This window comes from Python bivittatus, unplaced genomic scaffold (assembly GCF_059951505.1).
Source record: "Python bivittatus isolate LINGU-HERP-01145 unplaced genomic scaffold, Pbiv_v1 ctg000850_np1212, whole genome shotgun sequence".
Taxonomy (NCBI): domain Eukaryota; kingdom Metazoa; phylum Chordata; class Lepidosauria; order Squamata; family Pythonidae; genus Python; species Python bivittatus.
This window is the reverse complement of record NW_028277112.1, coordinates 34,542,198-34,830,555: the sequence shown is the minus strand read 5'-3', so window position 1 is coordinate 34,830,555 and position 288,358 is coordinate 34,542,198. Positions and strand designations below refer to the sequence as shown.

Below are 288,358 nucleotides of genomic sequence, written 5' to 3'. Positions count from 1 at the left end.
TGCTGAGGGAGACTGACTGGCCCGGAGTCACCCAGCTGGCTTTCATGCCTAAGGCAGGATTAGAATTCACTGTCTCCTGCTTTCTAGCTTGGTACCTTAACCACTAGACTAAACTGGCTCTTTTGTTTAGACGGGGCTGGACAATATAATACAATGAGATCAGGAAAGCAGGGCTGCCATTAAGCAAGGGCTAGGCTTACAGATCATTTCATCCCTATGCAAGTGTCCCACACACAACTTTCTCCCAATACTATATGTGGCACTCATGTTACAGGAGGATCACCTATAATTCTAAGTGGGGCATCATGCATGTAGAGGGTATACATCCCTGAAAGCTCACAGGACAGCTAAATTCAGGATAAATATTTGCAGCTGAGACAGATCATTTGTGTATTCAGAGTTGTGCTTGTGCATAGAATTTGTGGCATGTGCTAGGAGACAGCCAAATCTCTCCCTCCCACCGAAAAAGTGATTTGTTGAAAAAGAATAATAAGTGAGAACAAACAGCTGCATACAGTATTTGTGAAGTTTATTTGTTCTTGGGGGAATTAATCATTTTAATTAACACCAAATCAATCTATGAAGATGTCTTAAGAATAGGGCTGTTGGAAACCAAAACTAATTTCTAAGCTGAGAATGTTGGCAGTTAGTCTGTAACCCCCCAGAAACTACTCTGCCAAAGGAATCAAAGGAACTGGGGTACAAAGGATTCAACCATATTTATAACAGAAACATCCATGTCAGCTAGTTTTTCCTAAAAAGGATGGATTATATTCTCATATAAAACAGCCAATTGAAGAACTATAACATAAAAAAATAAGTTGAGTTTAATTAAAATAATTATTAACCCAACCCCAATAGATTACCTAGGTACTTCCATTTGAATGACAAAATGACATTTGTCTCTTTGTGTCTTTCGGCCTTCTCTGTCCTTTCTTGATAGCAAGAGAAAAATAGCTGATGGAACAGGGAACTACTTAGTCTAGAGAACAGGATGCAAAAGCATGCCAAAAATTTGACATGTTATAGTTTCAATGAATGAATGAATGAATGACTAATTACATTTCTATGTAAGAAATATAGATTGGGCAATTACGGAGAGTGTTCCCCCACCCTACCCCAAACTATTCTTGCTTTCTGCTTTTGCATAACTTTTCATCCATTCTCTTTATGAAGAATAAACAGGACAGGAAGGAAATCTAGATTTCCCCCCCCCCATCATTAAAAGAAACATGTTATTGCTAGGCTACCAAATGGCTATAAAATTATTGAGATGCTTAACTCTTAATACATGTCCATATTCTTACAATCAGAAAATACAGTTTCATGTTTGACTATATTTTTGATCTGATTTTCCATTTCTGGAACTATTCTGTGCCATTGACTCTTACAAATGGGATCTGGATCAACATTATGCAGGTTTGGGGTGGTAGCACTGAGCTTGGAAGGTGAATAGGGTTAGGTTAGATTAGTGCTTGGATAGGAAATCTCACAGCAATATAGGGCTGTAGACTAGACTGAGAAATTGAAAAAAAAATCTCCCAAAAAGACAATAGCAAATTACTTCCACAGGACCGCTAAGAAAACTACATGGATATGGCGATGAAGCTATGAGGAATCAACAATGAGGACTTTAACAATGACAAACTACAGACCTTAACAATAACAAGCAGCTTAAGACTGAGGATTGTGATTTGAGGAAAGCAATCCATATTAAAGACTCACAGGCACAACTCATTAGAGTTTTGAATAGATTATCTTTTATTGTTGTGAGTTCATTAATTGGGCAAGTGCCTTTTACAGGAACCAGACAGATGTGCACTTCCTAGAGGCAGTAAAAAGGCTCCAAAAACAGAATCATCCCTAGTGAGCTTCATAAATATTTAACTTCTCACCTAAAAAGAGATGTTTGCAGAGAAAAGAAGGTGAACAAATTACTGTCGCACTCTCAGGAAAATACTAATAGATCACAGACACCCTTACAAAAGATGTGTGATTTTACTCTTCTTCATGTTAATTGAAAGCATTTGCTATTGGAAGGACTCAGTTTAAACTCATTCCACAATAGATTCCAAAAAACCTGTTATGCAAATGTTCTCTCTGCTTGATTATTTGTAATGGCCATTAATGGATCACTTACTGTTTAAAGCACCAGGCAGTGGCTTATGAGCTACTCTAGCTTGCAATAGAAGAAAGTGTGCCAAAAGTCAATTTTAGATATAGTGGGAGACAAGGATGATTTGGATTTTTTATGACTAGATAGCATTGTATAGGATCCACTGTTTCTGATTCTCCATAGCTCTACCTATATGTAGATAAATAAGCCTATCGTTACAGCTTTCTGGGGCAGTAATGACCTTGAACTGATAATCCTAGGTTAAGACCTTTAGAAGAAAGTTGCTATCACAATGGTCTGGGTCACATCACATCCCAAGATTCTGCCTCTGCTTATAATAAAATAAGCCTCTGCTTATGATAAAATCACTTGTTTGCATCCCTCTACAATTAGAAGTAGGAAAGTTTATCATAAGTTACCAGAATTTTTCTGTGATGATTCCAGAAGATGTGGGGGGAAAATCCCACCAAAACTGATTTTCTCCTTAGGGAAACTGACACTTGTATGCTGGAACTTCCCCCCAAAGGATAAAGTGTTCAAATTTGTAAAAAGTTGTTCAAATCAAAGCCTGGCATCTGCAAAGACTCTGCCTCTATGTGTCTTGCATGTCTTAGTAGGAATAAAAACCTGCAAATATTAAATTTAAAAAGAACAATACAGTAATTGCACACTGGATGGTGAATGCCTAATCTGTTTCAACAAGAGCAATGCAACTTGGATACTTTGAAACTAAAGAGAAAATTATGTGATTCTCGGTCACAAACTTTTCAGTCAGTCCTCATGCATTATGGTGGTGAATATTTCTGTTACTTCTGTAAACCAGTTTAGTTCCAAACAATAGGAAGGAGTGGCAATTGACAATTTATAAACTGCAGATTGGGGCAGACAGCCCTCCAGTAGCATTGCAAATAGAATGAACACCAATGAAACAAACATTGATTTCCCATCCTTTTACAATTCAGCCATGCACATGCAAGATATTGATTCAATCTGTTTTATACAAGTTGATAAAAGCTCATAATTATTTGGAGTTCTCCAACACTCAGTTTTCCAACAGAACAAACCCTTATTTTCCTTCTAGCTGTCTGCCAGAGGCCTAGGAGAAGCAACAGATATTAAACTTGCCCTGCCATCACCATTATGCTTCTGGGAGTTCCACTTGGGCACTGTAAAATCTAAAACAAGATCTCTCATGAATGTGTTTTATTAGTCATGGATGAATCAAATTAAATTTTTATTTGAGCATGGGCAGGCTTCAATTTTAATCAATAAAGGCCAGTTCTGGCTGGGAGAACATGGAGTAGAAACATGCTTATGAATGTTTAGCTTTTATCATAAGGTAGTTTAGGTTATATCTGCACTCAGTTGAAAACAGTGACAAGTTTGAGGGATCCCAAATTTGGTTTCCTTTGAAAATAAATTTCTGGAAGCCTACTGTCATTTTTTAAATATCTGTAAATAAACATACAGGATGAGGATAGACAGAGATGCACATCTTGGACACTTCAATCCTAATCAGATGTCTAGGAAACTACTAGCAGACCAAGTTTAAAAAAAACTGTTGGGTCTGTCAAACTAGTATCCATTGCTCTTTTTGAGTTAAGTTGTTCTCTTTTCTGACTAGAAGGGCTGGAGAACCTTCCACATAAGTCAACTACATAAGTCAACTACCTTGAATTCATGTGTCAGACCCATTTCACATTTAACCAAACCAAACTAAATTGTCTATTCAGGCTTTAGGCTAAGGCTGAGTAGACCCTGGCCTATGGCACCAAAGCTTAGGTGGGTGCCAATGCTACCTCTCCTTCCAAAAACAAAGCCTGTTCTAAAAATGCAAATCACAGGAGGTGGCACCATCAGTCAATGTGACCTAGAAGTGCCATATACCCTTGAGCTGGCACTGTTATTATTTGTTTCCAGGCATTTTTCTCACCATAAATTCAGAAATGTAGTATGTTATTGTCTTCTTCCTTGGTCTTTGAATGCTTCGCAATGAGAAATTTTAAAAGGTTGAAGTCTAAATGACTTATTGCCACTGGAGGATTATTTTCATGATGAATGCCAGAATTTAAAAAATCTCTCTTCGGTATTATGTGGTTTAAAGGCTAAGTAAGCTCCATAGTTCCATTTAGTAAATCTGCGGTCAACTTGATGGCTTTAATACAGCAGCCAAGGTGGCAGGAGAAGAAAGCAATAAGATTTATTGAAAAGCTTCCACTGAAATATAATTGTTGCATGCACAAGTTTCTTAATTCCCCATAGGCCAATTCTTCTTCTTTTTCTTTTCCCTGAAGCCATATTAGAAGTTTGTTGCTGTTGTTATTGTTAAAATGATAGAATTGAATAGTAAATAATAAACAATAATATTAAACAGATGCCTCGTGCAGAAAGGAAAGTGAAGAACAGAACAGTAGTCATTCAGTTTTCCTTGCTCTGGTTGTCTTAGATGCAAACAGTCTGTTTTACGTGGAGATACTCACAGCTTTATAATGACTTTAAAAATTAAACCCAGAACCTCACAGAAGATTCTCTTCTGTGTGTGTGTGTGTGTGTGTGTGTGTGTATGTTAATCCTGAGGACGTGAAATAGGGAGAGAGCTATTAGTTCTTTTGCTATAGAGTATTCTCTCCTCTTGGTCAGAGGAGTAGACCATCCACCCTTGCCACGAATTACACTGATCTTCAACAAGAGAACAGTTCGTGGTATGGAAGGTTGACAAACTTTTATGCATTTGTTATTTAAAAAAAAAAGTCTTCACATCAACATGGATTGACAAATGTCCCCCAGGTGGTAAACTTTGAACCCAGTTCTATTTTGATCTGATCATTGTTAGCATGATCCTTCAAAGGTACCAAGTTTACCCCACTACCTGGCTAAAGCTTCCCAACAACTTGACACAACCAGGCTAGGACTAAATCCTTATTTTAACTTTGGAATGTTACAAGCAGCTGGACAGTGTGTGATTGTGAAAGCTGATTTTCCTGACTTCAGTCTTCCCTGGATTCAAATATGGCGTGCTTTCTTCTGGCATTTCCCCTGTATGATGGCATACTTACTTTTCATTTCCCACCTTAATATGGAGATAGTATTTCTTACATTATCTACGTTCTTGACCTGGGAAAGTCTAACTGCCAGCAGAACCCCAACAAGACAGCTTGTGGTTGCACTGTTGTTTCTCTACAGTGTTACCCTATAATAAAACAAAAGGCCTGTTTTCAGAGTGGTTGTTCAGAACAATTCATAAATATATTCCTTTGGGGAAAGGATTATTTATTTGTATGTTTGTTTGTTTACATACCGCTGACTCCCAATGACTCTGGGTGGTTCGTAGGTAAAAAGGATTAAAAGCAATGAAAATAAAGGAGTAAAAGATGGCCAAGATGACAAAACCATACAGGAACAAAAAAGAACAGACCCACACAACCTCAAGGGGCCTGCTTACCAAAGGCTGGGCAAAGAGCCAGGTCTTCAAGTTCCTTTGAAAAACCAGAATATGGAAGGCCTATGTTTGTATGAAAGATGCAAAATAATGGAAGTAGTCAATGTATTTTCAGTTCTGGATTACACAGATCTTCTAGGTCTTAAAGTTGTGCAGACGTCAGCTCCCAGAATTCCCCAGCCAGCATGCTTAAAGTTGCTGAAGTTGAGAAACACTGTTCTAGATCTCAGAATTTCTTGGTCCAAGTAAGAGTTAAATGGGAAAAGATGCTAAACTTAAGGTAAGCATGCAGTCTAGTTATTGCCCAATAGGTTATAGGCTGTCCATCTCTCTTCCTGCCCCCCCCAAGGAACTTCATTGCCAAAAACAGAGGGTAAAACAGAACACATAACCACACATGTTCTTCAGATTTGCATACATTAACATATGTATAGCTACACATTTAGAAATAATTACTAGAATGTTTGCTTTTTTTTTAATCTGCGCTCAGTCGTTACCGACTCTGCAGTGACTGCTTGGACTAGTCCTTGCAGTTTTCAAGGCAATTGTTTCCGAAGTGGTTTGCCAGAGCCTCCTTCCTAGAGCAGAGCCCAGCTGGCAAGCGCAGGAGGCGGGGTTTCCGTTGCTTCGCACCCTTTTCAGGCACGCGCTGTTTTTCGCGCTTACCGGCAACTGCTCCCGACTCCTTTTTTGCAAGGCGCTGCCAGCATTTTTCCTCCCACCACAGTGAGAGTACCCACTTATCTACTCACTCAGTTTTCGAACTGTTGGGTTGACAGGAACTGGGGAGGAAACAGGAGCTCACCCTGCTAACGCGAAGGCTGGACTCGAACCGCTGAAGCGTCGACCATTTCTGGCCGGCAACTTTCAGCGTCATTAAGCCGCTGCGTACCAGCCCGTTATCTTTAAAAATCACTCCAAATATATTCTTCATTAATTTTCAGCCCACCACTGTATGACCCCCAAATCTTCTGTCAGATTCAATCTCTATAAGCCCTTTTTCTCTTCTCTTGCTCTCTCATTTCCTTGTTGGTCTATCCCCACAACAGCTTCTATTAAGTTCTTATATATCTCATCTTTCCACTCAACTGTTTTCCTGGGACTAATGTAGAATTGGGCTGCCACAGACTGAGGGCACCTCTTCAGCCCTTTTTTGTAGTTTCCAGAGCCTCAAGTTCATGCCACTAAGAATTGGCACTACATTTTCCTATCTAATTTTTACAAGAAATTAAAAGAAATAAGTACATTCAGTTTCCAATAGGCCTAACATAATTGAAAAAGTTTGTTTTAATAGCAGGGGGTGGGGGGTGAGGCAAAATATTACAATACAGTCTGCTGTATTGAATGAGCTTCTAGCCTTGGAAGGTACTTAGTTAAATGCCTCTTTGGCCCTGTCTTTCCAGGGCCTCTCACCTCTTTTCAGCAATGTGTTTCACAAGGAAGGTATAGCACTTGGAATCAGTAAACATGTGAAGTTACAAAAGAAAAGACAACTGTCATTTACTACTGGTTGTATTAAATGGAGAAGGAAGACACCAATCCTTGCCAGTAGTAGCAAGACAACTGGTGGTAATGTGGTAAGAAGTAATGTGGCCAATATTTCTGTGCTATACAAGAAAAGAACCAAGGGCAGCAAGTGTAGAAATACGATGCTGTGTTCCTGTCCAATGTGTTTTAACGCATACAGTAGATTCTATTGGTTAGTATAATAAGTAAACCATTGTCAAAAGCTCCAACTTTTGATAATGATTTTGTCCAAAATCAATAAATGTGATGCTGGAATGAATTCAAATTCTATTTTATTGATCAGTTATACAATATTTTCATTGTTCAACAGGCCTGATGAGCTGTAACTTATTGTCCCTGACAATTACTATTCCACGTAGATGGAGAACTAAAAGAAGACCATTCATTGAATGCCAGCACTGGAAAAGAATCCCATATCTAACTCAATACATATTTATTTATTTATTTATTTATTTATTTATTTATTTCCTACATTTCCACTCCAGTGATTCTCAGCAGTTAACATAAACTATAGAACCAAATAAAACATCCATAGAAATACAATTGTAAAAGAGTAAAACAACATCACCCAAACAAAAACTATAAGTGATAAAAATAGAAAATAGAGATGGCTTGATAAAATCAGGAAACCAACTCAAGAAGAACTCTGTCAGTAAAAGCTTAGCCCTGGATGAGGCTTTATATTAAATTCTAAGGGCTATATTTCCTCTTTCTTCTGTTATTTTCTTTCTGCACCTAAAACAGTCCCTTGATCCTTAATATAACAACACCATTGAAGCTTAGCATGTCACAGTAAAGGATTAAAAAAAAGAGGAGAATAGAAAAAGGAAAAGTAGGGAGGAAGGGGGTACTTTGATCAAAGATTTATTGCATGAAGAACTCCAGGTTACAGAATGTGAAATGGTAATCTGGTCAGTGGTTTACAAATCCTAATGTACTTGAAATGCAAATAGTGTTAAGGGCATTTGGCAGCACAGATCAGAGATAAGAGGTCAGCCTCCTCAGAGAGTTATCTTGCCAGAAGGCCAAAAGTCTACTTAATAATAACAACATACTTAGACCAACCTCCCAAGGGTGCTCCAAAGCATTCTTAGTTAATGGTTGTAAAGTGATCTGAAAATGCTGAATGTCTGATTCTGCTGGAGAGATGATAAGGTCTCTCCCAGCACACTGCATTCCCAGTCAGCCCCTCACTCACACCTACTCAGCCATGCCTATAATTAATCAAGGACATTTTTAAGAGAAGAAATGTAATTTAGCCCTCACTAAAAGGCCTAAGAAGCAACTGGACCTGAAAGAAGTAGACAAGCATACAGCTATTTTTCTGTTTATTCTCAACATAAATTATGTTGAGCTAAGTCCTGCCAGTGGCTGGATGAGAGATGGCCAGAGCACCTCGTATATGCTACCTTGTATTCCATATAGAAGAAAAGTGGGGTTGAAATATTCAGATCCAGGAAAATTAGCTATGTTTAGTATATGCAGCAAACAACATCAGTAGGTACCACCAAACGGTGCTGCCCCAATGCCCAGTCATTGGATCCTCTGGCCCAGGTGTTCAGTTGCTGCTACTGAATGCCAGGTCAACATGTAATAAGACCTCTTTCATTCAGGATCTGTAATAGATGACAGGGTCAACTTAGTGTGTATTACAAAAACCTGGTTGGGCACAGAGGTGAATCTAATCCCCTCTTAGATTCACAGCTCCTGCTTGAAGTGTACAATTCTATCCTGCCCACCAATTGTGTCCATTCCTGGATTAGGAGGCCCTGCTCATGGTCACTCATACCTTGTTCATCTCCTACTTGGACTATTGCAATAAGCTTCACATAGGGCTGTTCATGAAGACTATCAAGAAGCTGTAATTGGTCCAGAATGCAACAATGTGTGTAGTTATTGGTGCATGATAGTACTCCCATGTAACATCACTATTTTATGAGCTGTACTGGTTTCCTATAGGCTTCCAGGTGGAATTCAAGGTTCTGGTTACCATCTATAAAGCCTTTTATGGAATAGGGACTGCCTACTTCCAATTACGTCAGCTTGTTCCACCAGATCCAACAGAGTAGGCATGCTCTGGATACCTTCTATGAAACAATGTTACCTAATGGGATCCAGGGAATGTGCCTTCTCTATCACAGTGAATAGCAAATCCCCCAAAATGTGGATGGTTTTTACCCTTCCTTAATGTTTACCCTTGTTGGCCTTCCATAAGCCTTAAAAACCTTTTTCCTCACCCAGGCATTGGGCTAGGATGCTGAATGAGTCCATTTAGTAAGTTGTTTGGGAATATGAACGTGCAGAAATCTGGCTTTAGCTGTCTTGTATCATGTTGACTTTCTGTGACTTTTATGTTTATTGGTTCTATGTTTTTATCCAATGTTAGCCAGCCAGAGTCACAATTTGTGAGTTGCCATATGAATTGCATAAATTGCAAGCTGCCATATAAATTGCATAAATAAATTGCATGAATAAAGACAACTCCATTGCTTGATTTAAGACCAAAGAGGTTGAAAAATTCCTTATATCTTGAACAAACTGTAGTAATTAGAAATTAAATTTCAAAACATCTGAGGGTTTGGGAAGATTTTTCCACTTTTCTTCCTCTACTGACTTTTTAAAAAAGAAAATGAATGTCTGTATTATGGTTCATAATTCCTTTGTTTCAGTCTGAAGGCTGATGAATTGAGAAGGTAAGGCAGCTGTTTGTTGGCCACGGTACTTTCACTTCCACTTCTGAAGTCTGTGGACCGGGTGTGGGTATAGCATTATTCCTGCTTCTTAAGTCATCTTACATAGCTGAGCAGAGGAGCAGAAGAGGCTAAACCACTTAGTTTGTTCCATAGAAGGTGAGGATAAATCTGGGATCTAGTTCTGGTTTAATACTTGATCCAATCCATTGCTCAAAATTGCAGCTTTTTGCCTAATAATAGAGACAGCCCATTTCTGAACCCATGGATGAATGCTTTTCCCAGAATAAACAGAGCTTTTCTGACCACTGAAATCTTAGATCTCTTAAGATTTTTTATCTTGGTATTTCTGTTCATATATGCAATACCTTATAGTTAGGCCATTCCTTGAAATGTGGGTATTTATCTACCCTAGTTTTATACCTTATCTGACTGTGTTCTCTTTCTGGCTGAGTAGGTTTTGTGTAGTTCAAAAGCATTCAGAACCTCACTACATTAATAGACTTTGTCTAACTTAAAAGGTCCCCCTTTTCATTCTAAGTATCTAAGCTTCCATTCCACATTAAAATCATCTACTCTGGAAGCTATTAAGGTGCTTATTAAAACTAACAAATCCTTTTATGCTGCATCTCCAAGAAGGCCATCTCTTAACATAGAGCAATAAACAGTTAATTTCCTTTCCATGCTTCACTTTCTGCAAGTAAATAATTAAACACATTGATATTCTATCAATACATCTTTCTTTAATGTTTAAACATGTGTTAATAATTCAAATATGTATAGGTGACCTCTCTGCACTCCTGCGATTCTTGAAAGCCCCAGTGCTCTTTGAAAGAAGTCCATCGCTTTCATATTCAGTACAAGTTAAAAGCCTTTTGTTTCTTGATATCTCCCCCCCGCCCCCGTCCCCCCGACTCCTGCCAACATGCCTTTTCTTGGGTGCCCTGCCAGCCCATCAGCCCCAGTGCAGTTTTTAATGGAACACAAAGTTCAAGGAGTTCGAACCACCAATTCAATTATAATAAACAGGCACAAAGAGACAGGCTGATTGACAAAAGGCAGTGCTGAGAATTTTGTTGCTATTCAATAACAAGAACTAAGGATTTAAAAATGCACATGCACACACACAGAAACATTTTTCTCACTTAATCTTGTGTAAATATTTGATTTATGGAATCCAGCAGGTTGATTGATTGACTGATTATGTGCCACGAAGTCAGTGTCAGCTCTTAGTGACCTTATAGATAGATTTTCTCCATGAAGATCAGTCCCTAACCTTGCCCTTCATGTTTTCCGTTGCAGTCATTGCCAATGTAACTGAGTCCATCCACCTTGCTGCTGGTCCTCTTCTTCTCTTTCCTTATGAAAGCATAATTATTAAAGGTATATTTCCCACAATTTTCTCCTGTAAAAATACCTGTGGCAGCTTTCCTCAATCTGGAGCACTTCAGATGTGTGATTACAATTGCCAGAATTTCTAGCCAATTTGACCATGCCGTTATGAGAGGTGTAGCCCATTCCAATGGACACTCAGGTTGCAAAGGCTGGCCTAAGGCAATTCTGATTGGCTACACTGTTACCTTCAGAACTAGGTTATTTCATCCTCTTTTACAAGGAAACAAATTAACCAATATATTGCATTTCATATATGAAGATCTAGACCCAGTGGATTCCTCTGTTAGGAAGAGTTGTTACAGTATATACTAATTATAACAGGAGCTTATCAGTTGACGCCATCCAAGTAAACAAGCAAAACCCACGTGCCGCAGATGTCATCAGGTCATGAATCCTACCGGATATGACATGTTACCTAATTCTGTCAAGAAAAGCAGTTTGCCAGCCCTACAGTTAGTGATTAATATAACTCTGCTTGATTGCATTAACTTCTGGTAACCCTAGGTCTTGACTAAACTGAAAACCTATATATTGACGCAAACCCTATTTTGAGCAGTTTGCAATAAAGGAAGCCCTAATAAAGCTTTATTTTTGTTGATTTTTTAAAATCAGCACCTGAAAAGCAGGGAAAAATCAAGAATTTTTAAGCTACAGTCTGCTCTTTTGCCTTTTCTGAAAGTTAGATACATGCATACCTTTTTTCAAAGTTTACTTAAACATAAACACACCCCTCTCCAATCTCCAGGGAGCAATGAAAAAACGAACTTAACAGCATACTCTATTTTAAGCCCTTCTGAAGGAAAATAAAAGCTAGTAAAAACTTGAAACTCCTGTGTGCAAAGGTTTAAATACAGGTCTGCAGCTGAAAAGAGGCATAGCTCCACATTGACTGCAGACATGCACAAAAGCACATCCTGCAAGAGCAGGCTTGCTATGTGTCCAGATAGGCCCAGGGAAATTACTCTAGGCATGTACAGAGTATGCTCTGCAAGGGTAAAGGGGGGATTGGTCGCATGTCTTCTCCCCGAAGCAGGAGCCATGGAAGCTGATTGTCTGAGGTAAAATTGATCCCTGAGCTTCCAAAGCAAAAGGCTAGAAAAAGAAACTTTATACTCCTCAGCAGCATAGCCTCTTTGAGGAGAATGCACAGGATGGAGTTAAACTGCCTAACTGATTAAGAAGAAAAGTTCAGGTAGTCCTCGGGTTAGGATGGCAATTGGGACCGAAATTGCCATCACTAAGCAACGTGGTCATAATGTGTGACATCACATGACCACATCGCTTAGCAACAACAATCCCAGCAGTCCCGGTTGCTGTCATAACCCCAAGACCCGTGGCTGGTTAAGTGGAAGGAGTCCCAGGAAAGGAGCATGGGGGGCTGTGGGGGGGAGCTGGGGAGGCCCTGGGTGGCCCGGTGCAGGCTACACACAAGTTGGGGGGGCATGGGAGGGAGGTGCTGCAGTGCCACGCAAGCACAGGAAGACCATGGGGTAGAGGGCACAGTGTGAGCGCAGAAAGGCCGTGGAGTAGAGGGCATGGGGCAGTGCAAGTACAGGAAAGCCGGGGGACTTACTGGAGCAACCCAAGTGCCCAACTCACGATCACATGACCACAGGGGTGCTGCGATGGCCAGAACTTTGAGGATCGGTCATACGTCCAGTTTTTCAGTGCTGCCATAAGTTTGAATGGTCACTGAACGAATGGACATAAGCCAAGGACTACCTGTACTTCAGATTAGCTCTGAAGCCAACATTCTAATTTTATTTTATTTTGTGTTAGTTTTAGAAGTGCCTGGATCTCAAAATGCTAGCATGACAGATTCTGAAAGCCTGTACCATAAAAATCCTCCATCATTGATAGGTTGTCTATGTGACCAAGAAAAACAAGTTGATGGCTACGCTGAAACAATGTTCATTAAAAGCTTTTGCTGTAGACTTTTCAAACTGAAAGCCTTTGGGATCATCATAAATACTTTCACTAAAATGGATAAATATATTTCACACAGGATGTGTTTGTTGAACTGGCAACCTTCATATGTTGCACTGAGGAGGACACTAATCCACCATTCAGTAATGTCAAACATTGGGGCCAAATTGCTCCTAAGTCTGAAAAGGCTGGCATGTCAAACTATTAGCCCTGTCAAGTACAAGAAGATGTTCACATTTCCTCATTGAATTTTATAATAAAAATTATTTACCTGTAAAACAAAATCTGTTTTATTTCTTTGGCTAACTCTGTTTAATCATGTCAGACTGTAAAACAAATACAATTCAATCAAATCAAGCCAAGATATTGTTCAATTCAGTCTAGATGGGCCTGATTGCTTTTTGCAAAGGTGTTAAAAAATTAGTTCTGATGGGATAGGTTTGTGACATTAGCATGAGGAATAAAGGCAGAATCATATGTGACACTTTCAGTATGAGATTTTTCTATTATGTTGCTTATACCTTTTCACATAGGATCAGGCAGTGGGGGACTCCTATGTGCCATTACTGTGCTGCATACCTGTGTAAGGGCAAGACAGTGATTTCATCATGGTAACTTATGACAAGCCCCATATGTTATTGGAACCTTTAGGAGTTCTTCAGGCTGAAAAGAACCCTTTACAGGTTCATCTCCATAGTCTTTTAATCTGTATGCCACTCTTTGGTCCCTTGTCCACAATTATTTGATGATGAATATTTCATCCATGTTTGCTGATAGCCTTTCAAAGCTCTCCTTCAAGCTGGATACCCTGACATGAACCCCATCTTAAGATCTTTCTCCTTCCTTTTGTCTTCTAAAATTTTCCCATAGAGTCTTACCCATACCTCCCATTCTTTAGTTAGGCTTACATTGTCAGGGGCGGCCTAGATGCTATGATGGTAGGTGTATTGTAGAAAAGGTACTAACAAATTCCTCCTGATTTTTTGCCACAATACTGTAGACTAACATGGCTGTCCTCCTACAATGTCTACAATAAGAAGCTTGATGTGATTAAGTAATATGTCATATTCAGTAGGGGGTTTCATGGCCTGGAAACATCTTTCCTGATGGGATTAGATAACATATCATATCCAGTAGGATTTGAAACCTCATGACTTCTGCGCCACATGCGTTTTGATTATTTACTTCGATGATGCCACTAATTACTGATAAACTCCAATTGTAAGTTATTATATACTGTAACTACTAGCAAGCAAAGGTTGAATTAAGAAAAAACAGCATTTACTAATCTCACCATTTTATTTCTAAACAGGTACAATTATCTAGGAGTATGATGAAGGCTATGTGTCCTTTCTCTATATAAATAGTTTAATTGCATCAGCTAAATTAGTTGTATTTTTTTAAGTTAGAAAACAAAAACAAGTGAAAGGTACAGATTACATTTTAATAATTAAAAAAACCCAAGGTGATGGTAATCTCAAGGAAAAAAAGACTGTCCAAAAATAAAAACAATGGTCAGTGATGCCCTCTTCAGAAAATCAAGAATTTTGTCTGTCTTGGACATTTAATCACAGAAGATGATGTGAAAACAGCTGTTAGAATAAAAAGATGAATAGAAATTGCCAGGAAAATCTTTTTAGATATGAAGAATATTCTGATCTCAAGGGAAATGGATTTAAAACTAAGATTAAGAATGGCCAAATGCTACATCTGTTCAACTCTCCTCTATAACTGTGAAACATGGACAATATGTAAGGAAGCTGAGATAGGCTGAAAGCCTTTGAAATGTGGCTTTTAAGGTGAAAGCTTTTCACCAGGTGTGCAAAGCAATGGGTGATGAAGAAAATATGCAGATATGTACACGTATGTGAACATATATGCACTTACATCTGCATCATATATTTCTTTGTATTTCAGGAACAATTAATTTCCCAAAGTATGGAAATTAATAAACTGGACATAACATTGCATCTTAAATTTGCAGTCCCATATACCAGCTGTGGTGTAAGCTCCACCTGAGTTGCTTTCATCTGAGTCAATGTGAGTAGGATCCCACTACAAAAAGCATTGGTGAAACAACAACAAAAATTATCCTTATTCTGACAAAGGCACAAAGTAACTACTGGGTGAATCACTCTGAGGAGCACACCAGCATTTCATCTATGTAACTACTCAGCAGACTTCACTTAGCAGGGGCATCTCCAGATCTCACGTGTGGGCTAGGTAACACTACAGAACTACACAGGTAATCACAGGTAATAATATGAAGCAGAGATTACACAAGCAGATTCACAATTAGAGTTGAATGTTAAATGTCCATTCTTCATTCTTAGTAACAAATTAGATGTATGTGCACTATTTTCTTTGCTAAAGAGAACCTTGGGAGCAGATGCCACCCAAATCCAGAAGATTCATCACTAATTCTACTTCCAGAGTTTCAGTCAAGCTTTTCTAAGGTCCCTCACCCACACACTTATTCCAAACAATAATTGGTAGTATGCAATAGCTTGCTTGTAAGCAATGCTGTAGAGGATTTTTCTTGCATCTTTAAAGTACTAGAGGAGCGAGGTACTATATCTAAGTGCATCCTACATCGGTGTCCTCAGATTCAAAGAATTCGCTACCTCAGGTTTTATGAGTTGACTTTATTTATTTATTTATTTATTTATTTATTTATTTATTTATTGAATTTTTCAACCGCCCATCTCCCCCCAATGGGGGAACTCTGGGCGATTCACAACAAACATTAAAACATAAAATATATAAACACATAAAACCTTAATTTAAAACATTACTAAAAAGAAGAAGGAGAGTTTAAAATGTTCATGTGCATCACTTCCTACTGGGCCATTTCCTAATCAGAATTCTAATGGACATTGTGCAGCCATGAAAACCATCTCATTTGAAGCAAAGCGTTCTTTTGAAAATCTTGTATAAATTTAAGCTAACCAGTCGAAAGCAATTGCAGTCTATTTTCTTGGCATACATCTGATTAGGAAAAAGATTTATCTGCACTTTCCAATATTACAGTTTTAATAGGTATGCAGCATGGGTTCCTAACATGCTATATTTCTCTTTATTTATAACACGTGAAATGTTGGACTAACCATAAAACAACCCAAAGTGCCATTTTAATTTTGTAAGGTCACAGATACAAGGAATGTTTAAGCTGGGGCTTGCATATTCTTCTGAAACAAATTATATTTTTAAAAAAGTTATATTAGCAAGTATATCATTCAAATTGAAAACAGGACTCCTTTACTTTCTGTACTTCATTAACAACAATCAGGCTTAGTTGTGTGGCTTAGTTGTGCAGGCACATGCATTGAAATGGCCACATCAGCCTGTTGAGATGAGGTCTACCTCTCTCTATTGGCTTCATTTGTTAGCAAGCATAGCAGAACATAATTTATTTTTATTGTAGTGCATTGAAAATATAAGACAAGACAAGGCCAAAAAAAAAGTTCTAGAGATTATGGCATGACTAGAACAGCAGGCACAGTTCATAGTTAAAGAACACCCACATAGCTTCTGATTACTGGAAGACCAAATTTCCTGATCCCCACTTATAGATAGGTGTAAGAGAAGATCAGCAGTGGTCTGAAGGACAGTTTCCTTTAATAATTATTTATATATTTGTTAGATTTATATTCCACCTTTTCTCCAAGAGTTCAAGGTGGTTTGCATGGAGATCTCAATTTTATCCCCCATTTCAGCAACACTGTGAGATAAGTTAAGCTGAGAGATCATGACTGGATCAAAGTCACTCAGTAAGTTTCCATGGCTGAGGCAGACTTGAACCTGGGTCTTCCCACTTTGGGCCAAACAATAAACACTATATTGTACCATACCACAGCTGGTACTACTGAGGGAATATTGATTAATTTGTGCCTGTCCCCTAGTGGTACAAAGGAGTAACACCAGTTTAATTAGATCAACCTTCTCCTCAGAGGTGGACCTCTGTGATTACTTGACTGGAAGGCATGTTTCACAGTTTGAACTGAATTAGACATTAAACATTAAAATAAGGTTGGAGTCCTAAATATGCTTAACAGAAAAGTAACCCCATCAATGACTTTCAAGAAAAAGAAATATGAAAGAAAGCATTTATATGACATTTCTGTTCCATAAAATTGCACTTTATCCCTCTTACACAATCAGCTCATTTTTAGATACACATGCAGCAGCCTGGTGGCCCATATGCATGTTCCCTCTGGATCAAAGTAAATGTATAATGGATCCACTATATTTATTTTTCTGCCTTGATCCTTTTTGCATCTAAACCAAAATACTGTCTCCGTACATGAGCAGGCTGAGGATGGAGTTGTCACTGTAGCTATAGAGCACTGCCACCAAGTGATTAACCGAACTAAGTATCTGGCATATTAAATGGAACTATGTCATATTACAATAGGCTATCAAAGGGATGACTGTCACAGTTTTTGTCTTCTTATACTTTCCTTCCTGAGCTTTTTAACTGTACTTAGCAAGTCCCATCCTATAAGCTCAGAATACATAATTGTACAGTTTCTTTTCTTAACTGGGACACAGAAACTCCTATTCCCTATTTCTCATATTTTTGCTTTTTTTCTCACAGTGTAAAAATAATAACAGCAGCAGCAACAACAGCACTGATGTTATTTTGATTGGATGTTTCTTCATTAGTTCCAGCTCAAACTGGAACTTCTTGTAATTTTCTCCAAAGCCTTCAACTAATTCATTCTTTTTATCCATTGACAATGCTTCTTTATGATCAAACACTCCCCCACTTTCTTCTCTTTTGCTTCCTAAATCAGCTCCTTCATGAAAGCTTGTTGCTTCATCTTCTGAAAAATTACAAGAATGCAATTCTTTTTAACACAAACACATCCCTGTGCTTTGGTCACCTTGATTAATGCAGTCTTTTCTTGGTTGTCATTTGTCTCCCTTCACACACTCCCATCCATTTACTTTCATTCTACTGTCAAGATCCATCCATCATCATTGTGACCAATTGCCTCCATTCTTGACATTCTTTATTGGCTTCCCCATGGTTTTGTGCAACAATCTTGTTCTTCCTTTTCCATGGACTTGTCCTTCTTTCCTCTCCGTGCTTGCATCCTACTTTTAACAGAGACCTTCACTTCCTAGCTCCACCAGGCATCCAAAGATTCTCCATTCCCAAAAATTACTTCCATGGAAAGATCTCCAAAGCTGATTTCTCTGGGAACCTTTCAAATCAACCTATTAGTCTCTATACCTGTCTGTTTGTATATGCAATAGGAGAGGAGAAATGGTCACTGTCATACCTCAGATTATAATTAAACTGACAAATTATTAAGCCCAATTTATGATCACTTGAGATCACCAACCTCTTCTTCCTCCAAAGAGACAAAGATTTGGGAGTGATGCTGGAGACAATAAATAAATAAATAATACAGGAAAAACAAAAATGGTATCATGCATTAAACAGATCCTTAAACCTGCTTAATTTAATTTTTTTAAAAAATTAAAAGTTTTAAAAGATAACAGCAACAAGATACACTGATGGAACTGGGCATTCAGTAAATAATAGACTCCAAGAGCTACAAATGCATACTTCAGATTTATACATAGCCACATATTCTCCTGACATAAAAAGAAAAAAAGATGAATATTTTAGTCAGGAAATATTTATTATATTTATGCAGAAACCAGGCTGATGTTGCTTTTTACTGATGTGACAACATTATTTGTATACTGTATTTATTCATTTATTGCACAAAAAGGCAACTTTTATAAAGCTGGATTTACAGAAGGCAATCGCGAAGCTTCTTTCTGAAAGATTCAGTCCTAAGCACGCTGAATTTGAAAGCAGGAAGTGCTGCTGATTTTAGGGGGCTCATTTCCAATTAAGTTCACTTAGGATCACATATTTGATGATGCTGTTACCAAAGGAACTTACCAGCAGCTAGTCCTCATGCTAGCTCTTTTTTTAGAGCAGCCATGCCCCATCCCTCTGGATAAACCACCATCAACATTCAACATTCATCCAGAACAGAACTCTGACTAAATTTAAGCAAGAATGGCTTCCGTATATATTACTTGTCACACCACAAGGCAATCATAGATAGAGTTTTTAAAGGGGAAATATTTTATGTAAAGATAGTAACCAGAAACAATTTTAATGTTTATAAATAATTTGATGTAATCACTAGTCAGGTACAATGCGAGGAAATTTAGAAGTTAATATTGTTTTTACTGATTGTTTTTAGTACTTGGTATTTGGTATTTGTTTTCTTTTCATAAGATCACGTGCATTTATCTTAGATAATAATAAATAGTGGGGACATCAATATAAATACTACTGCTTAGGGTTTTGTAGTGATTTACAATTATTTCTCAAGATGAGATCATTATTTTAGCTTGATATGTTCAATTAATTGTTTAACCAATGAAATAATGAATTCTAAATTCTATGGCAATTGTAAATTCTCTGTTTATTCACTGATATTTTATTTTCCAGCCACTAAGTTTTTTCTTCTTTTCTTCTTTTATGTAGTCATTTATTTTATTCTTTAAATGTCTTAACGTAAATAATTTAATTTAAATTTAAATTTAAATTACCATTTATGTCCTGGGGTTTTTTTTGTTTTTGTTTTTGTTTTTTGCATTTTGACAATCCAAAGCCAAAGCATATGATAACTAAAGGAATAAAGTTACACTGAAAAACTACTAATGAAATACAAATAGCAACCAATTATAATTGCCATCAATTACTTTCCTAAAGCTTGCTAAGAATGCAGGTCCATCTAGCTCAGCATGGCCTATGTTGACAGATTCTCCAGAATTTCAGGCAGAAGAGTTGTCGAGATTGAACCTGACATCTTCAACAGTTAAAGCATGCTCTACCACAGAGTGTTCCTTCTTCATTCACATGAACGACACAGTCCACTCGTTTTTTTAATTAAACCAATTGTATATTGGAATTTGAAATGTCACTCCTAGGTATGGTTTAGTTGGTAGCGTGCAAATACTTCAAACCTTTAGACCAACCATTCATCTGAGAACTTATTCCTGTCCTCCTGCCCATGGATAGTCTATCCATCCATATAGATGAACTAAAAGGTCTACATTAAAAAGGTTGCCAAATATTAAGGGAAAAAAAATTAAAAAAATACAGGTGGGGGTACTGATTGCATGGCTTGCACCTATGCGGGCAGCAACTCTCCAGCTCCCCCTGCCCCTTCCTGTATATTATTATGATATTGAAATCCATTATGAGTAAGACTGTGCCTATGATTTCGAGATAAGTTTTTACCTACCAGTTGAGGACTGATACATTTATCAAGAAGACCAACATCTTTCCATTTTCTAAATTGCACATCTACAAGAAAGGCAATAATGTTCCAGTTAACAGTTCTAGATTTAGGCACAACAGAGGAGCTTCTGCTTTCCCACACTTTGTCTCAGCGGAGACTGACTCTCACAAGGAGTTGCATTTAGGCCAGTTTTAGATAGAACTCTTACAATTTCCACCCAGTATGGCCAGATATCTAGGCTGGAAATTATTAAATTTGAAGCCCAATGTTCCAAAACAGAAACAAATTAAGGAAAATGGATCTACCTATGCACTGATTAAGCTGTGGAATGTAGTATCTTAATGTTTCCCCTTGCTACTTATGGAGATGTTCTTCTGATCTGCAATCTGAATTTAGGCAGTTGCTTTCATGTGAAGCCTTCTCAGTGGTATCTCAGAATCTTGCTAGGGTACTAATAGTCACAAAAATCACACCTTTGGTTAACAGTTTATGATCTCATGGGAAATTAGAAATGGTAAAAAATTATGAAATGGTCTTACACTGACGGTCCATATTTGGAACTTCTCTGGTCTGACTGACAAGCTTTCCAGGATCTGAGCCAGTAATCTTTCCTACCATGGATGATTTCAGTCAAAATAAAGAACCTCAAGAGCAGGAGCCTCTAGAGGGGGTCAAAAAAGTTAAGATGGTAGCCACAACTAAGAGATCAACCCCCTGTTCCTTTTTTACATGCACAGTTGTCATCACTAACTTGATTTGTTTACTCCCCTGCTCAAGAGAATCAAAAAACATAACTGTTCAAAGAAATGTTATAAAATTTGCCCACAAGAGCAATGAACAATTAAGCATTACATTTAGAGAAAAATACAATACAAAGGTTCCAGTAATTTTAAAAATGATACCATATAAGTACACCATGTTGTAAGCCAAGGCTGTGTATACATATATAAACATAGTAAACATGATATCTAAAAAGCATCTCAGCTAAAACCATGGATACTACCTAGTGTAAATAAGATGTGACTGTGAGTTATCTATTTGGCATGAAGTTGAATGATGCTTTTTCAGGTTATGGTGCCAGGCTTCAAAACTGGGTTCATTATGTGCTTATCTGCAAGCTTATTGGACTTCTTTATGGAAGCATTGGTCCATTGGCATTGTGTGAACAAAAGAAAATTGTCCAGAAGGGGGAAAAGCTCCCTCACAAACAGGTTCATGTACAAAAAGGTAATCAGTCAAACATGAACTTGACCATCTAGATGATGGGCAAAGATAAGCAGAGTTCAGAAAACCAGAAGTCTGAGCAACCAGTCAGGAGCAGGAAGGTTTCCCTCTCTGGTCTTTAAAAAGAGGATGGAAAAGCTCAGTTTTTGCCTTTGTTCTTTTGTCAAAGATGAAAGGGCATTATTTCTCCAAGTGGTTCCCACTAGGTAAGCAAAAGTGCCTCAATTACAATTGGGAAATTGAAAGGAAATAGCCGTAGAGGGAAATGTGGAGCTAGATGTGAATTAGGATTCTCTCTCTCTCTCTCTCTCTCTCTCTCTCTCTCTCTCTCTCTCTCTCTCAAACCTTGCAGGATTTTTAGTGTTCTCCTTTTCTCCAACTCTCAAGTAGCTCCTTGCATAATAAACCACTTCAGTCTTCTCTGAAATCAGCAATCTCATTGAGAGAGAGAGAATTGAGCCCACCATACTTCCTGGCTACTCTGCTAGCTACAGAAAGGGGGGGGGGGGGGACATGCAAAAAGCAGGAAGGTTTTTCCACTTTCTTATTCCTGCAAAGAGAAATTTTCTCTGTAAAACTGGGGATGGTGGTAGCACCCAGGATTGTGGAAAGGGGCAAAGTGGGGATTGTGAGGAGGGCTTAGGGACCCCTGCTGAGGATTCAGAGAGGCCAACTCACCACATTCCTGTGCAGCTGTGGGCAAGCATGTAATCTTTTTCAGAGATAACTATCTTTTCATCTGCCAGTGCAATAATTTGGGCTGAGGTACTTCGGACAGCAAGAAAATGTATGCCCCACTGGGTATGTTTCTACAAGTGTAGACACACTGCAGACATATCTTGAAATATATATGCAAAAGGTTATGTGGAACCTGCTATTCTGATATTACTCTCTGACTTTTGCCCCTTAAGTGAACAAATAGAGCTGGAGTTCTTCTTCCAAAAGAACAGGGGAAAGCACACTACTACCAAATCCCATTAATTAATTAATGATGAAGGCAGGGACTGGCAACGTGACATCCTAGGGCCACATGCAACCCCCACAGATCCCTCCAGCCACAGTTGTTGAAACTCAGTGACTTCCTCCTTCCTTCTGAGGTAAGGAATACAGTACACAAAAAATAGATTAAGCTGTAAATTAGTCTTGTTTTTTTAAAAAAAGTAGTCTTAAAAAAAAATCTCCAAAACCTAGGACCAAAAGAAAAAATTGGCCCTATCCAATTACACAGTAGAGGCCTTGCCACTTTAGCTCTTCTCCTCCCCTTAAAATATTACACAACCCCCAACCACTGAAAGAGTATGCACCCCTTCTGTAGGGCATAAAAAATTGTGTGTTCAGTTTGTGACATATAAATTGAATGTATTATCATAACAATACAGCAAGGTGATGAAAGATCAGCTGGGTATAACAGTCTAGTACAATTTTCCACCTATTATTAGTTTGTGTCACTACTCAAATCTTAACACTTGAGGCCATTTTGTTGGTAATGAAGTATATCTTTTCGCTGTCTATCCGCCATTCTCATTTTTCATCGAGCATGGGAGACTGAAGATGATTGATGAAAGCCTGGATAAACTGAAGCAAGATTCAATTTAAATTTACTCAATTTAAGGTTTTTTATTTGTGAAATTAAGCATACCATTTGTGTATATCTATGTGCATAAGCTGCAAAGGTCATTTGTAGCCTATTCTTTATCCAAGCTAAATTTATATACATGATATAAAGAAATCAATATTTTTTGCTGATTTTGTTTAAATCATGTAGGATTTTGCCTTAGAGATTGAAAGCTTTCTCAAAGAGAACTGTATTTAGACCACTGTAGAAAATGCTTTATTAACACATTTAAATGTGCTAATTATAGAACCTGGGTTAAAATGCTACTTTCAAATAAACAGATGGTTTCTCTTTGCATATCTGAGTGATGCTTTATGTAACTTTTTTTAATGTCCCAAGCTAAGGTTCAGTTTTAAATCCTCAATCTTAACAATATAGTTAATTCTATTTTTATCATAATGCTTCTCACAATAAGTAGAATTCAGAGAAAGCAAGAGAGTCAGTTATCATCAAAATCTATAGAATATATCTAGAGCCTCCACTTAAACCTCTGAAGTCTTAATTTTTCATAAGGTATTAACTCTGACAGGCTATCAGTCATTGAAGCCTATTACAGAGTTACTGGGGTAAAACTGAAAAGACTTGGGATAAAACTTAATTTTTACCTGTTCATAATTCCAGTAACTTGGAGCCAGTCATTATCACACATAATAATTCCAAGATTAATAAAAATAGAAATAGAAACTTGGTAGATTATAGTGTAGCTTCTAATGATTGCAAAGTATGGTATTTAGATTTGTGATAGCAAATCAAGAGAAGTTGGGATGATTTATGAGGGGATGTTCAGTCATTGTGTTTGGAAGTCCCACAATATCTTTAGTAGTGTGGCAATTATTGGTGCAAGATACTTGAGCCCCTGTGATTGGTTCAGGACATGTTACTTCCCATCCTTCATGTTGATAGAGGAAGAAATGGAAGACTTATCCTGCTTTTTAGTCACTGTTTGCAAGACAAAAATAATTGAATTACCTTAATAAACATTATAGCAGCAAATTCATTTATGTATTTATTCACTGATTTATACTCCATCTATAGGAACTCAAGGAAAATAACAAGATTTAGTCCTCACAAAAAGCATATGAGGTAGACGAGGCTGAGATTTAGTGTCTGGTCCATAGTCACCCAGGAAGGGTCATGATTAAGTGGGAATTTGAACTTTGGTCTTCGTGTTCCAGTCCAACTCTTTCTCACCACTGGACATAAAATGTTAGTAGCATCCCTAAGGAGCAGTGAAAGGAGAAATCATGAGAAACGGAGGCATAGATCCTGCATCACCAACCAGGACTCTTTTATAATAAAACATGTCATTTATTTCCAGCTGGATAGCAAAGAGAATGGCTCCCATGTTCTGCATTTCTGTTTAAATTAGGGTCATTGTTTGCAATTGTAAGCCTAAACATTTAAATTAACATATGTGTATTTTATTCCAATGTATCTTCTTTTCTTTCATCTTCCCTTTTAGGAGATGTGTTAGCAACTACTCCACACAAGAAAAGACTCGGAAGGGGCCTGATTAACTTCTCCATTCCTACAAAGTCTAGAGGGAACTCAGGGATTAATGAATATGCAATTATTCATGGGCAATCTTGGCCAGTTACCAACTACTTCCGTTTCCTTTGTATCTGGAGCTGGGGGCCCACTTGTTTTTCTCCCACCCGGGTATATTTTTGACATCCTTTCCTATTAGAATTCTGCACCAAAATTAACCTCGTCTAACAACAATCCAGCCTTGTTGCTGAGGAATGTTCCCACGTCATCTGTGTGTCATGACAACAGATGATAGAAACGCTGCTATTCGGAATTCAGCGTGTGTTTGCTCTGCCTCTCTCTCTCTTTTAAGCAGCTTTAAAAAGAACCCAGTACAAAAGTGATCACTTAGTGATGCAGTGCTGAGCTATTGAAATCACCCCGGGCAGGTAAACCTGCCCACGGCTCTGAGACAAGAATAAGCAGAGTGGGTGACACTTCCTGTTGAGTTGCGGGGGCGCAGGAAAAGGCACTTCCAGGGAGGAAAAAGGCAGCCAGAGACCCAGTGGAAAAAAACAGTGCAGAAGAAAGAAAAATCTAGAAGTGATCAAGACTCATTGGAGGAAAAATACCACAGAAGCTGGGGGCAATCTAGCCATTTCAAGAAATACCTGTGGCAATATAAGCTGTGTGTTTTTAGGGTGTTTGTCTTGACTATGCAGGGGCCAAGCTTATCTTTTCATAGCACTTTGATCATTTGTTTTGGATGGTGAGAAATATCAGACTCCCCCTCCTTTCCAGGAGATATGCAATTTAAATACTGTAGAACAGTGTTCCTCAACCTTAGCAAGTTTAAGATGTGTGGACTTCAACTCCCAGAATTCCCCAGCCAGCATGGGGAATTCCAGGAGTTGAAGTCCATGCATCTTAAAGTTGCTGAGGTTGAGAAACACTGCTGTAGAATGTGTCTTATTTTGCCCACCCTGAATGCTTCTCCATTCCCTTGTCTTTCCCCATCTGTGCTTCTCTTCCATTCAGGTCTGGAAAAGCTCAGAACTGCTTCTATGGCTTTTCACCTCTATATTCTTGAAATTGGAGGGGACACCACAGCCCTACACTGTATTTTGCAGCTAGCAAGCTTTATGGCCACAAAGATTGGGAAGGGTAAAATGAGGAATGACAAAATGGGAAAAGATACAGCAAAAGTGTAGAAAGAGCAAAAATCTATCTTCCTGGACACATGGAGGCAATTCTTACTCATCACTGGTGACTTGGCAATTGATTAATTCCATAGCTGATTCAGTGAATGCTCCTATTTTCTGATGTGAGATGTCTAGGCATGGGTACAATCAAAAGATTTGCTAATCTTTGGTAAACATACATACTTATGATGCAAACATTCCCTGATCTGTTTCAGAGATCTGAAAAGCCTGCTCTGCTCTTCTTTGCTCTGGTTGATGTGTGACTCAAGAGCAAGATTTAGAAAAATGGATTTTCACTCTTCACAGTCCAGCACAGAAAAAAATGGCTGAAACTATTAAAAAAATCACCAAAATGAAATTAAATTTGAAGATTAAAAAGGGACCATTATGAAAGGTTAAAGTGTGCCAGATTTAACATAAAGTGGTAAAAGGACTTTCAAGCTATACTATTTTAAAATCTGTATTAAAAATGCCTATAACTTTGCTGTTTGCAATTCACTACAGTAACAGTTCCTGGGATGGGGAACATTGTGCCAGATTTTGGACAGATAGCTTGAAGAGGTATGTGCAAAAGCAAAATTATTCATATGGACTTATGGTGCCCTTTTCTGAAATGGATGAACTGGTTTCAAGACTTGAGGCAAAAGTATAAGGAATTAGTGCTCTTTCCCATAAAATCAGTCAGTTGCTAGGCCTCTTCTAATGCAGTTCATAATACCAGCTCAGGACAAGGGCTTGGAGGCAGCAAGTAAAGCCAATAATAAAACCATCTCCCCAATTTCTCCACCACTCAAAATGCTATGACTGGTGATCTGATTGCAGTGGTCACTCTCCTCCTTCCTCTCCTCGCCATGGTGTTTTACCTAAATAATTAAAGTTTCTTTCTTTCTTTGTCTTTTAGGTACTGAGGAATGTCCTTAGCAACACAGTGGAACTCAGGTTTAACACCAGGAAGAGAGATTTATGGAGATTTGGAACAGGACAACTTCAGACCCATCTATCTGTTCTCATCAAATGCATTAAATGCAAATCCACTTGAAGTTAGCCTATTTTGCTCCATGATCCAGGTTTCAGCCAGCTCTGATGCTTGAATTCATGCACATTTTGTTCCAGACACATTTCCTTTCTAAGATGCAGATGGCTTACTGTGAATGATCACTTATTTTGAGCCAGTTTGGTTTTAATTGATATCGTGTCAGCCGTAATATAGTAGCACCACCATAAGTTCCAGTCAATAACCCTTTCTCTTGCAGATTACCCACTAGACATTTCCATCTCTATTTCATTCCAAAGACTGGAAATGAAGTGTGCCATACCATTGCTTTCCCTGTGGAATTCTCTGCTCTCTTGCCATGCCATAGATTCACTTGCAAATTCTGCTGGTGTATTGGCTTAACTCAAGGCAGCTAATCTCTGGATCATGTTGAGTTGCCTTGAGAGCTGCCTTGAGTGCCATCTGTTGGCAGAAAGGTAAAATAAAAATCCCATAAATAAATAAATACATAAATACATAACCATCCATATGAATATATGGTAATACTCAGAGACGTCTTAATTCAGAAAACAGTTAACATGGAGGGCACCAATTTTTTTTAAAAAAACTATCTCAATCTTCTTATCATAATGGAACTAATAATTGAAAAAAAACAATTTACCTACCTTTTTAGATCTCTTATTAGTATTATTACTCTTAGGATAAGTGCTTGTGTTTTGTTTTCTTTTTATACTGCAGTACTCCATGTTTTATCTACCTTAGAAGTCTGGATGATAGGATGTCTGTCAAGCTCTGAAAACTTGAACAAATCAAGGGGAGTTGGGTGTGTGCGCACTTTGTGCCTGCCTCTGCCATCCTTGACTTACTGTGTTGATGGGGATGTTTGCAAGGAAGATGTAACTGCATTCAGCTAAATATTATTACAGATGGTCCTCGGTTAATGGCCACTCATTCAGCGACCATTCAAACTTGCAATGGTGCTGAACAAGTGGTACTCATGACTGGTCCTTGAAGTTCTAGCTGTTGCAGTGCCCCCCTGGTCACAGGATTGTGATCTGGGCACTTGGCAACTGGTCCAGATTTCTGACTCTTGCAGTGTCCCATGATCACATGATCATGATTTGCGACCTTCCTTGCTGGCTTCCCTCAAGCAAAGTCAATGGGGAAGCTGTCAGGAAATCATAAGTTATAAACACATGAGCTCCTCGCTTAATGACCTGCACAGTCCTCACTTAATGATGGCAATTGGGGACTGCCGGAACTGCTGTCACTAAGCAGCATGGTCACGTGACATTGCGCTTTACAACTGCATCACCTAGCAATGGAAATTCAGGTCCCAATTACTATTGTTAAGTGAGGACTGAACAAGTCTTTTGTTTAAGTGGCCTAGCTCTGCAACATTGCAGAGATACTATAACACTATACTATATTACAGATATTGTAACACTATTTAGCTAATATGGTTAGAGTTTCCTTGCTGACCTATTCATCCATGCAAGGAGCCTGGGGATTAAGGGGAAGTGGTAGGAGCACAACTGACCTCAAATGGGCAATATAATTTTTTTTTCCTGATTTGGTCAGCAATAGCTGTTCAGAGGCTCAGATGAGTCATTTCCAACCTTACTTGAAGGGGCAAGATTTGTCCCAGAGAAAGTCTTCTATTTCTAAAAAAACTTGACCTAACAAAAGTAATTTACAACATAAGGGCTTCATACAACACCAAGGTAACAATATATTTTTGAGAACTATGAGTATATGTTGATGCACCTGAGTGCCTAATCTCGCATAGCAAGTCTTATCTGTTTGTTTGTTTGTTTGTTTATTTGTATGCAAGAATACATTCAGTGGATACCTTTAAAACCAAGTTACCTCATTCCAGTTCATGTTATTACAAAATCCTTCCCCTCCTCACCACTTTCCAGGGAATTATACGGTGGGTTACAATCCTTTCAAAAGCAAGAGAAAATAATAAAACTTAGCAATTTTTTAAAAAAATAAATTTATAACACACAACAATAATCATCATAATAAGATTGACAGAGGAGCACTTAGGAGACAAATCCACCATGGACAGATGGTGAACATTCAGGTCATTTTCTCCTTAATGACTTTTAGCATCCTCTAGAATCATCCATCCATTGTTGTGCTAAGATAACAATAATGAAGACAGACTTTAAATGACCAACAATGCCTCAGTGACACTATCCCTGAATGTCTGTGTAGAAAGTCAGATGATGCCAAAAACAAATAAGACTGATGCCAGCCTGGCTGCAGGCAAAGGGCAGTGCTGAAGAACCACTCTCCCATCCTACATAACATGTCTTTCTCAGCCATAGAACGAGGAAGGTCCTCTGTAAATCTTAATACCAAAAAGCAGAGGGAGGGAACTACATGCGGTAAGGTGCACAAATGCAAATATCTGGTCCATAATCTCAGGCCTCAGACCCTGAATCTGATTCCCTAAACATGACCACTCTGCTCTCTAGGTATCTTTCCAGATACCGTTACAACTGTGGCATTAAGTTCTCAACAGATGCAGCAACCTTTTCTTTAAAATGCTTAGCAGATTCAACAGAGCATTGTGCTGGGCCAGTTAGGAATTGAGAAAGGCCCATGTTTGTCATAGAGGCCACCCAGCCCCAAGCACCATTCTATGTGTTGTTCTACCACTTGGCAGCAGTCCCATTCTTGCAAGCTTTAGGTGTGAGGATATCTTCAGCATTAGGTTGTGAGTTTCAAAACTGCATGTTCCAAAGAGATGTGAGAACTCTCATAGGAAGAAAAGGAATAGAATGAGGAACCATGAAGTCCAGAAGGGCCTTTCACCAGAGGTATTAGACAAGATCAGAGACATAAATAATACCTCTGGTGAAAGGCCCTTTTGGACTTCATGGTTCCTCATTCTATTCCTTTTCTTCCTATGAGAATTCACTTAAAACAGCCATGACTTCAGGGTTCCAAAGACATAGGGAGTGCTTACAGAATCCATTATGTCTGAATTCAACTTCAGTTTGTTTAATTTAATGCACTTTGTCAGGGCTTAAGTGCTTAGATTTAGGACATGGCTGCAATATTTGTGACATCCAGTTCCAAAGCTCCTGTGAACTCTGTAGATTTAAACAACATTGGTGAAAACACCAGGTGAAAACAGTGAATCATACAGTTCCTATACTGTAACTACATTCTAAAAATGGTCAGACAGAAATGATTTTAAAAAGGAACGCTACTTACTCAAGTATCCATCAGCCTAAATGTTTAAGTAGTCCAAAAGAAATTGGTATCAGAAGCTGCTAATTATCAGACATAAATTATCAGACATAAAATAATTTATTGGGGTATATGAATTCCATACCCAGGTCAGAAACTAATTTGAAAAAGAGTATGAGACTTGGACTTTGATCTCTCTCTCTCCTTCCCCCATGCCAGTCAATATCGATGGGACCCAACCACAGAGAAAGGAGGAGAACCACTGTCACATTGTGTCCCCATTCCTAATCCCTACAGGCGGCCCAGAAGGATGCCATGGTTGATGGTATCAAAAGCTGTTGAGAGATCGAGGAGAACCAGGATTGTTTTACCCCCATTCTGGCTCCACCAGAGGACATCAACAAGTATGATTATGTTCTGGTCTGAAATCTGACTGAAAGGGATCTAAGATGATCAGTTTCCTCCAGGACCACCTCTAGACACAGCCCAAACACCTTCTCACCACCTTCCCTAAAAAGGGGAGGTTGGAGACTGGATGAAAATTGTCCAGTACAGTTAGGTCCAGTGAAGGCTTCTCAGGAGGGGATGCACCATCATCCTCTTCCTCAACAAAGCAGATTCTGCATCATGTCACCTCCCAGGTGGTCTTCACCAACTCAGAGGGATATGGTTCTAATAAACAGGTAGGTAGGTTAGAAAATCCTAGGATCCTGTCCGGCTCTTCAGGAGTTACTGTTGTATACATCAATCCTCTTCTCTAAAAAGAGAAAGAATTCCCTTAAGAAGAATTTCATGGCACTGTATCAGCTTTGCCTAACCTAATGTCCCCCAGATATGTTGGACTTTCAAGTACCCACTCACCACAGGAAAATTTGGGGATTTTCCATGGCCTTTGGCCATGCTGCCTATCAGTTCCAAAAGCTGTATGCACCTCAGGACCCCAGGTTAGGAATGGCTATACTAACTAATAATTTTACAGAGACACTGAGGTTCTACAAAAGGTGTAGTAAAATGTGTAATTAGTCCCTAAGATAACTGAAGAAGCTAAGAGCAAACCTTAGATCTGAGGCATAATTTAGATAGAAACAATTATGATTTATTACAATTTGTTTCTTGTCTAATTAACCCACATTTTTCATCTGTCACCAATCATACTTAGACAAGTGGATTTGATTTTTAAAGTCTTTTAATGTGATAATTTTGAAACTGCTTTTTTTTTTTTTTTTTTACATCTGTGCAAAGTTAAAATAGCCACAAAAGGAAGCAAGCAAGTTATGAGGTCATGATATGGAAAATGAAAAACAAAAACAAATTGTACTGGCAAAGACCAAATATAGTAATCAAATGCAAAAAAGAAGGGAAAGGAGAAGGAAAAATTCTAGAAAAGCATCTACTGTAAAACAAACAAACCAACAAATTAAAAAAAAGAATTAAAATAGGATAAGAAATAAAAACCAGAATTACATTTTGATTATATTAAAATATGCCATGACAACATAAGATGAAGGACAGTATAAAATAGTTCCAATGAATGCTTTAGTAATTCATTAACATGAAAGCTGTTTCCCCTTAATTAACCAATCTTCCCCAAAAGTAGAATAATTTTTTCTGTTTCAAAGGTATTAAAATTAATGTTCCATAAAAATATGGATTTCATCTTTGTATAAAGCATGACATATTCAGCAAAAGAAGATATACCTCACCTCAGCCCTTGGGATCCCAACACATACACATGGACACACTTCTTTTTATATTAGAAATGCATAATGCAACTCGCTAGATTATCCAATCTTGTTAGCTGTAGTAGACATATTTTTAGATGGGCTTAGTTTTATTATGCATTTCTAATTTAAAAGAGATTTTGTGTGTGTATGTGCGTGTATATGTTGATAACTCAAACTCACAATAACACTCCTGAGTTTTCCATTGCGTCTATATCAAGATATCTGCCCTGACAACTTGCTTAAATATTGTTTCAAGTAGGGAAGATTACTGGCCGCACAGTATCAATTAAGTGTGCAGTGATGGACTGTGGCAGTATTCTCAACTAATGAGGTTTTCTTTATGAAACCCTTTAATAAAGTTACATTGAGTATATTTTCATTCCAGCTCTCTTTTAAAACAGTGAAAATTACCACAATTAATATTACCCTATTATTTGGTATAATTCCTGCAGATTGTATCCTTTGTTCTGGCATTTATCATCTGGAATTTTTGGCATTGTACAGATCGATCTGAATACCCACCGATGCTCTTTAGAAAGCAGAATACATTTTGTGTACATTGAAAATAGTAAATGAGCTCCATTTTTTTCACATTTCTTACCCTTTTTTGGGTACCAAGAGATGGGACATTTCTTTTCTACTGCTAGTTTGATGTCATGCCTTGAAAACAGAGATATACTCCTTCCATCTTTCTGACTCATAATCCTCTTTTCCCTGCTTTACGAGGCCGTGTATTTTTGGTTCTGTGCTCATCTTTAAGTCACCAGCATTTCTATCTGGGGCCACATTTCTCTTTCCTCAACGGAGAAGGCATCTGAATACACAAAGGGAGATATATCCAAGGTTGTGTCATGCATTATAATGAATGGGAAGAGTTACTCAACCAGAAACTCCATAGAAAGTTAATATCCCACAAGCTTTCAGAACAGCATTTATTAGACTTATCTTTTCATGATAAAAGCCCCTCAAGATTTACCTTTTTTTGCCCTCCATGTATTGGTTAGATTGCTTAATTTTTAATATCAGAGTGACTGAAGACTCTTAAACATCTACCTGAAACCACTGGAAAAAGTCACCTACTGACACACTATGACATATCATGAATAGGTAGATCACACCCCAGGGGCTATCCCCATATGGGGCCAGACCAGAAATGCAGTAGAGATCAGGTACCCAAATAGGACATCTGGCTGACTGAATTATAACAGTGGTTAATGGTTTTGTTTTTAATTCTGTTATGATGTCACTTACAGCACATGGCTAAAACGATTCCTGAAACTTAAAAGGCTTAAGAAATGAGCTTTTTACCTCTCTTCAAAATATCCATACAGAACAAAATATATCGTCCAATAATATAGTCCACATTGTCCTTTATTCTACCAAAAAGGTTTAAGAAGTATTTTGGAAGATACCAAATAAAATCCAAATCTAATCAGAGGGATTTAGGACATGCCTAAAATGATGGTGTACAATTCCTCTTAGTCCAGCCACAAAATATCTGGAGGGATCAATGTTGGAGAAGATCACTCCAGCCTCTTCTTTTTCTCTTCTTCTATTTCTCCCACTATACACTTTCAGAGTACAGAAACTTGTCTTTTTTTCCCCTAATATAATTTACTTCGATGGTGAGAGGGAGCAACGGATATTGGCCATTTTGGATGCCATGCAAATAGTTTGTTACAAAAACATGAGGATTTGTGACTATTGCCTTGAATCTATATTAGATATTTCCAGTGTATTATGGAGGGCATGGGCTAAATTAAGTTTACCTTAAAGCAGGGATGGGCAACCCAGGGTTCATGGGCTGCACCTAGCCCTTGATTGCATGGTGAGTTTGTTTTTGGTTTGTTTTTTGGCTCTTGGGCATCTCAGGATTGATCTGCCTAAGTTCAATGTCTCCATCTCCTGCTTCTGAGCATCCCAGAGGCATCTAATTGACCACTGTGAGAAATAAATTGTTGGACTAAGAAGGATCTTGGCCTGAACCAGCAGAGCTATTCTTACACTGTAGAAAAATGCAACTTCACCCATTTGTATGATATCACAACATCAGCAACCCACCCACCCCCACTGCATTTGCTGGCCAAATTAAGAGGGGAAAAAGTTTCCTACTTGTAGTAGCAGAAAATATTAAAGGTTTAATCTTCTAGCCATGGCACCTTCAGTTTTAAAAGAATCAAGCAGCCAGTGATGGGAAGATCTCTGCCTAAGACAGTGTTTCTCAAACTTGGCAACTTTAAGACATATGGACCTCAACTCCCAGCTGGGGAATTTTGGGGTTGAAGCCCACATGTCTTAAAGTTGCCAAGTTTGAGAAACACTGATCTAAATCCTTGGAGAGCTGCCACCAGTTAGAGTTGCCCAGATTGATTTGGATGGACAAATCAGATTTAACAGCTTTTTGCTAAGTACTTTTTTCTTATAATTCTTTGCTCTTAAACCTTGTATTATATTGTAAAACACCCTGAGTATGTCAAAACAGGGCAGTCCATAAATCCCCATATAAATAAACAAGCAAGTGACTGAGTTTGAATCTCACTACCCCAGCCCTATCCTGCCCAAGTAATAGCGGTTGTTTGTCAAAATGATGGCTGTTCCCACCTCCAAAAATGGCTTAAGAAACACTAGAGGGCAGTAAAGAGGCAAATGTTAATTCTAAAAGCTCTTGCCACTGAGTTACCTAATTCCTTATCTTCAGTGAATGCCAGAGGATAAACAACAAGAAAAACCATCCCCTTTCCTTTGGAAAAAGGACAAAGTATGCTTGCAGGAGTTTCCTGACCCTTAAAATATGCCGCATTCAATCTGCAGCCCTGGTCTTTCTGAACCAAATCCCCTGAGACTTTCTTAGAACATCTTGTCCAACATCAAAGGGGCCTCTGTAGTAAAATTGCACACACTGGCTGGGAAAACAGAAACAAGAGATGTTAGAATTCCATCATCTGCAATAGTTCCAGAGAATAAATGATCCAACAACTAAACAGTTATCAAAGATTGTTCAAAAGAGGGTTGCATAGTCTGGGGGTGAGGTGGGGTGGGGTGAGGAGGCATGGGGGATGATGGAAATGGAACACTTTTCTATACATTAGAAAACTCTCCAGCCACACATGGGATGATGACCTTGCAGTTTTGCTCAAGAGAGTTTTGATACAATTAAGGACTGCCTTTCTTTGCAATTTACAAATGAGAAAATCTGCAGAACAAAGCTGTTATTAACTCCCATCTGCTGGAGGAAGACTGCGGATGTGAGAGGCTTTCATTCCTACAAGCTATGCAGATCTGCTAAAAATTCTAATGCTTACAGTATTTACCAACCAATAAAAAAAAAAAAGCAAGCAAGAAGTGTCTGTGCAAATATGATGTGAACATTAATTCCCTCCTCTTCCTGTGATTTTTTTTAAATTTCAATTTTAAGGTCTTTACTCTGATTTAGCTCTATCCAGGATTTCAGATATCAATTTGTCTCTTGTTAACCATTTACATATAATATCACATTCAAAAAGACCTGGATCTTCTGGAGCAAAATTCATTTTCTTTCAAAACGCAGAAAACCTGTGGCCGTGCAACACTTTCTCATTTCGTGTATTCCAGAATATGCATACTTGCTCCTACTCACATTTTGGATTAGGGGTTTTAAGTACTTCATCTATTAAACTCATGTTTAATCCAGTGTGCTGAAGAGTGAAAGAATACAAATAGGAGAGAGAATCTTGAGAAGCAGTCAGATGCTGCTGTTAGAAGAAATTAGCCATGAAGATTAAAGCTGTCTAAATGACTTGGTGCATGTATTCATCTTAAGAAACAAAAAGATCACAAGACGAAATGAATATTGCATTTTAGTCAGAGAATAACGAAGGGAAACTTAGAAACTAAATATTTACTTAATAATGTTTTTATTGTTTTTCTTTTTTTCTCCCCCCCCCCTTTTTTTCTGTCAGATGATTTATCTTTAAATAATAAAATAGTGGCAATATTGGCATTCAGCTCAGAGATTTAAAAAGACCTTTCAAATCCTTTTCCTTTTTGTTAAAAATAACTCAATGTATTCTGCTTTTTATGGTTAATCCTTCACCAACTATATACTTCACCAATTGTACAACTTTTGGCAATTTCTCTATCCACTTACTGATATTAGATCTTTGTATTAATTTTCTTCTTTTCTTTCTTGTCTATTTTTTAAAAAATGATTAAAATCAATTTTTAAAAATCACAAGGAATGGCCATTAAAAGAGAAAGCAAGAGAAAGCACAAGGACCTATTCTAACACAGAATAAAGTAAGAACAAAGTATGTTAAGAGGACTGATTTCAGTAGGCTTACTTAGTGTTGAAATTAAGCCCCAAACTTTTATCTTCTTTTTGTTGACACTGGAGCTACTTAAACAATGTCCCTTAAAAAAGAATGCACTTTGTATTCTTTGAAGCCATTTCCCCCATATTATAAAAAAAAAGCCCAAATACCATTATTTTAGGATACTTACATTATCCAGATATATAGATATTTTTAAAAGTATGATTGTGCATGTCTTGAAAGTGATTCATAAGAACAGCTTTGGACTTCATACAACTGCAAGAATGGCACCTGTTCATTGAAGCAGCCTAACTTTGTCCCAGGCTTCCACACAAGTCTGAAAAAAAAAAGATGCCACTGCTTTAAGGAAGCCATTCATTAAAGTTAAAGAGAATTTTAAAATTGTGTCAGCTTTTTTCAGGCTTCTATGGAGTCAGGCTACTTCAATAAGTAGCAGAAACAAGGCTACAAGGCTATGGAGGAGGTCAGAAACATTATGGTGGTGTCCATGACTGTTTGATCAAAGCTCTGCCTCTTTCTTGCATGTGTTGTGCACGTAAAAAGAGGGGCAGGATTTCAATTGCACAGTTGCAACTGCCATCTTAAGGGTTTTTTTAACCTCCCCTGATGCCCATGTAGAAAACTGCTGTGTTTATGCTCACACAAGGTCTGATACATTCTTTCCAAATCATTTTGGACAGGCTCACAGCCCCCTTTTTTTAAAAAAATCAACATTCACATGAAGTTCTGAAATACCCGGAATAGAGAACATAACGGTCTTCTCTATTGCTGTACAGTACACTCTAAATATAGTGTGTAAATAAACATGAGAGAGAGAGAGGGAGAACGAAGCATACAACACATTTTGAAAAGCCATATCCAATGAAAGTAGCAGAACTGAGAACAAGGCCTGTGAGAACGATCAAGTAAATCCAGAAAGCAAGAGGACTACACAGATATACAGAATGCATCAAATTGTGCCAACTGTGCTGGGCAAATATGTAAGATGGAAGTATTATCAGTACTTACATTTATGTAACTAAGAACTAATGGAGTCTATAGAATATTGAAAAGAAAAGCATAGACCTCAATGTAGATGCTATAGATTTCATTTGTTTAAAAGGGACTAAAATGGAGGTGTCCTCTATAGAATAGGAAAGATCAGCTATACCAGTATAGTTGAGGAGGAAAGGCAGCCTTGTCCTTTAAAAATGAGGTCAAAATCAGTATCCAAAAATTACACATAGCAGCTGTTTAGGAGACTGTAACAGATATTAAGGCAATCATAGAAATGAAAAGAATTCAGTCTGATCTCCAAAGGAACATTCATCTGCCCCACCAGTCAAGAACTCTAATCAGGGCTCTATCATTAGACAGAGCAGCATAGCCCCTCAAGCAGCAGGTTCAAATTAGTTGGGGCAGGGATGCAAAGCAGCTGTCTTTCAGCCATTCCTCCCAATCCCACTTCTGGGAATAGCAAACCTTTGTGTCATACTATCACTAGTAGATGTGCTTGGTAGTCCTGTCAGCTTCTCTATGTAAAATAGGGAGGAGTAGCATCTTGTCCTTTGTTTTGGACAATAACTTTGGGTCAGCTCTGCATGCTGCATAAAGAGATCACCTGCATGTTATTCCAGGCATTTTGAGCAATGCAAAATATCAGACCATAAGCATATGACTATTAGACAGACCCCGTTGAATCAAATCAAAGAACTAGCTAGGCTGATATCCTGCTTACATTGTAGCCAGCCAGATCTTTATGGAAAGCCCATAGTCCGCAATCCAAGATTAAGTGTGCTAGCATCCTCCATTCACTGAACTAGACTGAATGTCATTGATTGATTGATTGATTGATTGATTGATTGATTGATTGATTATGTGCCATGAAGTCATTTTCAACTCCTAGTGACCACATAGATTTTCTCCATGACAATCTATCCCTAAGCTGTTCTTTCAAGTCTCCCAATGCACTCATTGCCACTGTAGCTGAGTCCATCCACCTTGCTGCTGGTCATCCTCTTCTCTTTCCTTCCACTTTCCCAGCATTAGAGCCTTTTCCAGAGAGCTGGGTCTTTGCATAATGTGTCCAAAATAATCTGAGTCTGGTCATTTGTGCCTCAAGTGAGACGTCTGGGTTGATTTGTTCAATGATCCATTGGTTTGTTTTCTTGGCTGTCCACAGTATTCTCAGGAGTCTTCTCCAACACCAAAGTTCAAAGGCATCAATACTTTTCCTATCCTGCTTCTTTGAAATCCAACTTCTGCTTCCATAGAGTGTCACAGGGAATACCATGGTTTGCATGATTTTGATCTTTATAGGTATAGACACATCATGGCATTTGAATATCTTTTCCAGGACCTTCATGGCTGCTCTACCAAGTGCTGGTCTCCAGCATTTTTCTTGACTGCTTGTTCCTTTACTGTTGATGATTGATCCAAAAAGGCAGAAGCTGTCCACCACTTCAATGTTTTCATTGTCAATTCTAAGGCTGGTTGTTCTACCTGTTGTCATTAGATTGGTCTTCTTTATATTTAATTTTAGTCCCATTTTTTTCACTGTGCTCTTTGACTTTTAGTACTAGGGCTTGCAGATCCTTTGCATTTCTGGCTATCAGGATAGTGTCATCAGCATAGTTCAGGTTGGGAATAGTGAATGCAAATGAAATGTACTGTAATTATGGCTCAGCTTCAGTTATGATTCTATCCAACCCAGAGGAATTTTGGAAATAATTATATAAAAGGTTTCAGGACTCTATCCCTGCCCATTTTTCAGAAAAATAACAGAACAGGGCCAAATTGTTTTAGATCTGTGGCAGATTATAGATGGGACCTACTCCTAGCTAGGGGAAGTATGGCAACTGGGAGATAGTTTGCATGAAGAAGTTTGGCAGCCAAGAAGGGAAACTCCCAAGGGTTTGAACTAACCCATGAGCCAGAGTTGTCTATGTTGTAAGCTAGGGATGATGATTTTCTATGCCCAAGCAAACCAGGATTCATGACATCAACACATTTTAGGTTCAGTTAGTTTTGATTCTTCTTAAAGCTGGCTTATTTGAAAATAGGGCCAAAGCATGACTGAAGAAGTTGTATATTTGTTCATATTGTGGTTAATGTAAGATCTGAATATAACTATACTCCTTCTGTTTTCCATCATATGAAGTCTTGAGATATTTAAAATTAAGCCTCATAAAGACTGGTTTAGTGCAATAAGCTAAGCCATAATGTGGTTTGTTTAATTTTATCTTAGCACGTTATGTGAATCCAGATTCAATCAATCATATTTAGACAACCTACAGCTTAGTAAGATATGAGGACCAGATTTAAAACTTTTTCCTTTCAATTCAGCCTTGACTTCATAAGCATACCTCCTATATACTGGTTCTCCAAATGGTAGGTGATGTGTCTTTTCCATGAGTAAAAATGAAGTGGAGATCTTCCTACCACTGATACAAAGATACCCATGGGGGCTGCACCCACTCTTGATGTATGCCTAACCTGGGAAGGTGAAACAACACCACGTCTCAATGCCAATCTTGGCAAACTCCTAACTTCAGCACCAATAGCATTAAGAACATCTGAAATGGGGCTTATATGCATAACGCTCTCTGCTCAGAAACTTTCTATGCTATCAGGAGTCCTGTATTCATGTGAGCACACTTTGCAACACTCTATTGAACTTGGGACCAGGAATGTAAGAATATTTTGGGGTAGAACAGCAGCACACTCCCCTTTCTCACTGATTAGCTCTCCCAAGTGGGAACTTAAAAACAGCTATAGGTTTTTGTCAGAAAGCAAAAATGAGTCTATTGACTTTGTTGTTGCCCATACTATGGCAGTAAATGAGCTATCAAGACAGATATTTATGAGAACATCAGGTTTTAATCAGTCTCATGAATATTCATTTGTTGGATCAGCTATCACTTCTATGTGTTGTTCTTCTTCCAAGGAGCCCATTGTGTAAAAGTTTACTTCAAGCCCCACAAAAAAATACTCTTTTGTATGCAGTAACTCTATTGCGCACTCTATTGACACAGTATAAAAATTCTTATGGATGTTCTCTGGAAGTATGTTCTTTTATGCCATTCATCATGTCCTTCTATCTGAAACACTTCAAATGATCCTATTGTGGTAGAAGAATTCTTGGGGTGCCCTTTTCTTACTGCACAGTAATTTACTCCATGCGTTCAGTACACGTGATCATCTTATTCTGTAAATAATGATATTCTTTCAGAAACAGCTAGACAGCTTTCAAGGCACTGAGAAGATATGAAAAAGCAACAAATATTGTGCAGTCCAAGAACTGAAAACCAAAAGTGTCACAAAAGATTGGCTTAAGTGAGATAGTAAGTTTCAAGCCACAGTGCAACTACTACCAAGATACAGTTGCCAAAAGGCCATGAGCTGGAACAGCATTAGCCAGAGGAACAAGTTTTTCAGTAACATTGATGAGCTACGGGCCAAGTCCCTGTTGAATTCCAGTATATTTTCACATGATGATTATTGCAGCAACTTCCAAAAACATTCACCACCTGTCCTTTCCAGCTCCATTTTTACCCTGTTCAGGAAGCTACAATGAAACAAATGGGAGAGTGACAGGCAAATGGCCAGGAAACACAGAGGTCTTGGGCAAATAGCTGGGTGTAGTAGAGTATTAGAGGACCAGTTCGGCATAGTGGTTAAGGCACCAGGCTAGAAACCGGAAGACCATGAGTTCTAACCCTGCCTTAGGCACAAAGCCAGCTTGGTGACCCTGGGCCAGTCATTTTCTCTCAGCCCTAGGAAGAAGGCAATGGTAAATCTTTCCCAAAAAACTGTGCTACAGTTTTGGTAGTAGTTGCACTGTGGCTAGGGACTTGCCCAGGCAGTCATCAGGAGTCAAGACGGACTCAAAGGCACACACATACACAAAGGTAGAATATTAGGTGACAGAATAACTGGATGTATGGATTTTTGGTCTTACTCAGGACTCATCCTAGTATCATATCAATTCTAGTGAAAGCACTTTTCTCCCCATGCAATGTTAGCACTGACGACAAAAGTTGTCCCTTTGTATGCAATATGCCATTTGGCCATTTTGAAAGAATAGCACTGAGCACTTGCCTTATAAATATCTTTCATGGTTCCAATCATTCTCATTCAGCTAGATGGAAAAAATATTGCAAAGCACATTTCCCCAAGGGACAAAGAAAGTTGAGGGAAATTATCATGGGTGGGACGTTCAACTCCAACACTTCTTTTAGTTACAATGGAGTTGAGTGAAGTGTGTATATCCATGCACCTCCTGACTTTTATTGTCCTGCCACTCCTACAGAGATGCGCATCTTTCTGGAAGGCCCATAATTCAATTAAAATTTAAGATTCTTCAGACTAGGAAGCATGAGAAGCCAGGGAGGCTGCAGAGCAATGGACAGTTATATGTTAGATAGAAATGATGGCAGCATCTTCTATACTTTGTGGTAACGAATGAACTTTAGAAGTATTGTCTATGGACATTGATTGCACAGCCTGAGAATGTGTCAGAAAAAGAGATACCTCTTTTACAAGAGAAGAAAACCTTTGGGAAAACAGAAGACAGATTTCAGCATAATATGACTGTCGGTTGTTCTAGCTCATGCCACATTGTTTCCCTTTTAAATAACTTTTATTAGATATATAGATGTGTCATATAGTACTATTGAATTAAATCCTCCAATTCCATCTTTTTCACACTGGCATGTCTGAGGAACAGGAGATTTCAAAGATGGGACAAGAAGAAAATGACAAACAACATGTGTGTATACAGTAGGTATCACAGTCTTTGGCTGTGGCAAAGTTTGACCAACTGGAAACCATAAACTGTGTCTAGCACAAAATGAATAACTCTTTAAACAAAAGTGAATCACACACACACACACACACAAAACTCCAAACCAAACTGCTTTTGGCTCCCCAGAATCCATAAAAGCTTAAAGGACTTGGGGAACTTTGCATTAAAACTGTATTTGGTAAGAGAAGCCCTTTGCTCTTCAGTTTAGTTTTTTATGGAAACTACTTCAAAAACTCATGTTAAATGTAAGATGTCAGAAAAAGCAGTACAAATGTTACTAAAGGGGGGAATTCTGTTTCAGTTCCCATGATTACCCCTTAAAACAGCTGTGTCCCTTGAAAACAATTTATTTGTGTCTGCTATAAATCTTCATTTAAAAACCACCACCAAAGTAGTGGTTCCCTTAAATGAAAAAGAATAGTTAAAAGCTTTATGACAAGAGTGTGATCTTTTCGTAACTTGGAATCATATGGATGTGTCTCTGAATCTATTGTGGGGGGTCTTCAAAGGCCACATTAGGCAAGGCAAAAGCATCATATGTTCAAATAGGGCTGTGAACACATCAAACATGATTTGGAATAAGGGTTCCAGACTTCATGTGAGCACAAGTACAACTCTTCTATTCATTAAACCTGACTTTTTTCAGGTGTCTACCTCAGCCTGAAAAAAAATATTGCTGCTACTTTAAGGAATCCAGTGATCACAATTAATGTGACTCTTAAAACAGCAGTACCTTTTTTCAAGTTCATGAGGAAGCCTAAAAAAAGTCAGCTACTTTACGGAATAGCAGAGAAATATTATGTTTGTGCAAAGTCTGAAGTAATTTTGAATTATTTCTGAAGTGTATACAGTCTTACTAATGGATAGGACATGAATGTAGTAACTGCTGTGAGATTCTAACTATTTTCAGGTGCAAACTATCCCTGTTTCAATAAAGGATACATATTACATGATGACAGAAAAGATAACAACTCTTGAAAATATTGTAGTTCTGCCACTTATATTTCTTGGGACCAACAAACCCTTAGAAGTAATAACATTATCTGAAGTTTATGGCTTTGTTTACTGTATGTATTTAGCAGCAGAAAATGGAATTGGAGGAAGAAGGAGATGGCATCAGAGGGATATGTAGAAAGTTCTAGATACCACAGTCCAAAAGTGAAGAGAGAAGAAAGAATTTGGTTGATTTCATTTTGTAGTGTAGTAGAAGGTATTTAGTTTATAAGATGTTGGACAGAATGTGGAGGAAATGGTTTAGCAGTTTTCCAGATGTGCAAGATGAAGATGGAGCAGCTCAAGAGTAAATGGTTTTCTGGAAGGAAGTAGAGAGTAAGACCTTTCATAGCCAAAGTAATGGGAAGGCTCTTGAGCTGAAAATAAACTCTAGATTTGTCTCTGGTTGAAGTATTTATGAAGAAGAAAACTGGTTTATGTACTTACTCTGTAAGAAGTCCCACTGAACTCAATAAACCTAATTTTGGTTAAATTTGGTTAATAGGTTTGCACTATTAAGGACTGTTTTTGTCCATAGTTTTCAGAATACACACACTTTTCTTGAATGGACTTCTCTTGAACATGCTTTCAAGTTTAACAGATATGTATTCATGCATCCTATGAGAGAGAGAGAAATGGATTAAGTCAAGTTTTTCACCCTGGTGGTAGTCTCAACCCTAATTATTCTCTAATGGCTATTCAAACTAGGTAATTAAAATCCACATGAAGGACTCCAGAAACAAGCATTCTAAATATCTCTAAGTTCATGATTTAATAGAAGTGCAGACATTGAATTCAGACATAATGCACATTGTACTCACCTGTCAGTAGCGGCACTTTGCTGTAAAAATAGTCAGATAGTCAAGATGACAATGAGGACATATTAAAGATAAGGGAATGCTGGCTGGTGTTCTCTGCTGCTTCTTCAGCACTCATCACCAAAACAAACTATTTTGAAATACCTGAAGAAATTATATTCCCTGTTTCATATACCCTACTCATGCCCTCAGCCCAGGCTTGTTACTTCTTGCTGCTTCTGCATTGACCTTGCAGTCGGGAGGATTTCAAAGAACCTTGAAAGCTTTGTTCATTTGCAATGTTATTTTTCTGTCTTTTTGTCCTTGGCTTGGAGCAGAACCAGAAAATGCATGGCATCCCCAAACACTTATTTGGCATCTGTCTCCATTAAGGAAACTTATGGATTGTTCTAAAACTGGAATTGTGGCTTTTACTGGAAATTTTCTGAAGCTATTGGTTAGACCATAAAAAATCTACTGTCATCAGCAGCTAGCAAATCATACTGGAATTTAACAAGCACAAGAAGCTTTTACTGCTGCAAAGATCAACTTCTGTCTGACAGATGACAGCAGAAGTCTCAAAAACGCACCCAACAGAACACAGAAATGGTAAGGGCCACAAGTGTACGTGAAGAGAGGATGGGAACAGGGTAGGATTAAAAAGATGCACATTCTTTCCTATTAGGAAAATCCAATTCAAGCATGAAAACAAATAGCACCCAATACTAGCTGCACAGAAATACTTGTTTCTTGAGGTGAGAATGGGCAACCTTTTAGTGGGCAATAGCTACACTGAGTAATTTTAGTGGGCTGAAGATGCCAAGTGGGTAGGGTCACATCACACATGTGGGTGGAAGCTGTTTTGGGGGAAAAGTTTGGGTGTCATTTTTTTAACTGTAGGAATTCCACTACAGTTTTCATCTGATTCTCAATTCTCAATAAACTCAAATAGTGTGGTCTGTTTTCAGCTGTTTATAGCCAGGACTGCAAAGAGAGTTGGAGGCTGCAGTTTTGCAGTTCTAATTTAAGATGAATATTGCCATTCCAATCACATTATCATTCTCTCTGGAGAAGGTTCTAATGCTGGGAAAGGTGGAAGGAAAGAGAAGAAGAGGACGACCAGCAGCAAGGTGGATGGACTCAGTACAATGGCAGTGGGTGCACCATTGGAAGACCTAAAAGACCAGCTTAGGGACAGATTGTTATGAAAAAGTCTATGTGGTCACTAGAAGTTAACACTAACTTGATGGCACATAATCAATCAATTTTTTAAAAATCACATTATTCCAGTCTTTCTGTATCTCATTTGCTAATCTGTGAATTCATAGTATATGCTGCTTGTTAAGAATGGGTCCTTACCAGGGCACCAGTTTCAGCTAATAACATGATGTGTTTGGCTGATCAAATGCTCTTTGGTTGTTCCTGTTTTTGATTGCCAAATTCTCCAAGAATTTCAGTCTTAATTAGGCCCTTAGAAGCTGTGAGAATAGATTCCTTAATACAGCAAAGTTGGGTTGGTAAATTGCTACTTTTCCATTCTAGCATTTGTGGAGTACGAAGAATTTCAGGAGGGTTTTAAAAATCTATTTGCATACAGATTCTCTTGATCAGTGTAAACAAGCACACCATTGTATAATCTAAAATTAGTCTTAGGGTCCTTTAAAAGAAGATTGTACAACATGTAGGAAAACATAGTAAAACAGATCACAAAGAGTAAGCAAAGATAATTTCATATTACTTCATTTCTTTATTAATTATATAGGAGTTATATTACATTACATTACATTACATTTCGGATTTATCTCCACCCTTCTCCCCCAATGGGGAACTCTGGGCAGCTCACAAAGTACACCTTAACCATTGCAATTACAATTACACCTATTCTAATACAACTACAGTGCAACCCTATTCTATTGTGGCCAGCAGCAGTCGCAAGGGAGTCAGCTCATCCGGGCTTTCTTCCACCAATGATCTTTTCACCCATTGTATTAGTCGCATCCAGTGTCCGGCGTTTGTTCTTTCCACCAATCGGGTCCAGCAGTGGTTCCAGCTTCCCCACGCAGGCGCCACTGGTTCCTCCCACTGAAATGGGAGTACCTATTTATCTACTCACAGATGGAATTGCTTTCGAACTGCTGGCTTGGCAGAAGCTGGGACGAGTGGTGGGAGCTCACCCCATCATGCGGAGCAGGCTTGAACCACTGGAGTGCCGACCATTTCTGGCTAGCAAGCTCCAGCATCATTAAGCCCCTGTGCTACCGTGTACCCTATATACAGGAATGTGGAGGGGTGAGGTCTGTGCAAAGACCTGACATCCATCTCCTTGAACAAAACTGCACTGGCTTTCACAATATTATGTCTGAACAAAATCTGATCCCATTTGGTGTCACATGTTTCACCCCAGCCCCAACATATTTTGAGCATTAAACTTTTCCATTTTGTTGTCAACATGGAAACAGCCCGAAGCAAATTTCTCTTCATATTTGTTTGATTGCATGGAGAACACAGAGAGTTCATATGACAAAGCAAGTTTCTACATGCATCACACCTTGGTGCTTAAGATGACAAGAACTTAAACAGTGCAATAAATAGTGCTGTATCCTGTACATAGGTTTAGGTGTCCTGTTCTGATACAAAAACTTGAATGGGGTACATCTCCCACCCCAGTTCCTAATTCTGTAATGTTTCACTTGTTCATTCTGCTAATCCAGGATATGAGGTGGCAGCTGACCCATTTAAGTGGAGTGTTAGGTGATCTGGATGTAGAGAATGTGCTGAATCCCATAGTCTAAACATGCAAAAAGATTGCAATGATGTTACTTCTGAAAATGATTTGGCTGCCTGCATTTATGACTGGAAAAACAAGCTATGCAGAGAATGGGAATACTTGAGTAATAGGAGTAGTGATACAGGACTCATCACACAGTTTACCTTTAAGTGTTAGATCTATAAAGCTACTTCTTTTTACGTAAAAGAGTCAGGACCATTTAACTATGTATTATTTTAAAAGCAGATCTGTATCAAGGCTAGGGCCTTCTTTCTCCCATTTCTCCTAAACTGTTGGAGATTTAAGGTCTACACAGACTCCAGAGTATGCTCATCAAAATGTTCCTCCCAATTTCTCTGCCCACAAGCAAAGTGGAGAATGTTGAGCCTAACCACAGATCAGTTTTCATATGGTTTTAATACTGATGAAGGAAGCGATAGCCTTGCCACTCCTTCCATTCATTACATGGTTCCTCCTTCCCACAGTTAAATTAACAATATAATTTTATTTAGCATTAACTGAATTCTCTGAAGAGACGTTTCCAGCAAATTTTATTTTTGCTCCCAATCAGATCGTTCATAGAACTCTCTCACCTTATCTACAACTCCTGGTGCATAAGGTAAACATTTTTGGGAGGCCAGATTAAATTGTAGCATGGGGCGGGGAAAAGTCATAACTCACTACTAAAGTATATGTTTCTATGCAAATGGTTCCAGGTTCAATCTCTTACATCAGTTGAAGTGAACTCACAAAGTAAGAAACTACTTTTGTTTTGGGGCATTACAAGGCTGTTTCCTGCTGGAGTAGTGTCCTGGTTTTCACAGAGGATATGATGAACCAGAGAAAGCAAGCAAAAGCACAAGCACTTAGAGACCACCTTCACATATCAATTAAGCTATAATGTTATTTGGTTTTTGACTCTGTGCAATATGTTAGCCCAGCCATTGTAGTGGAAATTATTATGTACAGTTTAGTATTATGTGTTAATCATACCATTACATTTTGATCATGGTTAAGGCAAACTAGAGCTTAGCATAAGATGTGAATAAGCTGCAAGATATTATGTGCCACATCACAGAAGGTCAGGACAACTACAAGACAACAAAACATCAGGACCTTGGACAGCATAGAGCACTAGTTCCAAGTTGGCATATTGCTTCACAAGAAAAGCTGTCATCCCTGCAGAGTCTGCAGGCAATTGAAGCTTTAAGTAGGCTGGCACAGCTTGGCCTTTTTGTGGTCCCACCACTTCTGGATGGCATGGTCCTTAAAGTACCCATGACTATTTCTGTAATCTCATGTTCAAGTATGTTTGAAGGAGAGGAGAACTTGTGAAGGTGACACTGGGGAAAAGTTACATCATCAAGCGGTCAAGGCACAGAATGGCATATTGACTGAATTCTTTTTAGTGAGACAACCTGTGATTCATTCGACCCTGTGTCTTTCTCAAGATGATGCTAACTTTCTAAACTGAGAAAGAATGAGAGAAATAGAGAGAAATAATAGATGGTACTGGTTTAGAGAGGCCATAGCCTATTCAGATCTTCATATGGATGTGTCACCTATTGGAGAATTTTCATGCGATACTCTTAAGTATACGTTGTGGATAAAATAATGTATAGACTCCACAGTCCAAAATGTATTTATTGTATGTACCACAATACTTGATAGTTGAAGATGGAAATGATTATGGAATTCAGAAACAATTCAAAGGAATAACATGATGGGGAAAATTCACAGTTTAAAGTATTTGATGCTGTAGATTAAAGACATTGGAAAAGTTTCCAAATAAAAGGTCAGCTGTTAATTGTTTCTTCAACCTCATCTAGGTACATCTTGCAACCCCACAGCAAGGCTCTTTTTAAATGGATGACATGCATATTTTCAGTTAACAGATCTCACAGTTTTCTGGTGCTTTAATTCTGCTTGTATACAAACTCATAAGAATAGCAACCGGACCCCCAATGACTCAAAAGTATACCTTTAAAATGGTGGCTGAAGACATGTGCATGCAAACCAAAATCTATGAAGTCCATACATCATACTAGGCCATCACACAGTTCATTTGGTTTTCATGTAGGTATAGTGTCACTCCAACCATTGTAGTTTATAAACCTCGTTTATAGTTTAGAGGACAATATGAACCATAACTCAGCATGAGGAATGAATCCAGACACTACTTCCCAGGTGGCCTGACACCTATAAACCTCTGTCATTTTCTCTGGAACCCAGTTAGCATCCATCATCCCACACACGCATGGACAAAGTAAGATCAACCTCTCCAGGGACTGCTGATAATTTGCTATGTAATTTGCTGCCAGTTCTGAAAGCAATTGCTAATCAAGAATTCAGAAACTTAAGTTAAAAAATTCAGTGCCTAGTGGAAATATCTCTTAATGAGCTCTTGACTGCTGTGATTAACTGCCATGTGAAGTCACAGTTGGAATTTTTCATGTTGACTTTCTTGCCTTGAAAGAACAAATTTCAGCAAACCTCACACCGTGTTTAAACCAATACTATTTATTCAGTCTCAAATAAACTTCCATCACCCACTTTTTGCTGCATGTTCATTTCAAAAACAAAAAGTTTAGGGGGCAGACCCAACCTACCACATTTTGCTGCCTGACTGAAGGACAAGATAGTGGCTCTCTCCCCATCCCCAACTTGTCCCCATACCGTGAACAAAAGCTCACTGGACTGACAATTGAATCTTAATGTCACAAAGGGTAGATCATTGTTATCCTCCATTAACTTACATAAAAAAGAGGAGGGTAATAAGGTGGGGGCTTAGGAGGAACTGACCATGCTGTGTATCTGTCACTTGAAGTAGCTGCCTTACTCTGCCTGATCATAGGGCACCCCAGTGCAGGCAAACACACCATACCCAAGGAGACTGCAGTAGTGTCACCAGGATGGCTTACAGAACTGAGATGGAGGCTGCTCACCATTCTTCAAAGGTTTGTTTGTTTGTTTGCTTGTTTGTTTGTTACACTTAGAGGGTTGCCCAACTCCATAAGAGTCAGGGCATCATACAACACTAAAAACTTAGAAACCAAAATAATGAAAAAAGAACAATATAATCTCAGAAGAAAACAATCAAATAGCATATAAAAATACTAGAAGAGGCTCACCACCCACCCAAACTCAAGGCCTGGGGGCGGGGGTGAAAGCCAGGTTTTCAAAGCCTGTTTAAAAACAATTGGGGGAGGATCTCTGGGAAGATGCTATTCCAGAGGACAAGAGCCATGACAGAGAAGATGGACTTCCTGGGTCACATTGTTTAATCAGTGGGACCTGAAACATGCCCTTGTTGTTGTTGTTCAGTCGTTAAGTCGTGTCCGACTCTTCGTGACCCCATGAACCATATCGCACTAGGCCTTCCTGTCCCTCACTGCCTCCCTGAGTTTGCTCAGTTTCATGCTCATTGCTTCAGTGATGCTATCTAACTATCTCATCCTCTGCCGTCCTCTTCTCCTTTTGCCTTCAATCTTTCCCAGCATTGGAACATGCCCAACTCTGACCAATCATACAGAGCAGGCAGAAACTTTCAGAGATGGGCAGTCCCTTTGATATCCAGGCTCTGTGCCATGATGGGCTTTACAGATGATAATCAGCACCTTGAATTGTACCCAGTAGCTAACTGGCAGCCAGTGCATTTCACAGAGTAGTGGTGTTACATGGGCACACCATTTTTGCCATCACTGCTTGCACCACTGCAATCTGTATCCCTGTATCTTCCCAAGGATCTTCAAAGGCAACCCCATGTAGGACCCATTGCAAGAGAGTCAACACTCAAGACCCCCAGAGTTTAAGATCAGCTGGAAAGCAAAGCAAAGGGAGAGTTAATTTTGCCTGCTTTGTGCTCCTTGAACTTCTATTTCTTTACATGCTTACCTCCCTGCCCAAATTTTGGGGTTTTTTTCTTTCAGGTCTTAATATTCCACAGTTCCTGAAGCAATCCAGTCCCCAGGAGTTGTCCCCATTGGTATTTTTATGACTGGGGTTTATTTTGTATTTGCTTATTTTGCTTTGTTCTTCTACAAACATCTATATTCTTCGTAGCATGCTAATACCTACCTCTATTCCACAGCAGCCTTGCTGGTTCTGATTTTGTTGGCACTCTGCCACTTGAGTCTGCTATTAGTAGAAGTGATAACGAGTACTTCAGACCATTAATAGTACTTTCATGTTAGTGTTTTCAAGATATTAGATAGTAAACCATTTGAAAAAGTACGAGTGTCCAATTAATTGAACTATGATGATAACCAGATAACATTAGTAATGTAGGACAAATTAGGAAGATATGAACAAAAGATGCTGGAGCAGACCAAAAGCATAGCTATCAGGTTTAGCCTCCGGTCCTTACAAAGGCCAGCTAGTTGCCTCTGGAAAGCTTCTAGGCAGAATGGGACAGCAACCACTTATTTGCACTGATATTCCCAGGCAAGTCCACAGAAAGGCATTACTGCCTCTAATTCTGGAGATAATTTAGACTCATAAAGACTGGTGGCCATCCATAGCGCATTGTCAATATAGTTGTTTATTCCCCTTTTAAGGTTTGTTTCCTGATTTGATTTGATTTGATTTGATTTATTATACTTCTACCCCCAGTCAAATGACTGTCAGCAGCTTATTGTGCAGTAATGAATTGAATAATAGATAATGTGCTGGGTGAAACAATTCTATCCTGACTTTTCCATTAGCACTTAAGATTAAAACTGAGACACAGATGTTAACTGGAGAGATCACAAGCATTCTGGATTGGAAGACATGGTAAAGTTAGCAACTATGTGAATTTTTTCTTCCAAATTTTAGAACAGTTATGATCATGCCACCTCTTTACCTGCAGATTTATGTACCTATCTAGGCAGAAGCATCAAAGTTCCTGGTGCTTTACAAAGAAAATTAGGCAGTATTGTATGCAGAATGTTATGAGCAAAGTTAAGGTACAATTCTGTTCAAAGGATTTTATTCAGGTCCTCCTTTCAGGCCAGAGTAACCAGTCCTGCTCTGCATGATCATTCAGGTGTAATCCTGAACAATGGATCTCTTAGCAGTCAGAACTGTATCAGTGTATCCAAGTTTCAAAAGACTTCCTTAGTGTTGATCAGCTTACTCTCTTGGGTTTCATCCAGCTGTTTCTTTTATATATATTACAGTCTTCTATAAGTTGTAACAAACAATTCAGTTTACAAAAAAGAAGCCATTCTCTTAGATACTTCCATATTTCTGATACTTCCTTCTTGGGACCCTCCAGTTTTCCTATCTTCTGGATCATGCTTCTTGTGCATTTTTCTGCCTTCTCCTATGCTTCCAGTAAATGGCATACATTTCACAGACACTAAACAGATAAACAGAATGCACTAGCCAAACCTCCTCCAAATTGGCATTCCATAAGTGTGAGAATTCCAACTCCCATCATTCCCAGACAGCATTTTCAAGAGTTTATGAAAGACTCTTTTAGAATGGGGGGGATCTCTCAAGCCACATAATACAGTATGAGACATAAGCAGCTCCCACTATTTCATAGATCTGGTTGGTTAGGGTATTGTTGTATATTTGCATGTGTGTATGAAATATGTTTGTTCTTTTACTTGTATGAGGAAGTTAAGCAGGGAGGACAGAGCATAGGGATGGCTTAACCTGTGGCTTTTCCAGTGATACTGGTCTAGAACTCTCAGTAATCCTTACCAACTCATCCTGGTTGGAGCTGTGGAGAAATCTGAATTGCCACACATTCTCCAATGCTTATTTATTTTAGTGAACTTGCTATGCCATTCATTATCAAAGTCTATCAATAAAAACATCAGCAGTTAACAGTAAAAACATTGCATGCATTTAAAAAAGAGAAGAGAAGAGAAGAGAAGAGAAGAGAAGAGAAGAGAAGAGAAGAGAAGAGAAGAGAAGAGAAGAGAAGAGAAGAGTCAACTCTAACCAGCAATAAATTGAGATATATAAATAAAGAGTTAGGATCAAAATCCTTCCTTTCCATATTAAGATTCACTGGCATTTGTTATTATATATTCAAAATATATTATAGCAAATATCACCTTTCCAGTTAGTAAAACTAATACTCTCATGGGAATTTGGATGGGAGTGGGCCAGAAGCAGGCCATTTCAGTTCTTTCCCCCATAATGGAATATACTGCCTGTGAAGGCATGTCTGCCCCTTTCTCTTCCAACATTTTGAAGGCCACTAAAACCATTTTGACACAGTAGGCCTTGGCCACTTAATGAGGAATTTGGGAACTACCATCTAATTTTTGTTTGCTTTTCATACGTTTTAATGTTGTACTGACTTGGTACCCTGGTCAGACACTATCAGATTTGGGCTATACATAAATGTTGTTAAATACATAAATATTGCACAAATGATCAGATCATTTATAAATGGTCAGATCATTTATAAAAAACTGAAAAAAGTTAATTGATTCATAACAAAAGATGAAACAAAAGAAGTAATTAAAAAATTAAAAATGAACAGAACTCCAGGACCAGACAGTGTTTCTGTAGTATAAGGCTTTTCAAGAAATCCTGATTAAACCTTTAACTCAAGTAATAATAAGATTCAGGTATGTAAAGAACTCTCTTCATCATGAAAAGAAGCCTTAATTTCTTTGATTTATAAAGAAGGAATAGATTCAACTCTTCCTGAAGCATATAGATCTATTCATTACTCAGTGTGGATTATAAACTCTTAACAGCAATTCTTGCTAAGAAGATAAACATTTTTTTAAATGAGATAATACATCCTGACCAGATAGGCTTTGTTCCAAAGTTATGTGTGAGAGATAATATCAGATATATTTTAAAATTGATAAAATAAACCAGAAAGACCAAGGATTATCTGTGAGTTTTCTTGATGCTGAAAAAGCATTTGACAATCTGGAATGGGCTTTTTTATATGTAGTTCTTTAAAAAAATGGCTGAACTTTTTACATGGATATAGAGTATTTATAAAGAACAGAAAGCTAAAATTATTTCGCAGCAATGCATTATATTGAAGGGAACAAGACAAGGATGTCCTCTCTCTCCTTCTTTATTTATATTAGCATTAGAACCCTTGGCAATCCAAATAGATCAAGAAAACAGAATTCTAGGAGTTAAACTAGCTGCATAAAAGCACAAATTGAAATTATTTGTTGATGGTATTGAACTAACAATTGGTCAGCTTAGAGTATCTTTAATAACATTGATGGAATACATGTGACTCATTGTCAGGTTATCAAATTAATAAAGTGATAACTCAGATGTTGATAGGGAATTTGACAGAAGATGAAAAGCAATTTATGTATTGGTTAATTAGCTTTCACATTACTGCTAAAAAGGTTAAGTAGTTAGGAATATTTTAAACAAAGTATTTAGGAAACTTTTAAACAAAAAACAATAAGTATCTATTCAAGAACAATTATTTACCAACCTGGAAATATATAATGACAGATATTTCTAGATGTAAGAAATTAAATTTACCATGGCTAGGAAAAATTGCAGCAGTCAAAATGAATATTTTACCAAGACTATATTTTCTATTTCAAATAAGTCCACTTCCTTTTTGAGGATCATTTGATTGGCCTAGAAAAATAATGAATTATATATGGTCTAACAAAAGGCCAAGGATTACATTCAAGAACTTGCAAGTTTCAGAAGAACGAAACGGCTTAGTGGCTCCAAATTTCAGATTGTACTACGATGTCAGATGCTTAACATGGATTTCAGAACGGATTATATTTTCTTATGGTCCCATCACTTTGATGGAAGGGGCAAATCTTCCACAGGGGCTACATAGATATATATTGGGTTGATATGCATAGTAAACAATTTTCAAGAGACTAGATAATATTAAACAACCTATTCAATTCATACCTCTTGCTTCCTTATTGAATGTCTATTTACTCCCTCTTGCTTCCTTACTGAATGTCTACTTTTATGAGGAAGAAACCACTAAGAAATTTGTTCAATGGAGAGAAAATAAACTGTTTAGATTACAAGATTTTATTATTAAAAGGACAAAATTAAGATATCTCAAGTCCTTTGCTACAAAATGCTCTTCCACACTCTCAAGCAGCACAACAAGAAGAGAATTATGGAAACAAGAGGGAATATTGAGAGAGTTGACTGAATTTGAAAATCTTGTAACTCATTATACTGGGCACAATTTATAATCTATTAATGATATGCAATTCAGAACCTGAACAAATCAAAAATGATATTATCAAACAGATGCAAAATTTGAATAGAGTTATAGAGATGGAACAATGGGAATTTCAATGGAAAAAGCATATTAGGCTCACCTTGAATGTCATACTTAGACAGAATTGATATAAAATGTTTTATCACTGATATGTTACTCCAGTCATGACTGTCATGATTGTGAACATGAGAAGCTCCTTGTCCCCAAAATTCTGGAATTGCAAAGAACAGATTGGATCTTTCTTCCATAGGTGGTGGCAATATTGCAAAGCTCAACAGTTGGAAATTAATTCACTATAGAATGAAACAAAATGTAAAAGTCATAATTCCATTTCAACTGAGATATTTTTATTAAACTTCACCAAATTATACATTGCTTCAGAATACATTGAACTGGCATTGTATATAATAACAGCTGCAAAGATTATATACATTTTTATTGGAAAATATGCCCTCTATGGAAAAATGGTTAATTAAATTTTGGGAATTACTTCATGTCTAAAAAGTAAATCTTATGTACAATTCAATCTTATTTGGAAACCATTTCTGGACTACAATTATATACATGGAATTGTTCCACATCCCAAATTTGGGTTGTGTTTATATTTTAATCTGACATACTGTATAGTCAACACATTATTTACGGTATTCTTTCAATGTGTTGTTTACTATGTATAGCTTTTCTTTTTCCTCTTATTGATTTCAATTTTTCTAACCAAGTATTTTTACAATTCAATAGACACATGTCTTGACTAAAAATTGGGTATGAAATGTCTTATAGTACTCTAAGTTGTTAATGGTGTATTAGAATATATTAACCATATGATATTTTAGATCTGAATGAAGGGAGGGACTTGGAATGGAGGAGGAATGTGTAAGAAATGGGATAGATACCCTTTTCCTTGCTGCTTATGTGTTCATATCCTCCTTCACTCCTTTGGTCCACGTATTCGCATCCTGAAATTGTTTTGCTTTCAGTTTTTGTTTGAAACAAATATGAGAATTTGTGATTACATAACAGCCATCTGTAACTATTTAGTCCCAAAATGTTCAGGATCAAGAAACAGAGACATGATGGCTTTATTTGAAACTATTAAGTATGGCAGAGTCATAGTGAAAACACCACCTGCACCCTGCCCAGTGCCAATGTGTAGCAAGGTCTCACTGGCAGGCATAGCCATAGTTTTCCTGCTCAGAGGTCCAGGGCTCCAAAAATTACAGCATATTCGAGGCTGATGGTTCTGGTATTTTTCCTTTCTTTAAACATACACAGTAGAAGTTAAATAGGAAAAGGCATTATTCAGTTCTGTATAAGTCTACTCATAAGTTATGAATTCAGTGACACTTATTTGATGGCAGAGGTGGAATTCCACCTTCAAAAAGCATATCTTTATAGCAGGTCTACATTATGCATTAGGATACTGAGAAGCACCATCTTGGAAAGCAGCGTGGCTAACTCAGTGGTTGCAAATATTGAGGGATTATGATTATTAATAGAATGAGTGAAGAGGTCACTTTACTGGGAATGCATGCTAAAGCTCAACTACATTCACATTTATTTTTAAAGGTGTCCAATCTACATTGATAACTTTGGGTTTGCCAAAATATGGTTTGGTTTTGACTAACTATGATATGTGAACTTAGGCACTATGGTTTGTAAACCATGGTGCCATGGTGTTTGGCTTAATGCTATGCATGAACAAAGCTACTATTATGTTGAAGAAACCATAGCACAGCACAACGTGTGAACCCAAATTAAGTACTACCTACTATTAAAATATAGAATGATTCTATGAATAGGTGATTTAGACCTTCCTGAATCTTGGTCTTTTATTAAAATAGAAAAAATACTTATGTATATAAGAAAAGCATGGAAAAGCATCATTCATTGAGCATAGAATGTATATCCTCCCTTATGAGCTGGGAAACTGGCTGTTCAGGACAGGTCCAGTATTGCTATAATACTGCTCCACCTAAGCCTGCATTGATAGTTTGAAGGTAGCATGCAAAGATACTATTAACCTTAAAACATCCTTCTCTAAAAAAGATGGAGAATCTAAGGATCCTCAGAGAAAGAGTGGGTACTAGGAAAGGATGGGGAAGTGAATCTCTCCTTTTTAAAAGACTCTTTCAAATCTGAGCATCTATAGGACCACCTGGCATGGTTGGCTTTGAGCTGCTTTCTTGCCTCACCAACCTTCCAAGGAGACAAGACTTTTAGTGGTAGGTGACATGATTATACTTCATCACAAGCACCTAGACAAGAAGTTCATGAAAGTCAACTTTTTCTTCAGATGCAGAACACTTCCAGGGAGCATTGTTTTTATTCTTATTGCCACATGGTGCAGTTGCATTTCCTGCCGTATTTTGTTTAACCTTTTCATTAACCTTAACATTGAACTGTTTGTCAGGCCCCTTAAGTAACTGATTTTGTTCTACTAATTTTCTGCTGCATCCACTCAACTCTTAACAAATCTTTTGATTTTTTTATGCAGAGTACCTGGGCCAATACAGAGTCCATGTATGCCTTGCAAGGATATTTCCTTTCATTAGCTCCTTATCCCCCTTCTCTCTCTCTCTCTTTCTCTCTCTCTCTCTCTCTGCTTATCTGTTGGCCTGATATTGGATAAAGTAGAAAGGCATAGGAAGGGCCTTATTGAATCTTATCGTTGCCATCCAGCAGAGGTAGTGACCATCCGAATTTTCTCTATAATTTAACTTGAGTGGAAGGATTAACTTATTTCTCATTTATTGTCATTTTAATAAACCTAATAGTAAACTGCTGGCATTTGTCATCATCACTGTTTGCAGAAGTGGACTAGAGAGAAGTGGACAGGGAGATAAGACTATTTATTTTAGACCAACATATTTCATTTTAATGCCTCAGTTAAAATGAACATGGTATATGAAAAATCCAGAGACAAATTTTATCCCCACAAGCACACTTCATCCAGTCTGGTCAAAATGCTAATAATAAGTATAAATTCAAATATAAGCATTTTAATTTGTTTTAAAAATATTTTTTTCTAGCATCAGAAGCACAACATTCTTCCTTAATTTTACCTGCTTCTTTCTCTTTAAAAAGTCAGCTAGGTTTGCTGATTGAATCCAATTCTATTAAAGGATTGGGAGGGGAAAATGCCATTTGTAAATTCTTACATAGCCTTACATTGTCCTGAGCAGCTTCTGACTTTGTCCTATTTAAATCAGACTGTTTTCCAGATCACCAAATTGGTTTCTAATCCATATGTTGTAATCGGTGCCCTCCCCTCCTTTCAATTACCAAGAGGATTCTTTCTGTAATTCTCACACAATGTAATCAATACTTCATTTTACCTGCAATCTGCAACCTCCCAGTATATAGAGCCAGGGAAGCAACTAAACCTATGGGTTTTTGATTTGCTAATATAACACAAAGACTACTTCCATGCTGTTTTCTCAGCTCAGAACCTTGGTGGCAGCCATTTAAACCAATCAATTTTGAAGCAGACTCCTAACCAGCAGTAGAAAGCAATTCATCTGAAGTAACTATAGAAACGACAGCAAGTAGGACACAGCTGAAGGTTGCCATTATTTTGTTCTACTGGTTCCTTATCCATCTTCAAAAAATAGTTTTCTCCAAAATCTTTTTTTCATTGCCATGTAGGGTTTTTAAAAAAGAAAATAGACACAAAATGCTTTATGATGCCACCACAGAAAATATTCTTCATTCTTTGCTTATCTTTTTCTGTGCTGCCTAAGCAGCAGAATTATGGAGATGGTAATCATGTGCATCTGCTCTTATATCCATTCACACATTTGCTTTAGTGAATTGTAGGTGTTCCTAACCACGGACAAGAGCTAAATATCCCTCTTCCAGGTGACAAGGCATTATCAAATGTTTGAAGGAGAATCAAACACATTATCAAAAAAGAGATCAAATGGCCCCAGCAAAGACCTTCATGGGACAACGTAGCATACCAATAGGTCACAAAATCACTGTATCATCTATACTAGTGTTTCTCAAGCTTGGCATCTTTAAGATGTATGGCCTTCAATTTCCAGAATTCCCGAGCCAGTAAAGTTGCCACGTTTGAGAAACACTGATCTATACCATTCACATACAACTGCATCTTGGAATTCAGTAGAACAATGATTGTGATTTTGTCTGGGGCGTGGCGTGAGTCCAATACTGTCACGCTTCCACGTTCTCATAGGTTGCAAATGTGAAGGGAAAATTCAGTATTTTTCCCAGGAAGAAAATAAAATGTTCTGTTTAAGTGGTGGTGGTTTTCCACCTTATACTTTTTCTAAGAAAAAGTGGTAGTTGTTCCTCTATGATGCGTTTTTCTAAATGAGATCTTGTGGAAGAGCATGATAATATGTATTTTAAAAAATGGGGACAAAGGACCTGCTATTGTTAACATTGATTCCGTAAGATTCCACCCAACCCTCAAATTTCCAGAATTTCTGATGCTCTGAAATTCCCCAAATGTATTCTTCCCTTTCACTTTTTCAAATAAAGAACTGACTGGATCAAACTGCCCAGATCTAGTTCTCTGGAGCTATATTGGGTTAAAATTCCAGCATTCCCATCCAGGGAGCTCTAGTCCAGCTATCTGAGATAAGTAGGTTGGGGAAGATTGAAGACATAGAGATTGAATGTATTCTCTTGTGTCATATTCCCCAGCCAACCTGTAGTTATTGAGAAAAACCTTTGATTACTCACTTGGAAAAACTTGGACTGGTGCTAATAATAATTAGTACATTATGCAAAATCATTAACAATTAGCAGTTATTTATTGATAATCAAAAAGCTGCTAGCTCAGCATGTATCAATTAGGTTCTGTGTGGATACAATTTTTTTTTCAGTGACCATTTCTTAATTCTTATGGATTAAGAGAAATAAAGATAATGTGATAGAATGTGAGGATGACCTTGGAAGAGATGCCACCTAGGGAACAATCAGATGAAAGAGAAAGGAGTCCACAGCAGAGTAATGGACAGAGAAAGAAACTTAGGAAGGACCCACCCTAACTACTCAGGCAGTAAATAGGGAGGTGGGAGATTTGTACTTTCAGACTTGCATGATTCTGTTAATGTAGCCTTACAATAAAGTAGAATTAGCTCATCTAGTCATATTTCCTGACAGGGCTGACAGATAATATATTACATTATGCATGTTTTAGCTGGTAGAATTATCTCTCTTTAATTATGAACAGCACCTCAAGTTCAAAGAGACTCATGCCTCCCCCCCTTCAATCTGTTTTTCTCAGTGTTCAAATTCTCTCTCTTTCTCTGGTGTTTTAGTTTCACCTGTCATCCTCTCTTATTTTATTAGAGAGGGGCTTTATCATGCACGTAGCCTTTGGTTTTCTGCATCTCTGAGGCAGCTTGGTTCTTGCTACACCATCTTTTTTAGGGTGACTGTAGATCTGATATTTCTCAGAAACTTCTGATTTGTAGACTCTGAATGCCCTGCTCGGCCAGGAATTTAAGAAGAGGTAAAATATTTGGAATTATGCTTTTTCTTTATTCCTCTTTTTGTGTCCTCACACCATCTTGCTGTTCACTTGCTCGGTTCTGCACTTCCTTCTCTTCCTATGCATCTGCTGTTCTCTGCTTTTTCTTTCCGTCTACCTTGGACTGTCTCCTCTGCTGGGCCCAGACATTCACTCATCCCACCTCTGCTCCCTTTGATACTGTTTTCTCACTTTCCTGCCTCTTTCCCTATCACCATTCCCAGCCCACAGCTCAGGATTCGGCATTACTCTCCTCTTCAGTGCCTCCAGCCCTGGATTCCGCTCTCTTCAGCCCTCAAGTTGGCTCTTCTCCTCACTTCCTCTCCTCCAATCTAGGGTCTAGTCTTTCCCACACAGGATCCAGCTTTCTTTTGCTTTGTTACTTTGAGACCCGGTCTGTAAAATTATCTGAGTCTCAGAGGGGCATAGTATGGAGTAAAAATGTGTGTGACGGTTGAGATGCATATTTGTGTATTACACACAGAGCAGCGTGCCTGTGTGTGCTTGTGTGGGTATATAGATGTGTTGGGCCTTGACCAGGGTGCTCAGTTTTAAAGTTCCCACTTGATTGATAAAGCTCACTGAAGCTCTGGGCCAATCTTTCTCAGCTCAGCCTACTCCACTGATTTGGGTACAAAATGGGAAGAGAAACCCATAAAAAGTTGAATTAATGAATTAATGAAATGCACGTATACAGTCTCCACAGTATGTCATATGCAAAATATTACTATCAGCTTTAAAAAAAACAACTTTCCAGATTACCCTTATTTCAAAAAGTTCAAATATGATCACTTCAATCTCTCTCTCTCTCTCTCTCCTTTTAGATTGTAATAAACAGAACAATACTATAAATGCTTTACCTTTGGAGTTGAACAGGGTAGAGTGCAGACATTTCCTTGCTCCAAACTCTCAAAGACTAGAATATTTTCTCATTCTTTTCAGGATCCTGTATAGGTAACTTATATCTCAAGCTCATATGTATTTCCCAATTCAACTTCTAAAATTCTCCTGACACCATAACCCTGATAATTCTGGGAGCTACAATTCACATAACTGAAGGGTACCCTTGGGGAAGGTTACTTTAAATGCTGAAGGGCTTATAGGCACGGTTATCCCATTGTCCTCAAAGAAAATCAGAACTTGCTGATGAGAAGGAACAAATAGGACAAGACTGCCATCTAGAGTAGATGATAGATCAGTGCATAATTCTGGAAGAGGAGCAAGATTAGGTTTACAAAATATCTCAGAGATGTAAAAACTGCAGTTATATTCTAATGAGGATTAGCCACCTTCTTACTGAGGAGTGGGTTTATATTTTCTATTTTTTTGCAAGTGTTTTATTGGCAAAGTGGATTGTATAGCATGGAGTATAATGCTTTTAAAAAGCAATAGTAGTCGTATGAAAAAAATCCAGTATGCATAGAACTATTTTGATTGGGCAAAATAGAAGTTTTTAAAAAATCATTACAGGCTTTCAGGTTTCAAGAGCTCTTTATCTGGCAAGCTGTTTAGGAAAAAAGGGAGGGGGAAGAAAAATGTGGTTAATTTGAGAACTATTTCTCCACAACTGTAAGTTAAAAGTTAGGTGGAGAATCTTCAGACATGCAGATTGGGTATGATGAGGTAAAGAGTGACGATAGTTATGATAAGGACTTTCCCCATGTTTGCTAGGAAGAAATAGTAAACACATTTTTAGAGATACAAATTTTAGCTGTTTGTTGTCAAACATTGTTTCCATCCGAAAGAGACATATAAATTGATTAGTTGTTGGAAAACAGGAGCAAAGTCAGCTAGATAGTCTTAACAAAGATGGATGTGATTTAGGTTACTGTTATATTACATAACAAAAGTCAATCAAAGCCAACTGAGTAGGGTTTCACAGTGATGTGAAAGAATGGGGCTTCAAGGATTAGTCCCAGGATATAATGTCCTCATCCAATGTAAGATCTTGCTGTAAATTAACTAATTTTTATTGTTTCCAGATCCCATAATGTAGCGGGACTTCAAAACTATATTCTAAAACCTGCCCTGTTGTGCTCAGTATCTCAGGCAGCGATGCTATCACTGGAAACAATTAGATGATTGTTTTCTTGCAAAAAAGCAATCCTCTTTTCTCAAGGTCTTAGATTTGAAATAGTTTTCAGTGGAACTTTTTACACAATCAAGTAAATGCATGAATCTCCTTGCTTAACCACATGAGGATTTCTGTAATTCATAGGAGGAAAGAGCTATTTGTAACCCCCCTCCAAAGCACATTCCAAAGTTGTTGAAACTTGAGAAAAGGAAGATTATTTTTTAAAAATAATAATCCTTTGCCAGATTGTTAGTTTAAATCTGTTTTAATATATTTTATAGTTATGTTTTATATGTTCTGTATGTTTTAAATTATTATTAGATTTTGGTGTTTATATACCACCCAGGGACTTTGATGATGGGAGGTCAAATAAATACAGAGTAATAAAATTAGCTTTTTTATCAGTCAAATTTAAGTTCAATTATGCTTAAATTTAAATTGCATTAGATCAAGTTTATCTTAGTTTTGGCATTACCTGCTTTTCAGAGCATGGCCCGCAGGTAAATCATTAATACAGCAATGGGCTTAGCCCCAAGAAAATTGCAGACCCATGCTGCTTAGCCTATTAAAGCAAATAGAGAAAAGTTTTTCTCTCACCAAAGCTCTTTGATGCCATGAACTTTATTTGATTTCCTTGAAATATGACTTTCCCTCCCACATAGGGTAATAGTCTACATATGTTTTGAAAAAAGCACCAAATGTATCCTTGTCAACACTGTGTAAGTAGGTTTGAGTTTAGGTGAGGAAAATCACTTTACATGTTACACATGGAGTGAGGAGTACACAGGGAAACATGTTTAGTTATCCATTTGTTTGTATTTTAAAAGCTTCTTTCATTTCTTTAAACCACATTTGTTTCATCATTCATTTGTAAAACAGATTCTTCTCATTACTTGCATTTATTTTCATTGTATTTTCATTGCATTTTTTTTCATTGTGTTTTCTCTTTAAGTCAATGTTGGTGGCTAATTTTGGACAGCATTTCTTCTGTCCCAGTTCCACAGATATTGCATTGTTATGGACAATTTGTGTCCCACATTTCCTGCAGGAGCTCAAGGAAGCATAAATGGCACTCCCTCCCTCAGTGAAAAAAAAATCACAGCATCTTCCCCATAATACATTCTCCAATTCATTCTGGGTAGATAAACCAGCAGCAGACTGGAGTGACTGGTGAAATCAAGTTGGCCATCAAAGCTGGCAGATAAACAGGCACCCCAAAATGTGAATAATCTTATTTACTGTTCATAACATTTGTTTTGGAGTGAATGGATATTGAATTTAATGGACACAAATTAAACCTAATTGTGTTTCATGCATTGTTAAACAACAGTACACTACCAATATGAGAGAAGCCATATGAATGATTAGAAATGGCACACTGTAAATATTTTAAAAACACACACACACAAGGAACTCTGAAATATATATTCAGCCTCTGAGCCTTTCAAAGTCCTTAGAATGGTCCCAGTTCTAAGAACTACCTGTCTATGTTTTGCTCAAGTAGGACAATGGCATTGCCTACTAATATTGAATGATTGAGATGATCATCATTATAGCAAAATGGAAGAAATTACTCTAATTAACTCTGCAATGACAGTTTGGAGTGACATGTAAAGATAAGAATCTCTTGATTCCTTAGACAAGCCTTCCCTTATCTGATGACTTCATATCCCAACTCATGGTTGAGAATTCTGAAAACGTATCTGGAAGATGACAACCACATGTAACTCTTTACAGGCTTAAGTCAGGAGTATGCCCATTGGCACCAGCGGGATATAATTAGAATGGACACTTATCACCAACAGGACAACATCTAGCATATTTTTAATACATTTCTTAAATATGTATACTGACCACTCACAATGACACTTTATTAGGAGCAGTACATTTGGACAGAAATACTAAACTTTAAATAGAAATAATATATTGTATCGTATGGGAAGAATGGAACTAAGTGCCTTGTTTGATGAGCAGCTTTAAGGCTTTTGTAAATAATAATTTGCAATCAACTATAACACTGAATTTTTATGATTCAGTAGTATGAGTCCAGAGCTTCAAAAATGAATTGGTAACAAAATGGGACAAAAAATCACAAGTTGGTGTCTAATGCATAAAGAACCCTGACATTTAATTTTAAAAAAAATGGTAAACTGAAACCATAGTAAAATGGATCCATAGTTATCTTCTCATCTTGCTCCATCTATTGGTTTCTATGCAAAGACCCATTTTGAAGTGAAAGCCCAAACAATACAAAAAAGTAGAACTAATCAAAAAAGAAAAAGTGCAAGATAATATGAGTTTATTATATTACAAATTAGCATAACTAACTCATCAAAGCAAGGATATGTTTTTATGTTATGAACAATTTCAATATACACAATCTAGCAGAATTTTCAATTTCATGTATTTACATAAGAAACTTCAAAGTTTTTAGTCCCTTTCTGTTGGCTGCTAAGGGTACTTTTGATCATATACTGTACATTATTATTTTCCATTATTTTATTTACTATAGAAACAGTCTTGAAGGAAAGTACTGAAATTAAGCTGACCCTAGAAATGGACTTTTGAAAGATTGAAAGATAATCTCTTTCAATTTCCATTCCTAGTTCAAAAGTGAATTCCTGATGTATACTGCATCTACTTTGCATTATAAAAATTGTTGGTTATTTAATTTGTATGTTATTCAGAAATTTGGGTCCAAACATTTATTGCTTGTAATGAAGAGACCTTTCATTTGAGGAAAGGAAACTTTTGGATAGGCTGGTAATAGAATGAAAATAGAAAGTATTTCAAATTTAGGGGAAAATCTCTGAGAGTGTCTTGATGTGCCCTTTTTGTTCTAATACATTGCTCTTTGAAAATCAAAGATTATGCCAAGGGGTACCTTGTCTAGGTTTGATCAGTGCACACCATATAAGGGGACAGATCCTACCACAGTAACCTGTTTCTTAGCTTACCATAAAATACCCTGCATTGGCCATTTTTGAAGTGTTCAGAAACTAATCCAGTGCAAAAATTCCAGCAACTGTTTTTTGGTGTGTGTTTGAAGACAAGCACTAATCATGAACCAGGTATATATGTTCCAGGTTCACCTCAAGATGCTATTTTTGTTCTATAAGCCTAAGTATAAATCTGATAATAATTTCTGACTTGATGGCACATAATCAATCAATCAATCAATCAATCAATCAGTCAATCGGCTAGAAAGATGGATAAACAAGAAAGGGTCTTTTCCCTAATAACATTGATGGTGAACTCAGTCACTATGAGAAATCAGATTCTCTTTGTTCCCATCTGATGGCTTTTAATATTTTGGCTTGTTAGTCCTATATTGTTGTGATTTTATTTCATTATGCTTTGTAGCATCATGGCTTAGCTTATAAGGTGAAAGACTGGAGGTTCCAAATATCCTCTTCCCACTGTTTTTGCACATCTAGCCCTGCCTCCTGCCCTGATGTAGCTGTTGGATAGTTCCTGCTGCCACCACCTATCTTTCTGGGGGTGCCTCACATTGCATAATGCAATGGACTCTGGTCTGTGAGAAACCCACAACCAGTGCTTCCCTTTTGGGTTATAAAATATTTTTTTAAAACTTTCTGTAATACAATCTCCTGGTCTTCTAGAATAAAGAATGTGATCCAAGGTTTCAGCTCTCCCTTCCTTTCTTTGGGAGAGAAGCCATCTCACAAGAGATAAATAAAATCAAAGTTTATTTTTTAAAAAGTAACTAAAATATGTAGTATTTGAAAGCCAATTTACAAAAACACAATGTTCTCGATAGACTACAGGATGGTGCTGGGCCAATGAATGAATTAGGGCAGGATCTCTGCTTCAAAATTTGAATACAGTTCACAAGAAACTAATAAAAGCCAGATATTACATATAATGCCTTATTTGTGCAGAGTGTCAGGTTCGGTCAGCACGGGGCTTCGGGGAAGCTCGCAGCCAGCGAACTCCACCGGCGGTAGCTAGCGAGGAAAAGAGGAACTGAAAGCACTGCTAATTAATGGGCCACCTGCGCCCAGCCAAACAGGAAAACCTCAGCGGAAGCTTTAACTATACACTGATAACGGCGCGAGCCAACAATGAACAGGGCCGCAGGCAGCGAAACAAGATCGCCGCGCAGCACAGAACCCTCGGGCTTGCACGTAACGGGGGGGGGACCAACCCAAGCCGGAGGGGACTGCCAATCAAGGACAATGGACCCTGACCGAACCTGCCATCATGGACAATCAAGAGGGATTATTGGGGGGCCGATAATCCGCAGCGGTAACGCGATCGCGGGGCAGAAAAAAGCGCGGGAAGGGGGGAATATAACGAGTGATGCAATTGTACCAAGCCAGTCCTGGCTTTGCTTGTGACTGCTACGTTACGCATGAGTAAACCTCTTTTGTGAACCACACGTGTCACGGGAGTTTCTCTGTCGAACGGGGCAAACCTTACATAAAGCCAGGACTCACATTGAGTGCTACCCGGTACACACCGAGGAGCGCTCACCTTTTTTCCCTGCAGCCAAGACCGGAGAGGAATTGATTAACGGCACCAGGAGATGGCAAGCGATGGGGAAACCGCTTGCCAGCTGGGCAACCAGGAGCCCAGATCCGAAGGCGTGATGGCGGGACCAGTCCGGGGCGAATGGCACACGGACACAGCCAAGAGGGCGCCAGAGGACGGGTGGTCGTTCGGCGGGGGCAGGAGCCCCAACGGGTCGCCAGCATGGGGGGTCGCAACGAGTCGTGACTCGGAACCCGAGGCCCGGGAGCATGAGGAACGATTCACCCGACTGGAGGCCAAGATCGAGCAGCGGATGGATGCTGTCCAAGTGATGTTGCAGACCATCTTCCGGCGGGGCAAGGCCCCAGGGGCAGAGTCGCAGGCGAAGAAGGAATCGGGCGATGCCGGCAGCAGTGAGGGTACAACCTCAAGAAGCTGCACGGAGCCTAGACCAGAGGTTGTGCAGATGGCTCCAGTCCCTAGCGTGAGGAAGAGGGGACCCACAACCATGGCCAGTTCGTGGGGCGCCAAGTGGGCGCTCAGCAGCGGAACGGAGCCAGAGGGCTTGACGGGACGTGCGATTCCCGGGAGCAGCGGCGCAGGGTCCAGAAGCCAGGAGCCGGAGGAGAGGCTGGACGGGCTGGAGGGCGACCTCCAGCAGCAGACGACAGCTGTACCGGGCATGCGGGAGGCATGGCGTGGCGGACCCAGGGCCCCGGCTGGGGCAGCCGCAGAGGGCGGTGTGGAGACCAGGCTAGCAGAAGTGGTCAGCCTGACGGGGAGCGCGAAGGGGGGTTGGCGGCCAGAAGCGCCCCGATTCAGGAGTTCAAGGAGCGAGCTCTCGGGGGGCCCCGAGCCACTAACCTATCTCCGTACGCAGGACAGGCTCCACTCAGAGATCCAAGGGGGAGCACCCAGTAGGGACGACCTGGAGGCTCTAGTGAAGTGGAGCTGGCTGGTGGAGACGGCGGGGGAATGCCGGAGACCGGGGGAAGCGAGAGGCGCGAGCCCTGATACCAGCCACAGCGGACCAAAGTGAGGCACCAGAGGCGAGGCGCAGGAGCCGATGGAGGATCGAGGTTGGAAACGCCCGGCAGACTGCAGGGACCTGCTACCAGTGTGGAGGCAAGGGGCATCGGATGGTGCAGTGCCCGTCGAGCCAGGGGGTCTTGGCGAGCTGCACAAAGGACGGGGGCCGGCAATTCCCAGCTACAAGGAACTCCGACCGATCCTGGGAGGAGACAACAGCTAGTGGAGCGGTGTGCAGCGGAGCCGGCTGGCTCAAGAGGAAGCCCGGCTCTGCGAGGAGGGGAGAGCGAGCCAGCGGGAGGCGATGGCCGGCGACGCTGAGGCGCACCCCAGAGCAGCCAACGGAGTGGCAGCATGAGGAAGGGCGGGACAGAAGAAACTACTCGCCCATGAGGATCAGGGTCCACCTCAAGGGGGTGAGATCAGAAGCAGAGGCGAAAGTCGATGCCTTGCTGGATTCGGGATGCACCCACTGCCTGATCCACCCAGTACTGGCATCCGCGCTGGGGCTCAGAGTGAAGAGACTCAGGAAGCCCCTCGCACTCAGCCAGTTGGATGGATCGATGGCAGGGGGGGACCCGGCGCAGTATCGCACTGAGCCGGTCAGTTTGACAGTGGGGAGAAGCCGGGAGGAGCTAGGCTTGGTAGTTGCCCCGGTGGCTGACCATGCACTAGTGCTGGGGCTGGCATGGCTTACGCGCCAGAACCCGCACATCGATTGGGTGGCCAAGACGGTGCGGTTTGGCGGCACCACTGAGCAGACGGGGTCGAGCCGCGGAGGTGGCACGAGAACAGGGGGCCCCACAGAACTCGGTGAGGTGGCGGCTGGGCGACGGCAAGCCGAGGGCCGGCGAGCTGCAGCAGCAACGGCAATGGGGCCCGGGCAACCAACTGCACACGCGGTGAGGGCGGCGCCGAGGGAGACTGGCAGAGGAGCCTGGGCGGCAAGCGCACGAGAGAGCGTGGCAGCAGAGATGGTGTGATTCGACGGCACCACCGGGCAAGCCAGGTCGAGCCACGGAGGTGGCGCGGGAGCTGAGGACCCCACGGAGCTGGGCGAGGTGGCGACTGCGCGACGGAGAGCTGAGGGCCGGCAGGCCGCAGCAGCGACAGCAGCGGGGCCCGGGCGACCAACCGCACGTGAGGCGAATACGAGGACAGCGCCGAGGGCGACCGACAAACGAGAGGGGTCAGAGACCGCCGAGGTGGCGGTGGCATCGACGACGAAGGGCCCCGCAGCAACGCAGGGATCAGCTACAGCAGAGACGGTGGCAGCAGGACCCAAGGGCCCCGTGGCAAAGCAGGCGGCGATCACACTGGCATCAAGAGCGGGGGCAGGAGCGGCGCCGGGAGCCGACTGGTCCGCGCCAAGCGTGAGTGAAGCAACCGGCGGTAGACCGGGACCTGGCCACGGCCAGGGGAACCTGGAAGGTTGTAGGACACTGAGGGAGCCGCCGCTCGAATCGACGGACCCAACAAGGACCCAGCTGGAGGCGAAAGGCGGAGCCCAACCCCCAAGGGAGAAGCAGGGGAAGGGAGCCGAGCCTGAGCTGAGGCGGCGCTGTGCGGAGGCGAGCGAGGGAGACCCCTGGTTGGTAAACAACAAGGACTCCCTGAAGAAACAAGGGACCTGCTGGGAGCACAAGGGGAGGCTCTACATTCCAGAAGCTTGCCGGGTGGATGTGCTCCGGAGAGGGCACACCGAGGACACTACGGGACACTGTGGGTTTGTTAGGACTTTCCACCTCCTGCGTGAACAGTTCTGGTGGCCGTCTCTCCGGAGGGATACGAGGGAGTACGTGGCCAGCTGCTCGACATGCGCAGCGGCGAAGGAAGGGAAGGAGGGGAAGGAGAACCTTCGGGGACCCGTCCTGTAAGTGACTCGGCCATGGTAAGGCCAAAACCCCAAGCCAAGGAAAGGCACACCGTTATGGCAGATGGGGGGGGCAGCACCCTAGTAGCCCAATTAAGAGGGGGACTTGTCTTCAGGGGGGCGGTATGTCAGGTTCGGTCAGCACGGGGCTTCGGGGAAGCTCGCAGCCAGTGAACTCCACCGGCGGTAGCTAGCGAGGAAAAGAGGAACTGAAAGCACCGCTAATTAATGGGCCACCTGCGCCCAGCCAAACAGGAAAACCTCAGCGGAAGCTTTAACTATACACTGATAACGGCGCGAGCCAACAATGAACAGGGCCGCAGGCAGCGAAACAAGATCGCCGCGCAGCACAGAACCCTCGGGCTTGCACGTAACGGGGGGGGACCAACCCAAGCCGGAGGGGACTGCCAATCAAGGACAATGGACCCTGACCGAACCTGCCATCATGGACAATCAAGAGGGATTATTGGGGGGCCGATAATCCGCAGCGGTAACGCGATCGCGGGGCAGAAAAAAGCGCGGGAAGGGGGGAATATAACGAGTGATGCAATTGTACCAAGCCAGTCTTGGCTTTGCTTGTGACTGCTACGTTACGCATGAGTAAACCTCTTTTGTGAACCACACGTGTCACGGGAGTTTCTCTGTCAAACGGGGCAAACCTTACACAGAGAAATAAAAACAAGATAGATTTAACACAGAGACAGCGCAAAATTTGAATGCAGTATCCTAGTTAACATTGGTTAGCAATTTCTTCCTAAACAGAATCCTCTTGATGAAAAGGTCCTTTGCTTCTTTTCCCTGGACCTCCCTTGGCTTCTTGGTTTAATTCCAGCTGTTCATCAGAGCTGTGGAGAGAGGGTACACCCCACTTCCAGCTCAGGAAGCTTCTTGCTTTGCTGCCTGTAGTTCTAAAGAACTTTTTTTTCATCCTGAAGGAGGCAGCCCTTAAGGGAATATATTCTTCCTAGGCTAGCAAATGTCTCTCCCATGTGAACATGTGTATTGAAACTCAAATGCTGGCAGACTGCACATTCATTAGTCTTAAAATGTTATTACATTTTACAAGGGAGAAACCAATTTAATAAGAATGAATACAGATAAAACATTGAGTGTTCATTTGGTTAGTTTTTTAAAATTAGAAACATGGGTGCAGAGGTTCTTACAAAGAATTCCTACTGTGAAGGAAACTGAGTTAGAGAATTTAAGGGGGATAGAACATTCTAAATCAAAAGGAAGCAAATAAGCTAGATCAAATTTATTGACAGGTGATAATAAGATGTCTGTAAAGAGGAACAAAACAGCAAACCAACCATGGCATGCAAGCTGGCAGACAAGGACGAATTTGATGTGTATACAGTTCCAAATATATGTAGATGTTTACTGCTTATGTAAATGGAAATATGTCTTTAAAAAATGAGCAAAGTAAAAGCTAAAATAACTGGCATTGCTCTATTTTATATAAACTCATAATATCCTCAGCAATGCTATATTGTTGATTGGAGCTTTGGTCCATTATTAGCTTAAAACAAAGCAATACTCTGCTTTGATCTTTAGAAGTGGGACATGCTTCACTTTGCAACACAACTTCAAAGAGGCACTTCAAGAAAGCTTTGATAGAAATAGAGCATCCCTCCCAGAATTTCAGTCTTACTCTATGTTGGTACTAACATTCCTAAGCCCTGTGCTGCTACGTTAGCCATTTGATATTCTATTCGCATACAAGGAAATTTTCTTCACTATTGGTAGACAACTTATGCTCTAACATGCTAGAGTCTGGAGGTTGAGTCAGGGCAACTGGACTTTTCTTTTGGTTTGATACATTTCGCTGCTTGTCCAAGCAGCTTCTTCAGTCTAGAAAGTTGGTTAGGGGGGACCCCATAAATGTCTTCCAGGGTGGCTGCGTTCCTCACTGACATGATGGGCTCGTTGAAGGGGTAATAGGAGAGTGATTAGTAGAGTCTATGGGATGTGAATGTCTTACTCCAAATCCCTCACTCATCCCCCAGTGGGTCGTTAAGTGCTGCCTCCCTGGTGATCCCTGTTATTTGCAGTGACACATACCAAATGGTAACCATAACAGGAATTGAACTTGATGTTTCTGTTTGGCAAATATATTTGGCAAGAAATCTATTTGCTATTTAAATCTACGGTATCGGACCCACTGGACCCTTTATTGAGGTCCCCAAAGTTACCACTGATCAAAGATGCAAGAAACAGGAATCATGGTATCCTGCAACTTTGAGGGAGGAAACCTCAAATATAGTATAAGCCCTAAAATAGGCTTAATATGATTTTTAAAACATAGAAGACGTCAAAACTCTCTTAAATTTGCTATTCAAGTTTTTTTAAGCATCTAAATCCAAAAATAGCTTCTGTGATAATTTATCAACACTTATTCTTAAACTGTGATGTGACATTGCATATTGAAGGTTTCCAATTTTCCCTCCCCAATCCCATCCTCCAATATGCAGAGAAATCAGATGATGATAATTATTTTATTATACATTTACTTGATAAATTATCTATCTGGGAAGTAGGTCATACACAATAATATTGCCACAATTTATAATTACAGCATTACAATGAATTCTTATATTAAAACCTGGGCTTTCTAGCTTTTGTACAAACTATTTTATATTTGCCAGCCTAATTTGAGCAATTGTTTTCATTATTCAGTTATGACTAAAATAATATTCCACACACAACTGACATCTGATAGTTGCACAAACTTTTGCCTGTGAGGTACAGTACAATATTTAAAAAGGAAGATTTCATTAAAAGAAATAAGCATTACTGATACATAATTTTCTTTGTCCATCTATGAAAGTCCCAGAAGCTGACAAAGTACAACTCAAATTTATATATTTTTAATATCTGTGGTGTTCCATATCACATTTGCATCAAAAATCATCTTGTAAAAACAAAATTATATGAAAATACATTCAAAGATTTAAAAATATAGGAAAATATTCATAAAGTTCAAAAGATTAACTACAAGACTCTTAAATCTGCTTCAGTTAAGAGGATGGAGAAATTAATACAACTTGTTATATCAACATCATCTGATTATCCACTCATTTCCATACTGCACTGTAGGTTCCTTACAACAAAGCAAAGAACAAATACATATTGGATCAGTTCTTGAATACATCTGTTCAACCCTCCTTGATTTGATAAAGGACATCGTTTTATAATCTAATCCACAGTTTAACTGCCAGTCTAGGATATCTGCTGTTTCTAAGATGCTACTTATTTCATTTTCATTTTCATTCCAGAAGGCCAGAGCTGTAAACCCTTTTGTTCCACTCAGAGCATAACTGCATTTTGCTTGTAGGGACAACGCGTAGCAATCCTGTATGAGTAGCAAAGTTGTGGATTGGATTAAAAAAATATTTTTAATCAATGAATATGTTATTTTTTCCCGTACATTTATATACTTTATTAATTTTTATCTACTTCTGTGAAATACATCTAGCTTGGGTGGGGGGTGAGAATGCAGAAGACCAAATATATATCTCTTAAAACTGATCTGATTCTGTTTTTTAAATGCTTCCTCTGGCAATAAAGGACAGTAATAAAATAATCTCCACTTACATGTAGCAAGATGTTTTAGCTTAAGAAAAAGCCAGACCATTCCCTCTTGCATAAGCTCCATCAAAAGAAAACAAAAAGGGGAGTGTGGATTTCTTTCAGGAAATAAATTGGCTAATACTACAGACAAGGATCTGGCCTTCAATACTCTGATATTAGTTCCAATGTCTTATCACCTTTGATTTATAATATTTCAATAAAAGACAGGGGAACAGGGGGTGGGGAGATAAAGCAGACATCAGACAATGTTAGGGATATTTAACTTCATTTGAAAAATTTAACATTCACAGGCTCCATGTGCTTAGATATTTTAAAATTAGAATTCAACATGCTTAACTTTTCTCTGGATTACACAGTCAGTTCAAGAGACTATAAAGCAACTTCCACCCAAATCGACACCATTATTCTTCCACAATAATATATAGAAAAGTATATGCTTTGTATCCAGAGCACTTTGAACTCATATTGGCTATGCGCATATTAAATATGGAAAAGGATCTAGAATTTGTATCACGAAATATACATACAATTAAATTGTTATGCTTACGAAGAACACATATTTTCTCCAAGCTTTATATGAACCTCAGAAAGAATTTGGTTATGAGTTTTAGGTAATAAGTGTTTACATAAATATATACTTTATAGTCAGCATGGATACACGAGGCTTATTTTTTCACAAAAAGCTGATAGATGTTACCATCTTAAAATGTAGGTTGAGGGTTACATTACTGAATCTCCTTCACACAGAAAAAAAAAATCCTGCATTTCAGGAAAGAAAGATCCATCCCTAACTCTCTCCTCTATATTTTCAGTGGAGTGTTTTCACATGAAGAAATACTATAACATGTAAGACTTTACTAGGAGACTGAAGAGGAACAGTTGCAGGTATGGCTGAATATAAGACTCTCCACTCTCAAAGTGTTTACCCAGTAAATGAAATCTTTCTGCAGGTACAGATCTCAACTACAAATGTGGATATTGCCAATTTTAAATTAAGGCTGTAGCAAAACCATGTTAATACAATCTAAGGCTTAAAATATATGTCAATGAGAACATCCATTTTTCATCCATTATATGCAAAATGAATTAATTTAGAGCAATCCCTGCATTACATCAAACAAAAAAACAACAGAATTAAAAAAAATACCGGTACACAGATGCAAAAACTTTCCAAAAAAATTGTATGCGAATTTTAGTAACTAGCCCAACAGCTTGTGTGACAAGAATAAGGTTAACTTCTGCTCTCTGATTTGCCAATTACATCTTAGTAATTACTTCTTTTATCTTGGTGATTATAGGGATGAACACAAAAAGCCATGCATCAGTAATTAGCAGGCATCGAGGGATAAAGTAATTCCAATGCAAAAATAAAAATTCAATTACTTAAATAAAACAAATGCCAATTATTTAAAAGTCAGAAGCATTTATTGTTTTTGAATTGGGCTGACTGCAGTTTATCTGCTTTAGCAAAACCCCAAGATGAAATAACCCACCATGTTTCTTTTAAATAAGCCACAGTAGTTTGTTTCTTCATGTACCAAGAATGTCTCAAGGCAAACGCGTCCTCGTAATTTCAGAGTCAGAAAGTCCATCTTCTTGAAGACAGGGCTCATAGTCCCCAGCATTGTTTGCCAAGTCAGGGTCTGGCTCATCGTTGCTCTCAGCACTATAGTCCACTTCTTCAAGGAAGCGAGGTTCATCTTCTTCTAGAACGTAAGTAGTGGGGCTACAGCAAACATATTAAACACTGGGGTTAAATAAAATTTAACGTAATTCACAGGAAATGCAACCATTGAATATAGATAGCATTCAGTATTTACAAATTATTCCTAACCTTAATTTTCTTCTCCTCAGGTAGGAATGTCAAGTTTGGCAAAATAACATTCATATGCTTGTATACTGAAGAACTGTCCATTGCACAACTGTATGTTTTATGCTGAATTGCACCAACTAGTTTTTAAAACTTAGTAAATTAAAAGATAATTAATAAAAAACGTAATCTTAACAATACAGCAGAATGTCATTTGATCTTAATGAAATAAATAAAGAGCAGGTGATTGATACTGGGATATACTAAGCACAACTGAATTTTAGGAAGCTATTCAAAACTTTACAATACAATACAAATACAAAATACTTTAATGGCCAAGTATAAAATATATACAAGGAATTTGTCTTCGGTGACAAACAGCAAGATCAACAGTGTGTTTGGATAGCAACAGAAAAATAATAAACAGTAACACTACACAGTAAAATAACTTTTTCAAAGGGAGAAGACACTGTCCAGCACATATTGAGTCATGTAGTGTTTAACAGCAGTGGCACAAGGGAAAAAACTATTCCGATATCTAGATGTTTTAACATATGGAGCTCTGTAACGCCGTCCTGAAGGAAGAAGTTGGAACAGTTTGTATCCGGGATGGGAAGAGTCCCATCTTTCTTCCAATTGCACCAATTTCTTCCCCAGAATTATGCTTTTTCTACATGATATAAGACAGAACAGATGAATTATTGTAAAGCTGTTTCCCCTCCCCCTCCCCAAAAGTCTGGTCATTAGGAGAAAATAAAAATTATACAGAAAAGCATAGAGACCAGGTTGATGTAGTGGTTAAGGCAACAGGCTAGAAACTAGAAGCCCATGAGTTCTATTCCTGCCTTAGGCACAAAGGCAGCTGGGTGACCTTGGGCCAGTCACTCTCTCAGCCCTAGGAAGGAAGCAATGGCAAACCACTTCTGAAAATCTTGCCAAGAAAACTAGTCCAGGCAGTCACTAGGAGTCAACACTGACTTGAAGGCACAAAAAAACACCTAACTTCATATTGCTGTGCCTTCAAAACAAAAAACTTTAAAATATTTCACGTGACCCACTGCTTAGAAGATAACTCTTCGCATTGTTGGAAGCATACCTTATAGCAAGATACCCCAAAATAAGCTTCCATTATTTTCAAAGCATTTTTGGCACCACTGACTTAGTGAAATGTAACATTATATTTCACCAAAATTTATCTCAACACATCACTGTAATGTAAAACTTAACCCTGAAAACTTTAATATTAGGTATTAAGAGATTAAAGAACAGAAAAAAATGTTTGTGTGTGTGTGTGTATGCGTGTGTGTGTGTATATGTGTGTATATATACCACAAACTTTATATTTTAGTATTTAAATAGTTGACTGCATTCAGCTATCTAGATCAAAACTGTGTTTACGGCAACAGAGGTAGTAAATGTTGACCATTCCTCAAATGTATGCATGCGCATAAACAATGTAATCTCTCAGCTAAATTTTGCAAGTAGTATCTTGATTTCTGGATCCAGATTCCTATTTCATCAATTTGTTTGGTGTTAATTTACAATAAAAGCCTGCCTGCTACTATAGGTCTATTTTTTTAATCAAAATAAACCCGATAAAAAATTTAAAAAGTGATTTTTCTACCTTGTCACTTTACAACTAGATTCAATTAATTCATTTTCAATGTCCAAGAGAGTAGATGGCAGATTATATTCCAGTGGTGATGTCATTTTTTTCAAACGCAATAAACCAGTACAGAATTTGGCTCCCATCTCTTCCAGTTCACGGGTCCCGATTTGTAACCCCTAATGAGAAAAAAACAATAGCATTAAGTGGTTTAGTGCAATTTGCTTTCTATAAGTATACAATTCCTATTTACTCAAAGCCCATAACTGAAAGGGAAAGGGAGGTGGCAAATCCTGCCCTTCACCCAATATTTTCATATATTCAACTTCCTGCATAAAATAGGAACATCTAAAGGGGGACACTTTGTGAGTTTAACTGGATGCACTTAAAATCCTCTCCAACACAGAAAGATTGTGGATAGAAATGGAGGAATGGCATATGAATCTCTGATCCTCTGCCATGTGCACTTTGAATGAACAACTCTGCATAATACTACTACTAGTATCATACAGCATGATACTACTCCTAGTATCATGCAGTATCTGTGGCAAGATTATTTTACACACAAAGATGAAAGAATAATGAAATACCCACAGTAGAAGATTGAATTATAAAATTGATGGAGCTTGTGGTAATGGCAAAGCTGGCCAATTTGGTCACAGAAAAAACTATTAGGATTTTTTAAAAAGACTGGAAGCCTTATATAGACTTTTTGTTGAAAGCAGAAAAGACTGAACTGATGATTTATGGATTTGGGGATTAAAGAGGAAGGGGAAAGAGTAAGATGGCAATTCCTTAATAGAAAGAAGGGCGGAGGTCATATTTCTATATATTTTTTTTCACTTTTTTTTCCTATCTTCGTTTATTTTTCCTTTAATTTTTAATACTTTTATTGAATTGAAAAATTCAAATAAAATATTTTTAAAAGATACTGCATGATACTACCCCTGTTTGCTAAGCAACAGCTTGCTTTAAAATACTTAAAGAAGCCACTTGTTATTTAAAGCAAAAGAAGTTAAGGGGACCCAAACAAGTTCAAGTTCAAGTCTGAGGCCTGTAATGCTCTTTTATTGCAAATTCACTTTCCAGGGTGGCATTGGCCCTGCAAGTACTGTTTACATCTAGTCCTCATTAGTTCAGTGACCATTCAAAGTTACGGTGATGTTGAAAAAAATGGAAGTACGACCAGTCCTTGAAGTTCCGGCCATCACAGCATCCCTGCAGTCACATGATCACGATCTGGGCACTTGAGTGCCTGGTTCATGATCACGATGTTGCGGGGAACCATGGTTATGTGATCGCCATTTGTGACCTTCCCTACTGGCTTCCCACAAGCTAACTCAATGGGGAAGCCAGCAGAAAAGGTCACAACTCACTCCATTAAGAGACTTCCTGTGAGTGCCATGGTGAGTTGACATCCTGCTTGTTAGTAGGACAGCATTTGTGAGGGGATGTGAAGGGAACTTTCCAGACCAGTGAAAGTTCTTTGGGAGAAGGAGAAATTATTGAGATTATCCACCTGACTCTGGACAGCTACTACTTGTGAGTAGACTGCGGAAACTGCTATTTTGTGGTCAGCTTATGAGTGGCTGGGAGACAGGATTTCATGAAGCTCACACTCACAAAGCAGCCTTTCACGGACATTAAGCTTGACTGAGCCTCATTTCTTAATCACTTTTTTGGATTATTATTATTATTTTTTTTGTTTACTGGAGAGATTATGACTCTTCAGACTGGCAAGGTTTTACTATATTCATCAGGTGAGTTTCCTCCTCCTTAGAAGATGATGTTGTAAATTTAAGTTTTGAAAATCCAGGGTTTTTTCAACTATGCAGCAAAAGGATGCTTAGTATATGGATTTTGGAAAGTTAACAAAGGATTAAGGGACCAGAGGGAGTTGGAATTATAGGGATTTGGAATTATAGTTTTGAATCAATTAGAAGATATTTTCTCATGAGAACGTGGCAACTGTTTTCGTTTTTTTTAACAATGAGGAGACTGTTTTGGGTTTTTTTACATTAAAGGAGACGTTGAAGGTTGGACACTAGAGGGAGTTAGAGAATAAAGGATATGGAGCAGATAAAGAATATGGAGCAAAAATCTATATTGCAAATTTTTGAATATCTATTAAGCTTCTTAATAGAATGGATCAATTGCTTAATAAGATGGACAGAGGATGTTGTAATGAAGTTATAGAACAAGAACAAATTGCAATGGATGTCTATGAAATTACTTGGAAGGGTGTAATGGATGGTGTGAGTGAGGAAGATTCTGGAATGGAAGTTCAAGGTTGTCCGGGGGGGGGAGGCATTCCAGAGCAAGCGCCTCCTCAGCCTGCAACAAGAGTGTGGGAAGACTAAGAGCATGAGGCTGGCCCCTCCCCAAAGTCTCACGGGGTATATCCACTGGTTACTTTAGCATATGTTTAGTCTGGTGAGATTCTATTAGGTGCAAGCTAATAAAGGAACTGAACTGTACTGGATTGTCTCGTTGTTGTTCTTGGGCTGAACCTGACAAAGGGGGACTTCAATGTAACACAAATGGATCTGATGGATGACTTATTCCCTAAAGGACATGTACAGATATCAAACCAGGAAATTGACTTGGATAATTTTTTTCTTGCTAGATATACAAAAGAGTTCTGTTAAGGTTTTGAAGGACTTTATTACAAGTGACAAGCAAAAGGATAAACTCTACTTATTGGATATACAAAAGAAACTTGTTAAAGCTCTACAAGATTTGTGCAACAGAGATGACTAGCAAACTACCTCTGGGACTCTCTTTGAAGGGGTTAAAGAATATTTTTAAAAACTCTGGGAAGGAATACAAGGTTAGTTTGTTTGATCAGGGCTAAAAAAGGGAAATAGTTACATCTGGTTGCCCTTACTGGACTTTTGCTGACAAAGAATGATTGACGAAACATTTGGATTTTGTTTTTTTTTACTTAAGAGATGAGCTATGGGGAGAAGAGAGATTATGTTGTATTTAGAGATGGTGATAGGCTACTAAAATTGTCTTTACTTGCTGGGATGAACGGGGAAGTTATTTGTTCTTTCTTTTTTCTCTTTTCTTTCTTTTTTCTTTTCTACACCCCTCCCTTTTTTCCCTTTCTTTTATATTTTTCTGTTTGTATTTTTTATTGGCCTTTGTTCTTTTCATTTATAATTCTTAATAAAATTTCTTGGTAAAAACTCACAACTTGCTCTGTTAAGTTGCTCCTGCTTTTTCTCTCACCTGCAGCATCCGCTTGCCCACGCGCAGTCTCCACTGGCCCTCCCCTCATTCATGTGTGGCTTGTGCCAGCCTTCTCAGGCCCTCCCCTGGCCTTCCCATGACTTGCAGGCAGCCTGCACTAGCCCTCCCAGTCCTTCCCCCTGACCTCCTGTGAGGCCTGCACCGGCCTTCCCAGGCCCTCCCCCAGCTTTCTGTGACTCATACGCGGCCTGCATCAGCCCTCCCAGTTCCTCCCTCGGCCTCTCATGAGGTCTGCACTGGCCCTCCCAGGACCTCCTGCGATGCATGCATCGCCTGCGCCGGCCCTCCCAAGTCCTCCCCCAGCCTTCCCTACCCTTCTGCAGCACCCACCCATGGCCCCCCCATGCTCCTTACCTGGGACTCCCACCTCTTCCTGCTTAGTGACCCACACATCTTGGGGTTACAACAGCAACCAGGACTGCCCGGATTGCCATAGGTAAGAGATTTGGTCACATGACATCACACTTTACCACATCATTTAGTGATGACAATTCCGGTCCCAATTGCCGTTATAACCCAAGGACTACCTGTAGCACAAAGATTTTTATGGCAAACAGAAACTATGATGGAATGATTTTTGGCACCAAATGAACATAAGTGCATTTTCCAGATAAGAGCACATTCCAGATTACCTGTGAATGCTTTTTCTTCATTAGAAGAATGCTATTAAGGAGACTATGTAAGGACCAGACATAGTTCCAAGCTCCTTTGAAATGAAGTCGAGGACAGTACAAACTCATTTCTTCAGATGTACTAATATAAAATGCTATTTTGCTATCCAATATACTTTTTACCTTGTATTTCCCCTGATCACATCCACATAATGTGCTTTCCATGGTGTAACTTCTTTGAACACCTATCTCTCTCCACACTACGACACGTGCTGTAGATTCCTTTGATTTTTCCACGACAAAACTGCAGCTGCTCATACAGAATGCTGGGGCTGACTGACTCAGAATCTTAGGGAGAGTCTACCAGAAATAAGCAATAACAAAAATTATAGACAAACTCTGCTGCTTATACATCTCTTAAAATATAAGTCTGGGTGTCACAGGTCTGCAGAATACCACAGACATCTCCCTCTGAATGGTGAGGGAATGAATTGTAAGTGCAAGAGGAACTCCAAATTACAAACCAGTTCTGCATGGGGCAGTGCAACCCTGTCCAGAGCCAAAGATGGAACATCCCTGGTATCAGAAGACTTCTAAGGGCAGACTGTCTAGATACTGCAAAATCTATGGATTTTGTTATCGCATAAATTTTTTTGAAGATTTTTTAAAGATTATTTTTCTTCACACAGCACATAGTTAACCTCTGAAATTTATTACCGCAAGATGTGGTGATGGCCACTAACATGGATGGAGTTAAAAGGGGACTAGAGAGAGGACAGGCATACCAAGGATTATTAGCCTGAAGACTTAAAATTACTTTTGGGTTGGAGAGAACAGTCATCCAAATGCCATTTGTGGAGAAACAAATATGAATCTATCTCCTGCTTATAAGCATATGATTGGCCATAGTGAGAAACAAAAAGCTGGACTAGAACAAGTCTTGGCTGGATTTAGCTGTGCTATTCTTAAGTTCCTTACTTTTGTCCTCCATACTAGATGAACACTATCCAATTAATGACTTAAAAAATGCTGAATTTAAAAAAAAAATTAAAAAATATTTTAGACTGATTTTTCTTCCCTATTGCATTCTTCTTTTGCCTCCGTGTGATGTTGATGTACACTGAATCAGACTTTAGTCCATCTATCCCAGTCATTTCTTCACTGATTATCCAAGCTCTCCCAGCTCTTAGACACTGATTTTATCATGTCATTATAAATTTATTAGCCTTTAGGGTGTCTTTTCTTGGTTATCCTAATCCTATTATTCAAGGTACCGAAGATATTGTGATTTTAATTAAAAAAACTCTGCCATATAAAACATGTACTCTGACAAGAGCTTTAGTAACTCTCCCAAATTTATTTTGTTTAGGTACTACTCATCTTTAAAGGAACATCCCACTGCTTAAGCCATTGAAAGCAGCTGAAAGAATATGGCAGGATTTGATCTCTGTCTACAACAGTATTGCTAGCAACCTATTATCCAGTTAATATAGTACTGATAAAAGGAACACAAATTATAAATCCTATGCATATATCTGCATGCATACACACCCACACGTCTACCTACCCTATAACCAAGGTCTTCAGTCAGATCACAAGAGGCAGCACTAACATTAGTATGCCATATTGTTTCCTTGATGCTACAGCCATACATAAATACATTTTTCTTGCGAGAATGACCATGATAGTCACAAAAAACCTATAACAAACAGTATTTTTCAAAAATTAAAGATGCACCTTTAACATAAAATGCAATTCAGATGTAACAACCCAGATCTGATAAATAATCATTTATGTCTCTAGAAAACAGGCAGTATGATCCTTTAGAAAAAATGGATGCATATAGTGGCATGGAGAGAACCCTTGAATAAAAACTTCCTTGGATACATTAATTTAAATTAATTTTTACTAACATTTTAAAAGAATTTTAATAAACAACTTAGATCAAGCTTGTCAGTTATAGTTCTTCACAAATTTCTTGAATAATAATACAATTTGAGATGTTAAATGTAAATTTACAACTCATTAAAATATTCTACACCAATGAAGGCATATTTTACATAATTTTAAAGAAAATTAATTTAAAAATTAAGTCAGGAAATAGTACATAATATTGATTGCATCTAACAAAGTGCAAATTCAGTATTAGTTCATTGAGAATAACCACTCCACTACTTTTTGCTGGTTCATCTGCACTTTCTTCTACATTTGCTATTTACTATATTATCTGCCTTAAAAAACTCCTCTGCCTTGTCACTTGAACAGAACTACCATCATATTTATTCTGTGTTTCCTGTTTCTAAGGCCAAAGTCACAAAATCAGAAATTTCAAGAAGTGAGTTAGTCTACATAGAGTTCATAAGATGACAAAGTGAAACAAAAATACATTTCTAACATGGTATATTTCACATACGATTCTAAAACAGGATTTTTAAAATTGTGGATTATTGAACAAGTTTTAACATTCAGACCTAGACGACAGATAAATGATTACTTCTGTCATATTTGCTCTGGCTAGGCTTCCATATCACGCTAAGCCAAGAACAAGCCATAAATCTTGGCATAGCAAATATCAGTCATTAGGTTGTTCATATATCTGCCTCTTTCACATTTTTAACATGATAAATATATTACAGTCTCTTTTATATGAATGCTCCTATGAAAGGAGCTAAACTGTTCCCACCATATTTCATTGTAACTCACTATAACTAATTTCACTGTGACTGTAAATTTTCTCTAACACAGTTCTAATATCACTAGTGATGCGGGCAAGAAGACAATTTCTCAAGCAATGCATTTGCAAAGTTGAGGAAGTTTCAATTACCATTACCTGCACATCCTTTCAATGTAAATGCCACATTTTAAGTGGTTTTTGTTAAATAAGAAAACACATACTTACCAATGGCAAACGTTTTATAGCTGCCAAATACTGAAGCAGACCTTTGGCATGATAAATTGTGGGGTGCAGATCTGGGTTTGGGTTTTGCCACTGTCTATTTAAGTCTTCCCCACTTAAAGAACAGCGATGACTATAGAACAAAAATTAAAAAGCCTTCTATTAAAAATATTTCTTTCTCCAAGAAAATTAATGTAAGAATTTGGATGTTAAAAAATTCACTGCAAGTATATTAAGGTAAAAGAAATTCTTCTAAAGCCTTGTTTCAAGCATTTAACAATTTTAAGCCAGCCAAACTGAATTAAGTTTGTGGAAAGAAAAGACAAAGCTAACATGCCTGTGCTCCATATTCTTACGTCAAACCAACCTTGACAAATGGCCCCAACAGCAGACAAGAGTTTAAACTCAATTCCCCTCTCCCCTGTGAATGGGAAAAAATAATTTTTCAGAAGTGTCATTGATTCACTTTCTAGGTTTCTACCAATTTTATGGTTTTTTTCCCTGTGTTCTTGTATTACAGCTGAAGTAACATTTCAGAAAATGCTCACATGCAGAAAATGTTATCTACTATCTCTATTAGTGGGTTATATTCTGACTTATTGAAGCTTAGAATAGAAACAGTGAAATCAAAGGACCAAATTAAGCTTTATAATGTCTACTTGATCTCACTGGCTATACTCTAAGCATTACTAATTCTGGATTTACTCCATCATTTTTAATATTATGAATTGCATCATTCTGAAGATATTTGATCTACTTTAGAAGGTTAACTGAAGCTCCCAGTTATGTAACATTGAAAATGGAGTCAATTCTTTAAAATGATTCAGATTCTGAATAAAGGCTTTAAACATTGAGCCAAATGAATTGTGTCATTTTAGCTTTCCATGAAGTACAAATCAGAGGGATAAATGCTCTTTGATTGTGTGAGGATCCAAAGCATAACATTTGACATAGAAACAGCAAGAGATATTTTACATCATGGAAATGAAAGAAACATTAGTCCTCCAATTCTGTAGAAAACAAACAAGGAGGTAGCTTTCTTCAGCATTAAAAATGCAGTGAGGCCATTTCAGGATAAGAGAAACTCTGCTGGACCTTGTCAAGACCCTGCAGATGGGGCTTCTTCCTTAGAACTGAACAGTTCATTATTACTTTTAAATCAAAGACAGCTGTGTTAAGTAAAGAAGACTTGGCTACAATCAGTCTAGTAGCATTAGGGACAGAAAACGTGGCTGCAGTCAACCCAGGGGAGAAATCATGCAGAGAATAAATCCCAGTGAATTGAGCAGAATTTCATGCACAAACGATTATATTTAGACAGAAATCTTACAGATACTAATACAGTATAGGAGCAAGATCCATAGAAGCAAATTCCATAGAGTCATGAGTAAAAATGCACTTCATGTTAAGAATTATTTGCCTAGACATACATTATCTCTTACTGAAACTCTGACTTAGAAGAAATTCTTTTTAACGCTGTAACAAGCCTTACACAAGAATAAGAGAATGAACTTCTCTGGACTGCCTGCACTGAAAAAGAAAGCAGGTTGTACTAAGAGGAACTTTTCTGGGGGACTTTTAGTACACTTTGCCTACTGAAGTCAGCCAAATATTTCTGTTACTGAAAATGTGATTGGAGCTTTCTGTGCATTCTTGGGATTTAATAGTGCAAAACATGACTTCAGAGTTGTTTATTAAACAAATAGGCAGCATCTAGTTTTGCTTTTCTAGCCAAGGTTTATAAGCATACAGTAATTTATAATCAGAATGCCGCATTCCACTGCTCCCTCCTCCCTCTGTCCGTTTAAAGACAAAGCACAGCAGTTTGAGACTTTCTGCAATGGAACTGAACTTTTGTCTCTCTATTCAACTGTGCGGCCTAAAGCTTCTCTAAGCATATTTATGTTTGCAAGACATAATTTTAGGTTAATGTATATGTATCCTTCTATATTTCTAAAAACTACTGCTATCTAGAATTAAGCAAGGGTTATATTAAAGATACTGGCCAGCAATTTCTCTGTCAGTTTAGCAGCTGACTTTCTCTGGCTGGTAAAACCTTTTACCTTCTATCACCTTCAACCCTCGCCAAAGGTCATCTGCAAAAGGTAGACCAGGCCCTATGATGCCTTCTCTTTGTTTTTGGCACACTTTTCTGGGTCATACCCACCTCTGCTTCAGATGCCTTCCACCATCCCAGGAGCAAAACAAAGCTTCAGCAGTGTAACACTGCTCTGTCCATTATAGGATTACCAGCCATTTATAGGCTTTCTACACAGACCGAATCAAGAAATCAATTCCACAGGAAGGCTAAAATGTATTAATATTGGCTATAGTAACATAATATTGCAAGTCTAACTGTGCTTTATTTCCCATCCACCCACCTCCATACTCATGTTTATGAGGGAGGTTCTGCTTGAGCCGTTTTCACATACCTCCTGCTTGTTTTGGACTTAAGCCACATTTTTCCCCTTATTGCTTTGGTAATGGATCTGCCCTATCCCTGTCAAGATCATCTTCCTTACTCTCTATACTTTCCCAAAGCCAAGCCAATCTTCAACAGCCACCACTGTCTAGATCCATCTTAGTTGCCAGCCATTGCACACCTCCTTGAAGTTTCTCCTCATCAACTCTGGGCAGCAGGAGTATTACTCATAAGATACTCCAAAGTTCCCTTCATACCCCAACTTGCATTGTTCTCTCCAGGATGTACACTTTACAGAATCTTTGCTAATTTTAAGACTCCCCTTCTGATGCCAACCTAATAGCATTTCTTCCTCCTATAGAAATGAATTCCTAATCTTAGCTTTTCTTATTGGCTAAATATTAAAAAGCATTTTTTCAGTTTCTGCACTGGTACATGAACCACCAGCAAGAGCCATGCCTGAAGGCAGGTTGTCAGAGGGAAGAACACTAACAACACTGCACTTAATAATAGGTATACCCTCATTTGAGATGAGTTAACATTATATTTGATCTAATTACATCGCAAAGTGCCAAACAGTGCTATTGCCTTTGATTCAACATTTGAAAAGGAGAAACTATTAAGGAAAGTAGACTCTGTACATGTACCTAAAACTATTATTTTTAAACAAGACTGGACTTACAAAAAAGTATAAATGCACATATATAAGTTAATAAAAGTAACTATTCACTTAAACTAACATAACTGTATTAGTTAGTCAAGATTCTAGTAGATACAACATTTTGCAGAAAAGTTCTAATCTAGAAAATCTATATTCCAAACATAGCTGCCCTGGGAAGTGCTTCAGCAGAATGAACTCTGTTGCTAAATGCAATCAAAAACTTACTTTCCATTGATGACCCCATCAGGATTAAGCATTGGAACAATCTTAAAAATATAGGATTCTCGTAAACTCTGAGCAGCAGGAGTGTTACTCATAAGATACTCCAAAGTTCCCTTCATAACCCAACTTGCATTGGTCTCTCCAGGATGTACACGAGCAGATAAGAAAATATAAGGACGATTTCCTAAAAACAGCACAAATAAAATTGCATGATATAGCCATCACAGGGTTGGAAGGGACCTTAAAAATGCACTAGAACATCCCTGGCAGATGACCCTCATATTAATCGCATTACATCTGCTTATTATACATTCATAAAGATGAAATACTTTTAGCCTTTTACATAGCATAATAGTTTATGAATGCAAAATGTATAATCAGCATAATATTATATTATATTATAATCAGTATAATATTCCTTGAACTGATTCAGTGGAATTTTAAAATAACAATGTTACTGCAGACAGAGGGAAGAATATGTGGCAAGGTTACTGCAGTTATCTTCATCTCACTGTGACCAAGGAGGAAAACAGTTAATTTTGATACTACTTGCTATCATAATACTTTTGCTCCAGGACTAGTAGAGTTTCTGGACTGCTTTGAAGTGAAACAAGGAATTTGGAACATTTAAGATCCAGCAAATGTTTGGCTATGTGTATAATAAACTCAACATTCCCAGTTCCAGCCCCACTGCTGAATAGCCACAACCAGCTAACTAGAAAGAGCAATAATCTTCTTGCTACTACAACGTGGAGATCTCCAGACAGACCTCCCTCTTTACTCTGAACGAGCCTCATCCATGCAGAATGAAGTGTGCAATTGCTTTTACTATTTTTTCACAAGGATCACAAAAATGCCATCTAATCCCATTGCTGCTAGGAAGGAAAACCATATCTCAAACTTGCATCCACCAAATTAATTGAGGAGGGCAATGGCCAATGTATTCTGTTGGGTGCCTATGAATAATTATAACTAAACAATACAAAGTCAAAGGAAACAAAGGTTTTATTTGATTTGAAACTCTTTGAATATAATCAAAAGGAAAAGGCTATACTTACTGAACTGACAAATATGTTCATAGTAATTTGATTCTGGCATGGCTGTTATAGTTACTACAGGACAGTTATTCCCAGAGAGAGTCTCACATAAAACATGTTGCCGAAAATATATCTGCTGAGAACTGTTTGTGGATTCTAATTTTTGGAGATGCATCTTCATCATGCAAAATAAATACATAAATTCAGAGCCAATTTTATATTTTAATAAAGCATTTTAAAAAACTAGCTAAAGTATTTAATGAAATTTCTAAATTCACTCATTCTAATATTGCAACTAATGTTTTATTTATTGTTTAGAGTCCTAGTGCACAGGAGTAATGAATGTTATGTATAAAAATCATTATAGTACCAAAAACGTACATAAAATAAAGTAGCTTGCATTTATCAAATTGCAACGTTAATATGAAGAAAGAGTTTATGAATTGTACAAGATGTAAACCTATGTTATATTAAGGTATAGGCAACAGGTAACTCATGAATCACACTGGAACTTGTAGTATCATTAGCAATAATGTATAAAAATACTAAACTATTGCAAGTAAATCCTTTTTCACTACCGAAAACCATAAATGAAATTCTTTATGCATTTAACGTAAGTGTTACTATAATTGCTATTACATATGCAAACTGGAAAAGTATGATCTGTCACCTGAAGTCTTGCTAATTTATTGCTTCTTATTCAATACAAGTGTTCCTTATCAGCATAAAAAGATTAAATGTTGGTAAACCCTCTTTCTGCAAGTTACATTTTCACTCTGCACTGTAAAAACCATTTTGCTGGATGCTATGTAGGAAGAATTAAATACAGATTTCCCATTCTGCAAATGGACAGGATCTTCTCATTTACAGAAGGGACTAAGATCAAGTAGAGGCTCCGCTGTTTCAGAAGATTTCCTGACTCTTGGCATTTGTTTTAGATGGCATAGCTGGCATCTAGCTGAAGGAAAAAGTGGAATCGCTTCCCATGCTTTTTCCCATATGTTTTCTTGCATATATCTGAAGACAAAAACTTGTTCTCCTGACTAGTGGATAATGGTAGTCCACTGCGTTCATTTACAAAAATGTTACTACTTCCTAACAAAAATGAGGTTACACTGGAAATAGCCAACTGTGATCAGTATCTTGGTATTTTGATACTCATATAGAAGTCCACCTACTAGATTATATGCAATTTTACATTTATTATTCCTGTGCTGATACTAGTTATCAGATTTGTCTTTATTGTATACACTATTTTACCTATAGCTCAAGCAAACAAACATTATCTACTTCTTGCTCTGAAATTCTTATTATGAGATCTCATTGTGAAATACGAAACTTTTTACAGTATTTGTTAAACAAAGGCATTACTTCCATAGGATTATTTAACATCAACTTTTATTTATTTTATAACAAACAGTACTTTAGTGTTTGAATGTTGTATAACTACTAAGCAATATAATCAGTTGAAAGTATTATCATCAAATAATAAAATTGTAAATCAAGTTATTATGAATGTATCCATATTAAAACAATTTACCATTAAAGCTGAGTAAGTATAAGGATAATGGTAAGCAAAGTAGCAAACATCATCCTTATGATGGAAGGTGACTGTGAAGGTGATTGTATAATATGATTTTCCTTTTTGACCTCCTGCTGCAATCGAACTTCTTGAAAAATGGTTCCTAGGAACAAAATACTTACATTATTGTAAAGATATGTAAAGTGTATCATTTTATGTAAATAAACTGTAGGCATTTGTTATTTTTGGGCCAAATAATAATGTTTAATACTTCAATTCTCATTTATGTATATCAAAGTGTTCATTATTAATGCAGTTAATACATTTAAGACTGTCCTGTCCTGTCCTGTCCTGTCCTGTCCTGTCCTGTCCTGTCCTATCCTATCCTATCCTATCCTATCCTATCCTATCCTATCCTATCCTATCCTATCCTTTCAATATTTTATTTTATCGATCTACTAATTTCTCCATTTATCCATCAGGAGGTTGCACTTTGGGCCTTCACGGGTCACAAGTTATGTGGTGAAGTTACTGAGGAAGTGTATGTAATGGGAAAATTTCTAACTGCTCTTTTCTTCTGTTCTTTTGGGAGGAAGGGATCAAAGGTTTACAAGTACAAAACAGCTGCAATGAAATCTCACACCAGCTTATCACATATATTTTCTACCTTCTGGGAGCAAAATAAGCCACACAATACTGCCATTAAAAACTGAGTGGCTGCAAAATGGGTTCAGGAGTACATATAGCTTGAGTGTGGTAGATTGACCTCTGTGATTTACTATTAGGCTTACTTGTAGTAACAAATATCCATTCCTGTACGAATCCATGAGGGTCGGCCACTTAGTGCTTCTTGAACAGAGTACATAAGGGGCTGCATACCTTCAAGAAAAATATAGAGAATTTAGAGAACAAAACTGCACATATTCAGCAAGCAAATATACCTATCTATAGACATTGTTCTCAGTATCATATGGGAAGATAACTTTTGAATTAGATGAGAAGACGAATATATTATTAGAGTTTGAGTTTTAGTAGTATTAATCGTAAATTCAGTATTTGAGGGTTGTTATGGCCTGTATGCATCATGAGCTGTTAAAATCAACACTGGCACTCAAGATATCATGCTTCTAACTCTTGAAAACCATGGGGACAACATGCAATTACCAATGGATAGTGATAGTAATAATATGATTTGGAGCTCAAAAACTATCAGCAGACTATAATTTAAGCAAGCTACCATTCAGGTTGCAAGTCAAATCCAAGTCATAGTTTGCAATCCTTGTTTGGAGCCTTGATATAAGGACAAGCTGTTTTGATCAAATTTCTCTTTGATTAATTAAAGTTTGGGATAAAGGAAAAGAGAGCATACGTATACAAAATTAAGTTTTTGCCCTTTAGTTTGGCATACTTGACATTTCACTGCAGCTTGTGTTTCCATGCTAGGTTCTCTATCTTCCTACCTGCTCCTTAGAAATCTGTAAATAATGTGTCCATCTCAACTTGGTTACTTTTTTTTAATCCAAAACATTTGCTATATTACTTCTCTGTGATACTACCGATATATTGCAATTATCTGTAGTGGTAGGTTGATGTACTGTAATTATCTGCAATTGCCTAAAATACTTCCCTGGTGCATGTGTTTGTTGTGTGTCATTTTTTTAAATAGAAAAGTAAATAAGTCTTACCATAATTAAATTGACTGTTTGTCTTTTCACAGTTGATTATATTAAATCGGTAGGCACTACCTGTTCGCATTCCACTGACTTCAAAATAAAACCACTGGTGATAATGATTGCTGTTTATATCAGAATTCAGAATGAGATCATACTCATTTCTAAAAACGAGCAGAAATAAGTAAGTCACATAATTGAGATAACTGATCTATAATGATTAAATAAAATAGTAATGATATCTTACTTTCTGATCTGAATAACTTTCCGTAAATTTCCTGATTCAAATTTGGAGTTAAACTTCAAGACATCTCCTTCATCAGGCACTAGACAACTGGAAAATAAAATAAAATTACAAGGATTTAAAAATAATTTAAATTATTTTGTTATATTGGATTTTATTTCCAGCTAAACAGATTGGGGAAGAATACAATTAAACCTGATAGATACAAGTTCTGCACATTAAATTGGTTTAAATTATACTAAAGGTTCCCCAACATATTTAACATGAGTTAATGAAAATATAGATTACAAGCATGTTTTCTATGTTGCAGTGAAGGGACCTCTCTATCTAAACAATTTATATTTGTAGCTGAATCTTCAACATAATTCTCAGCAATTATATAGTACGGCATTTTTAAAAAAATTTCTTCCTTGAATTTTCTAATTTCTTCCTATGTTCAAACCTTGTTAATGTTTGCATTAGGAGTATAAAATGTTGTATTTTTAATTCAGTGAAATCTCATTATAAAGGTCCTTGACATAAGAGACTTTGTATGTAGCAGATCAAGTTTGTATTGCTATTTACATCATTTTTATCAATGTATGCCATCTTTTGATGTCATTGTGCAAATGGCATCATATGCTTATTGGCTGCATTACGAAAATGGTACAAATCTCCCCCTCTCCAGTCACTGGACATTCCATTATTCCTTCTTTTCTCCAATTAGTCTGTTAAAACAAGCAGTATATTACATCCACTACTGTAAGTAGAACAGATTCTTGCTTCCAGCTCTGTTCCTCCAATCTGTTATTGGTATTAGGTGTTCTTGACTAAGAGTGTGAAAGCACATGGAGACACAAAAGGAAACAATGGCTATCATCTAATTTATTTTAACATTTCCAATTTTAATCCAGAGAAAACTTGTTAAAAAGAACTAAATTTCTCATTCCCCGGTTAAAAGACAGCCGAAATATTCTTCACAGTGGTGTTCAATAATGCTTTTGAAGGTTAGTAAGCTATTTGTCTATTGGTTGGAATAGGAGTTTCTAATTCACAGGATACAAAAGAGTTCCCTAAAACTAAAAAAACCCTAAAAGCCATGTTTTACAGTACAGTGAATCAAGACTTTTTAATTAATAAAGTTATATTTAGGTTTTTTTCATTGTTACTATATGCAAATTATTAAAAGTAATTCATTTTAAACATATATTATTCTACCCCTACCAAGTTTTAAGTGTTTACAACTTTATAAATAGCCAAGGAAACTATCACAGCCCCATTAATTCATAACTTGTTCTTGCTAAATTACTGAATCTAAAATGGGAAAGAAATCAATATGGAACAGGTGAGAGTTAAAAAAAAGATCTTAATATAAAACTTACCTGAGATTATCAAGATCGTATACAACTCTGTCTATAATATCATTAGGATGAATAAGCCTTTCAATATCTTGGGCAATTTTTGTCCTATTTAAAAAAGGGGGTAAGATAACGTAATTCAAAACTCTTACAGCGCCACATGTAGAATTAGTTCATAAGAAAAGAAAGAGGAGTTTAAGTCAAGTTTCTACTTCCATATACAATATTATTTGTTGAATACATCAGAATTATTTTCTGGATGGAAAGGAAGTGGCTTGTATACAACACATTGAGGCTTCCAGACCCAATGTTTGGTTTCCTTATTACAGGAAATATGCCCAGTATGTATTAGCATTCAATGATTATTTCAATTAGTATTAGTAATTAAAGCTAGTTCAGATTTGAAAATGTTAACAATTCATGCAATTACAGTTTGAATAGACTATACATTGCAGTGATTGGGTTAGAGTGCAAGCCTCTCACCTCTGGAAATTTCTAATTAAATATGATGAGCTTTTAAATAAAAAGGAGGGGTGCCTTATTCAGCTATGTAACCATGCTTCAGGAACTACAGTACTAAATATCTAATACACATGAGAGAGAAACATTTTGGGGGTAAGTGGGTATGTGATTATGTATATGTATGCAGGTATGCATCCATGGGCCCTATTTCCTACAAAATGTTATCCATGTAGACATTTTCCTGAAGATCACTAACAAGCTGAAATATTTGCACAGAAAAGTTGAACAGAACAAATGTCCAACTCTTTCAAGAGCTATATAGGAAACCATGCCTATCACAAAGCAATAAAACAGCACAGTATGTAGGAAAGGTTTTTGATAGAAATGCATACTATAGTATTCTACACATAATTATTTCTATCACTAGGACCTGGGAAAGCTGACTCATATTTCAATAAGTATATTTGCTAAGAGATACTTCCCTTATTTTGAGATGTACTGAATATATTTCTGCATCTCCATCAAAAAGTTAAGTTACACCTGGATGTGTAATGGACTATATCTGAAAGCACAGAGACAACTCTTCAAGCTAGCATAAGGCACATTCATGATGTCTGAAGTCTTCTCAAGTGTAAATAAACCTGGAATGACTGACCATAGATTATCTCAAGGAAAATCTTGTTAAATTATTTCTAAATCCAATTTCAAAACCTTCATAGAAAAAAGGGTCTGGGAGCCACTACTACCTCAGAAATATATAATCCACAATATTTCCAGATTTCTAAGACATTAAGCCCTTAGAGATTTCAAAGATATTCAAAATCATTGCTTGTTTTCTAGCCTAGGAATATTAATGCTACAATTAATATGCAAATCCTTAAATTTCCACCAAACACCATCCTTCATTGCTAGAATTACTTACTTTATATGGCTAATGTTCATGACCATACATAATTATCAATAAGCAGAGAACTGCACTTCAGCAAAGGAAAATATTTTAATTACTCTTGTGTCTAAATTATCTTCACATAATTAATTTGGCTTCAGCCATGGGATAAAGAAGTTATCCCAAAGCATAACACAGGTATAGAATGACAAACTGGCAATAAGAACACAGTGCTATCCCAACTATAAACTATTATGAAAAGAATTAACAGACAGAGCGATTAATATGTAAAAAATAAATATGTGAACTTGTTCGCCCCCAGTTTATCTTGGGACTTGTCCACGATAAAAAATTAGAAAGCATTTCACTTCTCACTTGCTCAGATTATAGACTCTACAGCAAGTACCGGCTTTAACATGCCCCACAAGAAAGTTAAATTTTTTAGTAACAAAATCAAGAGCTATTTCATTTCTTCAAATGTCCTCATTTAAGCACATTCATTCAACAGGCCCATCCAGAATTTAAAATACAGCCACTGATATTTTCAGGACATGATTATGAAAAGGTATCTTATTTCTCCTTATTTCAAGACTAACTAAAATTCAATATTTCTAGAAATGTTTTGATTCAGTACTGTATATTAAATGAATGCTAGAATCCTCCTTCATCTAAGAGTTAGTAATCAGTGACACATTTCCATGAATTCTATCTGCCTGTTCAGTCAACAAAACAAAACCATTTCAAAATACAAAGCAAGAAATATACAGCCTTTAATAAGGCAGCTTTCCACCTGATTTTATTCTATAGCTAATTCTATTTTCCCCTCATTTTTCAAAACCAGTATCATTAAATTTTGACAGGATCTGAAATATGATAGAACCTCAATGCTATTATTTCTATGTAGCCATGCTGTAATTATGTTTCTTTATAATGACAGTTATAAATATATCAATTTAGGTTATGATTTATCCACAAGTGCAACCCTGAAATGACTGTTGTTTTTATGTATTACTATAGCATCAGCTTTAGTGATAATTTACATAATGTTAAACCTATTCCATTGTTTTTAGGAGTCATTTTGACTGAGAAAGGAACAATGACTATGAATATCTGGATGAATTTCCCCCCTATCAATTTAGAAGGCAAGGTTCAAGGAAAATGCACACACCCATTCACTGCCAACTATTGCCAAAAAAGGAGTTTAAGAAACCCCGATGTTATGGAGAAATATCCAATATTTCTTTCACATACATCAGAGTTCGCATGTGACTGGCAGCCATTCTCTTCTTCCTTGTGGAAGAAAAGGAATAAAGTATGAGATTATGCAATATTTGTGAATTCTAAAAGTTCTATATTTTTGTGATGCAGATGATAATAATTTTCAGCAATAACATAAAGCATTTTAAAGTTCTGAAAGTGATTTACGTACTTTATCACAGTAAACTGTACAACATCTACATAAAAAGGTTACTGTAATCTCACAAGAAAAATAAAACTAATTATACTGCCTATGTCTAGGGACTATTCAGATCACTTTCAGCTACATAGTCTCTCCTGTTTGTATCATATTATATATACTAAAATGACTAATATTTCAGAATGTTCTATTGAAGTTCTCAAAATGTTTCATTATTTAAATGTTAAGATCTGTAAAATCATAGCAAAAAGTTTCATAATATACAGAATTCTGCATTCACAAAACATTCTCCATATTAGTTAATAATACAGTATTCTTTACAGACAGGCAAATCAAAGAAGTTGGATCCAAAATTCCTGAGAGGAATTCCATAATTAAGTGGGAACTTTTATTTTCCCTTCCACTTGCAGCATCCCAAAATTTGCTCAAGTGATTTGGAGTTCATCTGAAGGGATATGGTGAGAAGGACTTCAGGACTGAATGGGTGAAAACTTCCTGCCTCTCCTTAATTTACAGAATCAATCTTGGATCCAAATACATTCCATTCATAAATGACTTATTTGAATCCAGCAATATTAATTTTACTGTGAACTTTTGATACACAAACACTGCATTAAATTATTCTTTAAACATGTTTGGGCAAAAAAAGTTGAACTCACCTCTGTACACCATATGGTCTGTCAAGGATAGGTTCTTTAAATCGAGGTGGAATATGTCCAAAATAATCAGGATAAGCAACTTCTGAATATTCAGGAACAGATCTAGTATTTTTCACTATTTCAATATAGAGTTCTGGATCATGGAGTTGTATTGTATCAGGCACTTCAAGTGTTACTTGCTCTCCTAAGGAAACTGAACAAGAAACTTCTTCTTCTTCAGGATCAGGTCCAGAACAGCATAGTTTTCCAAGCTGGACAGACCGTCCCTCAAACAAAATACTTCCACATGATGGAACATGTTGAAAAGGTTTATTACAGGTAATTTCACTAATGCTAGTTTTACATTCATTTTTTGTCACGGTCTTAGTAACATTAGACTGCTCACTTTTGGAGGCATTTTGTAGTGATATTCGGTCAAAGTCTTTTACTATTTCATGATTTAGGCACTGGCATGATGGAAGCAATTTCATTTGATCATCTTGTTGCTGCAAACTATTATCCATGATACCATCATTTTTTACCAATCCCAAAAAGATTGGTCTTTTATTACAGTCCTCACTTTGTAGAAGATTACTCTCCTTCACAGGAATTTGTATCATGTGGTTTGCTAAAGGTGGTTCCTCTCCAGCAGTGGGAACAACAATAGGTCCTCCTGGAGCCATGCTGTATGAAAATGACTTCGGTTCCTTTGAAATGAGGTCACATTCCTTAATATTAAAAAAGAAAAAATGGGGGATACTTGTTAGAGGATTACAAACTTAAAAGTTGAAGAAAGATCAATGAATCAGAAAGAAGGATCTGATCCAGACAGAAGGAGCAAACCATGGAGAAAATGGAGCCAAATAGCAGGTAATCTCCTTTTGAAGAAACTAAATGTGAAAAAAAGAGAATTACCATGTTAGAATGATGAGTTTACATATCAACATAGAAAGCAATATGGTTCACTTCATATGATTTCATATCAAATCAAAATCTACCCAATCCCAATTTCAAATTCTGATTTATCAGATACTATAAGACAGATATGGAAATTTCCGACAACTGGCCAGGTAGGGACTTCAAGTCCTCTCAATACAAACAACCAAAGTTTACTTGTCCAAATCTGATTTTCACACACTATTCCTCTTATTATTCCTGCTCTTGATTATTAATAATTATGGATTTTGACTTTGTCCCTCAACAAAGATGATAGAGATTACCTTTATGCAAATATACTTTTGATATTGTATATTGAATCAAGTAGCAATAACATACATAAACCTGCTCACTTTTGATTCTGGTTTCACCCAGATTTAGTTCTATTAGGCTCACTCACATGAGGGCCTGAATTAATTTCAACATGAACCTTGATGGGGAAAAAGTGTACAACCATTGACAGACCTCCATGAATTTTTCTAGCTCTTAAAAAAAAACAAACGCAAAACCAAAGCCACTTCTTCTGGTAGAGAATATTTAACTGTTTTTTTGTTTCAAGCTTAATTATTTTTATTTCATGATTGCCAGACACAAATGTTAATAATAGACCATTCTCCCAAATGGTTTCCAAGCAAGGCATCAACTAGGCCCAAAGCTGTTCAGCCTCAAAAAGGTAGCTGAATGCTATATGTATCTTTGAGTAAATGTCTAGTCCATTCCACTTTTGCTCTTTTAAAATCCATTTTATTATATTATATAGCAAGATTACAAAAAATAAACAGAAGGCAAAAATGCAATAAGTAAACAATGAAACACTAAAAACGATTAATGAAATACAAAAACCTAAACAAAACAAACAATAGAAAAAAGGGGAAAAAAACAAAATAGAGAAATCCAGAGAAAATTTGAAAAAACAATATTAAATATCTAAATATACATATTAACATGGAGAAATCACTGATTTAAGAAAAAATATCTTATAATACTATATTACTCTCAAATAATGATAAAAAATGCCTAATACTATTACTCTATTATTATAAAGTATCATAAACTCTATACCAAAGAAGAATATGTTGCTTCATTTCCTGATTAGTAGAAAATACTGTCTCTTCCAAAACAGATGAATCACACATTGCTAAAAGCTAGTCCTTAATATCTGGAATAATATCACTTTTCCAACTTCTTAGTGTAATTCTTCTGGCAATCCCCCATGTCAATACAGCCATAATTCCTCAAAGATAATCAGATTCCAAAGTTTTGAGATATAATTCAATATAACATTAGCCTTTTTAATATTTAGGGATTTCCCAATAAATCAACTAATATAGATTAAAACTTTATTCCAAAATAATGTATCTAATTCACAAGACCCAATCACATAGGCAATGAACCCTCAATTTTTTTACATCTCCATCAAAGGAAAGCTGATGTCCATTGTTTCAAATACATAGTATGGGTAGTCCAATAAACTTGAAATACAGTATTTTGATGAATCAATTTTAATCTCAAATCTATTGATACCTAAGGACATGTGATTGTTGATGAGGCATTATTGGATATTCCAATGTTTAGTTCACAGTTGATAAATCCCAGTGGTATCCACTTTAAAACTGTTCTTTAACTTTTGGTAAAGATATGCTGTTGGCTTAAATTCAGTCATGGATTCCATCAAATAAAAAAACACCTCAGATACCTTTGAAGCAGCCATGGCACCTAACCAATTTTGAGCCATCAAAAATGTTTACATTGAAGATACTGCCCGTTGTGAACTAGGAAGACCAAATTCAGTTTAAAGCTGAGAAAAATCTTTCAAATAGTCATTACATAATAACTGGTTTTTTAAAAAATATATTTTTATCCCACCTTTTTTTTCATATACAACTCAAGGCAGCAAGACTTGAAATAAGTATTCTGGCTTTTCTCCAGAGTTTCCAAAAAAACATTTTATCACCTATTTTCAAAATAGAATTCTTCCAAAGAATTAAAAATTCATGAGTCTCAGTATCAAAGTCCAATTTATGCCCCAATAGTGTCCAAAGATTTCCCTCAGCATGCACTCCTACAAATAAAACACCTTTTCTACTGTATATTTATCCAAGAATCTGCCATGACCTTAGTGGAGATACATAGTAACTTTCCAACAAGGCCCATAAAGGATGATACTTCACTAAAGTTTCATTCCACATTATTTATGGCTGATAAAATATAATCCACTGATATTTGTGCAAGTTCAGTATATTAACCCTATTTCAACAAATGGTAATCTCAATTTAGCTAATGAACCCCCTTGGAGGTCTTTTTTTCCAAATAAATTTCTTAAATAACTTACTGATCTGAAGAAAATATTTGGAATTAACATTGGGATATATCTATATAAATTAGACATGGAAGAATATTCATTTTAATAAGATTAATAAGGTTTATTCTGCCCCATAGACTTAATGGAATTTTAACCCATTTATTAACATCCAGAGTGGTCTTTTCAAAAATTTCAACATATTTATTTCCACATATTAAGAAAAGTTTTGGGGAATATAAAGTCCCAAGTATTTAATATAATCAGCAGAGATCACAAAACCCAAAACTGGGTTGATATATTAGAGCCCAAAGAAAGGCAAGATTTATTCCACTTAATCTTATAACCAGAATACTTTCCAAAATACACTATTATCCATATAAAATTAGGCAGAGAAGTAGCATGGTTATCTAAAATTACCAAAATATCATTAGCACATCAAAATAATGTATATACACAACAACCAAAGTAAAACCCGTAATATGCAAAGACTAAATAGCCAAAGGTTCAAGAATTAAATAAAAAAGCAAGGGCAAAGATGGATTACCCTGCTGAGTGCCACACTGTGGCTCAAAAGAACCTGAAATCATTCAATTTGTTATAACTCTCACTCAGAAATAGTTATAGATTTCAATCCAATGGACCATATACACCGGGAAACTGTATCTAATCATCACTTGCTTTAGGAATTTGCAGAATCTGTTCTATCTTTAACTGTATCCAGTATGTCAACTACTAAAGTTAAATTATCTGATGCTTGACAATTTCTGACAAAGCCAGACTGAAAAGGGTGGATTATGCATAGTAAAATCTTTTGCTAGTGCCTAGCCAATGATTAGTTAAAGTCTTCTGTTCTTTCTGGCCTAAGTCCACACTTAAAAAAAAAAAAACTCTATGAATGTGTAAACAAGAATTTAGTACAGGTAGTCCTCGACTTATGACCATTCCAAAAAAGCCCCTTTGCGCTGTGCTCCTGGGCCAGGCTGGGGCTGGGCTTCACTAAAAAAAAGTGCAAAGGGGCTTTTTGGCATGCTGTGGCTCTTTGTGCTTTTTCTTTGTGAAGCCCAGCCCCATCCCATCCCAGGACCGTGGTGCAAAGGGGCTTTTTGGTGTGCCACAGCTCAGGGGCTGCTTTCTGCTTTTTTTTTCCTGCAGCATGAAGCCTGGCCCCAGCCTGGTTCAGCAGCCAGGCCAGGCACATGTCATCATCAGCAGGAATGAGATGGCAAAGACTAGTTAGGGCAGTGGAGCACAGGGTGGTAAGGGTCTTGGAGTGCAGAGTGGTGAGGGCAATTGTGGTTGAGAGTGGGCTGGGGCGGCTGCAGCTTCCCGGGGCATGGCAAGCAGCCCCAGAGCCACGCGGTTCTGGGGCCGCTTGCCGCCCCGCAAGGCAGGGTGCAGGGCGGCCAAAGAGGCAGAGATGGGAGGGGAGATGAAGGTGAGGGGACTTGAAGGCAGTCCCTTATCTTACTGAGGCTTGGGGCTGGGAGAGACCAAGCCCAGAATGGCTTGGATTGGGGTGGGTACTCACGTAATGGCTCACGATTCTCTGTTAAATGATGTCATCTGGGACTGCCAGGATTGCTGTCACTAAGCAATGTAGTCATGTGACATCTCACTTTTCAACCACATCACTTAGAGACAGAAATTCTGGTCCCAATTGTGGTTGTAAGTCAAGGAATACCTGTACTTAGTACTTATGCTTGACCCTGTGATGCTCTATGGAAGTGAAAGTTGGACTTTGAAGAAACAGGATAGAGAAAGTACTGATGCTTGTGAAATTTGGTGAAGAAGAAGACTCCTATGATGGAATGGAATTATGAAGGCCAGGCTCAGGGAGATAAGCATTTTCTTAGCTCGCCGATGGAGCGTGGGAACTACAAGAGGATGAGACTGGCACCTCCCTGAGGAATTCACACTGTTGTGGCTGGCTGACTTGGGAGCTGGGGTTTCAGTCTGGGAAGATTCTTGCTAGAGGTTATAGCTAATAAACATAGCTGAACTGATTTTGCATTGTCTCTTGGAGTTCCTTGGGCTAGGCCTGACAACTCCTGAGAACACCATGGGTAGCCAAGAAAACAAACAAATGGATCATCAAACAAATCAATCCAAAGTTCTCACTCAAGACACAAATGGCCAGGCTCAAATTATCATATTTTGGAGACATTATGTGAAGACCTAGCTCTCTGGAGAAGTCTATAATGCTGGGAAAGGTGGAAGGAAAGAGAAGAGGATATTCAGCAGCAAGGTGGATGGACTCAATTACAGTGGCAAAGAGTGCACCATTGGAAGATCAGAAGGACAAGGTTGGGGACAGATCATTTTGGAGAAAATCTATGTGGTTGCTAAGAATCAACACCACCTTGATGACATGTAATGAACTAACATGATGACACCTATCAATAAACCAACCTACTCTTGAACTTAGCAATTTTGAAGAGGCAGGAGCAGATCATGACAAAAGCTTGAATTCAAAACAAGTGAAAACACTGTAGGCGATAATACCTCAGGTAGCAAGAGATAAACTGGACTTTGGCTGGATGTTCTAAGAGCTTAATCTTTGGCAAAATCACTTTTACATCTTTAGATTTGGAAATCTATTCAGGGGAAATTCTCACACAGTGAAGAAACTGAGAAGACAAAGAGAGAGAGCACACATGTGCATGACAGACAGATAGGTAGAAATATAAAGGTGCTAACTGAGGCTGTAAGAAGACTAGGAATAAAAGAAAAACAACATGCCAAAGTAGTTATAAAGAAATCATCACAAAAATGGGTGCTCCGAAAGGAATCAAGAAAAAGCAGAAAAAGAATCAGAGAAACTAAGACAGAAAACATAAAAACAGCAGAAAGTTCAAGAAGAATAGTTGCAAAGAAAAAAAATGGCTAGATTTAGCTTGGTTATATTGGTTTCTATTAAGTGAACTCACTCAAGGAAGAAAAAAAAGTAGGTGATCTAATTAGAAGTTTATCTTTTAGTATCAGAAAAATTGAGTAACCCTGAAAGTAGAAGGGATATCAGTAGTTAAATATTATGGATAAAAAGGAAAAGATCATGTCAAAAGATACATTCCAACAGCTACAACTTCAGATATATCTGTAGATTAGCTACTTTCATTAATTTGCTATGGCAACTCACTATGCCTTTTCTCAGTGATTCTTGTTTAAACAGGACACGAAGAAGTTTTGAATAATTATTTGAATTTCAACAGTTAACAGTTATCAGACTGTTAACAAGCCATTAATTTGTTTTAAAAATAGCAACATTTTTACCTGAAAATCCTCCATGAGTTCTGGGAAAAAATGTTCATACATTTTCAGATCTTCCATTGGTCGTCCCAATTCCTGCTGTGGTTTCAGTTTGTTGATATCTGTCTCAATGTCGTCGTTCTAAAGAAAAATGGCCATAAACATAATTAAAAATCTTGTGGAAACTATATTTTTAGGTAAGATTACTAAAATAATGAATAATTCTTGAAAATCAGGTTCTTCCACACTTAGAGAGGAAAAACTTCAAAACATCTGATTGACTGATGGATACTGGTTACATCACACCATTGTCGGCTTTTCCACACTGCTGAGTTTCTCTATCCCTGAGCCAGCAGAAAACCGTACCAACATAAAATTGGCTCTTCCCCATTACTGATCTCCATTCTGCCTCTGTCGTGCCATTTGACTTGATTTGTCCCATGGGTGACAAATTCTTACAATATTATACACCTTAAGGCCACCCTTGGCTGATGTCAGAATATGCTGATCTTTATAATAAATTTTAATATAATAAAATTTAAGTAAGGGAGTAGAATAAGAGGGAAAACATTTTAACACCAATATAGTTAAGAATGACTGAAGCTAGTTCACTCAAGTTTGGCAAAGATGAAGGCTACCTCATGGAGATAGCAAAGGAAAAAGAAAGAGGAGGAGGAGGGGGGGGGCAAAGTTTGTTTAAGCTATGGTTAGGTAATACATGTGGGGAGGGTGTCTCCTCCTGGAAATGGGCCCTCACAGATTTCAAGTGTGGCACCAAACCATGAATCCAGGGCAATGGTGGGGGAGTGGCTGTTGTCATGTGGTAGCCTCTGGAGCACAGCCAGATGTGAGACCCTATTTATGAGGTTGAGTCGTAGGAATCAGTTTGGACTACTGCTTGCTTACCTTCCTCCCTTCAGCGTAGCAGTGTTGCTGCCCAAACTCCTTGACTCTGTGGCTAAGTTGGCAGTGGAGGTCCTCAGGCTTATGGTTCTGGGCCCAAAGAGCCTGCCTTTTTGGGGTCCAGGAGTTCATGGCAACCATGGAACTGATCCAACTTATCGAGGGCCCAATTTACAACTGAGGTCACACACTAGATCATATTTCTGTCTCAGGACAGTGAGATTTTGAACTAAGGTTGGGGGATGTTAGCACCAATCCCTTGTCATGGGCAGATCATGCTCTTTTGGCTCTGGAGTTCTCAGTGACTGCCCTCACTGCTCCCCAATTGTGATTACCCCGTCTCATTCAATCAGATCACCCCAGGTGACTGATGGACTTAACTGGTTTTCAGAGTGAAGTTCGGGATTTTCCCAAAGCTCTGGTGCACAGTACAATCAATGGTTTGGTTGTACTTGGAATAAGCATGGGACAAGGGCCCTGGACCAGATAGCGCCTGTGCAAATTCTTTGTGATAGTGAATACTATATAATTAACTTGTTTACTGAGGAGCTTCGTGAGATGAAGTAACACAAAAGATACCTAGAGCACTTCTTGGCGAAAGAAAAGTGTAAGACGAACCAGGCACATGTAAGGCCTTTATTAGGACTTACCTTATAAGAGCAACAAAATGAGCTTACTTCTCTCCTCTTATTGCATCTGCAGATAGCCAGTTGGTAGCCCTGTTTTGGAGGACCAGGTCCCTTTTGGGTAAGGAGGGACCCGGGAAAGCCCTCGCAGGGCCACTGTGAGGAATATTCTCAGCATCTGTGAGATAAACTTGCTCAGTTTCACTTGGAGTTGGACTCCAACTGGGGGTGAGGGGGGAGGAGTCCTACAGAAGCGACTGAGACATGTCTGAGTTGGATTATCTGGGAAGAGTTTGAACTGACTGTTCCTGAGAAATGGATAGTGTTCTCACTGCTGTGAGCTCTACCACCTGTGTTCTGGACCTTTGCCTCACCTGGCTGGTTAAGGCCTCCCAGGAGGTGGCATGTGGTTGAGTCCAAGTGGCGATTAATGCCTCACTGAAGGAAGGGATGGTGACACCTGCCATGAAGGAGGCGGTGGTACATCCCTTTCTCGAGAGGCCATCCTTGAACCTGATAGTGCTGGATCATTTTTGTCTACTCTTCATTCTTCCCTTTTTAGAGAAGATTGGTGAAAGAGTGGTAGGCAGCTCAGCTTCAAGGGGCCTTGGATGAAGTGGATTATTTGGCCCTGTTCCAGTCAGGGTTCAGGCCAGGTTACATACTGAGATGGCATTGGTCAAACTTGTAGATGACCTCTGGAGGGCTTGGGGTGTACCCATACTGGATCTCTTGGTAGCTTTTGACACCACAGACCGTGCTATCCTTCTGGACTGGCTTCAGAAGAGGAATGAAAGGGTCAAAATGAGTTCCAGGATTTTAAAGAATTCTAGAAAGATCACTCACAATTGTTACTTAATAACTGGATTTTGTAACCTACCCAAAGTCTTTTGGAGTGGGCAGCCATAATTAATCTAATAAATTAAATTAAATTACCTCCTCAACCCCTTGTTTCTGAAAAAACATTAATCAAGGCCAAGTCATGCATTCCATTACCTATTTGTTGCCAATTTTCAGAGTGTTCCTTATCCTGCACTCCCCATAATCTCTTTAGAAGAAGTGTTTTGGAACCGCCAGGGACTCTTTTCTTCCATCAAAATATTCCCTCCTTTCTGCCACCCTCTCAGTATCCAAAACTTCAGTTTGTATACTTCTAATGATCTTAGGATCAAGGTTGCCTCTTCTTATCCTTTCTCTCATAAATTATATATCTTTCCAAGAACAACAGTCATGCCAGTGTTTCACCTATATCAATTTTCCTTTTTTAAATCACTGTACTGCTCCTACCCTTTTGATTTCTGCAAATTTTTAGACCCGATTGTTCTCCCAGGCCTTGGGTTAGGATGGTGGTTGAGCCCCTTTGGATTTTGGTTTTGACATCCAGCCAGCTGTATCTTTTATCTCTTAAGCTACCCAGAATTGCTGTGGAACTGGGCAGCCTCAACATGGAAATAAATAACTAAATAACTAAATAATCCCTCTAGTTACCTTTTAATCACAATGTTCTATGTTAACATAATCATTTTAGTCACTTAGGATGCATTATTCTAATTCCACTAAATAATTCACTATTTACGTCAAACTTCAGAGTTTATTAGATTTATATCCTACCTTTCCTTTAAGAGCTCATGATAGCACACCTAACACTCTCTCCTCAATTTTCCCCCTCCCTATATTAAAGATCATGCTATCTTTATCTCTAACATTGGTCACACATTGGCTTGCTGGGGAATATAATGGGAATATCCTACGGGTTTCCTAGAGGCACTGAATTAGCAATTATTGGAGCAGAATGTTGGATTAAGTTTGCACTTGGTTTATTCTTATGTTCCATATCAGTATACAGTTTTATTTTCTCAAATTTCTGATTTTATTTATTTATTTGATTTATATAGCCACCCATCTCACTTTTACGTGACTCTAGGTGGCTTACAATAGAATAAAATACATAAAATACACAATAGAAGAATAGGACTTCCAGGGAAAATGGCAGATTGAATACGGCTCTGTTTCTTTATGGAGCCAACGCACACAGCAATTAGAGGAGCTGGCAATCAGTTCAGCTCTTAAGAATCATCTCCAGGTAAAGGAGAATGACAGGATCACCCGCAGGTACTCTTTACAGAGGCTCCCTGTGAAGAGATTGCAATCTAGCAATCTCAAGCAGGTGGAGTGCTCTGGGAGTTGAGGGAAAAACATCAAGCCCAAGCCATGCTGCAGAGCCTTTAAATGGACACTAGATTTGCTTTTACTTCCTTTTTAAATTAACATCGTAAACTGTCTATTTGTGATTTATTTGGCAATTAAAAAGCTCCTGAAAGACAAGAAAATTTCCTACTATCCTGGGAGAAAGAAAATTAAAGTAAGCTTAAAGATCAAAAAGAAATATTTTAACATTTGGAAACAGTGAAAGGGAATTAAGAATGTTGATTGGGGACAGTTAAGAAGCTAGATGGATCTGAAACAGCTTTTTAAAGGATTGTTTTAAATGTTTAATATAGTAAGTGAATTTGGATTTAATTGCAAGAAAATCTGTCCTGGGAAAGTTTGCTTCTGAAAATAAATACCAGTAAGACTGAGCTTCGAAGGTCAGAGGGAACAGAGAGCAATTAAAGGAATATATCTCTTTTAACACAATGGAGAAGTATCCTTCTTTTAAAGAAGAATTTTTAGCTGTTTGGAATCAGTGTGTCCAGGAACTATTTTTAAAATTGGGACTAACAGAGGTTATAGAAGAAAAAAAGATTTTATTGGATAATACAGAAGTTGAGGACAACTTGAATAAAAACTTTAAAATGGACTTTAAAGAAATGCCAGATTATAAGAGAGATATGGCAGATATAAAAAAGATGCTGTGAATCTGAATATGGACTCAAAATTACATGATTATGAGAATGATATGGAGAAAGAAGCTGTAATGGATCAGAAGAATAACTCTGAGAGCTATTCTATTTTGCACCTAGAGAAGGGAAGCCCTAGCAGAGAGAACTGCTCCTGTCTGAAGATGCCGGTCACAGATGCTGGCGAAACGTTAGGAAACAAAACTTCCAGAACACAGCCACACAGCCCGGAAGACCCACACCAGCCATCGTATTCCGGCTGTGAAAGCCTTCGACAATACATTGGAAGCCCTAAACTTTTCTGAAAATAGGGAGAGAACAATAAGAGATTACCATTTGGGGTTTTATTTGGAGAAGAGACTGAAGACTGAGCCTTTCAAAAAGAAGAGAAAGGAATTTAAAGTGGATTTATCAGATCAGGGTTAAATTATCTATGTTTTGATTTTGGATTGTTAATATTGAATTTTCTTTTTCTGACCAGGACTGTAAAATGATGATTTATACCTGTAAAAGTGATTTATTTGGTTTAGGTTAAAATACATATATTATTACTATTGGCCTTTTATATGCCTAAGGGATCTTTTAGGCTTTACTTTTTAGAAAAAAAACAGAAGTTAAAATGCAAAATAGACCTATTTGATTAAGTTTAAATACATAGTTTATTATCACTAGCACTCTTAATGCTTTTGCTGATTAGACTGATTGTTGAATATTTTTCTTAATTTGGTTATTGTTTAGGGATGAGAAAGAGGATGAAGAGGGCTTTTTTTAGGAATATTAGAGGAGGTGTTAAGTTACTATTAATGCATATACTTGTTTGGAGGGAGGAGGAAGTAATCTTTTATATTTCTTTCTCTTTTATCTTTCTTTTTTTCTTTTCTTTGCAGGGTTTTTAGTTCTGTATTAGTTTTTATATATATAAACTTTAATAAAAATATTATAAAAATACACAATAGAAAAATAAAAAATAAAAATAAAACACATAAGGCATAATTTAAGCAATCATCTACATAGCCAGAAGACTGGCTCAAAGCCAAGTTTTCAAGGTCATATGAAAGGCCAACAGGGGCGGGGCCAATCTAATCTCGGGGGGGGATGATGTTCCAAAGGGCAGGTTCCACAGCAGAAAAGGTTCTCCTTCTGGGCCATGCCAGTTGACACTCTCTAGCCAACAGTACTCAGAGCATGCCCTTCCTGCCAGATCAGGTAGGACGGGTAGAAACAATTGGGGAGAAACAGTCCCATAAGTAACCCAGTCCTAAGCCATGAAGGGATTTAAAGGTGACAACCAGCACCTTGAATTGCACCCGGAAGCACACTGGAAGCCAATGCAGCTCATGGAGCAGTGGTGTCACACGTGCTGAGTAACTGGCACATGTTATAAGACTTGTGGGGGTTATAAATTATTAGGCTTTAAGAAATTTGGAGCCTTTCTTTGGCTATCTATAATATTTAATTTATAAAACATACAATATGCTACAGCCACCTCACTGCAATATTCAGGCAGGAATTGCAATATTTTGATAGCAGAAACACATTTAACATTTCTTCAGAATGACGGATGCAAAGTGAATGAGGTCACATCATGTACAAGTATTAGGTTGTTATTGCTTTTGCTTTCATTAAACAAATAGGATCAGAAATCCTTGTCAATGTAGTATACCAACAGAAATGGTCCCACCTTCTGCCCTTTACTATTCTAGTATGCACAGCTGCTGATAATGGGCAAAATCTGATTCAGGAAAAAATTGATACAATTAGGAAGAGCAACAGTGCCCTGCTCAAAGTTCTTTTGTGCCACAAATCCTTATACTGGTAGTCCTTGAGTTATGACCATTCATTCAGCGACCATTGTGAAGTTATGGTGGCGCTGAACAAATGGCACTTATGCCCGGTTCCCGAAGTTAGGGCTGTTGCAGTGCCACTGCAGTCACATGATAAAAATTTGGGCGCTTGGCAGTGTGCCCACACTTACAACTGCAGGGACGTTTCAATTCCCCCCAGCTGCCTATCTCCCCCCGTTTCTGTCCTTTTCGCCCCCTGCATTCTGCAGCCGCCCTGTGCTCCACCACCCTCAGCTGACCTTCACCATCTTCTTGGTCCGGCTGCTGACCAAGCGTACCCGGCCTTGCCCTTGGTGAGGCAGCTACTGGCTGCACAAGGCCTTCTTCCCGAGGTTGTGCATGGTGGGTTCCTCGCAAGACCTCGGGAAGAAAGCCTCACATGGCCAGCAGCTGCCTTGTGAAGGGCCAAGCCAGGCATACCTTGTCAGCAGTGGGAGCAAGAAGATGGTGATGGTCAGCTGGGGTACAGAGCGCAGGACAGCAAGGGTGACTGCGGCTGGGGCTTTGCACTATGCTGCTGGGCTGGGATGGCTGGGGCTTTGTGCCGAGATGCTGGGCTGTGGCTTCGTCCCACGGTCCTGGGCTGAGGCAGCTGTGGCTTCCTAGGGTGGCTGTGGCTTCACACTATTGGGCTGTGGCAGCTGCGGTGGCGTCACACTGTGGCTCAGGGGCTGCACAGTTCTGGGCTGCTTGCTGCCCTGCAAGGCAGGGTACAGGGTGACCAAAAGGGCAGAGATGGGGGGGAATAGGCTTGAAGGGGAGCAGTCCTTTATCTTGGAAGAACCAAGGCTAAGGGCTGGGAGAGGCCAAGCTGGGAATGGCTTGGATCAGGGTGGGTCCTTGGCTAACGACTGGTGAGATTTGATTAACAGCAGCAATGGGGAGTGCCAGGACAGCCACATGACGTCACACTACACAACTGCATTGCTTAGCAATGGAAATTCTAGTCCCAATTGCCACTGTAACTCAAGGATTACCTGTATATAACAGACTATCAAGTTTATTTATCAAGATATTCCCTTCTGCAGAGATGGCTAATACTGATTTTTGGAGATTGTGTGATCCGCTTGCTTTTAGAGATAAAATGTGATTCATCAGAACAGATCCCTTCATAGCATGGACAGCACTTTTAAATGGAGCCTGACAATATCTCTATTTGTCTTTGATCAAAAGCTGTTATTTATTTAGGGCTTCTATGTACAAAAGTCTGGGTTGTTTCATGTGACTATTCATGCAGAATCTTTGTTTTTGAAATAATTTACAGAATTTGATAAAATGAAGTAAGAAATCAAGACATGCTGTTACAGAAGCTGAGAAATTTTGTAGGGCTGTATAGTTCAGCAAGCTTGTGAAACACTGCAATCCCAAATGTATTTGTTAAAAATCAATATAAGTTTCAGCACAATTTCCTTCAATTGTTTTGACCATAAGTCTACCAACAGTGTAATATATTTAACATATTATTTGGAAAACATGGTGTCCAAATAAGCAACTTTTCAGAAAGGTAAAAATAGTATTTTTAGAATTAAGAATGTATTCTATTTTTTCAGTACTATTACTAACCTTAAAATGTTGATCTATGTCATCTTCAATATCATTTTCAATCTCAGATTCTGTTTCGGTGTCATCATTGTCATCACTTTCATCTACTACGTCATCCACTGTGATATAAAATGCTCTATAAGTAGGGCAGATGTACGTTTTCTACAATATGTATATCCCAGAAAAGAAATGATGCATGTGAAACTTTTCACTCATCAACTGGAACCTAATACTACACAAAAACTTAACTTTCCATGACACCATGTGCTGTATATTTAATTATGTAGATTCTTCATGTAAAAGAAACAAGTTTATTAAATATTTTCCAGAAAATTCATTAGGTAGGCTACAGAATGACAGCATTTACTGTATATTAAATTCTTCATTAGTAGTTTACTCTTTGGAAAACTTTTTTGAGAGTCTGGGAGGAGTCCTAAACTAGATGAACTAGAGACAGAAGTTGCTGAAAACCATGTCACAGTGCCATTCATGTCCTGCTCACTAAAGACACATCAGTTCATATTCAGCAGTTCTACTCAATCTACCTGAACTACACCCTGCCACGTTCAGGAGAGTCCCAGAAGTTTTCAGAAAACATTTCTATGGGTGGGAAAGTAGTATATGGCTAACCCTGCCATTTTCCATCTAGGAGTATTTCCTAGCAGTATTTTCCATCTAGGAGGCCTTTCTTCAAGAGGGTGATTTTCAGCTCCAATCTACGTGGCCGCTAGTACTATACCAAGTGCCAAGCTTTTCCAGTGATAATATGATGCCACAAGCAGAAAAGGGACAGACATGCATGCAGTCTCTACAATGCTGCCATAGGCTTTCTGCAAAGAGGCTCACCTAAGACCAACAATCTTAACATTTCAGAACCAGGCAAAGATACTCCTCTTCAACCAGGCATATTAATAGTTTAGTTTATTATTTTTAAGCATCTATGCTGTGCTAATTATTGTGTTTTGTTGTCTGGTACCTACCAATTTTGTTGTCTGGTATCTAATCTACCCACAATACACTTTCATTATTTATTTATTTTATTCAGTACCATTTTATTCCATAGAAAAAGCTTATTTTGTATAAAAGAGGAACAGAAACATAGCTCTTTTTTTTTTTAGTTAAGACAGCACACACATTGCTTTCCAATCTACACACCTATCTCTTGTTAACTTCAAGCTTGAAGAGTTATAGAATGATTCCAAAAGCATGTAGTCTCCATATCTGAGGAGCAAGACATCTTTCTCCTCACTGCAGCTGCCCTCTACATAGGGAGGGCAAAAAAGATGATGGGACTGTATGCTTTTAAAACAACTGCACAGAGGACCAAAGATGGTGGTACTTCCCTTTTTAAATTTTAGATTTATAATGTAACTATTTTATCTGATTCTTTAGGTCAGACAAATATATTAAAATAATGTTTTAAAACTCTGAAGGTAAAGAAATACCTCTAATGGTTGCATAAGTGAGAGATACCCATTAACCAATTTCTTTAACTAACTTCGGGTAATTTTGTTTCTCCCACTATAATGCCATATGGCATGGCTCTCATTGTTGAGGAGTATCCCCACCCCACTATCCAGAAATGACTGGGCGAGAGTGATAAATGGAGCTGCGACAAGGAGGGGGAATTTGGGTGAGCTATTTCAGTTGAAAAAACCAATAGATAAAACATGTTGACAGAAGATAAAATCACTGAAAATTATTTGAGTTTAATAATTTGATTTTGCTCAGTAGAACTTAATTTATTCTACATATAGATATAACTTTTAGTTATGCAGAAATCATACAGTGCAGGATTGCATATTCCTTTTTAAAAAATGGACTATTATTTTAGAAGAGAGAACTTTTATTGAGATATCAGGATTTCAGAAACAAACATAAAATACCCAAATTAGCACAAATTAGACAAGACCACAATGTTTCAAAATTGCTCGTACCTTCAGGAGGCAAACTATATAGCTGATACACTGGTCCATTAACAGGGATAACAGGTAGCTGGAAATGGAAAGCACTTTTAATGGTTGGTAGTGGAAGACGATTTTTAGGATAGCATTTCCTCATTATCAGACTGGAAGTGTTGACAAGTGGATCAAGAGTTCTTACTGCAAGGCATTCCTATTACAGAAAATAAACTTATATATTAAATTACAGAACATAAAATATTTTACGAACTACCACTGTTCTGTTGAGGTTACAAAGAAAGTATATCTTAATTCACTTAGAATGGAATTCTACCTCTTTTATGTACTTATATACTATATAGTACTTATGTACTATATAACATGGATATTAAGATGCTGAAACATTAAAACAAGAAACAGCAACAAAAATATTGCAATTATTTCAAAGTGCAGAAATTCTCATGCATAGTTTCTACACTAGAAAATCTAAAATGTTGAAATATAGGTCTTGTCTATTTTGAAGACCTCCTATAGAATCAGCCTGATTATCTGTTGTGTTCCAACACCATCTCATTGTTTAGAAGTCCTAAGAACAGATAAGCCACAAACAAAACAAGTGTCACAGTTGAACACTTCCCATGCAACTGACTGAAAATAGGTGGTACTTGTTTCAGAGTAAATGAACAGAGAACAAAATATTTTATGACACAGATGCAGCAAACATAAAAACAACTTCAAATACTTTTTGTTCCTATGTACTAATATCCTTCTTTCATCAGCCAGCTCGCATTAATTCTCAGGATCTTCTAGAGGGAAGTCAAACAAGCAGAGAAATTCACGTCCTCACACTGGAACAAAGTTAGGCCCATATGATATGAGTAGCAGTTGGATTTACTGTGAAGTGCCGTTCTGGTCATCAGAAGATGGAGGTGACATTAAAGAGTTTAACTCCACTTCTTTTGATCAGAAGGCAGGGCTAAGATTTCTGCATCCTGGGGAGGTAGCCCCTTCCAACTCAGTCATGCTTTCTAGAAAAGAAGGACTTCTCTTTCCTCTCAGCTCCACCTTGATCAAGAGGCAGGGGTTTGTATCAATTTAAAACACAGTGAATTAAGAAATAAGAAACAACAAGCTAGAATCAACAAGGGAGCAGAGTTCAATCTTGTGATAAGAAAGAGTTTTGGCAGCCTTTATAGGAGAAAATGGGCAGCCTTCTTTTTTTTCTCTATTTGTTTACCCACTCCTGATTGGCTGACTCTTTTCCTACCTTTTTTTGTTTTTTCAAGTCAGTGTCTGTTTACCACCAGGATGTTGCAGTTGGTGAAAAATACTATGTCCAATTTGCTAACAGGCAACACTCAGTTGAGTGCACATTACATTTATACTTCAGGCCCTTCAATATGTCCAAAAGGCTTCTGGGTGTAATTCTAAAGTGGCAGTTTTGATCTTGAATAGATAACTACAGGATCACATTCTCTAACTACAGTTAACCTGATGAATTGGTTGTCCTGGGAAAGGCTGCTGGAGTATTCCATTTCCATGAAATGAGGGAGGCAGAGGCAAGAAGGTGCTCCTTGTCAGCAGCTGCAGCTGCCCTTTGGAATAGAGTCCTAATCGTAATCAGACTTATCCCCACATTGTTCTAATTTGAGAAAATCTTCAAAACTGAGATAATCCATATAGCATCTGTTGAGTGACCAGATACCGCTGAGTCTGCATGTATTTGTGGGATGCAATTTTTGTTCGGACTATTTGTTATTTAATTTTTTTTTATAAATTTCTTACTCTGGTTGTTTTACATTACGGTGGATCTTTCATGGATGTTTAATTTTTTAATAGGGATGTTATATTGTTTATTATGGATAATTTATGTATGCAGCATTGTTAACTGCTGGCAATCCTATAAGACATGTCAGTATAGAAGTTGAATAAATAAGTAAATAAACCACTGAGGGTGCCTTCTTGACAGAAATGAAAAATTTTTTGGTCAGAAAGAGGTAGGGGTAATAAAAAACACTAAGCCATACAGCTCAGCGACTCCAATTAGTTCCAACAACTTGGTCATTAAGCAAAATGGTTGCTAAGTGAACATGTGACTGAGAGAGAGAGAGAGAAAGAGATGCTGCAAAGATCACTGGTTGCTGCCATCTCATTCAGAAAAAATTATCTCATATAGGGACTTGTGACTCCCCCCCCCCTTTTTTGTCTCCTTGCAGGGTGGAGAGATTACTTAAACAAGCTATCTCTTCCTGAGCTGCTTTTCTCCACAGCACAGCATTTCCCTAAAAAGTGATAACTGCAAGTTAATAAGCTCAGCTCTATGACTTTAATTAGTTGATTAGAACCTTCTGGCTGGATGCAGCTGCTGCCTGAAACTGACCAGACCTTAATCAGTTTCACACTGAAGGCTTTTGTTGGTCAGAAAATGAATGTTTAATTACCATTTATTATCACCATATTTGCAAACAGTCATTATCCAAGGCAGTTGCTAAACAAGGTCTACCTGAATATCAAATATACTAGCCCACACTGAATATATTTTTCTATGAACCATGATTTTTCAGCTAATGAAGAATTAAAATCTATACAGATTCCACATTTTTATCCACAAAGCCTGTTTATATTGCCATTTTAACTGTATATAAAGAGGGTTCACTTAGCATTTATAATAGCATAAAACCTTAAAATTTACCTGTGAAGTGTTGTACAGAATTTTCATCCCATCAACATCTAGAAATGCTTTTCTTCCCAACTTGATATTTGTAATACTTTTAATAGATTGCAAGATTCCCTTGCGGATTAACATATGTCTATGCCGACCATCATGACGGTGCCAATCTACATAAATTGTTAAAAGCATTTGGACATAGCCTCTATCCACAGCTCTCCGTGCATTTGTTTCTTGAAGAAAGAAAGATTTAGAGTTGTATCATCATCATCATCATCATCATCATCATCATGATCATGATCATCATCATCATCCTGATCTTTCTTCTGGCAACTATAAGTAAATGAGTGACTGAGAAATGCAGAATTAAACTATTTCTTCTCTTGTTCTTTTATTACATTTTTGGTAAAATATTAAGAGAGAAACATGTAAAATAGTTTTTAGGATCAGCTGACAGACAAGTACAAAACAACAGTTATGAATAAACACTGTTGTACATACAAGTCAACACAGTGCAGAAATCAAGACTTTGACTGGTGAGTGACATACCTCAAATACCATTCAAAATCAAATAGAGTGGTACCTCGGGATACAAACTTAATCCGTTCCGTGACTCTGGGCGTATCCCAAGTTGGTCGTAACCCGAAGGAAATTTCCCCATAGGGTTCAATGTAAATCCGGTTAATCCGTTCCGCCCTCCGAATTTGGTCACACCCCGAAGCAAATTTTCCCATAAGGTTCAATGTAATTACTGTTAATCCGTTCTGGAGTCCACAGACCACGCGTCAGGGGCGGGAAAATGGCCTGGCGCGGCGCAGTGCAGCACGAAAACGCCGGGCACAGCACGGCGCGAAAACGGCTGGGCGCGGCGCAGCAACAGCCAGGCACGGCGCAAAAACAGCCGGGTGCCGTGCGGCGCGGCGGAAAAATGGCCGCGGACCACGTGTCAGGGGCATAAAAATGGCCGCAGACGTGTCAGGGCGGAAAAATGACCATACCCCGAGGCGGAGTTCGCACATCAAGGTAAAGTTTTGCGGCCGGAGCTGGTCGTAACCCGAAAATTTCGTTAGTAGAGGCGTTCGTATCCCGAGGTACCACTGTATGTAGGGTATATCTCTGGGTGAATCACACACTATTTCATCTTAATATACTCCACAGATTTGTTGTGGGATAAATTAGAATCCTCACTGAGATTTCAGGGAAAGGATTTGGGGAGATATCCAATTAAAATATACTAGAAGCAATCCCAAGAAACAAGGCAAAAAAAAAGTTACTATTTCAAAATGTGGCTAATAGATCTGTACTACCACCAATTCTTCTGTATTCTGACGCCGCCCCTTATTTTCATGATTTCGGTATACAAGATGAGACAGTTTGTATTTTACAGAATATTAATTTTCAGTTATTTTGTCTGCAAAATCAAATATTAATCTGGTCACATTCCATATATAATTGTATTAAAATATTGAATTGTATACTTACTTGATTTCAGAAGTGCAGTGAGGGTATCTAAAGCAACTCTATAAATAGAACGAACAAAAACATAAGTTAAATGTTTAGGGGATATTCTTGCTTGTAGTAAAGGTGCCTAATTATAAATACTACTCCAGTTTAAACTTTCTCTCTAACTGCTGTTTCTGTTCTATTGATCCTCTAAATTTTAACCAAAATACCATGAAAAATGTGCCACCCGCAGATAAACCAACTCTCAAAAATTTGGTATCTTTTTCAATATATTCTGAAGGACTTAATTTGTTTTCATATTTTGTATCAATAAATGTTGTTTTCAAGGACAGATCCCTTTTTAAATTTGCACAATCGGCTTATCTATGGGTAGCACATTTTTCATGGTATTTTGGTTAAAAATTTGAGGACCAGCTTATTCATGAGTGTGTACAGACACTTTAAAAAAAGCATTCCATGAACCCAATTTTTGGGGTGTATTTTGGAACCTAAAATTCTCAGCTTATCTGCAAGTAGATATAATTTATCCTCTGTAAGCGGACTGCCTGGTTTGTCCAATATAAAATGTGTTGGGGCAATGCTGACAAATATCAAATTAGAGAATGAGCAAGAATATATTCCCCTTGATCTTATGCAGGATGTTGTTAGGTCCTTCAATGGTGTTGTCAGAGTAGATATGAGGACCATATTGGCATCTTGGTCTGCCACAGGATATGGTTCTAGTGTCTGTATCTTTGTGCTATGGTTTGTCATTGCTGATTGTCAGTTGGCTCAATGCCTTTGAAAGAGAAGTGTCAGTGTCCAGGACCACTGATAATATGTTTGAGTGGATTTAGCTATGAGCTGCAGAAGGCAACACATTAATTTATCTATTTCAAATCAAAGTATTATAAATGTAGTGCTGTGTGACTACTGCTATGCAAAGAAATCAAAAGCATTTTTGAATATAACAATTGTAGATTATTTAGAAAAAAGTACATTTAAGCTCAAATATAACTTTTTAAAAGAGGTATTCTCAAAGAGGTATTAAAATAATTTCAGCTTATCTTTTCCATTTTAACTGCTAGGTATGATTATATTTTAAATATTATCTTCAACATTACAAAAGCTATACAATCTATCCAGGTGTTCTACTTACTTCATAAGGCCAGTATTTTTCTTACTGTAAGGACCAATTATCTTAAATATCAGTTCCACAACTCCATTCTTACCCAAGGAAACAGCATTTACAGCTAAAGATAAAAACCACAACATTTTACATCAGTGTATAAAAATACTGCTGTCACTATTCACAAAAACCCCAAAATATTTTCTTCTTCAATTACTCTATTTAAACGAATAATGTGATTTCAGGTATCAAATATAATTACTTGATATATTACTTTTCAGGGTAGAAGAAGATATATATGTGTATATATCTGGTAGATTATTGTAAGTGAAGAGTTTTGGAAAAATTCTACATTACTGCATTTGTTCACTAGTTAACCTCAGTATTTATATACATTCATATAACATATTTGTATGACTTTTAGAATTAATAAACTTTTAGAATCAAATGCCAAATAAAAGTTTTATTGCAGAGTCAATATTTAGTAATATTTATTTTGCAAAGATAATTCTAACATCCCATAATCAAATTTAAGAGTCTTCATTCCAAGCCCCTTATCTCTGGTGAATGAATCCCAACTAATAGGCATTATACTAGCAGTATGTTAACAGTGATAAATACTAGATATTTTGGTAACCATCTTCTCTGGTTAAGTTGGTAAGGTAATGCAATACTTAAGAAAACTGTTCCCTCTATCAGTCAATCAAACTTTATTGTGGTCATCAACTGGCAAGGAGTTTCCTCTATCTATTCACACTACCAGTTCATCTGTGGCTAAATATATAGTTGCATGCAAGCATAATCAAACTGTATGATAAAAGTAAACTTATGCAAAGAAAAACAAAAGCCTTGGGAAGTTCACAACATTTTGGAATGAAGGGTTTTTGACTGATGAAACAAAAATTGTACTGTTTGATCACAAGAAACATTCAGAGAAAAAAGGGTGAAGCATTTGAAGAAAAGAATTCCATGCCAACCATTAAGTATGGGGGTGGCTCTGTTATGCTTTGAGATTATGTGGTCCAGAACATAATGTGCAGATGGAAAGAACAATGGATTCAACTAAATATCAACATATCATAGAGTTAATGTTCCTCCATAACTAAAAAAAACTGAAGATGAAAAGAGGCTGGATATTTCAGCAAGACAAGAGTTTGAAAGATACCTGCCAAATAACCATGAAGTACTTACAGAAAAGAAAGAAAAAGGTATTGGAATGGCCTTTACAATCCCCAGATGTAAATATTACTGAAAATCTTTGGAGAGATCTCAAAAATGCAGTGCATGCAAGGAAACCTAAGAATATTTCTAAAATATTTAAAGGCAAGTATAGGAAGACTCCTAGCTGGCTACAGGGAATATTCAGAAGCTATTATTTCTGCCAAGGATGAGTTACAAAGTACTAACTGACAGGATATCCAAACCTCTATACATGCCATATTCACCGCTTCCTTATTTTGAATCTGTAAACAACTGCACAAAAATAGTAAACATGCATTCAAATTTGCGGGAAAATGCCATGTTTAATTTTCTACCTCATAGAAATTTTCAGCTTCTGTTACTTCAGGATTCATTAAAGCAATTTGGCAAATTGACCAAAGATATTTAAACATATGCATGCAACTGTAAAATGCTCAAGAACATACTGTATTACAATGGAAAAAAATCCAATGGGTTCGTGAGGACGTAAGAGCCATGTACTAGCAATGAAAAATAAGAACAGAAAGTTTACATGAATAATTTTAGGAAACTGTGATTGCAAACACTCTTGCTTAAAAAAAGCAACAAACTATGACTTTCTACTACATACACACTTTTACTGGTTTTCAGCACTAATGAAATACATGTCATCTTGTATGTAAATATCTATATAAATGGGAGATATGTTGTTGGAAAAATGCAACAATACTCACAATTAGTTGAGTATACTCTTAACACTTGAAGACAAGGCAGTATTAGCCTTTGATGCTGCAAGTTTTGTTTCACTATATTCAGAGTTATATTTAAAGCACCACTAATTCTGGCTTTTACTCCAAATTTTCTATCTGAAAATCCAAAAGGGACAGAAACATGAGCATCTATCAAATTTACTGAGATACTGCAACAAAGTAACTACATTTAAATTACTATGGTTTAGTGATTCTATTGTAATAAAATAGAAGTCATTAAATCAGGACCTTAAGTTACTGCTACTATTTACTGATGATTGTACTTCTATATACACAATTATTTCACAGCTACAAATCACTCTAAATATCAAAGTGTCTTAAAAGCCAAGCCATCCTCAGGCTATGTTTAGTATTTACTGAAAAATAGTGCCTTCCTGCTCACTTTAATAGTACGAATTGTAATAAGCAATTTTTCTCTATGTGACATTAACAAGCTTTTTTATTATTCCATTGGGGAAAGCACTTTTAGTTTTCTTAGAGTTTATTCTAAGTTTGTAATGGTTTCCACTGCTTCTCAAAAGGTCTATTTTTTGGTGCTGGATACAAGCAGTTAGAGCTATGTAAAAACCCAAAACAAAATGGAAAAAGTGTCCCCAGGCTAATTTTAATGCAATAGGAAATTTACTCCTATAATCCGCTATTCTGCTCTTCCATTTCACTGTTCTCAATGCATCTTACACAGAATAAAAAGCTTGTAAACAATGAAACAATAAAAAATGTTCAGCAGGACAACATAAAGAGTCAAAGCAAAATAAAGTATCAATTGAATTAATTGAGAAAAATAAAGAAAAGATTTGTCTAGGAGAGAAACAAAAAGGGGAAAAAAACCCGTAGTATCAGGCAATACTTTCTAGGAAAAGAATCCTAAAACTTTGGTATTAAGTCATCTCCCATTTTTACACATGTCCCCTTTAACAGGACATAGAGCAGAACATCTGGGCTTGCTAGTGTGGGAGAAAATAATTTTAAGGTGTCCTTAAACACCACAAATAACCTGTGAATGTTATTCATTTAATTTAATATAAGTATTTTAAGAAAAAAACACCTTTTCCAAAGGCATAAGGTTATGTCAGCAACAGTGGGAGTCTAACCTTCATAATTCTAATAAAGGCCGACATTACTCTTACCATTCCAAACTTGTTCATTCTATACCTTTTGCCAGTAATATTTAAAGGAGATCCTATTCTTTCTCAGTCGGCACCATTCAAGGAAGGATTGCACTTGTGCAAAGTCAGCCTATTATTCCAGCAATACTCATCACACTAAAAGCAAAAAACTGGTACAGGAATTCACTTGGGTTCAACCTACCTTTAGGACCAATTTTAGCAAGAAGAGAATGTAGTAGCACCATTAATTCTTCATTTGGTGGGGATTCTTTGCTTGCATTCACAAGTAATTGCAACAAAATCTGTGTCCCTCCTCGAGAAACAAGAAAACTTGTTCTTCGGCTGCTGCCTAGAAAAAAAAATATGAGCCATTAGCTTTAATCTTAAAATAACCCAATTTTATAAAGGTACAATTGCCTTACATGATCACTGCAAATTGTTTTGGAATTATTTATCTATGGAAGTATTTACTTTCTCGACATTAAAATACTGTATATATTTTAAAATTATCTAACAATTCATATATATTAGGTAAAAAGTTCTGAGGTGTAAGACAGAAACAACAAATTATCATTTGAAATAAATACTTGCCTGCTGCCACCAATTCAATTAAGATGTTTAAGATATTTAACGTAGTCTGAAAATCTCTTGTGTTCTGAAATGAATGAACAGGAAGAATGTCAAGAATATTTATGTCATATCCTCCATTACATATATATGAACTCAAAAATAATAATTCTACATTCTTAAATAAGAATTACAGTCTGCAAAAGTTACCTCTCTTTATATACAGAATCTTAATGCATGTAAGATGTGCGACTATATAAATCAATTAAATAAATGTTCTACATGCAATATATCTCATATCTGTTGACCACTAATTTCAATAGAACAATAAAGAACTTAATTTTTAGGGCTCTGCAATGTACAAATGTACTTTGGAGCATGTGGGGCTGATCACATTGTACCTATCTACAAGTCTTTAAAGCACCAGGACCTTTTCCCAGGATGGCAGAGCTACTTTAAACAACTACAGAAAAGTGGCATGAGTGCTTCCACCACACTTCAAAGTATTTTTTTGCACTTGAATTGGAAGGGCGGCACACCTCTATTAATTTTGGCTGTAACATGCCCTTGGCTTTCTCATGTTAAACAAACAGCGCTACCCAAGCACAAAAGCTATCATTTGTTTTAACTGCACCTAATACACTATTAGTTTTTATATTAGTATAATAAAACTCTAATCTTTCATGCTATAGTAGCCCTGTAAAAAAATCAAATAAATAAAATTACTACTTTGACCCAACTGTGCAAGAAAATGTGACATTTTTGTACTGTTACCTCTAAAGTTGTGAGAATAACTTCTATCCCTGTTGAACCTTTGGCAGTCATTTCTTTCCTGATTTTTTCTGAAATTAAAAGTTGTATACTCTTCTGTTAAATAAATGAGTAAATTGGTAATTAAATGGTAAATGTAGATGACTTTAAAAAGGTGTAGAAAAGATAACCACATAAAAGCAAACCATACAAGCTAGTATTAGACATCATGGATCATCTTCTAGAAAGTTTTAAGTCTGAGCTTCTTAAATATAAAATGCTACACTAGCCAATCTTGTATAGCAAAGTCATTCTCTAAGTACCAATCTTTCTGTAACCAGGAAAGTTCCATCTACAATGAGAAAAAATCCTACAAAGAGAAAACAGCCCAGAGTCAACTATGAATGCTTAAAGACTATAGAATACCAGCTGACCATTGAAAAGGAGGGAGAAAAAATGAAAAGGAAAAAAAAAGGAAGAATTGGGAATACAATAAATGAAATAAGCTGGAAAGGGCAGTAACAAGCATTTATAGATCACAACAGTTTGTTACAGATTCCTGCTTATATCCCATAAGAAAAACATTCAATTTGCTCAAGATTAATAGTACACAGAAACAAAAATGGATTTGTTTTCACTAGATATAAAACATCTCTACTTGATTCATGTGAAGTGACTTATGTTCAAAGAGAACACAACCTGAAATGTTTTGAATATTCCACCACACAGAACAGTGGGGATCTGAAACAAAATCCTTGCTCCCTTGTTTTTCATCCTAAGGCAACAAAAAAGGTTGGGGTGATTGCTAAGTACCAGGATATTAATAGGAAAAAAAATGTCCAAGGGGATTATTTTTTTTAAAGTTTAGACATGTAAAAAGTGGTAGTAACAATTAAGCATACCTTTTGCAGCTAGTGATTGATCCCAAGTGAAAGCAATGGTTTCACTTAAACATATTATCAACATAGCAAAAGCAAAAAATACACTTCTCTGGTATTGGGTTGAGGTTTCTTCTTAATACATGTGCACAATACAGAATTAGTATTCTGTTCCAAATTTATCATCAGAATAGTGTATTTATTCATATATAAGATGGATTTTTAAAAGGATTTTTTATATTCAACTTCTTGATAATACATATGATCTTGCAATGCTAAAACTGCATGCAATTAAAACATGAATTTCTTTTTCAATAGATCTTTGAGGGGGAGATGAAAGGAGGACAAAGAGTGGACTAATAAAAAACCACTAATGATCATGAGCAATTTAAAACCAGGGATCTGAAATCATGAAGAATAGATTTCAGGAAATGCTGGGACAGAGTGAGGGCAAAGATCATCTGTCACTTTTGCCCAGAATAAAAAACTGGTGCAATATATAGACAAGAAAAGAGCTGAGATGTAAAAAAAAAAAAAAAAACACTGGAAGCTGAAAAATTAAAGCCTAGGATCTACTTTTGGTTTTGACCTAGGAACTATAGGGGTAGAAAATAATGGAATAAATGTACTAGCCAGATCAGAACAGAAAACAGGAGAAAAGCAAAGTAAATACTACCCAAGCAGGTTAGACTAGCTCTATGAAAATTTTATATTTATAGAGTTAAGGAAAATTATATAGTTATTTTCCTTAATTACATAACATTTCCCACCTATCTATATCAACATTATAAAAATATAACTGTTTAAATATCATACAGAATGTATATGAGAACTTATAACACACATGCATGCACACACCCAAATTAATGGGCATTTGAAATGTATATTTATTTACCTTGACTCTGAGCCAGGTGAAGAATTTTTGATGTAATGTATCTGGCAGTGTCCGCTTCTACCAAACATTCTGCATTGATCTTCTCCAGTTGTGCCAACAGACTCAAAATCCGAGAGTTGTTACTTACACTGGGAAAACAAATACACCTATGCTGTGATATGACAGGTATTTTTCAGAGAATGGAATGCAACGTTAAGCAAATTTAAAATTAGAACAACGACCCCAAATGTCATATAGAGAAAAATAACATGCAGCTGACAGTTCTTTGCTTTTCCATAGTAATGAGACAAAAGGGAGCAGAAAAAAAGAGAAATGAACATGTTTAACACTAAACAAAATATATAAAATCAATCTTTGCAGTTTCTCAACAAACAGATATTCAGAGACCTTCATTTATTAATGCAAGGGGAATACATATAGAAAACTAGAGAGAAGGACTGGTGAGTCTAAATTACCCCTTTTCCCAGGCCCCCTTCTATGTTTTCAAATTCTTCTATACCTGTACAAAATACAGATGTGCTTACTTTCACTTTACTTTTCAGGAAGATTAAAAATTAATTAAAAGCATGGACAACTGGTGGGTAAGAAAAAGATTAATATCTATTTCCACACATACATTCTTCCCTGCAGGAACTTTACACATTAAGGCAGTATTTCTCAAACTGGAGGTTGTGACACTGGGGATGGGGGTTGGCACACAACGGGTAGCAGGTTGCAAGAGTGCCTTCTTGTAAAGTCTACTAGATGAGTTTGATGCAAAGGTATACTGAATGCAACTTCTGAAGACCCCAGGGTTCTTTATGTTATTGTGTTTGCCTTGGAAGGCACAGAGTTCCTGTGGAAAACTCACCTAACCCTCTACAGAAGGATTAGAAGCAAGGGGGGCGGGGGGGCGGCTCTGGAGGCTGCAGTGAGAGGGGAACTGCAAGACTGATGGATGGATTTACAAGCACCAAGCAGGAGGCTGAAAGAGAGATTACAGTGCTGCTGCACTGGGAGAGTACCAGAAGTAATTTAAACCCTGCCAATGTTTTGCAAGTTGCAGCATTTTGAGAACAATTTAAGAGAAGTCTAGGCAAAGGAAAATTCCTTTTTTTAAAAAAAAAATTGGTGAGCAAAAATAATTGCACACAATAAAGAATGGGGTGGGGTGGGGAAGAGGCAGAGGATATCAGTAGGAGCATTATTTTGTTTTCTGGCTGCAATGCAAAAGTAAATATCTTTTTAAAATTTAATCTTTTTAATTTTCAATGACATGTTATTTTATAAGATTGTAAGATGCTATCAATTTTATTTCATAAATATTAAAATTCAATTTCTTAAAAGTGGTATACAGGTAGTCTCCGGGTTGAAAATGCTCTGTTTAAGGATGACCTGTAGTTAAGAACGGAGTCTACTGTAGCAAAATTCACAATGATTCAAGTTAAATACACAATGATTCAAATTAAATACACAATGGTTCGAGTTAATTACACAATATTACTTATACAATATTATACAATACTGCTCCAGCTTACATACAAATTCAACTTAAGGACAGACCTTGGGAACGGAACTCATGGTATTTATTTCTTGAGCAACTCTAACTCCAAAGAAATCACTACTTTTACTCAAGAAGTCAGTTTCATTTCTCATTTTCCAAACTTGCTGTATCACAAAGTTTAAGAAGAGCTGCATTCATTAATCAAGGTTAGTAGCCTCTAATAGCCTTATCCTTCTTGAATCTACTACCTCCATTTTAAAGCTACCCAAGTTGCTGACAATTGTCATAGGTTAACTATGAGTTGCATGAAGAAATACTTCCCTTTATCTGTCCTGAAGTCCCACTCATTAGCTTTATTTTTATTTTTTTTATTTATTAGATTTACCTCTGCCCATCTCCCCCTAAAAGCTTTTACTGGATGACCCAAATTCTAGTATTTCAAACAAGTTATAAAAATGTCTTTGCAGCACAACCCCATATCAGAAGTCAGCAGCCTTCTCAGGCAATGATCGTGTCCCTCAAATTTAAAATGGCTGATATCTCCCCAACTCATTCCTGAAATCTCATTTCTTCTAACTTCATATCTCATGCGATTTTACTAATAGTCTTATGAGATTTGTGGGAGCTATTTAATTCTGGAAAATTTGTGGTGAGCACCATGTTGCTATCCCTGTCCACTTACAGCTTTCTGTACATATTCAGAACAAAAAAAGAATTAGGAAAACAGCTAAGTTGAGGGAGACAGCTGCTCCTTCAATTAAAGATGGAATCTTAGGGGAATGAAATTAGAAAAATCAAATTTCAGACAAATTCTTTATGATGGGTCAGATCCTTTGGAATACCCTTCAACCAGAGATTCAGTCTGGCTCTACCTGCTGTCTTGGGAATGCATTAAAACCTGTTTTATTTTGAAGACACTTCAGAGAATAACAGACTGTCACTTTTATGTGGATGGGTATTAGCAGCTATCTATTTTCTGCAAATATCTACAGTGGTACCTCTAGTTATGAACGCCCCTACTTACGAATTTTTCGAGATACGATCAGCTCCGGGCCCAAAAATTTACCTCGACTTGTGAACTCGCCTCGACTTACGAACCGGATCCGCGGCCATTTTCCACCCGTTCCACGTGGTCCGCGGCCATTTTCCACCCGTTCCACGTGGTCCGCGGCAATTTTCCGCCCGTTCCACGTGGTCCGCAGCCATTTTCCGCCCGTTCCACATGGTCCGCGGCCATTTTTCCGCCCGTTCCACGTGGTCCACGGCCATTTTTCCACCCATTCCATGTGGTCCGCGGCCATTTTCCGCCCGTTCCACGTGGTCCGCGGCCATTTTCCACCCGTTCCACGTGGTCCGCGGCCATTTTTCCGCCCTGCCGCGTGGTCCGCAACCATTTTCTGCCCGTTCCACGTGGTCCGCGGCCATTTTTCCACCCGTTCCACGTGGTCCACAGCCATTTTCCGCCCCTGACACGTGGTCCACGGCCATTTTTCCGCCCGACACGTGGTCCGCGGCCATTTTTCCGCCCGACACGTGGTCCGCGACCATTTTTCCACCTGTTCCACGTGGTCCACAGCCATTTTCCGCCCCTGACATGTGGTCCACGACCATTTTTCCGCCTGACACGTGGTCCACAGCCATTTTTCCGCCCGACACGTGGTCCGTGGCCGTTTTTCCGCCCCTGACGCGTGGTCCGTGGATGCCGGAATGGATTAACGGTAATTACATTGAACCTTATGGGAAAATTTGCCTCGTGTTGCGACCAATTTGAGTTGCAACCAGAGTCACGGAACAGATTGAATTCGTAACTCGAGATTCCACTGTATTTTCATTTTATGTGTTTTTGAGAGAACTGGCTTTTTAACACTTTAGTGGCTATTGTTTTGGTCTGTTTTATGATTATTTACTCTGTAGTCTTATGGAATAGGCAGTATAGATACAATTAATTAATTAATAAGATACCACAGCTGACTAGAATAATGAACAGAAGGGCTCTATACTTCTACATTTTGCTGCAGTTTCTGCTTGTCCAAATTATTATTAAATTCAGAGGAAAGAAAGGGGTAAAATAATAATGATTACTTGAGTGAGACTGAAATCTAGTTTCAACCACAGGTAGTCCTTGGTTAACAACGGCAATTGGGACCGCAATTTCCATCGCTAAGCAATGCAGTCATAACATGTGATGTCATGTGACTGTGCTACTTAGCGACAGAAATTCTGGCACTTCTGTTGCCATTGTTAAGTGAGGATATCACATGATCGCCATTTGTGATCTCCTGGCAGCTTCCCCGTTGATTTTGCTTATAGGAAGCCAGCAAAGAAAGTCGCAAATGGTGATCATGTGACTGCAGGGATGCTGCGACAGCCAGAACTTTGAGGACTGGTTGCAAGTACCACTCGTTTAGCATCGTTGTAAGTTCAAATAGTTTCTGAATGAGTGGTTGCTAAGTGAGGACCACCTGTACTTTATGTCCATTCAGAATGAAAGTGAAAATGACTAGAGTATTTGATTATGCAAAGCCTCTGAATACATGACATTCAGCAGAATCAATACTGTGAACATATTTTTAATGAAAAGTATATGAGGCTTCTATACTAACATTTTCAAAATGAATTCAAGTTTTTTTTTATACTTTGTAATAAGTCAATTGGGTATCAGTTGGGGACGTGGTAGCGAAGGGGCTTAATGATGCTGAAGTTTGCTGGCCAGAAATGGTCGGCACTTCTGCGATTTGAGCCTGCTCCGCATGACGGGGTAAGTGCCTGTCCCTAGCTTCTGCCCACCTAGCAGTTCGAAAGCATACTATCTGCGAGTAGATAAATAGGTACTCCCATTTTGGTGGGAGAACCAGCGGCGCTTTGCACGGGGAAGCTGGAACCGGTGCTGGACCTGATCGGCAGAAAAAAAAAAAGCCAGTCGCTAGACGCGACTGATGCGAAGGACAGAAAAGATCATTGGTGGAAGAAAGCCCGGATGAGCTGACTCCCTTGCGACCGCTGCTGGCCACAACAGAATACGGCTGCACTGCAATTGTAATTAGAATAGGTTGTAATTGTAATTATAATTGTTGAAGCTGTACCTTGTGAGCTGCCCAGAGTTCCCCATTGGGGAAGATGGGCAAAGATAAATTCAATGTAATGTAATGTAATGTAATGTAATGTAATCATCAGTGTTTACACAAATCACAGCATGGGTCAAAATATATTGTGGCATTAACTATTTTTATTGTTATCAGGTGTCCTGGTTTAGGTTTAAATTTCTGTAATAAAATCCAAAATGTAAGATGAGTAATAAAAGGCCACCCACTATTTTTGGAGATAACAATCAAAGCTGGATACAAAATGATGCAGTATGGAATACACTTCTTCAGGATGTCAGCCAGCCCTGTGCCTTTTCAGAATATTCTATTACAACTCTTCTCTCTACCCAGTAAGTCTCTTTTCACTGAATTTTCAATAAGTATTTTGTGCCCACTGAACATACTTATGCTTCATCAACTCATTTTTAGCCATCCAACTTTTTTCTTAATAATTTTTTTATTTGTACAAATGTGGATTTCCCCAAAGCTGATGATACCCCATTCTTGTATATCACTTTGTAAGCAGCAGTCTGGAGAACCACAGAGAAAAAAAAATACATTTAAATAAAGTTGGGGACTGAGTTGCACAATGTGTAAAAGTACACAGAAAACAGCTACTGTTTCTTAAGAATTGGCATCGTAAGATATCCTACTTGTCATCTTGTAATATATATGTACAACACATGATAATTTATTGTATACATATACTAAAATATGGCTAGCCTGAATAAACTGTTTAATAAATACTGTCAGTGTTCACTTATTAAGGGTACAATGGATTACTATTCCTTGGCCCACTATTATAAACCAGTTCTACTGCACATTAGAAAATGGTCTAAATTTATAATTTGTTACACAATCATCACTCTCAATTCAGAAACACAGTGGGTTAAAATGAACATATTAGAATCTAACTAATAGAATTTAACTATATTTAAAATAATTTATTTTACATTTATTATAATATCTATCACACACATATCTCTTGGAAGTATCTTTCCTCACATCTAATTCCTAATCTAAACAATAATTCTAAAAAAAGAAAAACAGATTGTTGGAATTACACATGATCTTATACGCCAGATCCCGAACAGTTCAAGAAACTCCCACAGCAATGTAAACAGAATGCGAATAATCTGAAAATACCATTTCAGATGCACATCAGGCTTGAATATGCTACACTCCAGAATGGAAAATTTCTGTGATATTGAAAAGGTCTACACATGTTCACTAAGGATGGCTGTAAGCATAAAATGGCAACCCTATGTTGAAAATTAAACATAGACTTGCTTTGAAAACACAAATGTCTATAAAATGTATATCTAATTATTGAGTTTAAGTACTTTGATGTACTACCTATTCTAAAAACAGGGAAGGAAACCTGTTACATAAAAATTTGAAGCATGATTACTGACATACTGTAACAGAACACAGCATTTACCCATATCCACCTACCATTTTTTTATTGTGCCTTTGAATCCATGTTGACTCCTGGCAACTATCTGGTCTAGTCCCTGCAGTTTTCTTGGAAACATTTTTGGAAGTGGTTTGCCACTGCCTGCTTCCTACGGCTGAGAGTGAGTGACTGGCCCAAGGTCACCCAGCTGGCTTTGTGCCTAAGGCAGGACTAGAACTCACAGTCTCCTAGTTTCTAGCCTGATGCCTTTAACCACTATATTAAACCGGGTCTCTCTGCCTACTATACAGATCATGTAATAAAGGTTTAAAAAAAAAAGTTATAGAAAGCAAAGACTCTGGCAGATGAAGTTGCTCGGATTCACTCAGAGATGGATTCTGACTGGACTAGTCAGATGACAAAAACACTGGCTTGGTTAACTGGGAAAAGTTTTTGCCTTTAACTTGGACAAATACCCAGGACTGCTAATCCAACCACTTTTCTATTAGATCCATGCTCCTCCCAGTTGGGTCCATGTTATATTTTTGGCTTTGCTGAGGGAGGGGGTAGTCCCACCACAGCAAAGACCGATGAACTGGTGAGTAGACCGGTTCTTCAGAACCTCTCTGGACAAGGAGAGGACAGGAGATTGCCTATGTGTCTCCAGATAGCTGCTCCTGTGGGTTTGGCCACTGGAAGATGAAGGGATCAGTCACCAAGTTCACAACCTTTTAAAAGATGTTAAGTTCCCTAACTCACTTTCTAATCACTTTCAGAAATTGCTTATATAACCATTTTAAAGCTATTAGAGATCTTTGGAATGACAAGTTTGAAAAGCCACCTGGTGAGTCTATCTTCATTTCTGAACAAAAGAAAATTTAAATATAAGTTTAAGAACTTAAAAATTTGAAATAAATGGCAAAAAGCTAAGTAAGATTTTGAACTAAGAAAGTTATAAATGAATTAAGGGCCCAGACAAATTTGGAATATTGAAACTTTTGCTATAAGATTTTGGAACTAACTATATAAAATTAACAGCTTTTTGTGGGAACCAAAATTATTTTGTCTACTCTAAGTCATAATGGAGATTAGAGACTTTATGATTTAAATTTGACACTAGAGGGGACTAAAGATTTCAGGCAAAAAGAAAAAAAAAGTGTAAGCCTGCTTTTGGTTTTGATCAGTATTGGGATTTACAAAACAACACAAAATGTTATAACATTTGAAATACTAAAGGAGATTTTCAAAGAATGAGTCCAGAAATTAGTAGCTACAACATCAACAATATCAGTAACAATGTGTGCTTCTATGGATAAAACTACATTCAAAAGATGTTAATGAAGGAATGACAGATGTGAAACAGACTCTTTACTGGGTATACAAACGAAGCTGGCTGAAGATTTAAAAATTAAAGGGGAAATACAAATGATAAACCAAGAGAATGACCTAGACAATGTCTTTTTATTGGATTTACGAAGAGGCTTGTTACAGCCTCAAAGCCTTTGTAATAGGACAAAGAATTGAAGAGAGAACAAATCCTACAATATTTGAATGAATTAAAGATTTAAAATTTTTCAGAAGTAAAAGGAACAAATATGCAATTGGTTTATTTAATCAAGGTTAAAATAAGATATGTTTTTATAAACTTCTGGCAACCCTTTACGGATTTTTTGCTGACACCTGGATTGAAAAGTTGATAACTTATGGATTTGCTTATAGATAAGGGATGGGTTACGGGAAGAAGAGATATCTGTTTGTACCCTTATAAGGGGTGAAGAGCTACCTTGTTGCGATGAAGATTGGAAGTCACTTCTGTATATATTTCTTTTTGTCTTTATCTCACTTTTTTTCTTTTTACTTTTTCCTTCTTTGCCCTTTTTACGCTTTTTTACTTTCTTTCTCTGAGTTTAGTTTGTATTCGTTTTTATTACTGTAATTAAAATCTTGATAGACAGACACAGACACACACACACGGAAGCTGTTACCAGACTCCGATTTTTGTCCAGTCTCCAACCTTCCCTTTTTAGGGAAGATTTTTGAGAAAGTGGTCAGGCTGCAGCTTCAAAAGGTCCTGGAGAAAACAAATTATCTAGATCTCTTTCAATCAGGTTTCAGAGCAGACATAGCACTAAAGACAGCCCTGGCCACTTTTCAATGACCTCTGGCAGAGCCAGGTTGGAGGTGGTGCAACCATTCTGGTCTTCTTGATCTCTTAGCAGCCTTTGATATCATCAACTATGGTATCCTTCTAGAACATCGATTATTAGATTCGGGGAACATGGTACTTCTGTGATACTCCTCTTTTCTCCATGGTCAGTTCTAGTCAATACTGATGAGAGGAAGAGATTGAGCCAGGTGCATCTGACACATGGGGAGCTACAAGGCTTGACCCTCTCACTCCTTCTGTTTAACATCAATGTGAAGCGGCTAAGTGAGGTGCTGGATATCATCCTTAAAGCCCTCAGTGGCACAGGGCCTAGCTATCTGAAGGACTATCTCTCTCTCATAAAGTCTGCCTGTCATGTTTGTTTGGACACTGTAGGGATGTTCTAGGCCCCATCAATAAAACAATGTCACCTGATAAGACAAGACAGGAAGTATGCCTTCTTTGCCATTGCTTCTGCCCTCTGGAACAGCATTCCCCCTGAGATTTGTATGGCTATCACCCTGGCCTTATTTCTTAAAAACCCTTAAAACCTATTTTTTCCTCCCAGGCCCTGAGCTAATTTGAACAATGGGGTCCTAAGGATGCTTGAGTTGTTGTCAAGAATACAAACTCCTCTGTGTTGCTTCATCTGTTGATAATTATTTTTGTTTTTTACTTGTTTAAGTAAAACAATTCTGTACACCACCCAGAATCATTTCAAGTTGGGTAGCCTTATAAATCTAACAAATAAAATATAATTTAATTTAAACATTCTGAAAGTATATTTCAGAAACATTTTGATTGTGTATTATCCTTGTGAAACTACATTGTGAGACTGGCCATTTAACAGAAATATTTCATTTCAGAAAATTTGCTTTAATGATTTGAAATGTCAATAAAATATAAGCATGTTTCTCTTCCATGATTTAAAAAGAATATTAGGGAAATCCTGGCCATTATTATCAGTGTCGATGTGAATTAATTGAGCATTTGATAGTTTGAATACATGTTCCTTGTGTATTTGAGTAACATTTCTTTCTTTCAATACTGTCATCCTTTCCCAGACTTTTCAACTTACCGAGAAATGTTTCCCTCTTGCCAAGAATGAGTGGAATTGTCCAGAGCAACCCACTTTCCAAGTGGTTTAAACATCCTGACTGTAATATGGAATCGATGACCACGCCTCATTTCTGCATTATTTCTTCTAAAAATGCCTTTGTCCAAGCAGAAAACTAAGTGTAACCTATAGCTTAATCATTCCTTACACAATGATCTAATTCTAGAGCCAGATCTAGACACAACTGCTATCTTGTATGTTACCAGGGCAACCACTTCATGTCATAAGGCCTCAGTTCCTTCAAGACTAAACCCAGAAACCTTGAGATTGTTTTACAGAATTCAGAGGAATGATTCTGGAACAAATGTAATAATAATACTTATCTGGAAGTAAGTTTCCTTCAATACAATAAAAGGGTTATTTCACAAATACAGCATTCCTTCATGCGAGCATACATATTTTACATTACCAGAAAGCCATGATTACACAAAATTTCCAGCCTATATTTATCTTTACATAAATGTGATTACTTTGTATGCAGGTTACACACTCACCTGTAATTAATTCCACCCAATATTTCCTGGTACTTATAACTTTGATAGTACATAAGCAGCTGGGAAAAGGAACTAATAAAAAGAGCAGTTTTCAACTAGCAGAGCCTTTGGATCCAATCCAGTGAGCTCAACAAGGACAAAAATACATTATTTTTCAGAGTTTGTGCAATATTTCTGTAATTGTTTGGGTAACTCGCAAGAGAATTCCATTTCCATTTTTGGAGTACCTGATAGTATTTCATTAACTAGCTGTTCTATTTCAAAAAATGTGAGCAAATATAGTTTGTTTTAATTCAAGTGTTTTATTTTAAAATGATCTTTCTTAAATTTACAGACACTATATTAAGGGTTTGTGACAAAATACAAACAAATATTGTAATATTCTTCCTGATACTTATTATGTCCCACACAGTATCCTCACAAGATGATGAAATTACAAAAAGTATAAAAGGTTTGTAAATAGCTTAACACAAAAATTAACATCTGACAAACATGCAGACATAACTAATTGATATGAGGTGGAGAAAAATAAGAGGGAAAATATTCTGAACTGAGTATGTCACAAATTAATCAAATGCAAGAAAAAAATTGTTACAATCCCTCCTGGAGCATAATAATTGATTCCTAGAATGGCAACATTTAAACTAACTTCCTTATTTTGCAAACATTAATATAATATAAAATTTACTGAATGTTCTCCTATTGTAAAACTCCATGAATGAGTGTATCCTATTCCACACTATTTCTCAAAAATATCTATGCTAGCAAAAATCAGGCCTTATTCAAAGATAATCATTACTGACACAGTACCTTTATCACTGGCATAACTGAAAGAGATTCTCAGATCAGAAATGCAAAAAATAACATAAAATACAAATACATCTGCATTATTGCATAGAACCTGAGCAAATTCATTCTCTGTACCATTAGTTATCTAGTGCAAATATCCACATAGAAGATGAAAGGATGAAGAGTCCTAAGAAAACTCAAAAGTATGAAGCAGCAAAAAAAAAACTCAACAGAAATAAATAGGAAGAAAATCTAAAATGGAGAGGCATGCAATAATATAACCTGGAAAGATTCATGGCTACTTGGCTGATTCTCTAAATATGAGCCCTCAACACTAACATTTTGCTTTGTGTCACATTTTTCTAATAGCTTGCACATCTAACAAGTTCAAATGCAACCAAGATTCCACATACATTATATTATCAAATTTCTTTTACTTCAGTTATTTAACCTAAACAGTATGTTTACATACTACAAATAAAAAATATTCTCAAAATTATATATAAAAGCCAGGAATAACTTTAATTTTACAGAAAGCCTACCGAACATAGGCCCCTCTATCAGAGAATGTTTATTTTCCAATTAAACTTAAATTTACAAATTAAAAATATTAATGATTTTGAAGGTTACTACATCAAAACAACATTAAAATAAATTTAAAGTAATACAGTTGCACCTAAAAGATGGCAACCAGGAGTGGGCAAGCGTTGGCCGCCGTGCTGGTCTAGGTGAAGGGACAGTTGCTACGGGTTTTTTATCTTTACCCAAATGCCCTGAGAGCTTACCTGTGTGCCCTGAAGCTTGGACACCAAACTGCAGACTTCGGGGGTACTCTATGACAGAGTTTGGTGGGGCCGGTGTGGCTGGGTGGAGTTCCACAGTTAAGTTGGATGTGGCGTGGTGAGCAGCGCACAAAGTGAACCGCACGCAAGGCAAGCAGCGCGCAAGGTGAGCGGCGCGAGCTCAATGAGAGGCCTGGGCTACAGAGAAAAACTTTTCACTCTAGTCTGGGATCTTTGGGGGTGCTTGATGCTTCGGTCCCAGATGAATGGAGGATGGCGGAGCTCGGCAGAGGTTAGCTGGAGCATGACGGGTGCTAGGCGGAGCTCCATAGTTGTGCAGGGTGATGCAGAGAGTGTGCGGCCCAAAGAGAGATCTGAACCACGGCAGCCTAGAACTCAGCTGAGCTTGAGGCCAGACCACTGCACAGGGCCTGAAAATTGGCTGGACTAGTACTGGAGCACTAGCGGTGTTCCGAGTTGCAGCTGGAGTGGCCTGAGAGGGAGCAGTGGCAAAGGACTGAGGCCTGGATGTCGGTCTACAACCGGCTTGGCATCTGGCACCCGAACAGCAGCTCTGGCCCCCTAGGGGGACCTGAAGGACTTGGAAGCTGGCAAGTTCAATTCCAGACTGAGTGTTGGGGTCCCTCCAGTAGATGTTAGCTGGGTCTCCCTCCCTAGGGTGAGAGACAGAGGGGAGTCCACGGGTGGATGTGAGAATGCGTGGGTGAGAGTGTGAGTGTTGTCCCCTACTGACCAGTGAGAGAAGTCGCAGGGGAGGCATGGTGGGCAAAGGGGCTGTGGGGTAAGGCTCCTACACTGCTGAGAGCAGGAGCTGGAGTGCTAGGGAACACACAACCACCTGATTGACTGGTTTGATTGATTAGGTGATTGTTACTGTATGTTTGGATGGAGGGTCCCCTAACTAGGGAAGCCAGAGGCCTGGGATTGGGGGGAATTGGAAGCCCTGGGGGGCTTAGAGTCATACTATTCAGGTGGTGACAGGGAGGGGGTGTTATGACGGGAGTCAGAGGGCGGGCCACTCTCAGGGAAGATGCCCCCAGTGTCTACTACCAGTGGCATGTTCCAACCCTCTGGACTTGGACCCAGGCCCTGGACAGCAGAACTGTGGAGGCCCTAGCTTTTGGCTGCTGCTTCTTAATGCCAGGTCAGTCAATAACAAGGTCCCCCTTATATGTGATTTGACCACTGAGGAGCGGATCGACCTGGTATGTATCACCGAGACCTGGCTGAGCCCTGAAGTGGGGGTGCCCCTTTTGGAAATGTGACCAGCTGGGCTTACGGTTTTATACCAGCCGAGACCCCGGGGCAGGGGAGGAGTGGTAGCAGTTGTCATCTGGGAATCTCTGTTGGCCTTCAGGGGTGCTGCTGCACAAGTGGCTGGTTGTGAGACCTTGTTCCTGAAGCTGGGCTCATGAGAAGAGTTGGGATTGTTGCTGCTGTACTAGCCTCCCTGCAGTGTAGCAACCTCCCTGCCTGAGCTGCTGGAGGCTGTCTCAGAGCTAGCAGTGGAGTTCCCCAGACGTATAGTCCCTGGGATGTGCCTTGGAGGTGACCCAGGAGTTCATGGCCACCATGGCGGTCATGGGCCTGTCCCAGATTATTTGCAACCTGACTCAGGACGGTGGTCTCACATCGGACTTGGTTTTCCTGTCAGAGCAGTGGCAAGATGATCTGAAGGGGGAGTTACATCTGTCCCCATTGTCATGGTCAGATCATGCCCTGGTGACCTTGAGATTCTCTCATCCTACCCACCTCTGCAGGAAGGCAGGACCTATTCAACAGGTCCACCCCTGTCGACTGATGGACCCAATTGGGTTCTGAAGGGACCTGGGGGTTATACCCGAGGATCTGCTGTATGGTCCAGCAGAGGCCTTGGCCGCCACCAGGAATAGGAAGGTGGCCGAGGCCTTGGACAAGATCATGCCCGTGTGACCTCTCGTGATCCATTGAGGCCAATACTCCCCATGGTTTATGGAAGCGCTGAGGATCTCACAAAGGATTAAGAGATGTCTAGAGCGCTGCTGGAGGAAAACACAGATCAAACCCAACCGAACACAGGCTAGAGCTGCTATTAAGGCCTACCTTGTGGCAGTAAGAGTGGTGAAAAGTCAATATTTCTCCAGTCTTATTGCATCCACAAAATGCCGCCCGGTGGCCCTGTTTGATCATCCGATCCCTTCTGGGAAAAGAGGGCCCAGCGGCCCATTTACAGGGCCACACAGAGGAGTTTTCTGGGCATCTGAACAATAAAATTGCTCGGATCTGTTCCCAGTTGGATTCCAAGCATGGGTCATGGCCTATGGAGATGCCCAGGGTATGGACTTACCCTGTTATCTGGGAACAGTTTGATCCTGTTGGACCTGAGGAAGTGGACAGGGTCCTCCGGACTGTTAATGCCACCACTTGTCAACTAGACCCATGCCCCTCCTGGCTGGTCAAGGCCGCTCAGGAAGCGACATGTAGGTGGGTCCAGACAATGGTGAATTCATCCTTGAGGGAGTGGGTGTTTCCAGTCGTCTTTAAAGAGGCACTGGTGCATCCCCTCCTCAAGATACCATCCCTCGATCCCATCATACTGGTCAATTTTTGTCTAGTCTCCCACCTCCCTTTTTTAGGGAAGGTGGTTGAGAAGGTGGTGGCATTGCAGCTCCAGGGGATACTGGGTGAAACAGATTATCTAGACCCCTTTCAGTCAGGTTTCAGGCCCAGAAATGGGACGGAAACAGCACTGATCACACTCATGGATGATCTCTGGCAGGAGCAGGATGGGGGTAGTGTATCCATCCTCACTCTTCTTGACCTCTCAGCGGCTTTCAATACCATCAACCGTGGTATCCTTTTGGGCCAACTTAGGGAGTTGGGAGTGGGCAGCACAGTTTTGTGCTGGTTCACTTCCTTCCTCCAAGGTTGCTACCAATCGGTGTTGATTGGGAGCGAGAGGACCAGCTCAAAGCCCCTCTATTGTGGGATACCGCAGGGTTTGGTACTCTCTCCACTCCTTTTTAACATCTACATGAAACCACTGGGTGAGATCATCCGCCACCATGAGATGAGGTATCATCAATATGCAGATGATACCCAATTATACATCTCCATCCCGGTTGATTTGAGTGATGCTGTGACCACCCTTTCGCGGTGCCTGGAGGCTGTAGGGGTCTGGATGGGAAACAACAGGCTTCAGCTGAACCTGTAAATGGAATGGCTGTCGAGTGGAGGATCCTCTGTATCTTGGGGTTTACCATCTTTGGTTCTCAATGGGGTTGCACTGCCCCAGACAGACCCGGTGTGTAATCTTGGGGTCCTCCTGGACTCACAACTCCTGCTTGAGGAGCAGGTGGCAGTCGTGGCCAGGAGGGCCTTTGCCAACTTCGTGTTGTGCTCCAATTACACCCTTTCCTGGATTAGGAGTCCCTCTGGTCTGTCACTCATGTCCTGGTCATCTCTCATTTAGACTACTGCAATGCACTCTACATGGGGCTATCCTTGAAGAATATCCAGAAGGTACAGCTTGTTCAAAATGCGGCCGCGTGGCCAATCTTGGGTGCCCCAAGGATGGCATATGTAACAGCTTTGTTGCGGGAGCTGCATTGGGTTCCAGTTTGTTTCTGGGTCCAATCCAAGGTGTTGGTTATTACCTTTAGATCCCTACATGGCATAGGTCCAGGTTACCTGAGGGACTGTCTCACCCCTATTACATTGACTCATCCCATCCGGTCTGGCAGATAAAGCACACTGCGGATCCCGTCAGTGAGAGAATGTCAACTGGCAGGTCCTAGGAGGAGAGCCTTCTCTGTCATTGCCCCTGCCCTATGGAATACTCTCCCCCCAGAGGTGAGGTGGGCCCTATCCTCCCAATTTTTTGGAGGGAATTGAAGACTTGGCTCTGCCAACTTGCATGGGGCGAGGAAAGATACAACTGACCCTGGGGATGGCTGGCGCCTTGACGATGCTCCCTGAGTTTATTAACACCTAATTAACATCATCCTCTTGGAAGTATCATAAAGGAAAATAAAGGCAGTTTGTTTTTTAGCATATTTTAATTAATTCATATTTATCTATTTTAATTGTTTATTCTGTTTTTACTGTAAACTGCCCAGAATCACCCCACAGTGAGATGAGCAGTGACAAATTTGAAAAATAATAAATAAATGGAAAGATAATATGTTCAATTTTATAAATCAGATTTGGCGTTATGAAAATATATATCATTGTCATAAACAAAAGTAATTTCAAAAGAAACAAATGCAAATTAAGGATAATTTTTATAGACTTGTCTGTGATTCTTCTTGTTAGAAGATATTGGCATTTCATAATTGGAATGTCAAAAGATTAGCTTTTTTTTTTTTTTTTTTGCAAGAAAGCCTTCTAGGTTAAATCTTCAGGCCATGATATATGCCATGATATAATCTGGAACACTATCATTTTGGGTACACTTCACAGATAAACTTCAAGGACTAAAATCAGGGTATGCCAGGAAAAGAAAAGAAAAAAAAAGAAAAGAAAAGAAAAGAAAAGAAAAGAAAAGAAAAGAAAAGAAAAGAAAAGAAAAGAAAAAGAAAAGAAAAAGGGGAAGGGGAAGGGGAAGGGGAAGGGGAAGGGGCAATCCAATTCTTACAAATAAGAATAAACAATCACTTAAATTGTTTTCTGACTGATTACCTTTTTTCTGATGCCATTTTTAATTTATTCATTCTGGAGAGATTTTTGCTTTATCTCAAAAAAGATCAGTTGTTCATATCAACATATCTGAAAAAGAAGAGAGAGAATACACGTATATTCACACAGACTATTTGGCATATGAAACTGTTATAGTAAGTATACCTTATTAATAAGAAATGTGAAAATTGGGCTAAGAAAATACGATAGATGTCACATAATTTGCAGACAAATCTCTAAAAATTGTCAACTGGGTTAAAAGGGCTTTAGAAATACAGATTAGGGCTGCAATATCAGTTATGCTTAATTAGTGATTTTGCTACAATTATTATAGCTGGTTAGGAAAAAAGCAGAAGGAATGCAAAAATTCCCAAACTGGGAACTGCATATGAGCACTTGTTTTTTTCATATAACATGCACATACATCCATTCTCTATTGGCAAGAAACCAGCAATCTGGGCTCACTAGCTGGCTGATTAGACTCCTTTCTATTCCATGGTTTGTATCCTTTGTAGCCAAGGACTCTTTGTAACTCAAAGCCACAGATTGCTTACCCGTGACTTGTGCAGAAATGGTCACCAAAGCACAATGTAAAATAAATAAATGAAAAATGAAATATTGAGTAAAAGGAGATTACTGGTTCTCTTGCAAATATAAAAGTTTGAGCAGCCTGTAAATTCATACAAATCCCTAAGGGAAAAAAATGGTTTAGCTTCAAGATTTCACAAAATTTATTTTTAAACAGAATTTCAGAACTGACAAAATTCTTTAGGAGAATGTCACATGAAACTGGCCAGCCTTAAAGAAGATACCGGATGCTAACTTAACCCAGTCAAAATAAAGTATTAATAATTCTGTATACAAAGAGTTAAAATTCTAGAACTGCCAAGTTCTGTTTTCAGAACATTTCTGAAGGAGACTAAATCTTCGTAAACATGAATACTTTTTACATATGTTAATGGATGCCAATATAATCTTAAAAATTTATTTTTACAAGAACATTATGCTTTCCTTTCACAATCACAACTATATTTTTACTCAACAAAATATTTGCTCATAACTCTGATTTGAAACTATTTTGAAAATTATTTCAAATCAAAGATCAAACTGTTCTTTTGTTGCATATATGCCATTTCTGAAATTTCACTAGGGTTACTGTAACAAATTAGAACAATCAAGGAAATGTCTTCCTTATGTACCATGTTATCTTATGACTGGACAAATGGCTGACTGAAAATGAATCCTTGACACAGAATTGAAATTATTTTTTCAATTAGCTATTACTATTTATTGATTTTATAATTTCTTTGATTGTTGTAAGCCACCCAGAGAAGCTGAGAGTCAGGTGGCATATAAGTTTAATATTCCTCCTCTCCTCTCCCTCCTCCTCCTCTTTTTTTAGCTATTCTAGACAGCTTCCTTCTGTCAATAAAACTGGAGTGTAGAAACTAAGAGTAAAATGGTTCTGGACAGTTAAACTATCAAACATATTTATATGCTGAAGAGGATATTGAGATCTTGGCATCTCTATTTAAAGTAAATTAACTTGGAGGAGTAAAATAGACTTTCAAGATTTATTGCCAGGAATACATAACTCTACACTAGATGTATTGATGGTCTGAGTGGTTCAGGATCAGGCTGTTCTGCTGGTAAGGAGTTCAGGAACAGTAAAAGCATACAAGCAACAAACTTTTTAAATATTCCATCTCATTAAAATAAAATCACCCTAATTTGGGGGCTATTTTCAATAAACTAGAATTTTTCCAGGTACATAAGCTTATTGTTTCCATTACAGGTAGTCCTCACTTACCAACCGCAATAGGGACTGGCAACTCCATCGCTAAGTGGCGCAGTCATTAAGCACAATGTCATGTGACAATTACTGCAACTTCCTGCCAGCTTCCCCATTGACTTTGCTTGTTAGAAGCCAGCTGTGAAGGCTGCAATTGGCGGTCACATGACTGCAGGACATTGTGACAGCTGCAACTTTGAGGATCAGTCATAAGTCTCATTTTTCAGTGCCATCATAACTTCGGTCGCTTAACAAGTGGTTGATAAGCAAGGACTACCTGAACAGCCTTCACGGAAATATCTTGCAGGACAAAACTGACCGGTGTAAACAGGATCATGCACACAACATGCACCACCAATATACTTACAAGAAGGTGGCAATTCAATATTATCATATAACTTCAATACAGTTTTTTAATGCATTGAAATTTCAGCCTCAAATATTAAAACTACAGTTTCCATACTGACTCAAAATCAAAATGCTAAGATGTTATTCTCAGCTAGAGATTTTCCTTAAATAGTTGTATCTGACTATTAACTAATGAAATATTATTCTAAGATTTAGAATACTGTACTTTGGGATAAACATGTTTATAGAAGTAAAAATGGCAGTTTCTTAACTTTGTTCAGTAAAGATGCATTTGCATTTCTAATTTTTCCCCACTTCATTATGTGGCCTAATCATTTCCTACCAGGATGAAACAAGCTCACAAAACACCAGGTCTTGTGATTTTAGATTACATTGGTATATGAAATGCAAATAGCCCTAATAAGGCACTCCTAAATACCTTCAACCCATACTTTTTTGAACAATACAATGGGAATATTCCCCTTAGCCAGTCCAGTTATTCTCATTCCTTCTCTTCTTCTTAGACATTTTCTAGTTCAAAACATGAGAATGAATATTTCAACAGATACCAGTATCTATTCATGCTTTTCTGCCTTAACAGTATTTCCAGACAACACTTTTATTGTGCAATTACCCAGCTTTGATTTAGGAGGTGAGGGAGTCCAGACAGATTTTCTTCTTATAACCATCGTGTACCTTTTCAAAAATTCTTCTCACTAACAACCACTCCCCTCTGGAAGCATCTTACAGTGTTCCACATCCTTCTTACACTATAATACCAGAGATCTTATACTCGATAATACTGTATTATTGAAAACATAGTTTGGATAATGCTGCAATTTCTTATATCTAAGAGATGTCTGCTCCTTTTGAAAAGGGTATCCCTTCCATAATCATGGACCTATTTTTTTTTTCTTTTTGTACTTTGATTCAGTCTTGACTCCTGAAGAATGCCTAGACAAATCCATTCCATTTTCTTGGCAACATTTTTGGAAGTGGTTTGCCATTGCCTTCTTATGACTGAGAAAGAGTGACTGGCCCAAAGTTACCCAACGGACTTTGTGTCAAAAGTAGAACTAGAATTCCGGGTCTCCTGGTTTCTAGCCTGATGCTTTAACCACTATACCAAACTGGTTCTCCATATACCAAATACAGATGTCAAAATAGAAGGCTATCCTTTTACTGAAAATATATTGTTAGAAAAATTAATCCTGTTTTGTTCTATGGGAAATGCTTTCCCACTTCATAAATGTTGTTATACTTCTTAGAGTAATGTACATAATCAAATGTGCATCCCCATGCAATGGCTCTCAGTGTAACTACCACATAAGAAAACTCATGAAAAAAGGCGTTAATTTCATGAGTTTTCTCATGTAGTAGTTACACTGACTAGAGATAAAGTTTCAGCAGCGTATCTGAATTAAGCCACAGAAAACCAGTATTCATACAGAAAAGTGATTTTCTATTTCTAGTTAGCTCACAGATGAGGAAAAAAATGAAGGGCGTAAATATTTCCTAGAAAGCATTATTAAAATCAAGTGTCATTATCTCAGCCAAACATTCCTATACCAGGGATAAGCAAGCTGTCAGTGTTATGATTAAATTCATACAGCACAATTGTGTTTGTGTCTCTTCAGAAGTGAGCCCCACTAAGGATAGCGAGGTATACATCTGGATATTGGATTACAGCCTCGGACTTTGCATTTTCTCTACTACTCTTTTAAAGAATCTGAAACTATTTAAATAATAGATATAAAATATTATTCAATAATTACTCCAGACAAACTTCACTGCTAAAATAGTTCTAAAGCTATTCCATAAGCTCATCCTTTTGTCCAACAGAGGGAAGAGATGCTCTATAACTTGTAACAGGCATTCACTTGTTATCATAGGTTTATTTTTGTCAAGTGATAAAATAAACTGTGGACAGAATTTTAAATATTTCAGTTTGTATATTAGTCCCTTGAGAGCCATTTTAATGTAGTAGTTAAAGGAACCAGACTAGAAACTGAGAGACTATGAGTTCTACTCCCACATGAAGCCAGCTGGGTGACTTTGGGTCAGTCACTTGTGAGACTAGGCTGAAGCTGCCATAACCTAAAGATGAAGCAGGCAGGTAAGCAGAGAGGACAAAAGCCAGGAAACCTATCTAAGAGATCCCTTCAGGGAGGTAGATAAGAAGGAAGCAAGTCGTTAAGGAAAAAACAAAGGACCTGAACCAGAAAAAGGAAGTTGGGCCTGAGCACATGGAAAGCCTCACCCCAATCCCATCAACTTGTAAATCAACCCAGCAAGGACCTTTGGGGATAAAAGGGGTCCCAAAGCCCGCCCACTCTGAGTCTGAGTCATCTGAGCCACCTTTGGATCCAGGGGCTTTTGTCCCTCTAGCTAGTGCCTGGCAGCTTAGTTGGGAAGGACGGGGTAAGTGTGGATGAGGGTGCGCGTGTGTGTGTATGAGAAAGAGCAAATGTACCTTGCAACCAGTAAAGTTTTGCTGTTACTTTAAATTCACTGGGTTTCCGTGTATTACAAAGAACCTCTTGTGCATCAGTGTTTGGTTGGAAGTGATTTGTGTGTATCCCTAATTATTTCCCAGCTGTTGACCAGGGCTGTGTCTGTCTGCTCCAGCCGCACCTATCTGGAAAACCCAGGTAGAAAGCAAGGGGGGGGTGACAAGATCCGCTGACAAGATCCGCGTGCCTCAACAGGCTGTGAGTGTGTGAGTGAGTGACCATAAGCTGAACCTGGGAGCAGCGTGTGTAACACACTCTGTCTCAGCTGTAGGAAGAAGGCCACGGCAAACCACTTCCAAAAATATTGCCAAGAAAACTGAGGGACTAGTCCACACAATCACCAGGAATCAACACTGACTCAAACACAGACGCAAATCTCTACTTCAGATATGTTACATCGATTATCCCATCTTTTCAGTGCTCATAAATGTATATTTTGTAATGTAATTTTCTTTTTTTCTTAATATTACACATGCAAAGAATTGCAGGGGAGTTCATGCGATCCAAAATACGGACTTCAATTAATCTTATGGGTTATACCAATTTGTCCTGTCTCTCATGGAAGGCTCTCTGATCTAAGACTTCCATAAATAGAAGGTATAGAAATGATTTTAGTTGATTACTACTTCTCCCCGCAGTTCCCAAGAGTTCCCCCTCTCCCAAGTATAGCCAAGAACACTGATGGTTATAGAGTTTTACTATACAAATCTACATTCATGAGAAGAATGTTTTGAAATGAAATATATTCTACCTATGTTGAAGTCACAATGTTCATAAGACCACATATGATGTATTACAAGGAGTATTTACCTTCCGTAGTCACTTAAGCATGCAGCTGCTGGAAATAGTGGACAACCTTAGCCTCAAATACAAGACAAAGACCCTGTGCAAATCATTGGTTCACCAAAGCTTTTCTAGATCTCTGGTCTGCTCCATCCCACCTCATTGTGATTATCAAGCAATACAAATCTTAAATTCAAACACTTTATTAATAAATAAATGCTTCTGCACTTGGCAGTCTAGATTCAGAAACCTCCCTCAGAAGTGCTTTCTGCCATAAATATGTTAAGATTTTGAAGCCCTGCTGCAGTTGTTTCAGCTGGGCCAACCTCTGCTTAACGTAAAGATTTTATAGCAACTTGGGTTGTAGAAAGCTATGGCTTCATTTTGTGTAACTAACTTCAGGGATAGATCAATTCTGGATGCAAATCAAGACCATCTTGTGTTAGTGCACCTTCAAATGATAACAAGAAACAGATGTTTGGTTTTTCCTCATGCCTTCTTTTACCCAGAAATATCATGTACAAATCACTCCAGCCATATTCAGTTGGATGCACACATCAAATGAAGCCATAATTTATTTTAACCATGGTTTCTTGAACAAACCATAATATTAAGACATAAACTAGGCTTTACAAACTACAATGGCTGGGTGCACACCTGCTGAGTCAAACCCAACCCACCAACAGTGGGTTCTCTCACTATGCCTAAGCAATGCAGCTATCCATTAGGAGAAACTGAAAAACTGTGCATTCTTTCCACACTTTCTCCAGATTCCAGCCCCCCCCAGCACTGTGCCATGCGCCATAATACTTATAGCAGGCATCATGCAGAGAAGAGCAGCTGGATATGTATAGGAGACATTTGCACAAACATCCATAATGAGAGCAAACTGGGTTGTACTGAGCTGTATAGGAATTCTAAACATCTACAACCTCACACTGCTTATCATTAACAAACACTGAACACACACCGAACACTTATCATTAACACACACTGAACACAGTGTGTTAATGATAAGATCTGTTTTTAAAATATTCTTGGCTTCCATTTGGACTGTTTTAACCATTTTAACTGCATTGCTGTTCCTATAAATTGCCACTTTTTGTGACAAGGAAAAGAAAGCACAAATAAATGGGCTATTTTTAAAACACACACCCAACTGTGTGATAGCTAACAAGTCATGCCCATTTAATAAACAGAAATGCAACAATATTCCACTGCAAATCCTAACAACCAGCATGCATCAGGCGCAATGCTGTAAGATTTCAAACCTACTCTAGAAGATAAACCAGAGAATTCCCCATCCAAAAAGGACCTTGTGATATAGAGATCTAATGAAGGTGAACTCCTCTAAATAAATGTTTAAAAATATGAGACGGAGTTCCTCGGAGAAAAAAATGAGTGTGTGCGTGGAGTGGTGGGAAAGCCAGCCACTCCAGAATGCAGCTTCTATTCTAGCGAGATCACCACGATGACGAACCTCCTCTTCAATGACCATTTCCAGCGGCCACCACGTCCCTTGGCTAAACTGCCCTCTTTCCATATTTATCTGTTTGTTGCTGCTGCTGCTGCTGCTGCCGCCGCCGCCAGAGGTCAGAACCATTGGAAGCTCCGCCGACAGGCAAAGCTAGTTAAAGGGGCAATCAAGCCGAGCGTCCTTCCACCCCGGGCTGTGTCAGTCACCTTTTCAGGTCGGGGGCCACGGTCTTTCTTAAGGTTCGGCCTCCGGGTACCTCAGCACTGCATCTCCTTCGGCGAGAAGATGGGGGTAGAGCGCCCAGGCCGGGCTCCTGAGGGAGGCAGGTGAAGGGAAGCGGGCCCGCACCCAGCGCCACTCCCGCGGAGGGGCAACGACAGCGGCCGCAGCACCGGCGACGCCAAACCCAGACTCTCCGCACACGCCCGACGGGAAAAAGAGGACGCGGCAGAAACCTGCCCGCATCCTGGAGACGTCACCGCGCTTTCCCTTCCTCCTCCCCCGCCACACGCGTGCTCAGCCGCAGCGCGCGCATGCTCCCCGCCCAGGGCGGGCCGAACGGCTTAAACGCCCTTCCCCTTGAATTGCGGTGTTGTCTCTTTCGCCAGGGATGGGGGGCGGGGGGAGGATTCGGTCGTCTTCTTTCAGCGCGTGCTGTTGCCCGCCCGTTCTTTTAGAGTCCGGTAGGACATCAGGCGCCCAAGTTGTCCTTCAGTTGAAGCACTGATATGATTCCCCGAAAGACCTTCGCCAGTCCCAGAAGTCTAGCTAAAATCAGAAATCAGTTAAACTGACCCAGCTGTAATCTAGATTTAATTTTCGGAATCCGGTTCTGTGAAAAAGCCTTCCCTTTTCGAGCTTTCCGAATTTTTAAGTATGCTTCCCACCTAAAGTTAGAAGCTTCGTGTTGGTGCTCATTTCATGTTTCCTTAAAGTCATCCAACATGCCATGTACCAGTGTGAAAAAACCCACCCTGTTAAATTCAATAACTGCACCACCATTAGTTGCAATAACTGCAACCAAATGCTGTTCATTTAGTCACTACTTTATATCAACATTTTATGTCCTTACTGTCAATTGATTCTTATTTCTGTCTTAATTTCATTAGCTACTAGGGTCATTTTAACAATAGAATCGCTATAATTGGACTCAGTTTTGAAAACATAATAACTCCTTATGTATCATTCTTCCTCATACATGGCATCACTACAGCACAACTCTAGATATACAGTAATATTAATTACAACTTTCCATGGCTTTTAGTATTATAATGGTTATTTTAGATCAGTCATTTTACTATTCTATTATTCTAAATAATCATTTAATTGCCTTATATAAATTGTATAATACCTTACTATATTGATTTTTATTCTTAAACTTTAACTTACAATTTTACTTTACTATATGATTTTATAGCTTGTTTAATCAATTTCTGTGCTGTATAGGCTGTATTAATATTCAGGGAGTTAAATGTGACACTTTTTGTTTTGCTGGTCAGTGACTGAAATAAAATGACTGACTGCAACCAAATGCCTGTACTGTATGTAGTTCATTATCAGTCTCTCACACTGGTGTGTAAGGATTTGGGACTGTTCTTCTATGATGAACTGCTTTAAACTAAGTAAGTTTACCAGTGTGAACTGCTTGTTTCAGGTTTTGGCTATTTCAAGACTAAATGTATTCATTTTGTTGTAGACTTATCTTTAGGATAATTATCTGGCTGCATGACCTCCTTTGCACTTTATCTAAAGGACAAATGGCTGAGGCTATCCTGTAGATAGAATAGCCTTGAGATAAAACAGAAATAATCTCAATTCATTCAAGTCCTGAGGCAGCCGTGCATCTCCACATCATACAAGACAGTTGGTATGAAGTTCTTATTTCATTTCCAGGAGGTATAAGACCCTCATTTTGCCTGAAAAAATCCCACTTTTTGCCTCATCTGTTCATAGAACCTCCCTCCAGAAGTCTGGAGGGTTTTCCAGGTGCTTTTTGGCAAACACAGGATGAAATCAGTGTTCGTAACTCATGTTTTCCCCTTTGTTACTCTCCCATTAATTCTATTCTTACACAGTGCTTTTCTGATGGTGCAGAAGGAACACTCATTTTAAGCCAAGACGCAGAGGCCAGAAGGACTGTAGATGTTATTCTGGGAGTGTGACTTCCTGGACAATTTTATGCTATGCTCTTAGAATAATTTTGACAGGACAGCCTCTTTTGGAAAGATTCACTATTGCCCTCAATCAACTCCATTTCAAAGCTATCTGTATAGATCAGCAGTCCCCAACCTTTTTGGCACCAGGGACTGGTTTCATGGAAGACAGTTTTTCCACGGACTGGGGGGGGGGGGGGGGGGGAGATGGTTTCAGGATGATTCAAGTGCATTACATTTATTGTGCACTTTATTTCTATTATTATTACTTCTATTATTATTATTACTTCTATTATTATTATTTCTATTATTATTTCTATTATTATTTTGGTGGGAGGAAACGCTGGCGGCGCTTTGCGCAGGGGTAGGAATCGGTTGCTGGTCCCGCCTAGACGCGAACATCGGAAAGACACGACGCAACGGAAGATCTGACTCTCCTGTGACCGCCAGCTGGGCTCAGCCCTAGGAAGGAGGCAATGGCAAACTACTTCTGAAAAAACCTTGCCAGAAAACTGCAGGGACTTGTCCAGGCAGTCTCTGAAGAATCGGACACGATTGAACAGATTAAAAAAAAGAAAGCTTGTGAGCTTATCAAAACTCTGACTGAGACAAACGCACGGTGCGGGAAAGAGGCACGGACAGAAGTGTTAAATAAAATAATGGCAGGCCATGCACTGAGTAAAATAAGTGTCGGATTCTGAGCGCACAACCTAGACCCCTCGCATGCGCAGTTCACAGTAGGGTTTGCGCTCCTATGAGAATCTAATGCTGCCACTAATTTGACAGGAGGTGGAGCTCAGGCAGTAATACGAGCGATGGAAAGCGGCTGTTTTCGCTCACTCGCCCGCCGCTTACCTCCTGCTGTGCGGCCCAGTTCCTAACAGACCATGGACTGGTACCGGTCTGTGGCCCAGGGTTTGGGATCATTGGAACTCCAGGGTTTTAAAAATTTCCCAGATTGAAAAGCATCAATGGCTTCTTTAGGGAAGTGTTCAGAAATTTCTTCTAGATAGTGCACAATATACCCCTAGAATATGCATAGTGTGAACTTTACTGGGATGAGGGTGGCCAAAGTTTATAGATTTATATAGGGCAGGGTTGGTCCAAATCAGGCCTGTTTAATAAAGTACTCAGACAACTGGTCCTAATTATCTCTTTGACTGAAGTGACTGAACCTACATAATTACACACTGCATGTTGGAATACCCGATATATGAAATGAAATTAGCACAAACATTATTATTTGTTCACTCATATTTTTTTACATATTGTTGGAACCTACAAGAAGTTCTGATAATATTCGGTGTAACAGATGTACAAAAATTCAGAAAATCCAAAGGGAGCAAATGTTTTTTCAGTGAAGTGTATGTATTCTGAATGAAAAAGCATTCCATATGTGAGAAGGTCGTTCAATAACAGCTTTTTATTTCTAATTAAGATCCCAGAATTATCTTAATTCTTGAATACTAATTGCCTCATGTTTACCTTTTAGTACTAGTAAATTTGAGTTCCTATCCTAATTTCTTTTTGTCTACTATGTGCATATGAAACTGGCAGAAAGAGTAATCTGTTGCAACATAAGAAAAAAAATCTTAAATATTCTTTCCCATCCTGGTGTAAATAGCCATTTGGTTTGGAATACTGGGCGCTGTAGTCCTATTAGTGGAGAGCACCTAGTTGGGAAAATGTTGCTCCACATACTTTGAGTGCTATAGAACTGAACTCAAAAAGGCTTGATTCTGAGTTGGACAGTATGGTATTTAAAGCATTTTAATACACTGTAATATTAATATGTGGTTCTATCCCATAATTTTTTTGTATTGTCATAGTGTGGTTTTCTTTAGAATTCTGTCTCAAGTTTGATTTGAATGGAGAATATTATAAATCCTCTTAATAAAGTTATCCATGGAAATAGTAATATAAAACTTCTATTCTGCAGATAAACATATATTCCACAAAACAGGCACTTCTTTAAACACTTTAAAGAATGATAGTGCAGTGTTAACAGCATACAATACTAATTCCAGTCTGAACTGGCATAATCCAACAAATTTATTCTAAAAAAGTGGAAATAATTATATATGGCAGTAATTTTATGTTGAAATACTGTAAAATATTCACACATTTACAGCTATATGTTACTACTGGAAAACTATTGCTTTAATTATTCTAATTTAGTCACCGAAATACCCTAATATTTCATGATCTCATAAATGTTTGTTATTCTTATCCTCCCTGGAATTAATCTCTATTTCTCCAGCATGCCCTATTACCGAGCCCAAGGAGACTATCTACCACTTCTTTTTTCTGACATCAGCTGTGAATTCACTAAGCATTGTGATTGACATTATATTAATATATAATATGACTGACATCTTTATATTTAACATTTTTAAATTTTCCAGTTTTTACTTTCATAATGAACTCTTCTAAGTCTTTGCTTCCAGCTATCAAAATGGTATCATCCGCATATGTCTCATTGTTACGTGTTTCAACCTCCAGTTTTGATTCCATTTCTTATCTCTTTCAATCCTGTCATTTTTACCTTCACTGCATAAATTAAACAGATATGAGGACAGCATGCATCTTTGTCTCACTCTGTTACACATACCAAACCATGATATATGTACCATGACATTGTCCCAAACTGTTTGTCCATGTCTAGTTTGTACAATATCTTTCTGCTCATTAAAAAGATTCCTGAGAAGACTAATTGGGTGTTCTGGTACCCTTATTAGCTTTAATATATTCTATATTCTGGCATGATCTACACAATCAGAAGTCTTGCTGTAGTCAGTAAAGCAAATATAAATCTGCTTCTTAAATGTTCTTGCTCTCCACTTTATTCATCTTATGTTAGCTACATGATGTCACATCCCTCTGCTTTTTCTGAAATCTACCTGTTCATTCGTCATTTCCTCTTAGGACTCCATTCTTAAGTAAAACATTGCTCGAGTGAAGATCTAGTGCAGTGGCTTGGTAATTTGCCCATTCTCTTGCATCTCTTCTTTTGTATAAGTGTATACTACTGAGCTTTCCCAATTTCTATGCCACAGTCTTGTTCCCTATTTTCGGCATAGATCTATTAGCACTTTAACTGCCTTTTCTCCTGTTGATTTAAGCAGTTCATTCAGCATTTCATCCATGCCTGCTGCTTTCCTGTTTGACTACTTTTCTACTGCCTCTTCTACCTGACACCAAATAAACTAGCTAAAGCTGATGAATGGTATTCCAGACATCCAATGTCACCAAGGCATTTAATGTCAAAATTGTTAATCAAAGTCTGCATAACCATTCTTTCCTTGCAAGTGTAGTACATCCATGTCCAAAACAAAGGCTGTATTTATATAATACACTGAACAACAAACTAGCCAATCACACTTAGCTTAGCATGCCAGGCAAACTCAGCCCATGTGATATGGTTCAATGTGTCATGTGAACTCAGAACACTCAGAGCAGTAAACTGTGGTTAAATGAACCATGTATAAATGTGTCTTGTGAACACAGGCACACTCGTGGATAAGACCAAGTCATTTACGCACATACAGTGGTACCTCAGGTCACGAACGCTTCTGTTCACGACCAATTCGGGTCACAAACAGCACCGTTCGCAAAATTTTGCTTCCGTCCGCGAACTCCGCATCGGGTGACGAACAGGATCCGTGGCCATTTTCCCTGCCGTGACACGTGGTCGTGGCTTCCTGTAGGGAGGGGGACTCTCCCTCCAAGCAATAACCGCCTCCCCACCTGCCTTCCTGTCCTCCACGCCAGAAGTCGCCTCGAGCAAGGTTAGCGTTCTCTCTCTTCGTACTGCACTGTACTGTATTTTGTTTCATATTTTTGTGGTTTTAAAAAAAAAATACATATGGTTCAGAACGGATTAACCGTAATTACATTGAACCTTATGGGAAAATTTGATTCGGGATGCGACCAAAATCTGTTGGCGACCAAATTCGGAGGGGTCAGAACGGATTAACCGTATTTACATTGAACCTTATGGGAAAATTTGATTTGGGTCGCGACCAGAGTCACGGAACGAATTAAGTTCGTGACCCGAGGTACCACTGTACTTCCATCATGGTCCTCATCGAACATACCACACCCACAATATCACTGGTTCATGTTCACAAACTCATCTGATTGATATGGAAAAGGAGAGTGAGCATCATCTGATGACACCTTGTTCCAAATCCCTAGACTTCATCTAGCAGCTTCACATACCTATTTAAAAATATAAGATGGAACTCTACAGAATCCCATAATACATCCCTTCATGGATCACTGCCTTGTCGTGGCGAAGGGGCTTGCGTAACTCAGTGAAGCCATGAGCTATACCGTGCAGGGCCACCCAAGACGGACAGGTCATGACAGAGAGTTCTGACAAAATGTGGTCCACTGGAGAAGGAAATGGCAACCCACTCCAGTATCCTTGCCAAGAAAACCCCATGGACAATGTTAAAAGGCTAAAAGATATGATGCCGGAAGATGAGCCCCTCAGGTCGGAAGGTGTCCAATATGCTACTGGGGAAGAGCGGAGGGCATTTCCAAGTAGCTCCAGAAAGAGTGAAGCGGCTGGGCCAAAGCCGAAAGGACGTTCAGCTGTGGATGTATCTGGAAGCGAAAAGAAGGTCCGATGCTGTAAAGAACAATATTGTATAGGTACCTGGAATGTAAGATCTATGAACCAAGGCAAGCTGGATGTGGTCAAACATGAGATGACAAGATTGAACGTCGACATCTTGGGAATCAGCGAACTGAAATGGACGGGAATGGGTGAATTTAATTCGGGTGACCATTATATCTACTACTGTGGGCAAGAAACCCTTAGAAGAAATGGAGTTGCACTCATAGTCAATAAGAGAGTGGGAAAGGCAGTAATGGGGTACAACCTCAAAAACGACAGAATGATCTCAGTGCGTATCCAAGGCAAACCATTCAATATCACAGTCATCCAAGTCTATGCCCCAACCACTGATGCTGAAGAAGCTGAAGTTGACCGCTTCTATGAAGACCTACAACACCTTCTAGAACTAGCACCAAAAAGATGTCCTTTTCATCATAGGGGATTGGAATGCTAAAGTAGGAAGTCAAGGAGTAATCGGAATAACAGGCAAGTTTGGCCTTGGAGTACAAAATGAAGCAGGGCAAAGGCTAATAGAGTTCTGTCAAGAGAACAAGCTAGTCATAGCAAACACTCTTTTCCAACAACACAAGAGACGACTCTACACATGGACATCACCAGATGGTCAATACTGAAACCAGATTGATTATATACTTTGCAGCCAAAGATGGAGAAGCTCTATACAGACAGCAAAAACAAGACCAGGAGCTGACTGTGGCTCAGATCATGAGCTTCTTACTGCAAAATTTAGGCTTAAATTGAAGAATGTAGGGAAAACCACTAGACCACTCAGGTATGACTTAGATCATATTCCTTGTGAGTACACAGTGAAGGTGATGAATAGATTTAGAGGATTAGATTTGGTAGACAGAGTGCCTGAAGAACTATGGACGGAGGTCCGTAACATTGTACAGGAGGCAGCAACTAAAACCATCCCAAAGAAAAAGAAATGCAAGAAAGCAAAATGGCTGTCTGATGAGGCTTTACAAATAGCTGTGGAAAGAAGGAATGCGAAAAGCAAGGGTGAAAGGGAAAGATATAAGCAACTGAATGCAGATTTCCAGAGAATAGCCAGGAGAGATAAGAAGGCCTTCTTAAATGAACAATGCAAAGAAATCGAGGAAAACAATAGAATGGGGAAGACTAGAGATCTCTACAAGAAAATTGGAGATATGAAAGGAACGTTTAGTGCAAAGATGGGCATGATAAAGGACAAAAAGGCAGGGACCTAACAGAAGCAGAAGAGATTAAGAAGAGGTGGCAAGAATACACAGAAGAACTATACAAGAAAGATCTTAATGTCCCTGATGTCCACGCTGGTGTGATCACTGACCTTGAGCCAGACATCCTAGAGAGTGAAGTCAAGTGGGCCTTAGGAAGCATTGCTAACAACAAAGCTAGTGGAGATGACAGTATTCCAGCTGAGTTATTTAAAATACTAAAAGATGATGGTGTTAAAGTGCTGCACTCAATATGCCAGCAAGTTTGGAAAACGCAACAGTGGCCACGGGATTGGAAAAGGTCAGTTTACGTTCCAATTCCAAAGAAGGGCAACGCCAAAGAATGCTCAAACTATCGCACAATTGCACTCATTTCACATGCTAGCAAGGTTATGCTCAAAATCCTACAAGCTAGGCTTCAGCAATACATGAACCGAGAACTACCGGATGTACAAGCTGGGTTTCGAAGAGGCAGAGGAACTAGAGATCAAATCGCCAACATTCGCTGGATCATGGAGAAAGCACGAGAGTTCCAGAAAAATATCTACTTCTGCTTCATTGACTATGCAAAAGCCTTTGATTGTGTGGATCACAACAAACTGTGGCAAATTCTTAAAGAGATGGGAATACCAGACCACCTTACCTGTCTCCTGAGAAATCTGTATGCGGGCCAAGAAGCAACAGTTAGAACCGGTCATGGAACAACCGATTGGTTCAAAATAGGGAAAGGTGTACGACAAGGCTGTATACTGTCACCCTGCTTATTTAACCTATATGCAGAGTACATCATGAGAAATGCCAGGCTGGAAGAATCACAAGCCGGAATTAAGATTGCAGGGAGAATCATCAACAACCTCAGATATACGGACGATACCACCCTAATGGCAGAAAGTGAAGAAGAACTAAAGAGCCTCTTGATGAGGGTGAAAGAGGAGAGTGCAAAAGCTGGCTTGAAACTCAACATTAAAAAAACTAAGATCATGGCATCTGGACCCATCAATTCCTGGCAAATAGAAGGGGTAGAAATGGAAGCAGTAACAGACTTCATTTATTTGGGCTCCAAGATCACCGCAGATGGAGACTGCAGCCATGAAATTAAAAGACGCTTGCTCCTTGGGAGGAAAGCTATGGCAAGCCTAGATAGCATATTAAAAAGCAGAGACGTCACCTTGCCGACAAAGATCCGCATAGTCAAAGCTATGGTTTTTCCAGTAGTAATGTATGGCTGTGAGAGCTGGACCATAAAAAAGGCCGAGCGCCGAAGAATTGATGCCTTTGAACTGTGGTGCTGGAGAAGACTCTTGAGAGTCCCCTGGACTGCTAGGAGGTCAAACCAGTCAATCTTAAAGGAAATCAACCCTGATTGCTCATTGGAAGGATCGATAATGAAGCTCAAGCTCAGATATTTTGGTCACCTAATGCGAAGAGAGATCTCTTTGGAGAAGACCCTGATGCTGGGAAAGATTGAAGGCAAAAGGAGAAGAGGACGGCAGAGGATGAGATGGTTAGATAGCATCACTGAAGCAATGAGCATGAAACTGAGCAAACTCAGGGAGGCAGTGAAGGACAGGAAGGCCTGGCGCAATATGGTTCATGGGGTCACGAAGAGTCGGACACGACTTAACGACTAAACAACAACATGATAAGAGTAGATCTTCCCTACTGCAATTTACTTTTTGGGACTGACCCATCATATAGGAGGCATGGTGATACAGTGGTTCCACTCTGGTCTGATCTGCATGAATGCCCGTGAGAGCAAAGTAACAAATGGCATTATTCCCTGGTAGGGCCAATACTTTAAAATGTGTTGCAACATAATTGAGTAGCTGTTGTTCTCTTTGTTTATGCTTCAAATCATGCTTAGATATAATTGGCTTTAACTGCATTTTTGTCAACTTTACTCTTATTTGATATATATTTTATTTTCTGGAAAACTTTATTTTGCTTAGAAGTTCTAATATTGTTTTCAGTTGCATTGTAAGCTACCTTATAGCCTTTTAATGTTAGAAAAACAGAATGTATATTTCTGAAATTTCAAAAGAATTGCAAAGAGTATCTCAAGGAATAGTATGCCTTACTTGGTTTCTGAACATTTCCTGAATAGGAAAAGTGGCAAAGAACAGTCCAGCCTTTGGGGACAAAATGAATGTGCTAATAATAGTTTGCAGCAGGTTATCTTCTCACGATTGTACATTTTTCTTGGATCTTTTATACATTCCTGATGTTCTAAGTTACTTATTTTGTTTTTCTAAAGCTATTCTTTAATATTGCATTAATTTTACTACTGATTCAGTCTTATTTCTTCTTATTTGGATAAAATTCCACACTGCAATCAGTGTTGTGTGATTACAGTAATAACATTAGTAAGAATGAAGTTCTATTGAATGCAAAATTCTGTTATAAGCTTAAATAAGATGGCATTGTACCTCTCACCAATACCTTTCAATTTTTATTGAATTAGCTCACACTCTTGTATAATGAATTTTGAAAAATAAAGTGTCTGTTTCTGTAGCTCAGAATCATGTTTTAGGACTTCCTGGAAACTGCTCACAGGAAGATTGCATAACGAAGTCTATTTATATATCACTGAACAATTAATATCAGTATAAGTTTCTGAAACATTAAGAGTATCATCTAAATCGTGATATAATTTTTAAAGCAACATATTTAAATATAAGACAATATACCAGTGCTATGACACCCTCCCAATCATAATGAATGCATCTGGGGGGCTGCTCCCTCTCCCACTCAGAATAAAACTAATGCTTTCATTGTGGGTTGGGCAGGGGGAGCCAGTTTGGTGTAGTGGTTAAGGCATTGGGCTAGAAACTGGGAGACCATGAGTTCTAGTCCCGCCCAGGCACGAAGCCAGCTGGGTGATCTTGGGCCAGTCACTCCCTGTCCTAGGAAGAAGGAAATAACAAACCACTTCTGAAAAACCTTGCCAAGAAAACTGCAGGGACTTGCCCAGGCACTCTCTGAGAATTGGACACTACTGAACAGATTAAAAAAAAAAAAAAATTGGGCAAGAAAGAAATATAGCACTTATTATAGTAATCACATTTTAATTTAAGAAATAAAACAATAGGACCTTGCAAATTCATGAAATAAAAAACTTTTCACTAGAAATAAACAATGAATTAAATTTAAAACTATTTTAAATGGGAAGTAGCTTAATTAATATTATATAATTCCTGAAATCTGTTTTACTTTTCAAACTCATTTTCTGTTTATTTTTAATTGCTCTTTATAGCAGCAAGTACAGAAAATTCTGACTTCGCTGCTGGATTTTTTTAGGCACAGTAGGAACAAATTGTGACAACAATCCATGATATTTGTATAGTAAAAGCTGCAGTCCTGTTAGAACTTGCTCCTTTTCTGCCTGAACAAGCCAGCTCTCAAGTTCTAGCTGGGTCTGACTCAGGTCCGATTAGCCAAATTAACAAATGGTCTGCACACACGTAGGCTGCATTTCCAACAAGTCTGCAGCACAAACCCCTACCAATGGAAAGGGGGGAAATCATTAAGGCACCTCTTGGATGAAGAGTAAGTCACTTTGTAGCACTTGCTGTCACCCTACCCCACCTGGTACCTTCTCACATGTCAGCACACAGTCAGTTAAGGGGCTATGGCAGTAAAGCAATGTTATGCAATGACAAGCATGTCTAGATACATTTTGCATATTTCAAATTACCTGGATGCAAGGCCAGAGGGAGGGCATGCTTCAATTGGTGACCACTTGATATGACCAGAAGGACCACCAGGGCCACTAGATCTAGCTGTCCAACTGGTTGGGAGTTGCCCAAGCACTGATGGACAGGGCAACTCAGTTCTTTCTATGTCATCTTTTGGATTACTGGAAGGATTGTACAAGGAGGAAGGGATTAATGTCCACCAGTGTGCTGTTCTTGAGCAAAGGGAACTCTTTCCTGAACAGTCACCTTCTGCTTTCCCTCACCTTATACAAAGATAGCTTGATCCCTCCTACTGGTTATGGGCAGCCTTTTGCTTCACTGATCCCATGTTTGCAAAAGGAATCAGCATCTTTATCAAGTATAAAATGAAGTTCAAAGTGTTATGGGGGAGGGGGGTAGCAGAGGTCACCAAATGTGAGAATGGATTCCAAGGGGTCCCCACCACCCAGTTGCTCTGCTTGAGGGTCTGGGAAGCTGAGCTGGTGGTTTTTTGTACCTCTTCAGTGACCTTTCAGCCAGACTGTCACCCATTAAGCCTTTCCAGCCCTGCTCTGCATCCCTTCCTCACCAGGCCTCAGGGTTCCATCTTCTCTAAGCAAGCCCCCCACTGAAGGACCTTAATGATTCTGGAAGAAACTCCAAAAGAGAAGCAATAAAGCCTTTTTATGCCATCTGGGGAGAGCCACAACCATCCCTGAGAAGGTAAGCAGGCCTAGCACATCCCCAAAAGCCATTACCATATGCAGAGCCAAAGGCCTTTAGGTCTTCTTACCTATTCCTTTGCAAAACTAGCAGTTCCCCCAAGTCTGCTTTCATATATAGCCTGTTGTCTGTACTGGTTGGCTTCATGTGTAATAGCACTCATGCCAAACATCAAACCAGAACAAATAGTGCTCAACAATTTTGTAAAAATACATAAACATAACTATAATAAAAAAATACACGCAACAACTAGCAAACAAGTACAAATAAATAGTGAACAAAAGCTGCTCTAAAGACAGAAAACATATGGGCTGCATTTGCATGACACCTTGACATCATCAGCTCAGTATTAACCATGGTCAGGAAAGTAACCTTCTGATCATCTTGTATAAGGTGGTCCTGATCACCATGGGTTACAGCTTCCATTTCCTTTATTGTTGAGCTTAGATATCCCTACCACCACTTTCATTTCTTGATTTTTAACTTTAAAAAAAAAGCAGGAGGGATAAACATGGTTGCCTAACTAGGGTCAAAATCATTGAGGTAGAATGTTGAATGACCAGAGATATTCCCTTATATAAGATGATCAGAAGGTTATTTTCCTGACCATGGTTAACCATTCATTACAATAGTTAATCTCTTGTGGTAAGTAGCAAAGATGGAACAGCATTGCTGCTGATGTTCAAACAACTCTACTTTGTGGTTGTTCTAGCAGTTCAGCTCTATACCTGGCTGAACAATAAAGGCCATTGGGACCAAGTAATGTTGCCATAAAACAACCCACAGCTTTATATTTTGGTTAAGGAAAACTCCACTTTAACCATAATCTGACTCATAGTCAAGGTTTAGATAAAACAGTAGGCCTAATTATACACATCACATTGTTTCTGGCTGCATTTAAATGGCACAATCTAGTCCCTATTCAAAATTGCATTTCAAATCATTTTCAGAACTAGTCTAAACTTCTAATTTTTTTTTTACTGGGCAATTACCTTTTCTCATTTACAACATTTTTTGTGCTTATGAAAAATCCATTTAGTAAGAAAATACAAAATGTAATTAATATGTATATTAATATATAAAATATATTAATTTTGATTGTTAATGTCAGGATCTCACTGTCCCGAAAGACCTGAGATTTGTAAAATTAGAAAAATTTCCAGGAAATGCATGAGAACACCTCTCAGTTGAAGAGACCACTATATTAGCTATTTATTATCTGATTCCTTAGAAATAAGTGAAGAAACTTAAAGTGAAGAAAATTAAGCAGGTATTGTTAAATATTAATTCTAATAGCTCATTATCACTGTGAACTAAAATAACTGAAGGCAATTTTGAATTCTGATTTACAGGTCACTGATGTCTTTGGCTTCCTCAAAGCTTTTGTGTGTAGTCTCACCCTCTCCTCAATTGTCACAATTTTTGATAAATTAAAATTAAATGCAGTGATTTAGAGCTGGAAAAACTGAAGGAAGATGGATGAGGTGAAAATCAATTTATGGATGTGGGGTTTTCTTTGGATATATTAACCTTTTGGTCTGCCCATACTCTCTTTTCTCCTTAAGCTTAAAATTATTCAACAGCAATATGAGCTCTTGACCTTAAAAAGGTTATACATTTATGGCATGTGCCTGGAAGTGAATGCCAAGCTAATTTTATTTTCTAGTCTTCTAGTTCTTTCAAAATCACCTGCTACAAATGGATTTTAGTATTATTCCTTTCATCTATTTAAACTTTGTCACCTGCATTTTACTGTGGTATTATCATGAAACTGAATAGGTTTATATTTAATTGAGGTCTTTTACCACTACATAACATGCAATAAACATTCTAAAAATAACACATTATTTATAGCCAGAGATATAACTAATGGCTGCAGAGAGTTGGTTATGTTTGCATTATATAATAAACCACAAATTAGCCAATCACATCTGAGTTTAGTACATGAATGTATGGTTAAAAGTAAAGAAAAATCAGTATTAAACAGCCTGCATCTTAAGCTACCTTTTTCAGTTTCATCCTCTTAGTGATTTAACGATTACACTGGATTTCATTACAGGGCTGTCATAAATTATTTTCTCTCGCTATTGACTCCCCACCTGCAAAATGAACATAATAGCTCTGGATTACATGACAAGCTTAACTGCTTCACTCCCCATCCCCTTCACATTTGAGAGGAAAACACTGATGATGTTTGCTCTTCGGGTAATGAAATGTCTGCAAGCAAACAACCAAGGACTCCGCAGGAAAACACGTGCTTACCCAGAGTTTACTCAATTTTCGGGATTTGCATAATATACAAAGCCATTAACTAATCACGGGCTGAGTTCACACAAGACCAAATGTAGACTGCTGGGTAAAACCAGCCAAAGTGGCCTATTTACAATTCAGGGAATTGTGAGAACCGAGGTAATTAATTAAGTATATCATGGATCAATTAGTCGTAGGGTAACACATCGTGGGAAGAAGCAGAAGAAGTGGAAGAAACCAGATTCCCACAGGCTGCCACTTACAATACGGAAAAGAACAATACTGGATTACAAAGCAGGGCTCCCATGAACCAGACAACGCAGTGGTGCATAAAGAGTGCAGAGGTGAAAAGTAACCTGACTTTTGCCCTGGCATGAAGATTCAGTTAGGGAAAAAAACTCAAGAATTTCTCTCTTGTCTTCTAAGTTGGTTTGTTGACGAAAACGGCGAAACTCAATCTTACGAAACTATTACATCGATAAAAGCCCGGTTTTCCTCTAAGCAACTCAAGTAGTTACCATCCAGAGAACAGACTGTTCGAACAAAGAACCACGACGGGAAATCCGGTCTGTGTTCTGCAGCTCCAACGATTCTGCTTCCCGTTCTCTCCTTTTTAACTCTATGGAAAAACACGGTTCCACAGACCCTGGAGTCCCCTCATCCGGGGTTCGTAAGCGCAGGCGCAGTAGCTGTGCTTCTGCCTGCGCCGCGGCTGTGTGGTTTGTGCCTGGGAGGAGAAGGGGAAGTAAATTATCTCAGCCGCCTGGGCAGGGGCTCCGAGGACCGGGTAAGACACGTCCCCCTCTCTTCTCCCCCCCCCGCCCGCGTCACGCGCTGCCGGCTGCGGAGATAGCAGTTGCGGGGCTGAGAAGCAGCATTCCAGTGCCGCCACTACCGCCCGCGGGCGGCAGGTGAGAGGCCCGGATAGATCTCCCTAGACTGAGTTTGCTGAGGAATCCTTCCTTGCTGTCTCTGGGATCTAGGGATACTATGCCAGTGACCTGGCTGGTTGGGGTTTAGTGGCGCATAGACAAAGAGGCTTGTCCCAACTAGCCTCGCCCACTCCTAGCATGGCGACAGGCTTTAGAACTTGATTCAGTCTCATTACTAGATCGGAGGAACTACACCGTATATTCAAACTCCCAGGCGCTGCTCTCTGGATACACTGAATCGCAAACGAGTCAAACAGGTTGTGTTGACCCAGCTGGTGGGGGTCAGTCTGTTGTATAAACCCAGAAAATTGTGTTAATCGTATCAATCATTTGGCTAGTACTGCTAACGTTTAGATGCTAAGTTTTTAATGTCCCAACTTCTGTGCAGGTTTAAGGTCATGGTTATGAAGGCTTCAGTAGAAGATGATGATTCAGGATGGGAGATGAATATAGCTGAGAAGATGGAAAAGAGTAACACAAGCTGGATAGACATTACCCAAGATTTTGAAAATTGCTGTAAAGGTAAGTCATGCTGAACGGGGGTTAGATAATGTCTGTAAACACAGACAGGAATTGTGAGTTAGTAGCATCAGAAAATTTGCAGTATCAGACCTCATATATAACCAATAGACCAATGTTTCTCAACCGTGGCAACTTTACAATGTATGTGCTTCAACTCAGAATTCCCCAGCCAGCATGCTGGCTGGGAAATTTTGGGAGTTGTAGTCCACACATTGTAAAGTTGCCAAGGTTGAGAAGTACTGCACTAGACTTTTCTGGAGAGGATTGAGTGGCATTACTTGAAAGCATCAAACAGTTTCTGATTGCTCTAAAGGGGAGTTGCCATAAATCATTACTGAAGTAACTACTAAGTTCACCAGCTCACTAAAAGACTCGTGGATTGCTTCAGGTGACACAACCTTTCATGCCTTATGTGTCTCCCTTCTCCACAACTAGTATCATAGCATCTGTGCAATAAAAATGAAATTTGAATATTTTCCCACTTCTCAAACTTCCCAGGTTCCCCCCCCCCCTGGGAATTTTGTCCTAGTGACTCAACATTTCTAGAGCACGTCTTTTCAGAGCCTTCACTTTGTTCCTGAGGCCCATCCCAACATTCTAAGCAGGTGTTCAAGTGACATAGAAATTTGGAGGACAAAGGAGATAATTCCCAGTTTGTTTTCATAAATTGCTCTCTAAATGGGGGGGGTTGTGCCTTTGAGTCAGTGTTGACTCTTGGCGGCTGCCTGGACGAGTCCCTGCGGTTTTCTTGGCAACATTTTTTGAAAGTGGTTTGTCATTGCCTTCTTCCTAGGACTGAGAGAGAGTGACTTGGCCCAAGATCACCCAGTTGGCTTTGTGCCTAAGGGAGGACAGTCTCCCAATTTCTAGTCTGGTGCCTTAACCACTATACCAAACTGGCTCTCCTAACCTGTTTGGGCTTCCTAATATCTACAACATGTTTAAATAATGCAAAAGTAGACTTCTGGTAGGCTGTGCTGAAGTTTGGGTACATACGTATCGTTTGGCAGTGTGAGTTTATTTTTGATTACCTGATGTATATTATATAAAGTATCTGAAGAGCTTTCTGAATTCATTTGCAATTCTTTTTTTAGAATTGAAGTTAGGAGAGTTGCTTCATGACAAACTGTGAGTTTATACTTTTTATATATATTCAGATGTCAAATGAATGCTTGGTAGATCTTTTCCTCATTTCAGTAGTATGTACTAATATCACCTTGGGTATAAACAATGTATGTTGTAATATGGACAAACAATTACAATTTGTATTACTGTGAAAACAGAGTCTTACATATTCAACTGGACTTAAATTTTATATAAAGATGTTTGGAATTAGGCAGTATTCTCTAATGATTTATTTTGATAACAGATTGTTTGGAGAAAAATTATCTGTTAAAGCTTGAAATATAATTTTTACACAATGTCCTATGTTTCTATGATGAAAAAATATTTAATTGGATTTAAGTTCAGCAATTTTGGATGGTGTGTTTTAGGAACTCAACACAATTGCATCATGTTATTTTTTATTTTAATCTATTGGTCATTTAAACTACTTGGGTTTTGTAGTGAACTAGACAACCCTGTGACCTGTTGGGTCATCCTTTGACCAGAATGAACATTAAATTTTAGGCTGAGCATATTTTTTTTACCCCATGCTGGGTGGTCCTGTGATCATCTAAAAAGAGTATATATCATAAATAGAAAAATAATTGTAGTAGCAAACAAACTTCAATAATAAGTCAATAGTTACTTACCTAAAGAGATCAACAGAGTGACCATAGGCAGGTAAAAAAGCAGTGGGAGCAGGAGCAACTTCCGACTTCCTGCTGACTTCCGCATTGACTTTGTGCTGGCAGGGAGCGTCAGAAATCATGATCACATTACCATGGGGATGCTGAACAACCACAACTTTGCGAATTAAAGTGGTCTGAACATTGTGGAAATTTAATTCCACAGAAGTAATGGGTCCCAGATTTTTTATGCATTCTTTAAGTTAGCAAATTTTAGAATACTTTAGAATACTTTATTGGCCAAGTATGATTAGACACACAAGGAATTTGACTTCGGTGCAAAGAGCTGTCAGTGTGTTTGCATAGCATCAAGAAATAAAGAATAATATAAAATAATAATAATAATGTTATACTAAAACTATGGAGTCAGAAGAGGAGAATTAGAGGAAGAATACTGCGGCTATTGACTAATATTCATTTTTTAAAAGGAGAAGCTATTATCTAGCATATATTCACATTTAACAGAGCATTATCAGTCACGTCTTAACAGTCATATCTTATCATGCAATGTCAGTCAATATGTCATGCTGCATTAATTAGGTGTTCAGCAGAGCAGTGGCACAAGGGAAAAAACTGTTCCAGTGTCTAGATTTTTTAACTTACGGTGCTCTGTAGCGCCGTCCTGAGGGAAGAAGTTGAAACAATTTATGTCCAGGATGAGAAGGATCTGCAGATATCTTCTCTGCCCTCCTTTTGACCCTCACAGTATACAGATCCTCTATAGAAGGCAGGCGGATTGCAATTATTCTTTCTGCAGACTTAACTATCTGTTGGAGTCTGTATCTGTCCTGTTCGGTTACTGAGTCGAACCAGACAGTTATAGAGGAACAGATAACAGACTCAATGGTTCCTCTGTAAAACTGTACCAAAAGCTCCTGAGGTAATTTAAACTTCCTAAGTTGACGCAGGAAGAACTTCCTTTGTTGTGCCTTTTTGATGATGGTTCTGATGTTAAGCGTCCACTTCAGGTCTTGGGAGATTATAGAGCCCAAGAACTTGAAGGACTCTACTACTGATACTGGGCTGTTGAATATAGTAAGGAGAAGTAAGGTACCTTGATTCAAAAATGGTTGCAGTATAATGCACTGTTTGGGCTAACTTGAGGGTACAAACAGACAAATGCAATGAGAGTTTTAGTAGTATACAGATTTCATTGAACTAGTCGGCATTAGATTTTCATATGAATCCTTGTTGAGGCAACACTGGCAGTTATCATTGGTGTTAATGGCGTTGAGTTTTTTGTTGAATTGAAAAATGTACTTCTTGGTTTAGGATATGCGTGCTAGAAGTTACAGAAAGAATTATGAACGTACTTTGTTAAATTCAGTCATGACTAACTTATCCAGTTAATTTCAGTGAGTCTTTTCTAAGTATTATTGTATTTGTATCCAAATCAGGGTGCTATTTAGTGCTATTAAAAATGATTTTTTAATGAAGGTGGATAGGTATGCTTAATGTTGAGCTTAGAGAGAGATTATTTGCCCTAAGTAGAATAATCAGTCAACTTTTCTCTCACTCTCTATATTCTAGTACTCACAAAATTAAGAGTATGGTCAGTAACAAATAGAAGGGAGGTACATTTCAAAATGCTACTGGATCAATGTTGAAACTAGCTAAATATATAATGTATGCATGTGGTGCTGACCACAGTGTTAGCAATCCATAATGTATTTGGGTCTGATTTTCTGGTTTCTTACTATAAAAATTGTAAAAGTAGATGAAGATGAAAATTACGGAAAAGAAAATAATATTCAAGCTCTGCATCTCATACTTACTTAGATTTGTTTGTTTTTCACTGAAAATGGCTTATATTCATTAGTAATTTTTCACATTCCCCATTTCTACTTGCTTAAGAGTACATTCTGGATGTACTTTTTAAGATGGATACTTAAGTTTGCATGATATTTATAAACTCTATAAGCATTAAAAAAATTGTTTAAGTTGTTAATACAAACTTAGTTTTTTCTCTTTTCTAAACATCCTTAGCTTTGGTCTGTTTGAAGCCATGTCTGCTATTGAAATGATGGATCCTAAGATGGATGCTGGTATGATTGGAAACCAAGTTAATCGAAAAGTTCTTAACTTTGAACAAGCTATCAAGGTTGGTTTTAGTGTCAACTGTTTAATGAGTCATAAAAATAATTCATTGTTGAATGAATGCAAATATTTTAAGAAATGTGAAATTTCTTGTATTGAGTGTAAGGAAGAGATGACAGACTTTAAGTTGACCTTCTTTTTCCTCCTAATACTAGATCAAAGATCCATCAATTGGAATAGTAGGCAAATGACAAACAATTAAAATTTAAAAACAGGCCACTTCTGAGAACATGTTCAATTTAAGAATTCAGGAACAAAAACTAAGGTATATTGTAGCAGTTATTGCTGAACAATTATGAGTTGATTTGCTAATTTATAGCAAATCATGCAGATTGAAACTCAATCCTAATTAAACAATTTGTTTCTTGTATCATAATCATCTTAAAAACACCCAATCAAATAATTCTGTTGAGGGCTGATAATATTTATATTTATTATATAAATTGTATCCTGCAAAATAAATAGACTCAAGGTAGCTTACAGTATTCTCAAAAGAAAAACAATGAGAGCTTTTATTAAAATTTGAATTACTATAATAAAGAGTGCTGTGAATTAAAAATTAAGTAAAAACTAGAAAAGCCTGCTAAAATATTAGATCTGGAAAGCTAGGCAAAGAAGTATAGCTTTTGTCACCTTCCTAAATATGAGAGGCGAGGGAGCCATCTAGGCTTGGGTGGCAAGCTAGTCCAAAAACCTGGGGTAGCCACAGAAGAGTCTTGTTTCCTTCCTCCTACTCTTCTAACTTCCCGGAGGGTGGGAATCTGAAACTCTCTTCCTAAGTTGAGTACATAAAACAGGCAGATTCTACTTGAACATGATTCTGAAGATACCCTGGACCCAAGCTATATAGGATTTGTTTGCAGCGTTGCTTAAACAGTTCTCACCTGTCAGGCAGTGGGCTTCTATGTTCTTCAGTAGCTATAGTTGCTGAATCTTTGAAGGCAGGCTCAAGTCAAATGTTTTGCAGTAACCCAACCTGGAGGTAATGAGGACATGAATTACTGTGACCGGAGCCCTCGGCCCCAAAACTGGGTGCAAATGGCACATAGACAAAGCTGAGGAAAGTCTCCCCTATAGATGCCATCTGCTGTATAACTGGTCCCAACTGGTCATTGCAACAGTGATTAGAAATATTTCCTCATTGTTTTATTTTCACTCATTAGTAATGGAAACTCATTTTTTCCCTTACTCTTTTAAAGGATGGGACCATTAAGGTTAAAGACTTATCCTTGCCTGAATTGATAGGAATAATGGACACTTGCTTTTGTTGCTTGGTAAGAATATAATGTTTTTAATGTTGCCTGAGTGGAAATAGTTTCTTTCCTTAAGGCTTTAAAGTGGGTTTTAGATTAATAAAAGTAAACTGAAGTAGTTTGTACCCTTAGTTCTTACTGGAATATTTTAGTTCTGAATAAATCCAATGTATTTAGTCATTTTTAAGGTTGTAACTCTAAAAAATAAGTTAGAGAGTAGATCCTTTTAAAGATAATGGGATTACATAAACTTCATTGTGCATGAAAATTAAGTTGGTGCATTTTCTTGAAACAAATAATTTCTAAAGACACTATTGTGTTTGGATAATTATAACTTTAATAAAATGGAATTTATATTTTGAACTTATAAAAACTTTTCTTCCCTATACACCTTTATACATATTAACAGTACAGTGGTACCTCTAGTTACGAATGCCCCTCCTTATGAATTTTTCGAGATATGACCAGCTCCGGCCCCAAAAATTTACCTCGACTTGCGAACCCGCCTCGACTTATGAACCAGATCCACGGCCATTTTCCGCCCTTTCCACGTGGTCCGTGGCCATTTTTCTGCCCGTGCCACGTGGTCCGTGGCCATTTTCTGCCCGTGCCACGTGGTCCGCGGCCATTTTCCGGCCCGTGCCACATGGTCTGCGGCCATTTTCCGCCCGTGCCACGTGGTCTGCGGCCATTTTCCGCCTGTTCCACGTGGTCTGCGGCCATTTTCCCGCCCGTTCCACGTGGTCCGCGGCCATTTTCCGCCCGTTCCACGTGGTCCACGGCCATTTCCCCGCCCGTTCCACGTGGTCTGCGGCCGTTTTTCCACCCGTTCCGCGTGGTCTGCGGCCGTTTTTCCGCCCTGCCGCGTGGTCCACGGCCATTTTCCGTCCCTGACACGTGGTCTGCGGCCATTTTTCTGCCCCTGACACGTGGTCTGCTGCCATTTTTCCGCCCTGCCACGTGGTCCGCAGACGCCGGAACGGATTAACGGTAATTACATTGAACCTTATGGGAAAATTTGCCTCATGTTGCGACCAATTCAAGTTGCAACCAGAGTCACGGAACGGATTAAATTCATAACTCGAGGTTCCACTGTATAGGGGCTACCAGTTTCCTTCCTTCCTTCCTTCCTTCCTTCCTTCCTTCCTTCCTTCCTTCCGTCCGTCCTAGGGGGCCAGGAAGCATAGTCATATATCAGTACAGCCCATGAATGAAATTTAAATTTCAGGGCACAATAGGCTACAATACTCTGGACAGAAATAGGATGGGATTTATCTGAAGTTTTTTTGCTCTCAGATAATGGCCCATGTTAAAAATGCCCTGGCTAGAGTAGTATTCTGATGGCTGTACTACAGCACTGTACCATAGCATCACCAACCACTTGGCTCTAATGAAGATAAATGGGGTCTGGTTAGATACTCTGGGGGCAATTTTCTGGTGTAACTACAGTGACCATAGTTCTTTATTATAAAGGACAGTCCTCTATTTCAGAATGCTGTCCTTTAGATTTAATTTAATTATTTATTTTCTTGGTTTTGCTCTTTTTTTCTTGGTAAGGCAAAGTTACAAACATAAACAATTAATTTTTTTTATCCTTATGAACCTCTTTCAGATTTGCCCCTTTTTCAGGTTTGTCTTCATTTTTTCCAAGAAAATATGGTCACTGTAGGTGTAATCATGATCATAGCCACTTTCTTAGATATATGTATAGGATAGTTAAGTAGATGTGTGATGTAAAATTCAGTGCAGAGAGTTTTTGAATTATTTATACCAGGAGTATATAAAATATTCCAGGCTCAAATTGGCATTTTCAAGAGTTTTGTGTGTACAGCAAAGCAACTCATCTTTTAAACTTTTGTTCCATGCTCGGGACAAAACAAGATTTAATTCCAAGTTGTTTCAAATATTCTGATGCCCCTCAAATGGCTTCTGTGATTGGCTTGAATTTCCTTATCATGTACTCAATATTTTCAGATAACATGGCTAGAAGGCCATTCCTTGGCACAGACAGTATTTACCTGCCTGTACATTCATAATCCTGATTTTATTGAGGATCCTGCTATGAAGGCATTTGCACTAGGCATCCTAAAAATTTGTGATATTGCTAGAGAAAAAGTAAACAAAGCTGCAGTATTTGAAGAGGTGAGTTTTTTCTTCACTTGATGTTTTTCCCCTTTAATAGTAAATAAAATTCCATTCTCTCTAGCTGTAATTGGCTATTCTTCCAGTTTTTATCCATTCTTTCTTGCATATGCTACTTTTTTTAGTATCTTAGTCTTTTTTCTTATAGTATACTCTTTCTCAGGATATTGGGTTTTTTTTTATATTTTATTTGCTTTATATGCTTCCAGGTTTAACTTACAGTTCAAGATACACTTTCTGGAACATCCCCTCCCATAGTTGTAGGGTAGCTTACGTGTATAAATGCAGAACTCTCCATTCCTTCATGCTTGACATATCCCTGATTCTTGTACTGAGCACTGCCCTTACTCAGTTGGAAGTGTTTCATATAATCTAAAATACCAATAAAACAATATATATATTGTAATTATGAACAAATCAATAAAGTAAGAAAGGCTTTGTGGCTAAACCAATTAAATCTCTCCTTCAGTTGAAGAATGAGATCAGATATAAACAAGGTTTCTTGTAATGTTTGGATTAGGGAAATGCAGTTCATTTAAACTATAGTTTAATAAGTTAAGCCTGAAATCACTAATAAAGCTTCCTGTTTCATCAATATTATACTATATTATTTAGGAAACTATATACATAAAATGTGCTATTGAGCAAATCATACAGAAGTTGGAATAGTCTTAATTCCTAAAACTTTGATGGAATAACAAATGTTAAAACCTATGTTGTCTTCCAACTGTCCTGTGAGTGTTTTCTGAAAATACCTAGTGTACAATTGCAGGCTGACCTGTTTCTTGCAGAAATGTTGTGAAACAAGTTGCTACTTGTGGCAAGTATGCCTTGACTGCAGAACTCTTCCCTCCCTCCCTCCCCCCGCCCCTTTTGTGTTTAGGAAGATTTTCAGTCCATGACATACGGATTTAAAATGGCAAACAGTGTGACGGATCTTCGAGTTACAGGTAAACCTTAAATTCATTGTCTCTTTTCTTGGAGAATATAGCCATTTGTTAGTTTGAGAGAATAAAGTCTAAGTTATACATACTGTTATTTGCATCAGGATTTGAGAATAGCTAGGTATGCATAGATAAGTGTTGCAAGATTTTGCTTGTATTCAGGTGATCTTTGCTTGTTGGCCTTCTATAATAAGGCATAAGTATTTATTATATCTAAAGTTAACTCATCTGTTCTGAGTGAGCCTCTCAAGCCACAGTGTGGAAATTTGGTTTGTAAGAAATTGTGTTGTATCAAACCATAGCATGTTGAACTGAGAAGTATACTACTGCACCATAAGGAGCATTGGTGGTGCTTGATCATGTGAATCATTTCCATTCTCTAAACCAAGTCTTCATTGATTATATTTGAATACACGAGTGGTGTCAGTAAGCATGGTTGGAGGTGTATTGACTTCTAGTCGAAACCTAAACCAAGGACTTAGGTTTAGAAGTCATCTTTAGGCTAAGGCCATTTGAACACAGGCATAAAACTATTATAGAAGGAACTGACCTAGCCAATGGACTTCATAGATATTTACAGTACAAAGAAACAAAAGAAGAATGTGAAGGGACACATTATAAGATCTCTCTGTCAGAAATCTTCATAGAGATATTGAACGGGTTTCAAAGTATTATTACAAATCGTAAGATTCTAAAGCAAAAGTAATAATCATGCATACACTCTGAAGTAGGGATAGAAACTGAAGTTGAACATCCAAGTTCTTAACTTGTATAGAGAGAGACAAAGAGACTTAGGAGCACACTGAAAACCAAAGTCAGTTTAGTGCAAATTCCTGACCACATCTATTAGAGGTTTTTCTGAAGCAAAAGTTATTTTTATCTGTATCTTATAGTTGACTATCTTCTGTACTATTTTAGTAGAAATACATTCCTCATCTTTGGTAGATGACTAAAAGTAATACTGCCTCCTCTCCTTTCTGAAAAGTTTTCTAGATTGCTTTGGGGCCCAAAGGCATGCTAGAAAGAATAGGGGCAGAGTTTAACACAGCTGGAAATCAGACAGCTGCTGCTTTGCCAAAATACATGGTGCCTTTCTTTTAAAAAAAAGTAGTAAAGAATCAGATTTCCAAGAGTCTTGGAAAATACCAAGATGTGTTGGTTCTGTTCCCAGACTTTTGTACATAACTGATTCTTTTCAAATAGCATTCATACAGCTGAACTGAGTAATTTTTTTCCAGGTATGCTAAAGGATGTTGAAGATGATCTGCAACGGCGAGTTAAGGTATTTTTGTTGGCTATTTCGTAAGTTAGATTTATAAGGCTATTTCTGGTATAATGAATATGGGCAAATCATAGTCCAAAAATACAGTACTAGTATTTAGGCTGCATAAAGGACAGAATTAATAAAACTTTTTACTCTGCTGAGGTTCTTCTTAGCATCTGTTTTTCTTAGTTGCAGGGTCCACTTGTTTTGTGCTCAGTCACCTAATTCTTACAGTGTAGCTTCTCACTGCAGGATGCCACAGGGGAGGTGGTTTTTCAGGCAGCTTGTCACAGATTGGGGCTGAGAGGTAGTGACTGGCCCAAGGTCACCCAGCTGACTTATATGGCTAAAGGAGTACCTGGTTCTCCCTGCTCCCAGTCCAGCACTTTAACCATGCTGGCTCTCTAAAACTTTTCTCGATAGGTAGATAAAAATGCCAAATCCAGTCTAAACATCTGGCTGACTGTGCGACCAACAATAATACATGTTATAATGTTTATTAGCCTGTTATCTGCTTGTGCTTGAGTATGCGACATACATATTCTCTCACAATAGAAACCACATTTCATAAGCCTGCCATATTCCATTTGACACCTAATAATTATAATTATTGGCTGAGTTGCCGTTAGTAAAATAACCTTGAAACTTCTGAATCCAAGTCTGCTGAGTATTCTTAAAGAATGTAAAATAAAGTCTTCACATGCTGTATAATATATTCAGTACAGATATAGATATTGATAATGGCAAGAATTGAGATCTTGGTAGTCCTTTGGCTTTTACATTGTTAATTTTTATGATCTTGTCCCAAGATATAAAACTCTTGTTTTTAACTGCAATTTATTTTTGAATGACTTTATCAGATAGGGATGAATATAAGATGATTGTAACAAAATCCTTTTTTTAGATTAATCAACTTAATAAAAGCCTTTTAACTGGGTTTTGTTTACTTTTTTATATATAACCAGCCTTTGCTGTGGTTCCTTTCCATTTTTATCTTCAGAGCCAGTTTGGTGCAGTGGCTCAGGCACCAGGCTAGAAACCAGGAGACCATTAGCTCTAGTCCTGCCTTTGGCATGAAGCCAGCTGGGTGATTTTGACCAGTCTCCCTCTCTCAGCTCTAGGAAGGAAGCAATGGCAAAGTACTTCTGAAATCTTCCCAAGAAAACCACAGGGACTAGTCCAGGCAGTTGCCAGGAGTCAACACTGACTCAAAGGCATACACAAACAAAAAAACACCCTGTAACTTTAGTTAAATTGAACAAGAGTTAGTAGGGCTGAATTACTAATGATACATACTTAAAATTCATATAGTTTACTTTTGTGCTGACTTGTAAAAATACAAAAATTTTCTGGAGCACTCTTTAGGTTTTCTAGATATGATCAGGCTAAAAGAGATGGTGTAGCCATTTTTGTTCACTTTTCTGTACAGAAGAGTGGTCTTAATCATGTAGAGGGGAGCTTTGATCACCATCACTTCAAGTGCAGTTCATTGCAGAGACTTGGTCTACAAATACAGCATTTCAGTGCGAGTGTAAATCAAGCCAAAATATTGGGGCTAGGAAAGGGTATCTAGAATGAAGAAGCATATGGAGGCCAAGTATTCTTGGTATGTATTTGTCAAACTTTTGCCATCTATGCATTCATTTTAATATAAAAATTGAGTCTTCTGCTTTAGATGTGAATAGGTGAGATACACACTTCATAAGTACTTTGATTCTGATTCCATAAGTGAATGGGAATTTAAACCAAGGTCTTTGCAGACCAAGCCTGCATTCTGCCTAGATTTCCCTGGCTTGTCTCTCAGTAAGACTTATCAAAGCAGAATATATCTTAGATTTCTTCTAAGGTGTTTATAATATAGAACATTTTACCTATTTATTACAGAAAGATGATGTTTGTGTAATAAATAGGTAAAATGTTCTATATTATAAACATTTGATAATGTTTATATGACACTGGGCTATGAAGTTGATACAGTACTTCATTAGCACTGTACCATTAAATTGTTCTAATGCTTTTTATTTTAGAGCACTCGAAGCCGACAAGGAGAAGAGAGAGATCCAGAAGTGGAACTTGAAGTAAGGAAGCTTGCATGCTATGCAAGGTTACATAAAAAGCATCCTAAGCTTTAAAAAATGGATATATACTAAAAGACTAATTGGTTAGAATCATAAGATTGCTTGGGGTGGGGGGGCTGTTTGTTTTGGTCTTGATTTTAGCAGGACTTTAATTGTGCATTACTTTTAGTGGTGATCATGCACTTTCGACGTATTGAAGGTGCAATTTTAAAAATTGTATTCTTATACATACTGTTGTTATTTTCAACTAATCCAAAAGGGAATTTATTTTTTTAAAAATGTTTCAGTGTTCAGAATTACAAAACAACTTCTGTATATATGAATAGTGAACATAGCTCACACTTCAAACCTTCTGTTTTATAAAAATTTTAAATGTATTAATTTTGAAATTGATTTTACAATAGCATCAGCAGTGCTTTGCAGTATTCAGCAGAGTGAAGTTTACTCGGATATTACTGACTGTACTAATAGCCTTTACCAAGAAAGAGGTATGATTAACTGAATATTATTAAACATATGTTAGCTGCAACAAATTGTTTTAGATGTTCATGTCAAATTGTTATGTAGAGCTCCCACATTTAGAAACTACCATATATAATTGTGGATAAGTCAAGCATTTTAGGTGCCAAAATACACTCAAAAAATTGAGTTTGGCTTATCCACAGATGGGCTTATCCATGAGTATATACAGTTATACTTTTTAAAAGTACCAGCATATCCTGTATATTCGTGTATACATAAGTGTCCATAAGTGGATAAGCAGACCCTTGAATTAACCAAAATACCATAAAAAATGTGCCATCTGCAGATAAGCCAATTATGAAAATTAAAACAGGAAAATTTTGAGGGTCAGCTTATCCACTGGTGGTGCATTATTCACAGCATTTTGGTTACATAATTGAGGGTCAGTTTATTGATTGCAAAGTGCAAAACTACAAGGAAATATCTGAAATTCAAAATTGTGGGCACCAGTGCACACTCTTGCATGTTAATGTCAGTGCTCTTATCATGGCTGAAATCTCATGGGATCTCAAGCTGACATTGTTTGAAATTTCAGTGTTTTTGCTTAATATTGTTCATTTTAACTGTTTTTTTTATTTTGAAGTGGGCAGAGTTCTTAGAGGAATGTGGGGCCATGTTGCCACTCCCTGTTAAGCTATTGTTTTATCTTACAATAATCAAGTCTGTAAGATTGGTTTTAAATTTTTATAGCTGAGATGCATCTTTAGATTCAACATGCATAAGCAAGGATATGATACAATATAATATGGTACTATAATATGTTATATTACACTGTACTTGCACTGACTTCCTTGTACTTTTCTTTTATTTCTATAAAAGAAATAGTAAATAGTTTTATTATTATACATAAGCTTTTAAAATTGCTTCTGAATAGACTAGTGCAGTTGCAGAAGCTCAGAAACTGATGACTCAGGCTGCTGATTTGCTTTCTGCTATTCACAACTTAATACATCATGGTATTCAGGCTCAGAATGATACAACAAAAGGAGGTAAGCAGTTACCTTTGGGAATGTTCTCTTGCTGTTGCTGGGGAAGAGGGTTACTTTGCTAAAATTCAAATATTCAAGAGCCCCAAATGAGTCTCTTGTCATAGTCTTTTTATTTAACCTTATCAAGACAGGGATCATCTCTTGTTTTGCCTGATGCTTGCAGCTATCATCGCAATGTTGGTAAAGTCTCAGAAAATATTTCTTAAGCTGACTTTGAGCTTCCCATGATATAACTTCCTTTTAACTTTTCTACCTCAGTTAGGCATTCTTCCTGAGACACTTAAAACTTTCCATTAGTACTGGGAGGTACATCAGGTCTGAGTCTCTAGAAATAGAAATATTTGGTAGTGTGTTTTTTCCTGTTGGAAGAGGATTCTCATTTTTGTGTTTCATTGTGTTTCAATGAGATCAGCTGTAGTATTCTTAAATATTTTAGCAAAATCCAGATTGTCCATGAGCCATTCTTTCTTCCTTTCCCACTGAGGACCCTCATTACAGTATTTTCAATTCATTCTCTGTTCTCCTTTGCAGGATAAGTTCAGATTTCTAGCTTTCTGTCATTGTGATTTATTCATTATTTTAGATACAATATATTTAAAAGTTTGGTAGCACTAACTTAGGCCAGTTTGTTCCCAGCACTCAGCTGTTGTCCTTTTTCAACCCAAGAGTTTTGTTCTTTTATTTAATGGATTAAGTAGGTGGAGGTATAGCTAAAATTCATTGATAGCCTTTGATAGAAGATTCAAATATGGGAAAGTGTATTTGATTTCCATGCAAACACTTTTTTCTTGCTGATTACCATATCCAAATGAGTAGAGCATGGCAGAATTTTGAGAAGAGAACAAGTGACTGGAAATAGCCATTTTTCATGTTAGCACTGCATGTGTAGTTAAGATACTGGAAAGTTCCCATGCTTGACAGCATAATGTTTCCATAGTACTTTCAAGAGATGTTATTTAATGTTATTTGAGATTTATAAAGAGCATCTCTTCTCCAATTTTTTCTCTACAAAATAAAAACCCTGCAAAATGGTAAGATTGGGGGAGAGAGAGTGACTGATCCAAAATTACCCATTGAGCTTCCATGACTGAGGGTAGAACTGAAACTGGGTTTCCCCTAGTTAACAGTTTATTACAGTTTGGCAAATATATTCAGACTTTACAAAGCACTGGTATTGGTGTGTGATTTTCAGAACCTCACTTGTCTTGCGATTGATCCATATGCACAATAAATTCTTTAGACAACAGTGTTTTCCTTCGGAGAAAAACAGTGCGAAAATCTATGATCATATTTTATTTTGCTTCCTTATTATTACCTATGTTGTACTTGCATGCTTTGCTATTCAATAAATTTTGATTAAATTAATCTAAAGTTGCTTAAGTGACAAAACTGATATTTTGAAAGTTGTTCATCAATTGATAAACTGTTCCTTGATCAGCTAACTATTGTATAATAGAGCACTTAAAAGAAGATCCATAACTGAATTCTTTATTATTTTTTTAGATCATCCTATAATGATGGGCTTTGAGCCACTAGTTAATCAGAGATTGCTTCCGCCAACTTTTCCTCGATATGCAAAAATTATTAAAAGAGAAGAAATGGTTAACTATTTTTCAAAACTTATAGAACGAATCAAAACTGTATGCGAAGTCATCAATTTAACCAATTTGCATTGCATACTAGTAAGTATTAATGCTTTTAACATATTATTAATTGGGAAACAAAGGCATCCTCTTTGAATAATTCCAAGGGCTTTCTCATGAATGTTTTCAGACTTAAAAAAAAATTCTAATTTCTTGTTTCATATGTTAGTTTAAAAAAATAGAAAACATAAAGAGCAAAGAAATTTTAAAAAATAAACAGCTAGTGAAAGAATATTGAGACAGAATTCTGAGTTTACTTTTTATAATTACTCTCAACTAAGTGTCTCAAATGTCCTGTTGTGGAAGGGGTGGGGAGCTCCCTTCTGCTGATGGAAGAAGTTACATATCCAAATGGGAACATTGGACTTCATCTTTATACAATATACCTTTTGCAAAATGATAACCGTGGTTTTCTTACTCTGTTTATAACTTAGGATTTTTTCTGTGAATTTAGTGAACAGTCACCTTGTGTTCTTTCAAGATCACTGTTACAGGCAAGTTGGAAATAATACAATAAAAGTTTGAAGATATGTTCATAGCCATGTAAAGTAATGAAGATATATTTGTTTCAGACAACTTTTCTTGTTGACAATAAAAAAGTGTTTGGTACTCACCTTATGCAAGACATGGTAAAAGATGCCCTAAGATCTTTCGTCAGTCCTCCAGTACTTTCACCTAAGTGAGTAGCAAAATCTATTTGGGGTATTAATTTACATATTTATAGTATCTCCCAATATTTAAGAAACAGGTGTTGATAAAGTCACTTCTATTTAAAAATAGACTTCTCTGTAAATTAAAAAAAACTGAACATTGTTAAGGAAGAAAAAGTGTCTGGGAGTTGATATGGCATAACCATAGTTGGGAACCCAAGTCAAGTGTTTCTCCTAGGGATAGAAGCAAGCAGTTGTTTTATTCATGAGCTATACTTTTAAAAAAGCCTCCAAGGATTGGAGAGCTATTGATGTGATAACATCAAGGGAGATGACCCAAAATTTTCAGTTGTTTTTTTGTAAATATTGGGGGGGGGGGTCGTTGAGGATTCTGAAGGTGCGAAGAATCCCATCATTTAAGATTAGTAGTCTTATGCCAGACTTCGGCAGTGAAATATGGATATGCTTTGAGGGCCATAAAAAATAATTGGGGGGGGGCTTGGGTTGCCCACCTCGACTTTAGGACAATGTATATCTTTGATTTTCACTCAAAATAATTTCACTCATTTTCTTTTAGATGTTGTCTTTATAACAATCACCAAGCTAAGGACTATATTGACTCCTTTGTCACACACTGTGTTCGAGTGAGTATTGATTGTATTATGAAATATAAATGCATTTATTTAAATACTTAAATACAGTAAGAATAAAGGGTAAATTTTCAAAACGTATAAATGTTTTAAAGTTGGACTGTTCCTTTTTTTTTTTTTAACCTGTTCAAACATGTCCGATTCTTGGAGACTGCCTGGACAAATCCCTTCAGTTTTTTTTACAAGGTTTTTCAGAAGTAGTTTGCCATTGCCTCCTTCCTAGGGCTGAAGGAAAGTGACTGGCCCAAGGTCACCCAGTTGGCTTTGCGTCTAGGTGGGATTAGAACTCACAGTCTCCTGGTTTCTAGCCTGATGCCTTAACCACTATACCAAGCTGGCTCTCGGACTGTTCCAAAGTCAACTACCTATTTGAATTTGACAAATATTACGTTACTTTGGAGAAAATATTTATAAAATAACACCTTGTAAAATGGCAAAGGAAGTAATATAGAGGATCCTGCTAGGGTTATGTACAAAATGTTTCATTTTGAAACTTGTTTGTTATGAAATTTCACAAAGGATCCCATTCCAAGTGCACAACAGCCCATTTGCACACTTAAAGTGGCATTTCACTGAATTTTGTGCTTGAAATATTTCAAAATGAAACAGTTTCCAGATGCCCAGTCCTGTGATTCTCCCCTTATCTTTCTAAATTTCTCAGCTGTAATGCTGTAAGATACTTTCACAGAGCAGTAGGAAGTGATGAGAAATTATTGAAGGAATATTTTGCCCTCCAGAAGGAGGAGCACATTCATTGTACATAGATAGGAAAACATTGGAGTAAGATGCAATTGATATTTTGGTTTTATCAATAATCCCTAGGGCAGAGATCATGGAAAAGTCTTTAATTTTGGTATGGTATTGAGAAGAAAACATATACACATAGGAAATGTATATAATAACAACCACAGAATAGGGTAACTCCTTTATTATGACTGATTTTGTTTCATGTGAAAAAATCATTTTTATTTAAAAGTCTGATGTGTTTGTATTGAGTCAATCCTGCCCGCCCATCCCTATAATCTTCAGTATTTGGCAGTAATCTGCCCATACCTCTTTAAAGCACATTGTCTAATGCTTCCAAGATAGAGATAATTACTGTATTTGAACTATACAGTCAAAAATGTGCCACACCAAATATGACTTTAGTTAGAAGCAATAGGGACTTCTCCCTTTGACTCCTAATTATCATAAGATAATTGGTATTATATTTAATAGTTAACTAATTTATATTTGATAGCTAGCTAATTTACCAGAGTTCAAATTACCTGCCACTCCTTCAGTGTATTTATTATTAATATATTTTTATAAAGCCCAGCTTGAAGTAACTCTTGGTGGTTTACAAAATTAAACAACAGATCAGTAATCAAACCAAGAGCATTGACATTCACCAACACATGAAATATACATGATCACCGCATCATCAGATAATATAGCAGCTTCAACCCCCAAGTGCTCATTCAAAAGATTGTCTTAACTGCCTTGTGAGAAACTAGTAAGGAGGACTCCAGGCCCCAGTCCTAGGAGCACAGTATTCAAAGCATGGGACAATCACAGAGATGGACTGACTTTAGGCCCATGTCCCTCTGTATTCTTACAGAAATGGGACCCTGAGCATCCTCTGCATGAGTGTACTTACTGGGCAGATTCCACCTGGAGGAGGTTTTGATACACTGGAATCAAACCATATAGGTCTTTACAGATTAAAATCAGCACTTTGAATTGGACTCAGAAGCCTATTGGCAGCCAACTATTGGAGAACAGCTATTGTAGTGGCTTTATGGCTCTCACATGTAAGCATCCTGGTGGCTGCATTTTGTATCAAGTGTGGTTTCCAAGTTGTTTTCAAAGGCATTCCCAAGTAGAGCACATAGCAGTAATCCAGATGCATGGTTGTAAGGTCAACCAGGTGGGTTAATGTTGGCAAGGCTTTCTGGTTTGGATAGGGCCACAACTGGCACACCAGCCAGAACTGGGCAAAGGGCTCTCAGACCACAGCTCCCATTTACTCTTCTAGCAGGAGTCATGAATTCAAGACACACACACCCGCCCCCAGTGGGTCAAAAAAAGATCTCATTTTTGAGTGGAAGGATAACCACATCCAGACCATTTCAGAACTAAGTGTTTTTGGACAAACAGAACTCCCTCTTGCTGGGATTCGGTTCCTTTCTACCCATTCCAATCCTCATAGCCTGCAGAAAGCAGGTTAGAACTTTCCCAACATCTCAGAAGTCAGAAGTGAGCTAAGAACTCAGATTGATTTCATATTTATTATCACATCAAAGTATGCTGATACTACTACAACATTGTTCTTAAGATCTGCAGTGTAAATAAAGTCTAAAACTTTGAAATCTGACATCAACTTAATCTTTTTTTCAGCCATTTTGTAGTTTGATTCAGATTCATGGGCACAATAGAGCTCGACAGAGAGATAAACTTGGCCATATTCTTGAAGAATTTGCTACTTTGCAAGATGAGGTAATATAAGGAGGCATCAAACAGTTTATAAAATCATGAAAATGGCTTTGTATTTTTTCTCTAGTTGATTTGGCTGTAGAGGAATATTTAAAGGTACATTTAGCATCTGTTGAGAAACTGGGAACTTTAGGAACAGTTTGTAATGCTCAAGCAGCTTGCTGTTGTTCTCCATGCTTCCTAGATGCCATACATGTTATTTGTCCTCTTTCCATTGCCCTTTCAAAAAAAGGGTGAATATCTAGGAATATTGGATTTAAGGAAAACCTTAAATTTGGGGAAATTCGCTTTTTCTTTGTAACTAATCATGCTATATTTATTAATAACATTAGACAACATATCAGTCTGTTTATTAAAAAAGGCACATATTACCATATACTGGAGCATTAAATGCTAGAATATCTAATGTGTTTCAAAGGTGAAAAGAATTTATTATATGACACAAAATTCTAGGATGTGATATCACATGGGGGACAAAGTGCTCAGCATCAGGCAATATATTACACCTAAATTAAGTAAAACTATTTTGATCATCACATGTTATCACATACATTTGTGTTATTTCTCTTTGTATGAAAATACAGTTGTTTTGCATCAAACTTTCAGTTTGGGGTTTAAAATATAAATGCAGATATAAATACTGAATTTTGTTAGTATGATCTCAGCACTTGTGGTTGCTTTGAGCTGAATATTGTTTTTTCATTAGGCAGAGAAAGTGGATGCAGCTCTTCACAGTATGCTCTTAAAACAAGAACCCCAAAGGCAGCATTTGGCCTGCTTGGGAACTTGGGTCCTATACCATAATCTTCGCATTATGATACAGTATCTTCTCAGTGGGTTTGAACTGGAGCTATACAGTATGCATGAATATTATTACATATATTGGTAAGAGAAATAAATTTACTTGCAGACTAGGAGGGTGTACTATTCTGACCCTACTCTAAATATAATATAGATAGTGAAACATACATGTATCTAATGGATTTCTTACATAAAATTGCATCAGTGTTGCCCCATTGATCATGATTTGGCACAGATTCCATAGATGTCTGTTGCCCATATTTAAAGACATATTCAGTTTTTTTTATACTTGATTGAGTCTGTTGTTTTTTGTCCAAATGTCACGCAAAACTAATGAACTCTGCATTGCTTAGCTATTTTTAGTTATAGTGATTATATATTCCTTTACCTAAAATGCTACTGATCTCCTTGTTTTGTATGCCTGTACTTTCCTTTTCTTTTAAGAACAGTTAGTCTTAAAGCTTTGGTAACTGGAACAGCCAATATAGACTTCACTGGGTGTGAAACTAAGAGTCATCAGACATAGTCATATGAAAAAGTAAGTATGTGCCGTATATTGTTTTTCTTTTTTAACATATGTGGACATACAAATATTTTATTTTCATTCAAACAGTATAGAAAGATAAAGGTGATGTAATTGAACAAAAAATAAAGCTATGGAAAATTGACTTTGAAATCATTTATTCAACAAAAAATTAACAGATATGCCATTTTCTTCTCTGGAAAAAGTAAGTACATCCTTGGCTGCAACACCTGGTATTTCCCCCTTTGGCCAAAACAACCTTAAGTAGGCATTCCAGAATTCTCCATTTCCTTTTTTTCAGCCATCCCTTGGTGGAGTTACTAGAATGTTTAGAGTCACTGTCATATTGTAAGGTCCAGTTTCTTTTAAGCTTCAGTCTTCTGGCAGATGGTCTCCCATTATCCTCAGGCACCCTCTGGTACAAAGAATAATTCATAGTGGATTCTGTGATGGTGAGCTGCCCAGGCCCTGTTGCAGCAAAGCAGCCCCAAACCATAACATTTCCACCACTATGCTTTACAGTTGGTATCAGGTTCTTCTGGCAAAATGCTGTATTTTCACCAAACGTGTCTTCTGATACCGTGGCCAGATCTCCTTATCTTTGCGTCTTTTGTCCAGAGCACATTGTTCCAGAAGTTCTGGTCTTTGCCTAGGTGTTAATGAGAAAACTTGCCCTGATGTTCTTTCTGGACAGCAAAGGTTTCCTCCTGGCATACCTCCCACATAGATCTAATTTGTGCAGCTCCTTTCTAATGGTAGATTCACACAGTTTGACGTCAGTAGTGGTGGGAGCTACCTGTAGGTCATGTGATGAAATTCTGGGGTTCTTAGAGGCTTTTTTCAGCTTCTTGCATTCTGCTTTTGGGCTGAACCTGCTGGGATGGCCTGGCTTGGGCAAGTTGGCAGTTGTTTGAAATCTCCACTTGTAGATGATTTTCTGGACAGTGAAATTATTGATGTCCAGTTGTTTGGCAGCCTTTAAAATCCCTTCCCAGTCTCATAGGCATCAATACCTTTCTGAAGACTCCAGAGAGCTCTTTCAATCTAGGCATGGTGATACCACATACTTCAACAACAAAGAGCAAATCAAACTAAATATCTGAGGGTTCAGTAAGACAGGTTTCTTCTAGATCCTCTTTAATAATGTTCTAATCATTTGCACCTGATCTGGTGCACATGATTCTAATTTTAGGTATGTGAGGTAGTGATAAATGTAGGGGTGTACTTACTTTTTCCACATGTGAAATTTGCATTTATGTTCATCTAAATTACACAAATGGACTACAAGATGTAAATGGTGCATGATATTTGTTATATTACATCCTCTTTATCAGTATTGTTGAAATGAAGATCAGATATCTTTATGTTGAAATATGTTGAAAAAGTCAAACATTTCAGTTACTTTTTCACTTGACTGTAGCTGAAAGACTCTCAGTTCTTGCCCCATAATTTATTCAATGCTTCATGCAATGGGAGCCCTTATACTGAACAGCGCTAGCAAAGTTCTGACAGTACACCTAGTGCTGTTCCTCCATTAATATCCTTTCTCAGATTGTTGATATATTGATTTCGGTCATAAACTTTGATGTTCCTAGTTATTTTTCAATATTTTGAAAATTAAATTTGGACTTAATTTCAATTGATAACCTATTAAAAATGTTAATGTAACACAGGCTTGTGACTCTTGTAATGAGTTTACTTGAAGAACTTCACGCAAGAAAGTATTCTCTCCCCTTAGCACCTACCTGCACCACTGGAAAACTGCTTTGAGGGTGATGGAGACCTCTAAAATAGATGGATGGAGCATGGGGAGAAAAAATGGGGCTAGTCTTATAATAAACTAAAGTTGACAAAGAGAACCTTTCTCCAGAATCTTACTGTCTTTATGTTAATTTTAGTAAGATCAGCACTATTGCATTTGGCTGATCAGTTTTCTTTCTTCCATTCTATGCTTTGGAAAAAAAAAAAAAGGACAGTTTTAGTGAAGCAGACATTCTTTTAATGATAGCTGGTATATAATTTGATTCAGTAAAGGTTCTATACATTTAAATTATACAGTTGTCTACAAATACCATGTATGATTTTTATTTTAGTTTATCAATTCATTTGAAAATGAACAATTTTCTCAAATAGTTACCTTCCTTTTTTTTACTTAAAGTCTCACTTAAATCAAAAGTTAGTAAAAGTCCTAAATTAGGTACTCTTTCTACATTAGGTACCTTTCTGAATTTCTGTATGCATGGCTAATGTCAACACTCAGTCGTGCTGATAGTTCTCAGATGGCTGAAGAAAGAATAATGGAAGAACAACAGAAAGGCCGGAGTAATAAAAAAACAAAGAAAAAGAAAAAAGGTATATTTTTGAGAGAGATCTTGCAACTTCTTTATTGTTTTGCCTGGGGTTCTTTTATGACATGTAAACTTGATGGTTGCCTTTCTTATGTTCAGCTACAAGTAGCCATCAAAATCTAAATTATATATGTTTTGCCAAGTAAGCAGTTTCATTAACTCCAATCTCATTCTTCAATAAAAATCTATATTTGACTATTTGGAATTGGAATATTAGGGAGAAAAAAAGGTCATATAGTTGGATTTTTTTAACTAAGTTTATTTTACAATATTAATTTGTTCTTGCTGCTATCCACAATCTCTCAGCAGTTAAAAATAGCCTTATGGCAATCAACCATACATTAAAGTATGATAAAATACCCATAGTATAAACATTGTAAAATAAATTATTAAGCAACAATAATGACAGTGGAATATAATCTTAATTCCTTATTGTGTTGTTGAACAAATATGGAAGTTTGAGCTTCTCTTTCCACTAATTGCATTTTCCCATTGAATAAATGTTCCAGTGTTTTTCCAGTTAGGCTTAATTGTTTAGCCAAATTCTTAGGTGCATCAGGGATTTCATAACTCATTTGTCATCCCAATTTAGCTCACTTTTATCATTAAAAGAAAAAAGTAGGTCTCCCCCCAGTTGTGTACTCTTAGTAGGTTACAACTCAAGTGGCCTGTAAGCCTGAGTAAAATAAACAAAAAATACTTTTCAATTATTACCATTTGTTGCAACCCAGCTGTACATTAAAAAGTGGCCTTTTTTAGGGAAGGTTTAGCATGTGTGTCTCATAATATAGATTCGGTTGTAGAATCAGTGCAAATTTTGCAGAATAACTGGTATCACCTCTGAGAACTGCCTCATTTTTCAGATTTATGGGTTTTAAAAAATATTTCAGAAATTAGCACAGCTTTATGATAAAGTCTTTCTTTGCATGAAATTTACAGCTCGTCCTCTGAGCAGAGAGATTACCATGAGCCAAGCCTATCAAAATATGTGTGCTGGGATGTACAAGGTGATGTATTATACATTATATCAATTCAATAAGTTAAATAATCTTTTAAAAAATTAAATGTTTGTAAAGGGCATAAACACTTTGAATTGGACCTGGTAATTTAATTGGTAACCAATGCAGCAAGCAAAGCATTGATGTTAAACTGCTAAACCTCGTATCCGTTAGCAGCTGGGCTACCACATTTTGGACCATCTACAGTTTTTGAGTACGTTTCAGTAGTATAGTCATGTGGTGATCATAGTATGAATTGCTGTTGTAAGAGCTAGTTTAATACCAGTAGTACAGTTGTGAACTACATTTCATGAGGGAATCGCTAGGATGGAATGTCAAGAGTCATATGCAATTGTATGGGGTCAGTAATATTTTTGTTTTATAAACCATTTTTCCAATTATTTGTAACTAGTATATACATATATTAACATTTCTATTGCTGCTATTATAACAAGCAGATCTCTCATTCTGCTGCTTTTACTTTGCATTTTCCTGAAGACCATGATTGCTTTTGACATGGATGGTAAAGTGAGAAAACCGAAATTTGAACTCGATAGTGAACAAGTTCGATATGAACATCGGTTTGCCCCATTCAACAGTGTCATCACACCACCACCTGTACACTACTTGCAATTCAAGGTGAATCATAGTTACATTAGAGCCATGTTATAGGTTATTTGTATGCTTTACTTTAATAATTTAAAAAAAAAACAATTATTCACAAATGTCAGTATTTTCATCTTCTTAACGAGCAATTGTTCTCAGTGGTATATATTTCTTTTCCTTGGAATGAAGGCAGGAAACAGTAGTTTACATCAAGTCACATCTTTTAAAATATGAAATAGCATTTCCCATGCTATTTTACTGGTGTTGAAAAGTATGATAATTTGTTAGTCTTACAGTACCACAAGTGAATAAATCATTGCTTACTTGATTATAAAATTATGTATGAAATAATGAGTAAAATAGTTCTGCTTCTGTGTGCTGTCTCTTTGCACCAAACCACAACGTATTTTTAAATAACTTCTATAAAGATTTTTTATTGCTGCAATTTTAAGGGATACTTATTATTTAATGTTTAGGAAATGTCTGATCTAAACAAATACAATCCTCCTCCTCAATCTTCTGATCTCTACATGGCTGCTAGCAAACACTTCCAGCAAGCTAAAATGATACTGGAGAATATCTCTAACCCAGATCATGAGGTAAAAATCCGACTATAGAACAGGGAGAATAAATTATTGCAAAATGCAGGCGGGGCGAAGCTTACATGGGGATTTGAAGATTAGATTATAAATGTAATGGGATATGTTTTGACAAAGAATTATTCCTACTAAATGCATTAAAAACTAGCACCTATGACATTCTTATTATTCTTAAGACCAGAGATAGATTGGAAGCTATCTATTTTTCATGTCTTTTTTCTATTCTTTACTTTATCTCACATTTTCTTTTTCCTTTTCTTATAATTTGTATTTTTCATTTTCTTCTTCATTTCTAACTTTTAACCTTATAATTTTAAAACTTTAATAAAATATTATAAAAAAAAAACTTGCTTATGATACTCAAACGCTACTGAACAGAGGTATATGCAGACTGTCTACCTAATTCTGCTAGCATAAACTCTTAGTATCAAATGTGCCATTGTCCTTAAATATCTGAAGTTTTTGGAGACTGCTTGATATTTTATGATGGAACTGGATTTTTCTATATTATTCTTGAGTTAACAAATGAAGGGCCTAATGATTGAAGTGCCCTTTTTTATGTATGAATGAAGGATGGCTGTTTTCATCTAAATCACAAATAAAAGTCTTAAAACACTATTCTAATATTAACTAGAGGTTTATAGAATGGTAATTTTGCTGGTGTTAAAGTTCAGCACTGGGTCTCTTTAGATATTCTCCGTATAGTGGCAGTTTCTGTACATTCTTCAAGATTTTTAAAAACTTATTATCCTAAAGAAGAAAAATCAATTCAACGGCATTAATAATGTAATATAATTTCAGAATCGATCATGATAAAGAAAAAATTAAAAAGGAAAAAGAGATAAATGGCCAGGCAAATTGTTATACATAGAACAACCCCTCCCCAGATTTGAAATTCTAGTTCTTAAGGTGTTTGTTGCTTTACCTCCTATTTCTTTCCTGTCTGTTAATTAGACAGGAATCTGCTCTGCATCCCCTTCTTTGTAACTTTTTTTGTGATTTGGTTAAAAAGAACCAGAGAATCTGTTCATCTAGTATGGAAAGCAGAATATCTTTTAAAAGACATTGACAACAATCTAGCAGCGTTTTGCGTGCTTAACCAGGCTGCTTCGATATACCCTGGAATATTGTCAATATTTGAAAAGCCCATCACTGTGCTTATTACTTATAATACCTTAGAACAATATTTTTTGTAAAGTGTATTTGTTAGTATATAACTGGGTTAATAAATAAATCATTATAGAGAACTAAATATAAAAACTGCAAGCAGTATTAAGTGTTCACTGCAACTGGTCTTTTAACTATATGCAGATAATATGAAACTTGACTGTCTCTGTCTAGGTCAATCGAATTCTTAAAGTTGCTAAACCGAATATTGTGGTAATGAAGTTGCTGGCAGGAGGTCACAAAAAGGATTCTAAGGTAAGCAAAGTGCAGCTAAGTTAACATGAAAACAAACTGAAGTGTGTCAAATGGGGGCAGTCATATTGAACTGTATCCAGCAGAAACCTGATGCATCTGTAGTGGAGGTTTGGGGCTGACCAGAGACAAATTTGGGATGTATGATGTGGGAGAAAATAAGCAAGTGGTCTCTTGCATGAGCAGCACTATATAATACTAAAGTACCCACTGCAAAGGTATCAGAGCTACAAGTGCATGTCTGATTCAGGTACTAGGTTACATGTGATGATGTAAAGTTATGTTAATGGAATGCATTTCTATAATTACAAACAATAACTGAAGAGTATATGTTTATTCAGGAGAATGCTTCATAGAATTTAGTACCTTAAATTTCATAATATCTGGCTATCAAGCATCTTCCCCCTGCCTTTTGGAATTTTTCTTTTATACTTGATAGTTTAAAAATCCAGGTGGAACGATAGAATTCTTGAGAAGGTATTTTAAATGGACACTAATATATATATATTTATTATTCTAGGTTCCTCCAGAATTTGATTTTTCTCCTCATAGATACTTCCCAGTAGTGAAACTTGTTTGAAAAGAAAGGTTTAGGGGAACAGATGGATTATAATTTGTGTAATAAAGCTGCCTTGGAGAGACTCCTTTATGCTGTGCTGAAAAGGGACAGAAAACTCTTGGTCAAAAGTACTGTTATCAGGAGCAACTTCATTCAGCCCTAACAGCTGGAATACCTGCTGTTTTAAAATGGTATGTGTAATGTTCTTCTACTGGAGCTGATTTTATAACTACATTGTTGAAGCAGTATATGTTTTGATTTTATTGTAGATTTATCTATAAATCATTTTTATGAATGGTGTTGGAACATTTCATAACATGCTTGACCACTCTGAAAATACAATGCAATAAAGGAAGCTGTTCTGTTTTGATATGCATTAGAATTCACTTCTAAGAAAACAAATATGCTGGTCCTGCTGCATGTTTCTGTGGGAGCCTCTGATCAAATTTGGTTAGCTTGCAAATACTAAAGTTTCACCCATAGAGTTTGGCTAGCTGTTACTTCTGATTATCATGCTATTGGGCCAAAAAAAAAAAAACCTTTCAAAAGAAACTGTCAGTTTTTGTTTCATGCTCTGGCCCTTGATAGATTCTATTTATATATTCTTGAGTAACACTGGAAGGATTCTACACCTCTTCACTCTTTGTATTTTGATTGCTCACTGCTCTAGCAAATAGCTAGCATCTACATTTAAATTAGTTTTCATTGTTCAGGGATTGTTTTATAACATTTTTGCAAGGGGACATCTTTGGTATCCTCAGTTAAAAGTATGGTACATACAGACATCAGCTTCCTTATAAAACAAGTCTGCCTCAGGATTACTTTCTAATGAATCAGCTAAATGCAGTATTGAATTTGAAGCAAATGCAGTTTAGAGGGTTTTTTTGTTCACACATTTGAATTACAGATAATCCTCGGGTTACGACAGCAGTTGGGACCAGAATTTCTGTTGCTAAGCAGTGCAGTCTTATAGCACGACATCATGAGACTGCATCACTTAGTGGAGGCAATCCTGGCAGTCCTGGTTGCCGTCATAACCCCAGGACCATGCAGGTTATTAAGTGAGGACCTCACATGACTATGATGTGGGAAGAGGCAGGAGTCCCAGCAAGCAGGCTGATAAGTGACAGGTACAGGCAGACAGATGGGTGCAAAGGGCAGGCATGTGGGTGCCATGAGTAGGTGCTACAGAGGGCAGATGGGTAAAAAAGTGGCAGGAGCAACTTGTAACCTCCTGCTGGCTTCCCCATTGACTTTACTTGTGGGAAGCTGGCAGGGAAAGTCACAAATGATAATCACGCAACCGTGGGACACTGCAACCATTGTAATTGAGAGCTGGTTGCCAAGCGCCCAAATCGTGATCATGTGCCTGTGGGGATTCTGTGATGGCCGCAACTTCAAGGACCGGTTATGAGTCCCCCTCATTCAGGGCCATTGTAACTTTGAATGGTTGTTGAACAAGTGGTCATAACCCCAGGATTACGTATATGGAATATCAGCTTAATCTATGCAAGTAGAACTATTAAATGGAACCGTAGGTTTGTGCAAATAAAAATTAACAATTTTTGAAAGATTAACCCCTACAATAACTAAAGACTAAGAATCAAGATACACATTACAGAACACTGTTTCCACTGAGTGCAGTATTTTATTGATAGTGACCTAACAACCAGATTACAAGTATCTTGAGAACCCACTGATTTTATAATCAAGAACTTAATCAAAATTAAGCCAGTATTTGCATTTGACAAAATATTATAGTAATCAGTTAATTTTTTCTTTGTTGTACAAAATAATTGTATTGCACTTATTCTATTCTAGTTATCTTCAACGGGGCTAAAGTGCTATCATCAATGTTGGCAGCAAATTAGCATTATACCCTATATGATATTGCAGTTCTTTATTTTACATCAAAATAAGATACAGTATGAAGCAGCAAAACATTTGGGGTGTATATATTCATTTTATCCATATATTCAAGTATAATTTTATGTACATAGTTGGCTAACTCTTCTATATTAGAATTTCAGAATGGGTAAAGCCTGTTAAACAAATGCAAGAGATCCAATGCATTTGGTTAACTACCATTCCTACAATTCAAAAAAGAGAACTATGTTTGAATAAAAGAGATGTAGACATACAGCTTGGTTTTATGCATATTTACTTGATACCACATCCTACTGTATTACCTCAGAGGAAAGCACTTAAAGTAGTATAGTTCTTTAGGATACTTTCTTTCTGGAGAAGGGAAGTGTAAAATTGACTAAGTTCAGTTTGTAAACAGAATAATAATATGGAAACAGATATGAACAGAAGCAGGACAAACATCTCTCAAGCTAGTCTATGTAACATTCCCAATTTTTAGAGCAAGACAATTTGTATCTAAGGTGTTACTGTTATAATTCAAAAAGGAAACTATACCTGGTAGCTGAATAACAGGCTGATTTCATATATTTTCAGTGACTCCCTTCCACCTGCAACACTGTCATAGTCTAGTTCATGGATGTAAAACCAGCCTATTAAGTCTGGAGATAATATTCCTGATGAAGAGGAATCAGGACTGATTTAAATCCCCTGATTCAAATTTTGTAAAATTTTTGAGATGGACTTGCCTAAATAGTTTTGCAAGAGTCACAGACTGATATTGCTATTCACAGTTTCTGCTGTTGAGCTTCACTGAGCTTAAATAAGCGGATTTCCATTTTGGGATCTTCAAGATTTTGAACTAAAAAAAAAGAAAATAATTAAACTGGAATAATTAAGAACTTATCTCTATTTTACTCCTATTACTTACTCTTACCTGCACAATCTACATTGTGACAAACTTTCATTTGTAAAGTCTTTCTTCCAGACAAGATTGCAAGTTCATTAATTAAAAGACAAATCACAATGCAAACTTTACCCAGAACATGGAAATTACAAAGATTTACCATTGAAGTTATTTTGCTGGCCAACAAGAACAGCTTGCTTATCTGTTTCTGATTCTGCCTCATTCGTATCTAAATTGTAATCTTCCCCTTTATTATCCTGGCCCACTCTTCTCATTTCAAATTCACCTGTGAAATCAAGCCAAAAAATAACTCATGCATCTTTCAGTAGAAAAGTTGTCTTCCAATTTTATTGCAAAGGTAACTTTTACTATGCTGAGTTTTCTGCACAATAATACATATGAAGAGAGAAAACTGCACTGAGAATGTAATTAATCATATGCATGAAAGACTAAATCATGACTGGCTTTCCACATTGTGCTTAACTATGGTTTACTGAATGAATCATAATAACTGGCTTTACATCACACTTAAGCCAGAATCAGACAAATCAAATTACAATTTACATTGAATACCATGTTTATAAATGTATAGTAGCATACAATTCTGTAAACAAAGTAGACTTGATAAATTATTCATTTCCTCAAATACTGCAATCCTGGTACAACATGGAGAAAGCAATCTTTATACTAACCATTTTTATTAGTTTCCTGGTCATCCTGCTGCAAGTCATCATTTAAGAGTTCCTCTCGTTCAATTTCTTCATCAACTTCTTTTGCTTTTTCGATATTTTGGTGGCCTAAAAGTTCTGAGAATTTGCTAGTCTGGGTTTCTACTGAAGCTTCTCCAAGTACGTTTCTTATTTGCTCATGGTGATTCAGCTCTGGTTCTGGTTCAGGAGGAAATGCTTTATGATCTCTGCTAGAAATAGAAGGTATTTGTAGATGGCCTTGATTGAGAAGAACCTCCTCTTTCATGGACTCTTCATTAGGAGCATCATTGGTTCCTTACATAAACAAAAGAATTTTTAGAGCTGATTTAAGTATTTCAAAAATTAACATGAATGACAATTTTTTCTTGTGTTTGAATCATAGAATGGGAGGTTCAGAGCAACAAAACCTAAAATTATTTCTCTCCTTGGGAGTTGATTTGGGAGCTTAAACTTAAAAAAAAAAAAGCCTATGAAGCCTTTATTCAATTTGCAGCTCCAATTCTGGAGATCACTAAGTTTCTATATATGACTAGGATACACTGTGATATGAAAAAAATACAAGTTGTCCTCTGTACTGAGCCAAAAATCCTCCATGCCAAAATATTTCTCTAACACTTAAGGAGTTTGAGGCCCAAGATATCTGGAGGAATAGTTGGAGAAGGCTGCTGTACTGCAGAAATGGAAGAATGGGCAAGATGCCCTCTTTGTAATTGGGTGAGAATCTGTTAAGTTACAATAAACTGTTGTTGTTGTTACATTAAATACAGTTTATCGTGTTATTTGGATTTATATTAACTTACGGTTAAACAGTCTTCCAAAAAAAAAAAAAAGATACAAAGTATAGGAGTGTTTTTTACTCCCCATGGAGGCTTCATTTGAGAAAAAGGGTCACTGCAAACTTTTTGATGTTAGCCCAGCAAATAGGTAAAAAAAAATTAAAGCCAGGATGTACTCAAACCCAGCAAAGGATATATGACCCAAAGCAGGAGACTGGCAAATCATGGCCAACTTAATTTGCCATATGATCACTGGATGAATATCTTAATTATGATTAATGCTAAACCATACTTACTATGCAGTGCTAAGTTGGTCAATATATTTATATAGATAATCTAGGGTTTGGGACAAGATAAATCATTTACATAAATTTCTCTAGCCTTTAAAATCAGCAACATATCCTCAACTTTCACAAACATCAAGCTAAAAGTAATGCTCAAGTTGGGACTTTGATGAATATGTGTTAACAAAAGGACGGGTATTTTTGGGCTGGGGCCACAATTCTCCATTCTAGCTGGGTGGCAGGCTAAAGGAGATCTGTTAATTTCACTGGAAAACACTATGATGAACATTTTCCACCTATTTTTAATAGGCTTGGGAGCTGTTAAAACAAGGGAAAGAGAATGATTTATCTGTAGAGGCCTTGTGCTAAAATTCCCCCTGCTATGACACCATACTTTACATAGCAAACAGTATTGCCAAAATGTGTCCATTTTATCACTGAATTAGGCCCATGGTGTATGGAATGTGGGAAAGACCTTGGGAGACCAGGCCCAGAGATGTTGTCAAGGGAATAGTCAGATAAGAGACAGCATACCCCGCAGCTGGATAGTAGGCGGGGCAACAGGCTCAGAAGAGACCCTCCCTAGTTTATCAGGCTGTAAAGAAGATTGGGGGAGAACTGTACCTTCAGACTTGCAAGATTCTACCAAAGTAGCTTTACAATAAAGTAGAATTAGCTTATATGGTTGTGATCCCTGTCTGGTTTACCCGGTGAGGCCAACACATGGTCTTTGGATAGCTCATCTCAGGGGACACTTGTAACAGTGATGCAGATGCCAGGACAAGAAATCATACAGCTCATACTATACTAGATCACATTTTCTCTGTTTTAGCCAGACGTAACCTCTAGAAGATGGAAAATGAGTAGCCAGGGTCCTAATCAAGGTGGCACATTAGAAGAAAAATATTTTTTTCTGTTAAGGGTTGAAATCACTTGATCTTATGGCAATGGGTCTGTTAACCAAGGATAACTATAGCTGGAGACTAACAGCAAATAAGGATAGATTAAATTAAGGCTGCATCAGAAAGAGAGGAACTGGATCCATTGTGGACTTTAGAACAAAAGGTCATTAGTTGAGAATCCCACAACTTTACAGGAGTTGAACAATTCCAAGATGGCAAAGGGCAGGCAATTCCAAGATGGCAAGAAAGTTGGCTGACTCCAGGCTCAGGTTCAGACTCTAGAACTGAACATCATCAGGGAGTAAGTTCAACTTGCTTTGCCATTTAGTGTCCAGGCTTCACTGCTTAAAAAGTGCTCAGCTTGGTCACAGTTCCATGAAAATATCAGGAGAGAAGTTTCCAAGTCAAATGAAATTCATCAGAGAAGCCAAGCCCATTGGACAAAGGTTAAGCTTTAATGAAAGATTAAAGATCACTAGCTAAGTACAAGTCTCTACACTGGATATACCAACTATTAATTAAGCAATGCCATTTTATGGGGCCCAAATGGTGTACCTTCTCTGTTGCTGTCCATGCCCTTTGGAATAATGTTCCCCTGAGATCTGTACGGCCGAACTCTGTTGGCTTTTAGAAAAGCACTTAAGGCTTGGCTCCTCCTGCAAACTCTGGGATATGATGGGATATAGCCCTACTAATCATGGATATGTATGGTGTTTGCAACTGATCTTCCTCAGCATAGCTGTCTTTTTAATGTAATGTTTGGTGTTTATTGCTTTTAATTCTACCTCCGTTCAAACAGAAGAAATAATGTTTTAGCACATCTTTGTGTGGATTGTACTGCATATTCAACTTGGACCTTCTTCTTGCCTGAAACATGCAGTACTGCCTTTAGATATATAAAGCATTAAACCATATTGTATAAATCACATACCATAGAACATACAGCAGCAATACAATTCAAACTAATATAATTAAACAAACAGGTGTCACGCCCCCTCTCCAATGTCCTTCTAAAGACTTATTTTCAAGGCCTTCCTGAAACTCAGGAGCAAAGTGCTGTCTAGATCTCTGGCTAGAAACTGTTCCAAAGGGTGGGCATTATCACAGAAAAACATAGAGCAAAGATTTCCCTAGCCACAGTCTCTACCTCCTTATCCAGCAATATCTATGAAACTAGGGAAACCCCCAAATTGTGGATCTTCAAGGGGAGTGCAACCCTATCCAGAGTAATCACTGGAAGAGTTCAGAGTTCCAGATGGTTTCTGTTTAAGCCTTACTAGCAAGCTTATGTTTGCCATGTAGCTTAATTATTGAGTGAGATGGGTGGTGACTAAATTTAAAATATAAATAAATAATTATATTGGAGGACTCAAACTTATTGCACAAGATTTCTCTGAAAACAGAATCAAGGTGCACTTAAAAATCAACAAAAGCTGTACATTGTGCCACTTTGGGTTTCCTAGAGTTTTTATCAACCAACACTTTACTGTAAAGTCTGCTTGTTCCTTGCCTAGAATGTTCACCTGCTCCCCCAGTCACTAACATCCAGCAACAAACGATGTTGCTTAGGCTGTGGGTCTAGACCCAGAATTTTAAGAGAAATAAGACAAGGTGATTAATAGTATTTTATCTCATGCAGGCCAGCTCAATTTCCTGTTACACAGCTTCTTTTATAAACAGGTGAATAATCAGAGGATTTCTTTATACATTGCTAAGAAGCAGGACAGTGTGAAGCAGAGGTTAATTTTCATAATAAGAATACCAAAATTAATGTACCTGTGTCCAAAAAACATTAACATTTTAAGACTGACATAAATCAGCTACATCATGCATCATAATGGAATGACGACTAGAAGAAATTGGAAGAAGTTCCTTTAAAAACAGATTATAGAAAAATTTGGCTAATTAGCCAAATGTCTGAGAAATGATTTCATCTTAATGCCACACTAGTCTTTCCTACATCATTATTTGCCACATCCCTTGCATTAATTAAGGAAAAAGCCTGGGGCAAAAAGTACATTTCATCTTTCTATAGGCTATAAAAATAATAAAAAGCGAGTACTGCTAAATTCAGGAGATGGTATTTCTTACTATAAAGGATTGGTTCTAGAACTCAGTTTCTGTAAATGAAAAGGTTTCTTCCATTCATTAGAACTTCTGATTCAATGGAGGGATCTTGCTGGCAAAGGGAAGATGACCTTGAAAATTCTCCCTCCCCCAAAGTCATGTCACATACAACACTCCCAAAAAATTTCAAACAAGGAGTGGAGGTGGGGAAAGTAAGGGGTAAAACTCTATTTGGGGAATCTCCCTTGGAAGAAGCTCTATATCTGAAAGTTGCCAGAAGAAACATATTTGCCCGACAAGATGATGAGGGATTTTTCCTGAAATATTTAGACTGTGAATTGAAAGGGAAAAGGTCCTCTTGCATTCACCCTTCTTTGGAGTATGGCCTCTGGTAGTGCATATACACACATATTAGCAATATGCAAAATTCAGCAACCAAATGGAACAAGAGACCTCTACAATATTCTCCAGACCATTCCCTTCTGGGGGCAGTTAGCATATTCCAGAAATAAATTCCACAGACTAAAAATGGTTCAAAATGTCCTAGATAGGGCATTCATATTCATATTCAGTTAAGTACTGTATTTAAATGACTTATTTAACTATATGTATTGAAAACACAGTTGTAATATTAAATAAAATTTCTGAACTATTAACTATTTTAAGCAATGATTTGATCATGATTCAGATCACCCCAGATGGAGACTGCAGCCATGAAATTAAAAGACACTTGCTTCTTGGGAGGAAAGCTATGGCAAACCTAGACAGCATATTAAAAAGCAGAGACATCACCTTGCCGACAAAGATCTGCATAATCAAAGCTATGGTTTTTCCAGTAGTAACGTATGGCTATGAGAGCTGGACCATAAAGAAGGCTGAGTGCCGAAGAATTGATGCCTTTGAACTGTGGTGCTGGAGAAGACTCTTAAGAGTCTCCTGGACTGCTAGGAGATCAAACCAGTCAATCTTAAAGGAAATCAACTCTGACTGCTCATTGAAAGGACTGATACTGAAGCCCAAGCTCAGATACTTTGGTCACCTAATGTGAAGAGAGGACTCTTTGGAAAAGACCCTGATGCTGGGAAAGATTGAAGGCAAAAGGAGAAGGGGACGGGAGAGGATGAGATGGTTAGATAGCATCACTGAAGCAATGAGTGTGAAATTGAGCAAACTCAGGGAGGCAGTGAAGGACAGGAAGGCCTGGCGCGATATGGTTCATGGGGTCACGAAGAGTTGGACACAACTTAACAACTGAACAACAACAACAGATTATAGGACTTAATGCTAGCCTAACTTATGACGCATAACTCAGCTTCACATTCCACATTAAATCCTAATGACAAAATCAAAAATTATGTTATTGTTACTGCTATATTTTTACCTTTTTCTCTGTGATGATTCAATTCTTTGTTTATCACAGATATTGGTCTTGATGAATCTAATTTCACAGAATCATTAGACATATTTTTTTCTTGAAGCTCCTTTTCCTCGTTTGTCAGACCATGATTCTGAAACTCTGCCTGTCCAAAAGTCAGCATCTGTATATTAGCCTTTTAAAAAAAGCAAGAAAATAAACACAATATTTTTCTGTTTTGTTTTATATTAACAAATGTCACAGAGTAGCCTTTCCCCAAATGTTATCCCTCAGAAGTTCTGAACTACAACTCATACTGATTAGCTATTCTGGGAAGTATAGTTTAATACATCTGGAGAACACAAGGTTGGGGAAGCTGATGTAGAATTATTTAGCAGAATACTGTGCTGGGTTAACACCTAGTTCAGTTTACAATGAGTGTTGTGTTAATATATTCAGAATATATTTAAGGGCATACCTCATCACAAAACCACACTTCTAAGTCCAAATTGTACTTATGCGGAATTCTTGTATAACCGTAATCAGAAAAAAAGGCAGATCAACATAGTAAAATCTAAGAGGAATGTTCAAATGTTGGAAAGTATGCAAGTGTTGGAAGTATGCATGTAGAAACCCCTAGTATTTTCAATGCAATTACTTTTCCTTAAGGACAGTTGTAATGATATCCTAGTACAGCTTGTCCAGACACACAGTAGTGAGAGAAGTGATGGGTGTACCTCAGTATGTAAGCTGCACTGGCTTCTGGGTGCAATTCCAAGTGCTGGTTGTTATCTGTAAAGCCCTATATGACATAGGCCTGGATATATGTGGGACTACGTATCTCCAATTGTCCAGTAATATCTGACACAGTTGGCATGCTTCTGGCCCAAATTATTAACGGTGCCATTTTGTGAGACCCAACAGGCATGCCTTCTCTCTTGTGGCATCTGCCCTCTGGAATAATATTCCCCCCAAGTTCTGTATAATCTCAATCCTGCCATCCTTAAAACAGCATTCAAAATTTGGATCTTTCCTCATGTCCTGGGCCAGGCCCACTTCTGCATTTAAGTCTAACAATGACTCTTTTTTCTGAGTTTCCCCTTCTCCCCAGCATGGCTGCTTCTACGTAGTTTTAAATTGTTATTTTGTTGTTTTAATCCTTACGTCTACAAGGGGCTGAAGAAATTAAACAAACTAACAAATAAATAAATACATCTTGCTACCTCAAGTCTATCTCTTTATTTGCTACCATCATGCTCAGTATTTTTCTGTGAGGACTCATATATTCAGGTTCATACATTTTCAGTGGAGGAGGAATATACTGAAATAGTACATCAGCACTTCACCTCATTCCACTCAATTAATTTGACTTAGCAAAAGTAGTATTCCTTCTTTATTTCAAATGACAGCCAATAAAATTAAGCACTTTTTAATGCTACTTTAGACTCAGATTTTAATTAGAGAAATACATGTTATGCTATTATTGTCAATGATGTCATACTTATAAATGTAGTGGACTATAGAAAGGGAATGAATGAATGAATGAGTGTGTATGTGTGTGTATATTTTAGGCAGATGTGCCTAAAAGTTTTAGGCAGGTGTGAAAAAATGCTGTAAAGTAAGAATGCTTTCAAAAATATATATTGTAATTGTTTATGTTTATCAATTTACAAAATGTAAACTGAGGGAACAGAAGAGAAGATTTTTAGATTTTTCTTCTGTTTGCTAATTTTGCATTTTGTAAATTGATAAACATAAACAATTACAATATATATTTTTGAAAGCATTCTTTCTTTATAGCGTTTTTTCACACCTGCCTAAAACTTTTGCACAGCACTGTATATACATATGGAAAGAGAGAGAGAAAGAAAGAGAGAGACAGAGAGGTTCCTAACAGCTAATAAAGGGGTTGTATCATAGAAAAAAATGTTACTGAATTCAATGGGACTATCCCATGAAATTATATACAGAACTACATCCTTATGCATGATGATATATTATTATTGAAAATAACAAAATTGCTATTAAGTTTAAATGAATATGCAGATTTTTTGTTATTCCTTAAGAATATTTTTTTAAACATATTTATTCTGTTCCTACATGATAGTACTGTACATGCCCATACCAATTCTGAACACGGTGTTGATTTCATGATGAAAGCCACTGAAGCAAGTGGAACTTGATCTGTGTATGTGAAATGGACCTATGATATTTACTATGAGTATCTGAAGGTTAAAGTAGTCATCTGATTATTTTTCAAATAACATTGAGGAGCACATTCCTCCCTCTACTTAAAAAAGTACATTATATTTTTGATAAGAATAAAGAACCAAGCAAACCTATTCTTGTCTTCCATAGTATGTGCCCAACCAGTTCGATCTAGCAGGGTTGGCATGCCCTCGGTTCCATCGATTAAGCAATGCCACCCACTGTGACCACAGAAGCACACTTTCTCTGTAGCAGTCCCTGCCCTCTGGAATGAGGTTCCCTCTGAAATTCAAACAGCTCCCACCCTACTGAGATTTTGCAGAGGATGACTGATGCCCTTTTCTTCCTTTCTGTTCTACTCTGGATTTGTTTTCTTTGCCATCATTGTTCTTTTGTCTTGTGCTGTTCTTGTCTTGTTCTTTGTTTTTAAATGTTTTAACATTTGTAAACCACCCAGAGTTGCTGGGAGTTGAGTGGCATACACATTTTATATATAGTGGTTGGTCACACAGTCAGCCAGATGTTTAGACTGGATTTGGCATTTTTGTCCACCTATCAAGTCCCTCCCAAGGACCTGAGATAGGCACATGTTGTTATTTAATAATACTAAAGGCATCGTCACAGGATGTAAGCTGTTCCAAGTAAGCTGCTTTTTGCAATTGACTGATGATGATTTTTCAATATATCAATATATAATAATAAATTATTATTATTATAGAACAGAGTTCAAAACAGAGAATCTAAAATCATAACAAAGTTGATTGTCATGCAGAGGTTGATCTGACTGCTGAACAAAAATTGTCTGAGTTTCAAAAAGCTCTTGTTAAGAATTTGTTCCCTTGATATTATGATAGCTAACCTGAAGTTAACTAAAAGAGACAAATAGACTCATCTTTGGAGCATTCTTCTTGCAGGGTGAAAGTTCCTCTGCAGAGCCAAAGAATAAGAATAATGGAGGAAAAACACTGAGGAAAAGGAAATGGTCCCTTAAAAAAGGGTAGGTTGGGGAGGCTGAGCAAGGGTGAGGTGCAGGTCAGGGAGGGTGCACGAAGGGGTGCACGAGAGGCACAGTGTGAGTTGGGGAGGGTGTATAACGGTGCAAGAGGGTGTGAGGGGATACAAGAGGCGTGGTGTGGGATAGGCTGTGTGGGGGTACACGAGAGGCATGGCACGGGTTGGGGTGTGCAGGTATGCAAGTGGGTTTGCAAGAGATGCAGGCAGCATGGGTTGGGAAGGGTGCACGAGTGGCTGGCACGGCATGAGTGCAGAGGGCCTGGGAGAGGGTGTGCGAGAGGGTGTGCGGGTGCAGGAGACTTACCCCAGTGACTTGTGTCCTTCCCTGCCAGCTTCCCCATTGACTTTCTGGGGAAGCTGGCAGAGAAGCTTGCAAATGGCAGTTACGTGACCACACAGCACTGCAACCAGTCATAAGTGCAAACTGCTTGCCAAGCACCCAAATCATGATCATGTGACCATGGAGGTACTGGGACAGCCAGAACTCCAAGGACTGGTCATAGCCACCATTCATTCAGCGCCACCGTAATTTTGAATGGTCACTGAATGAATGGTTGTTGGTTGAGGACTACCTGTAGTTGCAAAAGAATAAATAAATAAAGCAGGCATAAGATAATCTGAGTAGAATGGAGAGAGGCAATGAGACGTAGTCATCTTTGGACACAAACTGTAAGAGATATAGAAAAATATTCTGAGAGAGAATCACTATACATCAGAGGTATTTCTGAAAAAATATGAATGATACAAAGTATACTGTTCTGAATAATGGGATGATTCAATTTGCATAAAACTATAAAACGTCTAAAGCAAACATTAAAATCTTACTTGGCTTTTTCCTAATGTATTTGTAGTATGTTCCTTCTTTTCTTGTTCTATCTTGCTATCTTCTGGTGAGACTTCTAGGTTTTCTTCACATTGTTCTTTCAGTTCCTTCAACTTACGGACACACTGAGACCTTGAAGCAAAGAACAGAATATGGAACAAAGAACCATAACCTATAATCCACAAACCGTGTTGTTATGGTTACTGTTTGACAAGAAGTAGGAGACTCATTTCAAAGTACTATCCAGCCATAAAGCTTACTGAGTGACTTTTGGCCGGTCACTGTCTTCTCAGACACTCAGTGTTATCTACTTTAGTGTTGCCGTGACAATAACTTTGGCAGTGGGAGAGGGAGAGAGAGGGAGGGAAATGTGCATGCTACCTTGAACGCATTAAAGGAAAGGTAAGCATCATGAAGACATAATCTGAATATAGTCTGCCAACCATATATTGTAGCTTAAAGGTTGTTTGACAACTTTCCTATTCTTGCAGCCTTGGCAAGATCAGAAACTAAAGATTTTCAGAGCCCTTGCTTGGCTAATGTAGATAGCTGAGGAACTACAACAGATTAAACCTACTTTACCTGAGAAGAGGAAGACCTTTTTCATTCCCTTTTCGACTTCTCTCTTCCTTCTTTTGATCTCAGCTTTCAAATGGCATGTATATAGGTAAGATCAACCAAATATAACTTCCATTTTAACTGCAAGTCATGTACATTTCTTGCTAGTTTGATACATAACTACGTAAAGTATATTAGTCCAAATACCAGAATTCATGAATCAGTTAAGTAACACATTTAGATTTAGCAATCCATAGTCCAAGTATAACTTCATTCTGAAACTCCACAGACTTCAATAGGACTTGCTTCCAAAAATGTATAGGATTTAAAAATCTAAGCTACCAATTTCAGTATAGAAAAATTATTCATATTCAAACTTAATAAAAACTTGATTTATACTCATTTTGCATATAAAAACAACTGACTAATGCAAACTTACATGTCAAGTGACATTTTTCTCTGGAGGTTAGTCTGATTAGTCTGAAATCTGTAGACATCTAACTGAAGCTTTTCATATTCCCTCTGTAATTTTTTCAAATGCCCTGCAGCAACAGTGTTTTTTGTTTTTTTTAAAAAGAGAAAAAAACATTAAAAAGTATGAAAGAGCAAAGTTTTTTTTCCACTAGTAAGAGAGTGGTCTATAATAATTAGGCTAAAACCTATTTCGTTCAGTCTGCATGACCGATGCTGAATAATCCTGTTTAATTAATAGAAAAGTCCATTTGATTCAATACAGCTTCTTTCTATATGTTTCAGATTGCAGTCTTAGAACTATAATTGCATGGTTCTCTTCCAACTCTTTCCTGCATTTGATTTTATCTCCCTCCCTCCTCCTTTTTCTCTCTTTTTATGCAAGAAATATGGATACTGGAACAGTATTCTTCATATGCATGTTAAAAAAATATGAACAACATTCTCCAGCATTACTCAGAACCCTTTAAATATGTAATATTGGCTGCTTCTACCCTGAAAACCAGTAACAGATTCAGTATTTCCAATTACTGCCGATTTTTTTTAATGATTTAAGCTTCTAATATTGTAACAATTTATGATTTAAATCCTTGAATCAGTGTTGTTTGGTATGTTAGTATTTTATCTTTCTGGACACAAATATTTATCTGTACACTTCTCCATATGCTTCTGCAGCAAGCCATGATGATAACACACATGTAAATGACACTAATTATACAATTTGCATGAACTGCATTATGTTATGCAATTTGTGTTATTTGCATGAGGTCACAATGCATGAGACATTACTTGCTTCCTTGTACCTCCTGCAGATATCCATTTGGGACCATATCAACATATCACAATTTTTTTTTTTATTTTAAGGAATAAACAAGGAGATGGATGATCCTTCAAGAGTGGCCTTGAAACTTTTTCTTCAAGTGCTGTTTGCAAGTTCCTTATTTCAGCCAATTATATATGAGGCTTACATTCTGAACCTATATCATCTAGTGTCCTTTTTTATTGTTTTGGAATGGAAAAGGTTGTATCAGTAAATATAGAATAAAAGTTGCAATGATGATACTTTATTGAGATTTACCTTGAAGAGTCTGGATCAGATGATCATTTATTGTGATGTTATTTAATAACATTTCCTATGATAAGAAAAAGGGGATGTTAAGTGATTGAAAAATATCAGTTGGATCCAGCCTTAATCATATTTAGAGCACATAAGTCAGTGTGACAAGTCACATAGCTAATTTAATAAAACTAGTATTTTCAAGTAGTTTCCCTTAAGTGTAACTAAGTCTGGATTTAAACACAAGCCTTAACATTTACTTTCCATGTTCTCCTATTATTATATAAATGTTACTAATCCTTGGAAAGTGATATTTGTTTCTTATATCTGCAACCGAAACAGATAAAAAGAATAAAGAATATAGTCTGGATATGTATTTCAGCAGTCTGCACTGGAATACAGTATTACCAAAACCAAGAAAATCAAAATTGTATTTGCTCATCATTTGATCCTCAACCCACTTAAGGATCACCTCAAGTAATAAGCAATTACAATTAATTCCACCAATATTTTCCTTCCAAACTAACCTAATTCAATGTTCTTTTTAATTACATTATTCCTCTACACATTATCTCTATATACATTTTCCCAGACTTTTATTGCAATCCCAAAACATGACACCTTTTCTAAACTATATCAATTTAATTGCCTCAACATAATTACACCTGGACAAATTTAATTCAGGCAAGGAAAAAAATCATCAAATACAGAATGTGTTTTGCATTGTCTGCTTTTTATTATGCCCTCAGTTTATTAAACACTTTTGTTCATGTAAAAAAGAAAAGACATACTGTTATTACAGCTAGTGTTTAGTTATCTTATAAAGCAAACCTGTCAGTAGCTGTCTCCAATACTTAGCCCAGTTGGCAGACAGATGGTACAGTGTTGCTTTCTGGAAATGTTCTGGATAAAATCTGTGTAAAATTGTCTAGACAACTAATTTAAGAATGGATAAACTACTTTCAAGTAATAGGCATGTGTTTGTTAAGGGACTTATGTAACAGTTTACATTAATTAATTGTAAGCTGTATTGAATTCCTATGTAAATTCAGAAGAGAACTTCAGATGCAGAAACAGCATCTTCAGAATTATACAATTTTATTTTAAAAAGCAGGTTCAAGTTTACAGTCTACAGGGGGAGAGATTCGTGAAAAATGCACAAGCACTATCTGAAAACGGAAAACTACATAAGCAGTCTAGGCTATGTAAGGAAAAGGCAGATTTCCAGTGGCCATAATTCAAAGTCTTCTGGCTTTTGAAAGGAACTGCTAAGATATGCCTATTTGATATACAGTATTCTGCATTTAAGGTTAGTTTGACTAAAATGATGATAGAAGCAGCAACAACTATTTGTTGATTACAAGGAAATGAGAAGAATGCTGTGCAGATAGAGACTATGGCTAGGGAGGCTCTACACAACTTTGCTGGGACACCAGTGTAGACCTTCCTTGAGCAAGAGGCCTAGGTGACTATAATACATGCTCTACCACAACTATGATGGACCACTGGCACTTTGCATGGGGCATTTTGCACAAGGTTGCCCTTGAAAACTACCTGGAAGCCGCAACTGATGCAAAATACAGCAGCTCCTAACCATTCAACACCAGTTTTGTGTCACTGCATTGGTTGCTGATAGGCTTCCATGTACAATTCAAGGTGCTGGTTATTACCTATAAAATCCTTCACCGCTTGGTGCCAAAATTCATTCAGGATCATTTCCTTCAGATAGAACCAACTTCCCAGGCAGTGCATCCAGAGTTTGATGCTGTGGATTTCCCTATGTGAATTAATGCTCTTTGGTAATGGCTCCATCCCTTTGCAATTCCTTTCATTATGTATTGGTTTTATTGTTTTAATGTAAATTCTATGGACCATTGGGAGTCTTACTAGAATGGAAATCATTATAAGAATGTAAAATAAATAAGTAAATATTCTAGAGTAAAATAAGGATTAAAAACAATAACAGATAACATGTAAATTGGGAATTGCAAGCGTTAAAATAAAATTAACTATAGATGCTTGTCACACTTTACCCATTTTACTGAAAACAATATTTGGGGTTCCTATCAATATATTTGATCCTGATTTTCAGCAAACAGTTCAGGATGCATCATGAATTATTTAATTTTTATTAATACAAATTTCACATATGACTTTTCTCTTGTTGCCATGAGTCTAAGTATTTCAAGATTTCTTCAAATAAAAAAACCATTCTGTTTCCACCACCCAAAATAAAGGTTGGAATACTCTATCTATTTTCATTCTTAGGTCATGGGATTTTTACTTAAATATTTATAAACCGCTTTTGTGTAAAGCCAAATCAGCTCACAATGGATAAGTAATATATAAATACAATAGCACTAGCGCCCTTACAGGTTCATGCTGTAGAAAATAAAAAATACCAACTTCTGCTGATTCCTAATGCAGGGTTGAGGCTTTTTAAAAAATAATAATAATAATAACTGTGGTCAGTTAAGAACCTTATATGAACGCTGGTCAAAACTATTTGCCCCCTTCTTTCTTTCCTTGACAGTGCCCTCGCAGTCAGCAGAATATCAGGAAAAAAACAAACCTTGCTTTGAAAATGACTCTTGCAATGGCTTCCTTTCTCTTTATCAGTTTTAACTGTTCCCCAGGTTCAGTGTGCCACAGGAGACTAGGTGACTACTGGTAGCCCTTGGGTTACGACCATTCAAACTTGAGACAGTGCTGAATGAGAGGGACTTATGACAGGTCCTCAGAGTTCCAGCTGTTGCAGCATCCCCGCAGTCATGTAATTGCAATTTGGGTGCCTGGCGCCCGGCTCACAATTACTAGAGTGAGCTGCAGACGTCTGATTGCAATTTCTGACATTCCCTACCAGCTTCTCACAAGTCAATGGGGAAGCTGGCAGGAAGTCGGAAGTCCCAATCATGTGATTCCCACCCCATTTTTACAGCTTCTTTGGAAGAATTATCCTAAGAAACTGCATGTTAATTCTCATTAACAAGGCCCTTTCCTTTATGCAAGAACAGACAATGCTAATAAAACATTTATATAAAGGCCCAAAAGTTAGAAGAAACAAGCTTCTACCTTTTCATCTCTGTGTATTTTGTTCATATTTTCCACCTGGAAATCATGCAGGGATTGGATTTTATCAATCTGTTCCCTCTGTTTCTTTAGCTCTCCTTGGAATTCATTCTTTTTCATTTCTACAGCGCCTCTTTCTGCAGCTGCCCTACGCACTCTGCCTTCTAGTTCCATTATGCGATTCTAAAAGGAAAAGAATATTTGAAAAAAAGTTTCCCTCTTATGTACATATGTATGTATCTTTATTATAGTCACTGACCAGAATAAGTCTCCCCAGTATATATGCATAATTAGAATTTGTTTTTCCATTCTATATCTTCCAAACGTAAACTGGATTTATTTCTCTATATGCACACACATAATGATTATTATGTAATGCTTATGAGTCCTCTAACTCACTAGCTGAATGGATATCACAGAATTTGAAAACATCGACAGGGGAAGGATGGTGAGAAAAATATTCCTTGAATTTTGATCCGCAGGATAGTAGCTATGAAGAAATAAGTAGCTTAGCTCAGAGGACAGAACTTACCTGCTGCTAGCAGAAACAGATGGACAGAAGGTAAGGGGCCAATCTGGAGAAGTCTTTTTTTTTTCTTGTTGCGTTAATAGACTTGCTGCATTTTCTATAGAGATATCCAATCTAGTACAGGAGTATCTTCAAAGCTGTAGAACCAGTTCTGCAATATTTTCCCCACTTTCACCTTTGATCTGGGGCAAGGTGAATATTTTTGTGGGAAAAAACATGCAGTTGGCCTCTATTTCCTCTTGTTTGATAAGTGTCATTAGTAAGCCTTTTGATGGAAGCATGGCTAATTTTCTATGTACATATACACACCTCTATAGCTAATAATAATTGCACAACTTTATTTTAAAACAAGTATACATTTACCAGACCTTAAATATACTCAAAATGCTACATGCGTCATGTACTCTGGCTATAATCCCATGACTATTTCCTGCAATTCAAATGCTATTCATGTCTGTCTGTATGTTTATAGTAAGCACTGGGAATACAGAGTGGAATACTGCTCTGTTAATATTAAATGTGATCCAGTGCAACAACCATCTGTGAAAAAGATAGTGGAATAATGATGCTTCAGAAGTATAAAGAACTCCAGGAGGGACTCTACCATGGACCACAGATGGATCCGGGTGCTGTTAGTAAGAGGCAAAATAGGACAAGAGCTGGAGTAGCAGAGACCATGAGACAGCACAACCAAGAAGCTCATGATTAATTCCACATACTGACTTAAAATAAGAAGGCTTCTGGCCTGTTTGCATATGCACATCACATATACACGTAAAAACGTGGAGGAAGAGAAAACTGGAAATGGTATTTTCATTTGTATAAAATTAGTTAAGTCACATCACACAGCTTTTCAGGCAGCAGCCACTATCGTGTCATATTATAGGCACCAAATGTATTTGAAATATGTACTGTAAATGATGAGAATCTCATGAGACATTATGTGTCAACACGGAGATATTTTAAGATTTGACTATCTCAAGAGGTTTGGAATATTTTTAATTAAAAAAAAAGATGGAGGTCAATGAATGCTGTCTAGTGGCATCTTTGATCCCACAATGCCCAACCATTACACTGCTAAGCCCTGGTATAAAGCTACAGAATTTTCTGGTTGAACGGGATACAATGTTTTTCCAGGCACTTTCCTTCTTCCTTGTTTGCTTTTATGGCCAACTTCCAAACAACTGTCAGATACAATTGTCCAGAAAATCTAAAGTGCATTGTAATCTCAAGATAATAACATTTTAAAACACTGACGTATATACACTGATTCAATCAATTTGAAAACCAATAAAAGAGCAATACCTGCAAATCAACGCTACGGGAACTTGTTATCCAGTAATTAAATCCCAGAACAATTATACAAGCCACAAGTGCTGCTACTAGAAGAGGTGGTGACTTTATCCCACGACGGCTGTTTCCTAGTCCAACCATCTTAAAGTTACAGATTTCTGTTGGTTTAAAGAAAAAAATGTTTATATTTACCTTTGTTGTATTAATGAAAATTTCCAAGCAATACAAAAACTTGCCAGTAACAGTGCCTGCTTAGAAGTAGCTTGTAGCTTGATGAGCTAGAAGATACATGTATATATATCTATATATCTCCCTAGATAAAAACACAGAAACATATAAAAGCATAATAGTCAAGCATTCAATGTTTTATGACACATTTTAACTGCGGCAACATAGAATTTAAGCATAGTACTGTAATGCAAGGACTAGAGTCAGAAAGTAGGAGTTTTCTGTAATAAAGATTTGTTTGTCCAGGATACCATCACAGAAAAAGTGAAATAAAAGAATTCCATTTGTCCCTGTATAAACTGCAACACAGCAGTACGTGGAGAATGGTTTCAATCTCTCCAAACCACAACAGGGAAATTTATTTGGATAAGAGGATTTTGGAGTGTCTACCCAGTAGAAGGGCTGATGATAACACATTATACTGTACCCAAAGTCCTTTCTCAACCTAGGAAATGTGAGAAATGTTAAATATTTGGCTGGCTCTCAAAGTCCCCTTAAAATCTGGACTTTGTTATGTGGTGTCCTATTGTCCTCCAGTTGGTACTCCATATCCTTTGAGTAAGTACATGTCTGGCCTCTTAATAACCCAGGCTAAGAAGGAACCAAGCTAAGAGGCTGTAAGGTGCTAGTTTGAATGCTATAGCACTCCTCCAACTTGGAGAATCCTCCTCTGATAATACAAGGCAAATAGGCCAGTGAGGAAGAACCAGATCTGTAGCCAATAACTGATCACAGGCATTCCCACCACAAGTCACAGAGCAGTGTTGGATCACATTTTGGGGCAGCAAGTACATCTCTCAAAAATTTCATTTGCACCACTTCCATAGTATTCTTCATGGCATAAATTCCTACCTGTACTCTGTATAGGATTTGTGATAATGTTTGGGCTTTAAAAAGTTTAAGAAAATATCTCCACTGATGGGATGCAAGGAGTGCCTAATGGTGGCTACCTAAGAGGCATAACCATGTTCTGCTTTCCACAAATCTTGGCATCAAAAACTGAAGCATTTAAAAACATGAATGTATTCAACCTTATACCTCTTTATAATATAGATTTTCAGTTAGGTTTTTTTCTCAGAAGCCATGATTCTGATAAATATCTAACTCCGTATTAGATATGGCCCAAGTGTCATGCAAGAAAAGAATATCACAGTTGGACAGATACTTGAAAAACTGGTGATTTTTAAAACAGGAAAACCATCCTGCTATATTCTATGAAGTGGATGGGAGTCTGAATTATTTATTTATTTAAAAATCAATTAGCAGTTTCTTCAATGGGATTAAAAGATTCCTTTGAAGTTGATAAGATCCCTCTTGTGAGAAAGGATTATATGTTTTGTAACTCTTTGGTCAAAGGGGCAAGATGCTTAGCTATACTGAGACTTGCAAGAGTTTGTGCTCAGGATGGTTGAGGAGAGTTTATCGCTCCAAGATGAGATCCGGTATTCAAATTGAATTATCTCCCGCTCATGAACCTCCCTCTTTTCTCTTCCAAAGAGAAATGTTGTCAAGAATGACAATATCATATTATAAGTTAGGAATTAACCAAGCTATCAATGTGTATGCTGAGGGTACATTAGCTCTATAAAGGCGTGTGAGAGAGAGCTCTTTATCCTTATCATCCTCTTTGAAATGTAAAGCACACAGCACTTAAAAGGTTCTGCCAGCGAATCCTTGAAATAAACCCTTGAGGTAGACCACAGTCTCTCTTTCTATCCACCCCTTCCCTGTTGTCTTAAAATGTGGGCTATATGGCCCTTTGCAGCCTTCCTAATTATTTCATAGGTGTGAGGTTGTATGCTTGAGTATTTCAGGCACTGCAATTCAGAGAGACTTATCTACAAAGTCAGATGCTCTCTGGTGGGAGGTATACTTCTCCTTATTTGCTCTGCCTTGAAGGAGCATCTGTACACTTTAAAAATTCTTATAGAATTAATGCAGAAATTGGCCCCAGAAACCCTTCATATGCAGCAGCACTGTTGGAATAAGTTATTGTCTGAAGGTAAGGAGATTCCTCTTCTGAAATGGGCAGCTATGTACTCAGATGATTGTTCTCAGATCAATAGCCTGCTGAATACATCTTAACAGGCTACCTAGGGACTTAATGATTCAACTTCAGTCCAACCAGCAATCTTAATTGATGGGGTTAAGTTCAATTTGCAGAGACTTGATTAGGTTGGAGGACACCAGCATGCAAAAGAGGGGATGCCCCTTACTGGCTGTCCTATCTGTTCTTCAAGGTGAGAAATTATACTTCCCTAGCTCCTCTTGTTCATCAATCTGATTTCTTTTCTCCCCTTGACCAAGAGTGTCCCTTATGTTACAGTTATTAATGTTGTCAAACATTATCCCAAGCAAACACTTCCATAACTTCCTATTCTTCTAATTTTTTTTTTCTGGTATTGGAATTAATGCCATTTGAAACTAATAGTTTATCTTGGGTGATAGGGTAATATCTTAATAATTGCAATTGATCCTAACTAAGAAAGCTTTAAATTTTTCCATCTTTCAAGATTTCTTTCCATAGTTTGACATAATTATTTTGACATATTTCTTGATAATTGCCTGTTAAATACAAGCCCAGATATTTCACCAAATCTGTTTGTTATTTGGCACCTAGACTCCTCCTAGATCTAAATCTTCTTCTTCTTCAGTTAAATGTCTTATAATTATTTTTGTATTTTGAACACTGATTTTATATCCAGAGAATTCTCCAAAGCCTTGGATTATTTTCATCAACCGTTTTATTGCACTTTGTGGTTCTGTGATAGTTAGTACTATATCAACTGTATAACACTTAAACTTATACTCCTCTCCATGAATTTTGAGGCCAGAGATTTGTCACTTGAACCTTTTATGCCAATATTTCTATGATGATGATAAATAATAGAAAAGAGAGTGGGCATCCTTGCCTAGGGCCTTTGCTTATTTGGAAATCTACAGAAAGTGTTCCATTGGCCATTATCTTTGCCTTTTACCACTGATGTATTCTTTTAATCCAGGTTTGGAACTCTTCTCCAAGATTTCTTTTGTTCAATACTGCAAGTAAAAATGGCCACTGCAGATTATCAAAGGCTTTTTCTGCATATAAGAAGATTAGCACTGCCTTTTTTTTTCTTTTTTCTTTTTTCTTTGCTTAATACAGTCTACTGTAATGACTATAAACCTGTTGTTGTCCTTATGATTATTTATTATTTATTAAACCAATTTATATAGCCACCCATCTCACCACAGGTGACTCTGGGAGGTATACAACAAAGCTATAAACAATCAATACATACATTAAAAATATAAAAAGCAAAATAAAACAGAGAATAAAGGATGTTAAAAATAAGGGAGCCACCTCACTAATCCCCCTGTTCCCTGGGGTCCCCAGGCCTGATTGCATAATCAAGTCTTAAGGGACCTCTAGAAGCTCAACAATGATGAAGCCAACCTCACCTCTTTGGAATATCTATTTCATCCATTTTCTGTTCTATAAGAGTCTTTGTAGATATTATGGTGTGAGCTGCAAGCAACCACTGCCAAAGTATATGGTCCATATCTGATGCTGAGCCCTGTTTATCATTGCATATAGTCCAGGACCTAGTTCCAGGATGATTTCTCCAGCCTGTTGATTTTAAGCAGCTAAAACTTTAACAACTGCCATTATAATTGCATAACAGCCTATGCACTTGTAAGTAAAATATTCTATATATGCAGCCCATATTTGCCTTTTTCTTTCTGCTAATCTACCAATATTGTTGGTAGATTGTGTTGCCTTTTGCCTCCTTTCCCCTGCTGGGATGCACCCCCTCCTTCCTGATAGCCTTGATTTCTCACATCACCCTCCTCTTCATAGATACATTCTATCACATTTCTCCTTCCAATATAGCATGATAATTCTTTCAGCTAGCCTCTATAACTGGCTAGGGTTAGGTAGGTGGGTACAGAAATGAAACATGGGTCATGACAGCACAATGCAAATCCCATGATTTATATATCTGAATCTGATGTCAGAATGCAAGTATGGAAGGACAGGATTTGCACTGTGACATCATTGCAAATATGTCATCACTTTTTTTTTTTCACAGGAACACCTATGGTTCTTGACATCTTCTTACTGGGGACACAACCAAGAAGAACATATGCATCTTAACATAAATATTTACAGAGCTGTATAAACAATTATATTCATATTAATCCCAAATGTAACCACAACAGGACAAGACCAAAACATATAATACAGTATTCCAACTTCTGAGTTGCATCTCCAACAGCCCAGCATTTGTCACCAACTTTTATAAACAATTCTCCAAAGTATCCAGTATAAATGAAGTAACCATTTTTGTTGTACTAACCTCATTTTAAGACAATGGGTAACTCATTTCATATTTTTTAAGTGGCATTCTTTTAGTTTACCAGGCAGAACATTCAATCTCCTTATTCTGGAAGCAAGATAAATATTATCAGTTTAATCAATCCTGGAAAAAAGGATCATGGCTTAGGAGCCACAGTTAGTTCTCTCATTGCCTCTGCCTGATCACTCTTATTTTCTTTCTTTTTCTTTTTTTTTTCTTTTTCTTTTTTGCAAATTGGGATTACTCTTGCTACCTCTGCAATCCTTGGGAATAAAAGTGACACAAATAAGAGGCACCCACCAAACTAGGTTTGTTTTAATTAAACACTTGTTTTCCTCACCACTAGGGTCTTTATTATTTAACCATTTCAAATAGAAGAACTAGCAGCCTGCTGGTCAATTTATTAATATCTGAGTCACCTGTATTCAGTACCTGTCATGATCTGCAGAATGCTCTGAAGTTGCTGCTCCCATGCTTGCACAGGAATCTAACTGACTGGTTCTCTGGAGTTTACTGAAACCATTGCCAATTATTTATCAGAAAAAGGAAGAATCCTTCTCTTTAACTGATTGATCTGACAACTCCAAAGATTCCTTATTGGCCTTATTCTTCTCCTCCAGAAGAGACTAGTGTTGTTTTTAAGTTTCAACAACTCTTGTCATAAGGCCTTGAAGGGATTTTGTAAGCTATAAGGATACTTTCTTGATTGAACCATTCCTGTTCTTCACTGCCCAAATTAAAATTACATTTCCTCTTTACTCTGACAACAGACTTCCATTTGCCAATAAATACATTATATAACTCTACATGCCCATTATGAAGTGGCTATGTGTAAATTTGTGTAATGTATAAATTTGTGATAGATGTACATTTCTAGTCTGAGTGGGGAATTTAACCAATCAGCTGAAGCATAGCACTCCTTTTGTTCTACTTAATTTGAACAGCAGTCTTTTCATCTTCTAAAACTGGGGGGGGGGGTATCTTTCCTCTATTCTCTACAGCTCATTAGAGGATAACCTCAGGACTAAAGGGAAATTGCTGCTTTCTAATCAGGGCTCCACCTCCACAGTCACTGGTGAAGCCGACAAATTGCAGGTACAACCCAACAGTCAACTATTAACCTTCCCTCTCCTCCCAAAATGTGTATTCAGCTGGTGGATTACCCATTACAGTGCCACTAAGACTACATGGGTGGATCCAAACAGATCCATCTGTTTCACCCAAAATCCTGCCAAATTGTTGCTTTCAACTTTCCTTAGAAGGGTCTTCAAGTTCTTCCTCTTAAAAGCATTTAAACTATTTATAAGGGGTTTGGTCATATGCACGCAATCTAGCATTTAAATATCCTCCAATTATAGTTGACTGCTGCAGGGTGGGCTTTGTCAACATAATTTCAATGCACCTCTAAGGGTTTTAATGTGGGCAATATCTGAAAAGAGGATACTGTGTGTGTGCGTGCGTGCATTTGGTTGTTTGCTTGCAGACATTTCATTACCAACTAGGTAACATCATCAGTGCAAGTGAGTGTGGGTTTTGCTCCTTGTTTATATACAGTATACATTATATACTCTGTGTGTGGAGTATATAATGTATACTGTATATAAACAGGGAGCAAAACCCACATTCACTTGCACTGATGTTACCTAGTTGGAAACATCTGCAAGCAAACAGCCAAGCTCAGAGCGCGCCAAGGACTTCACAATTCAACCCTGAGCTACATATATTCTCTTCTGTTGGGTACACAGTATGCTTTCATATTCCCTTATCAATTTGAACACAAAAAAATATACAAGACAAGACAAAACTTGTATATTTTCTTTTGTTATCTTGTCAAGAATTAAACTAGGGAATCTGTACACAACATAATTTTAAAGTATCTTAAAAAGTATCTTAACCTAGTATATATCTTCTGTGATATGCTTACCAAAGAATATACCTCCTTGTATGTGCAGGGGAGAGGAACTTAAAAGTGTTTTGGTTTTTTTGGTTTACATATATTATGTGTATAACCTAAAAAGAGAAATAGTGAAACTATGCATGTAATCTATACTCAGTATAATATAACCAACCTAATGTGTAACCCCCAGAATGCCTAATATTGATATTTATTTTTTGAAAAAATGATTTCACATCAATTTGCAGAACTTTAAAAAAAATGTATTTTCAGAAATTAATATTTCTAAGATATTAAAATTAAAATTTTAGAAAATTAGAAATAAGATAGCTATGGTCTGCAACTTATAAGATGACAAAAGTATTGATACATTATTGGAAAGATATTTATTTTATAAAGTAGCTCATTTATACAAAACACTGCCAAATACTTTAAAAATCATTTCAAATTTTCATTTTTCAGCATTTTTCAAATTCATGTTAGCTTGGCACTTTTCAAATTTTGTCATTTCATCACAGAAACATTTCCAAGCAATTATTGGACTTCAGTCCAGATGTATTTGAATGTTTAGGAGTAACTGAATGTTTAAGAGTAATGTTTTGGTACCAATTAAAAAAATTAAATATAGCCTTCTTCACAAGATTAAAATGGAATTTATGGGAGTATCTTTCATTATTATTAGTTGATAAAATACCTGCATTTACTTCCTAAAATTCTATTTCTAATCCCAGTTCCATTTCTATTACTTTTTTTTTTCTTATATGGCAAAGAATTTTCTTTTTGTAGATACACAGGTAGATAGGTAGGTAGGTAGGTAGGTATAGCCAAAGTATACAACACAAGCAAAAGCATAACAAATTAGAAGTATTATTTTGATTTCTTTCAATGAGAACAATTAATTAATGCAATATCATTCAGAATTCAAATACTGTTGATTATAAATTGAGTTAGTACTATATTCCCTTCTGATTAGAATGGTATATCATTTCTCACTGATGGTAAGAAATTAGTATTTGCTATCTTAATCCATACCTAAAATGTACTTTAGAAGTTCAGAAAAGATACACACAATTCTTAGCACCTGATCTTTCTCGTCTTCCAATCCTCAATCATAATCTTTTTAAGAGCAAGAATTTAAAGAAATGTTCAATAGAACATAGAGCATAGAATTTTATAGAATTATAGAATTATTGATGAAGACCCATTACTGCTGAATATATGTGGAAATGGACTGATCACAAATTTCTACTTGGTTTCAAATGTGTTAAATTCAATTGTTTCCTCATAAACTATCAATTAAAACTATTATCATTAGAAAAATACTATACATCTATTATAGCTCATTGGCTGGAAGGCTGGAAGTCTCAAATCTCCTCTCCCAGAAGTCCTCTGGGTCTTCACATTCTCACCCTGTCAAAAGCTGAAATTCAATGTTGGAGGAGATAAATACCACCTGGTTAGCACCACAGAGAAAACAAACCAACAGTCTAGTGTAAACTCCTGGGTAAGCATTTGCCAATTCCTACAGAAGATAGATAACTTGTGAATCAGATGTTCTCTCTGATTCAATACCTGAACCTCCCTTGGTTCTTGGAGATTCCAGCTGTTCATCAGAGGCTTTTGGGGGAGATGTTAAAACCCAGCCTTGTTTCATAAACTTTTGCCTTTTCTTTTTAAAAGGACCAAACTTATCCTCTCTCCAGCAAAAGGAGCTGAGGTCATTGAACAGGTGCCATGCCTCACTGGTGGTTGTGGATTCTGTCTGAGAAGAGGGAATGTATACTGGGAATGTTATGTGTTCTGTTCTCTGACATGGGAACTACCTTACAACATCTACATTTAAAATCAAGAGAATGAGAACAATATTATATACAATTCTTATACGGGTTCTTTTGAAAGTCTGGGAGGGTGATTTCCATTTAGAACTTGATGAATCATACTAGAATGCTTTGTGTCATAAAATTCCTTTTAGAGCTATTTCAGCAGCTCATCAAGAATTAATCATGAAAATAATCCATGGATGGCACTACACTTCACTAAAATTATATTATATAAATTCTAACTCTTCTAAATGGTGTTTGTAGGTTTGCACACAAATTGGTACATTTTACCATCTTTTATCGTAATGCCCATTTACTATAGTACTTTTAGTTGAAAGTTTTTTAAGAAACTGGGAAAATTTCTTCTTTAACAATGAATGCTGCTTTTAATTCATCATCCATAGTTCCCAAGGCATATAAACTGATGCACTGTAAGAAATTGATTCAATTTTCTGTTAGCTGCCAGTTTTGTTATCACAAAATATCAAAAAGCAGAAACAGACATTTCATTGGAACTCTGATACTTAAAGCATGGGAAACTACTTCGCCTTTTAAAAATGTACAATAAAGGCTACATTTATTCAAATCTGGTCACAATTTCTTAGCTATATGAATATTTTTCCTAACCAATAATCTAAACAGAAATATTGAAATAATTAAAATATTTGTATTTCAATTACATACGTATACTCATTTTTTTGCTCCTGTTTTTCTCTCAGGTTTTTCTTATTAACACTTTAAGTTTTTGCCTTGAGATTTTTTGTTTGTTCAGTATAAACACAGACCTTAATTTATCTTACTAGTTCATGTGACAAATTGTTAAAAAGACTTCCAACAGTTTAAAAAAATAAACAAAATACTACAGATGTTTGCAGTGAATACAGTTGAATTTTCCTATTTGCAAAGTTCAGTTGATAAATCAAAAGTTTGATTTTTGTGAAGAATAGATACACCCAAGTTGAATATTACACTTACAGTGGAAATGTGATTCCAGAGGGAGTAAATCAAATGCATCACAAATCTATTTGATGCAGCACCCATTTTTAACTAGTAATCCACAAAAAATTTAATATCTTCATTAGCCCAAAGACATATACGTAAAAATAAATTTCATGACCCTAAAGAACTAGATAAAAACAATGCAGATCATCAAACAAAGCAATTTCTAACATTAAGATACTAACATATTTTTTGTCAAGTTGCTTCCACAATTCTATTCAAACTCAAATTACTGTAGTTTAAATGGGTCTGGATTAATGGGTACCAAATATTTCAAACATAAACAATGCTCACCAGAATTAAGAGAGGTTATTCTGATATATGGGAAGGGGTTGGGGAGAAGGTGGGGTGTTCAATGTAAGTAACACCAGACTGTTTTCATATAACTTCCAGAGCATTATCATCAGCACTGATCTCCTTCTGTATTAACCACAGCCAAGCACATTTAATTTCCCAACCATCACAAGTTACATTTCTCCCAACCAGTAAAATCCCACCCTCAAGTAAGTTTCCGCTTACTTATTCAAGACGAATATCTGAGCCAAATTGTCTTAAGCCATAATGTTGCTAAGTATTGATCTGGACTTCACTGCTTGAAACAGATTTCAAAGCAGAGTATTGGAGAAAATCTGTAGAGGTGCTTTTCTCGACACACATTATTGCAAAAATACTCTACTATAGGTCGAAGACAGACCCTGGAGTGGAAAGCTGCAGATAGGATAAACCAAGATACTGAAACTGGGAGACCCTCAATAACAACCCTACTTTGGGGGTGCTTTTTCAATATAAGTGCAAGAGCTTTGCCCCACTTCCACCCTGCTCCTCTGAAGAACTGCACCCAGAGAGATTTTCCTTCCGCAGCACTCTGTCCTCAAGGGACCAGCCCAAACTCGATTCCTTGATCCAAAGGGGAATAAACAGCATTTCCTTAGAAGCAAAGTTGCCAGAAGGACTGACTGCCTAGGCAGGCAGACGCCGAGTGCCCAAACGGGCAGAGAGGATGGAAGGGGGAACATGGATGAGTGGATGGCGAGACTTCAGAGGGCAAACCTGAAGAGCTGGTAAAAACGGGGGAGCACAGAAAGACGTGACGTCCGGGGTGGGGGGACAGACCAGGGAGTCGGCTGCAATGAGAGGCGCTTACCTTCCTTGCCCCCCTCAGCCTCCTTCCTCCGCTCCGAGGCCCTCCTTGCTCCTAGGCTGGCTGGCTCACAGGTCACCCCGCCCGCTCAGAGGGGCGAAGAGGAAGTAGCTTTGGGTTTCGTCTCCCGGCGGGCGCCTTTCAAACCCTCCCCGCCCTCTCTCAACAGGAGCGGCAGGGAGCGAGCGGCTGAGGGGAAGGCGACTGGAGCTGCAGCTGCTGGGGAGCCAAGCTCAGACACCAGAAAGAGGAGCCAGAGGCGCTGGCGCCTGAACTACCGCTGGTGCTGCAGGAGGCACTGCGGGCAGAGCGGGAAGTGCAGGCGAGGGAGCCGCCGCCGCCGCCACCCAGGTGGCCCAGACAGGAGCTCCCCCTCTCGCCGCGCCGAGGAGGAAAAGCGGGCAGAAGCGCCCCGGCGGGGGAGCTCGGCCCCATCTGCCCGCAGCCGCGGGGAGCGCGGCGCGACGGGGAGGTGGATGGCGAAGGCGGAACCAAATCCCACAACACCTGCTTGTTCTTTCTTTGCGCCCCTTTCTCTGGTAGGTTAAGTTGGAGAATTGAGGAGATGCCTCCGCTAGAATAAACCCCACAAACTTCGCAGGGGACGTGCTGCTTAAATTGCCCCTTTCTGCGTACGATTCTACACCATACCCTAGACCAAAGTAGCCCTTCCTTCAAGTAAGAATGGGTTAAGAAAATGAAAAACCTGCAAAAGAAAGATGAGATTACTGTTATTTCTGCACGTGATGGAAGACCAAGACTACAGTGCTCCCCCCTCCTTCCCTTTAAGTAAGAGCCAGCCAGTTCGGTCTGGTGGTTAAAGCTTCGGGCTAGAAAGCAGAGACCCTGAGTTCTAGTCCTGCCTTAGGCATGAAAGCCGGCTAGGTGACTTTGGGCCAATCACTCTCTCTTAGCCTCACAGGGTGGTTGTTGTGGGGAAAATAGGAAGAGGAAAGTGTATTAGGTACATTTAAGTTATTTATAAAAATAATAAAAGTGGGATTAAAAAAAAAAGTAAGCCCCATCAAACACAATGGGACTTTGAAATATATACTGTACAGTGTAATTGCCAACGTAGGTATATTTTCTAGAGAGCAAGTCTCGCTGAACAGTAACGTTTACTTTTAAGGCAACAGGGATGAAATTAGCACACACCATTTGGTGTTGGGGTTATTTGCTACAAATTTGCTTTACAGTACAATGCATTTGCTCTAATAATGAATTCTGCTATCACCATTGTTTTAATTATAAGCTGTGTTATCGCTAGTAAAGATGCCAGTGGTAATCCATGCAGGAAAACAGTTCCGCCTAGCTCTTTACTTTTGATTAAGGACTTTCGCACTTCAGGGCATACCCAGAGTTCAAAGCAGTCTCCAGGAGGTCATGTTGCCCCTTATCCCCAGATGGCAGGGGGGGAAAGCTAGTACTGTATGAAAGCTGTGACCCATCTTTGGGCACTCTTTGTTCCAGCTAGTTTGGCTCCCTAGTTCTTCAAGCTGTTTAGCAGAGAATTAGGAAATCAATAGTGTTCTGTCTAGCAAGGACTGGGGGAGAGAGGCAGATCTGGCTCCTGTTATGTAACCCTTAAAGACACAGGAGACTTACTGTTTTCAACAAGGCGGCCATCACCTTGGTTCACAATTCATTCCCTAATTCTGTTCAGTAACAACTCAGTTTTCCATGTCTGCCTATGCCAGGGATGCTGATAGCTGTAGTTCAGCAATATCTGGCCATAGGCTTCCCATCCATGTCTTAATGTATAGGAACCCAGGGGTTTCTTAATTTCACTTTTTTCCAAAACAAAGGGCTGCTTTTTTTTCTACCCTTACCCCACTGATTAGTTGAAGTGCTGTCCATTTCTTGGTCAGCAGAAAAGTATATTGGTGTGAAATTCATTGTACCCATTGCAATCCCTTCTCTGCTGTTGCTCCTAGTCACTGCAGTTATGTGATGTTCCTCTAAGGCAGTGTTTCTCAACTTTGGCAACTTTAAGATGTGTGGACTTCAATTCCCAGAATTCCCCAGCACACATCTTAAAGTTGCCAAGGTTGAGAAACACTGCTCTAAGGTAATGGATGCCAAAGTCAAATAGCTTGCAGCTGTCCTTGGTAGTGCCAGAATAAGTGGGAAAATATCGCAGAGTAGCTAATGATGATTTAAGTCATGATCCTGGGACAATGTCATGGGGACAGAGTAAAAAAAAAAAAAATGATGTTGCCAGGACATGTTTGTGGTCACAGTTAAGTGCAAATGAGGAAACGCCCTGTTTATCCTAGAGCTCCAACAAGGATAAAGATGAGAGATGGAGAACTATCTAGGCAACTTGTGGACCTTGGCATAAATGGCTCAGTTTATGGAGAGGAAGTTGGTGTACCTGTGTAGTAAAAGTGGCATAAGGATGTTATTCACAAAACAGCATGAACAATTAAGATTAAATATATGATTGTGATATATGGATGTAATTCATATTTACAAGATACAGGGATCACATGATGCCTGAACCAGTGTGATGGTATGTGGGAAAGTTCTTGGGAGACTGGGCAAAGAGATACTGCCAAGGGATGGTCAGATAAGGGACAGCACAGCCCAATAGTGGGTGGGGCAAGAGTCTTCTTAGGGCTGTAAAGGAGATGAGGAGGTGGGGGGAGAATTGTATTTTCGGACTTCCAAGATTCTATTGGCCTCACAGTGTAAAGCAGATAAGAATCACAGCCCGAGGAGCTAACTCTATGTTACTGAAAGCTACATTGACAGAATCTTGCAAGCCTGAAAGTACAATTCTCTCCACCACCCCCTTCTCCTTTACAGCCCAAGAAACTAGGGAGGGTCTCTTCTGAGCCTCTTGCCCCGCCCACTATCCAGCTATGGACTATGCTGTCTCTTACCTGACTGTTTCCTTGGCAGTGTCTCTGCCCAGTCTCCCAAGGTCATTCCCACATAACAATACAGTGAGCTACCAGTTGCCTTCTGAGCACAATACAAGATACTAATATTGATCTTTAAAGCTTTTAAAGGCTTAGAGTCCAAATCTAACTATCAGAGGAATCACCTCTTCTTCTCTGTACTTCTCCAACTATTTACACCAGCAGTTCTCAAAGTGTAGTCTGAGGATCCCTGGGGGTCCTCGAGACCCTTTCAGAGGGTCTGCAAAGTGAAATATATACTTTAAAATTTCTTAGTTTTAATTTCTAATACAGTAAATATTGATAGATATAACCCACACAAGTCAAAGCTCTTTGGAGTCCTCAATCACTTTTAAGAATGTAAAGGAGTCCTGAGACCAAAATGTTTGAGAATTGATGATTTACACTATCAAGAGAGGGCATTTTGAAGCTCCCTCACCCCCAAAAGCTTGACATCTCCTGCATAGCTTCTAGGCTGTGAAATGTATTCCTTAGGGAGATGCATTTGGCCCCACTCTTTGAATATTTAGGATGACAAAACTGCATATATTTTGCCAATAATTAATAATTGTTAATGTATACTAATGTTTATTTTTAATCCTTATTTTAATGGTTTTAATGTCGATTTACATTTATTTCTTTATCACTGCCAGCCGCCTTGATGCTGTTGATGAAACAAAGTAGTGTGGTAGGAATTAAGTAAATAAACAAATTAAGAATTTATCATTAGATTCCTTTGGAATGACTGCCAACGTTTGCAGAATCAAAGCACTGAGTTCAGTAACCATATGAAATCGTGCTTCTAGTGGTGTCCACGATAACTTGCTGCTTTCATCAGAATGACAAAGTAGGGTAGCACTGCAACCTCTCCTGCTTCTGTGTGTTCAGCATCACAATGCAAGTAGAAAAGGGGCATGGCTTGCATTGTAACTCCACAGCAGTGACCCTTGTCCCCCTCCCTCCAGATACTGCTGCTTGCTCCTAGTACAAAAATTCACTGTAAAAATATAAATGCTATATATGTCAGATATAAACCACACTGGTAAAATAACAAAGCATCATCATGATGTGAATCCTAGACATTCAGACTTGAAGTTGGATACAAGTATGTTAAGTCACATGGTTTGTGTTGCCATATAACATACATTTCATCATCTACACCCCCTTGCTTTCTCCCCCACAGATCCCTTATAATTGCTATTCACTTAGAACATAAGTTCTTGTTGCCAATAGTGCCTGTAATTCTTCTATAATGTATATTCTCAGTCTTGCTGTTTTTTTTTTAAGTTGAGATACTGCAATTAAACAAAAATACTGTTACACAACTAGATTCCAAATATTAGTCCATTTGGGTTTTTGTTTGTTGTTCTTGGCCTCATACTAGTTTTGCACATGGGGCACATAGATAATTGCCCTGGAAACTGTATCTTCAACATATAAGAACTGGAAGCATTTTTTCCTAGATCTTTTTGGCATATCTTTTCTGATTATAGATTTTTATTATAATGAAATGGCATTATATTGTTTGACTAACTGTACTTCGCCAAGGCATACAACATTCTAATGCAGGCTGTGACACCAGGAAAAATACAGCTAAGGCACTGTTAGCTGCAGGGCTAAGAACTCAAGTGAGGTCCTCTAAATTTAACAGGTTTTATTTATATAGCTTCCATTATTATGGTTGGCTGCACAGTCAGCCAAATGTTTAGACTGGATTTAGCATTTTTATCCACCTATCATTTCCTTCCTAAGGACCTGGGATAGGCTGATGTTGTTTGATGCTGTTAAAGGTATCATCACAGCGTACAACAGTCAGATAAAAACAATACATATATAAAACAATCATTATAAAAATATAAAAAACAGTATTAAAGATTAAATATGATCAAAAACAAAATATACAAACCCCAGGCAGAGAGGGAAAGTATATCCATCTCAGTTGTTAAGCCATCTGAACATGTCTCCGGTTCCCTGGGACCCCCAGGCCGGGTGACATAACCAGGTCTTGAGGGACTTCTGGACATAGACATGAGCATGGAAAACATGGCCCATTTTCTCATGGAGTGAGACCAAGGGAATGGAAACAGTTTAAAACAATGACTAGATAGATATATATCATTGTTTAATTACAGTTTGTCAAATAAACCATAATTGAGTAGGTTTACACAGCACATTAAACCATAGCAAACCTTCAGTATCTTGGTGTCCTCCAAGTGTGTTGGATTAAAACTCCGATCAGTAAGATATTTGCTGAGGGTACCCAACTGGGAAGGAATCATCAATCATGGTTTATAATCCACAGTGGGTTCACACATTACAATAAGCAAGAACTAAACAAGATGTCATATTATGCAAACTAAGCCATTAATACCTCAAAATAATTGTCCTAGATATGTTGGTAAATTTTTGTGAATTCACTAATTAGGACTCATACATTATTCTTCTCATCTTATGTTAGTTTACTGAAATTACTATATTATTTGGATTACCTGTGTTGTGCATCACAAATTATGCTGATTTAAGATAGAGTTAGAGAGCCAGTTTGATGTAGCAGTTAAGGCATCAGGCTAAAAACCGGGAGACCAAGAATTCTAGTCCCACTTTAGGCACAAAGCCAGCTGGGTGACCTTGGGCCAGTCACTCTTTCAAACACAATAAAATTCCAAGATCTAAAGCACTCACAATGATATAAAAAAGTACTATAGCACTACACAAGAAAATACAAGAACCAGTGATTGCAATGCAATAGCAGCTTGATAAAAGACATCACAAAGTTAGCTGCTAAAATAAGCCGAGATGTAAACAAGAATTAAAACTGCCAGTATGTAATACAATTACAAAAGCACAGACCTAGAAAATTAATGCTGCATTAACCTGTTGCCAGAAAGGAAAAGCACTGACACAATGTGAATTTCTCTTTGGGAAGAGGCACATGTAATTGGATGGGGGCAGATGAACATAATATTGATTGAGGGAATGCTCTGAGAAAATCCTCTGTAGAAGATTTAAGGACACAGTTAGCTAGATATGTGAGGGGTTGTTAAATTAACTCTCAAGGTCTCAGGGTGTTAAGAGATTCTGAGGCATTCTTCCAAGCATTTTAAGTTTTCCTCAGAAAAGGTAATGTAGAATTTCTGGTCCCTGTGAAAACAGTTTACTGCTACATTTTGCATATTCTTCAAAGGCTGTCCAACACAGTTAGCCAAACAGGAGTTTACTAGAGCATAAATAATTGCACATATCTACATATAGGATCATACCTGGGATTTTTGATAAACTGATAAAAACTGCATTGTACCAGAGAGAACACTCAAGCTTCTCATACAGCAGGGTTCCTCAACCTTGGCAACTTTAAGATGGGTGGACTTCAACTCCCAGAATTCCCTAGCCAGCAAGGCTGGCTGGGGAATTCTGGGAGTTGAAGTCCACCCGTCTTAAAGTTGCCAAGGTTTAGGAACCCTGTAATACAGGAATGGAAAAATGAATCTGGCATAGTCTCATTCATTCATTCATTCACTCACTCACAGCCATATGGGCTAAATATTCCCCATTTTTTTGTAATGATAAGAGCCAAAAGCATTTCCAGCTACGACTTTCACAAAGATATCAAGACTCAATATGGGTTGCGTTAATGCAACATATTAAGCCATATTAATGCAACCCATATTAAGCCATATTAATGCAACATATTAACACTGTGTTCACACAATACACTGAAATAGGGAGGGTGAATCTCTTACATCATCAGCCATGCTTTAGATTAGCTAAATTATAAATGAATAAACCAACCACATGGACTGGGGTCATATAGTATGCAATGCCAAAATGTGTTGGTTGGTTGATCATTTAGTGTTTGTGGCCACTGAGCGACAAGCTAGCCAACCATAGCTTAGTTTAAGGAGTTGTGTCACTATCACTTGTATTACTTTAGTGTTTGTGGCCACTGAGCAACAAGCTAGCCAACCATAGCTTAGTTTAAGGAGTTGTGTCACTATCACTTGTATTACTGTATTACAAATTGTGTTTGACCGGGTGACCCACTGTAGCCTTGAGAGACAGTTTGGTATAATGGTTAAAGGCAGCAGGCTAGAAAGCAGGAGAGTTCCACCTCAACTCCTGCCTTAGGTATGAAACTAGTTCAGTAACTTTGGGCCGGTCACCCTCTCTTAGCCCTAAGAAGAAAGCAATAGCAAACAACTTCTGAAAATGTTGCCAAGAAAACTGTGTGGAGTTGTTCAGGGACTCGCCAGAGTCAAGACTGATTTGAAGGCACAATATAAAAGTAAATTCTAACCCTGGGACCAACTTATTGTAACTGAGCTTGTAGCAGAGCTTTGTGAGTGAATGTGTTGGACTTCGTAATATGTTTGTAATTGCTGTATTGCTGAATAAAATTTAATTGCATCTTTTCAAGAGTCTGGATTTCTGTAATCAGATTACAGTCTGATTAACCATTAAAGCATGATGTGCCAATGCTTACAAGAGAGAAGGCAAACCTGATCAAAAAATAAGATTTTTACAGGCATTTAAATTAAGAGCAAAGAGAGAAATACATAGCCAAACCAAGCAAGGATGAAGAATCAAGGAAAGGCTTACCAGGTGAAGGAATGAACAGATATGACTAAAGGAAGGAGCAAAGAGTAGGTTGCACTCAGCAAGTGCTTCTTGCAAGTAAAAGTCTGTTAACTTAAAAGAATGTTTACATAGCAACAAGGAAAACGCTAGTCATTCAAGGAGGAGAAGGAAGCAGTGAGGCAGAGCCAGTAAAACCACCTGGGTCACTGGAGGCCAGTAGTTTCCAGGAATACAGAGGATGTAGGAGTTTGACTATATCTGGATTTGCATAATCACAGTCTGTTGAATAAACCAGTATTGTGTAAAACTAACACCTATATTTTATAAAGGTTAGGGCTTAGTATACGTTGTGGGATGGACATAGCAGTTGTGTCATACAATTTACAGCCTAAAGCTTAGTGTAGTGAAAAATGAGTCACATTCTTGACCTTCTACACTGCCGTCTTTTGCTAAGGAACTGTGATTTGTTAAAATTACACCAAAAATACCTCCTCCCAGGAGAATTCATTAATAGCAACCTCATTTTAAAAACCTGTTTGTCCCTTATAATATAGTAAGATGCACAATTAAACCATGGTTTAGCCTTTATTCAGCAGGCTACAATAGCTGAGTCAACGAATCTTATTAAGCACCAACCCAATATATAAATTGCAAGGACTTCACACATACTATTCCAAATTGTGCGTGGGGGGGGGGGACCCACCATATAAGCATTTGCATATGGAGGTTGACCAATGTTAGCCTGAACTCAGGTGGAGTTCTCTACATGGGGAAATTAACCATGTTCACACAGCACACTGAGCAAGAAGGCTTAGTATTAAGAACATACCCAACCCTCTCTACTCTTGAAGACAGAAAATCTGAATCCTTTTTAAAACAAGGGCAGAACTCAGAAGACAGAACTGGAGATGGAAGAGGTTGGCTACTGAGGCTGAGAAAAATGATGTTCTTTCCAACTTTCCAGCAGCCTCAGAATTAACTTACTGGAATTCCCAAGGAAGCAGGATGTCCAAGAATAATTACACAGAGGGGATATCGGTTTTGGAAAACTGTCTCTGAACAAAATAAGTACAAATATTTAGCTGGAAATATTGCATGGAATTGAATCCTTTTTAATTCTGCTATGCTAAAGCCTCCTTTTATTTTTGCATACAAGGGAAGTGTGTACAGTATTCATGATTCATTTCTGTAGAATCTTATGATGTAATAAGTTAAATCCAATTTAATTTCTAATCCCTTTGAAAATAGGGTTGTTGTTTTTTTCCTGTTTGTATCAAGCCTGGAGTGTCCATAGGTGGAGGTCAAGAAAGACAAGATGGCAGCCTTGACTGTGTGATCAAAAAGCAAATGCAACACACATTAGAAAGGGATGGGGCTTTGATCACACAGTTGGGGCCCCCTACTTGTTTCTGGACTTCCCCCTATGGACACCACTGCCTGGAACATTTCTTTTGCATTTTTTTTTTTGTACCGCCTTATAGATTTTCTGTTTAGTCACTGAACCTGATCAAAGCAATTCTATATTTATCTCCTTTAACAGGAAAGGTTTGGATCTTAATATCTAAAGCAGTGTTTTTCAATCTTGGAAACTTTATAGTGTGTGGACTTCAACTCCCAAATTCCCTAGCTATCATTGAAAAACACTGATCTAAAGATTTTAAAAAAGTTATTGCAGTTTATCTTTTACCTTTTCTTTTAAAAAATGATTTTGATTTTGTTTGTTTCTGGTGAGATTGGTCTACCTCCCAAGGAGATCATAAAGGTCGGAAACCTCTAGTTACACATCGTCAAGCTACATGGCCAGGAGGTTGCATTACAGATTTCTTTTTCATGTTTACCATTTAATTACCAGAAAAGCAGCACAGGTTGTAAGAACTCCCTCTCATACAGGATGCCAAGTAATATGCTGCTTGGAGAATAGATGGAGACAGTGCAACTTTCAAACCACTGACCTAAAGCACAAGGTAGGGGCAAGCTATGAAGACCAGAGGGATACCAGAAGAAGAGACCTCCAACCTTCCACGCTATCAGCTGTTCAGCTGCAAACCTGGATGTTATAATCAACAACAAACCTATGGCACAGCATCAGATTAATGGGATTCAAGATAGTAACTGTTAAGTGTTTACACAACATGGTAAATCAAAAACATCAAGAGAAGCCCACAGGTAGGGGGTTAAAAATGGCAGTGCATCTGCTTTTACAGTCTGAGGTTTCTTTGTTGGCATGTTCCAAGAATATGCCCATTGTCTCTTTGAAATGATTATTTCAAAACAAGAGAGTCCCCTGATTTCCCTTTTTTAGGTTAGTGTTTCATTTTCTATAGAAATATTCCAACAACAGGAAGCACTGAGGGCAGTCCAGGTGACAGTAGAAGAGAGCCTTGTTCTGCCTATTCAAGGAAGGGATGAAAAAACATCACTTCAAGGATTACAAGGAAGCTTGAGAAATGCAAGAAACTCTTTCTGATCTCACAGTGTATAAAATTGAAAGCTAGCAGCTTCTAGCAAATGAAATTGGGCAAGAGAGCTTTATTATCCATTGGTACATGCTTTTAAAATTCATCACCGTGTGCATACAAGCTTGGTGCCTTTTAGATGCATTTATATTGGATTGGGACTACAGCAGTCCCAAATGCCTTCCTTCTCAGCCATTATGCTGTTGTCCTAACACACCAAAGGCAGGCGAAAATGAGGCAGTCAGTGATTACAATGCTGGACTAGGTATAGCAAATGTGCTCCTGATCCTCTTTGATCTGTTCAGGGGTATCAATAACAAATCATAATTATGTAAGCATGATATGTCATGATATCACAGTACAAATGATACCATGAAATCTACTTCAAGTAACTTATGACATATGTTTATGAAGATTCTCAGTCACCCAGGTGGAATAGTCTGGAGGTTGAGTCATGGCAACTGGACTTAACTTTTTGGTTAGATTAGTTAGGTTAGGTTAACCAAAAAGCTAAGAAGTCCAGTTGCTATGACTCAGCCTCCAGATAACTTATGACAGATCATCCACATGTCACAATTTGCCCTCATGGCTTCCTGTAATGGTATGCGGGAATGAAGAACCACAGACTAGACAATGGTCAGACAAATGACAACTGAGTCTGCAGAAGGAATGGGGGTGTGGCAAACATCTCAGAAGGGACCCTAGTTTCTTAGACTATAAAGGTGAGGGAGGTTGGTGAGATGTACTTTCAGACTTGCAAGATTCTGTTAATGTAGCCTTACAATTAAGATAAAGCTAGTACTTTTTGTCTGGACTACCTCGCAAGGCTGACACTTCCCTACAAGGAAGCTTCTAGCTCTGTTACAAAGCTTGATGGACGGCCATGAGGCCAGGACTGAGGCTTGGTGTAAGTCTTTAAAATAAACTGAGACCTGCACAATGTTATCTGAAATGCCCAAACAACAGGCCCAGCTAAGGCAGCCATGCCCTCTTCTGGGACAATGCATCCCATCCCATCCACTGTGCCATCCCAACCCTTTATCTGTGCATTCTGAGCATATTCAGTATAATTGCACTTTAGGCTTTCTCTTAGAGGGATCTTCTACCCCATAAAATTTCATTTATGCGTGTGTAAGCAGTAGACCCCAGCCAAACTGCTACTATCTCTTATACTGTACACCGATAGTGCCATGATGTCTACTAAAGAGTTTAGTATTAATAGCATTTTTTTTTCACTATACAGGGATGGTAATGCTTCAATGTACAGACTAGAAATTCTGGGAGTGGTAGTTCCAACACACACACACACATACACACACAAAATTTGGCATATATATCACTGCTTGCAATTCCTTTCCTCAAGCATAGTCATAGTATCCAAAGGGACTGCAATGCTGTCCCTGGTTTTTCCAATATTGACATTTCTGCAAAGCAACGATTTAGGTATGGTTCACATTTAATTCCTCTGTCACAGCACAGTAATTGTTGCTAGATAGGAGCTGTTTTAGCTCGGATGGCTGTCTGTAAGCAAGGATGGGCCTGCAATATAAGAACTGTGAAAAGAATCAATTCCTTTTGTTATTTTATTTATTATTTTATTGCTAAAGACCTTTTATTCTTGACAGGGTTCGCTTTAAGTACAGCAGAAATGACACAAAAGAGTCACACCCTTTTGTATCATTTTTGTTCATCCCAATAAAGCTATCAACCTGCTTTGGATTTTAGATGTTTTTTTCTCTGTGGACCAACAAATGATTTTATGCAAAGTTATATGTCTGCTACCATCTATTGGCCAGTTTAATATTGAATAAATATGTTTTACTTTGCCCCCTGGCATGATAGATGGGTGTTTTTTTGTTTTTTTTAACTGCTGTTGCATGTTACCAAATAGCATTTCTTCTACCATCTACCATTTTATTCCTTAAGATGCTTCATATTTGTACAGTGGTACCTTGGTTCACAAACACTTCTGTTCATGAACAATTTGGTTCGCGACCAGCACCGTTCGCAAAATTTTGCTTCCGTTCGCGAACTCCGCATCAGGTGACGAACATGACCCGCAGCCATTCTCCCTGCTGTGACATGTGGTCGTGGCTTCCTGTAGGCGAGATCACGGTTGCAGACAGACACTGGCTGTGAAGCTTTTTGGTGTGCTTTTTAGCATGGCTCCAAAGAAAGTGCAGAGCAAGCATGGTGGTAAAAAGAAAGTGCAAAGCAAGCTTGGTAAGAATAAGGTTTTGAAGAAAATAACCATTGAATTGAAGAAGGAAATTGTAGAAAAGCATGAGCGTGGTATTTGTGTGACTGATCTGGGCTCGGAGTACAAGATGTCGAAGTCGACAATCTCGACTATTTTGAAGAATAAAGATGCCATCAAAGGAACTGATGTGGCAAAAGGAGTAACGATGTTAACCAAGCAGAGGACACAAGTGCTGGAAGAGGTGGAAAAACTTTTGTTAGTGTGGTTGAATGAGAAACAGCTGGCAGGTGATAGCGTTAGTGAAGCTATGATCTGTGAAAAAGCCAGGAAATTGCATAGTGATTTACTGCAAAAAAACCCCTCTACAAGCACAAGAAGTTAAGAATTTAAAGCCAGCAGAGGCTGGTTTGGTAAATTCTACAAGAGAAGTGACATCCACAGTGTGACAAGACATGGTGAGGCTTCCAGTTCTGACAAGACTGCTGCAGAAACCTACAAGAAAGAATTCGCGGAATTCATGAAGGCGGAAGGATACGTCGCTCATCAAGTGTTCAACTGCGATGAAACAGGGCTCTTCTGGAGGGTTATGCAGCGCAGGAAAAAACAAGTGACATTAGACAAATTTTTTGCCAAAACTCAGCCTGCAGCTAAGAGACAAAGAAGAGAGGAAACCCCTGAAGGAGATCTCCCCAATGTCCTTTTGGAGGGGGACTCTCCCTCCAAACAATAACCGCCTCCCCACCCACTTTCCTGTCCTCCACGCCAGAAGTCGCCTCAAGCAAGGTTAGTGTTCTCTCTTCATACTGTACTGTACTGTACTTTCATATTTTTGTGGTTTAAAAAAAAATACATATGGTTCAGAACGGATTAACCGTATTTACACTGAACCTTATAGGAAAATTTGATTCGGTTGGCGACCAAAATCGGTTGGCGGCCACATTGGTAGGAGCCAAAACGGATTAACCGTATTTACATTGAACCCTATGGGAAAATATGATTTGGTTCGCGACCAATTCAGTTCGCGACCAGAGTCGTGAAACAAATTAACTTCATGAACCGAGGTACCACTGTAACTTCACATTTTTTGCTTGCAAGTTCAGTGATTAAGCCAGGCAACAATACAGTTCAAAAGACAAATTCTCCTAAACAAAATACATATCTACACAGACTAAAAAATGCTCATTAAACCATATTTGATCATGAAAAGAATAACTGCTGAATCTTCAGATTTAATACTATATTAAGAAGACTTATACTTGCTGTCATGAATACAGATAAGTCAAAGAAATGGCTCTTCTTTCTAAATTGTATATACTATTTCAACCAAGCATACTACTTAGAAATCTTGCATAAGAGGTTGTTCTGCAGCAGTTATATATTTATCAATAAGCTCGTGTTAATATTATTAACAGGGACTCTATATTTGTATATTTGTACATAATATACAGCCACAAATCCATATTCATATGTAGAATTTCACTTATTTTTTAAGGACAACACATACAATGCTCAAGTAGAGTCTGAGATTAGGTATCATGATAAAGTATGGTATAACTATGGTTTATTGAATAAACCAGAATTCACTGGCATCACATAACACACTAAACCCCAAGCGGTGCTTTACCAACTATAATGTTGGGTCCTCACCACACATTAAGCAAGTCCTTATATCGCAGGCCCATCCTTGCAATAGCCGTTTTTCTCTCACCCCGAAATACTCATCACTGAATATTCTTCTTAAATTACAGGTCATTCTTCTGCAAGATGTATCTATGGTTCTACTCCCAATTTTATCCTCATTGTTACCTTCATAATAGTGTCTGTATACCACTGCTAAGCACTTAAGTTTATTGGTGATGTAATGGAAGGTATCTGTGAGGAGGAGACTGGTATGGGAGATCAAGGCTGTCAGGAGGGAGGCAGTGCATTCCAGAAAGGGGGACAAGGCAGGCGCTTTCTCAGTCCGCAGCAAGACCGCAAGAAGAAGAAGAGGCTTAGACTAGCCCCTCCCTAGAGTATCACGGGGTATATCCACTAGTTGCTGTAGTGTAGAGTTAGTCTGGCGAGAATGATGTCAGGCTCAACCCAAGAACGACGATGAAACAGTCCAGTACAGTACAGTTCCTTTATTTGCTTACACCTAGACAGAATCTCGCCAGACTAACTCTAGTCCACTACAGCAACTAGTCGATATACCCTGTGATACTCTAGGGAGGGGCTAGTCTAAGCCTCTTCTTCTCACAGTCTTGCTGCGGACTGAGAAAGCGCCTGCCTTGTCCCCCTTTCTGGAATGCGCTGCCTCCCTCCTGACAGCCTGGATCTCCCATACCAGTCTCCTCCTCGCAGATACCTTCCATTACAGGTGATATTATATACATATATACTTACAGGTCTATAATAGACAATATTGATCAACATATATAGGGATTATTACTAATCTGACGTAAAACGTCATAGATCATAGACATAGTCAAGAATATGGATTTTATATTGAATTCCAAAAGCCTTGCTTCTCTAGCTCTTTCAACAAGTCTTTTTAGATCTGCCAAACAAAGGACTGTAAAGTTGTTTGCACTGCATCCAGCAATCAGAATAGCCTTTACTTCTATCTGTATCAGTAAAATGAGATAAGTACTGAAGTTGGGATCAAGTAGCAAGATTATAAATCAGTCTTCCCCAATACAGCACTTTTTAGATCTGGTGGTGTAGAGAGTAAAGAAGATGACCTTGATGGAAATATGTAGGTGTTGTTGCCTAGGCAAATGGGGCTAAAGCAGTATTTAAGTCCAGAACATCCAGATTATGTTTGGAAATGGCTCAGATACCTCTCTAATCCATTGAATTATAAGGTGGGGAGGATAGCACAATCATACTCGCAAGGTTTTTATAGCCAGTCTTAATATAAATAGTTTTAGCTTTCCTGTGGAGTTGATTTCCTGCTCTGATCTACCTAATGGGGCTGAGAAGGGGGACTGCAACTTCTGAATTCTACATGAGAGCCATCTGGAGAACACCAGATCATGAGATTTTATAAATCAACAAAAAATAATAAAAGGCTGTTGTAGCAAAAAATTAGGGTTGGTTTGCTGGAAACCACAATAGCCCAATATGGTTATTATATTATATATAGTTATTATAAGCAAATTACTTAATAGCATCACACTATATATCCAGCACAATGTGTTGTTTACTGCTTGTTTACAAAGATTCTCTCCCAAATTTCAGGGACTGCTACACATTCACAGATGTTAATTAGTTTGTAAAAGGAAGAAAACCATCTCTTTTGAAAATGCGAGGGACTCATCAATTATCCAGTCTTTAGGTAGTAGGGGAAGGATGTATTCTTTTGCTTCCGGAATTAGGGTTGTGACAGGTCCCTTACTGTAATTTGCTTTCCTCCAAAGTCCCACTGTTTTTGGCTTTCGTTTTAACAGACCTTTGAATAATTTCCATTGTAGGTCCTCCAGGCCATCAAAAGTTGCATATTTTGTTTCTTTAAAAAGAGAGAGAAAGCACAGAATATCAGATGTAAACATCATAGTGAATATGTTACTTCTTGACTGCAAACAAATTAAAAAAGCAATAGCACTCAGTGTATCATACAGCAACATTTATTATGTGACTGGGAACTGTGAATGCCAGACCCCACCACACGCCTATTGCTGCTAGGACCTTGAGAATTCAAAAGAAAGAGAACAAGCTTAGTAATGCAATTCTGTTCCTGTAGATCAGGGTCTGGAAACTGGTCTTCCAAATATTGTACAGCTACAATTCCTAATACTTGGCATCACCAGCCATGCTGGCTAGGGAACCTTCTGCAGAGGTCCTGCATATATGTGCATCTGTAGATGCACACTTATGGAAGAGGCTACTTCCACTGCTGTAACTTGAACTGAAGGAACTGGAAGTTCAACAGCAAGCTTAAATGACTACATTCATCACTGTCCTCCAATTAATGCCACCTCTGTTTCAGCTACTAAGCTTTAGACAAAGCTTGACGTGTATTGAAACTGATAGTTTAATTTGGGCCTATCTAATCTGGGCCCTTTCCACACATTTCCCAGCCAGCATGACAATTTCTGAGAATTCTAGAAGCTGAAGTCCAGACATGGAAGACAATCAGGTTGGAAACTATGGGTCATGTAAATGCTCTGGAGCAAGGCATCCTCCAGATGTGTTGGGACAGCTACTCCCAGAATTCTTAGTCTAGTGCTCATAGTATAGTGACTAAGATAGGCAGATCTGGAATGAGAGATTCACAAACTACAGATGGACTTCAGGAAATTATGAATTTTACTACTAGCTTTTAAGCAGGAATTCTGATTTGTGGCAGACTTGGTTCCTCTGACATTAATATTTATCTCCAGCTTCCATCACGTTACAAAAAAGCTAGTATCCCCATCAGGGGCTGTTTAATCTTTTACCTCTCTTATAACTCACTTCTGAACACAGTATTTAGGAGATCTCCCTAATTTCAAAGGGATCCACTACCAAATTAATAAGCTTTGGCTCAAAGGCCAACTTTCATTCTAAGTTTTTAAAATCATTATCCCATATTTTCATTTAATCTTATTAATCTGAGTGCTTTACTCATTTCTTATTGCATTTGAATACATAGTCAACCTTGAAGTGTCTGTTCTTTTGCTGGTTCAAGTGGTGGTTTCTTCTTTTTGCGCCTCAGCATTAAAGAGTCTATCCTGCACAGTATCTCTCCTGTGAGACATCGTTTCCTGATGGTGGAAAATGGCAAATGAACACAATTCTTGATTAAAACCAGGTAAGGAAGCAAATATGCTGGTGGCAGTCCCCCAAGATAAGGTTTCTGTTTGCTTTTTGACCCAAGCAGATGTTTTGAAGCCACAGGTAAACAGCAATCTTCAGGAAGTACAGATGTGCAAGTATCTCCATGTTTTGTAGTGTCGTTAACTGAATCTTTTTTAATGACTGCATCTTCCTGAAGCATGCTGGAGCAGATGGAGCTGGGTTCCTGGAGTTGGTCTTCATCCATTTTTGAAGCTGTGCTTCAAGAACTGCTGACCGGCATGGAGAAGAGTTGTAAGGTTCTTTAAAAACCATTCCACATAGTTGCTTCATCTACCCTTATTTAAAGATTACAAGAGTTAGTAGCAGTTCTGTTTCCACAATACACATGCACAAACACAAGTCTGTAGTATTCCTTAAAGTATTTCAGTTCTTTTTATCTATAAAGTGATTCACGACAAACTAAAAATTAAAACAAAATGAAACCAAAAATTAAAACAAGAATGAAACCAATTGCACATTTATAATTTGATCAGTAATATTCAAAGATGACATAATATCTAATAGTGTCCCTGTTCACACATAATATTAAGCCATAATAATGATCAGTAATTAACATATGTTTAGCTTAGCTTTGGCTTAGCATGATTTATGAACCTAGCCAATTGTAGCTGATTTAAACCACAGCTCAGCAAACTGTATTTAAGAGAAAGGCACAATGGGTTTTTTTATTTAGTATAATGTACAAGCCCACCCATTATAGTTTGAAAACCATGGTTCCATGCTTGCAGTAGATTAGTAACGGAAAGCAATATATTCCAGCCAATTGTCTAGTAAGAAAAAAAGTTCTCTTCATCCCTTTCAATGCTCTTTCCAATGAGTTGTATTCAACACAATTATAGCACCCGTACTTGGATCAATTATAAAACCCGCTCATTATATAAATATAACAATGACCATATTCCGCATATTCCAGCTGACTGTATTTTAACTTCTGCTTGCTTGCCACTGATGCTGGCTAGTTTGTATTCAGCACCACTGAGGAAACAGGAGGATAGAATTGTAATAAAAATTCCCACCACCACAAATACTTAAGGTTTGATTAGTATACCAAAGCTGCATCTGGTAGGTCTAACTCATCTGGGGCTCAAAAATCTAGATGACTATTAAACAGCAGCAACAAATCAGAGCATTTAGTATCTCTTGGCTGCCATCTACTGGTAGTCCAGATTTTGACAACCCACCTAGCTCTTCTGAAGCACTCTGAATTAATCAAGTTCTTAAGGAATGCACAGACTTCCGTTTCTGAGCTCTAGAATTGGATGGATCATCCAACAAATCTACCCAAAGTCCTCACTGCAGGCACAAATTATCCTACTTATGCATATCATGCGAAGACCCACCTCTCCGGAGAAGGCTCTAATGCTGGAAAAAGTGGAAGGAAAGAGAAGAGGACGACCAGCAGCGAGGTGGATGGACTCAGTTACAGTGGCAATGGGTGCACCGTTGCAAGACCGGCTTAGGGACAGATTGTCATCAAGAAAATCTCTATGTAGTCGCTAGGAGTCAAAAACGACTTTACGGCACATAAGCAGGATTGCCCGGACTCGCATAACAAACCCACAGTTAACCACAATGGCTGGGTGCACACACCACGCAGAAGTAGGAGAGCCACATGAAACTTACCCAGCCTAGGACATGTCCATTAAGCCTTTTCGTAGTTTATAAAACTTCCCACGTCTACATGGAAGGGGAAAGGAAGAGAGAGACGAGTACGCACCAGATCGTCGTCATTTGCGACAAAGAAGCCAAACCTACGTACGGAAAGGAGGGTCTGATTTCCGAAGAAGCTCCCTCAGAGGATCTCGATTTTTCTGGGAAAGAAAAGCGGGCGTCCCTTTGGGGCCGGAGGAATTCTTACCGCTTGGTGCTCCAAACATTCCCATCGCAAGACGAAAGAGATGGATTAGAAAACCAATGAGCAACCTTTGTGGCTGCAAGAGACTGGAAAAAGTACCAGAAGTGTGATAGATCGGTTACGTAGAAAAATACAGACAACGTAACTGTTTAGGGTTTAAAGATTACAATAAATACAAACACAGGAGCAAAACTTACGTAGCGAGGTGGGAGGGAGCACGCATGCGCCTCGCCCCGCAGAGCCCAGCTGCGGTATCGGGCCTCTTTCTCTTCTGGACCGCTGAACCAATCAGTGATTTCAAAAGGATTTCTCATTGTCGCCTCACAGTTTATACCACAAGCTCTGTGTTTGGACTGAAGGTAAGGTGTTTGGTGAAACCAAGTGGCTGGGCCTGCCAGCCGGGCTTAGCGCGACTCCCCTCTATGAAATCATAGCGAGAATCATCGAGCAGCTGGGCGACGCTGGCCTGGAAAGGAGGCTCGCGGCGCGGTGCTCGAAAAAAGGGCTCCATCCAGCCGCAAACCATTCGGCGTCGAGGTGGAAGCAAATCCCATTGAACCATGCACACCGGCTCCGGCTGCCTGTTCAGTGGACGAATTGGGCCCCCCGGACTGAGTCTCCACCCTCTTCGCATTTCGTTTGCGAGTAGGGTTGCAACTCCGGGGGCTCACTTCTGAGCAGGCGTGGGAGGACCGCGCATCAGTGGTACTTAAAGGTATGGACCCATATTAGGAATCTCATTAGAGCGTGGAGAGCCTGTGGTTTACTACAACAGCCAGCAGCCTCAGCCAGAAATGCCGGGAGCTGCAGTTCAAGATCAGGAGGGCCCCAAATTGCCCAAGCCTCATTAAGAAAAACGAAAGTGTTGCCTTAAGAAGCAAGATTGGAGTGGTTAAGACAGGATAGCAAAATGTTACTTATGGGCTAAATTTAAAATTATTCTGTTTGTATAAAATATGCAACCCAATTTTCTGAGTTTGTAATTCACTGAGATGTGAAAAATTCATCCCATGTCTGATTTTAAACCAAGTGACGCTGTGTGTGCGGACAGTGGATGCGTGGAATCATATTCCAAGTTCTCTGCAGTTGTGTGAACAGGTATGATCAATCTGGAGGTTGAGTCATGGCAACTGGACTTCTTTTCTTTTGATTTGATATGTTTCACTGCTTGTCCAAGCAGCTTCTCCAGTCTAGAAAGTTGGTTAGGGGAGACCGCATAAATGTCTTCCAGGGGGCTGTGTTTCTCACTAACATGATGGGCTCATTGAAGGGACAATAGGAGATGTGATTAGAAGAGTCTTTGGGATGTGGATATCTTGCTCCTAAACCCTCACTCATCCCCAAGTGGGTTGTTAAGTGCTGCCTCCCTGGTGAACCTATGAAGTGGTCTTAATCTTCCTGGGGACTGGTGAAAAAGCAGCATGAAAAATGGGAGGCAAGTTGTGTCTGAGGCCTCCACCGCTATTGAGGGAAGGATTTTCCACTTTGGCATAAGTGGATTCCTTCACTCCTCTCTCAAACCACCTATTTTCTCTGTCCAAAATGTGAACATTATTGTCCTCAAATGAGCATCCTTTTTCCTTTAGATGAAGGTAAACTGCTGATTCTGGTCCTGTGTTGTTGGTCCTCCTGTGCTGGGCCATCCTCTTGTGTAGAGGCTGTTTGGTTTCTCCAGTGTAGAGCTCTGAACACTCCTCACCGCACTGGATTGCATATACTACATTGCTCTTCTTATGTTTTGGTGTTCAATGTTTAGGGTGTACAAGCCTCTGTCTCAGTGTGTTAGTGGGTTTGAAAAACACAGGTATGTGGTGTTTTCCAAATATCCATTTTATCTTCTCCGACACACCAGCCATGTATGGAATGACAAGATTCTTCTGTTGACTTTGGGTCTCAGCTCTGTCTGCCATTTTTCTGTTGGATCTAGAAGTTGATTTAATAAAGGCCCAATTTGGATACCCACAGGCCTTAAGAGCTGTCCTCAGGTGTCTGTTTTCTTTCTTTTTGGCATCTATGGAGCTGGGGATGGTTTCTGCCCTGTGGTGTAATGTCCTGATGACTCCTAGTTTGTGCCGCACTGGATGGTGGGAGTCAAACTGCAGGTATTGGTCTGTGTGTGTGGGTTTCCTGTATATCCCTATTTCTAGCTTGCCACAGGTCCCAATTAGAACCTCAGAGTCTAGAAATGCCAGCCTGTTGTCCTTGGTGTCTTCCCTGGTGAACTTGATGTTTGAGTCTATGGTGTTTATATGGTCACCTTGCCACTATACTAGCACCTCTGGTTGGACATACTGACCACCACGTTCATAACTGAAGAATTTGCTTCTAAAGTAAGAGTCCTGAAACTGAATACAGATGAAACCATGATATCCTTTGATGTCATCTCACTCTTCACCAGCATCCCCATCACCGATGCCTTAACAGTGGTTAGGAAGAGACTAGAAGATGACAGCACCCTCGACAGGAGAAGCAACCTCAACCTGGACCAGATCTGCCGCCTCCTGGACCTGTGCCTCAACACCACTTACTTCACTTGCAGAGGTGATTTCTACAGACAGAAACATAGCTGTGCCATGGGTTCTCCCATGTTACTCATTGTTGCCAGCCTATACATGGAAGAAGTGGAGAAGAAAGCTCTCAGCTCTTTCCAGGGAATAACACCAACCCACTGGTTCAGGTATGTGGATGACACCTGGGTTAAAATCAGAGTCCAGGAGGTTCAGGCCTTCACAGACCTCAGACACAACTTGCCTCCCATTTTTCATGCTGCTCTTTCATCAGTCCCCAGGAAGATTAAGACCACTTCACAAGTTCACCAGGGAGGCAGCACTTAATGACCCACTTGGGGATGAGTGAGGGATTAGGAGCAAGATATCCACATCCCAAAGACTCTACTAATCACATCTCCTATTGTCCCTTCAATGAGCCCATCATGTTAGTGAGAAACGCAGCCCTCTGAAAGACATTTATGGGGTCCCCCCAACCAACTTTCTAGACTGAAGAAGCTGCTTGGACAAGCAGTGAAATGTATCAAACCAGAAGAAAAGTCCAGTTGCTATGACTCAACCTCCAGATAATTCCACCCAGATGACTGAGAATCTTCATCAACATAAGTACTATCAATATGCCCTGTGCTTTTGGCTTTCCCCAACTCCTGTCACTGGGAAGCCACATGTGTGGATTTTCCCTCTCGCATCACCTTCCTCCTATAGAGAATTTACTCTCCAGTCATTAACAAGCAGGAGTTTGTTACTGTTTCCTTACCTAGTGACTTGACCTTGGAAGTGTTGCTGAGATAAGCCCTCCAAAGGGGCATGTATGTGGAGAAGATTTATTTTAATCAAGTTATCATTGGCATAAAAATGCAATTTTTGCTGAGGGAATTGCTTGCTTATGCCCCCTTGTGAAAGTGGAGAACCCATTTTTGTCCTGAGATACATATTACCTCTTGGGAGGTTTCTGGGGCCTGCAAACTAGTGCACAAAGCGGGTGGGACAGTACTCCATGGATTTACCCATCCTCAAGCAATTCTCTCATTTCTAGGGTTAATGTCTCATTACTCATCTCCTCAATCAGTCCCCTTAAAGGTATTTGAGGTGACTGCAGCGAAAGGTAGCCTTTCCTTCCGTAGCAATTAGATTATTTTAAAGGCCCAACTGCTATGCAGAGATTTAAAGTGGTTTTGTGAACAAAAAGCATACTTAGCACTGACGTAGGAAAGCCATAACAGATTTAAAATATGAAAACAAGCACACATCAGTTTGTAGCTCAGACTCTTAGGCACTATTTATCTCTCTCTATTTTTAAGTAGGTTAAAACAAGATTATATGGGGGGTTTTTTTGTTAGAAACACCTAATCTACGCTGTGCCTATAAACATGTAGCAACATCTAGCTGACTTTGAGTGATCTAAACAGCTTAGCAAGCTTGGGTAGGACTTGGATGGGAGACTACTAGGAAATCCCAAGATTGTAAGCTAGACTGGAAAGTTGAAAAACATCCCAGAAGGAACCAAGAAGCCGCTTTGATATTCCTGGCAAGGAAACTGCATAGACAGGGTAATCAGAAGTCAAGCTTGGCCTAAGGAAGGTCTGTCTGTTTAATCTAGGTTGTAATAATCCATTTTGCAGTTAGGAAAGCAAAACAGAATTCCCATTTGTGGTTTGTTTAGGAACTGCTACAAATATATTCCATGTTCACCAAAAGGTAATTTATTACAATATTTCTTAATTACATTACTGTACACATTACAGATGATCAATAAAGACACTTTCATAAATTATTACTAATAAAAATTTACTTCAGAATTGTGCGTTAGGTATTTAGGCATAACAGTGCTTTGTATTTTCATAGTTGGGAGTTTCATTCACGTAGCTTATGAATCAAGAAAGAACAAAATGTTTCTAAGCAAAAAAAATCCACAATAAGACTCTTGCACGGTGCTGGGTACATTCAAGTCCTCTCCCTATCCATTATGAAACATCACATAGCAGAGCTGTTCTCAGTATGGAATACGATAAACCCATGATCTTGCAAAGTGAAAAGACTTAATATTGTACATATTAATGATTATGTTGTTAGACATTTCATCAATAACCAAAACCCAAGCAACTTATATGTTCCTGGTAGCTGGAAATTCAGCATGCTAATCTCTGTCCAGACTGAGCTGATTTTTCTTTTTGCACTTGAACCTCCTGTGAGGAGCAGCATGTCCAAATCTATCCTGCAAAGGATTCTACAGCTTACCAAGGCAGTTTGTTTCACCTACTGAATTGTTTTTAACTGGATTTTTCCCCCCAGTGTTTCACTTAAATGCAGATAACTGAATAAACAGAACTGTGGCAACTGATAAGGCTACTGGACTAGTAATTTTGCACTGTAACATATGACGTATATTACTCATATAACATATTCCTCCTCCTCCCATCGTAAGGCTAGCATGAATGTCTGACTATATAAGATAATTGCTATCTTACCATGAGACAGAGTTTTGGAAACATTTACTTGATTGGGAAAAAAATGCTTTTGTTTTAACGTAAATAGGTAAAAACACTAAACTTTGTAGAAGTATGACATCTTAATCATAAGATCATGCAGATGAGTCTTAATTTCATCCAAGATTATCACATTAATACACAATATAATTGTAAAATTACTCCCTAAATAAGTTGTTAGCAGAATTCAAACTTTATCTCAAGCAAAATGCCCAGTTCTTGCTCAGTTTTAACATTAACAAAGTTAAAGTCAAATCATAAATTGTTACTAGTTAACAAAATTGTGGTGCTCAATAATTTGATTTTGCTGCATGATAACAAAACTATTTAGTCCACTAGAGAAAACGTATTCAGAATTCACTTTTGGTTGTTTTTGTTATAAAACACAGGGTTTTTTTCAAACAGAATTTTCCATTACTACTGTTACATTCACAGTACAAGATTCCTGAAAACACTGTTGGCTTTTTTGGGTACAACAAAACATTTACCTGCTTAAAGGGGATTAATTACTTCAAACTATATAATCTCATGAGCCTATCAGAATTCAAATTATTTTTTTAAGATTTATAAAATATTTAAACAGGGAACACTGAACATTTTTGGTATGTGATTGACTTTTGCTTTAAAGTATAATTAACAATATTTAGATCCTATAATACACAGAGAACTATATTTTTTTCTAATTCAAAATATAACAAGTAGAAATCGGACTCTATGGAACTTTTTTCAGAAACTTTTTTTTTCATTTTGTGAAGAATTAACAAGACTGCCAAGAGTAGAATACTAAGAGAAAGAAGTCGAATTTTCTGTAAACCAAATTATGTATTCTCGTGCAACATTGTTAATTTTTTTGCAAACAAACCACTTTCTGTCCCACTTTAAACATTAGTAACGGGTGGGGGGGAACTGAACACACAGATTATGTTTTCAAAATGCAGTAGTTTTATTTTGTGTAAAGCCCACTTTATCTTACAAAGCCTACAGACCCGAAAAACACGACAACTGATTGCTTTTAGAAAGCAGTTCTGCAAAGCTGACAGTCATGGAATTAGTCCTGGTCATTTAAATATTAAAGCTTTCTCCACAACCGCATGTTCCTTTGATGTTTGGGTTATTGAAAACAAATTCACTGGACAGTTTGTCTTCTATGTAGTCCATTTCAGTTCCTAAAAGTGTAAGTTGCGCTTTTTTTTCAATAAACACTCTGACACCTTTTTAAAAAGAAAAAAAAATCTCATGAGATCTGAAAGATTTTGTGTACACTGGACTTTTTTTACTATACAAAATATTAGTAAGCACAATACAGTGATGTAGTTCATATATTTTGCTAGAAGCCAACAAATATTTCAAGCCTGGTTCTATTACAAGTTATGGACATTCTTTAAATGCTACTTGTTTTGCATTTAATCAGTGATGTACTCTGCAACCTACATTGATAAATTTCTTTTTGATATTTTTCAAAAATGTGTATTAACCTAAACATTCACAAGTAGATAGCCTTAGTTAAAAAAAAACATTAAATTATTGGACCTTTAGTGAGTCATCAATTTCATGGTAAAGGTACCATGTTCATTTGAAGAAAAGAATCAACCTCTCTCAATGTTCTGCAGAAAGGCAGGATATAAATAAAAATTAATATTATTGATAGGGCTATTCAGTAGTTGGATTTAAAGGCAAAAGGGATGTGCTTTGGTGAGAGCATAAGGTCACAAATGCAGCACTTGTTGGCAGCAACACCTGAAACTAAAGTCATCTTTCCCTGGACAGCTGCAGAAGGCACACCCAGAAGCAAATGGCTGATGAAGGAGCTGCAGAGCGGTGTTACACCTACGCCTCCATGCACTCTGAAGCACCTCTTTGCTTTTAAATCTGAAGTGCTGCACAAATTCAATTCTGTCAATTCTATTTTACACACTACAAATGGATTCAGTTGGAAGTTAGGATTTGCAATGATTTTTGCAGTCTTACTATCCCAAGTACACTTACCATCCTGTACTACCTCTTCGTCAGAATCTCCTTTTGATTTTGTATATTCTAGTGTGTAGGAAAGGCCATTACAACCTCTTGTGCGGACACCTACTTTAACTCCTACCTGAAATATAAATAACATATATTACTTAAATATAATAACATATATTATAAGTTAAATATAAATAACATATTAGAAGTATTTTTGTATGAAGCCAAACATTCTCAGGTGCCAGAAGTACCTTTCAAATGCTTTTATCCTAATTTGAATAGTACAATGTTTTAGTGCAAATCAGCCATACACACAGATTCATGAGTCCTTTCACTCTACGTGTCATTTACTTTTGTACTGTTGTACAAAATCATACTGTAAGTCTCATGGAAATCAATTGCCAAAGTGAGGCATGACTATAGTTGGTTCATTTAAATATTAACTAACTCTACTTTGACTACCTTTTAGGGTACTAGGGCCACTGACTTAATGAAACAGAGCTATTTTGATTTGTACAGAGAATGAAATTGGACTGTTCTGATCCAGGCAAAAGTGGGTTGGGGAGGGAGAGAGCAGGGAACAAGCCTGCCAGGAAGATGAGGAAGAGAGAACAGGCAGACTTGGTGGGATAAGCATGTGGGAGAGGTGAACAACTGAGGGAAGAAAGGAAAGATGCTGGGAAGGTTGGGGTGGGCTGACCAGTGGGACATGCCATGCTGCAACACTAGCAGCAGTGACTGAGGGTAGAGAGGGAAGGTGCTGGTAAGGTGGGTTGGTAGACTATGCCAGGCTGGGAAGTGCTGAGGAGACGGGGGTCTCTTACCACAGGTGCTTGCTCAGATGTTTTGTATGAAACCCAGAATAATCAGAGTGTTCTGAGGTTTGGTTTTGCAGAACCTTTGCTAATTCAAAGTGATCTGGCACAACCTCCAGATTGCAATGGTTTGTTCTGGATTTGAAACAAAATATTTTCCTGTTTCACATGCATCCCTATCAAATATACTTTACTGGCTACTGGCTAGTGCAATATCTATTAGCAGATTGTGATACACTCTTGAACATCAAGTAATACCTGGAATACGACCTATCTCTACTTACGTGGTCAGGTTTGTCTTTTAGCAATTGTTTTATCTTATTCACTGCAGATGGGGTCTGAAAGATATTAATAGATTTGTATTACATGACTTATCAATTGCATCTTTTCATACTAAATCAAACCAGTTATTTTCAGAAACTAGGTTCAATTCATATTCCATACTACAATAACTTACAGGTAGTCCTTGACTTACAACCATTCGTTCAGCGACCATTTGGAATTATGGCATTGCGTGAATGATGGTTACGACCGCTCCTCAGAGTTCCAGCCTTCCCAGAACCCCTATGGTCATGTGATTGTGATTCGCACTTACGACCAGTTGCCAAGTGCCCCGTGATCACATGATCGCCATGTGCAATCTTCCATGCTGGCTTCCCCAGAAAGTCAAAGGGGAAGCCAGTAGGGAAGATTGCAAATTGCTGGAGTAAGTCTCCCTCATCCGTGCACTCTCCCCTAGCCCCTTTGCACTCGCACAGAGTGTGCTGGCCACTCGGACACCCCTGCATGCCCTTCCTGACCCACATGGCGCCTCTTGCACACCCTCCCACTGACTTTGGTTGTGAGAAGCCAGTTGCCTTACCTAATGACCATGGGATTCAGTTAACAGCAGCAACTGGGACTATAGGGATTTCTGTTGCTAAATGATGTGGTTGCACTTTACAACAGAAATTCCAGTCCCAATTGCCATCGTAAGTCGAGGACTACCTATAAACAGTACATGGGCAAATAATCTATGTATTCCATTTATAAATTTATTTTCTTAATAAATGGGGGTGTCAAAAGACTGGCAATTAAAACCAATACATAGACTGGTTTTCTTTTCACTAAGCTCAGTTCAGGTTTACAGGACTGTTTTCTTATAGGACTGTCAAGAATCTGATATACTTTTTACTGCTATAGCAAACTTACTTCAAAATACAGGTGGTCCTCAGTTAACGACCACTCATTCAGTGACCTTTGAACTTACAACACTGCTGAACAAGTGGTACTTATGAACAGTCCTTGTACTTACAATGATTACACTGTCCTGCAGTCATGTGATTGCTATTTGCGATCTTCTTTGCCAGCTTCCTACAAGCAAAGTCAATGAGGAAGCCAACAGGAGGTCGCAAATGGTGACCATGTAACATCCTCACTTAACGACCCACAGTGATTTGCTTTATGATGGCAACTGGAAGTGCTGGAATTTCCATTGTTAAGTAGCATGGTCATGTGATATCGCACTTTACAACCATGTCCCAATTTCTGGTCCCAATTACTGTTGTTAAATGAGAACTACCTGTAAGCAGATCCAGTCTGTAGAAATAAAGAATTCCAGAATTAATTCTCTTTTGGGCTGAAATTAAAATTATTTCTTCACAAACTGAAGTTCTTGGTAGGCAATTGGTTCTTTATTTGTCCAGGGATTCCACTTAATTACCGGTGGGGCTACCATATTTGGGCTGCCGTATTTGGCTACCAGAGAGAGGAAAGAGTATCTTTGTTTATGGATGTTCACTCTTTGATGACACCTAGTGATCATGCAAATTTTGCACACCCATTCTATTCTGGTAGATCCATTGCCAGATTTTATAATCTCAAAATGTGTATGGAATAGTGGATTATATGCCCTATTTTGACCCTTTTATTCATAGAAAACTATAGGCAGTGAGAGAATATCAGCACATGAATATTTAGAGGAGAAGGGAATTAAGAGTATTTCTTTTAATATTGTTTTGATGAACTAAAAAATGATAGCAATATTTCTCAGCTGTTGTCTGTTCAACTTCATGCAACACACTAATCTAAAATAATCCTTTTAGCACAATATATGAATTCAGCCCTTGTTTTTTTCCTAGGTAAGTGTCTATAAGATCACTCTCTCGAAAAAAAAAACAGCAACCATTCTTTATTATTGAAACCATCCTTAATGGAAGATGGAAAAGCTTTTCATCATCTATGGCATGGGGTTTTTAAGAGATACACATATAATTCCAATTTATGTGAGGAATCCTACAATTAGGCTTCCCAACATTCCAGTGGCACCTCTTTTAAATTATACTTTACCTCCCATGGAGTTGCCAGTTCATAAATCTCTGGTCATTTTATATATATAATCTGTGGAGCTTTTCTTCCATCCACATTTGCTGTACACCAAGATATGTACAGTGGTACCTCGGTTCACGAACTTAATTCATTCTGCGACTCTGGTCGCAACCCGAATCAAATTTTCCTATAAGGTTCAATGTAAATACGGTTAATCCGTTCTGACCCCTCCGAATTTGGTTGTGACCCGATTTTGGTCGCGTCCCCAATCAAATTTTCCCATAAGGTTCAATGTAATTACCGTTAATCCGTTCTGAACCATATGTATTTTTTTTTTTAAACCACAAAAATATGACACAAAGTACAGTACGAAGAGAGAGAACGCTAACCTTGCTCGACACGACTTCTGGCGTGGAGGACAGGAAGGCGGGTGGGGAGGCGGTTATTGCTTGGAGGGAGAGTCCCCCTCCCTACAGGAAGCCATGACCATGTGTCACGGGAGGGAAAATGGCCGCGGATCCTGTTCGTCACCCGATCCGGCGTTCGCGAACGGAAGCAAAATTTTGCGAACGGTGCTGTTTGTGACCCAAATTGGTCGTGAACAGAAGCGTTCATGACCCGAGGTACCACTGTACTTGGGTAGAGACTATATGTCCTACTGAGAAGCATGGCACAATTGTAATTTCCCATTACATGTATAACTGCACATGTGTAGAGTTTATTCTCACCAATGTAATGTGGTGGAGGTGGAGAGAGAGGTTTATGGAAAGCATCCCACTTTGCAATCATACATTGATTTGACACATGGAAAAACCTCTTACAAGGTTTATAACTCAGAAATAGCTGTATATCCATTTATTTATTTAAATAGCATTTAGTGGTTTCCAGCTGACTTTGACTGATCTCAGAAGCTAAGCAGGCTTGGCCTGGTTAGTACCTGGGAGGGAGACCTCCAGGAATTTAGAGGGCTTGGGACAGATTGGGAAGTTGAACAAATATTCCAGAAGAAGGCAATGGCAAACCACTTTGGTAACACTCACAAGAAAACTATGTGGGGATGACCTCCAAGTTCCCAGGTTTAATTTTATGAAAATATAAAACATACCATCTCAGATCTCAATACATTCAGAGTACTCAGGCATTTTCCAATTGAGATTTCCCTTCCATAAAACCGAATATCACAGAGCAGATTTTATACACAGAAGATTGAAAATCCTAAATGTGCTTGGCACCCATACCTATATATAGACATGACACTCACGTAGACAGTGTGTTCTCATATACCACCTAATGCATGGAGGTGTAGTTAAAGCCGGTCACTACACACAATAAAGTAGTATGGCAATAAAATACAATATTCCTCCCCTTAATTTATAATGAAGGCCAGAACAGGAGAATTACAGAGCATCTGCTTTACCCTGATACAAATTCCTTTCACATATTTCTCCATAGGTTAAAAAAAAAGGGGGGGGCGCAACCACAGCAAACAACACAATGGCATAAAAAAAATTCAGCTCTATTATCCCTTATAGTGGGCCATTTCGGTTCAGATACAATAAATTGTACAAGCAAACTTCTTGGTACATTAAACACACGTTTGAAAAGTAAGAGAACAGCATAAAAAAACTAAACTTTATCACTACAAAGACTTTTAGTGCTACATCTATCCCTCTTCCATACAACCCCCGCCCCGGTAACAAAATCGGAAAAGCGACTGCAGAAATCTCCTGCAGACCATCACTGGGGTCCCCCCTCGCCGCTCCCTTCGTGCCGCCAACAGCACGCCTGCGCAACACACTTGTTTACCAACCGGTAGATCCCCCCAAGCCTCAGCCCCGCTCTGCAGCGCGCGACAGAGGAGGCACGGTGCAGCTCCGCCTCGCCCGAATACTGACCAGCGTGAGGGCTGCTCTGGTGGCCTGAATCTTCCTCTTGCTCACGGCCCGGACGGTAGCTCGAACCATGGAGGAGGCCATCTCCCCCTCCTCCGATGTTGTCCATAGACCCAGCGGACGAAGGGACGCAGAGCCAGGCGCGTTGGTGGCGTCAGCAGAGGGGGGCGGTTGCTTGTTCGAGAACCTTCATCGCTATTGGCTGTATCGCGCGCCATTCAGTATTCTGGCTGGGCGGGACAGTTCTGAAGAAGGTTCGCTCTCTGCCCCCCCGCCGCTTTTTCTGCACGGCCAGCCAATCAGAAGAGTAGAACTTCTGTCATTGTTGGGTTTGGAAGAACGCTCGCAAACTGAGGGGTCTCCGGTGTAATCTTAGACAGCGAATGTTTATATTAAACATAACTCCATCAGGGTGTAGTACGGGATATGATAGCTAATACGAACTAAAGCAAAAATTGTCATTTTTTGCACGTTTTAATTAAGTTCTCATATTTCTGAACTTCATCTGATACATAAGGATGTAACCCTACTCGCTTGGGACTTCCCTGGGAACAAATTCCTTACAAGTCAAGGGACTAGTTTCAGCCCAACGGAATGCCCTCCGGAAATGTCGGGATTACGATTCCCACGCGCCGATACAAAACTGTAGGGCTCTTAGCCATAATCTGGGAATTCTAGGAAACGTATTCTCGAAAATTCTGTGCAGCAGTTTAAGAAAGGCTCTGTGTGTTTGCACAGTAAAACAGCTTGGAATCGAATTACATTTATTCAATTAACCTTGTAGCGGTCTCACCCTCCAACTGTAAAAAACCAGAAGTTCCTTTCCATATACACACATATATTACAATAAATGTCACTGAAGGTGGGCTTTAAGAACCTTTTTCCCTCTGAGAAACAGAACATGGGAGAATGTACATGTATTATAATTCTTGCTTGAGGCAGACAGCTCTTTTGCCCCTTCTCTAGCCATCCTTTTCCTCTGCTCATCCCTTTTTTCTTGGCACTCAGAACAATCCCATCAGGTGAAAAAGGATCCAATTGCTTGCTGCCTCCAGCACTCTCTCATCCTGGAGAATCACCTGCCAATGGCACCTCTGTATTTCTCCTTGGCTTGAAGTAACCATTTTATATTCAACACACCTTTCATTAACCTGTAACATTAAGATTTAACAAACAACTCTTCAAAATTCCCCCTATTTTTATTTTTTTCATTGCTGTTTCTTATAATCCTGAGAGGAATAATCATCAGTTACAAAATCTCATAGCTTTCTAAGGGGAAACTTCCTGAGTATACCTTGCAGGCCATGAAGGAAAGGAATCTGTATTCCTCAGGGATAGCACTTGGATCACATGTATCATCAAAGTCCTGCTAGAGTTCTGAGACACACAGATTGGAAGGCCAATTGTTTGTGCTGGGTGGATTACTTCTAATTCTCCACAAGAGGAGATGATCCAAGATTTCAGGAAACTTGCATCAAATGGGGAATGGATAGCCGACTCCCTCTACCTGGAATCTTCACATTACCGGCTAGTTTGTAACCACAGTTAAACGGTAGGAAAGTCTCCCTTTTGCGCCTTGGAAGGAGGTACTAGGTTGGAAGGCAGACCCTAGGTTTCCTCAAAGCTCACACCTGTACTGTTATAATGGAAATAATTTTGTTTAGTTCAAGGTAGTTTCCAGCATATAAGACAACACACATTTCTGTATTTTCAGGCATATTGGTTTATCTCAAAGACTGGCTCCTTATCTCTGGTCTTCCTCCAAGAACTAGTTTGAGTTTCCTCATGTTTCACAGCCTCTCTGGATGTTTTCCTTAACCAACTGGAGCAATTGTCTTAGAGGGAGACGTGTACTTCCATTCAACTCTTCTGTTAGAGTCTTGGATTTCATAAACAGATGTTTCTTCCTCTTCTATCCAGTTGATTGTAAACTGATCCAAACCCTAAAAGTTCATTTGAGGGGGTTCCTTAATCTACTACATACCATTTGGTGATGGGATATCTGACTGTGCAAAGCTAGTGTTTTTAAAGTGGTTCTTCTATGTATAGTATTCTTTGTAGTGTCCTCTGTTGGACCTGAATGTCTTATTTTTAAAATAATAGGCAAAATACCACACACTTTCCAGTCTCTTGCCTTTGATCATGCAATCACTGTAATCAGGTCCCTAATGATATTTTGTTGCTATAGTTATAGTTGCTATAAAGTGTTGTAGATATCCTGGGATGTCTTATCTCCTTAATCTAGTGAAATCCAATTCTGCCTTTGACTTATTCAATGATATTTTCTTTTAATAAAAGTCCTTGAGAAAAAAGCATTTACTGAAGACATCATTTCACTGAAGTGATTATTTGAAAATGAAAAAAATAAATAACTTATGTTTATATCCTGTCTGCTTTCATATGCATTTTAATCTTCAGCATACACCTGACAATACTTTTATTTTAAATTTTGGAATAGCAATTTAAAGCAGTTTATCTGTGTAAAGTGTACTTACATTAAATTTTTTTTAAAGGACAGAAGCTACTTTTCTTTCAAGTGTTCTTATTAGAACAGTGGTTTTCAACAAAGCTGGTCACCTGTCTATGCCAACTTTAATGTTATTTTATGTGGTATGTTTTAAAATAGGGTTTCAATATTTTTTAAAATTTCATTTGTTAGCTGTCTTAAGTGACCTTTTGAATGAAAAAGGAATGAAACTTTTTCATGCATACAGTATATAACAATAAAATTCTGTACTTAGATGACCTAATCATGCAACACAAAAAAAAGAATGTAGAAATTTAAAGTATTCTTTTGACTGTTTTATTTCCAAGGTCATAAATAACAGTGTCTTAAGTTTTTGCTGTATATTTTTTCCCAGAAAAGCTGTACTGTATCATCTGCAGAAAATTCTGACATTAAACCTTGATGATGATATAAAAGTAAATCCTTGCCTAGCACACTCATCCTTAGTTTTATCATCTTTAGCAGAAATGCATTCCTTTGTTTTAACTGCCTTTGCTTCCTCAGAGGAATATTTTTTGAGTTGTGGACAATGGGAAATAATCATAGCAGCAGCAAACATAACTAACTTGTTTCTCACTCTCTCTGTACAGAAAGGACAGCAGCATAGCAATCATAATAAAATAGAAGGGAAAAATTCACTCATTGGCACTGCTTTCCACAAAGATTTTTACATAAAAGTTTACTTCATGTCCATGTTTTAGTTGTCCACAGTTTAAAATATTTGCAAATATGGCAGTAGCAGTCCAGAAATATTCCAAACACTTTTACACAAGGAATCAATGTTCATCATTAATAAATACCCTTTTATCCTTCAAAAATAATATTTTGAAGGAGACATTATATTTGGCTTGCACATCATTTAAGTGCACTCAAACATTCACACTGAATGTAGAAAGTCTTAGAAGTGATTTGGGTGAAGGATTTCCCTGATCTACATGTTTTACCTAGTAAATACAAACATGGTTTTCTATTAAAATGCTCAAACCTATTCAGAGCAAGGATTCATGGTATGAACAAACATTAAAATTCATTGCCTTTGTATCTTTAGCAATTTAATTAAAATAAAAGGTGTTTTCTCTAAATTTATGTTGAAGACAGTTTTTGCTGCTGTTTTGTGAACCCAAAGATTATAAAAGAAAATAAACTTTTCTGAAGGAAATGGATGGTTTGTATTGCAACTGAAAAGATTGCTTCAGTTTCTCAAGAATCTTGTTGGGGCCTCTTCTGTGAAGCTTTTCCCTGAGTCATATATTTACTGGAAAGGCTGCCTAAATATGGAAAGAAAAAGACCAAAATGAAGACATAACCAGAAAATTATCAACATCATTTTAATAAACTTCTTTTTTCTCAATGGTAAATCAGTTCTTCATAACTGAGGAGAAATGGAATATCGGCAAAGCTTAAGGAAATATCCTTTTTCGAATCACGAAATCCATTCTATGCTATTAATAATAATAGCTCTTTTGTAATCTCATACTGTACTTTTCTTGCAGAAGTAAGGAGGTCTTCCACTTTAAGATATAATCTTTCTTTTTTCTGTGCAAGATCTTTGGCACAATCTCAATATACATTTACTTAATGTGAGGGATAACTGTTGTAGTGATTTCATTTTGTTAAAAATAGCCAACTAAAAAGTGCCCTTTTAAAATCATGCTTAAAACCAATCAACAAGCCCACTCACCACCCACTCAAACTGGATTATATACAATGGTGATTCTGCTTTAGTGAAAAGCATTCAGCTGTGCAAGGCAGGGCATTCAATTTTCCCTCTATAAATTTCAGTGCGATATTGCATCCTTATCTATTACCACACATCCTTTTCTTTGCATGGAAAATTCAACCCAGAGGCACAGCTTTTTTATAGGGCAGGACATTTTGTACTTGGGGGATTTGTGTGCCTTATCGTAGGATGTGGAAAGGTTTTTCACTAATGTATTGTTTCACTAATGTATTATTAATTAGATTTATAAGGCTATCCAATTCAAACAATATGATTCTGGACTGTGCAACAAAATGCAACAATAAACCAAAACAAAACAAAATGCCCCACATAACCTTAAAACATATACAATATATAAATATAAAATACAAAATATAAAAATGGCTACCAAGCACCGCACAGAACAACCAAAAGGGGACTCCACTCAACTGGCCTCTAATGCTTCGGGGAAAAGCCAGGTCTTAAACAGTTTTCCTAAAGGCAAACAAAGTTTGAGCCTGTAGAAAAGGCACACTTCCTAGGTCCCATAAGATGACAAGATTTAAAAGAAGGAAGCTGGAGCATGCCCTCCTTGTGGGAGTTTGTGGGGCAGGCAGATGTTTTGGGAAAAGGTGGTCACCCAGATAACTATGCCATGTAGGGCTTTAAAGGTATAGCCAGTACCTTGAATCACACCTGCAAGCCTACTGGAAGATAGTGCAGCTTGCAAAGTAGCAGTATCCCATGAGCATTACCAGATGCAACCATAATTACCAATACCACTGTATTCTGGACCAACTGATGGTCCAGATGGTCTTCAAGGGCAGCCCTATGTACAATGCACTGCAGTAGTCCAATCAGGAGGCGACTAAGGCATGAGTGACCATGAGCAGGACCTCCCAGTTGGGGAATGGGCACAACTGACATACAAGATGCAGTTGTGCAAAGGCCACCCTGGCCACAGCTACCACCTGCTATTTGAGCAGGAGCTGTGAGTTCAGGAGAATCCCCAGATTGCACACCAGGTCTGAATGAGGTAGTGCCACACCATGTAGAACCAAAGGTGGAAACCCTCCAACTCCTGGATCTGGGGCATCTAAAACCTCTAACCACTCAGTATTGGCAGGGTTAAGCCACAACCTGTTCTCCACCATCCAGACGCTTACATTCTCCAGACACTGGGAAAAAAAACTTCAACAGATTCACTTGGACAGCCAAGGACAAAGATGAGTAATTGGGTAGCACCCATATATTGATAAATGTGGTGTAGGCAATGTGTGGCTCTTGAGATATTGGGCTCTCATCATCCCTCACCCATAGTCATGGAGGCTGGAACTAATGAGAGTTTGAGTCCCATCCATCCATCCAAAGCCAACCTCTGCACTAAGGAAAAGAAAATGTATTGCTTTTAATGCAGATCAGTTGATGACAAGTGTATCTTGAAAAGCACTGCCTCTTTTCATCAATTTAAGGGAATGCCAATGACAACATGTGTATATTGACCATAGAAGGTACACTTCTGCTCAGACTATTGGGCTGGATCCTAAAAGCCATTCATGGAAGGAAGGAGGCAGAAACGGATACTCTTGTTCCTTCCTCACTCTGGCAGCCTCTACATTGCTCCCCAAAGCCTCTGAGAGCTGGAATAGCCACCCCCAAAGAACTGTGCTGTGGGATACTGTTTAAAACAAGCACAAATTCTTAGCTGTTCACCAAGAGCAAAGAGCTTACATAAATCATTGTGAGAGAAAGTCTGTGTTACTCTTTCATCTATTTTAATAACTACGTCTATGTAATTTCTTAGGCAGTAAGATTTGCATTAGAGAAGCTTAGTTCACAAACCTGACTGGGGACTCAAAAGTAATTTCCCTTTCTGTTTCTTTTTTTCTTCCTGTGGAAGTAGTCCCTTAAAAATAGATAAGAAAAAGCATGAATGAACAATTGAAGATAGCTGATATGATATGATATATGATAGCAGCAGTATAACACTGAAATGTCTTAACAAGTATTCTATTTGAAATGATCTGCTATGAATTTTATCATACTTTTAGATAAAAGCTAATCTTATTTTTAAAAAATCAAATACACCATTTACCTGATTTAATCGACCAGAGTGTTTAACAGCACTGGATAAAGGGGTCCCACATGGATTTTCTAACATTAGAACACCTAAGAAAGTTAAAATTATAATTTAATTGTTAAAGAAAAAAAACTGCATTTCTGCATCAACCTTCCAAATACTTTGGAAAACTTAATACTAGTCAAATTAATCAGTTCCCAAGACCCAATTCACTGTTAAACCATGGTTTGTTGGATACATCACAATTGGTTGAGTTTACACACTGCCTTGTCATGAACTATAGTTTATAACCCATAATGATTGCATTCATGCAATATGCTAAGCCAAAACCAAACAAATCATAATATTGCTTAGTGTGATCTGAGACCTATTTTTGTGGGATTTAAGCTGCAACGTTTGGAAGGCTACCCTTCAAAAGAAGTCTACAGTTTTTTGTTTGTTTTTTACATGAAGGAGTTGTTAAAGTTAAAATTTGAAGTAAAGGGGAGCAGGGCGGAGTTCTTCTTAATCTTCACTCTTGCAGTTTTCCTACTGAAAATTCCCCTCCCTTTCACTGCTCCCTCCTTCAGAGTAGAATAGATTCAGTAGTATAAGTAGATTCAGAGTATAAGCACCCATTTTTTTTGCAAGGGTAAAACTTTCAAATAGCAAACAGGAAAGAGTAAAAAGTTACTAGGGCAGGACAGTAAAATCTTGATTTAACATACCCCCTTTTACCAGACCTTGGACACAACAGTCAGAATTTGCACAGAGACCATACCCCTGAAATAATGGACTCTCTGTTATATCCAAAGTAGTCTGCATGATTTACTTAAATGTATCTTACTTCGATCACAAGCAAGCAAATGACATAATTTCCATAATTTCTATTTTTGTTATTTGCATTAACAATGTCATTACACTGATATCATTATACAAATAACACAAAATGAAATTTAGCAGATATCTGGGTATAACAGCCGCCCCTCTCCCTGAATGGTCCCTTAAACAGATGTTATACTGTATTTCTGTGATACGAACAACACTTTTAAAAGCATTTATTTTCTTCTACTGAAAGTGTTTCAGTGTCAAGGGTTAGATTCAGAGCTCCTGTTTCATAAATGGAAATGAATTCCATTATTCCCATTCCTTAAAGTAACTGTTGCCCAGCAAGGGCACTTAATCTGCTGACTAGGCACCCCTTCCAGTTGATGGGATAGGAAACAATTTTCACTGACATCCCCTTTTGCCTGCAGCTCTCAGCCCCAACTCCCCTGGTGAGTGCTAATCTCTGCACTGCTGTAGATCCAAGTCATAGCTTTAGAAGGATAAGATCAACACTGAAGTCTTCAATTTAACCCTGATTAATATACTTGAGTAATACATCCATTAGTAGCGTTGGACTGGACCTAGATTTCATACCTGCAGCTCCTTTGTGCTGTGGGCATTCTTTTTTTATGTGTCCTTCCCTTCCACAAATGAAACAACGTTTTTCTCTTAATTCTCTATCCTCTTGCCGCTTCCATTTCTCTCCCAATTGCTTGGGAGATTTCTCTTTTCCAGTTTCCATTGTTCCTCTTCCTGATTTATTTTTGTTAGGTGTACATATTTGCAGCTTTCCATCCTTTAACAACACTTCTCTTTCTGTAGTTTTAACTGGGGTCTCTTTTTCATCCTTACTTCTTTTTTCTTTATTTTCTGTGTATCTTTGGTTTTTAGGATCTTCACTATCATGCCGTCTTCGGAGTCTATAACAGTATTAATTGCAATAAATTTTCTTTTATGAAAACTTAAGCCTGAGAAGAATACTAAAGAAAATACTTTAAAATGTGCTGGATTCCTTTTTCCTACTGCGCATCTTGGAACTAACAATAGAGTATATTTTAGTAGTCTTTTTGCAGTTGCACTTCCTATCTTTTAAATTTTTAATGTATTATTTCTGCGTTGCTTATACTCGCAAATGTGCAAATGAATTTACTCTCCTGTGAATTAATATTCATGCGTTGGAAGGGAGTAATAGCTGCAATGACTCTGAGAATGACACTGGCATGAGTGAAAGTTCCAGGTACAGTTACTATTACTGGTAATGTCAAAAATGTGGAGGGGATCTTAAGAGTAATCTGCAAGAGGGGTGAGGGCAGATGGGCTCTGCACACATGAGGGAAGCGAACCCATCTAGAAGAACTAACTCCAAGTCAAACCTAGAAAAAAACAATGGCAAACCAACTTTGTATTCTTGCCAAAAAAAAAAAAGTATATGGATATGGCTGGGACATTTAAACAGATCTGAGTGCCAGATTATAAGACATCCCCATTCCCTAGATCAGAAGTCATTTTTCTAGTTACTAGGAAAGAACATTGAACTGTCACAAATACATCTAGAGATGATGACAAGGGCTAGACCAAAGCAACAAGGAAAATTGGTCAGTGACGATGTCTGTGTTGAAAGAAAAGTTTTTTGCTGAAAAGTTCACATATAATCAGGGCGTGAAATGTGAGAGGCATGAACCAAGAAAAACTTAAAGTTGTAAAAGCAGAAATTAAGTTATCAAATTGGATGTTTCAGGAATAAGTGAACTTAGACCTCTTTCTAAGTTCACTTTCATTCAGACAAACTATTAACTATACAGATAATAAGTCCATACAAAAAAATGGAGTGGCAATGATAATAAAAAAGGACACTGGTAAGTATGTGCTTACCTTTAATCCAACAGGATCTTATGTATCAGAATTAGTAAATATCCAGTAAACATCAAGATTATTGAAGTAGATGCATCTACTACAGAGGCAATGATGGATGACACTGATAAATTCTATGGTGAATTCCAAAGATACTAACTGTAACTTCAAGAAATAATATATTGCTACTAGTAGAGTACAAGAATCCAAAAATCAAAGAAATGGAGGAAACTGGAATCAGAGGAAGATTTGAATTGGACAATAATGCTAGAGATAGGTTAATAGAGTTTTGTGAAAACATCCTTCAAGCAACAAAAATTGAGATTCTAAATCTGGTCATTACCAGTTGAAATCAATGCAATGATCATGTGGTAATCAAGTAGACTATGTAATAAGAAACAGAATATGAAGAAGCACAATCCAGTCACCCAGAACACTTCCAGTTGCAGACTGTAGAATTAATCAAGAATTACTGGTGACAAATGTATAAGCTTAGGAAATTAAAGACACTAGTTATGCCAGTAACATATGACCTATGGAGTATAAAGGCAAAATAATAAAAGATCCAATTGGCTTTCAGAATAAGCTATTATGATACTAGGGAAAGATGGAGCGTGAAAGCCTTATTACACAAGAGGAAGTACGAAGACTGAACACCAACTTCCAATATCAAGCAAGAAAAGACAAGATATTGTAATAAACTTATGGGTGGTGGCAGAAGAGAGCCAGTTTGGTGTAGTGGTTGAGGCACCAGGCTAGAAACCAGGAGACTGAGAGTTCTAGTCCTGCCTTAGGCATTAAGCCAATTGGGTTATCTTGGGCTGGTCACTCTCTCTCAGCCCTAGGAAGAAGGCAAAGGCAAGCCACTTTTGAAATCTTGCCAGGAAGACTGCAGGGACTTGTCCAGGTAGTTATCAGGAATCAACACTGACTTGAAGGCATCCCCCCACCAAAACAAAATGTGGTCAGCACCATAACAATTATCACCTAAGAATCTTGTTGGAAGCTCCTCAATCAAAACTGAAGGCATTTATGAAAGCAACTGTATATTAAATCTAATGCTCCATTAGGTCAATCTGATAGCATTTTCAAATGATAAGGGCTCGTACTTTCAGAATACTATACATGTTTTGGAGTATAACCATCCATCTTACATATGCAGTACTACAGTACAGCAATATTCCTGATTTTCTAATAATTAGATTATGTCTACACTTGAGGAAAAAATACTTACTTTCTTCGCATCGGACAGTCTTTCATGAAATGTCCAATTTTACCACAAATTCTGCAACATCTGTCATTTGGGGCCAATTCTCCTTCTGTAAGCACTTCTGGGTCAAAAAAATATTCCTAATAAAGCATTACACAGAGTTAGCTTTTAAGTCCCAAAAACACTATGATTGTCCCTAAAGCACAATAAGTAAAACCTACTTCTTGAATATAACTCTGCTAGTATTTAATTTAGATTGTTTATTTCATTAAGGACTCTAGACAAACATCTAAAAACCTACAAAATTACAACTTTGCATCAGTTCATATATAGAGCTTTCCTTTTTTAATGCAGTCACACACACTATTTATGCTTATCTGTAGATATTTTGAAGAGAAGACCTTACAGATGAATTCAGCTAAATAAAAATAAAGCCTTGGTTTTCTGTTACTCCAATTATTTTCATGTTGAAATAGCTAACTTCTTCTGATTAAATGTTGCAGGGCAAATTGCATTAAATGAGGTACAAGTGCAATATTTAGTTACAGGTCCACTTTCTGTGACATGGAAGTATTCAGACATATGATTCTGATGAGTAAGAGGTTTCAATAACTTTGCAAAGGTATGTTATTGCCTTAAGAATAACTTGTATATAGATTGCAATACCATTATCAGAAATGTTATCATAGATCTCTTCAGTAAATTTCATTTATAAACAATATGATAATGCTCACATTTAAGTAAACATCCATTAATTTAAAATATGTATTTATTTTCTTCCATCAATAAAAAGTATACAAATTGACCAAGATAAAGCATCATTAAAAACATATGAATTTCCTAACACACTCACCATTTTTGAAGGATATTCTTTTGGAAATCCTCTTATTGGAGTGCCAAATACCCTCCTGCCATTTATAAAAGCCTTCATTATAAAATTTGTCACTACAATAATTAAAACAAAGATAATTAACTGTCTAATTGAAAAGAGTCAATATTTACTTAGATGCAACTACATTCAAAATAGCTCTGACAAAGGGACTTACTTTTTCTTGATAATCCAGCTCCAAGATTATGATTCAGATCAAAAGGATCTGCAAAAAAAGTATTAGATGTTAGCAAAATCCAAGAAAAAAATCAAATAAGCCTTATCAACTGAAGTGCAATGTAAACCAGTAAGACTGTGGGCTACATTTCTAATACTGAATGGCTATTCTAGAACAAATTTCTATCTCTTTTACACCTATTGGTTGAGCTCACATACTGTGTTAAATATTAATTTATTAAGCAAACTATAAATGATCCAGTTCCCACATGAGTTATAAACAATGGTTGATAAGCTACAGTGACTGGCTTCATATGCTGTGTGAATCCAACATGAAACCAATCCAAACAGTATGGCTTAGTGTGATGGATGTACTCAGCCCTAAAAACAGAATGAAGAGTGGTACATAAGTTCTAGATTATATAAATGTAAAAGCTTTACATGAGTGAAGTCTTGAGGATTATGAAATTCAGTCAAACTTTTTATCAGACCTAACTTTCATTAGAACTAGAACTCAATATAGCCAGGGAGTAAAGAGAAAATTCTAGCACAAGAAACTATCAGGAGAAGGAGAAAGCAGTCAACTGTCTTTCAGCATCTGCTCTCAGAAACCCAGTATAGATTAGGATAGATGGAAAGAAGAGTGCTGTGCATATAAAGCTACAAAAAAGGATAGTAAGGTCAGTATCAGGTCCCTGGAAGTTCATCTGAAAGATTCAAAGGAACTAAATGATTTCAAGAGTTGTGCATAACATAAGGTACTTTCTGAGACACATAAAGAATAAAAGAGACTATAAAGCAAGTTTAGAATCCAGTGAAAGTACCCTATAAAACTATATTATAATATAAAACAACTCTGGTATGTACTGTATATCCGTCTTATTTTCGGTGGAGACAATTTCTTCTCTTTTATGTCCTGTGTCCTTTGTTGAATATAACATGGAAAGCAATGGCAATGGAACTGGCAACTCATTTGTAGACTGTCAGCAGTGGCCTTACTAAAGGGTATCAGAAGTACCATGAGGATAAATAAATGCTAAGTGGGTATCCTTGTTCAGTGTGTAACAGTGATATCATCCATTCTGGTGCCAGACACTGTTATGCACTTAGCAGCTAGTCACCCAATCAAACCCTTGTAATAAAAAAATCTGTATGTTAAATTGTCAATAAAGTGCTCATTATTTAGAGTCATACCTTCAATAACTATGTATTTTGAAGTCCACTGCTTCTTGAACGTTGTAAGCAAATTTCTTCTTCGGATGCAGATAACATGCTCTTTAAAATCAAATTCTTCAGTATAAAAACGTAGAAGTCCTAGCCATAATTCACCAATGGATTCTTTATTTTTACCAAAATCGGACCAAACCTCTGACTGAAAGGGGGAAAAAAACCTTTTTTGCTCACTTTTTTTCAGGTTCTTTATTAAATTTTAAAAGAGAAATGTAATTTAACTATTATGCACAGCAGCACATTTTTAGCCAGTGCCCAAAAGAAACATATTCTTCTGTTCTTTGCCTATTCTAGGATGAGAGTTAAATACTTCCCCCATAAAAACATAAGGAATGTGGCTGGTTTCATTGAGCATGACATTATCTGCTAAGCTGAAATAAGCTGTTTATTAACTGCTTCCCTTTAGCAGTTAGTATAGAAGCAGATCACTAGGTTTAATAATACAGGCTGAGCTATCCTCATTTTTATTCAAGCAAATCTTAGGAAAGTAAAATTTAAGAATACATATAATCTTTCCCCCAGAATCAGTCAGATTCTCACCAGTTCATTTACTCTGTCAAAGAAATAGACATTCCAGCCATCAACTAGAATTTCAGGTTTCTTTGGCTCTTTATAGATCTAAAGAAAAAAGTATTAAGCGGTCAGGTTAGCATTAAACTGGTAGCCTTTGAATTCTTTTAAGTAGGCATGGACGTGTACATGCAACAGTTATGTACTGTACCTCCTGAAGAACTGGAATGACAGGTGGATTTCTCTGCTGAAGAAAATAGAGCACCATTAGCGTATATGCATAGGAAGATAAGCTGCCTCTGGATGCATCACCAATGTCACACATCTGGAGTGAGAGAAAAATTAGCTTCAAAACTTGGTTGGTACTGAACTTTTCCCCATAAGACCTAGAACGCTGCCTTACTTACCTTAGTAAATACTTTCATTGTGTAACAAAGATACTTTACTCTGGGATCAATTGTGGCATAACAAGACAAGAGCCTTGTGTTATGCAGAGCCTGTAAAAAACAAAAAGACTAAGTATACATCTCCCTTTTTTTCACAGACGGATTGGGAAAGGTAAAATAAGAGTTTCAGGCATGGAAAGCTGCTCAGAAGCTTATCAAGTTTTAGACTTATGCAAGTTAGAATTTTGCCTACCTCTTTCATTTTCAGATAAGAAAAGCCTTATTTTTAAAATATGCCATTAAAATTGGACATTTGAAAAAGTCATACTACTTTTTGGAATGACATATTAAGCCATTTTCACAGCCTGTTCTGAAACAAAATACTGTGAAGACAAGGATGACTTATTTACCTTCTGATTCTCAATTTTATTGAACTGCCCATATGATTGTTTGTTATTTTGTTTTTGGTCAATATGATGATGAAGCACTCAAAAATATAAACTGAAAAATTATTTTTCCTTGGAGCCATGAACTATTCCTATTTATAAAAAAATCCCAATGACTAAAGAAACATTTATATTTCAGTTTAGTAAATGCTCTTACCAATGTGTTGTACAGACTGATGTCTACTTCAAGGCCACTTCGGACATGAAAAAACTTGACAATTGGCACTTTAGCAGTTGTTATGGGCAAGATATTTCTTAAACCTATGAGGTACAAAACTACTTTTTTACTTCAAGTGAACTTAATGACAATACTAGAATTACAATCCAGCATACTAATTAAACAATGAAGCTTAAGCTACAACAATATACATACTTATTTAACAGTAAGCCTCAGTTAATTCAACAGACCTTATTTTGATCTAATGTTTTTCTAACTGTATTCTAAGGAATCCTTGGAAAATTGTCAAGATATGCTTCACTATAAAAATAAATAAACAATAATGGACAGAGTAACTCCAGTCTTTTTCTGCTATTTCATAGCAACAAAAATGCATTCAGTGCACTGAGTTATGAGAAAAGACAGTGTCAACATACTATGTAAGTAGAATGTGGTTTCTGATAAGACAGAACCGTATAAAAGATGTTGATATGAAAAAAATTATCTTAAAGCAAGAAGTTTCAGTGAATCAAGTTTTACAAGGAAGCTAATAAAAATCCTATGATCTAATATATATATTTCCTAATACTATTAGCACATAAACAATCAATCAATATGATTAGCTATAACAAAATTGGTAAAACTTGGTTCAAACTTTAGGAAATAATCTGAATGAAGAATCAGGCATTTGAGAAGGACACAAATACTACGCTCTCTTTTGGAACGTAAGAACAATATGCAATCAAAAAGATTTTAAAACTTTTTTTTTCCTAAATGAGATTGTCAAAATATTACACAAATAACTGCATCAGAAACCAGTTGAATGCATTTTGAATTCTGAATTATGGAAAAGTGACCAGTTCAGGATACAGCTGTTGGTCAGCATTTCTGCTATTTAAAGAATAAATCCAAATGTTTATGTAAACAAAGTAACATTATTTCAAATCTAAGGACCAGAACCTACATTTAACTCCTTTCATGAGCCAACACAGCATTTTAATGTTGCAGAATCAGATGTTTACCTGAATGTTTCTTCAGCACTCTTGCAAGTTCTTCAATAATTCTTATACAATCAAGTCCCTGTGATAGGGGGAAAAAAATCCTTGTATATTGACAAAATTTATATCCAAGAAAATAAACTTATGCATTTAACAGATCTCCACCCTCTTTGCAGCATGCACAGATTCAATTTCAGTACCTGAAATTATGTTTGAAGCATGCCTTAACAATGCTAGGTACTGACCTGTATATTGTTTCTAATCCATTTCTGATTTTGAAACTGCAGGTATATGTAACTCACAGAAAAGTTGGTGTCAGAAAATGTAAGCATCTCACAGTCCTGACCCAAATGTTGCAAATATTTAAATTGCCAAGGACCTGTTAAATTTAGTAAGGAGCGGAAAAAAGAATGCAACCATGCATTTCTCTTTCTTCTGTTGCAAGAGATGTAAAGGTTAAGATAGTGCCGGCACTGTATATTATTGGATAAGGGCATCAGAACACCCTGCACTGTAAACAGTTGAATATAGATTATTTTTCTCTTCTCAAAGAACAGCCTTTCTTCCAAATACAGCTTAATTTACACATTTATTTCAGAGTGCAAATTGCCACAATGAGGCTTCTCTTCCCACTGATGTCTCACATCTGAAATAATTGCCAAGGACAACACAAGCAATCAAAACAGTAACAAACAATCCATATGATTTGGATGTCAATATTTTTCTAACATTTCTCAAGCAGTGCACTGTTTTTACATTGATATTAAGGCAGCTACAGCAGTGTTATGTCATACCTGAACACCTGTTCTGAATGAAAAGCCACAATTTTTCTAAATTTATATGAATGGAAAAAACAGTAAATCTCATTTATCAGCCTCTATTTTCTTACAGTACATAACTATGAGTATTGAAAAACAGAGAGTAGAACACTGTGCTGAGACTTTTTTTTTAGTAAATGTATTTTGGTGCCTAACCTGTATACCAGAACTATAATGATGGATAACCAAATATATCTGTGCACAAACATGGAACATTAGCAGCTTAGAAAACAAAAAAGACACATACAACATATATTTTTGTTCATCAAATTGTCCATATCGACAAGCTACCTCAGCAGTTTCCAGACCATCAACTGTCATACAAATATCAAGATCGCTTTGCTTGAAGCCAAATCCATTCTTTGAAGACCCAAACAAGTTTAATTTGGTGCCTATAAAGGAGGATATATATATGTGACTAATTTACACAAAATTTTAGCATAATTAGTAATACATGCTTTAACATCAGGCTATTGAAAAATATAAGAAAACTGAGTTCTGTTAGAAAAATATTGTATGCTTTTATGTCTGTCAAGTAACACATTCTGTACAAACTGGATTTAGATGAAAATAATAAAAATCACTTTAAATCTCTGAAATTTAAAAATGAAGAAAAAAATTAACTACAAGTAGTACCTGGAAATTCTTGTCGGATGAAACTTTCAAGATTTTGTCTTATATATTCCCGAGCCTGGTCTTCTATAATATTTGGAGCAAAATCCTCTGTTGAAAACACAATTTACATTCACTTAGAAATGGAATTGTGGCAGCAAGCGAGAGAGACACACAGCAAACCTTTCTTCTAATATTTTGAAATAGTTTTACAAATAAAAATATTAAGAGTAAATCAGCACAGAGCAGTAGACTTTTAGCAACACAGATCTGTGCACAATCTCTATAGCAGGGCAAGCTTTGACCTGAAAATTCAAATAAAAAATTGTTGCATAATTGGCAGCAGAGAAATAGGCCAACATCTTTCTTTTCTGTTCATAAGTAAACCCCTATATTCCAAGTAGAATATAGTTGCAGGAAACTATTAATACTCTTTTTGTAAAATTAATAAATGTGTAGCTAAAATACAGTTCTTCCAACTTACTATAACATTGGATGCACACTTGATCCAAAATACTGGAAAATTTGGATGTTAATGGTGGCAAAGGATCCAGTTCAATTTTTTTGAAGTCTTCTGGACAGTCCCTCTTTAGATGACCTTCTCGCTTACATAAGCTGCACACAACTGTAGGAGTCTACATCAAGAGAAAAGAGGATTTATCTAAATATGTCTCTTCTCTCAAATTTATAATACCAGCTAGCATATTTTTAAAATGAGCTGTAAACTGTCTTCTAACCTTTCAGAGCAAGTATTTAGTAGAACTTTAATATCTCAATTTGGTCTGACACTTTTGCTTCATACTCTGAAATAGCCAACCTCTGTTTTAACCTAAGTGGTTAGGATACACGTAGGGATGAGAATATTTCTAATTCCTGCATGAGCCCACACTTCTCAGCTGCTTAGGAAATCAGTGACTGAATAAATCATGAATAGCTTATGCATCACATTGCACTATTGTAATCAAAGATGAAAGATAACATGAAGCCTGCTGTGTTTTTCTACCTACTTTAACAGGAGACAGAAGTTCAGTGAATACAAACTGGCAGCAATAAATATTTCAGGATTCAGTTGGATTTCCATGGGGTGGAAACTGCTTTAAATCACATTTTAATTCAGATTCTTCCATCCAGAATTTGAAGGGCACATTTTTCTAGTGTGGGTGTCAGTCCTATCTCTACAGATAAGCCTGTCCTGGAATTAAAGCATTATATGATAAGTAATACTTTGATATATAGGTGCTATTACCTTGCCTTTTGTGAAAGCAGTTTTATTAAACTCATAGAAGAATTCAGACCTATTACTTTGGTCTACTGGTTTGTTACTTTCAGTAAGCACTTCTTTTTCAGGATCTTCTTTGTACAAATCTACACTTGAAAATTCATCTACTCTCTTCCTTAGCTCAATGTCCCCATGAGATATAAGCAATTCTTCCTCTTCTGAAAGAGGCTCCTCAACACCAGATCCAGTGTATGTATTGTCCAGCTCATCTTCAGTATTGATTATGTTCTCATGTTGTCTCTGGTTTTTGATACTATGCTCTTCCTCTTCTTCCTCTACCTCCTCCTCCTCCTCCTCCTCTTCAGAGTTATCCATTTCAGATACTTGTTCCTGAGTTGGCTGTTCCAGTTTGATCAGGGAATCATCCAGTTCATCAGTACCTTCTGTGCTTTCTTCATCAATGTCAAGTTTATCATTTGGAATACTACTCACTTCTAAACCAAATTCATCAAGGGCAGCTACTGTAGTTTGAAAATTTTCCAAATCAGAAATGCTGTCAGTTTCAACATCATGCCCACTAATTGGAATAGCAAGATCTCCACTTTCACTGTCTTCATCCAAACCTTGGTTAGTATCCAAATGTTCCTGCTCATGTCTCTTCTCCTCTTCCTCCTCCTCCTCTTCATTTCCACTCTCAGTCTCCTCACAGCTTGGCTTAAATTCCTCATTGTCACCCAAAATGAATTCTTCAATTATGCAGTCTGAGTCTTCATAAGAAATTCCTAAATGTTCTACACCATCTGCCAACTGTTCTTCCACAAAGCTTTCATCAATGAATACCTGAGAAGGATCACACATATGTTCTTGAGGAAAATATGAACTTTTCTTGGGAGTAGTTATATAGCTGTCTATTACAGTTTTCTCCATTTCATTATGGACATTTTCTATATCAGGGATTGTTTGCTTAAAGGCATTCCTCTCAGGCTCTAGGAGTACTGAGCACTCTAGAGATCTTTTTTGGTTGTTTTTTGTACTCTGTTTATGAGGCAAGGCAAAATACTTGTAAGTTGACCGTAAACAATGAAGTATATACTCATATACTAACTGACTATTAAGAGTTCTTGCCACATTCCTCTTTACAGAGTAAGGATCTGAGGGGAAAAAAACAGGTAAAAAGTGTTACAATAGGTAAAATATTATGTTTCTTTTTTCATTTTTTTAAACTTATTAACCAAACAAGAATAGGAACTAATTCACATCAAGCTTTTTAAACAACTCATTAGGCTGAGAAACCCACAGAAGTATATCACCCAATTCACATGACCATGAAATGAACATTTAAGATTTGCAACATGGAGACAATGATCATGAGAACCAATTTAATGGTTGTTCCACAGGCCAGAAGTCTGAATTCCCACATTTTATTGTATTGAACCCCACTAAATCAAAACAGAAACATGCCTTCAAAATCTGCTCTGGGTGGGATTCTACAGGGTATATTTTGAGAATGTTAGGGAACTGCACCCTCCTGTTTCATCAGTAGAAATTATACCTGGTGACCAGAAATACTATTGAGTTCTATCTTTTAATTCTTAATACATAATGACATACGTTTCTCCCACATTGAACATAACTAAGCACTGGCAAGCTAATCTATTTAATATACCTTCCACAGCAATTCGCTTTTTAGGCCAGTCCTTGGATTCACGAGACACTTTTTCTTTGAGACGTATACTTATCACCAAGTCAGACAGATTAAACTCCAAGGCATAAAAACGAAGCAGTTCAACCCACAGCTGTCCAACTGGAACTGAACACTGGTGATCTGAATCAAATACTAAAGGAACCTGCCAATTAAAGCAAAAATTGAGTCACTGTGTTTACCTAGAACTCATACTTGGAAGCTGAAAAATATGACTATACCATTGTTTAATAATTTTTTTTTAAAGATCAAGTTCCAGTTAATGACTAAAAACATCTAGTAAATAAATAAATAGAAAAGGAAATGTCTATACTCAGCTAAATATTATTAAATAAAAGATCCAAGAATTTTTGAGTGGTGCAATCTTGGGTATTTATTATTCAATGAGATTTGTTCTTAAATAAGATGACAATGATGATGATGATATTTTTATCCTGCCTTTTTTATATATATAACTCAAGATGGCAAACATACTTAATATTCCTGCCTCCTGTTTTCCCCACAGCAACAACCCTATGGTTGGGTTGGGCTGAGAAAGAGTGACTGGCCCAAAGTCACCCAGCCAGCTTTCATGCCTAAGGGAGGCTTAGAACTCACAGTGTCCTAGTTTCTAGGCCAGCACCTTAACCACTACAAGGAACTGGCTCTTATATATAAAGTATAAGTATAAAGTATTTATACTTATATAAAATACTGCAGACAAATTAGGAAAGATACTCATGTGATCAGACTAGATTTCTTTCAAGTACCAGAGGTCTGATAAAAGCTCTGTTGTGAAACAGATTGCTACAGTTAAATATATAATTTCTGTCAAAAACATTTAAGTTGTACTTTTGAGGGACACAGCATATGTACCCCAAGAGTACTCAAGAAAACTAGCACAATGGTGTTATGATTTATTCTACATCTGTAAACAGATGGAAACAGAGAGGCAAAGATGACTCCATAGTCTTCTCCATTAGGACAGTTCCTCCTCCCCATAGGACCCTTGTCATCAACTGCTCTAAGGAAAGAATCCTAGAACAGAGAGAAGGCAGGCTGACAAATACCTCCCTAAAGCTTACTCCAGCTGACTGTCCCATACCACAGCATCACTGGCTATCATCTGTCCTACAGGAAGTACCCTGATTAGCAGTTACTCTGGAAAAAATGTGGCTTTTATTAATGATTGATATGATTATATTCTCCTTTTCAAAGTAACTGTGATTTAGCTTACACTTAAAATTATTCAAGTATCTAACCAAAATTAAGGTGGCAAAATATGTCAGGCATATTAGCATAGTTAATTGGTATACTTCTATTTTAATTATAACATGGTGAATTCTAGCTTCTGTATCTTTGTATGTACTCAGCTCTGAACTCAGACAAATTATTATACAACTTATTAAATATATCAATTACTTCGTTCTTTAAAAGTATATTACACTTGTTAAATACAGTATTTGTTTCTCATGCTAATTTGCAGATTCCATGGTTTTTCAATTCGCTGGTCCTGAATACCTGGGCCCAAAACAAATTCCATACTGCACTGGTCATCAAGATATGTTTAATTAATTGGAATGCTCCACTGTAAGACTTCTTTTTTTACTAATACCCACAATTATTTGATGGCAATGATATGATATTATTTTAATATTGAGAACTGCAATCAGTTAATTAAAGCCTACTTCATTAAAAATCAGCAGCACATACTTTTTTAAAATGTACATTTAAAACATTATATCCTTACAATTAATATATTAACATACCTTTCCCCTTTTAGGAGAAAATTCCTTTGAAGAAGTGGGATCATCAATACCAGGGCTGTGTTCCCAGACCACAGTATTATTTTCAACTTCTTTAAGATTGAAATTCACTAATTTATTTAATGAAAATCCTCCAATCTAGCATTAGAAAAAAAAGTAATCATTAGAAATAATTCCTTCAGAAGAAAACTCAGCATTAAGAACAGAAACTTTTTAAATATGGACCAAGATTTCACTCCTGCTCCAGGACACTACTTTGGCCAATTCTCTTTTTTCCTATAGCCTTTTTTCAAAAATCCGGATGTGATGTTTTGGATGATGAAATACCCAAGAGTTATATAATTGTGATGGAATGTGAGGGTGACCTTGGAAGATTGGGGGAGGGGGAGATGCTGCCTAGGGAACGATCAGATAAAAGAGAAAGAAGTCCACAACAGAGTAACGGCCAGAGAAAGAAACTTAGGAAGGACCCACCCTAACTACTCAGGCAGTAAATAGGGAGGGTGGGAGATTTGTACTTTAGAGTTGCAAGATTGATGTCAGCCCTCCCAGGTAAACCAGACAGGAAACATGACTAGATGAGCTAATTCTACTTTATTGTAAGGCTACATTAACAGAATCTTGCAAGTCTGAAAGTACAAATCTCCCACCCTCCCTATTTACTGCCTGAGTAGTTAGGGTGGGTCCTTCCTAAGTTTCTTTCTCTGGCCGTTACTCTGTTGTGGACTCCTTTCTCTTTTATCTAATTATTCCCTAGGCGGCATTTCTTTCCCCTCCTCTCATCTTCCAAGGTCACCCTCACACTCCATCACAATAATGTAAAGATATTATCGTTTCTAATTCCTATTTATTACATCTGACTATATTTTAATGTACACTGTACATGTTTTCCAGTTTTTCCACTATCAATCAAGTATGTCCTCTATAATCATAGCCAATCTAGACTGTCAATATATATGAGAAGCCATGATTTTTTGTCTTCTACATCATTTTTTTTATTAACAGTGTCATTGGCCATTCTTTATGCTATTAAAGTTATACTTTCTTCATTGTGAATTTGAAAAAAAAGTGCTCATTTTTTTCTCAAAATAGCATTCAAATCAACAAATATAATGAACGATTTAAATGAAAACAACTGCTAAAGAAGAATGAATGGAGCAGCCTTTTCTTGGTACCTTAAATATAGTGATAGTACTAAAACAACTGATTTGAAAAGGAATTCCACAAGTCGGAGACCATCCCCCAAAGGATATTTTCTCTAGAGCATGTGCTGTAATATCTAAACATGAAGACACATGAAAGTGGATCTTATTTTAAGATCTTAATTGATCAGCATGTTCAGATAAAAGATGGCAACTTGGCTCTAATAACTTAAGAAGCTATAGCCCAGCTCCTTTAATTCTGAATCCAGCATATAACTTTAAAAATGAACAAAATGTCTCCATTACAATAGGTCTCAGCTAATATTTAGGTCATAATTTTCTGAACCCATGGAAGTGAGATTTCACTATCATTTGTGATCTGCTATTCATTCCCAACTTTAGGTCATTTAGTAACTGTTTCTCACCAATAAAAACCATTATAGCTTGAATCCTTGCTACCTGTGGGACTGTCGGTCCAAGTAGAATGTGCCATCAATATATGCCCTCAAAGAGGGCATGCTAAGGGTCTCATTCCATACAGAATTAAGAGGAATGATAGCCCAGAGGATGACTTTCCTGCTCTGGAGTAAAATGGCTCTTACTCTGCTATCATTTAGAAAAACAATTAAGACCATGTCTTTTCACAGAGCTTTTGGAGGGGAGGGCACTATATAAGCTGCCAGTACTTTCATGCAGGGCCCATGGGCCTGGCCAGTGAGCTGCCTGTCTGTCTGTCTGTCTGTCTGTCTGTCTGACTAACTAACTAATGAACTGTTATAGTGCTGTTAACTGATTTTATTGATGTTTCACTGTTTTTGAACTGCATCATTTAGAATCAATGTAATAGGTGGTGTACAAGTAATAGTAAATAAGTAACGTTCTCCCTCTTTTTTTGGAAAAAATAAGAATTCATTATCTCAAACTTATACAAAGAAAACATGAACTGAAAACATTTTACCTGTATTTAAGAATTTCTTATAGACACATACCCATGATCCTAAATAGACAGGCAGAAAAGGTTCTTTCCTTTGTTGCAGAAAGAAAATAACCATTAGAGCAAATACATAAGGTGGTAAACCGCCTTCTTCAGGATGGTCTATACAACATAGCTGAAAAAGAAAGAAAAACATATATTAAAGTGCCATTATCAAACATTCCAACCTGACAGTTCATTAATTTGAAGAAACTAATCAAACCTTTACTAGAAAAATTATTTAAATATATTACTAGGCAAACTGAAAACACAATTCTATACTTCTACTTTGGAGTAACACAGTCACATACAGCTAGAGCAATTTTATATATTGGCCCATGGCACAGTACCTATTTGTCTTCATAACCCCACTTCTACTAGGGCCAGATGGTTGTATAAGCATGGCAGACATTGGCTGCTCCTTTTCACCAGGCTATATAACCAGTCTCATAAGCTTAATACAAGAAACAGCTAAAGGACGTATTTAAGTATTAGAAGGTTGACAGAATGAAGCATTCATTTACAGCTGAAATACTGCATTGTTTGTACTGCACAGTGTTTATTTAAAGCTACTTTAGTCCTCTATATAAGAAAGTACTATGGAGATTGAGAGAAACCCTAATAGAGTGGGATAAAAGAAAATTAAGACATCCAATGACAATCGTTTGGAAATGAATGGTGTGTGTGCGCGTACATGTGTGTGTGTGTGTGTGTCACATTCTGGCAAAGCAGCACAATCCAGAAAATGCTTAAATCCCATAATTTCAATAGGTTGATTTTATTAATTTTATTTATTACTTCCATATCCTTCTATTCTGTTATAATTAAGACTCACATTAGTGTAAAAGTTTAAAAGTCTATCTCAACAAAAACATCTCTGCTGGCCAACAAAATTATGTTTGCTTTTGGGAAGAAAGTTCAAAATCCAGAACAGCCACCAACACTACCCTCCCCTAAACTACTTTAGGATCACAAATACATTCTTCTCATGAATGTATTTAGTATTCAATGATTAATAAAGAAAATTGATAATATTTAGCTGCTGTCTTTAAAATAGATAGTCATCCTTATGTGAGATGCATTATTTGCAGTTAGAAGCCCTAAGGAACAGAGAGCAACTCTTGGTTTCTTCCCTTCATTAACAAAATGATAGCCAATTACCCCCCAAAACGCACATCTACATGGATTTCTAGGATGGACTTTTTTTTTTTTTTGAGGCCTCAGCCTTTAAATTATGTTCCAGAGATCAAAAGATAGCCAAAGGGCACAACTAATGGAACAATTTAAGCATCTCTCTTTAGCCCTATAGAAGGCCAGCAAAATTGGTTCCAGGTTACGGGTTTTCTGAAGCAGACTGGAGGGCTAAAGGAAGGGTAAATCCCTTTGCAGGAGTAGAAATATTGCCCAACATCTATGGGATGCATTTTCTTACTTTTTCCAAAACAGACTGATTACATATTGATTAAATATTTTATTATATTTTAATACACATGCTTTGCTACTAAATCAAACCTACCTTGGCCCAGTGTCTGAAAGCAATGACTAGGGACACAAGATGAGGTTCTAATCTTCCAATCATAGCCAAATGATTTGTCGTCAGACAGGCATTATCATTTCCTGCACTTACTCTGCAAACAAGGCCACTAGAATGATAAAGACAGAAACATAAATGTTTTTCTCACTCTGGAATATGCAAAATGAGGCCAGAAGTATACACAACTGGAAATGAGTGGCTGTTGTGAAAAAGAACAATGCTGCATTCTTTTCATCTCTTTTCTGCAGTAACTTCTGGTAGAAATCAGAATGATGCAGTATCATGAGCAGAACTCTCTGTTCAGTGACAACCAGTAGTGATTTTGCCCAGTATATTGAAAAGAACTTTATTTGCTGCTGCTACTGTGGTTATTGGTGGTGTTACTGCTATAGATTCCATCTCCCTGCCCAGGAGCAGACTCAAGTCAGCAAACAAGAAAAAAATAAATTAAAATCTAATGGAGATATTTTAAATCATTTAACTACATCAAAGTTTAAAAACTAATTATTTGAAATGAACATTCTTCATTTGGCTAGCTTCTGGGCAAGACCCTTGTATGAAAAATAGCATTTTTTTATTTCAAGCTAAATGAGATAGCTAGATTAACGTGTATTGGAAGTCTATCCAGAGATCCATTGTATATATGAACAATTACAATTATAGTTCTTTGGAATTATCTGATACTAACTTTTGTTGTTTGATTATAGTATATAAGCTTACATGTAAATTATTAATTAGGGTTTGTATCAGAACAGCCTAGTGGGATGGCATTCAGTTAAAGATGAATCAAGGAATTTGAGAAATGTTTAACTAAATATCATGTCTATTTGTCCATTATTTATTTATTTATTTATTAAATTTATATGCTGCCCATCTCCCCCAGAGGGTGACTCTGGGTGGCTTACAATTAAAATCCGAAACAATAAAAACAATAAAAATATTAAAATCCACATTAAAATAACTAGTAACAATTCTATATAAAAAACCTATATACAATTCAAGATGATGGGGGGAACAGTATCGATCATCGCACCAGCCAATTCCAACAATGCGAGCCCCCATCAAGCCCTCAGGCCATCTGGCATAGCCATGTTTTTACACTTTTTTGGAAGGCCAGGAGAGTGGGGGCAGCCTGCATCTCAGGTGGTAAGCTGTTCTACAGGGCGGGGGCCATGGCAGAAAAGGCCCTCTTCCTAGACCCTGCCAGCTGTAATTCCTTGACTGGTGGGGTCTGCAACATGCCCCTTCTGCCAGACCAAGCGGGGCAGGCGGATATAACGGGGGCGAGACAGCTCCTCCGACAACCTGGTCCTATGCCTTTAGCACTGTATACCATTGATCTGAAACAGTGTTAATATGATTACCCATTACAAGTAGTTTTAGTTCTAGTAGGTAAATATTTCAGAATAAGATTTCTATGGCTTACATTAATATAACATTTTAAGCTTACTAGAATCAATAAGGAAGTACTATTCTTAACTGTAATAAATATAATCTGTTCAATTATAATATGCAATTAAAAACATATAAAGTGCAACTAAAAAGAATAAGGTCAGGACAACCCAGTCACTATAATTATGGAATGCCAAGTGAAATTTTAAGCAAGTATTTTACTTTCCCTAACTGGATTTCCAATTCCAAGCTCCTTGAATTTATTTAATAAAAATGGTAATTTAGATGTGGGCATATATAATTTACATTATTATACACTATAAGAACAAATTCGCTGAGACCTTTGCTTTTCTTTGCACACCACTACAGGCACTTTAGCATGGAAATCTGCATCAACATCAATAAAAGATTCTAGGGGAAAAAAGAAAGCCACATTAATTATGGTACCAAAAGAAACAATATGTCTCTCATTAAGGAAAAATGAAACAGAAAATGTATATTTCCTTTCTTGTAGTTTAATGATAGACTCACATGGATGTAATTTGCATGAAACAAGTGAAATCACAGTATAGGATTGTTATTTGAAACTTTCATGTGTTTGTACCCCACATGGTAACTTTTTGATATATATAGTTTATTGCAATTGGTAAACAAACATTAACACATGAACTTCAATTTCAATAGTAATACACATTTATTTTTAGATTATAAAAAAATGAAACAGAGTACACTTTCAAATGTTTAAAATTAAAAAGTTACATAAAATATATGCTTGGTCTTTCACAACTTAAGCAGTGGCACAGAGGAAAGAAACCAACTCCTTAAATTCTCTGATCCTCTTAATCATCCTGAATATCTTTTCCTGAAAGCTTGAGAACCCTTCAGAACAATGTATCACAGCAGGCTAGGGGCTATAGGAAAAGGAGAAATGAGCAAAAATTTCCTTTCCTCCAAGCAAGGATCTTCTTCCTTAATTTATTTATTTGGCCAGCAGAGGAAGCCTTTCATTAATGGAGAGAAATTCTGATCCAATCTAATCCTTCTGATCTACCACCTATCCACAACTAATTTTTCCATGAGTGCAAAGGAATGCTATTTTTTTTATGTCAGGGGGTGAAAAAGCTAAGTATAGATTGAATACCTTACCATTGCTCTTCAGGCTTTCTTGTACGAGTAAGAGAACATCTGGTTGGGACATCTAGGAAGAGCAGAACAAAAGTTACATAATTTTGACATTTTCTTAAGTATTTTTCAGAATTATTTCAAAATATTAGTCCAACAGAACAACTGATTTTCTAATCTCTTTTCATTTAAAATAATCCATCTAGTGGTATCCTTTTTGAAAATATAGCAATAGTATAAAATTACTTTCTTCTAATAAATGTTAGAGCTGTTCTAACATAACTGTTCACTGTAATTTATTGAAGCAACCTGTCTTGTGTCAAGGATCCACAAGTACCCCCAAAAATGTGACTCCTCTAAAAGTTGCATTTTTAGGCTCATGTAGAGTCTTAAAAAGATGTCTATTTTTTTAATGAATAGCAGATAGGTACTGCATTTGCATGAGATATGAATAACTTTTTGATCATTCTCAGAGTGTGCACAGCCCTGATAAATACAAGGAAAATTTATTTTCAATTTCAGTTTATACCAATAGGATTTGATTTAAGTTAATGTGAACAGTCTTCCTTTCATACAGCAGAAGCTTCTCTTATCCTTTTCCTTGCAGATCAAATGGGCTCCAAAGAGTTCTTCATCCATCTAGACCAGATTCTAGATCATGTGAAGAACTCCAGAAGAAGAAACAACTGGTTGAAAAGTGGTACATTTTATATTGATAGAAGAACACTATTACATGCAATCCATAAGTATATACAGGTCCAAAAAAATATTGGTAAATACTTCTGCTGAACAAGTAGGAACATGTTATTTCTCAAAATGTAAATCAATGTCTCAAACAAACACATTTCCCAAAGTTGATATTTTAATGCATGCTGTTTATAATATCAGTATGGCACAAATATAGATTTAAGAGCCAACCTGCCACAACCCACTCTATCCAGTATTTGCTAATGAGATTAACATATTTACATTGGCTGGAAACTGGATATCCAGATTTATATCAGAATTTTTAAAGCCAAATCTACTCCAGGAAGAACCATACAACCTTAAAGAACAATCTGTAATGAAAGAAAATGAGAATGTTAAAATCAAGCTGAAAAACCATGAGAAGCCCACTGTTCTCCAAAACAGTCTAACCCACGATTTTTAACAAGGATTATAAGAGGCTCAACTTTTGAAACCCCTCTGAAGTTAGCTCATCAGTAATTAAGAGACAAGATTTAGACCTTCTTAAACTTTGCCTATATCAAATCATTTTGTTCCTTTTTTCATTAAAATGCCATCTATTTTACAGTTTTAAGCTTGTATTTTGCATTATGTGCCTAAGATACAGGGAAAATATTCACAAGCCCTAACATGTTAAAAGTTATTAAAATAAAAATCTATGTACAATAATCATAATAATAATTACCTGGCAATTTTTGATGAAATATATTTTCCATAGCAGTTTTGATTCCAAGCCTTTGTTCCACATCTTCATTATTTAATCCAAACTCTTCTACTACTTTTTTAATGGCTACACCAATAGCTTCAATTTGCAAAGGTGCTGGTGGAGGAAGCGCATTCAGCAGTTGTTGCTCTTGCTTTTCCTTTAAAGACAAAATGTAACCTAAATATATTAAATAAATATTTCAACAATTTAAAGAATGTCAATGCTAGCACACAGATCACTTAATAAAACTACCTTATTTTCCTTCATACCTTAGTAGGAAAAAGCAATCAATTCAAATGTACCTTCACAGGGGATTACAATCTGTCTCTTCAAAAGATAAATTATTATCAGAATACAGAAGTCCCCATTCAATCACAAAAAACATTCCTTTTGCAAGCAAGAGAGAGCACACATAAAATATTACTAGTACATACAAAAGACTGGATCTAAATTTAGTCATGACAATAACTAGCTAAATCAATAGATCTCAACTCAGAACTAATTAATCTCAACCCTACTGATTCCAATTACAGTAAATCTAGTGAAATCAATACATTTCGATTCAGAATTAACTCTAACCTTGTTGAGTTCAGTGGTTTAATTCTAAATCTGACTGAATTTAGATCCAACCCATTGTGCTCATGTAAATGACAGCTGGAAGAGTAATAACAAAGAGCATAGGTCTCTATCTCAAGAACCTTGCAATATAAAATTCCACACAGAATAAAAGTATAGCAAGCAAAAACAGTAGCTGCCCTGCCAATGTAGCAGACCAAACAATTATGACAAAATAATAATCTTCAGGAGATCATGAAACACCAAAAAAAAGGGGGGGGAGCAGGCCTCTATAGACAGAGAATTTGAGAAACACTTGTTTCCCATTCAATGCAAATAAATTTCCTAATATGTTCCTGCTTGCCCCCTTCAATCCTACAGATTAGCTGCTGTCAGAAAGTATCCTTCTCCTTTAAATGACCACCCTTTCTGCACTATCTTTTCTAGTAGGCACTAAGCTTGCTGAATGGATTGCTGCCTAGCTCTTTGGTGAATGAGTTGCTGTTTTTAATCTGCTGCTCTAATTTCTTTCAAAGTGTGATATTCTACTGCGTTAAAATAGTGTTACTTCAAGTATGTTTAAATGGAAAGACAGAATAAATATTGTAAATAATAAAAAATAAAATCATAGAGGCATCTCTAATAAAAAAAATGATGGATTTGACATCAGACTTGTAAATAAAGATAAAAGGGCTGAGATGAGAATGTGCAACTTACACATAAAAGGATAAAAGAGCCCCTAGGTGTTTAATTATACTTCCCAGGGAACATGTTAAAATATTTTGGCTGGAGCAGTAAAGAAGAAACTATCTCTATTCAGTTGTGAAAGATGGTATTATTGCCACACAGGCACATGATATGTTGAGTTTTCTTTATTAGACTGTTTGGCATGGTGCACCGTTTCTGTTGACCTCATTGGTTGCATAGGGCTTTGTGTGGCACATCAAGGGCTACATTCTACAATTAGGTGAACATTGGATCCAAAGCTGAGTTGATCAGACTGGAGCTGGAGATTGGAGAGGGGGGAGGAAATCAATGTATTTTAGTCCATAAAAACCCAAAACACAAATAAGGCCACGTTTATCCTCTTTGTATAACCTGAAGAACAGAATACTGCTATTGTTTTAACTGGTCATTAACTCACCTTTATGTTTTTCTTGTGTCTTTTTTCTTTTATATGCTTATGAGCAAATGCCACTGACTCAATCAATACGTCACATAATCTACAAGTATATTTAGCTGTTGGGTAGCTTCGAGGTCGCTAAGGAAAAAATAATTCATGATTTTTATTATATTTGTCAAGAAGAATCATACAGTCATAGCCATTAAAACATATTGGGAACTGGCTGTCTTGCCCAATTAAAGCTGGGCAGATTCCAGTTCCTAGCTGTACCAAAAGAGAATATCTGTAGCGCAGGATTGAATTGTGGAGTCCTTGGTGCTAATTTTGGTTGTTTGCTTGCAGACAACCCAACTAGGTAACATCATCAGTGCCAGTGAATGTGGGGTTTGCTCCGTTTATATACAGTATTTGCCCTGCCAATGTTGGTGGGGGGGTGGTTTTCTCCTTGGTAATTCCTTGGTTAGGGTATTGTTTTCTGCTTGTTTCTCTGCTTGATTGACTCCTTAGTAGTTCTTTGATTAGGGTATTGTTTTCTGCTTAACTGTTTGTCTGTTGTTATTCCCTGTTTATCTGGGTGCTGGCTGCTGAAGAGGATGTGTTCTGGCTTTTTTGTTTCCTTCTTAGCTTTTTTTATTGTCTCTTTTGAATGGTGCATAAATGTGGTTTCTCTTTACCTGTCTATTGATGGCTGATTTGTCTGAGTGCCAAGTTTCCAGGAATTCCCTAGCATTTTTGGATTTAGCTTGGTCTAGGATGCTCAGAGTTTCCCAGTTGAAAGTATGGTTGAGTCTGTCCTAGTTTCTAGCTGATTTAATGACTTCACCTTTCCCATGTGATCTGGACACAGACACTGAAATACATCTCCCCCCCCCCACCCCCCATTAAGTTAAGCAATCTTAACTGCAAATACTGTCAAAGTCAAATATAGTAAGCCAGGATCCTCAGAATGCTCGCAGAGACCGACCAATTTTCTTGTATATTGTAGCATACTATACCGAACTGCACTTACTTGGCTCCTGCACTTACCTCTGGTTTGCTCTACTTTGTCAGAACTGGTCTCCTTACATTTTTGTTCTCCTAAGAACTCAGAATCATTACGTTTTTAAAAATTGGCTTGTCATTCTATTACTGTGTATTGGTTACATCTGAGATTCTATGCTCTGTGGGTACTGTTTATATTAGCCTTCTTCAATCTGATGCCTCCCATTTGTGTTGGACAGCAACTCCCACTTCTCATGAGCTGGGAATTTTGGAAGTGTAATACAAGAGATATTGAAGGAAGTGAGTTGGGGAAGGCTGATTTAGAGCATAAGTCTTGGCATATAATATTTATAGTTTGGGTATTTAAGGTAGTATTCATATGCTACAAATGTAATGTCGTATTAAAGATATGATTCTAGTACAGTGTTTTTCTTATTAGTTTTTCTATTTATTAGGTACTTTGCTACAAGTTTACAAACATATGTTCAAAGGTTACTCTAATACACCTGCCAGACATTTGAATCAAAACTTGTAACTATTTATAATCAATTCCTTATCTAAACAATTGCTACTTATCATAATAAGAAAGCAAATCCCCATAATCCTCAAATAGGCCAATTCTCTTATGCTTCTCCAAACTTGTTGATTTTCTTCTTTCCTAATATATTCCTAACATTTGTTACCCAACCCTGGTTCACATTTAAATACGCATGTATGTGGCAGAAATATTAATTACCTTCCTCAGTCTATAAATGTAGTCTCTCTTAAGTCGTTCTTCAGCCTGCTGCAGCCCCAGTAATTCTTTTGCTGTCAGTAAAGACTCATCTATAACTGGTCCATCCATTTCATCATCCTGATCGTTCTCTTCTTTTTTTATTCTTCTCAATCTCCTGGGTTTCCTGTGTTTCTTCATTTCTTTTTTTAGTTATCAGAAAAGAAATTACCTTAAGTATGTTGCATAAATTAACTTTTATAAGCATAGTGCATGTTAATAACATGGCAAAACTTTGCTGAGAAACCTTGAGCAATAAGATACTGAAGTGTCAAAAGGAATATACAGTCATGGTTTAAAAACTCTGGAGGTGGACCCAACTAGGGAGACTACAAGATACAGAAAAGATATCCATAAAATAAATAAAAGTGCAGTCACGGTCCTGTACATGTTTATTCACATCTCTAGTAGGTATGCAGCTTTAAATTTTTAGCCTGTCAGTTTGAAAATAATGTGTACCTTTAAACTCATGTCTTAACATCAGGTTATGCTGAATAATACTGCATACAACATGGAAAAGGAAAAACACAGCAATCCTGAAAAAGGAAGTTTTTACTTAAAAACAAATTTCAATTCTTAAGAGAACCACTGCAATATTTGGGAGTGGCCATGTACTGTAAGCAGCTCTCAGATGTCTATTTACGCAAGGTACCCAAAGCAGAATTAAGCCAAACTTATATCCACTGGAATGAGTAAACCTTGCACAAAAGCAATACTATCTTACTTTTAGACATCTTCATTTTAGTAGGACTGGTATAGCTTACTCCCCATGGTGGTGCCACAGTTTTGATACTGGCACTTGAAGTTTTGTTTATGACATAAACGAACCTGCAGAAATGATGTCATTCCTAAAATATTTAAAGTAATGCTTATGATGGTTGTAACTGATACATGATGGGAGGATAGCAGTATTCACCCCCTTACCTCATATAACATACTGTTATACTCTCTTCAAGGGAACTTCCAGTTTTGCCAGAGCAACCCCAGCTGAAGTTAAGATTGGGGTGTAACAGATCAGCTAAAACTGTGGTAACGTTAACAATATTACATATTATTCAATCATCTCATAACATTAACTGCTTGAATTGTTGTAGCACAGAAGATGCTTACAAGATACCTAAGAGCAACTCTATATACTGTAGCCATCATGAAAACAGTTTTAATGAAAGCAGAAAAATATGAAATAGTTTAAATCTACAGAAGATCAGCAAAAGATGTATTACCAGAATTTCCTTTTCTATCAGGTAAATCTTCACTTGTTGGGTCTCTAAGGAGCTGCCTTCTTCCACTTCTGCCTCCTAGACTCTCACATTCATGAGAATACTTTTTCCGTGTCTTGATAAGCACAGGTATCTGGCCTGTCGATTTGTATTCTCTCCAATTATTGGAATTAGCTTGATGGTTGTCAGACACCCACATTTTAATTTGGTCTTTTGAAGTATCATTTATTCTTGCCCCTTGATTGTAAATAATGTTTTTTGAAGAATTTGGACTGCTCAAAGCAGCATGTGCTCCCTTTCTAGGACTTGTTCCATAGTCACTTGATGCTCCCTTTCTTTTTTCAAATCTGGTGTCCATTTTGCTACTGTGTCCATTTCCACAATCATCCATTACTTGATAATCATAACGTAAAGCACACTTCTGGAAATCTTCCTCATTTATAAGTCCTCGGTCCTTATTACGTCTAGCAAAGCAAGATTTTGTAGCATCGCCCATCATAATCACTGTTCACTCTTTCCCTGTGGATGAGGGAAAAAAATAAAATAAAAATTCAAAATAGGATCAGCAGGATGCTGTGGAGAGGATAGAGCCAACTTGAAACATATGGGATAGTTCAAACTGTCAATCCCATATATCAGGACACAGGGGCACCTGAAGCAAACTACAACCAATCCACATATGCAAGATATTTTCAGCATATGGGACTGTACTGCTTCTTCCAAGTTTAGCAATAAACATAATGTAAAACAGAATATATTATGTTATGAAAACTGAGATAAAAGGCTATCACCCAAACATAATAAATGTATTAATAAATATTCTAATACTGATGGGTGCTATAATTTTATCTATGCAAACTAAAATGAAATAAATCAAAGTTCTCCAACCTGATACTTTCGGATTTGCTGGGGATGCACATGCTGGCTGGGGAATCAGGGAATGGTAAGCACAGCAACCTGGGTAGTACCAAGTTGGGGAAGGCTGAATAGATGCTCCTGGAAGCCTGCATCCTTTAAAAGCTCATTTAAATGGTGTTTGTGTATATTCATACATGCCTAGCATTCTGCAACATCCATTACTCCAATAATGACCTTGAAAGCATAAGCAATATCTAATAAAATACTGAGCTCCAAAGACTAATATAGCAAATAAGGTGATAAGTGGCAATATGCAGTGGTGGCACTTTAAAGTAACATTTTGAATTTATTTCTAAGAGGCAGAAATTAGAGAGAAATGGTACCAATCTTAAAATTTTACAAATCAACTATATGTTGATATGCCCCCAGTGCCCTTTTTGGCAGCCCCAAATTTCATAAGCAGGTTAACAAAAACTCAGGTATGATTTCTCACTAATTTCAGGCAAAAATTATATAAAAACAATGTGTAGCTCAACTGCCTCCAAAAGCAAACCACCTGAAAACCCCATCCCATTCACTCCAATGACTTATGTCACAAGTTATTAAATGATATCACTCTCCCCATGCAACCATCAGTCACCAAGATCATTTAAAAAGTGAGCTTCTCAGCACCGGGATGGGAGTCATCCATATCCAGACTTAAATTAATTCACTGTCTTTCCACTTATTGACCTTACAGAAAAGAGTCTAAATTTCATCACACTATGCAATGCTCTGAGGCTGCTGAATCAATGACAATTAGAAATGCAGGTAGATAGGACCAGCTAAAAACACAAATCAATAATTGCACTCAAATTGTAAGAGAAACATATTTCAACTCTACTCTGTTCATTAACTCTTGAGGAACCAAGATAATTGTTCTTGGAAAAAAGATCATTCATGAAATAATTCACTGTGCATGCAACTTGAAACATACTCACTGAATGTTGATCTGACAGAATAAAAACTGAAGTTATGCTATAAATTTTATTTAACACGAAAACTTAATTTCTACACCATCTTACACTAGTAGATCGAGGTAACTGCTTTGAACACAATAATTAATTCTTCTAGAAAGATATTATAGCTTGAAGTTTTTTTCCAAGCTGTTATGGTACAGAACAGAAACCCAAAGCTTACAAGAAAATAGAGCCCCTCTGAGCATAGTGGTGCCTGTTGCTATGAAAATATGCACAGGATTGCAGCAAGAATACATTAGTAAATGTGTTTATCTAGTAAAAATGTTAGCCATAGGAGCTGCCTATTAGAAACATCCAAAGCCAATGAGGAAGTCATGTGACCTATTAAAACATCTTTCAGAATAAATATTTACATGGCAAAGAGACAATGCAGAACAAATTCCACCTTAGTGTCAAGGCTACATTCACCTGAACAAATGTAAACAGCATTACCAAAGTCTGCAGGATAATATTGTGCCTCCTATATTTTTCTTTCCACAAAACAATCACATAAACGTTCCATGAGGATAGCTATACAGTATATTCTTTCTAGAGAGAAGTAATCCTGTCCATAGTGGATGGCATTATCTTAGGAAAGAACAAAGCAAACTCTCTTCTTCCAAAACTATATAACTCAAAATATTTACAGTGGCATAACTTTGTGTAGGCTGGGGCTAATTTAATTAGATACATACATTAGATTCATTAGTCGCAATACTCTTTGTTGCTCATGCTATTCTAATAATAATTCAAAATACAATAAATGGCACTATAAAATAAACTAAGATGTTCATTTTCCTGTCACTTTATTAACAAGAAAATAGCTATTTTCTCCTAAACAGCATTGCTATTTATGATTAACAAGTAGTAAAAACAGAAACTAAGATTACCAGTCACTGAAGGGAACTAACATACCATTTACAAGTGCTTTTCTTATGGCGCCAGATTAAATCTAATGAAATGTATATTATCTGCAGGAATGCTTTTCATATCCCTCCGCTATCCTTCAAACCCATCTACTTAGGGAGAATGGAGCTTGCAATCTAAAAGAGATTGAAAAAGGCTGATCAAACGTATACTATAATAAGCTAAACAGATAAGGGATTACATAATACATTTGCGAAAATGCCTATGACAGCAGGGACAACTTGTGAGTTCTCCTGCATCAACACCCACATCTGGAAGAGAAGGAGCTCCAACCAAGGTAATTTCTTAGGCCCAAGGAGGAGAGGCTCTTCCGCTTTCCTTACTACTAGAACCTATCTCTTCACGTCCGCCTCCACCACCTACTCTTAAACTGGCGTCGGGGAAACCCCATCCTCCCCCCAAAAGGGAATCCCACCGACCGGGTGGGCAGGTAGGTAGGTGGGTGGGGAGTTGAGGGCATCAGCTGTGTCTCCCTATACCCCGCCCATGGGGGCGGGAGAGACGGGGCAACAGGGGACAAGGCTGAGCTTACTAGACAAGAGATACAGCCGCTCTTCGGGCCACAGGCTCGCTGGTTGTGCCTTCTCGCCCTCTGCCCCGCCGCCACGGCCGCTGCCGGCTCCTTCCCCCTCGGTTACTGTTCTCTGTCCATTGTGCCAAGGCGGAAGCCCGCAGCAGCCCTCGTCGCACAACAAAACCGTCTCAGCTCCTTCCTCCGCCCACCCTTGGTCGCGCCGGCCTCGCTCCATCCGGCACATTCTGTTTACCTCACGCGTTGCCGGCGCCATGACACTAGAGGCAGGTGAGCCGTTCTTCCGTTTTTCTTACTCGTCACTGCTTCGAACAACGGCCGTGATACTGGAGGCAGCGTCCAAGGAGCAAAAGAAGCTCGTAGTCCAAAAACGTAGCAAAATGTGAAGGCGCTCTCGAGAGAAGAAAGAGCTTTTTTTCCCCCTCCAAACGACTCTTGTCCGTAATGCATAGTTGCAAAATCATTTTGCGAAACATCTAAGGCAAATTTACTCATGGTAATTTTGGCCTACAAAGAGCTAGAGTCAGCTTGTATGCTCTCAGAGCCTGCCTTTTTATCCTTTTCGTTAACCCTGTAAGGTAGATGAAGCAGAGGAGAAACGAATGGCCCCACAGCAGAAAACTTCCATGAGTGACCAAGGATTTAACCTCTGCCTTTCCAATCCTATTTGCCATGGTGATTCTCCAGAATGCAGCAGAGGCAAAGATATCTCTGAATATGTAGCTTTTTCTGACTACTATGTATACAGGTTTCTGGCTAGAACAGAGTGAAATGCTTCCTTCAGATTGTATTTAAGAAGATATAGGCAGGTCTGATCCTAATTCTGAAGTTAGAACATAATCACTTACTCTAGTTATCTTGATAGAAAATAATTGTTTTCTCTCAATGTATGCCAATTGGAAGTATGGTGCCAGGGTGGGTGGGATAGAATTTACACTGCTTTAAAAGCCCACTCTTCAATACTGTACTTTAATGATTAAGGTACAATCCTATATTTCCAAGTGGGCATAAATTCCATTAAATTAATAGGACTTTTAAACTTGTCTGTAAAGGTTTACTCTGTAAGAATAAAATTAAACACGTTTGCATGGCTATAAATCCCATTTAATATTCAGTGGAGTGCACTATATGTGGGCACTCCACTGAATGTTCAAAACATTTTGTGGTTACTGTACTTCTTAACTTCATAATAGCCAGTTCAGATGAATATCTCCATATGTTTTAAAATATGTAGGTGCAGCTGTCCCTGTTAAGCTTAGATTTGCATGTGTGAAACATTCACAGCTTTGTGCCTCAGAGCTCAGGTCTCTTATCCCTCCTCTTTAACATCTACAGGTAGTCCTCGGTTAACAACCACTCATTCAGTGACCATTAGAAGTTATGATGATGCTGAACAAGGGGACTTAGGACCAGTCCTCATAGTTGCAGCTGTCACTGTGTCCCCACAGTCATGTGATTGCAATTCAGGCGCTTGGCAACTGGCTGGCAATTATGACGGTCGCAGTGCCCCGCAGTCATATGATCACCATTTGCGACCTTCATGGTTGGCTTCTGACAAAAAAAAGTTAATGGGGAAGTTGGCATGAGATTGCACGTAACGACCACAACCAGAACTGCTGCAACTGCCATCGTAAGCATGGTCACGTGATATCGCGCTTTGCGACCGTGTCACTTAACAACAGAGTTGCTGGTCCCAATTACCATAGTTAAGCGAGGACTACCTGTATATGAAACTGCTGGGTGAAGTTATTTGTTAGCATGAGGTACAGTATCGTCAGTACACTGATGATACTTAGTTGTACATCTCCACCCTAACTGGTCAGGTGACCCTGTTTGTACTGACCTGGTGCCTGAAGGCTGTGAAAGTCTGGATGTGGAGCAATTGACTCAGACTTTGGGTGGCTTTGGGTTTTCAACCCCCCAGGGTCTGGTAA

General features: G+C 37.9%; 5 protein-coding genes across 18 annotated transcripts; 1 reads left to right on the top strand and 4 right to left on the bottom strand.

The window, feature by feature from the left end:
* Positions 1 to 70,871: 70,871 nt before the first annotated feature.
* On the bottom strand, positions 70,872 to 161,593 carry AGTPBP1 (ATP/GTP binding carboxypeptidase 1). 9 transcript variants are annotated; one of them, XM_088130281.1, is made up of 28 exons: positions 161,471 to 161,593; positions 160,707 to 160,801; positions 139,402 to 139,488; positions 123,432 to 123,559; positions 121,683 to 121,750; positions 120,929 to 120,996; positions 120,544 to 120,686; positions 119,200 to 119,331; positions 117,317 to 117,410; positions 116,197 to 116,234; positions 114,739 to 114,947; positions 112,083 to 112,260; positions 110,167 to 110,264; positions 102,415 to 102,531; positions 95,928 to 96,634; positions 95,103 to 95,141; positions 92,528 to 92,611; positions 91,170 to 91,256; positions 90,938 to 91,086; positions 90,044 to 90,131; positions 89,271 to 89,415; positions 87,752 to 87,905; positions 86,697 to 86,877; positions 83,392 to 83,521; positions 82,060 to 82,191; positions 80,676 to 80,852; positions 76,645 to 76,805; positions 70,872 to 74,936 (listed from the first exon to the last, which is right to left on the bottom strand). In XM_088130281.1, exons 3-28 carry the CDS (start codon positions 139,431 to 139,433, stop codon positions 74,759 to 74,761), a joined length of 3,717 nt encoding a protein of 1,238 aa, XP_087986407.1. In that variant the 5' UTR covers positions 139,434 to 139,488; positions 160,707 to 160,801; positions 161,471 to 161,593; the 3' UTR covers positions 70,872 to 74,758. The 9 variants fall into 9 exon arrangements, 8 of the variants coding, with proteins under 8 accessions (XP_087986407.1, XP_087986408.1, XP_087986406.1 ...); XR_015793873.1 differs by lacking the exons at positions 160,707 to 160,801; positions 161,471 to 161,593 and adding an exon at positions 146,518 to 146,842 and having other exon boundaries at positions 70,873 to 72,971; positions 74,704 to 74,936; XM_088130282.1 differs by lacking the exon at positions 160,707 to 160,801 and having other exon boundaries at positions 161,471 to 161,553.
* A 10-nt stretch (positions 161,594 to 161,603) lies between these two features.
* Positions 161,604 to 189,124, top strand: NAA35 (N-alpha-acetyltransferase 35, NatC auxiliary subunit). Its single transcript, XM_007429249.3, has 23 exons — positions 161,604 to 161,739; positions 162,273 to 162,406; positions 163,501 to 163,534; positions 166,183 to 166,297; positions 167,493 to 167,567; positions 169,521 to 169,688; positions 170,572 to 170,638; positions 171,871 to 171,914; positions 173,924 to 173,974; positions 174,379 to 174,462; positions 175,371 to 175,485; positions 176,989 to 177,167; positions 177,563 to 177,622; positions 177,701 to 177,807; positions 178,356 to 178,422; positions 180,808 to 180,906; positions 181,610 to 181,788; positions 184,443 to 184,579; positions 185,515 to 185,582; positions 186,072 to 186,212; positions 186,656 to 186,778; positions 188,120 to 188,200; positions 188,718 to 189,124. Exons 2-23 carry the CDS (start codon positions 162,283 to 162,285, stop codon positions 188,775 to 188,777), a joined length of 2,178 nt encoding a protein of 725 aa, XP_007429311.1. The 5' UTR covers positions 161,604 to 161,739; positions 162,273 to 162,282; the 3' UTR covers positions 188,778 to 189,124.
* Positions 189,125 to 190,384: 1,260 nt separating this feature from the next.
* GOLM1 (golgi membrane protein 1) lies at positions 190,385 to 238,041 on the bottom strand. 4 transcript variants are annotated; one of them, XM_088130288.1, is made up of 12 exons: positions 237,645 to 238,041; positions 235,821 to 236,291; positions 234,634 to 234,690; positions 208,654 to 208,799; positions 206,823 to 207,002; positions 203,772 to 203,826; positions 202,662 to 202,764; positions 201,667 to 201,796; positions 197,647 to 197,815; positions 192,219 to 192,530; positions 191,687 to 191,812; positions 190,385 to 191,481 (listed from the first exon to the last, which is right to left on the bottom strand). In XM_088130288.1, the coding sequence occupies exons 2-12, from the start codon at positions 236,203 to 236,205 to the stop codon at positions 191,408 to 191,410; spliced, it is 1,737 nt and encodes a 578-aa protein (XP_087986414.1). In that variant the 5' UTR covers positions 236,206 to 236,291; positions 237,645 to 238,041; the 3' UTR covers positions 190,385 to 191,407. The 4 variants fall into 4 exon arrangements, with proteins under 4 accessions (XP_087986414.1, XP_015743733.1, XP_007429309.1 ...); XM_015888247.3 differs by lacking the exons at positions 234,634 to 234,690; positions 235,821 to 236,291; positions 237,645 to 238,041 and adding exons at positions 213,210 to 213,296; positions 219,067 to 219,242; XM_007429247.4 differs by lacking the exons at positions 234,634 to 234,690; positions 235,821 to 236,291; positions 237,645 to 238,041 and adding an exon at positions 219,067 to 219,242.
* Positions 238,042 to 242,486: 4,445 nt separating this feature from the next.
* ISCA1 (iron-sulfur cluster assembly 1) lies at positions 242,487 to 250,004 on the bottom strand. The gene is made up of 4 exons (XM_007429245.3): positions 249,846 to 250,004; positions 245,928 to 245,981; positions 244,856 to 244,961; positions 242,487 to 244,080 (listed from the first exon to the last, which is right to left on the bottom strand). Exons 1-4 carry the CDS (start codon positions 249,924 to 249,926, stop codon positions 243,932 to 243,934), a joined length of 390 nt encoding a protein of 129 aa, XP_007429307.1. The 5' UTR covers positions 249,927 to 250,004; the 3' UTR covers positions 242,487 to 243,931.
* Positions 250,005 to 252,631: 2,627 nt separating this feature from the next.
* On the bottom strand, positions 252,632 to 286,583 carry TUT7 (terminal uridylyl transferase 7). Of its 3 annotated transcripts, XM_088129834.1 has the most exons (30): positions 286,425 to 286,582; positions 285,881 to 286,008; positions 283,113 to 283,628; positions 281,854 to 282,032; positions 280,158 to 280,274; positions 278,438 to 278,615; positions 277,996 to 278,084; positions 277,051 to 277,102; positions 276,246 to 276,315; positions 274,495 to 274,621; positions 272,995 to 273,114; positions 270,867 to 271,001; positions 269,083 to 269,263; positions 267,444 to 268,567; positions 266,682 to 266,832; positions 266,222 to 266,308; positions 265,877 to 265,977; positions 264,792 to 264,849; positions 263,770 to 263,873; positions 263,188 to 263,277; positions 262,992 to 263,105; positions 262,811 to 262,888; positions 262,235 to 262,412; positions 261,042 to 261,089; positions 260,849 to 260,940; positions 260,020 to 260,135; positions 257,529 to 257,854; positions 256,143 to 256,216; positions 255,890 to 255,953; positions 252,632 to 253,616 (listed from the first exon to the last, which is right to left on the bottom strand). In XM_088129834.1, exons 3-30 carry the CDS (start codon positions 283,606 to 283,608, stop codon positions 253,549 to 253,551), a joined length of 4,617 nt encoding a protein of 1,538 aa, XP_087985960.1. In that variant the 5' UTR covers positions 283,609 to 283,628; positions 285,881 to 286,008; positions 286,425 to 286,582; the 3' UTR covers positions 252,632 to 253,548. The 3 variants fall into 3 exon arrangements, with proteins under 3 accessions (XP_087985960.1, XP_007429302.1, XP_087985961.1); XM_007429240.4 differs by lacking the exon at positions 285,881 to 286,008 and having other exon boundaries at positions 286,425 to 286,581; XM_088129835.1 differs by lacking the exons at positions 252,632 to 253,616; positions 255,890 to 255,953; positions 256,143 to 256,216; positions 257,529 to 257,854; positions 285,881 to 286,008 and having other exon boundaries at positions 260,849 to 260,903; positions 286,425 to 286,583.
* Positions 286,584 to 288,358: the final 1,775 nt, after the last annotated feature.

Coding starts and splice junctions, on each gene's coding strand:
- NAA35 (XM_007429249.3), top strand. CDS start 162,283: ATGGTTATGAAGGCTTCAGTAGAAGATGATGATTCAGGATGGGAGATG. Junction 181,789..184,442: donor GAATATTATTACATATATTG/GTAAGAGAAATA, acceptor TTTCTACATTAG/GTACCTTTCTGAATTTCTGT. Junction 185,583..186,071: donor TGTGTGCTGGGATGTACAAG/GTGATGTATTAT, acceptor ATTTTCCTGAAG/ACCATGATTGCTTTTGACAT.
- ISCA1 (XM_007429245.3), bottom strand. CDS start 249,926: ATGGCCTCCTCCATGGTTCGAGCTACCGTCCGGGCCGTGAGCAAGAGG. Junction 245,982..249,845: donor CCAGAGCAGCCCTCACGCTG/GTCAGTATTCGG, acceptor AATATCTTTCAG/ACCCCATCTGCAGTGAATAA. Junction 244,962..245,927: donor TAAAAGACAAACCTGACCAC/GTAAGTAGAGAT, acceptor TTTATATTTCAG/GTAGGAGTTAAAGTAGGTGT.
- GOLM1 (XM_088130288.1), bottom strand. CDS start 236,205: ATGGATGAAGACCAACTCCAGGAACCCAGCTCCATCTGCTCCAGCATG. Junction 203,827..206,822: donor AAATACACAGAGATGAAAAG/GTAGAAGCTTGT, acceptor TTCTTATCATAG/GAAATGTTATTAAATAACAT. Junction 197,816..201,666: donor ATACATTAGGAAAAAGCCAA/GTAAGATTTTAA, acceptor TTTTTTTAAAAG/GCTAATATACAGATGCTGAC.
- TUT7 (XM_088129834.1), bottom strand. CDS start 283,608: ATGATGGGCGATGCTACAAAATCTTGCTTTGCTAGACGTAATAAGGAC. Junction 269,264..270,866: donor TTTCTCCTAAAAGGGGAAAG/GTATGTTAATAT, acceptor TTTAATTGGCAG/GTTCCTTTAGTATTTGATTC. Junction 263,278..263,769: donor TCAGTCTGTACAACACATTG/GTAAGAGCATTT, acceptor TGTTTTTTACAG/GCTCTGCATAACACAAGGCT.
- AGTPBP1 (XM_088130281.1), bottom strand. CDS start 139,433: ATGAATAAATTAAAAATGGCATCAGAAAAAAG. Junction 91,257..92,527: donor TACGATCTTGATAATCTCAG/GTAAGTTTTATA, acceptor TTTATTTTCCAG/TTGTCTAGTGCCTGATGAAG. Junction 91,087..91,169: donor AAAGTTATTCAGATCAGAAA/GTAAGATATCAT, acceptor GCTCGTTTTTAG/AAATGAGTATGATCTCATTC.